The sequence below is a fragment of the Stylophora pistillata genome, chromosome 1 (assembly GCF_964205215.1).
Source record: "Stylophora pistillata chromosome 1, jaStyPist1.2, whole genome shotgun sequence".
Lineage (NCBI taxonomy): Eukaryota > Metazoa > Cnidaria > Anthozoa > Scleractinia > Pocilloporidae > Stylophora > Stylophora pistillata.
Window position 1 is genome coordinate 10,017,565 of NC_142519.1, and position 277,519 is coordinate 10,295,083.

A 277,519-nucleotide genomic window follows, 5' to 3' on the forward strand; every position below is an offset into this window, starting at 1 on the left:
ATACAACTCACTAGTTCAATCACGGGTTTATTACGAATCAACTTAACATGCTACTCCCAATTAGCTTGTTAGCTCACTTGGTAGAGCGCTGCACTGGTATCGTAAAGGTCAGTGGTTCGAGTCCCGTACAGGCCTGATTTTTTTTTTTTTTTAATATTTTTTTCAGGTCTGATTTTCGCTATTGCATAAATAGCGCTATCTACTGCGAGGATCGTGCATCATACGTATTTTGACTACTATAGCCTATAGCAAGTCTGGGGTAATTGTGATGAGACGTTATCTAATATGCTACAAAAACAACAAAACCGTGTTGCACGAGCAGATTCAAATTCAAATTCAGAACGCCTTAATGGTTTCAAGTCTTTAAACGGGCTGGTTCCCGAATATCTCATGTCTAAATTCATAAAGCGAAATTAATCAAACTATTCCGGCTCTGAGGGAACAAACCTCACCAACAGACACTCATTTCGCTTCGCATTTCGCTCCAGGCATTGATAGTTGAAATGCTTTGTTGTGTTTGCCTTGTAGCTCCCTTCAACTCTGCTAGGCCCTTTTACTCCTCTTTTTTCCCTTGCTGGTGAAGCAACTTCCATATCGACACAAATAGCTAAACATTTACGGATGTTAACAAATGGTAAACACCACAGCGTACACTATTGAGTACACATTTGCTCACGTCAGCAGCGTACACCCATGGGCAAATGGGGGACGCTAAATTGACCAATCAGAGCGCGCGCTTTACTTTGGTTATGTTATAATAATAGTTTGAAAACTTGGTCGTGGGAGCAGTCGGCACTTGAAGATAATATGGTTTTAACAGCTGAGTTGACCACCGTAAAGTTGGCCACCGTAAAGAGTTTCTGAGCTGATTTTTAGAGATAGCCCTTCGTCGCAGGAGGGGGGCATTGGGGTCTGTTAGTAACCGCAAAACCACAAAAAAATTCGATCAAAACCGAAAACCACATTCAAACCCGTCTAAACCGATAAATTTGTACATCTCAGTTGTCAAAATCCTAATCGATCTGATACCGTGGTTACAAGTGAAGCAAAATAGGTTTCGCGGCTATTCGAGATCAGCTGCTCAGATCGAAGAGAAACCGGAACCCCAATATAAAAAACCGAAAAAGCACATCGGATACCAAATCCGAGTACCTGTCAAACCGAGATTCTTTTGGCACAAAAACCGAAAAACCGATCCAAAAAATATCCAAAACCGCCAAACCGCAAACCCCAATGCCCCCCTATCGCAGCGAATGACGAAGGGCAAACGCTTGAAACTTCAGCTTCAGCAAAGGAACTCTACTAAGACATATTTTACCATTTCACCTTCCAGAATGTTCGTGTCGTTCCAAACTTTTCTTGACGCAACACCAACGCGCGTGAATTCCTTAGTTGTTTGATACGACCTCTGGGTCGACTCTGGGATAATGCATTTCAGAGAGGGGGGAAGCGTGTGAACTGTTAAGGTGAAAACTGTCCCTAACTCGCGAGAAGACTGGTACCGATAAATGAGCAGCTTATTTAATATTATGGGTGGTGTAACAGTCATGTAGTGGTTTGTTATTCAGACTACGTCAAATCACGAGGTAGTTAATGAATACATGGCATATCGGTGCCAGGTGAGCGTGCTATCGATAGGGAATAAATGGTATGTCCGTTTACTTGAAAAATAGAGTTCAATTATGTCGATCATTTACAGTCTCATAGCTCGCGGTACTACAGTTCTAGTCGACTACACAGAATCTAGTGGCAACTTCCAACAGATAACAGGTTCAATTTTGCAAAGGATTCCCTTGCACGACGATACTAAATGCACGTATGTTTCGGGAAGGTAAGCTACTTGGGAATACAAAGTTCGAACTTAGATAACTGACTGGGATGTAGCAAGGATAATAGATCGGCAAAATTTTGTTTTAGTCAGAGCTCTAAAAAAAAGCTTGGTATTTTCGTTAAGCACTACTTGTTTTGAGTCTTCTGCATTATCGCACACGTTAACGTTGTTGGCCGTCGCCAGCTATAAGCCATTGAGCTTATATAGTCAGATGTCGCAATCAGTTGTCTCACGGTGATAGCCTCGATTTTTTTGTGCAAGTAAAATTTCCTCTTTGTCAAAGGATTTTTCACGTAATTACGATACAACCTTGCTTCAGTCAGTTGAAAACGAGTTTTCTTGTTTGGTCCTGACAAAACGTCACCCATAGTTACAGTTAAGCGGAAGTGGATGGGAGGGAAAGTTTTATTTTACCATCTTCACCCAGCGGTGACTGCAGCAGCCAATTCTGTTTGCGGAAAATGGAAAAACATTACTTCTGACAAGAGATCAGCTTACATTGAGCCTGCCTAAGCCAGCTGACATTTGAACTGATTTTCAATCGTCATTTGAAAAGGATCAGGGTATATCTGAATTAAAGGTATCATGACTTCGATTACCCCTTCATAAAACATATTGACACAATGTCATGTTTCTTTTTTTGTTTTCAAGCTACCATTTTCATGTGATAGTTGATGATGGACTCGTATATCTTTGTATGGCGGATGAGGACTTTGGAAAGAGACAGCCGTATGCATTCCTTGAGGAGGTAACCTTTGGAATCACCTATGACAAAAATTTAACTTGTGGAAGGGAGCTAGTGATATGTTGATCAAATAGACCATTTGATTAATGCCTCTCTGTAAAGGTTTTTGTCAAGAAATGCAGTTGCAGGAGAATTGTAAACAACTATACACCGATGTGGAGGTGAATAGTTGTGGGTATTTACCATGCAGTAAAGTGGCAAGATAAATATCCACCACAGTTGTGAGGTGAATAATTGTTTTAGCATGTACCTGAAGGAATTTGTTTTTTTGTAGTACACTTATTCTGACAGCTTATCAAGGATTTATAATATTTTGTTTAACTACCAGTAATCATGTTTTTGTTTGCCTTTCTGGTGTAACCTACAGATAAAACGAAGATTTGTTAACAGTTCACTGAAGCAGAGAGCAATCTCAGCTCATGCATATGAATTCAGACGAGATTTTGGACAAGTACTAGTAAGTCAAATGGTAAGACAACTGGAAAGGTCTGAGTTAATACAGACATCAAGAATGCCATCACTGATACCTACCTTCAGGTTTTTTCGTTATTGAAGTTGAGCAAGTGCTCTGAGTAAGTTTGTGCTGTTTTCCAAATTTGTATAAGTCATTACCAAAACGTAATTTAATAATAATGAGAGTCATGGTGAGTTTTCTTGCCAGCATTGTGCCACTCCTACACACATCCCACAAGTTTTTCTTTTGGTTCAAAACAGTCAAAGTATTGTTTTTGTTAGCTATAAACTGTCTTGCTGTTGCAGTCTTTGTACTCTGATCCTGGATATGATGAGTCAGACCAGATTTCCAAAGTACGAAGGGAAGTTAATGAGGTCAAAGATGTCATGACTGAAAATATAGGTATGGACTGCACCTTCCTCCTGAGATCCTGTGATGCATGTCTGCAGAAAACAAACATGTACAGCTGTTCCAGTCCTTGGTGCATTATATCCTTGGCTGAATGATTTTGGATTCTTCACAAACAAAACCAAAGCCGAAGTATTTAGAGTAACCACTCTAATGTATCACTCCACTAGAAGGCAATAAGAACTCAAAACAAATTATTAAAATGCTTGAAGCATGGGAAGATGGAAGTAAAAGAGCCATAATTGGTTTTAGATATACATCTGATTATAAGAGAATTTGGAAGAAGGCTTCTAAACAAATTACATAGCAAACCCAGGGATTCCTGAATTACTTCTGGTACTTGTTTAGTATGTTTACTCTGACTATTTCCATTAACTGCTTTTATCGGTTTTCTGTAGAAAAAGTTCTTGAACGAGGTGAGAAGATTGATGTTCTTGTGGGAAAGGCAGAAGAACTGGATCAAAGTGTAAGTTGGCTATTTACACCTAAAAGCACATGTGTGCATGCACTATTATATATACTTGACCATTTCACTTCCAGATCTCATTAGTAATTCTCCTTACTGTCAGCTACACAGTTTTTATCATGTTAGTTTGGAGAATTTGGCATTGGATCAGATAATAATCCCCTAATGAACATTTTTCATTATTCACTTGATTGCTTGATATTGTAAGGAGAAATTCTGCCTTGGTCACTCATGGGAGACTGTTAAAGGTTAATTAGTTTTAATATTTGGAAAGACTCTTGATTGCTAAAATCATATGTATATCGTTATGTAGTTTGTTGTCTCTCAGCTAAGTGGGCCTTCTGATTTAGTTATTGTATCTTTCCAGTCTCAGGTGTTTCACAGACATTCAAAAAGGTTACGCAGAGAAATGTGGTGGAAGAACAAGAAGATGTGCCTAATTTTGGTTTTTGTAATAGCCGTTATAATTGCAGCAATAGTATTGGCCGTTCTTGGTGTTGAAGGAAAACTAAAATAATGTGCCACTATTGAACAAACTTCACATTTTTATTGATTCTACATACAATCTGTCGTTATCTTTCCAGTTTACAGTGTATGATTCAAAGTTATTGAAGTGTGTAGAGCTTTCTTGATTACTACAAATTAAAAGAAATCCTTCTCGGTGTATATGAGAACTAACAGTATAAAGTTCAGCAAAATGTTAATGACCAACTCCCTATTAGTCTTAGTTTTTGTATCCTTTGGTTACAAACATGACCAAGAAATTAGCACTAACTGAAACAAGCACTAAACAGAGCAAAAACAACACAATCTTTGTTTTGTATCCTTTTGTGGCCATTTCTTTTGGCATGTCACTCAATGCAGAGAAGGATTGCATTTCATCCTGAAAAAGGGTGCAAAGAGGACAGACTATACTTTCACTCTTGACTATCAAAAATGTCTTCAAAAGTTGTAAACTATCATCCATTGTAACTGTTACCCCAACTTAAGTTGCTCTTATTGAGGCAGCTAAGGAGTTGAAGCTTGAACTGATGGCAAATTTGTAAGTTACTCCAAGTCCCGGCTTTGTTGCTTTCATGAATGAAGACCTCCTGTAAGTAGACACTGTCCCTTATTTCTCAGATACATGAGCATAAAATTTTTAACATATGTCATTCAGATTCTTCTCTAAATAGGACCCTTTCCTGGTTTTAGGCACTGTTTACAAGCAGGTAGGGTAACCCTAGTGCTAGGGTTACCCTGTCAGGAGGGTTACCCTAACGCTTCCACATTTCTTCTTTTTTTCATCGACGTGTTTACAAGGCAGCTAGGGTTACCCTAGCACTAGGGTAACCTTAGCTGAGCGCTAGGGTTACCCTAGCGCCAGGATAACCCTAGCTGCCTTGTAAACGCTCTGCTGGGGATAACTCCCCAACCCGGGACAACTTTTTACATGTTTCCAGACCCTTTGAACATTGATATCAATGCGTGCAGTTACCAAGCATAGGTAAGTTGTCCTGGGTGGTAGGGTAACCCTAGGTGTGAAATTTTGCTTGTAAACCCGGGCTATCTTTGACCCGCCTGCAAGGGTAATCCTAGCACAAGGGTTACCCTCCTTGCTTGTAAACGGGGCCTTAGTTGCTTATACTTACAGAAGATTCAACTGTTGTTATCAAAGTATGTCAGGAATCCTGCCCTAGAGGTGATTTATGGAAAATTATGTTGTTGTAACATGTTATATTTGGCTTAATATATCATGATCATATTAATTATCGTGTGCTTTTAATCATTACATGTTAAAAAGCGAACTATAAATTGATAAATTATTATTAATTATTGGGAAAGTTTTTGGTCACAAAAAGAGGGGGTGGCAGTGGAGTGAGCATGTAAGCACAATAAAAGATCACTCTAGGAAGAAAGGACACTTTTTAACGAAGAGCTAAAAATGATACACTAATTAGTTCATTTGTTGTTAGTAGTTATGAATTTTGAGCAAGTGCAAGTACAGTTACAACTTTTTAGGTAGGATATTTCTTTCTTGAGTTCTTGGGTATCAGCAATGAAAAAAGAAGAAACCTATAAATATATGCAGTCTTAAAGTCCACATGACAGTATATTTGATTAGTGGCCATGATTTCATCCTTCACTATTTGATATGATTTAGAAAGTTAAGTAAAACATGTAAAAGATTGATATAATTTTGATATAACCATGTAATTCAAATTTATAAATAAAGGCTGATAGTTTCTGAAGAAACTGTTTGGGGCTGTGTCAGTGGGGTTAACGAAATATTTTCAATATATCGACAAAGTTGAAATGGTAAATTGGCCACCGTTACAATTATAAAAGCTGACGTTTTGAGCGTTAGCCCTTCGTCTTTCACTCCGATGAAGGGCTAACACTCAAAACGTCAGCTTTTATAATCGTAACGGTTGCCAATTTACCATTTCAACTCTGTTGATATATTGAAATTAAATCAAATTTACTTTTAGAATTAATGAATGTGATTTAAATATTCATAGTAGATCCTTGATTCATATTAATGGTCATGTAGCCTGGTTTGCAGGCTCTAAAATAGCCATTGCATTAGTTTTTAAGTCAGGCATTAATACAATGATGAGGAAAGTATTTGCAAAAACACCTTTTGGCACCTGGCACAGCCCATCAGCTTGCCATCTCAACAATAAGATAACAAGAACTAAGTTTTTTGATCTGAACTGTAAAATTTTTTTTATATATGAATTGTCTAATTATTCTTAATCTCAGCTCTAGCATTGGAGTATATGTTAGCTACTGACATGGTAAAGTAATGGTTAATTTTGAACAGTATATCCCTACTAGATATATTTTTCCCCATACTTGGCTCTTGTCAAAGCTTGATTAGAACTAATTTGCATTTTATTAACCACCAGTTGAGTATTTGTAGGCAGCTTATCCAAGGGTATTAATTGTTTATATTCTGGGTGTTTAACACCCTGATCCAAATTTATTTAACCCATTGCCACTTACGTGTAACACGTGCCGACGAAAAGTCAAAATTTTGGAGAAACCAAGAAGGCAAACACAATGCGCAGTAAATTTTTAAAAATCAGCTTTTCCAAAAAACAAGCTGCTGTGAAAGAGGACTAATTAAAGAACTTATTTCCGGCGAAAAAAGCGATAGGTGTATATTATGTTTTAACTCAAAAATCAAGATGAAAGATAAAAATCGCTAAATATTTTCGCATGTGTGAAAATGGGCAGGTGGATCATATTTCAAAGGGAATATGCAAATTTGTTAAAATTAGACTTGTACTGATTAAACAGTTACTGTAGTATCACCCTGTTGATTATTGTTTCTGATGTTCTTTTTTTTTCAAACAATGTAGATGCAACTTTTTTTATTGAAAAACTGTTTTCCTGTTTGTGCAAAGTTTTTCTTCCCTGTACCTTCCTGTTCACATACATTTTAGGAAGTATCATGAGGCTTCTGAAAAATCAATAACCAATGTAAATAAAACCCTAAAACTGGTTAGATTTTTTTAAAATGTTTGTTATTTTGAATTTTCTAACTAACAAAAATCTTACAATTTGTGTATGTCTTTACAAAATTGTAGTACCTCTTAGTTTATTCCCAGCTAAAAAAGTGCTTTTGTTTGTTTTTCAACCTCCTCTACAGTAACTAATGTAAATGATTATTTAGATACCTCTTGATCCTGAGTCTGTTTACTAAAACAGTAAGGAAATATAATGAATAGTTTATGTGACTTAAGTTTTCTTAAGTTTAATCAAAAGCCCTCGTCGAACATACGGAGGAGGGTATAACTGAAAATTCACACGATATCAGTTCTTGAAAGCGTGCAGTGTGGGAGAGAACAATGTAGGACCGCAATCCGTGCACACCGTCGAAGCTGTAGTAGATAAAAAGAAAAAAAATGATTTTTTCGGCATCAAGGTAGAAAGTAACCTTGATCGGAGTTATGCTGGAATGTGAAAACAGAACACCTGCGTCTATATTGAGTAATTTATAGGAAAAGCTCCCATTACTTATACTTTGACAGACCTTGAAGGTCGTTAATTGTTGACAAGATGCTTTCCAGTGTCTCAGCCAGCCCTCTCCGATGCACGCGAGGTTTCCTTTCAAGTTTTCTTGGTTCGGCTATATCTTTAAAATCTAAGAATGATCGTTTTTCAACACCTTTTGCACTCATTCCAGTTCTTGCTTTGTTTTCTCCTCTGCCTGGCGTTTTTGCTTTGTCATTGTGCGCATGCCCGTGAACAATCCTCTGCATACTTGCCTTTGCATGGTTCAACTCATTTTGTCTTTCTTCGGAACCCACCACTTCTTTGAGTCGGACGCTCTCAGTTTTTTCTCGATCTTTAGATGATGAGGGGGTCTCAGCGTTAGGAGTCACGGAATTAAGGTTGCCTTCATTGTGCTTTGTAGATGACGTTTTCATGGCAATAACCTTGTGAAGCTGCCTGTGTATTTTTGAATGATCTTTAGTGACTTTCACAAGCTTTCGGACCTTTGTTACAAAGTTTGCGGCGTCATTGAGCACTGCTTTTGCCTCATCCACCACTTTCCGTGCGTGTTTGATAACCCCTTTCATGGCACTGCTAACACGAGGGTTGCTAAGGTTAACATTCTTCATTCCTGTGATTGGAAGGATAAGCCTTGTAATTTGTGACATCTCCATCCCTTCGTCGTGCGACTTTTTCTTTCCTGGTTTTCTCCCAGAAAATAACCGTCCGACAAGATTCTTTAGCTTAATCCCAGAACCCGAAGGTTGCTCGTCGGCTAGAGGATTTCTCGAGGCCTTTTCATTCCCGGCAGAAGACTCCTCGTCACTTTGATCAGGATCAGTTTTTCGTACCTTTGTTTTGATTTTAAAAAGCTTCGAAAAATCCGCTCGTTTCGAAGCCACGCTTACATCTTTGGGCAGCTTGAAGCTTGTTTTGTACTCGGGCCACTGTCCTTTCATACTAAACTTGGGATGTTTTACATTGACTGTAGCCAAAATAGGGCTGTTCATTGCAAACATCTCAGCGTTATCATTATCCACCTGCCAGTCTTCTTTAGAAGTGGCCTTCACCTTGGACTCGGGCAATTCATAGTGTAGATTTGTACCCACTGAGTTGGCCTCAACGTGAATTTCGTATGACTTCGATCCTCCTCTGAACCCTTTTTTTTGTGCTTGTATCTCCAAGATTAGACAAAGTAAAAAAAGGACGATGAGAAGACAAGTTGTCTCGGCGTCCATGTCAGATCTTTGATGGAAAAATCTGTCAAGAAAGTCGTTTTACTTTTGCTTCACTGTGCTTATTTTTGAGCTACCCATAAATCACTATCGAGGCTTGCATAACTTCGATAAACCATTGTTGCAATCATTCTTCATCGTCTTTGCAAAAGATATAAAATCGACATTGTAGCATGAAATATGAAAGAGAATAAAAGACCAGTTACGATGCCATCATACATTTATTATGAGTTAGCACTTGTGGTAGATTCAGTCAGGGAGAGTGTAAGTGTTCGTACTCGTCCTCTGTGAACAGGTTAAGCCAGGTTAAATCAGTTAGACACTAATTGCTTTAGCGATTGGCAAATAAGTCCCACTTTGCCGTCAGATCCTGTGATATTTTAGGAAAATATTGCATTGGATCACTGGATAATATAACTTCCATGAAGAGTGCAAGGATGTGGTTTATTTGAACTTCACCAAAAAAGGTGTTTGATTTTCTGTGTTCGCTTAGCATGTCGGAGACCTGCTTGTAGGTGCGGTCTTCGAGATCGTATTTCAGATAGAAAACTTCCTGAGGAGAAATTATGTCCCAGTCTTATTCATTACGCTACAAGTTTGTTGAGTTGCGCCACAAGCGAAATATTCCAAGAGTCATTTCAATATTTTTGTGAGGATGTGGATATGATTGAAGTCAACATGGCCCCTTGAAGGCAATGTATTGACTGAGTGCAACTCCGACTAGTTCTCCAGTATTTTCGACCAGGCCGATGAGAATCAAATCCCCCCATTTTTTTTTCATCCTCTTCTTTTTTTCCCTTTTTATTTTTTCAAATTCGAACAAACGATACTACACTTTATTTTCAAGTTCAAACACATGGAGAAGTTTACTGTAAAAAGTTAACCTTTTGAAGTCGTCCTTAGAAAAAAAATGGCAGTTCTTGCTCTTTTAGAATCCGACATGTCTTGATCCATTAAGTTGATTGCATTTCGGTTGAACTGCATGTGTAGTTGACAGAGTCAATTAACTCTAGTTTGATCGCTGTGCAGTAAGTGAACATACCAAATAAGACTTCAGAAAGCTGTCTGAAAGCAAGCTTACATCTTACTTTCACGTTTTAAGCCTATGATGAAGGAATCTATAAAAAACCAGGAAAGATTTGTTGCTGCTCGACGTTTCGGAATCATCATGACTCCATTATCAAGAGACTAGTCAACTAGTATGCAACTAAGGAAAGGTACAAGATAACCATAAATTACAATAAACGGCCTAAACAAACACCTTGGCGCGGATAGAATCTGTTTGCACGTTCAGTGTTGGTTTACGCATGCGAATGTATAACATTTCTTTAACGAGGCAATCAAGTTTGCCTCTGCCTCGTGAAAGAATTGTTTACATTTCGTGATGATGTGAAATTGCTCAATGAAGCGATCAGACAGTTCACTATTGGACCTATTGTGTTGGAGGTTATAATGTTTGTAAATCGAAGATGACTTTCTAGTGTGCCCTTCTACGCGCTCGTGTAAGTGACCAAGTGTGTAACCCATATACCCTGCATCACACAGGTTACATTTAAATTCATATATGAGACATTGTAGGTTGACAGTAGGGGACTTAATTTCTTGTCGCTTAAGTTGTTGCTCGAGCTTAGGGCTTACAAACACTGGTTGAACAGTGACGTTCAACTTGGAACTTAGATTGTTCAGTTGTTGTTTAACATACTTAGCTGAAGACTGGTCCTTGAAGGGTAACACTACTCTCACAGTCTCCGATGGTACATCAGGTGATGGGCAGGGCTCTTGAGATGAAATCCTTCTCTCGCTTGATTGTAGTTTCAATCAGTGGCTTTGGGTATTTCAAGTTATGAAAAACCCTTCTAAGGCGGTCACATTCCTCCGAGAAGAATAACCGTACCAGTTAGAAGATAATCGATAAGCGCGATCCACCATGGTGTTAACTAGGCTGCGCTTGTACTTAATGTCAACATGACTCTGGAAATGCAGAAGGAGACCCGTGTTGGTTCTTTTGATGTACACCTTGCTCTCAATCTTTGGTGTACGGTTAAGTAATTCAATGATGAAGGAATCAAAGGAAAATACCAAAGTGAATATCTAAGGCGGTTAAACTTGAGTTACTCACCCCAAGCTCCCACTCTTCGGCTCAACATCTGATCTGATCTGATTTAAAACAAATTTTCGTCCTCAGTTTTTCACGAAACAGGATATTTTTTGTTTCAGATTTTTCCCTTCTTACTTAACACTATCCAGAGAAGTCATGAAAAGTCGCTTTTGTTACTGTGGTCTATTATCCCAACTAGGAAAAGACATCAACTCGGCTCAATCAGTCAAAGTTCTTCAGTGGAGTAATCAGATTTTGATCCCATGCGATCTTTTGATAATTATATTTCTACTGTAGTATCGTCTTGCATGTCGAAATAATCTCAAATAAGCTGTACGTATAAGATTCATTTTCGATAAACAACCACTTGAAACAATAAACGCCCTTATTTTCAGTAAACTATATTCGTAAATTGCGATACGTTCAAAACTTTGCCGCGCGAATTATCTGCAACGTAAAGAAGTACGACGATATCTCTCCTGTATCATAGTTCCCCTCTACAAACTATGCCTGTATTAAGAAACTTACGTTGGCTCCCTGTAAAAACACAACTCATGATCATTGCCGAGATGCTACTTTAACATTTAAATACATGACGGGTCAAGCGGCGGAATACTTAACCGTCTATGTATATAACTAGTAAAGGTAAAGTCTGTTTACGAGCCTAGTGGCTCATTAGGTCGGTGCTTAAACGCTTATCCAGGCGGCGGTTGATGATGACTTCCGCACAGGTTGTCGAAACGTCAGTCACTACCACCGACAACAGTCCTCAGGACTACACTCACCCGGACGATCAGACTACACCTTCACATGTTACCCCCGGGTTCAAGCCATTTACTGCACTCTGAAATTATGCTAATTAACAATTATTCCACGAACGCGCGTTGGATATGATATGATAGATAGCCAACGGGGCGCGTAGCGCCGAGTCGGCTATAATTATCTCATATCCAACAAGCGCGAGTGGAATAATTGTTTTATTTAAAAAAACGCCCCCAAGATATAAGACAAATCTTCTTGACTTTATTTTGTAAGAAGAAAACCGGATGTTATGATGTACAGATATTAGATTATGGTATATTGGCTCATATACCATAATGGCTAAGCCAATAAAAGGTCTTGAATTGTATTATCCAATGATCCAGTTTTTAATAAAGAGGAAATAGTAACATCAGGGGCGGGAAGGGGACCGTCACAGGTTTGTTATTTCTTCACTCAAACTTTCAAACCTGTATTGGCTAGACACAAAATCGGTCAAATAACGGTTCAACGTATCAAATTTGACTGGATTTAAACTGCCATGTTTTACAAATACCGGAGACCTTTCTAGAATCCCCTCCTATCCCCCCCAAGAAAGGGACGGTGTGCTCTCTTTCATGTTAAATGGCAAGTTATGTAAATGTTTGCCAGTCAAACTTTACAAAGCTTCGTAAAATTCCCTCAGTGAGAAGATAAATGGAGTGAAATTCATGACTACTCTTGATAACGTCTAGCCAAAGTCTAGTCGTTCGCTCGCGGTCCTTAAACGCTAATGTGCAGTAGAGGACTTACTCCTCGGTCATCAGAGACTCACATGATACATACATTTATTGAACACATCCCCATCTGGGGCTTTTCAGTGAAAAAATTGGATGAAAAAAAATAAAATACTTACAATACAATACGAATTATATATCTTTAAAATAAAATATGGTAAATTTAACAATTCATTCCGAAGGTGATTTTTTTTTTTGAGAGCTCGCTTAAAGGAAGCGGGACTCTTACATAATGTAAGGCTTGGATCTAACTTGTTCCAGATAGACACACTTTTATGATAAAATATTTTCTGTCCTGTTGCAGTTTTAAAAAAAAGAATATTTAATCGTTGAAAGTTTCTGCATGGTTATACGGCCAGATATGCTGCCTCATGTTATATACATAGGTGGAGGCGCGGTGGCCTCATGGTTGGTGCGCTCGACTCCGGATCGAGTGGTCCGGGTTCGAGCCCCGGCCGGGACATTGTGTTGTGTTCTTAGGCAGGACACTCTGCTCTCACAGTGCCTCTCTTCACCCAGGGGTTTAAATATGTAACGGAAATTAATGCTGGGGATAACCCTGCGATGGACTGGCATCCCATCCAGGGGGGAGTAGAAATACTCCTAGTCGCTTCATGCTACAGAAACCGGAGTTAAGTTAAATTATACTAAAACAATTACTCGCCTCAGGTTCGGTGAATATCGTCGAATAATCCTCGAGACGAAGTCTTGGGAATTATTCGACGATATTCACCTCGCCTTCGGCGAATATTTGTTAATTATCAAAAACTAGATCATTGGATAATGCAATTCAAGACTTTTTATTGGCTTAGCCATTATGGTATATCAGCCAATATATCATAATCTACAAATATGGCAAGCGTACGTGTCAGCTTAAAATTAAAAGGGAGCTAAAAATGTAATAAAATTTAATAATTTAATTTAACGTTTTTAATAAAACAATTATTCCACGAGCGCGCGTTGGATATGAGATGATAGATAGCCAACGAGGCGCGTAGCGCCGAGTTGGCTATAATCATCTCATATCCAACAAGCGCGAGTGGAATAATTGTTAATTATTTGGATTTGTAAGTCTTGCGCCAATGCAATTATTGTCAGCGGCAATCCGTAAAGTTCGATGCGCATCATGTTATGCGCGGGAATTTGAAACTGCTGTAACAGTTTGTGAGGATGTAATAACATTGGCGAGGGGAATTAATCTGATTTTTGTGTTATTTCTATTACTGCTCGGTTTTGGCTTGTAAAGATTAGTTCACACAAGCTCAAGATGTCGCTGGATGTGACAGCTTGTCTCAAGGCACTTTCAAGCGCGTTTTGTCAATACAGAAGTCAAAGCACTGATCATAACACCAAGGATCTCGAACGACAAATCGATGTAAGTTGCAGATTGGAGGAATGAAAATGAGAAACATTGAGATTAACAAGGCGATGATTCTTATATTCTAGGAAATCGGTTCTTCTACGTTGTTTTGTTGGTCTAGCTGTATCTTCATGACATCATCGGACTTGTATCGAGGTCGATCATATTGAGTATATATTTCGACAATTGATCTTGCCAAAATACTTATTTCTGGCTCTTCAGAATTTTATAGAGCGTCTCAGCATACGTTTATAGAGTCACTGATGGAATTAAAGGAACCTAAAACAGTTTGGGTTGGGTGATCTGTATTCTTAAGGGGTCAAGGACCCTTCCACAGCCAGAAGATCATCCAGATATGTACGGAGGACTTCTCATTTTGACTTTCTATTAGATTAGATTGCCGTAAGCTTGCAGTAAATACAATGAAAAGTAGATAAATAAGTGAATAGATAAAGTTCCATACCAAGTACAATTTTCAGCTGATCTTTATCTCTAACTTTGAATGTACATGTAATTCTGGTGGCTAACTGCAGGTACATGTATTTTAACCTGACTGCGTGTGATCTACTTTCGATGAAGAAACCCTCATTGCACTCATCTTGTTTCATAAGGAAGGGAGAAATCCTGTTTCAGATGTGTACACTTCCTGCCAATTGACTTAAATTTCTGTCTGCTGTGTTTTTTTTTTTTGTTTTTTTTTTTATATATTAGGTTTTAATTGGAATCACCTCATCTGGGAAACCCCTTCATGGATTTAATGCCAAAGAGCTTCTTCCTGCAGAGTGCCTCTCCTCACTAGTGGGTCTTTTGAGTGAGAACAGTGTGAAAACAAGTCTGTATACCAAGGCTATGGCTTTACTGTTTAATCTTGGTAAGTTGTTTAAGGGAGAGCTCAATCTCTACACATGCACATGTATAAGCTAGAAGAAGAAGAAGAAGAAGAACCTTTATTGATTTATACCACTCAGGGACTAGCCCCTTCAGATGTAAAAAGCTGTCTGTTATCAATGGGAGCCCTGAGCACAACAATGTACTAAAACTATAGTATACTTATGCATTATACTGATAATGATAATTATATAGATAGAAAACTCTATACAAATAAAAGATTTAGAAGTAGATAAATAAGAAATACCATCAAGATAGTTCATTAAAAAGACTGCAACCACAGTAATTAGAAAGATCGTTTTGCGATCTCAGTCCTCAGAGCAGGTGGATGTAAAAGGTTGCTTTGTCTAGTGGTGCGTGCGTAGATTGTATTTTTATGTTTAAAATGTTCTTTGAAATATTGGGGACATTGACTTTGCAGGCATAGATCCTTGTAGTATGTGTTGATAATATATCCTCTTTTTGTTTGTAAGTTAATGAGGTGCAAGTTCATGACCAGTATATGCTAGTGCTAAATATTTAAGCTACATATCTGGGTTGAAGCACTTGAAATTATTCAGTAATATGTTTTTTTGTTTGGAAATCCACTGAAATCTTTGATGAGGTTAGAGCACTTGTCCTTTTGTAGAATCACAAATGTAATGTACAAGTAATACTACATTCATTGATTCCTCCTGAAAATGTTAATTAAAGGGAATCTGTTGGTGATTATACTGAATAAATAATAATAATATAATAATAATTAAATATTTATATTGCGCAAATTAACATGTGGATATGATCAAATGAGCATCACAACACTTTTCGGGGGACTTTGGCCGGACTGCATCAGCAGTTTACAAACAATATCGAAGGAAACTTATTTGAAGATACCCCCTCCCCTCAATTCCCAGTAAACAGGCCAGACCACATCACAGTAATCTCGTGAGTGGGTTCTTTAGCGTCCCCTGCCTAACTAAATTAACTAATTAATAGATGCAGGAGACGGGACCTACGGTTTATTCGTCCTTATCCGAGAAGACTAGAATGTCCATCCATTTCTTGATATTATAGAAAGGAAGCGCATTCTCCTCAGTTATTTTAAGACCTTGAGTGTTGGTCCAGCCGGGGCTCAAACCATCGACCTCGACCTCCTGCACAACAGTCCAACGCTCTAACCAATTGAGCTAACTGGGAGGCGGTAAATGTGTAAACTAAATGTGTAAACTAAAGGTGTAAACTAAAGGTAGCCCTAGCATGTCTTAACACAAAATGTCCCGGAACACAAATTACTTGATTAGGTTTCCTTTTGTTTTAAAAGACATAGGGTTTGTTGAATGAAATGGACATTCAGAACGAGAGAGACTTGAGTTTGATATAGAATCCCTGAAAGTATTAGTTTGTTATGAAACCAACTGAAAACTTCCTATTTTACTCAACCAGCAAATGACAGAAGCACAAGAGAGACTCTTCATTCCACTTACCACCTGACCTCTACACTAGCAGCTCTACTTCATAAACATCACCTAGCATCAAATGGCAAAATTATTTTACAGGTACCCTTCATTTTCATTTTCTTAAGGGCAATTAGATAAAGGCTATTGACTGGAGCATTCTTAGAAGTGATTTTTACACTTTTGTCTTAAGTTAGTGCATGTGTTTAATGAGTTGTGGTCAACTGAGTGCATGTAATTTACATTACATTTCACAATCACTTACATGCATTTTTTTGCTACATGCATTTCTGCATAGTTACACGCACTGTGTGCATGTATTACTTGTGTAATATATGGGAATTGCATGTGCATCAAGGGCATGCAATGTGGCATTACACATAAGGGGTGCTGTAGGTCACCCCTGCTGTTTTGTCTTTTATATGAAGGGATCTTAATGCAGTTTACTTGAGAGAAATTATACTTGTAAATTAATGTGGGCTTGAGAGACACAGCCATTCTATTTGGGACAAAATATGTGAATTCATGGATTTTTGTCGATTCAGTTGTACAGTCATGTAGCACTACACATATTTTGCTTTTTCTATTGTTTTAAATTCAAAGTGTCTGCAACTTCTTGAAAGAGTCACATATGGCTGTAAAATCACCACGCCGAGTGGATACATTGAGGAACTGATCAGATATTTAGTAAATAACATGTAAGTACACTTGGGTTTACCATAGTCAGTGTATATAATAAACTGAATATCAAACTATTATTACAGCTTGATGAGTTTAAGTATCTGTTGCAGATAAATAATTATGATGATATTGCTGATATGATGGTTGATAAAAGTATGTTAATTAATCATTTGGGAAGTTTCATTAGCAGTGTGTATTTTTTTGTCATGCTTATTGTCTAAAGAACAGGAGAGGAAAAGAGAAAACAGTCCAAGGGAAACACAAGAATGATAGTTTGAAAGTTGAAAAGCATTTCTTATGATATAATGTAATTCAACCAGGGCTTGACACTAATGGTAGTCCACTAGCCACAGACTAGTAGAAACTCAGTTTTGGCTTGTGGATTTCAATTTCCACTTGCCAGTTTGGCTAGTAAACAAACTGAAATTGTCGTAACATTTAAGATGTAACAAGCCTGCTGCAAACAGTGCTTTCAATAAGACCTGGCACCCGCCGGAGCTCCGGCGGCTATTCTGTTGCGAGTCGCCGGGTATATTTCACCGCGCTCAAGTCGCAGTCGCCACACTAAGTCGCAATCAAGTCGCTCTCCGGTGGGTGTTGTACCGAGGTAGCCACCTATTTCAAATCTTATTGAAAGCACTGTGCAAAGCACTTGGCTAGTAAGTTGAAAACTTATTGTCGAGCCCTGTCAACAATGATTGCAGAACTTTGTCTGAGTGTTATTTTTTTTTCACTTTAATCATGCTGGCTGCTGCTTGTCTACTGTAACTGTTCCTCTATGTGTAGCTGTCTGTCTGTCAATCTTCCTGTTTGTTTATCTGTCTGTTTGTTATCGAAATCAGTATAGAAATTACTTTGAATTCATAATGATAATTTTACATTTTCTACCTTTTCACTCAACACAGACAGATGCAAGAGTCAGACCTTACCATACCATGTTTAGGTCTGTTGGCAAACTTATGCCGACATAACCTACCAATCCAGGCCCACGTCAAGGCACTGGTGAGCAAAATTATCCCTTTTGAGTCTGATTTCCATTAACAAGTGTGGTAATTGCATTTGATTTACAGTGCAGTTTGTATAAGAAACTATGCATTATTTACACTGCACTACCTTGTCAATATTGTATTTACCTAGGAGCCTGATATACAAAATAAAATTTCCAGATTTAGGTATTGCTCAGCATTGAAGATACCTGTAAGTTTAACTTGCATATCTTTTATCAATGAAGTTTACCTACAAACTCAGAAAAACATGAACATTTCGGTTTGATTCCGACAGGTCAATGACTACGAACCAAACTGACCAATAAAAATAATGGCAAATACACACAAGCAAATCTCTAAACCTCAACTTTATAACTATTGCTGTTTGTGTTTTTAAGAAATCAACAGTGGTTAAGAGTGGTCTGTTAACTCTTATTGACAACCATATTCATCATCACAGTTTTCAAAATTTTGTGGACTCATGAGGTGCCATGGAGTGAGTCTGCAACAAATTTTGACCACTGTACTCTAATTGACAAAGGAAAATTGTCCAGTCAGATTGAGACATTACTACCAATTGTGGTAAAATAGTTTTCTGAACCCTTGGTTATTTTGTATTTAGAACACAATCACATGCTATAAACATATTTGGTATTCACAGGTTTTCTGAGTTTCATATTAACTTTGAGTCACTGATTTGGTTTACTGATCCAGAGGCTAATTTTGCCATTGCAGGAGAACATCAAATCACTCTACCGGACTCTGATAGCCTTTCTCTCTCATAGTAACCTGACAGTAATTGTGTTTGCATTATCCATTTTGACAAGCTTATCACTTCATGAGCAGCTAGGAGAGAAGGTAAATCTGTTATGTAGATAAAATTAAACTTTACTTAACTGTTAGAGAATTTTGAAACTGAAATCATTTTAAGTTTGTACCTTAATTAATTGAGATAAGTACTGCATGGAAATCCACTCTGACCAATAGGTTTTTTGAGATGAGAACAATTTTGTTAACACTGTGTAAGCAATATAATTCTTTTTCCATGTTTATGTAGAGCTCTGCATTTAAACTATCTGGGAGTAGAGGGAAGGGTGTTAAAATTCTCCTTAGCTTTAAAACTCTGCCCTAACCCATTAACTCTCATGAGAGACCAAGACAAAATTTCCCCTTACAGTAACAATACAGTATCAAGAAGAAAATTGATGAGAATAGAGAAAAATATCAATTAGGGGATTTCTAGTTAATCTATTGCCAAATTTTCTAAACTAAGATCATAAGAATTTTATGTCCAATATAGTAAGGACTAACCATCTCAATAAATTTTTTACATATAGATATTCTTTCATGTTATTGTATAGATATGATTTCATATCCTGACCACTCTTGTAATTTAGCTGTAAGCTACAAAAAGACTAATTAAACTCTGATTATTATTATTATTATTATTATTATTATTATTATTGTTTTAACTTGGGAGGGAAAGGGTTAAATCCTACCAACCCCCATGTGTTTAGGTGAGGCTGTTTGAATCAGAGTTGCTACTGAAGATCTCTTTCAATATGGTTTCTTCTTTCTGCGTAGAATTTAAAGCACCATTTAATAGTCATTTAAATACTTTTCTTTATATCAACTAGCTGTTCAACTCCAAGAACATTCACCAGACCTTTCAACTGGTTTTCACATTTCTGATTAATGGTGAGGGTCCAACAACAAGACGTTCTTCGGTAGATCTGTTTGTGGATTTACTTGCCAGTCCTAAAATTCAGCAGTCTCTCCTCATGTAAGTTCATCTTACACCTGTATGCATGGATCCTTAGTTTGTTTAAAGGTTCGCCATGATGGTGAAATGTAAAGTTTGCAAAGCTGTCAAGAGGAGTTGGTAGCTAGCCATTAAACCACTGCCTAGCCTGCTGTCTTTATCAGGCTTCTTTCATTTCATTTTAACACCTCTCAGCCAATGGAAATTTAACAATCATCAAAATACCATTGAAGAAATCTGTATGGCAGCCATTTCCCAGTTTTTTAAGCAAAACTGTGAAATGGGTGATTTTGTAGTCTGATGAGTATTGATGTGTAAGTCAATTTCATGTTTTTTCAGAATTCTCTTATAGGTGCATAGAACTTCATGGACTCCTGGGATATCTTAACTGAATAGTACCAAGTCTTTCTTGTAATCCAACAACACAACATGGCTCCTCATTATTATATATTATAATTATTATATATTATATTATGAAATGTGTGAATTGATGTTTATAATGTTTCCATGACCTATTTGGTTTCAGACATGAACATCTGGCTTTTTACCTGGAGCAGATTCTGGCATTGCTACACTTAAACCATGCAGATGAGGCAGTTAAGGTTCTCATTTTAGACATAAAAATGATTGTAGCAATGTACTTTTATTTGCTTTGAAGGTTGTTGTATGAATGTGTACTAGTCTTGTAATTATGTCAAGAGTTAAATTTAAGGATGTTTTCTGCTGGCTGAAGGAGGCGCAGTGGCCTCATGGTTGGTTCGCTCGACTACGGATCAAGTGGTCCGGGTTCAAGCCCCGGCCGGGATGTTGTGTTCTTTTCTTAGGCAAGACATTTTACTCTCACAGTGCCTCTCTTCACCCAGGTGTTTAAATGGGTACCGGCAATTTAATGCTGGGGGTAACCCTGCGATGGACTGGCATCCCATCCAGGGGGGAGTAGAAATACTCCTAGTCGCTTCATGCTACAGAAACCGGAGTTAAGCACCGGCCTAATGGGCCACTAGGCTCATAAACAGACTTTACCATCTGCTTGCTGAAGGACAAATGAGAAGTAATTTACGTTCTAGTCATGCGCTGCTGAGTGTATGCAGGGTCCATACTGAAGAGAAAAACCTGGGTACAGTCAAACTTTGATTTTCCAGACCTCAATTATCTGGATTTCTTAATTATCTGGACTTTTTCTCTGGTCCCAATTTTGTCATGAATATTTAATATTATTAAAAACTGGATCATTGAATAATGCAATTCAAGACTTTTCATTGGCTTAGCCTTTATGGTATATGAGTCAATATCCCATAAACTATGATATGGTAAGCGTACGCGTAAGCTTAAAATTAAAAGAGAGCTAAAAATTTTAAAAAATTTAATAATTTAATGCAGCGTTTTTAATAAAACAATTATTCCACTCGCGTTTGTTGGATATGAGATGATTATAGCCAACTCGGCGCTACGCGCCTCGTTGGCTATCTATCATCTCATATCCAACAAACGCGAGTGGAATAATTGTTAATTAGTCATGATCAAGATCAGTAGCCATATTCTTTTTGAAACCGCAGTGTTGAAAAGTGAAGTGAAGGTGATGTTCTTCTTTAAAGACAGAATGTTTTCAACATTTTAGGCTAATGTAAAAACATTTCTCATTAATTTTAATTGTTAATACACACGCGTAGAGGTACAACAGACCGTGAAGATGTAGACCATAATTTTTCAAAACAATTTGTGAATGTGTTGTTCCTCCATTAATATTCGTATTCCCAATTATCCATACCCTCGATTATCCAGACTATTTCGTCTAGTCCCAATGTGTCCAGATGATTGAGGTTCAACTGTACTAGTACTAGCATACAGAAAGGTTTAAAGAGGGTATTCACCAGTTTTAGCTGGGTATTTTTCAGTTATGTGATGCATTCAGACCAATCATGCATAGTGAAAAATTTGATGGATTATGAATGGTATCAGAATTGTGTCTGGTCTCCTTTATCAGATGTTTTTCGCATATATATATTTTTTTATTTTTGAGAGGTTTGTGAAGAACTAGGTTCAGCCTGGTGGGGTTGCTTCCAGTTGTGTGAGAATTTAGTTTACCATATTATTTTTAACTTATTTCTTGAAAGGTATTTGAGCTACTGTTGACATTCTGCTCAGTTACTGGGTTACGATGTCTTGTGTGCAGAGCATTGTTTTCACCTGCTAGCTCCAAACCAAAGGACCCAAATGTGAACAGTGCATATGATGCTGTCTTATACTGGACCAGTCAGTCAGTTGACACTCACTCAACTGTGTCCCTACAGGCTCTTGATTTTATCAAGGAGATTTATGAGGTATGAAAGTTGTTAGAACTTTTATTGAATGTTTCTGAAGGAAGCCTCCAATGCTGGATAAAATTAACATCCGATGTTTGGAAATGGTCTGTTAACTTAAAATTTGTTTGGCAAAAATGTGTAGAAAGTTTTAAGGGTATGAAATTGAATTGTATATCAGATATTTTGAAAAATGAATTTCTGAGTGTATTAAATTTTGGTCAATAGACATTTCATGGGAAACCTTAGAGCAAAATTGCCTTTAAGCATAAAAAACATGTCCCTATAAATAAATATATTAAGCAACAGTAATCATATGCTGAATTTTGAGAATAAATTTGACTTACAAAGACTTATACTTTAAAGTTACTGTTTTGTTAGCTGAAATCATGGTCATGTTCATTTGTTGTCTCTACTTTCCACTCCAGGAACTTGTTGATGGTGGTCTTCTGGATCAGCTCTCTCCTTGCACAGTTGATCTTGTTTCTGTTCTGACTCACCTACTTGTACCACCCACAGAAATTGATGGCTCCATACTCAAACAAACTTGTGCACAGATCAACAAGGCCTTGGAAGTTCTTAATGATATCCTTCTCGATACTGTTCAAATGATTCTCAGTTTACTTCACTTTAGGATGGGGTTGTTTTAGAAACTGTGTGACAACTGTATTGTTGTGGAAATCGTATTTATGATTTTTCATCTCCCATTTCAAAGATGTGGGAGATGGTTAGTAACTGCTCAACTCTTTATCAAAAGATCAGCATGTGAGCCTCAGAGGGGCCATTGTCAGTTTGGTATTCTTGGGCAGGATGCTTTGCTTCTACAGCATCTCTTTCCCAAACAAATATAATCTATGACTGGTTACTGACAAACTGTCAAAGAATTCTGAAGGCAGATTACCAGTGAAGAGTCTTATGATGGACTATTATCCTGTTTAGGGGTAGTAGCAACAATTTAGTTGCTTCAAGGTAGAGCATCACAGTGCAGAATCCAGCGATCTGGGCCCAGTTATTCAAAGGCTGATTAGTGCTAACCTAGGGTTAAATTTTTATCAAAGTTTCTTTATTCCTTTGTTCAAGTGCCTTTTTCAGATAATTTTGTCTATTTTTTTTAGAGCTTCCAATCATGTAATTAGAGAAGAATCGAGTTTCCAGACTCGAGTTTCCAAACTCGATTTTTCTCTTATTAAAAAAAAATTATTTTTCATCTTTACATAATCATGTAATTGTACACAAAAAGAATTACTGTATTGAGAATTTTCTTTTGAGGGTTTCAAATCTGATATCTGATTTCACACTAACCTTGGGTTATCTAAAACCAGCTTTGAAAAACCCGGCCCAAGGGTTCAATTCCTCATAAGGACTTAGATCATTTTCTTTGTCGCATTTTCGTGACAAGACGAGTAACTTACTTCTTCATATCATGGTACAATGTCTACCAGTTGTTACTCTCCTTAACTCTTCGTACTTCTTTGTTTTGAGGATTCATTGAAAAATATTGTTTTAGGACATTTAAACCTGGAGTACTGGTGGAAATTATTGGAATATCAGTATCAACACAATAGTGTTGGAACGAGAAGCACTATTGCGTTGCCTTGGAGGTATGTGAGGAGGTTAGAGTGGCGGGATGTTCTCTGCTAAACATGAACATTAGAATATGATTTGAATGCAGGGTGGTCCTATGAACAATGAACACTTGCCAATGAACACTCATTAGAGCTGCTTTGTTGAAAGACATTACATGCACGACGGCTTAAGGTATCCGGGAAATTCGCCACCACTACAAACTCGCCACCACAAAACTTGCCACCACTCGAAGTCAATTCGCCACCACTACAAACTCGCCACCACAAAACTTTCCACCACTCGAAGTCAATTCGCCACCGGTAGCGAATTGACTTTTTGGTAACGTGTAGCCTCTCGTGTGAAACTTAGATCAAATGAAAGTTAGGAGGTAGTAGTACAATGCGAAAAGGGAAAGGGACCCAGATGTGAGGTGTAGCGTCTCAATAATGGAACGTTAAACGAAATAAAACATGTTGATGTCACGAAGATTATGATCAGTTTGCGAAGAGCGAAACCAGAGTGATTTTCGCTAAGTGATTTCCGCCGATACGAACGAAATCGTATTAAACTTGCATCATGAAAATGCTTAGAAGTCGAAGTATAGTGCGAAACTAAAAGCGTGTAGAAATATAGCGAAGTTTACTCAAACAGACTTTGGCGTGCTTTATTTGTTTGGTAAACCCTTTGGTTCAAGCACAATAAGTGTCGACGTGAGCTTTAACAAGACTTTCGTTCTTATGAACACAATTCGCAATCAAATCTAATGAAACTTATATCATACGAAAGGTTAGATCCTGAAGTTTATTTATCTTTTAGTTTTTATGATGCGAAATTAATAGTGCGAGCAATCACGACAAAACTCGGCAGAAAGCGACTTGGCGTCCTCTACGAAGGGCTAACGCTCGAAACGTCAGCTTTTTAACTCGTTACGGTGGCCAATTTACCATTTCAACTTAGTTGATATACCTTAGAAGTAATTAGAATAATAAGTAGCAGGCCACGAGAGGCTACACGTTACCAAAAAGTCGATTCGCCACCGGTGGCGAATTGACTTCGAGTGGTGGCGAGTTTGCTGTGGTGGCGAAATGATAAGAAACCCGGCTTAACCCAGCCAAACTAAACGGTGAACCTGTCAGCAAAGCCACAAAGTTGTAGTAACTCTACGTTATTGATATGGAGCGGTCTTTGCAGTAATGAACAGTACTTGAGCAGTAAAAATTTCAGGCCTGTACGGCTTGCAGTGCTTTACAGTCATTTAACCTCAAGTTAGTTCGTTTATTGTATGCTAAACAAAGTAAAGCAAAAGTATGTTCAGCTTTAATTGGCTAGCATCTTACTCAGGTGGAGGAAAAAGTTAAGCTCCTGAATGATTCTCCTTTTTCGTGAGAAGTCCTCAAAAGAAAGTGCTTTGTACCAAGCAGTGTGTTACAGCTATTCAACCTTTCACTTCCCATAAACCTGATTCGATACCGTGAAGTGAATCATTCTAAAGCAGTACATGTGAAACGCACAGCCATAGTCAGGTATTAAGTATACCTATCGAATGAGCGGGGCTGCTGATAGCGTTTTTCATTTCAGCGTGGAAGGTGTTAACCTGGTGCTTCAGATGTTAGACTTGCTGTGTAAGCTAAAGAATGATGTAACAGGACTCAAGGTACAAGAAGTTCCTTTGTTATATCGTTTTACTAAATAAATTGTTTTCGTTGTTAATTCTGCTATTTTTTACAAGAAAGGCATGTCGAGTTAATAAGTTATTACTATAGCTAAGCTAGATTGCCAGAGGAAAATTTGTTTGCGTTCCCTTAGCAGAAACTGCTTTATTTCTTTGTAGGAACAGCTTGCTTCCGCGTTACAAGACCAGCGGTTAGTGCCATTCTTGGCACGTGCGATGAGTAGTGATTCACGTGACAGCGTTCAAAAGGCTCTCCGGATTCTGTGTGATGCTAACAGCCTTCCAGACTTCCAAGCCATATGGTAGGCTCGGTTAATATTAAACCTCCTCTACAATTATAGCCATATCCTTCTTTTGGCGTGAGAAGGATTCGCAATCAGCCGTAAAATATTCGGTGTTTATTTATTTCAGGTTAGGTGATTTAATCGCCTCAAATAACGCGGCCCGTGAGGAAGAGGTGACACTTTTAAGACGACCCATCGAAACAGACCTGAGTCCGCCATCGTCTCCTCGGCACCAGGTTTCCATTAATAATAGCCGCAACTCCACCAGCTTGCGTTCAGCAGGCCTGGACCACGCCCCTGTCAAGATAACTGCTCCAGTAAAGAATGCAAATCGTGATGCTAACATTGAGTCGTTGATCGAGAAGATGAAATCGGGACTAGAGGTTTACTGGCTTTTTTTTTTCCTTTTTTAGATTATAAACTCTTCTTTGGCACAACATTGATTCTTGCACTGAACCGTCCAGTGGCATACACATATTTTCTTAGGTTTATTAACATGTTTGTGTTTCCTTAGCCATGAAAAGGACGCAATGAAGTCGTTTGGGGGGACACACCCTCGCGACTAGGGAAAGTAGCCCTTAAGTTGATATCCCTTCAATTAATTTAATACATAGAGAGGTTATAGAACCATTTTTCCCGTCGCGAGAAAATTTTGTGCTTCCGAAATGGAGATATCCAGAAAGGATGTTCCAATTTCTCTGTGTGCGCTTGAATGTTTGTTATAACATAACCAAAGTAAAGCGCGCGCTCTGATTGGTCAATTTAGCGTTCCCCATTTGCCCATGGGTGTACGCTGCTGACGTGAGCAAATGCAAAGACTATTTTTCCGCGCGCGCTTGTTTTTTCTGGTCACGTAAGATTTGTTAAGTAAAAGGGAACTCTTTAGCTACAATGTATCAATGTTATGTTATAAAACAAATGGTAAACACCACACCGTACACTATTGAGTTATAGATGCACTTGGGAGGTTTGCTAAGCACTCAAGAAGCTAGAGTCGCTCTCGTCTATCGCCTCGAGCGACTCTTACGCTTCTTTCGTGCTTAGCAACCTCCCGCGTGCATCCATAACTCAATAGTGTACGCTGTGGTGTTTACCATTTGTTAATTGAAATCCTCTATCGTCTTGGAAGCTATAACAATCCAGTTTTTCCCTCTGTTCTATACGTGTGGTAGATAAAACCGGATCCTCATGCTTCTGAAATCATGGACATTTACGAGGCAAAAATGGCCGCCTTCGTGGTTAGTGTGAAATTCTCTTTTTCATTTCTTTTCGGCTTAACTCGCTAGAACATCAGGTGAATGAAGTACGCCTTTTAATGTTAATTTTAGACAAAGGAAAGTCATCTTCAAGATCTGTTGGAAGCGAAGGCTCTCGCGTTGGCTCAAGCTGATCGTCTCATTTCACAGTATCGATGTCGGAGGGCTCAATCGGAAGCCGAGGTATGACTGTGTTCACGTTCTCGGTACGAATCGGTCGCATTCGGGTTAGTCGATATTGTACGAGTCTTCACGATCCTTCTCATTTTGGTTGTTTGGTTTCATCTTAATTGTAGTGCGCGAAACTGATGCAGCTCTTGCAGACGACAGAAAAGAAAGCTGAGCAGCAGGCAGAACAGGTAAAACATGTGTAGTAGTTCGTGAGTTAGTGGTATTAGGGATACAAGATGACAAATTGAGATTTAGTGTGCTATAATAGCGCTTTATACTATTACTAAAAATAGATTTTGTTACGTGATAACCTATGAGACCCCCCGCACAGACTCGGACAAACATTGCGACCAGCTTAAGGAAATGTATGAGCGAGAGCTGTAAAATTAAAACAAAACGACGGAAAATTTCGTCAAAAAATGACTTGGCGTTCTAAAAGGAAGCGGCATGGTTGGTACCAAACACTGTTGTTGGGGTGAGTGTAAGACAGACTCAAGATATGCAGATAAATGGCCAAAATCACTCAAAGAGTGAAAGGAATCAGGGAAGAAAGTATTCATTCCTTTCCCAAAACCTTCGCGAGACATGGCAAAGTGCAAGCGTTGGCTTGTTCGCGTGAGTTTTTTACGGAGAAAAACACGACAAGAAACACTTAAGTTATATTTGTGCTCTTCACTGGCCCGGCGAAAAAGGTCTAACAGCCGAATTTCCCGATCCACTGAAGGCAAATCTAAGACCAGCGCAAGTAAGTTGAGCACATGCTCCTAAGAGGAAAGCACCGAAAGAAAGAGAAAATTCAGCGTCAAAGAAACAGAAATTATTCAATGACAACTGCATGAACATTAACTACATAAACTACATGAACTGGCATTTAATAGAAACACAACCAGTATTGAGCGAAATATACAAAAATCCGCCGCTCGTATCTTACAGAAGAGGGCGATCGCTCAAAGACATACTCGTGAGGGCCAAACTTTGAATAGGCTATTCTAAACACGCGCTGGGGAGTCGTGTAGGCCCGTCAACCCCCTTTTTACGTTGTTTACATCAGAATTTTCTTGAAAAACTTTGGCAGCAAACCATTTTCCATGATCGATTGCCGGATCAAGGGTGTGATAATTCCCGCATCTCACACAGTCTGTACAAGATCTTCTCGTTTACCGCTTAATTTTAAGCCCCTACATTTTAACCACCGTTTTAGCTGGTCTACAGTGTATTCTTCCGGTTCTCTTTCAAATTTGGAGCCAGGAACGCCGTCCTCTTCGGTCAGAACTGTAAGAGAATAAGCGAACTACTCGCCATTTCCCTTGTAGCTCTCAAAGAAGTGGAGTTTGTTTGTCTGAGTCACGCGGGGGGGTCTGAAATTTCATGACGTCATTAGTATAAAGCGCTATTAAAAAAAGAGTACTTTACAAAGAACATTCCGCCTTTCTGTTGAACAAAAAGTGAGAACTACTTTATTCGCATGTATTTTCAGATAAACGAACTTCTTCAAGCTCAAAAGTCGGCGACAAAAGAGGTATGTTTTGTATTTTGATTTTCTTATATCCGATGTACATGTGAGTTTTTCACTGGTGCAAGTTATTCTTCAAAGGCGCAGTGAGATAGTGCTTTAAAAAACATTACAATATGATAAGCATCACACTTTTCCAAGACAGAGGAAGTGCGCGCTAATACAAGTTTGGTAGTGGGAGAGTTTGACCTTTTTCAAAAACTTTCTTGTGGTATATTTCTCCTATTCTCTTTTACCATAACAATCTTTACCCAGAGGGGGTAAACAATTTAATTCTAGCGCTTTTACAGACATACATTTTCAAGCCCATCATAAAATTGCAGTCTATCCATGGATCGTTGGCCTTTCTTTACGCTTTTGTGACATGTTACGTGATCGATTAATCTTTTCCGGGCCTTTTTTCAGATGGAAATCATGACGAGACACAATGAAAACCTGAAAGTGATCGCAGAAGAGCACGAGCAACTCAAGATTGCTTTTGCTGAGCAGTCACAAAGGTTGGTTAAATGCAGTTAGCTTTACGAGCGAAGCCCTCACATAGCCTGGAACTGAAACGGGACACAGGGCAAGGCCAGGAATAGGAGCCTTTTTTCACTCTGCCCCACCGCCCCGGCGAATTAGCCCACACAGTCTACGTTTGCCCGTCTGTACTCGTTCATGTTTTGAAAATACTGTTCTCGCACCAATATAAGAATTGTAACATAATGCGACGAAGGATGACATCTGAGTTGGACTGTTTGTCGTTGTGATTAATAAATTGTGGAATCACATGTCAGGGAACTCTCCTGGGACTTGAAAAAAGTGCCCCTTGTATAGATGTGTTCCTTCAGGGAAGGTAGCTGTTACAGAACTGCTAAGGTTGGTGTTCCTTGTGTGAAGGTGTCGCTAAAAGGGAAGTTCCACTGTAAAACAGAAATCAAGTCAGTCAAATTGAGGTTGTTTTGGCAGCCACAGTATTGCGTCGTAATATCAACAGTTCCCCATTCTTGGCCCTGATCAAATTGTTTTTTCTCCTTTGTATAGACTTGAAACAAGCCAGCGTAGTCTTATGGCGGCTCAAGACGAACACAAAGCTCTGTCTGACCTAAACGAGATGTTGAGACGACACAACGATAATTTGAAGAGTCAACATGACTGGTAATCATATCCGCACAATTCGCAGTCAAGTGATGTTCGTAAATTACCAATAAACCCCATGTGATGATGTGCTGTGTTTTTCTACTTAGCACATCCAAACAACTCCAAGAACTTGAACAGGAGAGGAAGAAAATTGCTCAACAACTCAAAGAAAAGGACTTAAGATGCCAAGGTAAAGTTCTGTGGGTCTCTAAAATATTCTCTGCTGTTTTCAATGAATCACGATAACATTCAAGAACCAGAGTCGTATAGAAGTCTCTGCAAGTAATGTATATTTTCGAAAGTTGTTACTAAAAACTACATAAAACCTTGTCCAGCACCACGCGCCAGTTTGATATTCAAAACCTGACGAAGTAGAAATCTTGTCTCTTTTGCAGAGCTCCGGAAAACGATACAGAAACAAGAGGAAGAAACCAAACAACGCGAAAAGAATATCGAAGATCTACAGCAGATAAACGACTCCATGAAAAGTAATTTAGCGAAAGCCGAAAAGGAGAGAAAGGAGTTATCCCATAAGGTTAGCATTGATCTATTTTATATTGGGAAGAAAGAGGGTTAAAATGGAGATAAAAATGTGTTTTAGACGATGAATCTCGACTAATTGCTTTCTTTCCGTACGTTCTCATGTTCATAGCTCTCGTCGCTGGAACTGATCTGCCGTCAACACGAAGACGTGATAAAGAAGCGAGAAACAACTGTCAAGGAATTACAGTCTGAGCTGGATCGACAAGCACAGATTGCTGCAATGATTCACAACTTGAGTAGCGGAAAAGTTCCATTGAATAATTTTGGTACCAATTCAAGCTGACCAAGTCACCATGCCTTCTTTTATGACCGATCCGCGTGCTATCAAAGGGCCTGGAGAGCAGAACACTTTATGTAAAAAGCCTATATTTGTACAAGAAACTTGAAGAGCCATGTATTTGTATATATCCATATTGAAAATGGTAATTTATTTTTATCCTGTCATCTCTGCATGAGCTCTATGATCAATCTTACCTTCGTTGTCTCCTAAGATCTGAAAATTTAGAGAACCGTTGATGCAGTGATTCCGTGAAATATTCCTTTCAAAATAAAAATTTTTCAATGTGTAGAAAAAGTCTGCAAACGAGCGCATTTTCTTATATTTTTAAGGAACGATGGATATTAAAGATCCCTCCTGATCAAGTGGTTGTTGTTTTTCTGGGGTGCCGTCAGAAAAAAGTGTTGGTGATGTGTTCAGTTAGTCTTTAATGACTGTGTGCGAAATATTTCGTATGCGTTCCATGGTTACAATAAAAACCAATGGGTTTCTCGCAAGTTTATGTTCAGAGAAATTAATCAAACCATTATCCAAACCTTTGCCAAGTATCTTTATAACATAACCAAAGTAAAGCGCGCGCTCTGATTGGTCAATTTAGCGTCCCCCATTTGCCCATGGGTGTACGCTGCTGACGTGAACAAATGCAAAGACTATTTTTCCGCGCGCGCTTGTTTTTTTCTTGTCGCGTAAGGTTTGTTAAATAAAAGGGAGCTCTTTAGCTACAATGTATCAATGTTATGTTATAAAACAAATGGTAAACACCACAGCGTACACTATTGAGTTATGGATGCACTTGGGAGGTTTGCTAAGCACTCAAGAAGCTAGAGTCGCTCTCGGCTATCGCCTCGAGCGACTCTTACGCTTCTTTCGTGCTTAGCAACCTCCCGCGTGCATCCATAACTTAATAGTGTACGCTGTGGTGTTTACCATTTGTTAAGTGGGATTTTTCAAGTCGACATTGGCATCATTGAGCAAACCAGTGATCAGTTTCACAGGTCAGGTAACTCCTCGTCAGCCGAGTTCTGAGTCGGCATCATCACACGAGAGCAAATCGTTGTTTGGGTACAGCATGAACAGTTTTCACGGCATTGACGGTATTGAATGACAACCCAGCGATGGGGATACCGACGACACCGAGCAGTAGAAAAAATATATAGCAAACAAATTAAATATTACTTTATTGTTTCAAAAAGGGCCGGTTGTTACGTTTTGAACTGTTTGAAATAGCCCATGTCCGAATTACCCTTGGCCTCATTTTCAAAACGAGTCCTGGTTCTCATCCTTTCATATGATTATAAGTTTTCATTCACATGCAAATTAAACTCATTTTCACAAGAATGGTTGAGCACCAGGCCTCGTTTTGAAAATGAGGCCAAGGGTAATTCGGAAATGGGCTATTGATCACAAACGTCAGCTACCAAGAGGGAATTTATCATAGTACGTTGATCTAAAGGGCGTGTCATGAAAGTCTGGCATAAACCCACTACGTCGATTCATTCGTTCGTTCGTTCGATTTCTCTGCTAAGCTAGAGGTGACTGACTAAGAAATAAAAACACGACTTTTAGCGAGGTATTCATTGAGAAGCAATTCTTTTCTTCAAACCCCTTTTCACTGGTTACTCTATAGCTATAGAACTTATTTGTTTTATAAAAATGTTCTACTGAACTTCCGTTCATCACTGTCAGAGTATTTTTTTGGAAATCTTGCTAGTTTCTTTTGTCTCGCGGATATGACTTGAGGGAGCCGTTTCCAATGCTTAAAAAGTTATTAACGAGTGGCCAGATCTCCTCACTAGCTCCTGTCCTATTTGCCTCGCACTTGACCATCTTTCTTCGCCTGTATGAACTGAACGACGTTTGGTCAGCTTATTTCTCTTTCAGGGCACTTGATTCGCAAAAGGTCCTTTATCTGATCAGGTTCGATTGCATAATTGAATATGTAAAAATCATCCACAAAGCCCCGAAGATATCTCCCTCCCAAGTCAAAGCTTCCCACGCATGCTTTGTAACCCCAGAAGTCGTCAAGAGCCCCATAACCTCGTGAGGTACCGCTCAAAGCGCCGTTCACATACACCTGTGAATAAAACACATGTAGGACATTTATCAATCGTGCTTTCGTCGGCTAGGATCAGGGCTCGTGGCAATCGTAAGATTTCGGTAGAAAATTCCGAATGAACCAATGAAAAGTACCGATACCTTGGCTTCTCCTGAGGTGCTGTTGTAGGAGCCAATCAAATGTGTCCAAACATCAGGCTTGACAATATTATCAGTGATAACACTGAATACTGGATTCTGAAAGCGGTTTCGATGAAACCAGCGAACCTTACCGTCATCAATTTCAAAATGATATCCTCCTATGGGAAATACATAGAAAAAAAGGATTGAAAAAATACTTTTTAGTTACCCAGACCTTAAATCGGGCATTTAATCTCTGCTGTAGTGGTACTCTCTCTGTAACGCACAGGCAAGAGTAGCACTCCTTTTTTTAAAAAATTCTCTACTTTAATTGGTTCTTGACGCTTTCATTCGCAATGTGATTAATGCATTGTCCATTGGTGTTTTGCTTGGACCTTTTGGAGTCCTCGTTGGAAATTATTTGGGCACGAGTCAACAAGTCAAGGCTTGCGTGGAATTGTCATTGCACGACTGAAGGAAAAAAGAACCTAAAACAACAGGATTAGGCCAAGAGTAGAGAGTGAACTCACAGAATAATTATTATTAGGCATCGCCTTTGAGAGCCAGTGGAACTAAGTAGCGTACATGCGTCAAGTCGCTTAAATAGTAGACCCGCGCTATGCGTATAATTATGCTCCCCAGCTTCGGAGCCTCTTAGTACGTCGAAATCTATACATACACACATACATCTTACCCATAATTTGCCCAATGTTCATCACCCGAGCTGTGCTGAAGACAGAATGAAATCCAAGAGTAGTTCCCACTAAGTTTACCCAAGATGCAACTGTTATACCAGCACTCGGTTTGCCTCTGAAGGTTTTATCTTCCAGCAGTATGTCACCGGACTTTCCAAGGCTTGCATAGTGTCCGCAAACTCCTCTGTGTGGAGCGATGAACGCCCCCTTGTCCAAAAAGGCGTTATTACCCTTTTCGGACTCGTCTAGAACCACTTGATTTTCCCACTTCTCGAAACCTAAGTGTAACACTACAAGGATAATAGCAGGGTTAGACATCTGTGTTTTCAGAATGATAATATAACCTCAGAGTTGCAACCTTGTCTTCAGTAAACATACATGGACCCCCAACCTGTGAGGTCAATTTCTCAAGACATTCGTATTCGTATTGTTACTGCGGTGTGAAATCAAGACTTTCATTAATATCTTTTAGCAGTTATTGGGATATTTCAATCAATTTGATGGCCATTGTAGGTTACTGTCAACAAAATCTTGTAAAAAATGTCAAATCCCTCTTTCTTTTTTTCGCTCTTTAGTTAGAGAAAGCAGTTCAGCTTAATTTTTTGGAAAAAAATTGTAGAAGATGGTGAATTTAAAGCTGGTTAACGGGACTAAGAAAGTTATTTTTTTATCTTGTATTTCTCCAAGTTGAATTGAACTTTACACTTTAGGACTGTGTACTCAGACGCTCTACCACTGAGCTGCAGAAACTCAGCTGTGCGGTAGCAATTATTAGGTTGATATGCGACACGCGCGCTTTCCAAATTGCCAGGATAAGCGTAGTCGAAAGCCTCGTGTGAGTAAATGGAACGTGAAGACGGTAAATTTAAAGTTCGATCACGGAATGAAGAAAGATGACTCTTCGTCTTGTCAAGAGCGTGGGACAAAGAATAAAGAAGAACATTAAAACTTACCTGGACACCCTGGACGAAAACACGAGATGGTTTCAAATTCTTGACCTGATCTGGGACAGGCCACTCCATCACACATTCGGGACCGAGTTCTTTTGCCAACACCACACGTCACAGAACATTCCGTGTAAGGGGACCAACTCAAAGCGTCAGCTGGGTAAATATGTAGAAAATGTTGAATTAGTATATGCTTAATGCCAGGTACCTCTAGAAAATTAACTTCATGCATTAAAAGTGGCACATTTATTTAACAATAGCGATCGATCGCGATCCGGGCCAGGCAAAGATTTCAGCCATTCATGAGACGATTACAAGATATGCATTGTGCCAACCGCTATTCAACCATCCCTTAGTTTTCTCATTCATTCTCTTTTTTAGATCTTTCTTTTTTAAGCGCTATTGCAATTTTGAACTGGTTAATTTCTTGTTTAAATCCATATAATTTTTATCGAAGGCAACTCTTATTCATGATAACCGATACATACCCGAACAAGTGGCGCTTACGCAAGGGATAATCTGAGTCTCCATTCCTGGAGCCGTGCATTGCTCAACATTGCACCTCCGGTACCGTTTTCGGATACCTGATCCACAGGTCACGCTGCATTTGCTAAATGCTCCCCACTCAAACTGTCCATGATTGTGAATGGTGCTCGTTTTGCTGCTTTGAAGATCGTTGACCTGTTGCTTGTTCAAGATGCTTGTCTGTTTGGAAGTATTGCTGACAGGAAGTGGAAGCTCTGGATGAGCGTGAGGCCTTGTGGGTAATCCTGTGACAAGGTGATAACTGTTTTGATTTTCTGCATTGGAGATTTTTGTTTGAACATGGTAAGGACGTGGAGCGTATTTATTGAATTGGGCTGCTTTTCCCCCTGACTTGCTTATTACTAAACTGGGAAACATTGTTGCTTTCCCGCCAGCGTGTTCCTCTGTTACTGCTCCCGTTCCCACGGCGGCAGATTTACCCTTAGGTGACGCTTCCGCTTTCGCGTGAAGCTTTGAATTAGCTTTGGAGGCACCAGTCTCGTCTGCGACTTTGAAGGACGATTCGCTGTTATCGGTCACTTCTACTGGCTTGAAGCTTTGACCTTACAATACAAAAAAACCCTAAAAAATTAGTTTTCTATCACTGAAATGCATTTTTTCTCTGTCATGTACGACACCTACAAATGTCGCAAGAGGGCGAGAAGAAAAATCTTCATATAACAGTACAAACCTACCCAAGTGATCACAGCCATAAAGCTCTGCCCGCATGCAAATATGCACACCATACCAAGCCTGTGGATGTATTCTGACGTAACGAGCTGTAATTGGATGTCTTAAGTGACGCACTGCTATGGTTTTGCTGTCATCGTTACCAACAAAAATCTGCGAAATTGAAAAGTTTGATGTTTTTAGGGATTTAAAACGTCTTGCATCATCCTTTAAAAGAAATGGCGAACTCATCTTAAAAATAAATGTCCATGAAAATATATTTGAGCAGACCCACCTGTATATCGAATAGAATGAATAACAAAACAATTGTAAACAACATTAATCGATAAAATTACAAAATATCTCACTTGGACACACAAATATACAAGCAGAGGAGAAATTATTGTTTGATACCTTTTGTCTGTTATCCTCTGTGTAGTTTGTCCACTTCAACCCGTTTGCACTGTAAGTGATTCGATACCTAACAACCCAGCGCTCATCACTAACCTGTCCTTGTGTTCCAATACCTGAACAAAAGGAGAAAATGAAAGTAAAGGAAAACTCGATTCATTGGCCTTGTTCATGAGAAGTTTATGTCAAAGTAGAATCGATGCGCTACAAGCGTGACCAAGGCAGGATTTCTCCTCACAACACCAAGCAGACCGGTGATGAGAATAAAGAAAAATATCAATTAGGGGGTTTTAGGTTGATCCAATACAAACTAAACATGAGAAGAACTGTGTGGCAGACAGTAAGGAAAATCTTAGGAGAGAAAGGGTTAAAGGAGAGAAGCAATATCTTTCCCATGGATATTTTTGTCTTGACTAGCTCAGGAAACAACAAAGAAGAACCAAGACATTCCTATTTAATTTAATTGAATTTAATTAAAGTTAAACAAAAATATACGCAATAATATTACGCAGCAACAAACACGTGTTACTATTAATTTTGTTATTATCAGGAATGTTATAATCCACGGCTGACCTGTGACTTTTCTTGGCTTTTTGAGATCAATCTCTAGATATTGTTCCTTATCTGCCAGTTTTGCGCACCAGCTCCCCCTTGTGGACACACGTTCGTTGCGAGCAGTTATCACGCGTGCGTAGAAGGCAGGGTGTGCCTTGTCTATTGTGGATGAACCAGAGATCTCGTGGTCCAAGATGGTACCATTTGACATTCCCATTGGTGAAAAACATTCTTCAACATTAGGTAAACCAAAGGAGCATTGGTTATTAAAAAAAGTATACATTTTCGACTGCATTAATGAAAAAAGGCTGATAGTTTCGAAAGAAACTGTTTGGGGCTACCTCGGTGGGGGTAACGAAATAATTTGGAAATATCAACAAAGTTGAAATTGTAAATTGGCCACCGTAACGATTATAAAAGGTGACGTTTCGACGTTTCGCTCCGACGAAGGGCTAACGCTCGAAACGTCTGCTTTTGTAATCGTTACAGTAGCCAATTTACCATTTCAACTTTGTTGATATATCCAAATTATTACATTAATGAAACACTGTTTCATAAGTTTTCATAAGTAAAACATAAGACAATGTCTGAACTAAAGACAGCATCTGGAAGACGAATAGACCTTGAAAAAAAAAACCTGTTGAAGACAGGGTAAGAGTAAAATGAGCAACATCCCAAATAAGGGCGGTTTGTAGTTGATTGAGGCGTATCTTGGCAACCAAAGTAGGAAAAGAAGATGTTGTGCAATTTTTTCCAACACGAAATCGATGATGTAATAATGTTTTAGAGCAACAGTAATCTTCTGAGTGGGGTATATTTATGGAAATTTCCTACAGTTGGACTTTACCTGGGCAGCTTGGTCTGGTACATGGCACTTTCTCAGTGTAAGACTCTGTTCCAGGTGGACAGTTTTGATTTCGTTCGTTGCCCTTTGGTTGGCATTTTACGACCCTTTTCTTCGTGCCTTTTCCACAGCTCACACTGCAATCGCCAAAATTTGACCATGAAGTGAGCGGATTTACAATTTCTATCGCAGAAGAATCAGCTTGAACTGTATCAGACAGCAATCCTGGAACAATCATAGATCAGGTAAAAAATAAGGTTGATCAGTCTGTGTCCGTCTATATCTCGTCTCCTTGGCCCTGCTGAAATCAATTCAGAATGCCACACATGCGCACCACTTGATCTGAGATGCAACTTCTCCGGGGAAGGCGAACCCAAGGCGGTTAGGAAACAGTTTTATTGAATCTTCAACCGATTAACATTTCCAAATATAAATCTAATATTCTAGAAGTACTACGCATTATCAACATCCAATCATTAAAAATGTAATAAATTGACAGATTTACCTGGAATGCAGCCGTACAACTCAACCCTCATACAAATATGATCTCCGTACCACGACAGAGGGTAGATTCGTATATATCGTCCATCGAAAAATCTTTGTAACCAATGAATCTTGACAGAATCTTTGTCGTCACTTCCCTGCAATGACTGTATTGATGACAGACCACTGTCAACTTAATTACCAGAAATGATGCGCTAAAAGGGCGTAAGTAACAATTTGTGGATTTTTCCTACGTTTTACCGTACCAACATGAATATGCCTCTGCTTCATAGAAAATTTGTTTGAAAATTTGTGTCAGTCAAGGGAAAAAAGAGCTATTTGCAGCTATAACAATGAAGATCGAGTCATGTCCAGATTGGTGGAATTTAGAAGTATAACTCACTATTTCGGTTACCGATGCGAGGAAATCTCTTCTTTATACGTTTTTTCTGTTTTCGTAGTTGCCTTCACTTCCAGTCAAGTCGAAGTCAGTCCCCTAAGATTTCCTATAAAATTTCCGAAGTCGAAATTTCAAAATCAAACATTGTCATACCTCGCCTGTTAAATCCTCGGTTACGCACTGAAATGTCCTCCCATTCTGACTGTAACAGAGTTTGAAGCTGGTGACGTAATTGTCAGCAAGAGAGGCACCCTGTAAAGCCACACCCGATAGCGTCTTCTCTTCTCTGAGATCCACAGTTAGGTACGGTTCTTTGTCATCCTCATCTGCACACCAGGCTGTCCTCTGAGGATCGTCGTAGAATGAAACAAGATTCAAGCGGCCGTAATACGGTTTATGGACATGATACGTCGACGAGGCAGTTATTTGTCCGTCCCTTATTTTCATGTCTTCCATTCCTAATGGTGAGAAGCATTCTACAAAGAAGGTATGAAATAGGTTGTTCAAGAGACCCTCCACTGAAAGGGTTTAAAAGAGGAAGCGCTTTTTTTTTTAGTGGATTTTTTTAAGGTTTCTTCAAGCAACTTAAATCTTTCGTAGGGAGTACAAAGGATACCTATTGAAGATTGAGGATAGATGCCGCGATGCTTGTTTTGTTTTTTTCCGAGATGAGGACTTGCATTCAACACACACAATCGTGGGCGAACTTTAATAAACGTTTATTTTCTCCTCAAATAAGTAGTCGTACATACCTTTTTCAAATTCACATCTCTGCATCAATTTTTTAATTTCTTCCTGACTCAAAGCTTCGTTTGACATATAAAATTCATCAATTTGCCCGTCGAAGAGTCTCTCTCCTTTGTGCTCACCGATCCCAGCTTTCTCTTGCCAGTCTTGTGACAATTCTCCCGAGCCATCCCCCCTCAGAACAAACTTGGCGTTAACGTAGATGTCTGCTTGACCTAATTTAGCCTCGTAAGTGCAAGCAACATGCGTCCAGACGTGAGATGGAACGATTACCTCCGACGTAACGTTGAAAATGATCTGACCACGTTCATTTCTGTGAAACCACCTCACTGAGCCGCTGTCGATTTCTAAATGATACTGACCATTATCGTGTGATGAGTTAACTCCGCCTATTGTGTCAAACAAAGAGTTTGTTCCATCGACAGAGAAGAGCTTTATCCACGCTGCTATCGTTACGGCTACACGTGGTTTTTGCTTGAAAGAAGGTCCATTTAGTAATATGTCTCCTCCGTTCAGATCAACGCCATTGCCACATCTTTCACTGAACTGAGCCGTTTTTGCGAAGTTCACAATTTTGGCGTCATTATGAAACTGAGATTCGTCCACTATGATGTTGTCCTTTAAGATGTATTCAAAGCGGAGGTATACTACGGCTTTTTCAATCGCTGAGAAAAAATGACAGTACAATCGAATATCATGTGGGAAATTAACTCCATAAGATCGATGGTGCAATAAATACCAGCAAAAGCTCTCCATAAGATGTCCAGTTATAAATTAGTTCTGAATGATTAGATTCAGCAAATTGGCCGATGGCAAGGACCTAAGCAGCTTTTGACTTGTTTTAGGCGTTTTCATAGACCTGGTAGCGTGCTTACGTAATGCTTTAACGTTACGAGATTCATTCTTGCTTTTCTTTGATAATGAAAAACATGAAAGTATGTCGAAAAGAACGTTCAAATTTGTTTCAACCTTTGCAACAGTCATACTTTGAACGTCAAAGCGAGCGGAAAAAATTGTAGGCCCAGGCTTGCAGGGCTATGGGCCGGCTACACCCCCGGACAGATTCAGCATTTGGCGCGCCTTTAAGAGAAAAATCCGTCATATTTCGTGTTAAGTAAAGGCCACTATTTGGCTCTGATCTGTTTGATTCAACTGACAACACATGAGCCCTCAAAGTGTATCTTTACGAAATACTTTTTTTGGCAACATGACATTCATTAGACTCATTATTGAGGAAGTTTGCGGCGCTGACTTCTGATTTTTCTCCTCCCTTCCCGAATTTGGTAAATCCAGTAGACAAACAACCATTTTGAACTAACTGAGCAGTTATTTTACAATCCGGATGTGCCAATTACTTACTGGACATAATGCTAAGATCCTCCTCGCTTAGTTTTCCTGAAAAGCAAGCAGTTATCACAAGAATCAAAGGAAAGCTATCAAAACATTTACGGCATATCGGCAGTTTTGGTTCAGTTAAAAGAGTGTGTTTGTTGTCGTTGCTGGGTTTTTTGCCGTTGATGTTGTTGTTGTTTTATTGAAAGAAATCTCACAGGAGTGAAATATTCTTCCATGGTTTGTGCAGTTAGAGTTGTCTCCTTGTATCTGTGTCACTTAAGGTAATAACAAGTTACAGAAACATGTTTTATTTTTAATTTGACACTATTTGTGTCTCAATGAGTGTTCTTAATAATAATAAATAATAAATGACAATTTATATAGCGCCCTATCCAAAAGCTCTAAGGCGCTTCACAATCAAGGTAAAATAATAATCAAACGTAATCATTCATTAAAATAACGCTTAAAAAGATAAGTTTTAAGATTACGCTTAAACTTAAAATCTGTACTACATTTTATGGTTTTAGGAATGTCATTCCACAACTTAGGTGCAGAGACAGAAAAGGCGCGATCGCTTGATAGAGGAGGCAAAACGATTAGCAGACAAGTACATAAACATAACCTGAAAGATATCTAAAACAGTCCAACCTTTCATCTTCATGGTGTCACTATCGTCATTTTCGCCTTGTGATTCGCTCTCTTTGTTTGCCTTCGCGATTTTTTCCTTCTCCTTCTTCTCCTCATCTGGCGAAGTCACTAGAGTAAACATGCGAAACCGAAACATCCATTTATATTTCTTTAAGAGATTATGAACACTTCTTTCCTTGTAATCACTTCATTTATTTTTAGTGTTTCAATGCTTCCTATTGAATGTAGGTTACGGAATCCAGCTAAAACAAATACGCTGGTGAAATCTTTTGGCCATACATAAATGCATGTTCGTCCAAGATGGCTGCATTATAGTGGCCTTCTTCGTCTTTCCCCTTTTAGGGATATTTATCGCTGGGGATGTGGAAGGTGGCCCTCTTCGTCCTTTCCCTTTTAGGGATGGGTCATCATCGCTGAGGATTAGGAAGGTGGCCGTCTTCGTCTTCCCATTCTACGGATGGGTCATTATTTATCGCTGGAGATGGGGAAGATGGCCCTCTTCGTCCTTTCTCGTTTAGGGATTGGTCGTTATTTATGCTAATGTCCCCCCCCCCTTACTGGCAGTTAACTTACAGTCATTTTTCCACTGTCCCACCCTTTATACTCTATTGGTGACGACTGATCTCCTCCTCCGTTCTCCCTGAAAACCATGTGATCCCCCAAAACTCCCCCCCCCCCCGTCGATAAATAAAGATTGGTCCCGTTAGACGTTGCATCGGTCCATAAAAATTGTTGAACTCACGCTTGGTCAGTAACGCATACATTCAGACGACCCGGCCTTTTGGCATGCACTCAATTCGATACATGATCGGGGGGGGGGGGGAGAGGGGGGGAGCTGATGATTCAGACCAATCGAATATGCGATGCATTGAGTGAAATGCATCATACAGATATTAGATTATTAGCATATTTACCATTTCTGCAGCCAAAGAGTTCAATCCTCATGCAGTTGGTTAGACCACTCCATGTCAAGGGAAGAACACGAACATACCGAGCTATGAGCCTTGGAAACCAGTGAGTCACTACTGAGTCACGGTCCTTGTTACCTGTGAAGTTCTTCAAAAAGTATCGCAAAGAATAATTATTTCTTTGAAAAGAGGTATCTAGGTGTGGTTATCGCAAATAATTTTCCTGACAAATGTTTTGCGTAATACATAATTCACATTCTCAACCGTGGGTTTCATAACTATTGCCATTAGCGGGTGCCGATGGTGTTAGAGGTAGTTGTACTGCAAGGTGAAACCCAAAATAGACGGCGGTAAGCTTAAGTGGTCTTGCAAGCGGCGGCAATGCGCTGGAAGCTGGCCGTTATTAAAATTCCTGTTCTAAACTAGATTGATTTGAAGTTAGTGTTGAAAATTCTCCATTAGATCGTTTGGGTGTATCTCGGCAATACTAGATTTTGAAGTAACTTGAGTCTCTACTATCGGACGATTTACCATTTGTTGATATCACTGTCACTGTTTCACCTGTACAGACCAGGTTACTGGGTCGTTATCCTTGAGCAGCTAGATTTACAGCGAGGAGCGAAATATTTTCTTTATAAGAATAAGTATGATTTTGAGGCTTATGTTTCCTCGTGCGACTAGTTTCTCTTCGTTAGTATACGACCAGCCTTTAAGTTTAACTATGTTATTTTTGCACTTACTCTGGGACTACTGTCTCTTTTTCTTCCCTCCGTCACCATTAACCAGTGCTTGCCGTTAATACTGTATGACATGGCATACCTAGTCACCCAGTTGTCAAACATGGACTGACCTTGTGTTGAAATACCTGTTTTAACATAGATTGATTTTAAAAAGCAAGTAAACGTGATTTTTTGAGGAGACCATTACCTTGCGAAAGGGTTGAGTTGGGTAACTAACTACACAAGTAACAAAAACAGCAACAGCATAGCTCGGTTGAGGAGAGAAGAAGACACTAGCTTACCTGAGATACCTGTTTTATTGCCCAAGTCTATTTCAAGAAATTCCGTCTCGTCTGCAAAGGCTGAACACCACCCCCCTCGGGAGCCTTTGACGGTTTTGTTCAGACGGGCGTGGTAAGGTTGATGGTGCTCGTCATAAGATGAAGAAGCTGTAAACTGGGAATCCTTTATCATTCCTCGGCTTATACCAAGAGCTTCTTGACAGTCTGTAACCAGTCATATCAGTATGTTACAAAATTAACTCACTCATCAGTAATCTACCATGCTAAAGAAAACATAAGAGAGCTCATCTGAGCTGCTTTTATCAAAATGGAAATGAGTCAGCCTTAGATTCATGTATTTGAAAATGAACGATTATAACTGACTAGTTGGTATTTTTTGTTAATCATTAATCCTTATTCGTCCATTTTGTTATGAACCACTAAAATCAGAAGCGTTCGAAAACTGCTAAAATTAGGATTGTTCTAGCTAAGTGTTTGGGAATTGCTCAGGCCCGTTAGATTATCTTGAAATCCTTATGTGAGTCTTGTGAGCCTTGGTTTGTTATGTGCTGCAAGACCACACATTTGTAATAGGGCTTAGTTCTCGTACGATGATCGTCATCGCTATTTGAGTTTAGGTTTGTCCTTGACCTTGCTTAGAGTACTCAAAGGAATTTTTTGTTTAGGTTTCAGTTCGAATGTCGTGTGAGATTGTTTTGGTCAGCGTTCAAAACGTATGTTTACTCTGCCAAGGTCGGTTGTCTCGTAATCCCAAACATGGCCACCGATAGGGTATTTAACAGCGTGCAATTAGGGCTGAATCAGAGAGAGACAAAGTCTCAGAGTAAAATAAAGTTCCTTATTAGACTCTTTGTGCCTTCCGTTTGCACGTGTTGTTCTAGTTAGCTTACACAAACTGTCTAGCACTTCTTTATTGGTGCTTCTTTTTCACTCTGTTGCTCAAACAAACTGTAAAATATGGAACGATATGTTCTCCCGACTACAGATATTCAATACAGTTTTTATGACATGTACCTTTTGTTGGAGTATCTAAACTGGGGCAGCGGCTTTTGCCATTTAACTCTCGAGATATCTTGCCATCTCCAACATTGGACGCCAACCACTTGTGACTTACAAACTCGTATACACAGCCATCTGTTGCTTTAATCTTCACCTGAAAAAGAATTGAATAATGAAAGACGTTCAACATTTAACAAAAGCGTGGAACGAGGAAAAAGTTAAGCTACCCGCGAGGATTAGTTGAGCGCCGGCTGTAGTGTTCGTCAAATAAACTTTGTGATGGCAAACTTGAAATAACGAGTGTAAGAGCGATCTTCGCAGTAACCAACACTACTTAAGCAGTAGTGAAAATAAGGCCTGAAAAAATTCAAGCCTGTACGAGATTCGAACCCATGACCTCTGCGATACCGGTGCTCTACCAACTGAGGTAACAATAATGACTAGCTCCCAGTTGGCTTGTTAGCCTAGTCATGTGGTAGAGCACTGCACCGGTATCGCAGAGGGCATGGTTTCGAATCCCGTAAAGGCCTGACTTTTTTTCAGACCTTATTTTCACTACTGCTTAAGTAGTGTTGGTTACTGCGAAGATCGCTCTCATACTCATTCTTTAACCACAGCTCATGAATTTCATATATTCCCAAACTTAAACTCATCACTTCACGGGTTTATTACGAACCAACATAATGACCAGCTCCCAATTGGCTTGTTAGCTCAGTTAGTAGAGCACTGCACTGCACCTGAATTTTTTTCAGGCGTTATTTTCACTGCTGCTTAAGTAGTGTTAGTTACTGCGAAGATCGCTCTCATACTCATTCTTTAACCGCAGTTCATGCATGATTTTCATATATTCACAAACTTAAACTTGAAATACTTAGTAATTCAAATTTGCATGGTATTTCTGATTATCATGAGCACAACAGATTAAATTGAAGTGTGTGTTGTTTACGAGCAGTAATTTCATCGGTTTTAGTACAAATTTGGAAAACAACACCAGCCAGCTCGATTTCCGGAGGTACGATGGACGCCGAAGAAGAAACACGTAAGCACATTTAAAAAGTATTCTAGAACATTCAAGAAGCTTACTGCCGCTCCGTCACATCAGTTTTTCCCGCGCTGCAGGTAGTTCACTTCATTTTTTTTTTTTTTTTTTCACTTTACTTCTCAATGCTTTATTGATCAATTTTCCTTTGTTTGATCAGCCGCCTTGATTACTTTGGTTTTCTGATTTTACAGCTCAACAAAAGGTTCTGTAAATTCTATGTCCTTAGGTAGTGCGCATGCGTATAAGTAATCATTACCTTGTCTAAATACCATCCAGATCCAAACCAGCTGTTGTCGTGTCTTATGTTGATGGCATTTAGTTTCCCCAAGTACTTAGTTTCAATGACAAATTTATCCTTCCTGAAAATAGACGCCGATACTATTGTCATAGAGGTATATGTGAACTTTATAGATCCTCATTTCTAGATAGACTTGATGCTAAACTCATGATATTTAAATTAAACTACGGCAGTCACCTATTTTTTTGCTGTCCCCTGACAGGAATCTCAAACATTCGGTTTGACTGCGGGCTCCAAGAGTAATCTCTAATCAACTCAGTTGATTAGACCCAGCACAGAAGCAGCACTACAGTTTCTTCATAGATTTACCTCCTTTATTCTTAAAAAAATGAGTTTATCATTAGTCCAACTTACTGTCCTTTTTCGAAGTCGTTCCTTCCTTTGCTTTCTAGCTCTATTTCTTTTGAGTGTCCCTTTTCACCAAACAGGGTGATGAATACTCGCGCATCTGTTCCAGCTCCAAACTTGTTACCAGTGAAGATGTAAACCTCATATTTAGTTTTGGATGCTGACGGTGCGAGAGTAGAGAAATACACCCATGAAAGTATATTTAGAGATTTAGAAGCACTTTTATGATACAGAAAAGTTGTTGGAAAAAGGAAAAAGTGCACACTATAATCGCGAAAGATAGTCTGGGTATCCAGTAATAGTGAATTTTGGTAAGTCAAATTAAATAAAGAAATAAATTTATCAAACCCGATATGTCTCGTCCTTACGGTGACGTTTTCTCAGATTTCCCTGCATTTTAAAGTCAAGAAATCGGGACCTGAAAACTAACCATAAGACCTTTTGGGGTTGTTGCGTGCGTGCTTTTTTCCCCACAACCTTTTTCGAAACAGTTGTATATTGATGGCGAAGCGTCCTCTTAACATTATTTCAAAGCTTGATAAAAAGGTCTACTCGACTAAAATCTCTCTCCATAAGCTAGAATTGCTCCCGGCCTCGCCTCGAGTACCTCTTAGGCTTCTCTCGAGCTCTCCAAACTTCTTGCGCGGATCCATACCTTGATATGCGCACGCTAGGTAACTAATTGTTAAAAGTAATGACTTATACTAGACTCATACCTAAGTCTTTCTCCTCTCCTATTCATTGTTATCGAACCGGCACTGGACTTAGTTATTCAGTTATGCAATCGGAAACTCCGGTGTAATTCATTTAAAATAAATAACTGTCAGTTGGCCCATTTTGTTTGCTTGTTTCGGACTTTTTTATGTTTTTGACGCTGTTTTATTTTTTGTCTTATTTTTTTTTATAGAGACTGTCGCCCAAACTAGGAAACTGTGGGTGATTAATTCGCTAAGTCATCAGTGACATAAAAACTTGTTCACGCAAATTCTACTTGACATGTTAAACATGTACCTTAATGGGGCCTGTTTGACAGAAACAGGATTTTTGTTTGGACATAAAAAGGCACAAAAATAGTTTGCCGTGTCTGAGACGCGGATATAGTGATGTATGATTAAAAAGATCTGAAATACTGGATTCGCAGGTGAAAGATTATAACTCCAATATAAGTTCATCCGATGCAGCTTCTTTCAAGGTTTTACCAGTTACCTACCTGCTATGAGACCAGTTAATAACAGAAGTAGAGTAAAAAACACCACAGAATTTTGCATCCTGTCTTTTCACATCTGGGCAACTACACAAGAAAAATTAATACGTTCATCGAAAATACAAAAATTTCCTCAGCAATTATAACAAAGTCTGATTACCCTTCTTGCCTTTTACAAACGACCCTTCAGAGAAAGGGTTGCACGGCAAAAATGCTAAACACTAATTAAATCGTCGTGGTATTTCGCGCCATAGTTTTTGTCTTGAAAATTAAAATAACATGTTCTTATTTTGTTTATGTTAATCATAAATGTTTATCAGAGCACCAGATTCAATCGTCAAATTAGTTTCTTTAGTAAAACGTTGCCATTGGTTCGCGAGAGGTCAACTAATACGGTGTAATATTTTTTTTTTACAACAATGACAGTCATGTTTGCCCGTAAGCTTTCCAATTTTGGTCAACCAGTCCATAACACCGTTCATGACAAAAGATGAATCTGTGAAGCAGTTTCTTACCTGAGATGAATCTCGTGTCGTTCATTGTTCAATTCCATTGAGAGAAGCTTTCTTGAGGTTCACCCGATTGAATGTCACAGTTGAACACGGAAATATCAATCCAGCGGTTTTACGGCTCATTTCAGGCCAAGCAGCTTTTCGTAAAATTTTTGTCGCTATATTTATAGGTAATTTTAGTCAGAATTTCGAATTTCCTGCCTTTGTCTGGAACGAATAAAGATGAAGTCGACTCGTAAATAACTTTAGCACTTCACCATGAAGGATAAAGGAGATCTTGGTGTATTATTGATATGAAACTCATGAATATTTAAAATTAAGATTGCAGTTCGACCTAGAAGAATTTTTCAACACTTAAAAAGGGAAGTCCTAACTTTGTCCACACGCTCAACTTTTGGGAAATCAAACTCCGTCTTTGGTTAACAGAGCAACGTTGAGTGCATAATTCATTTTTTTTTAAGCTTGTGGTTCTTTTCTTACAGAACAGAGACGCAGCTGCGCTAGTTTCGAATTATACAGACCAGGCGAAGGTTTTCATCGAGTCAAACCGGCAAGGTTTCGAAATAAGTGAGGCGCTTGACTCATTTACAGACTTTCTAGACGAATTGAAATAATTATCGGAGTCGAAAGAGAATATTTGCGATATCGCATTATATCTATTGAAGCTAATACCATCATTACTGATCCAAATGTAGATTTAAATAACTGCTCGTCCCAGGGCTTGTCGTACCCTAAACCAAGCGCCTATTTCACCTCAATTTTCCCACTTTGTCCTTTTGCGTAATTCGTTTGTACAAGCTAACCTCTCAATTTATCCGCGATGAATTGGCAAGAATGCATAAGAGGAAATATGTTCAAAGAAGCTACTTCGTTAGGTGGCAAGCTAATATTACGCTGTACTTCCAACTATTTCGGCGAGGGGGTTTGGGCCAGAGCCCCACCCCACCCCATTGTTCTGCCGACTGCCTATGTAGAAGTATTGTGTTGTATCTGACAAATCAGTCTAGGTTTCATCACATCCACCGCATATCTTCACCACAGGGAACTTTTGCCAAGTCTTTAAAATATATAAATGATCGCAAAAGCGAAAAGGAAACAGTTGTTAGAGATAGGAAATGTATTATGTTCGATATTTCAAAATTTTAAGGAAAATTCAACTAGATTAACCTGCAACGCCCATTGAGTTCGTTAACTATAAAATATTATCAATATTACCAAAAGGACGTAAAGACAGCAGAGTGACAATAACTCCCAAAAAAGAAACAACAACTTTGAATTTAAATTTACAAGACATGTTTCGACATTCTCATGTCATCTTCAGTTGCAAATGAGCTTTTACAAAACTACACGTAGTTTGTAACGTACCTTAATTTAAATTCAAATGTACAACAGTTAAATGCTCATTTGCAACTGAAGATGACATGAGAATGTCGAAACATTTCTTGTAAATTTAAATTCAAAGTTGTTGTTTCTTTTTTGAGAATTCTTAATATTCATTTTTATCTTTCGTTATACCGGCTCAATTTTTTATTGATATCACATGAAGAAATCACACCCAATGCACCCGAGTAGGAAATTGGCGGAATACATCACAGTACAAGGTACTTCCTTACAATCTTAAGATGCTTGTATAATAATAGAGTAAACAGCCCTCACCATAGCTTCAATATCAAACACTCCTTGTGTAGTTGATACGATAATTATGGCTTGTCGCTAGATAAATGAAACATTCAGTACCACATATTCTAGTTACCATAGAAACCGAACATCTATCTCCATGTCAAATTCACGATCACAATAAGGAAAGATAACAATTACTCTACTTGCAAAAGAAGACGGTCAAAGAAATAGGAAATGATCAACTTGCTTATTATATTTTTTACTGAATGGCTCAGGATAATATCTATATTGTTTCCATTCACTTTCTGACACCAAGACAAGGAAGTTCTTAGAATGCTTTTAGATGAGATAAGATCTTAGTTAATTTTATTGTTTAACATATTTCTCTGTATACATTATCTGTAAATCACTACTTATTACGGTCTCACATATCACTCTTTAAAAGTTTAGCATACCTTAAGCTTCTTCATAACCAGAAAATTTTGATTTACGGAGTATTGCTCTTTTTGTTTTTGTCTTTTAAACACATTTACTGGATAAGTAGTTATCTGTGACGACCAATTTATCTCACGAATGGTACAGGCCTTTTAAGTTCGGTGCAACTCAATACTAAACTCGATTTTTTTAGCCAAGAACGCTTCATAAGTAATAATAACTAGATTCATAGTTAAAACAGTCCTCAGGTATCCTAAACCTTGTCACTACGAGAAAATTTTGAAGTCTGTTGACTGCGAACTCTTGAGGGGATTATATGTTGCTTACTTTGTATGTTTGCCGCCATTCTAGTGCGCATGCAAATAGATGGATTGCAGCTATTCGCTTAGGTAATAGTCTGATAGGTTTTAAATCCGTGTTTCATGAAATGATTTAAAGGGGCTATTCAGTGCACAGTGATTAGGTCCAATGTGTCGGAGCAGGATCCAACCTGAAACTCTTATCAAGGGTAACCAGGACCCCACAAACATTATTAATTGCCCCAAAATTGCCTTTGAATGAGACTTTGTGACATGAAAGGTTTGGTGACTTTCTCTTGCACTGTACGCCTGATGAAAAGCAAGTGGAGTTCACATTTGATCTTGATTCAACCAATGGTAGTTCCTTTCATACATTCTTTTCGTTCCTCTGTGACATTTCTTAAGTGGCGATCACCAGTCAAGCGACACCAGCTTACCTGTGGCAAATACTGGTGGCTTTACCCTGCTCTCATCCCTAGAAAGAGTGAACATTGTTTCTATAGGAACACAAGAAGTCACCAGCATAGGTTAACAGAAAGAAAAGAACATTTATTGGTGTACCGGTAACACAACCCCCTCGTTGCTAGGATTTTATTTGGATGCAAAGAATAAAAAGTGTTTTACTTTTGGTGGCGAGCACCAGAGCATCTGGAGGATTCAAGGGAAGAATTTGATTTTTTCACGTATTGATGATTTTTCTACTCGACTAATTTCGATGAAATATTGACTGCCGCAACCTGCCGCTTAATTGTGCCTGAGTTGTTTTTCTAAACAAAAGAGTCTACTTGAGATATTATAGAGAGACATCGACTGCAAGAGCACATCGTGAATTCGAAGAGGAAAAATCATTTCTGATTTCATGTACGTAAGTCGTATAATTCAAAGATTTTTCTTTTCCATTAGACCAGAGCTTGGCTTAATATGCGAGTAGTGAAAGTGTGATAACAATTAGTATATTTTGAGCAATTTGGTTGTTATCTGAATTCATAATGACGATAAACAGTGTTGGTAGCCAAAACCATTCGTTACTAAAACAAAATAATACAATTCGTAGATTTTTCCGAGCAACCATTTCTTTCTTTAGAACATGTTTCTAGTCGCTACCTTGACGCAGCTAGATTCATATCATGGCGTTCCAACACTTCAAAGCCAAAGTTGTACAGCGATTGCTTCATAAAGTTCCACTGGTTTTCCGGCAAATATAGTTCTTTCCTTGAAACAAAAAACTCCCAGATTATCAAGTAGAATGGACATTTCGAGCAAAATTAACGATGTGAACTGCAGTGAAATACGAATATTCTTAATTCAGTAGGTGGTTTGGTTTACTTTCTGATCACACTGATCGATTACGCTGGAATTTTTTTTAAGCTTCTCTCGCATCTCTTTTGAAGGCGCTTTTAAAGTTTTCTCTAATAGGTATTCAAATGGTGTCTTTAATTCTAGTTTTTCACTGATCGGTAAGCATGGCTCAAGGGTTGTAAAATGTCAAGATATTTCACTAGTAAATAATGGAAGTCAAAGTAGACGTGAAACTTATATTCTACCTGTAGCTGTTTGTCACGTGGATTTAGCATTTAACAAGTGTGCTTGAAAAGTCTGAATTTGATTTGATTTTTATCTTCTGAGAAGCAAATAGATTGGCAGTTGTAAATTGATTTTCTCATTAGTCTGGCAGAGCTTTAGAAGCATAACGGTCGAATAATAATAATAATAATAATAATAATAATAATAATAATACTTAAAAAACAAGTGTTAAACTCTGAAGCTTTCTCCGAACGGTTCTTTGCTTAACCAGAGCTTCATGTAGAACGTTCTTGGAAAGATCTTGGTATAGCTTACATTTATTCTTAGTATTCTGTGATAACTTAAGAATAAAACGTGTAACTACCAATTGATTATTGAAAGTGAAAACTGGGTATTAAACTGAGTGCGACTATATGAGTCATTCATTCACACTACGTTAATATAGTAAGAATTCTTGTTAGGATCGGAACACAGGTAAAATATGTTGATATGGATCAAAATAAGTCTATGGAACAATTAAAAGGCGGAAACTTTTGTTCTTTTAAAGATCGTTATCAATAAGTGGATTGTACATGAAACAGTGATACGAAAGCTGACAATTAACTGACGATAAACGTTCCTTCATGATGTGTCTACTAAAAATGATTAGATATTACTCTTTAGGCGATAAAAACCTGTGTTTATCAACAATGACGCACTTACGTCAGCGGGAGGTCTGAGATAATTTTTGAGGAAAAGTTAGAAGCAGCCTGGTTAGGGTATGGTTAAAGCTTCAACCGATTTGTTAGCTTAAAAGTGAAAAACAGTTTGCAGCCAAAAAAGGTTTGAACATCACGATTATTATTGATTATTATTGATTATTATTTGATACTCTGTTAGTCTGGTCATAACATTTGCTGTCGGTAATTCATTTCCAGGTTGATTCGGTGACAATGGACTCCTTTGGTCCTGTTTATACATTGTTCCTCTCAGCAATTGTCTTAGGTATTTATTCAACACTTTTTTTTATTGTGTAGTTTTGTTGCACGATTTTCAACGTTTGGTAATTAGGTATTTCTCTACCTCATTCTCATTTTGCTGAAGGCTCTTGAAGTACAAAAGACTGAAACATCCGCGTTTTAACTTCAACTTCTGGATTACCTTCTAAAGACTTACTCTGTCCAAAGCTTAACCCATTGAAAACTTGAGACAACCTTCCATAAACATAAAAACATTTTCCATTCCACTGAAAGATGATTTGAAGTCAATAGTCTACTTCATCGAACATGATAAATTTGAGGAAGGAAGGTACTTTCTTGTATAAGTTTACGCTATACTAATAGATATGTCGAATCAGGGGACACATCCAATTGATTCGAAGATCAGCATGTCAAAGACACATGTATACTATTCCCCAAATGGTCTTGATAGAAGCAGGTTTATAAAAGTTTCCAAAATTTGTGTAAGTTTTGGATTTGATCCAGCCCTCATTTTTCAAAAGTTTGTTTAAGTTAGGGTTTAAATCCAGCACACACTTTCTTCTAAAGGAGAATACCTTATTCAAAGGATGAGATATCTTTAGCTGCCGAGTTCATGATAATTTGATGATTTGAAATCAGACTGATCTTTCTCGTCTTTTGATTTAGCTGGACATTGCGCGCACGCGCGCAACTTCAAGTTCACAAGAGAGCGAAGATCAGGTAAGGGTGAAATGACAATCCTTTAATGGAGAGCATTAATAACTGCGTCAAGTACACTTGATTTATAATGCGTGAATGGACATGCGCGTTGTGTTAGCTATTACAGTGAGAGGAGTAGATTTAGAGTGAATGGCTGGTCTAGCATGGTCTAGCATGGTCTAGCATGGTCAGCTAGCAGTTCAATACAACATAGAATTTTTGTCAAGTGGGGTTTATACCGAAAAAGTGACGTTCATCTGAAACGAAATAAAATGGGAGCATGGTACGTTGGAACCGTCACGATAACAATATCCTCTTTGAGTGATTGTAAATCTTCAATCGGGTTCGAATCCATAGCAAAGACAGTTTCAAAATCTGCCGTCAGTCTTAGCATTGTGAGATCTGTTTCTTGCAGCCATGAAACAGTTGAAAAATAGAGAAAGACTAAAGTACTTTTGTGCATATAATGCGGCTGAAGTATTGATCGGAGGTTTCTTATTCAACCTTTTTTGTCCATTAATCTATTTCAGCTCCGTATAAAGTTGAAGTCACCACAGGTGTGCAGGAAGGAGCGGGAACTGATGCAAATGTGTACTTAACTGTTTACGGTAGCAATGGAGAGACTTTGGAAAAGAAGCTGAGCAATACGTTTGAAAATAACTTTGAAAAAGGAAAGTATGTAAATCAATTATCAATCGATTGATCCCCAATTAATACACTATTTAATGAGATTTTATTCAATTACAAGTCAGATCCATTTCATCTCATTTAGTCAGTCAGTATTTTATTGTAATCTTTATGTAGACACGATCAATTCATCAGCCTATAAAAATACATATCACATACGCTAAGATATTTAAAATTAAAACTACATACTATAACACTAAAGCTGTTTTCCGTGAATGCCGTGCGTTAGACTTTAAAAATGTCATTGATCTTACGTTTAAATAACCCCAGAGACTCTGTGTTCCTTATATCGCGTGGTAAACTGTTCCATAATGTGGCGCCATTGTAGCTAAAGCTTTTTCTGTAATAATTAGTGCGCGGTAGTGGAACATTAAGCTTATTTTCAGAGTCCCTGAGGTCATAAGCAGAGTCACGCCACGTAAACTTTGAATATAGATACCTTGGAGCTAGCCCGTGCAGACATCTAAACATCATGGTGGCTTTATGGATTTCCTGCTGGCGTGCAAGGTTTTTCCACCCTAAAAACTCGAGTAGCTCAGTTGCATCAGCATCATAGTTAGAGAATGTCAACACACGGGCTGCTCTATTCTGCAATTTCTGCAGTTTGTCTCGTAGCGTTTTCCCACAGCTACCCCAAACAATGTCACAGTAATCAAAGTGAGGTTTTACTAAAGCTTGGTAGATGAGATGTAAGGTTGATGCTGGGATCAGGTGCCTAATTCGCTTTAGGGCCCCGATACCAGAGGCGATCTTTTTCGTTAGTTTTTCGATGTGACTATGCCAATCGAAATTACATAACAGTCAGAAATTACATAACGCAACCTATAAAACACTTTGAAACTCAGTCAGTCTTTCAGTCATTTAGTCATTCAGTCACTCGGTCAGTCAGTCAGTCAGTCAGTCAGTCAGTAAGTCGATCAGTCAGTCGATCAGTCCGCTAGCAGTCAGTCAGTCAGTCAGTCAGTCAGTTAGTTAGTTTCAGAGCGAATGACGAAGGGCTAACGCTCGAAACGTCAGCTTTTTAACTCTTTACATTGGCCAATTTGCAATTTCAACTTAATTACTGAATATTACCAAATTGCCTAGTTAGTCAATCAGTCCGTCAAGAACCATGATAGAGAAGCTCATAGGAGTTATTTTATATTTGTTGAAGCGATTTTAAAGTGAGTATCCACGAATGAAAGCTTTGAGGTTATAGTTAATGAAACTGTTGCAAATTATTTAACTTCTCTTGCCAGAGTCGACGATTTTCAACTGAATTTAATGGACATCGGTGAGATAAAGAAGATAAAAATAAGGCACGATAACTTTGGATTTATGCCAGCGTGGAACCTGAAAGGGGTAGGTTAAATGTTTATTGATAAGGGACCTTTTTTCCAAGTGGGGGCAACTAGGCACCAAAATAAGAGAAAATTTTTAAAATAGAAAAGAAAGAAAGAAATACAAAATTATTAAACCGTAAGATTAAATGAAATTAACCCTCGGACATAAGATACCATTTACACATCGAGTTCGTCAAGCAATGTGAAGACCTTTTGATAATAATAATAATAATAATAATTATAATTATAGTAACGATAATAATAATACTAACCATAATGATAATAATGATAATAATAGGGATCGAACCCAGGTCACAACGGTGGGAAGTTGTTGATCTCATCACTGCGCCTTCCTCTCGCTTACTCTTTTCCCAAACAATTCTTAATGGTCCTTGGTTTTCTTCCAAAAGGTCAAAATCACTGCTCCTCAGGGACAGGTATATGTATTCACATGTGACTGTGATTTGAAGCAAGGAGCTCTGTCAAAAGTATTGCTTCCTTCTGGAGAGGGATCGAGACAAGGTGGTAAGTACACACATTACTTTATTTGTTCACTTCAACATCACTTTGGTGCTTTCCCCATTTTCAATTTGTAGATTGATCCCCAGGTGTATCTACTATATATCTTACTCTTGTTACTAACTATCGTTACCGTCCTCTGCAGCTGTGGTTGGTGGTTTTAATGGAATTTTTAAGGACTCTTCTCACTGCTGGCCGTTTAATGAGGCTCAGGGCGACTCATCTCCTGATTTAGTAGGAAACTTTCCAGCTCAGCTGAAGGTATAACGGTAGATTAAAAGCTAATTGGAGGGTGGGATTTGAAGTTCAGCACCGTGCACATTTCGCTCGGTTATCGTGCAAACAAAACCATAGTAATTTCAAAAGCCAATTAGAGCAAAGGATCTTATCCCAGGGAGCCAATAAGAACTCTAAATGATAATATTCCCGCCAAAAAACCCGGGAAAACGTGAGTCACCGAGTCATGAGTTGCATTTGATTGACGGAGAGATTGACTGCGTCGAGTTTGAGGATTAATCGAAGAGGGAAGTAAAATAAAACCTTTGCAGTCTTAAATGACCACGACTTTAGAACAAAAAAATTATTGTTCTGCAGGCGCCGGAGAGGTACTTATTTATGATAACGATTTATGGCAGAGATCCTTTGTTATGTCAGAACTCAGAATCCAGTTTTCACTTCAGATGATTGTAACCTTGAATCTGTGTTCATAACATAAATTTTTCTAATTCCACAAATTTAGAATAATATATTTTAAACCTCTCAAAAGTTAGTCATGTGCTGTTCGTCACTTCAGTCTTATTCTATCCTTTCTCAGGATGAGGCTAGAATAGTAGATTCTGTGGCAAGGGGAAAGGTAGCCTCTACTCTTGAACAAAACAGTTGGATTGATCTGGGAAACTTTAAGGGTGAGGCTATTACCTACATGTAAATAATGCTAATCGTTGTTATAAAAGACTTCCATCTTTTTCAGTGTGCTTGATATTTGATTTCTTTATGCGATGAAAAACAAGAATTCTGTATGTGTTACCACCTCCTCCAAAAACCATGGCGGGTTTATGCAGCTTGTATTTAGCTCTTTGCATGTCTCAAAAACTATTTGCAGAGGTCTGGCATTGTAGGAAAAACTCTGAAAGTAAATTCTTTCTTTATTAATTAATTGAATACAAGATAGCGGCATGTGCAGAGATCCAGTCGAAAGTTCTATATTTGGACGTAAATTGATCATCACCTGATTGTGTCATTCATGATAGATAGATAGATAGATAGAAACTTTATTAACGTGTCAAAGAACCTAGTTTGGGAGATATCCCATACTAATGTGGGGACACAAAATGAATACCCTTTTGAATCGCATGATTGAATAACAACAAGAAAAAAAGGAAACAGTATTACTTATAGTTGTGTACATATCACTTAGCCTCGTTTTCAACTCGCAATTCCACGCTAAATACCTCGCTTCATTACTCAATCAGAATGCGAGATTTTATTCAATGATGCGATTCTAAATGATATTGTTTCATATCACTTGTTTCGCGTTCTGGTTAAAAAAAACCCCTGTTATTGCTATTTCACTTCAATTTCTCAGATATTCAAAGAGAAAATCCATTGCTTGACTCGGGAATTCCGCGTCAAATTGCACTTGAAAACCGACTTCGCACGAATCGAGGCGATAGCGGTTTTCAAGTGCAAATTAACGCAAGATTCCCCCGCTTTGTAATAAGTTTTCCCATAGAATATCTGAGAATTTGAAGTGTTCTTTTTTTTCTCTTTACCTGAAGACAATGAATAATAAGCACCAACCAGCTTTTGATACTTTACTTCAATCCTTAGCTTATACATTTTTATCTAAAAAATTCTTCCTTAAAGGAAGATGCATTAGTGACCCATCTCTGTGTGCTAATGGAGTAACCATGATTTTCTGGGCAAGAATCGAACCAGCAGCCCTCCTAAACAATCAACAGCTTCCGAAGTACGTATTATCCAGTGGGGGATCAGATCACAGATCCCGAGGATTTTCTTTTTTCCATCAGAACAATCAGTTTGTACTAAGAGTGTCAGCGGCTGAAAAGGAATGGAGAATTGAGATACCACAAGGACAAATACTGCTAAATTCTTGGTTTTCATTCGCATTTACCTGGAAAAGAGGTACCTTCCAAAAAATTACAACTACTCTAATATTTAGTTTGTGATTCTTCCTGTAACGAATTAAATAACTGTTTTACTAAATGGATCTCGTTCTGAAGTCTCCTTTTCATTTTCGTTTATTCCTTGTTTGGTGAAGATCTCTTTTTCTGTGGTTCTAAGATGGTGTTGCATGGATCATTACTAACCTTGAAATTCAATAAAACTGACCACGATGCAAGTCATTATCATCGATATCAAAAGTAAATTAGAAGACATTCGGAATACGGGCCAAATTGAAACCACTGTATTCTTGAAACGAATATAAAATACTTCCTGCTTGTTCTTAGCGTGCTGAGTACATTCAACAAATTTCTGCTTTAAATATTTTTCACGTAGAGGAGGGACTAAAGTATTACATCAACGGGAAAGAGGCTGGTATAAAACAGATGAGTGAAAGCTTTGGTCAGATAAGAGGAGACGAATTCAACGACTTTAGGATAAGCAAACCCAACCATAACAATCTAGTGCAGGAGATGTTACCTATGAAGTTTGACCAGTTTGCTACTTGGAACAGAATTTTGCCACCAGAGGAGATTAACCAGGCCTTTAACCAGGGTATGAAGGGCTCACCCGACATTTCTTCAAAAACCTTTGAGTTATATTTCGATCATAAAGTGATACTTTCCTACATGATCCTACTTCAGAGTCTCCTCATGTTTTCATGTTCTCCGGCCACATGATAGTTTACACGTATTAAATATTGTTTGAGTGGATTGGTTGAGTGGTGCAATACACCTCACTGGAGTACAACTTGGTTTAGTTCCGTTTAGCAAATCCTGAAGCATTTACAATGTACAACTAGAAGATGGGAAAACATCGATTGGATCCAGTGAGAAATCATAGTGAATCGAGCAAATTGCTGAGGGAAAGGGAAGTATTGCAAAGTGGTGATCGAATCGAGTTTTGGTTTTATGTTCATTTTTTGTTGATTGAAAGTGTGCCAAAGGTTGTGTGATACCAATGCAAACACAATGCGAAACTAAAATACTTTAGACAATCTGTAAGTAGAGAGGAACTGCCCTAAAAAAGCCCAGGGTGAAGCAAACAATGGTTAACGCCTTGAACTTATTAGCAACACCTCACTCTCATTTGATTGATAGGTGGTGGACTACCTGAAAAAGAAGGACAAGCCAACCCTCAAGGTTAGTGGTACATTCCTTTAACTGTAATGAATGTACTTGCTGATCGTGTTCTGTCATCGTCTGAGCATAGTTAATCGAGGGGACTGGTTATGAAAGCCGGCGAACTTCAAAGGGATAGCTTATTGTTTTGGTTTTTCGAGTTCAACCTAGCGTGACCGTGCATCACATAGATTCAAGATGGCGTCTCACATGTGGGTGTTTGTACTTATGACTGCACGTTTTACGTCTGTAATATTACTATTCCTTCTTAAATACTGCTTGTATGTATCTATAAATGAAGAAGGAATGTCTTCTTCTTCTTCTAAAACTCCTAAAATTGCCTCTAAATCGTCTCCAAAGAAGAACATGTCATCACACGCGTCCGCCATGTTGTTTTTAGATGCACGGTCAATGTCACGTGACGGTGCATCTCAACCTCAAAACCCAAACAATAGGCCGGTCCTTTGAAGTTCGCCGGCTTTCATAACCAGTCCCCTCGATTAACTATGGTCTGAGTGAGAGTTTTACAGGGGAGCACTGTTGCATACACAGTGCGTGATGTTTTAACCTAGTGATCGGGAACAAAGTTTAAATCTTGAATTCTGATAGTTACGTCCTGTTTAAAACTTTTCACCGTTCTTTAATTGAAATAAATGTGATTCTCTGGTCTTTCAAATAGGTGAATGAGAAATACTGTTTTTAAGAGAAAATATGTTCTTTTATCACGTGGCATTTAGCTTGTAAGCCGAACCCTTGCCAGAATGGAGGAACGTGCAAGACCGATGCTGACTCTCCTCAAGGCTATCGCTGCATTTGTACTCCACAATACGCAGGAGTTAAGTGCGAAAGTAAGATTAATAACTTATACCGATTAAAATGTTAAATTTTCCACCGAACTGCACAAGTTGTTCCTCTGTCAATTAGATTTATGCCGATATCTAGATCACTTTTTGTTGATCAATTTCAAAAATTCTCTTTTACTCTTTATTGAAACAGTCAAGGAGGATCAAAAGCCACCGACGATTCAGGGTAGGAACTAAAAAGAATCATTTTAACAATAATAACAATAATTATAATGATAATAATTATCATACTAAATAATGATTATAATAGTAGAACATTTTTAAATGACCATGAAATTTCGGTACATTTCGGTGCAGTGTTATGACCATTACATTTCATTTGATCTGTCAGGCTTTTAAAGTAGACCAGAATGTACAGAGAAAGAAGAAAAGAATCTCTAGCATTAGAGTCTCGCAAAATTTCATTGTAAACTAAGGGCTCTCGTATCATCAATATCCTCCTGAAACCGTTTTGACTTTATCGATGTCGCTGGCAACCGCTTCCTTGGACCTAATGTTTATCACTGTTTTTCAGTGCTTTTGTTTTGCTGGTTACCCTCGAGTTCATTAGGTACAAAGCCTCGGGTTTCAAAAATTGGGTATGTTCCTCTTCATCAAAGCAAAGTAAAGGTCGATTAACCGACTTTGCCATCAATCGCAGCAGGTACCACTACTGCATCTAGCACTGGTACTGCTTCTAGCGGGACGTCTTCCACTGTACGCCCTACCAGTAGTACTTCTACCGTTGGATCATCTGGAGGAACCACCCGTAAGGCAGGCACCTCTGGAAAACCTACAAGCAGTTCTTCTACTGGTGGCGTTTCTCTCACCAAATCATCTGCGGGAAGCACTCGGAAAGCAGGCACCCAAAGAAAACCTACAAGCCCTTTTTCTACCAGTGGTACTGCTAGCACTGGAACATCGGGGGGAACCACACGCAAAGCAGGCAGCACTGCCAAACCTACAAGCGGTACATCTACCAGTGGCACTTCTACCACCGGAGCATCAGGGAGAACTACCCGCAAAGCTGGCAGCACTGCAAAATCTACAAGTGGTACGTCTTCCAGTGGTACTTCTAACACTGGAGCAACCACTACCGCAACACCCACCATTTCATCCGCTACCCCAACAGGTACCACAGGCCCATCTGCTGGAAGTGGATCTACAACAGGTAAACCAACTTCATCTTCCACGTCTAAGGCTTCATCTGGTGCCACAGGCACACCATCTGGAACTGCACCGACTACAGGTAAACTAATCATGGATTTTCGTCGTTCAGCGTCTCTCAGAACAAACAAAGGAAATCTAACCGACTGCAGCGACGACGACGACGCAACAAACGTCTTGTATTCTATCGACTGGACTGCGGACTTGACTACAATCTTCCCACAAGAACCTGAATCAAGGAAAAGACGCGAGAAATTTTATGGACTACGTTTTGAATAAGTCAAACATGTGATTTACAGGATTGTGTTTGACAGTTTTAACCCTTTAATTTCCATGACTGACCAAGACAGAATTTCTCCTTACAACATCAATAGAAAATTCTCTAAAAATAAGCTTAAGAATTGTGTGGCGAATTGATAATGAGATCACGAGAATAAAGAGGTTAATCAGGTATGAGATATGGCGGAAACCTAAGAGGTGAGACCGACCTCTCTCTTTGACGCAAAGAGTATATTTTAGTGTATTATATTATTAGTTGCACTCAACATAAGCTTTATATCATTAACTGCAGTAAGCTCTGCTGTCTTCTGATTCATTTCCGTCGTAAGCAAAGAAACAGGTTGGCGTTATTATTTTTCGCAGTTACTTTTAAATTACTTGAATTAACTATATCAAATTCGTAATTCATAGATTTTACAATAATATTTCTGATGCTTTTTGTTTCATACTATGCAAAGACATTACAACAGCCCGTCCAACAACAGCTCGTCCAACGACAGCTCCTGCAACAACAGCTCCTCCAACAACAGCTTCTCCGACTGGAACACAAAGTCCACCACCAGATATAGGTAAATAGTTTAGTCATATCCTCGTTTCACCAATAAACAGAGGTTACTCAATCATCAAAGTCATTTCGTTGCTCATGGGTGGTCCCCATGGGCACTATTTCAGCTTCCCAGCTCAGGTTCAATGATTAGCTATATCATCTTTACAGATAATTTAAATAATTGCTGTAAGTATGCCGTTATTTATCTCTGAATCCTGGAAGTTTATATATATTTCTAGCGCTGCACATTCAGATGATTAACTGTTTTTGGTTTTGTGACACCGGAGGAATTAGAATTTTTCCTTATTACTTAATCTATCTAGTGATTGTTTTATGCTGACTTTTGGTAATCAGTAACAATAAGCCAATGACAGATTTAAATGATCTCACAAGCGCAACTTTAGCAATGTGAATTAATTTCAGAGCAACTAGAAAAGGATGTAGAGAAGCTTGTCAACGTCTTCCGAAATCTCCACCAAGCCTCAGATGTGTCTGATACTCAGGAACTGAACCAACTAGCTCGCGAATGGGCGGGAAATCTCGCAGCTACTGGCGAAGAAAAGATTGATCCTGACTCGGAATTTGGACAACTAGTGTGCAGTCATCATGCAGAAGGTGATATTGCTAAGGCATGCGCGGTCAAGTGGTATAGTGCCATCAGGTTCTTTGACTGGGCGGATCCTAAGCTGACTGTAAAGACGTCTCCATTTACACAGCTAGTATGGCAAAGTACCACGAGCATTGGAGTTGGTATCGCTAAAGCTAAGGATAATGTTAAGAGAGTGGATGTCCCAGGCAAATATTTTATCGCGGTGTTTTTAAGTCCTGCACAGAGTGATGACAAGGTTAAAGAAAACGTTCTTCCTGCGGCTGGTAGGTTATAGACACGTTTTAAGATTTGCTTGTTATGGATTCGCGTTTCATTATCCGATATATCGTTAACCAGAAGAGGTCGAAGTACTAAATATATACACTGAATACTTACTGAAATACCTAACTATTACGTTTAGAGGCTATTGTGTTTCATCGCTTAATCAGTCAAGCTGAATTTCCTCCTCAAGGAAGGAATGAAAAAAAAAAATTTTAAAATAACAGATTTGTCTATAATGCTCGGTCTTAAGCAGAAGCATGTCTGGAATACATTCTGAACATATCGTCGATAGCAATCTGCAACCTCACGATCTCTCTTGTTTGCGTTTCCCTAGGAATCTCTACACCTTCACCAAATGGTAAGTATACGCGAAGGTAAATAAAAAAATGTTTTTGGCAAGTATTGTCAGCCCGTCAATTTTACTTGAGGATTACAACACAACATGTTTTGGTAGTATTACATCATAACCACATAATCTGATAGAATGTTCTAAAAAGTTCCATGGTGTTCGTGTAAGTATGTCAACATGACTAGGCATTCTAGAATTTTCTAGAAACTTATTCTTACGGTTATTATCCATAACACCATTCCCACCTATTTGACTACTTACCATCCTACCTAACCTTCTAACTACTGACATATCAACCCATTCCTCTACCGATCTGAATCCCTGCCCTCTTACTTACCAAGTAATATTGGTACCTACTCACTTATGTACCGAACCATTTTCTTCTCCTAGTGACAAATTAATCTACCTACCTTTTGTTTGTTTACTTGTTTTTTTTTTTTTTGCTTGGTTAGCCCTTGATGTGATGCCCTAATCTGTTTATCTTTCTAATTCTTCATTTCTCAAGCTGCTTGTCCAGAGGGATACTTTAAAATACCCATGGGCGTTACACGATCATGTTTCACTGTCCGTAACACACCAGTGACCTGGGATGACGCTCTACTCGGTTGTGCCCTTGATAACGGTACGCTGGCTTCACTTGAGAGCAGAGAGGAAGCTGACCTGATTGTTAGCTTAATTGCGAGTAAGAGAACATCCTGCTATGTTTCAAAATCCGCATTAGCGCTTCGCCTAAAATACGCACCCTTTTGAAGAAATGCTCCTCCCATCAACCAAAATCTAAGATAAACAATCTCCCCGACTCGAGTCGGGTGTCTCCTCCCTCCTCAAATTTTTATGGACGAGAACTTAGAACTCAATAAAGGATAGGTAATCCAAACGATTAAGAGCTTTGAGTTCCCCGTTCACGGTGAAAAGTGATACTTATGATACTACGCTGTAATGAAGAGGAAATGCAATACTTTACATCGTAGCAATGATAGTAAGAAAATGTTCCACAAAGTCACTGGCTTTTGAGCTATTATTAAACCATGTGTAGTTCAATGCCAACAAGGTAACGCCTTTTACTAGTGAATACTGGTCCATTCAAAGCGCTAGTTGGAGAATGACAACTTAACAAATGTTCACCGTTTCTTTGCACGATTTTAAAAAGAAGCCAACCTAACGGAAGCTTGGATCGGACTCCATGATCGTGCAACCGAGGGCCGTTACGTTTGGGTCTCAGGATCTCAAATTCCATTCTCCGAGTGGCTACCAGGTGAGCCTGATGGAGAGGAAGGACAGAGCTGTATCGTGCAAGCCAAAGGGGAATACGGATCTGGATGGGCCGACCGACAATGTTCCGACAGAAAGGCTTTTGTCTGTGAGGTACCCGCGCCTGGTAAGAAATAATGATGATACAAAGCTAGAAGCTTATCTTTGAGCCATTCTCTTATCAAAGACCAATGCGTAGTTTTGGGTGTAAAGCTTTGAGTAACATGGTACCGACGGCACTTTATGCTTAGACCTTCATGTCCAAAAAACGCTGAGAAGTTTTCGTTGAACGTAGAATTGTTACGCAATAACTATGGGACCTCTTAAGTCTCTGGGTACACCAATTAGAAGATCACGACTCACAACAACCTTAAACCACTATTCGCCTCACTAAAATACGTTTAACAAAGTAAGTATGTCTTATTAGACGTTTTGTTGTGTAGTATCGCTGAGTATTTTTACGAGTTGTGCCGTATTTTGACGAGCCCGTAGGGCGAGTCAAAATACAAATAACGAGTAAAAATACTCAGCGATACTACACAAAAAAACGTCTAATAAGTTATTTATTATCCAACACGCCAAACTGTTATTTCAGTGCGGGCGAATTTCGCGAATGTTTATTTACGGGGAGTGCGTGACAGAAGTATGCGAAGCGGAACGGAATTGGCGCGTTGTTGTGCTGCTGTTTCTATTTTCTTCAGAAGAAATTTTCTGGTCGTTAAGCTGTTTTTCTTCGTTCGATTCATCTAGTGAATTGGGATCTATATTTGCCAGTCATTCTGACTCTTCGTCGTCGGAAATATGATTCAAATTGTCCGCCATTTGTTTTTTTTTTCGTAACTACAATCCAATTCTTCGCTTGCGCGATGCGAGAAAACCTGTTTAACCGGTACTACAATAGACGAGTACAAATACCGCGTGATATTTGTACTCGTCTATGCCGTTATTTGTACTCGTCTAGGTGTAGTTGGATAATAAACACTAATATTCAACATACAGTCGCGAAAATTATGCCGATCAATTCCCACAACGAAGCCTTGCTTAAAGATACAACACCACAAGACTTACCACAGAATGGGCGACCGTGCATGCGTTTGCACAAGTAACAACATAAAAAAACACACTTATCATGATATAAGGATGATATCAACGACAGGTCTTTTATTAATAGGATAAGTATTACTGATTGATTGATTGATTGATTGACTATTTCCACTTCTCTTATCATTAACTTCTCAATGCAGGTCATACCTTTTACAAGTTCACGTTTAACCTGACAGAACCACAAAGCCAGTCGTCCCAGTACCCCTCGTATTCTCAATATTCTCAGTCCTATTATCCCGGATCAAATTACCCAACCACGTGCGCGCCTGTCGTTCAGAATGTGAATGACATTCTCAGGGATACGGTAAGCTACTGTTAGTGTTAATACTTTGCGAAAAAGTAGAATGAGGCGGTTATGACTTGATATTAAAGTTTTAAGGGAAAAATTTCAGCCGGGGACGATGATATAAAATAACTGTGACAACCAAAAATGAAAGACTAAGTTTTATGCTTTTAGAAAACGTTTTAGAGAATAGAAGATCGTGACCGATCTGTACTTATGCTCAAACTGATAACAAACAAAATCACTTTCTCTGACTCGTAAGGTCATAAAGCCACACCATCGCATTGTTTATAATTTATTCATTATCTGGAGGAGATGCTTTAGCTGGCTGTATAATGCTCAATATATAAAGTAGAGAGTAAATAGAAATAGTAAAATCAACAACGAATCAAAGTTTCCGTAACTCGTAGTTTCATGCTTTCGCAATCATCAGACGGTGGTTATTCCAATGAAAGACATACCTTAGATACAGAATGCTAATTATGCGGTGTGAAATCTATAATTAGGCGGTGTGAAACTTAGTTCCTATAATTAGCGATTCTACTGAAAGTGAATGAAAGTTAATAAAACCGCTAAGAGTGATTAGCATCTAATTTCTCTTTAAAATATCACTCCTAAATCTTACATTAAGGTTCTGAGAAGAAAGGAATAGATCACCAACCAAAGAAGCTCTTGATTATCAAACAATTTATCCTAGTCACCTTAGGAAATGTGTAGAGAACAGTATGGAGAATATGTATACTGATGTTAGGTTGTAAAAGGGTTAACCATAGATAATATATAAAATGATGCTTGGTGCCATTTTTACAAGAGGAATTTTGAAGGCAGATAATTAGAATTTAGAAGGAAAAAACTTGGTTTTTTTATTTAATTTTAGAGGACTCTTTTCTCAATTTCAATGTGAAAACAGTTAAGAAAGTTGAGATATCGTACTCATTACCAGCCGAATAAGCGAAGGGACTGATGGGAGACGAATTTCAATCACATTTTTCCTTGTCTTACCACTTGGAGGTTTAAGTGCAAGTCTCAAAATCAGATTATGTAAGCTTACTAAAACTCATTCCTGTGTGTTGATTTATTAACTCTTGGACAGATCGCTCGTTACTTCCAAGCAAAGAACCTTTCAGTCCAGCCAATTGTAAACACAATCAGGTAAATGGTCAACCTACTGACTGAATAATTGGATTATTGTTTTTTTTTTTTATATATATAAATTAACAGTTGTCTTTTCTTCCTTTTTATTTAGGTGCTTGCCAGATGGCAAATCAATTGTTGAGGTTATCTTGAGGCTTGGTCCAGAGGCAAGTCCTGATGCGATTGATTCACTCAAGACCAGCATTCATGAGAATGATGGAGAACTGGAACTCCAAAATGGAGCATCTGCTAAACTTATCAATGTAACGGTTCTCCTGCCAGGTAAGCAGACCATTAGGTTCTATGCACGTGGGAGACAAACGTTTATCCTAGTTGGAATGTGGTTGTAAAGAATGAATAAAATATGGCGCAGGGCGAAGCAGTTGTGGGCATACCAAAACTGCTTGATACCTAAGGAATGATGACTCGGGAAAATGAAGCACAGCGCGCAATTGTCTTCCTCGATCGACTTAACCAAACTACATCTAAACTAGCCTTTAACTTAATATTTGTATTACAGTTTTCACTCGGTTTAGGAGTATTATCATTGCATTAGGCCCATGAAACATTCCTAAGCCTTTAAGGTTTAGAGCCACTTCACGAAAATCATTTGTAATAACCCGAGAGACATACAAGAGACAAGGATAAGAAAACTAAACCGTTTACTCAGAGATATCTACTTGTTAATGATCACTACGAATATTTAAGTAGTCGAACTACAGGTCCCTGCAATGTAACACATCTTATTGTAACATCATGAACGGAAAAAAAATTGCTCAGAAAGTAGATGAGAAGAAGTTTAATTTTCGCTGCTTGCCTGTTTGCTGTAAATTGCATGCTTAATTTCGTCACAAAAACAGCAGAGATCCCACGGTAGGCTCCACCTCCTTAATTCTTACCATTTGCTGCATTAACAGGGATCTCTCTATCAAATGTGACCTCAAATAAGACCTCATAAAATGTTTGTTCATTTGTACCATAGGCGCGTCACTTTGCCCAAACCAGTGCATGAGCAGCACTTGTCAGCCAGGTTGTGACCCGACTTGCTGCGCCCAGGCTCCAGCTCCAGCAGCAGCAGCAGCAGTGGGAGTAGCAGCAGGAGCAGCAGCCGTACCGTATCCATCACCAGCGTCTTACCAACCTGAACCAGTCTACCCCCAAAATAACCCGTGGCAGTGTCCAATTGCCTGCACCAATAATGTCAACTACTGCCCACCTTACTGCTCGCCACGTTGTTGTAATAAAAGACGATCGCGAGTGAGGATACACAAGTTTTAACCCCTTTAACTCCTTTTTCCGGTGTTAAACATTATTTTTAGCTTTTAAAGGTTTTATTCTAAAATAGCTCTTGACCCTACTGTGGCTTGTTATGAATGGTTTGATGACTGAACGAGGATATCTAGCGTAGTTTAGATTGCTTTTTCTGCAAAATATACCTAAATAAAAAAGATAATGTAGAGCTGAGTTAGTTTCGATAAAAGTATTAAATGTACATTAGTCAGGATTTAACGATAAGGCAAGCAAAATTGGTAGGGTCCTCCTTGGCACAGACAAGTATTTAATACGCTTTCCAGTTTAACGTGCCGATTTATATAATTTAAAGAGGACGATAAAAACGATGAATTACGAAAACAGTCATAGTTATAAGAAGGAATACGTTTTGAGACTCTAGCATCAGCGATTGATGTCTGTTGGATATTTACACTTGTTTATAAGGTTAAAATAAAGAAGCTTGCGCTTATAAATTGTATCTTGATTTGTTAAAAAGAATAGTCACAAGATTGTAAATACAGCACACTCGAAACCACACTATGTGAACTGAAAACCGCAAACATTTTCTTCGCATCCGATACTGAAAACCCGGAACTTCCTCTCAGAAGCAGTGTGTATTTAAGCAAACATAAAGTATCTCTGATATTCCTTGAAGATTTATTATGAAATCAGTGACGGATGGCTTGTACGTGGTTTAATTAAATACACTTTCCACTTTGTCTAAAGGAAAACGTTTGCTCTTCAACGTCTCGTTGTAAGATTCCAGCTAACTTGCAAAGACCTGTGAAAAATTTGGCAAAGATAAAAGATTTTCTGAGGGTTACTGAGATTTTAGAATCACTGAAGAGGCTCGTTTTTCTGGGGACCAAATTTCAACTGCTTCAAATTTCCAATGCATGGTGGTTTTCTCTGTGGAGAAATAAACACAGTTAAGCTCTACAATTCTTATTTAAAACAATCATATTTCGTGATCGTACAAGTCGAAAACGCGTGGTTTAATTTATATTTGCCACGTGGGTTATTCAGATTTAGTAAAAACCTGCCATCAGGTTGAATGACTTATAGAAGCCAATATTACTATTTTCCATAAATTACAATTATTTTCAGGCCCAGAGTTCCGGTTTCTACTCGTAGATAAAACCGCGCCTTTCGTTGACTTTTCGTTTTGAAAATCTTCCCTTGACATCCCTTTGTTATTCGAATGAATTCATGCGAACTCTTTGTACTTTTGGAGCAGGTGTTTTGGACACGCATGTTTCCCTTTCGTTCTATTTCTTGTCGCCTTGTCGTCATTTTTCGCATCTCTCGTATTCTTAGAGTTTAAATCGCCTTGAACAGTTTCCAGCTCTGTCTTCAAACGTTCCATACGAGATCTAAGTTCATCGACTTGCGTCTTGAAATCCGATTTCACAACTCTAATTCTCGACTCTAGACTGGTTAACCTTTCCTGAATCTGTGTGGTAGTGTTAAAACATTTCAATGGCCTTCCTTGACCCACATCCCGTATCTTTCTAGTGTCATCTTTGCTTGAGTCCATTCTTGTTTCGTTTACCATTGCCAAGTAGAAATTGATACCATTTACAAATATACAAATAAGTCAGGGTAAAATGTTGCCGTGGAGCGCTATAGGAAAAAATGCAAATGAGCTTGCTTTGAGGTTACCAACAAATGATGAGCCTCGTTGTTATGTGGTGGCTCTAAAGAAATGTGACTGAATTGATAATTCATTTATACGGGAAATTCAAATATATAGTTCAGGGAGAGTGTCGAGGCAAATTTTATTTCTTAAATCATTACCCCCAATATTAAGTTTCTAAGACCCGTTCATATCATCTAGAAATCCGACATGACCAAGAAGTCATCATAAAAGAAGTTCCTTTTTTGCTGAAAAACAAATCTCTCAACCTGGAAAAATCACGCAAGTAGATAATGAGAAACCAGCATCAGAAAGTAAACATCTTTTTTGCCCTAATTTATGCAGATATAACGGCGATGATTTCAGTTGGGACCAGTTATCGTTGAACCATGAATTGAGTAATTTTTCGCATGATTATTTCAAACTCTTCACTATTTACCATGAGAGGTGCTGTAGCAGTGATATTTCTTTCCTGCGTCATTCTTACGCTTCTGGGTAAGTAGCATAGGCGTTTTAATCTATGTGTCGCTTTCCCGAGAAAGTCCATGTCAAGCCACAGTAAGACTGATATTCTTACCCCTGTATCACATCTTCTCGTAAAAAAATAGATGTAAAAACAGAATGGGGCTTGGGTTTGCCTCGGATGTTACCATGATTTTAAGACTGAAAGTAAAGTTGCTGAAAGACGTCCAATTCTTCAGTGTTGCCCCAACATCTACTTTTCTGATTCTACTGTTAAATTACACAAGTTATCAGTTTTAGTCGGATGTTAAAGCTTACCTTTACAAGGTTGCTCAAGCGACAAACTTTAGTGTGAACGGATGTTCGAACTGCTTGCATGAAGAACACCCAGAATTCATTCAATTACTTTTATTTCATCTTTATTGCTTTTGTCTCAGAGTTATTTCATGGGGGTTCCCCTGAAGAGCCAACAAACAGAAGGAGAAGAACAATCTATGACGAAGAGGGATTCCCGGATGATGAATTTGACAGTGACTATGGTAATGAAGATGAGTATTATGGAGCCGGTGATGAGGAGGACATTCGTTTTAGGAGGCAACAGCATCAGCGTAGATATCAGAGACAATAACAACACGAAAATAGTCTCTATTGAACTGAATAGTACATCATGCAAATACAATGTTTTGATATGACTCATGCAGAACGGCCTCATAGTCCAGCATACATTGTGAACAAGAAGTGTTTCCCATGTAGATGTTGTTCTCTAGGTTTTGATCAACATGACTCAGAGGTGTAAAGCAAGACAATTTGCCAACCAATTCGCAAAGTATCTATTTGCTATATCGATTTTACTTTTAAAGATCTTTGAACTAGGTGAAAAGTAGAGCAAGGACAATAACAAAACAACATGTATAACAACTACACTGAACAAGAACTACTGCCACAAACGTACTGGATATATAACAAGAAGAGGGACCTCAACAACAACAACAACAACAACAACAACAACAACAACAACAACGATCACAGCTAAAACCCTATGGCAGAAAACAATAGTATGAATAATAAAAAGAAATTTTTTACGGGATATCTATCTAGTCTTGGCATATATTGGATTCAAAGTAGTCTTACGGTAGCTTCTGAAGCATTGCTTACAAGGAACTGACTTTGAAATGCTCCTCGTGTGCATACTTTCTAAAGCGTCCTGACCTTGTGCAAATGAACTTGGCCTTCTAAACATGATCAATAACATTGATCAAATTTAGCAGCAAAATCACCTACCTTGTCCTAGCGTATTAAACATTACCACTGTAATGAATATCAAAGCGATCTTCGCAGTAATGAACACTACTTGAGTAGCAGTGAAAATAAGGCCTGAAAAAATTCAGGCCTGTACTGAATTTGAACCCATGACCTCGATCTGCGATACTGGTGCAGTGCTCTACCAACTGAGCTAAGAAGTCAATTGGGATCCCATACAGGCCTAAATTTTTACATTACTGCGAAGATCACTTTGATGCTTATACCTTGACCCGCAGTTAAAATATATGATTTTCATATATTTACAATCACTACCATTCTAAACTGACACCAAGAACCACAATTTTTAAGTTCTCGCATGCCTACTATTGCTTTTTGCAAGCTTAATTCTGTTTTCGTCTACATATTCCTCTTGTAATGCAAAGCTGAGGATTCCCTCACCAGATTGTTCAAATTGAAGCATAACTTAATAAACACATTTTTCCTGCACTGAAAACGAGAGGGAGAGGAGAGCTGGAACGAGCTTTCTCCGTAACATTTCCGCAAGAATGACTTGTGAAAGTTTGATGCGGCGACAATTATGAGCCAGTAGGATGATCGGTTGAAAATAATTAATAAAGATAAACTAAAATAACACGCTATCAATGACTGCAGCCTAATTTCGCTATAAGGAAAGCTGAAAAAATTAACAGACCTTCGTATCGGGGAAAGCAGTACCACCAACATGCCACGAGCGGGGTGCACTGAAATGTCTAGGATTTCATGATACCGATGTCGAGGTTATCAAACAGCATTGCTACTTATAGATTTAACTTCCTAAAAGTGATACATGTTACCAAACTGATGACGATAAAAAATGCATGGGATCATTAGTTAACAAGAATCTCAGAAACAATTCGAGAACGTCAATTGTCACAATTAAACTTTTAGGAAGCAAAAGTCTAGGAGATTGCGTGACCAGAGAAAATAACCTCAAAATAGAGTTAAGACTTTAATTATCATCCACGCCCACAAATTTGTTTACTGGTAAATGTCGTGCTAAAGGCGGATACTCTATGTTTGGAAAACAAAGCGGGTGAAAAGCCGGTTGCAAATTGAAAATTATCGTTGGTCCTTAAAATCGATTTAATACCATAGTGGAATGGACTATGGATGCCAAAGCGAAAAAAAGCTGAACAAACTAAATATATTTCGAATATGCAAGAAATTTAAAACTATTTCATTTTTTGCATTCGATCTCCATTACCCTTAAATTAACATGTCTTCTCGTAATCGAACCTGTTTACTATTGAATGAAAAATTCTTATTGGAAACTGTTTTTGATAACTAAACTGCATTAGTTATTTATAACGACTCAGTAGTCGAAACCATCGGTGAAAGCCAAGATGAAGGACAGAAATTAATTCCACTTGAAAAGTGAACATAGGCCAGGATTTTTACTTACTTGTTGATGCGGTTTTAAAGCAGGATAGCCGTTCATCCGCTCATAATTTCTTCAATTTTTTTCACTATCTTTTGAGAATAGGGTAAGTAGAATAACAATTGACTCAAAATGCAATGATTTATAGCCTGATTTCCCCAAGACCACATTTACGAGATAGTTCCTCCACAAATAACTTTAAAAATGCTACGATGTGATTTGAGAATCCTTAAAGTTAAGATGGAAAATGTTGCCTGACGACCAGAACTTTTGTTTTAGGTTAATGGATGTAGATATTATTGAATAAGCTGCTAGAATTACCCAGCATAACTTAATATGATTCAAAACAAGCCTGAAAGGGGTTTCGTAGCCGCTTCATTTTTAGGGTTAAGCCAGGGTAAGAACTCTTCACTCAAATTAACAATAAAGGACCACTACGTTCCGTTTAAGCATAAGTTATTTCAACAAAGTCAATTGTGTACTTAATCGAAAATCGGTGAGCTAGGGCAATATTGTTATTATGACGAAGATTTATATCATATTATTTTTCCTGCTAATAACCTATTTCACTCGTTATGATATGAAGAAGGTTAGATTTTCCATGGTTAACAAACAAAAGCTTTATTTCCGTTTTGGTGTTGGCACTCTCACCTGCTCCACATGTAGAGCTTTGACGAAAATCCTATCCGAATGACAGATTCCACTGATACGTTTCTACTCTCACTACAAAAACAATAACAGGTTAACAGCAAATGCTCTTGTCATACAAGAGCCAATCAACTTACCACCTTTTCTTTTATATAAGAATATATTTTAGTTGACGTAATGAAGCTGCTGCTCTTTTGTATTCTCTCTACAAGTCTGGTGTGTTCAAGAGTAAAAGGTAGGTTTATGTTACTTTTTATTTCACAGCTTTTTTATTGGAAAGGAACAAAAATTTGGCCCATTTCGAAGGTCAAAATGGTTAATTAAGCATGTCGTTTGAACATTCTGTATGTTAAATATTTTACGGATGGTTAATCTACACATTGACCTTTACGTTGCATCCGACTATTGGAAAATTCTTAATTTTTTTAATTATTGCAAAATTATGATAGTAATTTAACTTCTTTGATTCCAGCTACTCTTCAGAGAGATGTCATTACATACATGAACGTATTTCGGCATTTGCACGCGGCTGGACCACTGTTGGTTGATGACGTCCTCCAGAAAAACGCACAAAATGCGGCCATGTTGTTCATGAAAGCCAAAAGCAAAGATAATGTTCCAATTTACAGATACAGTGCCAACTTCTGCAAATATAAGGGATCTGTTGTTGATTTGGATAAAACCTGTGTTACATCATGGTACGTATCGATGAAGTATTATGTCTGGTGTTATCCAAAAGCTGAGGGACAAGCTCTCCCGTTTGTAAACATGATCTGGAAATCTAGCACTAAAGCAGGAGTCGGGATAGCAAAGGACACAGATGGAACATATTACGTGGTCGTGTATATTGCGCTTCAAGATGAAAATAATCTGTTGAGGAATGTGCCGCCAGTAAAAAGTGAGTAATTCTAAATACCTATTACAACTTCTAATATTTTAAGTAATATTTCAAAAACGAGTGCGAGTGTTTCATCGGGATTTCCAAACACGAGAAAATTGATGAAAGCACGAGGCCGTAGGCCGAGTGCCGTTTATTGTTTTCGAGTCTTTGAAAACCCCGATGAAACACGAAGCACGAGTTTTTTAAATTGCTTCTCAATCGTGTATCATTAGCCAAGAACAATGAAAAAATTCTGACTGATTTTGGCATCAGTGGGGTTTGACATTTTATCAAGCTCTAGGGTTTGATATTTCATCAAAGTATAGTGGAAAAGCCTCTGTCCAGTGTTTCATATCGGGGTTTCTAAACGCGCACATGTTGCCAAATTGGCGTATCGTGATTGGTTTGTAACTTGATGAATTATTAATGAGTTTGAGAAAGCAAATATTCTCAACTGATGTGATAAACCGTTTTTGCTTGCTTTCTCTGAGAAATTGATGTCATTCCTAAACGACTTCCCGGATAAAATCGTACTTACTGGTCCAGTTAGTGAGGAGTATAAGGTTTAATAGGGAAAGGGAGGAAATGAATGTGACAAAGTGGAAAGAGAGGCTTGATGGGAAATAAAACAATTATTAGTATTATTATCAAGTTATTTGCTCAACGAAATGTTTATCTCTGGTCGGTATTATTTTAATGCAAAAATGTAAGGTTGTCACTCACTTAGAGAGGTAAAACAACTAAACTATGATGCATTACAGTTCTGACTTTTTTAAATTATCATTTGCAGCTGTCATGGAGGCAAGCCCAAAAGGTAAGATTTTTAACACATTGACACTATGGTTAAATCCATCAAAATTCTGAACCACTTCAAATCCCGCCATGGTCACCAACAACAACAACGAAGCAAATTATTTTCTGTTTTGCTTTACTTGATATTTATCATTGTAAATTCCTTCCTTTTTTTCTCTTTACATTTGTTTCAGCAAAATGCCCTGCAGGTTACTCAAGATATGAAACGTCTTGTTTCAAATATGAGACGACTGCGGTAACCTGGGACGAGGCAGTGACTCGCTGCGCAAGAGAAAATGCGACTTTGGCCTCTATCAGAAATGCTAAAGAAGAAGAATTTGTAAGGGGGCTGCAAAAGAAAACTGGGTCAGGAGTGGAGACTTGGATTGGTATGAAACATTTGTCGTAGATAGGGTTTAGTTCACAACTTTGTTTTGTATGCTAATTTCTGCCGTGTTTGTTAGGAACGACTGGAAATTTTGTAAAATAGCTGATTTGAACGATAATTACGAATGAAAACTATTATTAAAGAATCCTCCACACTATTCTAATCGTGTTTACTATGCTATCAAAAAAACAAAAAGCCGAGCCTTTCTAACCCAAGCTGTTTTGAAACATTAATTCATATTCCGTTGTTCAAGTAAATCATATAATGTATTTTCCTTTTTAAATTTTAAATGCGTATCTTGTATGGTAAGAGACGAAAACCGCGTCTTACAATATGTCTTCAAGTTGTGTGTCCAAGTGAAATCAAATTATTACCAGGGGATTGGATACAAAAAATGACATAAAGGTACTTAACAGGTTTGCACGATAGTCTGCATGAAGGTAGCTTCAAATGGTTTGACGGACTGAAGTTCAAAAGTCACGTATGTGTTCCGGTAAATGCCAATGGCGGAAACTTAGAAAATTGCGTGGCATGGAGCATTAACAAACCCAAAGGATGCTGGGACGATAGACCATGCAACGAAAAGAGACCATTTACCTGTAGGATCCCTGTTGAAGGTAGAGTAAAGCTCAAAAGTGGATTAAGGGGGGAGTTTCATCTCTGTATTTTCCTGGATTTATTTTCTGTTACTGTTTTGTTTTGTAACTTTTGTGATGTCGGTATGAAGCGTGGCTTCACTTCCATGTATATGAAAGATCACTGTGACTTGTATTCCTTGAATTAGAATTGTCAAATTTACTTTTATTACCTAACATTTTTCTTTTTTGGTTTTAACAATATGTCGAGTTTCCGTCCATCGGCACTAAAAATATCTTAAAGTGCCCATAAACCCAAAATTTTGTTTTGCTTCATTAAATCTTTTTATAATTCTGAGCAAAATGGCGCAAAATTTTTGTTTTTGGTCGAATCTGGAATTTTTTATAAATTTTAAGTCTGGTTTTTTTCTTCCCACGACCGAGTAAAAGGGAGACTGGGACTAGTGACGTAAAACCCGGACAACAGAGAAGACGCGAGCTGGAGACGCGTAGTTTTCTTTTTGCGCCGTTGAAAACCATTTTTATTCGGTTGACATTTGTTTTCTGCGCACACGTTGATCAAGAAATGGCTTCGTACGACTTCATTCCGACCTCTAGTTCAGATTCTGAAGTCTCAGAAATGAAAGATTTCGACGTGGAAGTTGATGGTTTCTCCAAACTCGAGTTCTACGGCCAGCGATAAGGAAGGCACGCACGAGGCATATGGCGACGATCCGCTAGCGGACGAGGAATGGATAGAGTTGTATGAACGAGACAGAGAGGAGGAAGAGGTCCTTGAGAAGGCGCTCTAAAAGCGCCTAAATGGTACAGAAAAAGTCCGAGACTGGTAAGTTGATCGAAGTCACAACACGCGAAGCTCACAGTCCGGGTTTTACGTCACGAATTAAACTCGATTCATTCCCTTTCGGCAGGTTCCGCTGCTCGGTCATGGGTTTTCGAATCTCGATTTTCCGCCACTTTAAAAATTCATAGAAAATTTGGCTTTCAACCAAAAGCAAAACTTTTTGCGCCATTTTTAAGCAAAAAAAATGTTTAGGTATATGGGCACTTTAAATCATAGTTAACATGTACTGACGGACAGAGATAGCGTAAATCAAATTAGTCTGAAATAGCTAAAAATCGTTCGTCTGTCGCTATCATCTTTTTAATTAAGTTTTAAGGGCGTAACTCTCCTCTGAGACTAGGTTTACACAAGAGGAAATTGTTCCGGATTCGTGATGAATCCGAAACGTTTCAGTACCGGATTGATTTTGCCGTTTACACGGAAGTGGACGAATCCGAAATAAAAACTCCCCGGTTTGGCCGTGTCTCCGGAGATTTTGAATCCGGAATTTCAAGTGGGAACTTTGAATCCGATAACTTTTGAATCCGGAAAGTTTTGTCGTGTAACCGCTTTTTTTCTCGAATCCGGATATTATTTTCGCCTGCAATCTTTTGAGTTTGCGGTGAAACCAAAATGGAAGATCTAGTGCTAACATTGCTGGCGGTCTCCGGTTGCCTAATCTTGTTGCAGGTTCAGGCGATAAATTTTATCATGTGTACCGCAGTATTTCTGAGGAAACGCAAATTATTATTGCAAGGAAGTTTAACGTCAGCCACACTTCATCGCCGACGACGTTGGTGGCTTGGCATCTGTCCAGCTCAAATTTGCCTCGGTGGCATCTGGATCTACTCTAGCCTTTTTAGAGGAAGCATTTTCACTTTGTCAATCGAACGAAGAAACAACACTGGGCTTGGTAACCATTCCATTTCGAATGTTCCCGGAGTTGTCGTTGTGTGTAAACGGTCAGGAATCCGAATATCCTTTCAGTGTAAACGCCTACGAATCCAAATACTCCAAAATTGATGAATCCGAAAACATTTACGAATCCGGAAAACTCTCCTCTAGTGTAAACCTAGTCTGAGAAAGTTAGGGGGAAATATTGTGAATAAATACGAGATTTTAACACCAGCTGAAGAACATAACTATATATGCCAGATTAGCGCTGAATAAAAATACACCCTTGGTTCCTAGCCTCAGAGCTTGGGAAACCCGATGTCCTATCAAAATTAATAAGACGAGATTTATATCGTTATTTACTTGAACAGGCAAATCAACTTACAGGACTGAGGTTTTGTTCAAGAAATTTCGTTGGAGAGCAAACTATAAAGATAAGAATTCAAAGGCCTACAGAGATCTGGTGAACGGTATCAGAATAACGGTATGGAAATAGTATAGTACAAATGTACACTTAGAAATCATGAAACCCTCTGACTGAACCATGGTCCCTATTATCACTCTGTACGCAGTCTACAGTTCATAATCCCAAAACTAAGTAACATTTAGCTGTCTATTTCAAACATGGGTATCATTTTCTTTGCCATTTTTTTTTTTTATTTGTAGATATAGAATATTTCTAATTCAATCGGTGCTATTACAATTTTAGTTTTCTTTTATATTGTCAAACACTTTTATCATGAGCCTCTGGCTCGATCGGGGGATTAGGCGACCACACTCTGTGTATTTTTTGACATGAAATATATATCCTTATCCATTATCCTTATCCGTACTAAGCTTGGAAGATTTTTCAAGCGTTAAATGAGCCAAACCTCACTCCCTTGCCTAGGACCTAAAATTAATGGATTGACCCCGGTAAACCAGACGTTACCATTTGAATTATTTCTCCTTTCGATTTTGAAGTTTAAAGAGATCTTCACACGGATGTCAGGTAAGAAGAAAGGTGGCTTCAGAACAGTTAAAGTCAAAGGTGTCAGGTATGCTGCTGAAATTCTGTCTTTCGCTTACTCTTATTCTTTAACATCAAGAAATGGTTAGATATTCTAGTCTTCTCGGATAGGGACGAATAAATGGAGGTCCCGTCTCCTGCAGGGTTAGGGGCAGGAGACGTTAATTTCCCACGCACGAGATTACTGTGTGATGGATGTCCTCCCCTGGGGTGGGATGGGTGGGTAACAGGACCCCCGTTGATACCAGTGTTTACTACACTGAAGGGGCTATCCTGTATAAATATAGATGTCTGTCTGTCTGTCTGTCTGTCTGTCTGTTCCTTAATTGTATCTTTGAGTGAGAAGTCACTGATTTTTACTGGCAAAAAAGTAACCAACACTAATATATTCCTACCTTGTTCTGAATTTTCCCTCTTTCTCTCAATTTAGGGCAGTATCTTTCAAAGGAAGGTAAGTTCGTGTTTATTTTGTAAACAAGTTACGAATGCATCCACTTACATATTTTAATTCTGATCACTGATTTTTGCTTTGGGTGTCTGCAAAAGTCAGTAGCATTTGTAGCGCATGGTAGTTTTAAACTAATCATGATTCTAATTGATTGCAGATGAAAATTTAATCCAGTAAAATGTTTCATTTATCTACCATTAGACCTGCAGGCTTAGGAATTACGGTGTCAATCAAATTCAGATCCTTCACCCCAGACCCCACTCTCCGGTTTCAGAAATTTCTGCGTCCGTCAGAGAAACTTCTTAGTATGACTATTGACAGACCAGGTAAGACTTAACAAAAGAAATCACTGTAATTATTATAACTATTACTATTATCGTTATTATCATTATCACCATTAGAGGTATCCTTATTATTAATATTATTCATACCATGATTGATGATCATTATCATCACCATTATAAATCAGAATTGTCAAAACTATTTTCAGTGAAAAGTTTGAATTTGAATGTCCTTCTGTTCAACACCATTCCATTCATTACTCTTTAAATATAATGATTTTTCTTCGCACATTACATTCTTTATTTATCTATTATTGGATTATTGCTTTAGACACTTATTGAGCACCCACAATTAATTGTTTTTCCTCTCTCAATTTGCAGACAAAGTGGAAGGACATACAGGTAATAAAATACCATAGTTCTTGTATGTCTCTTTTCTTTTAAGTGTAATCATTTAGATCTGGAAGCCATATATATAATCATAATGTTTCTGACAATCGAAAAGTGTGCTTTGGTTCCAGGTAAAATTTTTCTTCGCGCTAAACGCTATGTGATTCAAATATTTTTTTTTGTCTTTTGTCTTTTTTTTTCTTAGGCAAAGCAGGAGGCTATTGTTATGGCTCGTGTAATAACCATGGTAGGTGCACTGCCTCCCTCCATCCTAATAGTTATCAGCTTGGGCTCCCTGCACCTGCATATACTGTCTACTACCCCGGCGTGCAGAGGGTGACGGGTACCAGTGATCCATACCCTGCCAGCTGTCCAATGACATGCAGTCAGTATCCAACACTAGACTGCTATATGCAGTGCAACGACGAATGTTGCGACAGCAGGGAAGGCAAAAGAAATTGGAAGGCAAAAGCCATCGAAGATCTGATGAGGGAGCGATTTAAAACTCAGAATCAGTTTACTGATGATGAAAGAAATCAGACAAAGTTTGAATCTAATGATTCAGAGGACAAAGATGTAGATTTGCAGCCAAACAGTACTGAGTCACATGATAAAGTGAACGATTCAAAAAATATTATTGAAGATCTTAAGAAAAAGATAAAACGTCTCCAAAGGCGTTTGAAGAAAAAGCATCAACCGGAAAAAGTCGACTATTTCGACGACATTAATGATTCTCCGAAACCAGAAGTTGATCATGTTATCAATCCTCCCAACAAAACGGAGCAGTCGCGTGATGATGATGAGGAAAAGCAACTAGACGCAATTGCACATGATCTTACTGATGATGTCCATGACCCAAGAGATGTGCCTGAAGGCAACATGCACAATAAGCCCGAGCTAACCAAGACAAACATTACAAAAAAGGAAATCACACACAATCCAGAAGAGAGCTTTGGCCAAAAGGAAAAGTACACGAGCAGTCTACCGGATGACGATGACAATGAAGAGATCAGCCTTGACAATCAAAGAGTAAAGATTGGCTTTCAAGGGGACAGCATAAGCAATCAGAATGATAGCATTGAAAAAAAAGGAATCAGCACTGAAAATCATGACAGGAAAAGTACCTTTAGAACAATTGATAAAACATCAAATCTCAAATATCAAAACGATTACATGGTCAAAGAAAGACAAAATACCATGAAAACAGTCCAACACGCAAATATCTCAGTTAAAGAAGAACTTATCAATAAAGAGAAGACAGCGAAGCTACACGACCCCATTAACGTTTACGAACCTGGAAATACAATGACTGAGGAGAGCATCGATGAGGAAGGAGAAGGTGATAGTTCTGAAAGTGAACTACCGGGTGAACAAGGACTTTTTAGTTTACAAGATTCTGCTTTGGACCCAACTGAGGAAATATTGGATGAGGAAGGAATTGATGATGTTGGTAAATTTGGCAGAAAGAGAAACCTTATTCACAAGAAAAAGTCGAGCTACACTGGTAAATAAAACTCATCATCATCAAAAACAACAAAAGCAGCTTTGTTGGTACTTCATTCTTATTTTAAACATTTAACCCTACGGAAATCTCCTCAGCAATAACTAACAATCTTCTTATAGGACACATTTTGCACCTTTTTAAAGTGATTGAAAATACAACTAGAACCATGTTTACTCAGACATTTGAAAGGAACTCAAAGTTATTCTTTAATTCCAACCAGTGCGACAATACCGTAGAAGCGATTATTTAGTTTTCGGTAGCCTTGTTTAAAAGTTACATTTTACGCTTTAGCTCAACATATTATTATTGAATACATCGTACATCATTTCAGAAAATGATAAATTGCACAAAGATCGATCGCAAACATTTACAGAGCCAGTGAAGTGGAGCACCTTTTCCAAACACAACTTTCCGCAATGTTAGCCATTTTTAGTTTGAAAGAAAGTTGATTTTCAAAAGAGAACTGAGCTCAAAGAAAACGGCTCCGTTAATTGCATGGAGAGATTTAGAAGTCGACCAAGTAAACAATTAGCCATGTTACGTTTACCTCAGCTGTCACAGCTGTTTATAGCATTAAAATTTTGTTTTGTATCTGACTGCGTTGGAATGTGAATGTCATCCTAAGGGAATTGACATCTTCCAGACTGAAACCTAGGTTAGGGTTAGGCCTCTTACGTTTCTGAACTCTGTTGGGTCTTGTACTGTCATAAAACAGCATACCAATTTAGCCGTTAGGCGTAAGAATTTACGAATTTTGATCATAGTTCGTAAAAAATGTTAACTGTAATGATTTTCACAAAACAATGGGAAGAAAGTAACCGTTAGTCGCAAAGTGGGCAAAATTTTAACCGTAAGTCGTACAAGCCATTACCCCACCGAGACCCTCATTTAATGGCATCTAATCGACAAATTTCACGGAAACTTACTTTCGCTGCAAGCATGACATCATGAGTCTCGTCAACGTCTTCATCTTTTCTTTACGTGGTCACGTGCCCAATGAGTAAATGTCGAGATTTCAAATCTCCTAAGTGGTTTCTCACCATAAGAGAAATCCTCACAATTACTTTTTTCCGATGAGCATCTTCTCCATGATTGAGTAAGTTTTCATGTTTATATAACGCCATAGATAAATCGATCTTGTCTTGATCACGACGTTTTGACTGCTATATTGCTAGTGTTCGTCAAGCGAACGTCGAAAGTTTACGTGTCGCTGTTTACATGGTTTGTTGTTATTGGTGCATTACGGCGCGCTTTCCGCTTTGTAACTGATCAGCTCAGTAGCACTATTTGATGGTAGGCATCCATGCTTCAAGAATTTCGATTCCGCTATCTCTATTGATGTTATTAGGATGAAGTCCTGTGTGGATAGCTTCTTTAACCCTTCGCGTGACCAGTGAGAGTTCGTGATCAAAAAACTTAACCTGAACCCAGACAGGAATTCGAACTTGTGCTGTTTCAATTTCGTGGTCTGAAACTTCTGAATTCTGACTACAAGCAAGCCGTATATCTCTTTCATGTTCTTTAGTTCTCTCTTTCATCGCTCCCCCTATTTCCCCGATGCATGTATACTTTACCATGTTCACAAAGGATCTTGAAAACAACATCGTCCCGTTTCACTAACTCTATCGCACTAAGTGCGATCTGCGTGTCGTGTCGGATTTAATTTAAGACAGCGCGTAGGGCTGTAGGGTCTTAATGGTATCTCAGCTTTGTTTATCTTAGGTAGGCCGTAGATCCTAGGTGGCTGTTTGTGCCTAGATCTGAATTTATTGTATTACGTTTTCGGCCAATGGCCACTTCGTTAACGTTCTAGGTTGAGCAACTTGTCAGTGAGTCATCGGCTCAGGCAGTTGGTTGAGTCTTTGTTGAGAATTTGGTATAGACCTATTTCGACCATTGTTTTCACTTTATCATGGTAGGCGTCAGTATCTAAACTAAGCTGGCACGACCTTTTCCACCTGGTAGGATCATGATAGAGTCATCTTGTTTATGGTCTTTTTGCATTTCAGCATTTCATTGGTAATGTTACAGAACACCGTCCGTTTTCTCAGAATCAAGTTTTATAATCGATGATTCGAGTCAAACAACTGTCGGCAGAGGCAGGGATCTTAGTTGGCGTTACTGCGAAATTGAATCCTTTCCCTAGTAAAGACACCTCAGGGTTTCTGAGGGACCGCGAGGATACGCTATTTCCGTGAACACGAGGTATTAGGTCAACATTAGTTGCTGAAGTGGATCTCCAGATCGGATTCTCTTGACAAGCGCTAGAAAGTTGCGTTGTTGCGGTTCTTTAATGGCATCAAACAACCCCTGAGTATCAACTTTTTGAAGCAGCGTCACCTGCAGAGAGGGTGGCTGTTATGCTCCTAACAATAGATTCGGTTTCTGTTTTCGCATCTCCCTCAGCTTTCCGCGTCAGTCGTGTGTTCTTTCCCTTAAAAATTTCAGAGAGGCTATTCGGCAACTCTGCGCGGAGCGCCTTTGATTGGACCTGGAGGCTGGACCCGAAACTCTCTTGGGGCAATATAGCACTTAATGTACCTTGTAACAAAGATGAGACGGTTCTTATAGTGCGGGAGCTTGCGAAACTTTCGACCTCGTCGCCTGACGAAAACTAAATGAGTATAGCAGTCGACAAGTCGCGATCAATACGCGATTGATTAGCCTGCCTCTTACATCGCGAGACAAACGATTAAACCGTGTTCACTATCTATACAAACCACGACGAACAACAACATTTCAGTTCTATAACATACCACGCCATAGTTATTTTTAATATAGGAAATCCTTGTTACCTGAGCAATTATGGCTAAAGGAACCTCCCGTAAGCGACCACCCGAAATGGTAAGTCAAGGTATTCTCTTACAGGAGGTGGGTGCTTACCAGAGGTCAGGCAACGGAGGCTCCATATTTTAATCTGGACCCTTTCACCAGCGCTTATCGAAATCTAACTTTTAGTGACTTATTTTTAAGGAAAAAAACCTAAGATCCATAGTAATTGTTTTCCTCTCACAAATTATTTCATACAGCGTTTGAGACAATTCACGTGAAAGAAACTTGGCTGGTTTCTTACTCCGAGTAGTGCTATCCAAATTTCTCCGAGAACAGAACACAAGCAAAATTTCCACAAAATGTACATGGCTAAAAGCTACAAGCATTAAAAAGCCTGGAAACCTCCCTGTAGCTCCACTTTAACGACATCTGTTCAGACAATTTTTAAAGATCTTCTTATGGTGATTTGACTTGGAAACTTTTGCCGGCATTTCGATAAAGTGGCCGCTATTAAACGAGAGGTGGTCGCTTACGAGAGGTGGTCTCAAAGGGAGGTTCGACTGGTACTAAGTTTTCCTGTCGATATTCTAGCGGCATCTTTCTCTTCTGAATCTTATTTCCAATGAAGGCAATAGACACCGAGGGATTAGAGGTTGTCATTGATGAAAAATCATAATATGAATTTATTGAGCCTGGTTTTAGTCAACTTGAAGTAAATTGAAATTCTGACAACTTTCTAAGTCGAGCAGTAAACAACACCCTTACCGTGGCGAGTACGTGTAAAGAATTTAATCAGCTAAAGTCACGAAACAGAAAATGAAGCCATATCAATTGAAAATTTATCGTTGAAACCGCTGCGTTACCAGAAAAAAAAAAAGCATTTGTTGTGTCGAATTTGACTCTCTTTTGGTTCTATATCACGTGCTCCTATGGCTTAGATGTCTGGACATTTGGCGTTTTAATGGACGCAATAAAAGGAAGGGGAACAAAATTCATATCAATGGCAAAATCCAACCATTTTGATCCAAAGGAACTGAACAATGAGGCCAAAATGGGATCGAAGGTGGACCAAAAACTAATATTTGATAAATGGAAATAAGTAAACTTCCTTTGAAATTGAGAGACGAAAACAAGCGTGTGGATTTGCAGGTTTCTCAAAGGATCGTAACCCAAAAGAAACAATTTTGCCGCCGACTCGTAACGTCGTTGTAAAGATGATGCATATATTTATAATTTTCACTAGCGACAGAACTGATGGCTGTAATACACTCTTCGAAAGACCTCGGTGAGTACACGTTTAAATTGTAGCCCTTAATTAATTTGATTTGTGTATTTTTTCTTCCTGCCATTTTAGACGACAGTGTCTCTTGTCCTTTCGACAAACTTTGTTTAAATTCCTTTAAAATGACTTCATCTCCTGCTTGTCATTTCGGTAAACATTGCAAACCTCTTGAAGATCATTCAAATGACGATAATTTACTCAAAAGAAAGAATCAGAACGATTCCGGAACCATACTAAAACTAATTTTCCTTCGACGTCGCTTTAAAAGAGGAGAGGAGAGTTTTTTTTTTCCTGCTGGGCCCTAGCACTCGTTTCTGTTCCCAAAATATGCTGCCCTTTAGCTGCCACTTCCTACCGATCTCTGAAAAATTTTGTCTGTGACGTTTCTCGGTCAACAAAATTAGCCTCATGTACACAACATTAGCCAATATTAGTACAAACCATCTTTCAAAGCACCCAACAAATTCTCCGCCTGGGGTTCTTAAAACTCATTTCAATTTTACTGACTTCTGGTGAACCACAACAAAACACAGATCACTGCAATTAAATTACTTCTGAGAATTGCAATTCTTTTAATGTAAAGCCATCAAGGAAAAATCTTTAAAATTATACTCCGCTAATAAATTTCGCCGACGGTTTCAACCCTCTAAATTGAGTTCTGAAAAAAAGTCACAACCTTTGACTCGGCCTTTACCCTAAAGATGAAGATAAAATATACCTATACGCTGACATTTGGCAAAACATAACCCTATCGAAGTTTTAATAAACTGACGGGAGGATCTGGTGAGGATTCGGTGTGATTAACCGTTAGCCGCAAGAGAGCAAAAACACGCAGCTGTTAGGTGTAAAAATTGACACAAAAAGTGAACCGTACAAAACGCAACGTAAAGTAATTGACCGTTAGCCGTTAAGTGGCCATAAATTCAACTGTCAGCCGCAAAAGCCATCGCCACATTAGGCCGGACCCTTCAACAATTCTTCCTATTTTCAATGAAGGTGTTTTCGCATCAACAAGTTAATATTCTCCCTGAACTGTGAACGGCCTATTTACAGCACAGGTTTTGATTTAGTTACCGAAAGAAACTACAGTAAAGAAAATAGACACTGTAAAAATTGTTTATCTTACACATCAGCAAAACAAATTTAAACTTGATCGTGCTTTACATATAATTCCTAGACATGCCTCCCTGTTTAAAAATTGAGACAAGGGAGTTTTTAGCCCAAACAGAGAGGAAAAAGAAAAATCTGCCCTATTTACATTGTTTAAAATTACACTACCATTTGATTGTCAAGGCTAACTGTTCGATTTAAAGCTGTTTAATTAAGTATTCCAAGCAGAGGTTCGGTTATAGTTTTATCGAACCTTACGGGATCAGGTTAATTTTGTTGTGACACAAAATCCCCCGTGAAAAATAATAACGGGTCCCCCAGGGGTTTGTAAAGTTAAACTGATAATCCGATTCAAAACCGCAAATCCTATGCATACCAAAGATCTCACAGCCCTTAGTCTTTTGTTCTTGTTAAACTTACATTACAGGTAATTCGAACACAATTCCTTCTCATTTTAACACAAAAAAGCATTTCTCTTTATTTTTATTCCAGCCTGAAATGAAGTCACTTCAGCGTTTAGTGGAATTGCTTTTTCCGCTGGTGGTTGTTGTTGTGCTGGTCTTCAAAGGGCGATGTGCATATGGTAAATCTTAGGTGTATGTACTTTGATTCAGGGAACAGCTTCTATCTTCACGGTTACAGTCCCAGCGGGCCGAAACAATTGACTGAATCGGTATTTTTCTTAAAGAGAATGAACTGTCTCAAAGTGTTTATTACAGCTATGTATCTCTACCAAGCCATTTAAAAGAAAGGGGAGGTGAGGAAGGGGAAATAGCTCATCGACGGATTTAATTTATAATTTATTAGATTGGCCGAAAGGCAGGGACACCGCAACAGCTTGCCCCAATTACTGCGGGCCCAGTAAACCCACCCATCCCACCCCAGGGGAGGACATCCACCACACAGTAATCTCGTACGTAGGAAATTAACGTCTTCTACCCCTAACCCTGCAGGAGACGGGGCCTACGGTTTATTTGTCCTTATCCGAGAAGACTAGAATATCTATCCATTTCTTGATATTACAGAAAGGTAGTAAATTCTCCTCAGTTATTTTAAGACCCTGAGTGATGGTCCGGCCGAGGCTTGAACCCTCGACCTCCTGCACAACAGTCCGGTGCTCTACAAATTGAGCTAACCAGGAGGTGGTGGAATGGAACGAATACGAAAGATATCTCAGCGACCTGCGTGATAATGTTGTTACATGCGCCTTGAAGACATCGAGTTGCCAGATCATTGGCAATATTACGCACACATAACGAAGCCTATAATGGTTCGAGAACTAACAGGGCATGCGTGAAAAATTTTCTTCAGCTTGCTATAAACAAAAATAGCTTTATTGATTGTAAAATTTTCCATGTTCACAGGTGCATTTTGCAGACGTCCAGTTGACATAGCCTTTGCAATCGATGCCTCGGGCAGTGTTGGATCATGGGGGTATGATCAAGAAAAGAGATTTATACAAAATACGGTGGAAAGATTTGGAATTTCTCGCTCTGGAACGCACGCTGCAGTAGTAGTGTACAGCACAAGGGCTGAAGTCAAAATATCGTTCCCTCAATTTACTAGCTTCCGGAGTTTCGCCATAGCAGTTTCTCAAATTCCTTATCCCCGTGGATATACAAGAATTGATCTGGCACTGAAAAAGGTAGCAGAAGAGGTGTTTTCTATTGACGGTGGAGCACGGAGCAATGTACCTAAGATACTGATTGTAATGACGGACGGTTATCAGACCCGCACGGCAGATTCAATCCCTCTTGACAAAGCGGTTCTGCCTTTGAGAGCCAAAGGAGTGCAAGTTTATGCTTTGGCCATAGGGCAGTTTGTGAAGGAGTACGAGTTGAGGTTGCTGGTTCAAAAACCAGCTCACGTCTTTCGATCCAGTAGGTTTAGTACTCTCAGCAGTGTTATATCAGGATTGGCAACAACAACTTGTAAAAATGGTGAGTGTGTAATGAAGTTTGTCTCAAATGGAAAAAACAATAAGTTTGAAATTCACTATTGACTGATACCGTTTTTTTTTCTCAAAATATTATGCCTCTCAAAACGAGGTCAGTAGAGGTAAATTGCTTTTCTGTATCAAGTGTTAGCACTTCTACCCTCTTAGCTTAGAGTAAGGAAACAAATTTAGCCTTACACAATGCCTTGCCTGAGTAAAGGTTAAGTTTGTACTCGTGCCGAGTAACCCATCCAGCCGGAGTTTGAGCCAATCTTGTGGCGATATTCGATATTCTCAAGTGACCTGGACTAATTGTACTCTCCCCTGTAGGGGATGCTAGTCCATCGCAAGGTTACCCTTAGCATTCTATCAGGCTCCCCTGACAATTTGTCGTTACACATTTATATTCCTGGGTGAAGAGAGGCTCTATGATAGAGTAAAGTGTCTTGTCCGAGAGTTCCATTTAATCACTCGACCCAAATACCTCCACCGGCTAATTGACAGGATACCCATTGTTGCTCATGCTCGAGTTTCGATTGATAATGCGATCATAATTTTAATGAAAACTAAGTGATGTATTTTTTACAGCCCTTCCCATGGCGTTTGGAATTTATCCACTTAACCAGCAAACCCGTGGAAAGGATATTAGCCCACGGAGAGCTCCCACAGGTTACTTAAGTTCGGTAAACAGCGTCTCCGGACCCTACGGGAGAGCCGGTGGAGCATTTTACCTCAAGGGAACATCCGACAGCTACATTGACTTCCCAAATAAAGCTGGTGGCAAACTAGATGCGTACAGTTCTATCTCAATATTTATGTGGGTTTTCCCAGAAGGCACATCTGGTCCTATCATCAACTACCGAAGAGGAGGATATGGCGTTGGCCTTTGGATGACACACCACAAAGTACTAGTGGGTCTTATTCACAGCCGCCGCAACTTTTACAGAAAGAAAATTTATTTTACCTCTTTCTATCCGAAGAGGTGGTATTATGTTGGACTTACGTACGATTACAACCACGGAGTTGCAAGTTTGTGGGTCAATGGACGCATGGTGAGACGAGTTATATTTAAGAACACTAAGGTTATCAGTAAGCCATCAGGGTGTTAAAAACACCCTCAGTGATGGGAGGTTTGAACAGTATCTGAGGCATTCAATATCAAGACTTTATCCTAAAATGCGCAAGTTGATAACAAGATTACGAAGACCAACGGCTACGACCGAGGCCTTTTTTTAATTGTTCTTTTGTTAATTTTCGTCAGCTGTTAAAGGGCTTTTTTTCAATTGTTCTTTGTTAAGAGATTTTCTTTGTAATCTTTCTTTTAGACTGCCCACATGAGAATGGGACGTATACATTTAGCTACCCACTATCCCATTCGGATAGGTGCCATGAGCGATCCGAAGCAGTACTTTAGAGGCAGAGTTACTTGTCTGCAAATTTATGGAATTGCTCTGACTGCCAACCAGATACAGGCTATAAAGACCAAATGTACTGCCGGGGAACGTAAGTCATGTTATCTAATTCAGAAATATTTAGCAGGTAACTTGTCTTTTTTTACTGATGCTATGCTTTACAAATATTTCAGAGAAAGATCCCTGCCTTGCCAGTCCTTGCAAAAATGGAGGGAGCTGCATTGTGGACACTAAAGATAAAACTGGCTATCGATGTCGCTGTAAACCAGGGTACCGTGGGCATCGATGTGATGGTAACAACCTGACGCTTGAATTTCTTTATTTTCATTTGATCCATGTGGACCACACTCACGGGAAATGATGTCGTTTTATTTTCACCTTCTTCCAAATATAATTTAAAATTAATCCATTTGACAGTTTATGCGAACATTTTCCCGCTATTCTAACATTCCCATTATTATAATATTTTCCCACTAGGATAGTAAAGATAAAAAATGAATATGTGAATTCAAAGAACCACCAAAAGCTAATTTGAGCTATTAATTCATCAAATGGAGAAATTCTTTAGTTATTTTCATTGTTTTCGATCATAAACTGTCAAAGCGATATAAAGAGAAGAGGCATCGAGCGATAACTACGAGATTTTAGATCCACATTCTTAAGGCAGACATAATACCATCGAACAGAGCTGTACCGTTGACTCCCTAATCATCATCATCATCATTATCGACGTCATCATCATCGTGTCATGCCTGCATTTTCACGTTTCCTTTCGATCATCCTTCACTCTGGCCTTTGACTATCTTTATTTGCAATTGCTTACAGAAAAACCAACCCGACCAACTGGAAAGCCAACAACAAGACCGACTGGAAGGCCAACAACACCAGTAAAAGGTAACCATGCAAATGTAGAAAAGAGCGACAAAAAAAAGTTGGTAAGTGGTGTTTATGACGTCTTGGGAACTAAAACCTCTACCAATACTCTAAACGAGCCTGGGATCCCTTCCCAAATGTCTCTTCCGTACGATCGGCCAAAAGAGTGGTAGTCTCGGTCATAGCTCAAAAAATCAGTCGCACCTTTTTCGGTTCGAGATATTCCTTATGATATAAATTTCAAGTAACAATTATTTCGACCTTGAATGTTCACACAACATAAAAAAGAAAGAGCTTTGAGACTGGCAAAGGAACCCTCGTCAAATGTGCATATTTCTAAATGTTAGGGGCTGATGCGTATAGTTACTTTCCTGGGTTAAGTGCACTCCTTCTTTAATATTACTAAGGATCACCGGGCCGAAAAGTCCCCACTCCACGACAGACCACTAAGCCTGCCAGCACTGGAAGAGTAACCACCCCTGGAGCTATCACAAACATAGGTATGTTTCCTGAACAGCAACAAGATTTGTCAAAATGATTCATGGCAATCTTAATGTCTGCCTAACGCTTGTCTACTAAAAAGTCTTAATCAATGAGTTAAACTTTGTTATTGGTAGGGTAGTTTACGGTAAGTATTTCGTACACCTCGCAAATGTGGGGTCAGAAAATATGGTGACAATGGTCTGCACCTTAATAGCATCATATTATCTGGATATCCATTCCCTAATCTTTCTTATGTGACATGAGACTCACCAATCGTGAGTTATACTTTTCGAAAATTGTCGTGACCCAAACTTGCTCTTACAGATGGTTTCCGCATAGAGGTGGTGGAGTTCATTAATCGATTGAGACGCCTGCATGGTGCAGGTCCTCTTATTATTTCCACTCGTATTTCCACGGCAGCCCAAAACTGGGCGCAATTCTTGGTCTCCAAAGGAACAGCCTCCATAGATCCAAACACGAGTTACGGCTCGAACGTCTTCACCAAGGTTGGTTCTCAAACTGGGTTGGCCCAATTGGCTGTAGTGACATGGTACACATCAGTGAAGTATTACGACTGGGCAAAGCGCAAGCCAAAAATTCTGGCATTGCCCTTCATTCATCTCGTATGGCTCTCGAGTAACTTTGTTGGTGTCGGATTGGCCAGGTCACCGTCGGCCAAGTTTTACATAGTGGTATACTTTGACCCAATGCCTGGAAATAAACAGCCATTGCTTAAAGAAAACGTCCTACCATATACAGGTATGCGACAAAAAACCATAATGCACACTAAAAGTACCGAAACGATAACGTAAGGTAAGAGCAGCTTGAATGATGATGAAAAATAGTAAATTTGTGCAAAAGATGTGTTTGTTAGGCGTATTAAGGATAATAAGTGTTCAACCGATAACTGTAAGATGAATGTTCAACTGTGCATGTACATTCATATCAGTTGTAAATTCAAGACATAATTTAAGGATCAAGTTCTTCAATTGATGCAGTAGTGCTTCAATTGACAGTAACTCTAAATAGTGACATAAACGACATAACGTTCATTCATCACCTATAATTACATTTTGTACGTTTTCTGTTGATGAAAAGTTTTCCCTTCGAAATTTTTCCCGATATTCAGACAGGGAAATGTAGTAGAAAATGGCGGACTGTAAATTGTTTTGAATAGAAATATTCGTCGCTACTTAGCTTGAACCATGCACTTTTCTCGCCAATTCTAAGATTAGAAAGTTAAAATAATGGTCAAAAAAGGAGGATGTAGATAATTTGCATGGTAACTTATCATTTTTTAACTCTTTATTCCTAGATGTATACATCCTCTTGCAGAGTGGTAAGTATATTGTTTTCTCGATTTTGTTTTTGATGCATTCACTCAGACATCTGATTTAAGTTTTATTTTCTTGAGATTTAATATCCCCTACAAGGGTCAGGCGGATCAAACTGGAGATGCTTTTTTATTATGTTTATTGCCAACATTACAAGTTACACCTTGGGGGTTATTCATTTCGGTAGTCAGTATCAGAGATGTATTTATTTTACGATCCATTTCTCACTCCTGTAAAATCAACAAGGTTTTAGCTCTGTTTTTCCATTCAATAGCACTGTGTACCAACGGATATACGCTGCACAAAGGGACTTGTTACAGATATCATACGGATAAACAGACCTGGGAGGGAGCACTGTTTCAGAGCGCCAAAGATAACGCTACCCTAGTATCCTTCCACCTGACATCCGAGGTGGGCTTTGTCCAACGGCTTATCACACCAGGAATAACAAGTTTAGTTTGGACAGGCTTGAATGATCGGATCACAGAGGGGACGTATACGTGGTCAGATGGTACCAGTGTTGATCACACTTCTTGGAGAGCAAACGAACCAACAGGCTTAAAGGAAGACTGCGTTGGTATAGAAGGGACTATCTATGGCACACTGATGTCTGATGCTCCATGTACTGAGCCACATACTTACGTGTCTAGAAAGCCCCTTGAAGGTGAGGACTTTCCTTTTTAATTTTCTTTCCAGAGACTTTTGACGGAATACTGGTGGATTATATTTTGCACGTTTGAACCAGAAACTGGAACTGGAATTATATCCTTAAAACAATTCACGTAGTTTAAAAAAAAAACATAGTCGCATTCCACAACTCAGGTTAATTTCCTTCTTCGTGTGAAAAAATTGAGCGTATAACCCCCCAAAAAAACTAGGACACACGTAGAAGGGATCTTACTTTTAAACTAAAGCACGGCTATAAGACTGGTTCCTCAACTAAACATTCTACAACCCACCTTTTAGGACTCATTACATATCGCATGAAGATACAACTTATCACTTTACTGTGGACAGATGATTATGGCCAAGCGACTTCTTTCCCGTATTTGGACCTCAAGCAAAAGATAGAGACAATGGTAGGTTTATGAGCTGTGAATTAATCCATGTATTATAGACGAGGCCCTCTCATAGGTCAGTTGAAATCTTATACAAAATATAACTGAATGCTAAAGTTTCTATGTTATTGTGCTCCACGAATCTAAGGATTTTTAAATCTCAAGGCATCCTGGTTAGCTCAATGGATAGAGCGCTGGACTGTAGTGCGGGAGGTCGAGGGTTCGAGCCCCGGCCGGACCAACACTCAAGGTCTTAAAATAATTGAGAAGAATTTGCTACCTTTCTATAACATCAAGAAATGGTTAGATATTCTAGTCTTCTCGGATAGGGACGAATAAATGGAGGTCCCGTGTCCTGCAGGGTTGGGGCAGGAGACGTTAATTTCCCACACACGAGATTACTGTGTGATGGATGTCCTCCCCTGGGGTGGGATGGGTGGGTTAGGACAGCAGGTCCACATCAGCTATTACAGCTGCCAATTAATCGACCTGCTTAAATCAACCTGCTTAAACAAATAAATGAACTTCACATCACACAGTGTGATTTTAGCATAAACAAGGGTAGGCTCTTTCGATGTATACTTATCCAAAAAATAACTGTGATGTAAAAGAGTTTTCGCATGTAGCCTCTATAATCAATAAACTACTCTAAAAGTCAAAATGGTCGATTATACATGGCAATAATCTGAAAGCGACTTCATCGATTGATAATGACCCTGTTAATGCTTTTATGTTATAATTGATTTCCTTCCTTAATTTTAGCTGCTGGAAATCTTTAAGATCGATTCGACTTTCGTATCAGGATATGTCGAAGATTTCAGGTAAATACATTTATTCTTGGCTAAGAAAACTTTAACCAGTGGTAAGTAAATTTCCTTTTTGATGATTTAAATGTTCGTTCCTTCTTTCATCTGATCATGAAATTTCTCCAAAAGTAAAACCCCGAAGCCAACTTCTCCCACTGGTAAACCAACAAAGCCTGGTATTGCGACACCTGCCAAGTCATCAGGGACATCTCCAATTTCTGGTGCAACCAAGCCAACACTGGTTACCCCAGGAACCACACAGGCCACTCCAGCGTCAAAGCCTACTTCAAGTGGAGCAACTTCCAAGTAAGGCCGGCCGTCTTGTGACCAGAAATTTATGAAAAATTATTTGTTCTCTTTCATTTCTCGGAAAAAAATCGAGAGAAACTTCTTTTTTCTATTTGCTAGTGAGAAGTCATCAGTGACAACTTCAATTATTTTAAAGTTTGGACCTGGAGTAAAGCCTGATCCTACAAAGCCATTTCAAAAACATTTGAGGAAGAACCTTGGAAGACTTCCTGGTCCAGTTAATCAGAAAACTCTTATTCAGTCCGTCAGAATAGTTCATCCAGGTGAGTTTTAACATTAATATTTGAAAGTAAATTGTTGGACGGGATGAAATTGTGGCATAAAAAAATGCAGCTAAGCTTTTAGAAAGGAATGGGCATAGATATGCTTCCAAGGTGATCTGCTCAATACTTTGGTTGATATACTTCCCATAATAATTCCTGGCTCGCTGCGGATAAGATTGTAAACGATAAAGCTTTCCTGTTGCTGACGTAGATAGCAAGTGGACTTCTACGACCGAGGACCTAGGACCCATTTTCACCTTTTTCTTAGTGGTAATAAAGTCGCATTTTCGACTGCGATTGGAGGACAATCGAGGGAACGCCGTTTCAGTCGGAATGGCCCACTAATACATCTACTTCTGATTTATCGCAATCACACTTTGTCACATCGCATGTGGAAGGAAAACTAAAATGAAGAAATCGAATATTAAATAAACATAATGACCGAACAGAAGGAGATGGAAAACGAAAATAGCACTGAAAATAACAACAATTACAAGGTATCTTTGCGATCTAACACTCTATGAAATCGTCCCCTCCGAGTCTTGCTGCTGTCTACGATTATGTGCGAAAAATTGATACTTGTATTCTTGAATTACGATAGAATATAAAACGTTGGAGCGTGATTCGCTTGACAATTATTGTTTTGTTTTTCATTTATTTCAGGAGTTCCACCCGCTGTGTTGGGAACTTGTACCCCCAGTTGCTTTACCACTTGCCTCGTCTCTTGTAATCCATTTTGTTGCAATTCCAAGGCGGCAGCTGGAAGCAATATGCAGTATTCTGCCATGCGACATGGTGTAATAGCCCAAGCAAATCGCAGGCGATTTATCATGCCTGGCTTTTCGAGGTATCCAGTGGTTCCTCTCCAGGCCATGGCATCGCAGGCCCGAGCGATGACAGTTCCAGTGACCTTGGCAATAAGATGTTCCAACAGTTCAGAGACCTTGCCCACCAGGCACTCAAGTTTCACAAACTGTTAGCCATTTTTAGTTTGAAAGAAAGTTGATTTTCAAAAGAGAATTGAGCTCAAAGAAAACGGCTCCGTTAATTGCATGGAGAGATTTAGAAGTCGACCAAGTAAACTATTAGCCATGTTACGTTTACGTCAGCTGTCACAGCTGTTTATAGCATGAAAATTTTGTTTTGGTATCTGACTGCGTTGGAATGTGAATATCATCCTAAGGGAATTGACATCTTCCAGACTGAAACCTAGGTTAGGGTTAGGCCTCTTACGTTTCTGAACTCTGTTGGGTCTTGTACTGTCATAAAACAGCATACCAACTTAGCCGTTAGGCGTAAGAATTTACGAATTTTGGTCATTGTTCGTAAAAAATGTTAACCGTAATAATTTTCAGAAAACAATGGTAAGAAAGTAACCGTTAGTCGTAAAGTAGGCAAAATTTTAACCGTAAGTCGTACAAGCCATTACCCCACCGAGACCCTCATTTAATGGCAACTAATCAACAAATTTCACAGAAACTTACTTTCTCTGCAAGCATGATATCATGAGTCTCGTCAACGTCTTGATCTTTTCTTTACGTGGTCACGTGCCCAATGAGTAAATGTCGAAATTTCAAATCTCCTAAGTGGTTTCTCACCATAAGAGAAATCCCCACAATTACTTTTTTCCGATGAGCATCTTCTCCATGATTGAGTAAGTTTTCATGTTTATATAACGCCAGAGACAAATCGATCTCGTCTTGATCACGACGTTTCGACTGCTGTATTGCTAGTGTTCGTCAAGCGAACGTCGAAAGTTTACGTGTCGCTATTTACATGGTTTGTTGTTATTGGCGCATTATGGCGCGCTTTCCGCTTTGTAACTGATCAGCTCAGTAGCACTATTTGATGGTAGGCATCCATGCTTTAAGAATTTCGATTCCGCTATCTCTATTGATGTTATTAGGATGAAGTCCTGTGTGGATAGCTTCTTTAACCCTTCGCGTGACCAGTGAGAGTTCGTGATCAAAAAACTTAACCTGAACCCAGACAGGAATTCGAACTTGTGCTGTTTCAATTTCGTGGTCTGAAACTTCTGAATTCTGACTACAAGCAAGCCGTATATCTCTTTCATGTTCTTTAGTTCTCTCTTTCATCGCTCCCCCTATTTCCCCGATGCATGTATACTTTACCATGTTCACAAAGGATCTTGAAAACAACATCGTCCCATTTCACTAACTCTATCGCACTAAGTGCGATCTGCGTGTCGTGTCGGATTTAATTTAAGACAGTGCGTAAGGCTGTGGGGTCTTAATGGTATCTCAGCTTTGTTTATCTTAGGTAGGCCGTAGATCCTAGGTGGCTGTTTGTGCCTAGATCTGATTTTATTGTATTTCGTTTTCGGCCAATGGCCACTTCGTTCTAGGTTGAGCAACTTGTCAGTGAGTCATCGGCTCAGGCAGTTGGTTGAGTCTTTGTTGAGAATTTGGTATAGACCTATTTCGACCATTGTTTTCACTTTATCATGGTAGGCGCCGGTATCTAAACTAAGCTGGCACGACCTTTTCCACCTGGTAGGATCATGATAGAGTCATCTTGTTTATGGTCTTTTTGCATTTCAGCATTTCATTGGTAATGTTACAGAACACTGTCCGCTTTCTCAGAATCAAGTTTTATAATCGATGATTCGAGTCAAACAACTGTCGGCCGAGGCAGGGATCTTAGTTGGCGTTACTGCGAAATTGAATCCTTTCCCTAGTAAAGACACCTCAGCGTTTCTGAGGGACCGCGAGGATACGCTAATAACCAATTTATTTCCGTGAACACGAGGTATTAGGTCAACATTAGTTGCTGAAGTGGATCTCCAGATCTGATTCTCTTGACAAGCGCTAGAAAGTTGCGTTGTTGCGGTTCTTTAATGGCATCAAACAACCTCTGAGTATCAACTTTTTGAAGCAGCGTCACCTGTAGAGAGGCTGGCTGTTATGCTCCTAACAATAGATTCGGTTTCTGTTTTCGCATCTCCCTCAGCTTTCCGCGTCAGTCGTGTGTTCTTTCCCTTAAAAATCTCAGAGAGGCTAGTTCGGCAACTCTGCGCGGAGCGCCTTTGGTTGGACCTGGAGGCTGGACCCGAAACTCTCTTGGGGCAATATAGCACTTAATGTACCTTGTAACAAAGATGAGACGGTTCTTATAGTGCGCGAGCTTGCGAAACTTTCGACCTCGTCGCCTGACGAAAACTAACTGAGTATAGCAGTCGACAAGTCGCGATCAATACACGATTGATTAGCCTGCCTCTTACATCGCGAGACAAACGATTAAACCGTGTTCACTATCTATACAAACCACGACGAACAACAACATTTCAGTTCTATAACATACCACGCCATAGTTATTTTTAATATAGGAAATCTTTGTTACCTGAGCAATTATGGCTAAAGGAACCTCCCGTAAGCGACCACCCGAAATGGTAAGTCAAGGTATTCTCTTACAGGAGGTGGGTGCTTACCAGAGGTCAGGCAACGGAGGCTCCATATTTTAATCTGGACCCTTTCACCAGCGCTTATCGAAATCTAACTTTTAGTGACTTATTTTTAAGGAAAAAAACCTAAGATCCATAGTAATTGTTTTCCTCTCACAAATTATTTCATACAGCGTTTGAGACAATTCACGTGAAAGAAACTTGGCTGGTTTCTTACTCCGAGTAGTGCTATCCAAATTTCTCCGAGAACAGAACACAAGCAAAATTTCCACAAAATGTACATGGCTAAAAGCTACAAGCATTAAAAAGCCTGGAAACCTCCCTGTAGCTCCACTTTAACGACATCTGTTCAGACAATTTTTAAAGATCTTCTTATGGTGATTTGACTTGGAAACTTTTGCCGGCATTTCGATAAAGTGGCCGCTATTAAACGAGAGGTGGTCGCTTACGAGAGGTGGTCTCAAAGGGAGGTTCGACTGGTACTATGTTTTCCTGTCGATATTCTAGCGGCATCTTTCTCTTCTGAATCTTATTTCCAATGAAGGCAATAGACACCGAGGGATTAGAGGTTGTCATTGATGAAAAATCATAATATGAATTTATTGAGCCTGGTTTTAGACAACTTGAAGTAAATTGAAATTCTGACAACTTTCTAAGTCGAGCAGTAAACAACACCCTTACCGTGGCGAGTACGTGTAAAGAATTTAATCAGCCAAAGTCACGAAACAGAAAATGAAGCCATTTCAATTGAAAATTTATCGTTGAAACCGCTGTGTTACCAGGAAAAAAAAAGCATTTGTTGTGTCGAATTTGATTCTCTTTTGGTTCTATATCACGTGCTCCTATGGCTTAGATGTCTGGACATTTGGCGTTTTAATGGACGCAATAAAAGGAAGGGGAACAAAATTCATATCAATGGCAAAATCCAACCATTTTGATCCAAAGGAACTGAACAATGAGGCCAAAATGGGATCGAAGGTGGACCAAAAACTAATATTTGATAAATGGAAATAAGTAAACTTCCTTTGAAATTGAGAGACGAAAACAAGCGTGTGGATTTGCAGGTTTCTCAAAGGATCGTAACCCAAAATAAACAATTTTGCCGCCGACTCGTAACGTCGTTGTAAAGATGATGCATATATTTATGATTTTCACTAGCGACAGAACTGATGGCTGTAATACACTCTTCGAAAGACCTCGGTGAGTACACGTTTAAATTGTAGCCCTTAATTAATTTGATTTGTGTATTTTTTCTTCCTGCCATTTTAGACGACAGTGTCTCTCATCCTTTCGACAAACTTTGTTTAAATTCCTTTCAAATGACTTCATCTCTTGCTTGTCATTTCGGTAAACATTGCAAACCTCTTGAAGATCATTCAAATGACGATAATTTACTCAAAGGAAAGAATCAGAACGATTCCGGAACCATACTTAAACTAATTTTCCTTAGACGTCGCTTTAAAAGAGGGGAGGAGAGTTTTTTTTTCCTGCTGGGCCCTAGCACTCGTTTCTGTTCCCAAAATATGCTGCCCTTTAGCTGCCACTTCCTACCGATCTCTGAAAAATTTTGTCTGTGACGTTTCTCGGTCAACAAAATTAGCCTCATTTTCACAACATCAGCCAATATTACTACAAACCATCTTTCAAAGCACCCAACAGATTCTCAGCCTGGGGTTCTTAAAACTCATTTCAATTTTACTGACTTCTGGTGAACCACAACAAAACACAGATCATTGCAATTAAATTACTTCTGAGAATTGCAATTCTTTTAATGTAAAGCCATCAAGGAAAAATCTTTAAAATTATACTCCGCTAATAAATTTCGCCGACGGTTTCAACCCTCTAGATTGAGTTCTGAAAAAAAGTCACGACCTTTGACTCGGCCTTTACCCTAAAGATAAAGATAGAATATACCTATACGCTGACATTTGGCAAAACATAACCCTATCGAAGTTTTAATAAAGTGACAGGATGATCTGGTGAGGATTCGATGTGATTAACCGTTAGCCGCAAGAGAGCAAAAACACGCAGCTGTTAGGTGTAAAAATTGACACAAAAAGTGAACCGTACAAAACGCAACGTAAAGTAATTGACCGTTAGCCGTTAAGTGGCCATAATTTCAACTGTCAGCCGCAAAGGCCACCGCCACATTGGGCCGGACCCTTCAACAATTCTTCCTATTTTCAATGAAGGTGTTTTCGCATCAACAAGTTAATATTCTCCCTGAACTGTGAACGGCCTATTTACAGCACAGGTTTTGATTTAGTTACCGAAAGAAACTACAGTAAAGAAAATAGACACTGTAAAAATTGTTTATGTTACACATCAGCAAAACAAATTTAAACTTGATCGTCCTTTACACATAGTTCTTAGACATGCCTCCCTATTTAAAAATTGAGACAAGGGAGTTTTTAGCCCAAAAAGAGAGGGAAAAAGAAAAATCTGCCCTATTTACATTGTTTAAAATTACACTACCATTTGATTGTCAAGGCTAACTGTTCGATTTAAAGCTGCTTAATTAAGTATTCCAAGCAGAGCTTCGGTTACAGTTTTATCGAACCTTAGGGGATCAGGTTAACTTTGTTGTGACACAGAATCCCCCGACCCACCCCCCCCGTGAAAAATAATAATGGGTCCCCCAGGGGTTTGTAAAGTTAAACTGATAATCTGATTCAAAACCGCAAATCCCATGCATACCAAAGATCTCACAGCCCTTAGTCTTTTGTTCTTGTTAAACTTACATTACAGGTAATTCGAACACAATTCCTTCTCATTTTAACACAAAAAAGGATTTCTCTTTATTTTTATTCCAGCCTGAAATGAAGTCACTTCAGTGTTTACTGGAATTGCTTTTTCCGCTGGTGGTTGTTGTTGTGCTGGTCTTCAAAGGGCGATGTGCATATGGTAAATCTTAGGTGTATGTACTTTGATTCAGGGAACAGCTTCTATCTTCACGGTTACAGTCCCAGCGGGCCGAAACAATTAACTGAATCGCTATTTTTCTTAAAGAGAATGAACTGTCTCAAACTGTTTATTATAGCTATGTAACTCTACCAAGCCATTTAAAAGAAAGGAGAGGTGAAGAAGGGAAATAGCTCATCGAAGGATTTAATTTATAATTTATTAGATTGGCCGACAGGCAGGGACACCGCAACAGCTTGCCCCAATTACTGCGGGCCCAGTAAACCCACCCATCCCACCCCAGGGGAGGACATCCACCACACAGTAATCTCGTGCGTAGGAAATTAACGTCTTCTACCCCTAACCCTGCAGGAGACGGGGCCTACGGTTTATTCGTCCCTATCCGAGAAGACTAGAATATCTATCCATTTCTTGATATTACAGAAAGGTAGCAAATTCTCCTCAGTTATTTTAAGACCCTGAGTTTTGGTCCGGCCGGGGCTTGAACCCCCGACCTCCTGCACAACAGTCCGGTGCTCTACAAATTTAGCTAACCAGGAGGTGGTGGAATGGAACGAGTACGAAAGATATCTCAGCGACCTGCGTGATGATGTTGTTACATGCGCCTTGAAGAAATCGAGTTGCCAGATCATTGGCAATATTACGCACACATAACGAAGCTTATAATGGATTCAAGAACTAACAGAGCATGCGTGAAAAATTTTCTTCTGCTTGCTATAAACAAAAATAGCTTTATTGATTGTAAAATTTTCCATGTTCACAGGTGCATTTTGCAGACGTCCAGTTGACATAGCCTTTGCAATCGATGCCTCGGGCAGTGTTGGATCATGGGGGTTTGATCAAGAAAAGAGATTTATACAAAATACGGTGGCAAGATTTGGAATTTCTCGCTCTGGAACGCACGCTGCAGTAGTAGTGTACAGCACAAGGGCTGAAGTCAAAATATCGTTCCCTCAATTTACCAGCTTCCGAAGTTTCTCCAGAGCAGTTTCTCAAATTCCTTATCCCCGTGGATATACAAGAATCGATCTGGCACTAAAAAAGGCAGCAGAAGAGGTGTTTTCTATTGACGGTGGAGTACGGAGCAATGTACCTAAGATACTGATTGTAATGACGGACGGTTATCAGACCCGCACGGCAGATTCAATCCCTCTTGACAAAGCGGTTCTGCCTTTGAGAGCCAAAGGAGTGCAAGTTTATGCTTTGGCCATAGGGCAGTTTGTGAAGGAGTACGAGTTGAGGTTGCTGGTTCAAAAACCAGCTCACGTCTTTCGATCCAGTAGGTTTAGTACCCTCAGCAGTGTTATTTCAGGATTGGCAACAACAACTTGTAAAAATGGTGAGTGTGTAATGAAGTTTGTCTCAAATGGAAAAAACAATAAGTTTGAAATTCACTATTGACTGATAGCGTTTTTTTTCTCAAAATATTATGCCTCTCAAAACGAGGTCAGTATAGGTAAATTGCTTTTCTGTATCAAGTGTTAGCACTTCTACCCTCTTAGCTTAGAGTAAGGAAACAAATTTAGCCTTACACAATGCCTTGCCTGAGTAAAGGTTAAGTTTGTACTCGTGCCGAGTAACCCATCCAGCCGGAGTTTGAGCCAATCTTGTGGCGATATTCGATATTCTCAAGTGACCTGGACTAATTGTACTCTCCCCTGTAGGGGATGCTAGTCCATCGCAAGGTTACCCTTAGCATTCTATCAGGCTCCCCTGACAATTTGTCGTTACACATTTATATTCCTGGGTGAAGAGAGGCTCTATGATAGAGTAAAGTGTCTTGTCCGAGAGTTCCATTTAATCACTCGACCCATATACCTCCACCGGCTAATTGACAGGATACCCATTGTTGCTCATGCTCGAGTTTCGATTGATAATGCGATCATAATTTTAATGAAAACTAAGTGATGTATTTTTTACAGCCCTTCCCATGGCGTTTGGAATTTATCCTCTTAACCAGCAAACCCGTGGAAAGGATATTAGCCCACGGAGAGCTCCCACAGGTTACTTAAGTTCGGTAAACAGCGTCTCCGGACCCTACGGGAGAGCCGGTGGAGCATTTTACCTCAAGGGAACATCCGACAGCTACATTGACTTCCCAAATAAAGCTGGTGGCAAACTAGATGCGTACAGTTCTATCTCAATATTTATGTGGGTTTTCCCAGAAGGCACATCTGGTCCTATCATCAACTACCGAAGAGGAGGATATGGCGTTGGCCTTTGGATGACACACCACAAAGTACTAGTGGGTCTTATTCACAGCCGCCGCAACTTTTACAGAAAGAAAATTTATTTTACCTCTTTCTATCCGAAGAGGTGGTATTATGTTGGACTTACGTACGATTACAACCACGGAGTTGCAAGTTTGTGGGTCAATGGACGCATGGTGAGACGAGTTATATTTAAGAACACTAAGGTTATCAGTAAGCCATCAGGGTGTTAAAAACACCCAGTGATGGGAGGTTTGAACAGTATCTGAGGCATTCAAAATCAAGACTTTATCCTAGAATGCGCAAGATGATAACAAGATTACGAAGACCAACGGCTACGACCGAGGCCTTTTTTTAATTGTTCTTTTGTTAATTTTCGTCAGCTGTTAAGCGGCTTTTTTTCAATTGTTCTTTGTTAAGAGATTTTCTTTGTAATCTTTCTTTTAGACTGCCCACATGAGAATGGGACGTATACATTTAGCTACCCACTATCCCATTCGGATAGGTGCCATGAGCGATCCGAAGCAGTACTTTAGAGGCAGAGTTACTTGTCTGCAAATTTATGGAATTGCTCTGACTGCCAACCAGATACAGGCTATAAAGACCAAATGTACTGCCGGGGAACGTAAGTCATGTTATGTAATTCAGAAATATTTAGCAGGTAACTTGTCTTTTTTTACTGATGCTATGCTTTACAAATATTTCAGAGAAAGATCCCTGCCTTGCCAGTCCTTGCAAAAATGGAGGGAGCTGCATTGTGGACACTAAAGATAAAACCGGCTATCGATGTCGCTGTAAACCAGGGTACCGTGGGCATCGATGTGATGGTAACAACCTGACGCTTGAATTTCTTTATTTTCATTTGATCCACGTGGACCACACTCACGGGAAATGATGTCGTTTTATTTTCACCTTCTCCCAAATATAATTGAAAATTAATCCATTTGACAGTTTATGCGAACATTTTCCGGCTATTCTAACATTCCCATTATTATAATATTTCCCACTGGATAGTAAAGATAAAAAATAAATATGTGAATTCAAAGAACCACCAAAAGCTAATTTGAGCTATTAATTCATCAAATGGAGAAATTCTTTAGTTATTTCCATTGTTTTCGATCATAAACTGTCAAAGCGATATACAGAGAAGAGGCATCGAGCGATAACTACGAGATTTTAGATCCACATTCTTAAGGCAGACATAATACCATCGGACAGAACTGTACCGTTGACTCCCTAATCATCATCATCATCACCATCATTATCGTCGTCATCATCATCGTGTCATGCCTGCATTTTCACGTTTCCTTTCGATCATCCTTCACTCTGGCCTTTGACATCTTTATTTGCAATTGCTTACAGAAAAACCAACCCGACCAACTGGAAAGCCAACAAAAAGACCAACTGGAAGGCCAACAACACCAGTAAAAGGTAACCATGCAAATGTAGAAAGAGCGACAACAAAAAGTTCGTAAGTGGTGTTTATGACGTCTTGAGAACTAAAACCTCTACCAATACTCTAAACGAGCCTGGGATCCCTTTCCAAATGTCTCTTCCGTACGATCGAAGTTATATTTCAATAGCTAAATCAAAAGAGTGGTAGTCTCGGTCATAGCTCAAAAAATCAGTCGCATCTTTTTCGGTTCCAGATATTCCTTATGATATAAATTTCAAGTAACAATTATTTCGACCTTGAATATTCACACAACATAAAAAAGAAAGAGCTTTGAGACTGGAAAAGGAACCCTCGTCAAATGTGCATATTTCTAAATGCTAGGGGCTGATGCGTATAGTTACTTTCCTGAGCTTAAGTGCACTCCTTCTTTAATATTACTAAGGATCACCGGGCCGAAAAGTCCCCACTCCACGACAGACCACTAAGCCTGCCAGCACTGGAAGAGTAACCACCCCTGGAGCTATCACAAACATAGGTATGTTTCCTGAACAGCAACAAGATTTGTCAAAATAATTCATGGCAATCTTAATGTCTGCCTAACGCTTGTCTACTAAAAAGTCTTAATCAATGAGTTAAACTTTGTTATTGGTAGGGTAGTTTACGGTAAGTATTTCGTACACCTCGCAAATGTGGGGTCAGAAAATATGGTGACAATGGTCTGCACCTTAATAGCATCATATTATCTGGATATCCATTCCCTAATCTTTCTTATGTGACATGAGACTCACCAATCGTGAGTTATACTTTTCGAAAATTGTCGTGACTCAAACTTGCTCTTACAGATGGTTTCCGCATAGAGGTGGTGGAGTTCATTAATCGATTGAGACGCCTGCATGGTGCAGGTCCTCTTATTATTTCCACTCGTATATCCACGGCAGCCCAAAACTGGGCGCAATTCTTGGTCTCCAAAGGAACAGCCTCCATAGATCCAAACACGAGTTACGGCTCGAACGTCTTCACCAAGGTTGGTTCTCAAACTGGGTTGGCCCAATTGGCTGTAGTGACATGGTACACATCAGTGAAGTATTACGACTGGGCAAAGCGCAAGCCAAAAATTCTGGCATTGCCCTTCATTCATCTCGTATGGCTCTCGAGTAACTTTGTTGGTGTCGGATTGGCCAGGTCACCGTCGGCCAAGTTTTACATTGTGGTATATTTTGACCCAATGCCTGGAAATAAACAGCCATTGCTTAAAGAAAACGTCCTACCATATACAGGTATGCGACAAAAAACCATAATACATACTAAAAGTACCGAAACGATAACGTAAGGTAAGAGCAGTTTGAATGATGATGAAAAATAGTAAATTTGTGCAAATGATGTGTTTGTTAGGGGTATTAAGGATGATAAGTGTTCAACCGATAAATGTAAGATGAATGTTCAACTGTGCATGTACATTCATATCAGTTGTAAATTCAAGACATAATTTAAGGATCAAGTTCTTCAATTGATGCAGTAGTGCTTCAATTGACAGTAACTCTAAATCGTGACATAAACGACATAACGTTCATTCATCACCTATAATTACATTTTGTACGTTTTCTGTTGATGAAAGTTTTCCCTTCGAAATTTTTCCCGATATTCAGACAGGGAAATGTAGTAGAAAATGGCGGACTGTAAATTGTTTTGAATAAAAATATTCGTCGCTACTTAGCTTGAACCATGCACTTTTCTCGCCAATTCTAAGGTTAGAAAGTTAAAATAATGGTCAAAAAAGGAGGATGTAGATAATTTGCATGGTAACTTATCATTTTTTAACTCTTTATTCCTAGATGTATACATCCTCTTGCAGAGTGGTAAGTATATTGTTTTCTCGATTTTGTTTTTGATGCACTCACTCAGACATCTGATTTAAGTTTTATTTTCTTGAGATTTAATATCCCCTACAAGACTCAGGCGGATCAAACTGGAGATGCTTTTTTATTATGTTTATTGCCAACATTACAAGTTACACCTTGGGGGCTATTCATTTCGGTAGTCAGTATCAGAGATGTATTTATTTTACGATCCATTTCTCACTCCTGTAAAATCAACAAGGTTCTAGCTCTGTTTTTCCATTCAATAGCACTGTGTACCAACGGATATACGCTGCACAAAGGGACTTGTTACAGATATCATACGGATAAACAGACCTGGGAGGGAGCACTGTTTCAGAGCGCCAAAGATAACGCTACCCTAGTATCCTTCCACCTGACATCCGAGGTGGGCTTTGTCCAACGGCTTATCACACCAGGAATAACAAGTTTAGTTTGGACAGGCTTGAATGATCGGATCACAGAGGGGACGTATACGTGGTCAGATGGTACCAGTGTTGATCACACTTCTTGGAGAGCAAACGAACCAACAGGCTTAAAGGAAGACTGCGTTGGTATAGAGGGGACTATCTATGGCACACTGATGTCTGATGCTCCATGTACTGAGCCACATACTTACGTGTCTAGAAAGCCCCTTGAAGGTGAGGACTTTCCTTTTTAATTTTCTTTTCAGAGACTTTTGACGGAATACTGATGGATTATATTTTGCACGTTTGAACCAGAAAGCCCTAACTGGAACAGAATTATATCCTTAAAACAATTCACGTAGTTTAATAAAAAAAACATAGTCGCATTCTACAACTCAGGTTAATTTCCTTCTTCGTGTGAAAAAATTGAGCGTATAACCCCCCAAAAAAACTAGGACACACGTAGAAGGGATCTTATTTTTAAACTAAAGCACGGCTATAAGACTGGTTCCTCAACTAAACATTCTACAACCCACCTTTTAGGACTCATTACATATCGCATGAAGATACAACTTATCACTTTACTGTGGACGGATGATTATGGCCAAGCGACTTCTTTCCCGTATTTGGACCTCAAGCAAAAGATAGAGACAATGGTAGGTTTATGAGCTGTGAATTAATCCATGTATTATAGACGAGGCCCTCTCATAGGTCAGTTGAAATCTTATACAAAATATAACTGAATGCTAAAGTTTCTATGTTATTGTGCTCCACGAATCTAAGGATTTTTAAATCTCAAGGCATCCTGGTTAGCTCAATGGATAGAGCGCTGGACTGTAGTGCGGGAGGTCGAGGGTTCGAGCCCCGGCCGGACCAACACTCAAGGTCTTAAAATAATTGAGAAGAATTTGCTACCTTTCTATAACATCAAGAAATGGTTAGATATTCTAGTCTTCTCGGATAGGGACGAATAAATGGAGGTCCCGTGTCCTGCAGGGTTGGGGCAGGAGACGTTAATTTCCCACACACGAGATTACTGTGTGATGGATGTCCTCCCCTGGGGTGGGATGGGTGGGTTAGGACAGCAGGTCCACATCAGCTATTACAGCTGCCAATTAATCAACCTGCTTAAATCAACCTGCTTAAACAAATAAATGAACTTCACATCCCACAGTGTGATTTTAGCATAAACAAGGGTAGGCTCTTTCGATGTATACTTATCCAAAAAATAACTGTGATGTAAAAGAGTTTTCGCATGTAGCCTCTATAATCAATAAACTACTCTAAAAGTCAAAATGGTCGATTATACATGGCAATAATCTGAAAGCGACTTCATCGATTGATAATGACCCTGTTAATGCTTTTATGTTATAATTGATTTCCTTCCTTAATTTTAGCTGCTGGAAATCTTTAAGATCGATTCGACTTTCGTATCAGGATATGTCGAAGATTTCAGGTAAATACATTTATTCTTGGCTAAGAAAACTTTAACCAGTGGTAAGTAAATTTCCTTTTTGATGATTTAAATGTTCGTTCCTTCTTTCATCTGATCATGAAATTTCTCCAAAAGTAAAACCCCGAAGCCAACTTCTCCCACTGGTAAACCAACAAAGCCTGGTATTGCGACACCTGCCAAGTCATCAGGGACATCTCCAATTTCTGGTGCAACCAAGCCAACACTGGTTACCCCAGGAACCACACAGGCCACTCCAGCGTCAAAGCCTACTTCAAGTGGAGCAACTTCCAAGTAAGGCCGGCCGTCTTGTGACCAGAAATTTATGAAAAATTATTTGTTCTCTTTCATTTCTCGGAAAAAAATCGAGAGAAACTTCTTTTTTCTATTTGCTAGTGAGAAGTCATCAGTGACAACTTCAATTATTTTAAAGTTTGGACCTGGAGTAAAGCCTGATCCTACAAAGCCATTTCAAAAACATTTGAGGAAGAACCTTGGAAGACTTCCTGGTCCAGTTAATCAGAAAACTCTTATTCAGTCCGTCAGAATAGTTCATCCAGGTGAGTTTTAACATTAATATTTGAAAGTAAATTGTTGGACGGGATGAAATTGTGGCATAAAAAAATGCAGCTAAGCTTTTAGAAAGGAATGGGCATAGATATGCTTCCAAGGTGATATGCTCAATACTTTGGTTGATATACTTCCCATAATAATTCCTGGCTCGCTGCGGATAAGATTGTAAACGATAAAGCGTTCCTGTTTCTGACGAAGATAGCTAGTGGACTTCTACGACCGAGGACCTAGGACCCATTTTCACCTTTTTCTTGGTGGAGGACAATCGAGGGAACGCCGTTTCAGTCGAAATGACCCACTAATACATCTACTTCTGATTTATCGCAATCACACTTTGTCACATCGCATGTGGAAGGAAAACTAAAATGAAGAAATCGAATATTAAATAAACATAATGACCGAACAGAAGGAGATGGAAAACGAAAATAGCACTGAAAATAACAACAATTACAAGGTGTCTTTGCGATCTAACACTCTATGAAATCGTTCCCTCCGAGTCTTGCTGCTGTCTACGATTATGTGCGAAAAATTGATACTTGTATTCTTGAATTACGATAGAATATAAAACGTTGGAGCGTGATTCGCTTGACAATTATTGTTTTGTTTTTCATTTATTTCAGGAGTTCCACCCGCTGTGTTGGGAACTTGTACCCCCAGTTGCTTTACCACTTGCCTCGTCTCTTGTAATCCATTTTGTTGCAATTCCAAGGCGGCAGCTGGAAGCAATATGCAGTATTCTGCCATGCGACATGGTGTAATAGCCCAAGCAAATCGCAGGCGATTTATCATGCCTGGCTTTTCGAGGTATCCAGTGGTTCCTCTCCAGGCCATGGCATCGCAGGCCCGAGCGATGACAGTTCCAGTGACCTTGGCAATAAGATGTGTTCCAACAGTTCGGAGGCCTTGCCCACCAGGCACTCAAGTTTCACAAACTGTACAGGGTTCTTATAAAATGCCCCAACCTCGAACTATTGAAGGAATCTTAAGCCCTCAGCGACGTCCCCTCATGTCGATCCCACGCTTGACATTACCAAGGCTTCCTTATTCGACCAATCAGCAGGCTTTTCTCCCTAGGGTCGCTAATCCAGTGCAGATGCCTTGTATACCAAGTCCTAATAACCTATGTCCACCATTGATACGTCCCCCTGCGAAGCCTTTGAAAGTGACAGATCCTCCACAGCACATAATACATCTTCCACCGCCACAGATGCAGCCTCCGTGCACTCCTAGCGCGTTCAATCCTTGTCCATCACAAGCACGTCTTCCTTTAAGTCCTTTAAAAGTAACAGACCCCCCACAGCACATAATACATCTTCCTTCGCCACAATTACAAGCACCCTGTATTCCGAGTGCATTCAATCCTTGTCCACCCCAAATGAGCCCTCCCTTGAGACCTATGAAAGTAACCGATCCCCCACAGCACGTGATACATTTGCCTCCACCACAGATGCAGCCTCCATGTATTCCTAGTGCTAACAACCCATGTCCCCAACCAATTATGCCTCCTGTGAATCCTGCACTGGCACAGTACCCCCCACGACAAGTGATTCGTCTGGTACCACCACAGATGCAACCTCCTTGTATTCCTAGTGCGTACCAGCCATGCCCGTTACCAATTGCGCCCCTAGTCAAGCCTGCAGCGGCCCAATACCCATCACAACAAGTTATGCGTCTGGTACAACCACAGATGCAACCTCCTTGCACTCCATCATTATACAACCCTTGTCCACCTCAGACAAATATTCTACCTTCCAAGATAAAAGTGGTAGATCCACCACAACATATAATACACTTACCTTCCGCACCACCACCTCCACCACCCTCACCAAGTCCCTTTCCTCGACCATTATTTTGGCCTGTGCTTTGCATTCCTCTTCCTAACTACCCTTGTCCGCCGAGAAAGCTTTCGAAGCCGTCACACAAGAAGGGCAAGTCTCGAGCTTTCATGCCTAAACCCGTTGCTAGTTCCTATTTGGTCCCGTACGGCAAGTCACCATACTGGCAATCTCAAGTTACTTCCTACACTCCATTTGTCTCACTGCCATCACCAATACGGCGATTACCAACCTATCAAACCCAGAATTATGGCCAGAAACCACCATTTCAGTTGTATCGCTCTTCTGTCTGGCCTCAGGTGGCCCCAATACAGCCCTTTGGGTTGCTTCCTTGGGGCTCCTCTTACGGCCAGGTCACGAAAACCTCCCTTAGTCACCAACCAAAGAAGGCTTTGCCTCAGCCTCCAAAGCCCCCTCAGCCTCCTCCATCGCCTAAACCTATTCCAGTCAAAGGACCAGTCTCGTTACAAGGTTCATTAACTCTTTATCCTAAGTCAGGACCAATGGCTCCTCCTTTTCCTTTCCCTCCGTATCCCCCAGGACAAGGCCCTTTCTCAATGATCAACCCCTGCATCCCTTCTCTAGCGAATCCCTGTAATCCATATACAGGAAATGTACCCACAATGCCACCTACGAATTCGTACGAAAGACAATCCAGGCCTATACTTTTAACACGGCCTCTGCAGGTTCAAGGAAGTATTTATCTCAAACCACCTCCACCACGTCCATTCCCTCCACCGCCGAGTTATACGTCCAGTGTTATGAATCCTTTCTCGAGGCTCGTTTCTCCAAAACTACCAATTGGACCTCAGATGGCTGCGCCTCCCCATTCAATAATTGTTCAGCTTCCGGACATTTCTCTTCAGTCTGCTCCAGCATCATTACTTCCAAAGCCTATCGTTCCACCTGCACTACCTTCACCAGTCTTTCCAAGTAGTTGTCCGATATCCTGTACTCACTATCCAGGCGTATTTTGTCCTCCATATTGCGCGAATTATTGCTGTAAAAACAGAGGTAAGAAGCAAAAGAGTTCCTCGAAAAAGAAAAATAACAAGAAACCTGTGAAAAGCAAGAAGCAAAAAGAGGCCAAAACAAAAAGCAAAGAGAAAAAGAAAATTTTGAAAGTGAAAAAGGCTAAGAAGGGATAGGTCTAAACTACATATATAATTGTTAGCAACGTTATTTTAAATACTTTTGTTCACTTTTCGGCAACTCAGCAACTGTACTCTTCTATTCGTTGAGCGACCATAATTCTCTGATAATTTTAGTCCTTAACCAATAAAAGACAGCCTGGTCACGCCCCCCTTACCCTCAAATAGTATATCATAGTACAATTTGTGTAGTTAATATCATGATTTCGAGTGGAAAGTGGTGTTAAGCATGAGTAAATTTTTAAGGACAACAACGAGCCCTTAGGGCGATTGCAATTTGCAGTCTTTGAAAAATTTACAAGTGCTTGATTACATCAAATTGCTTGAGTTTATCCGAAATTATAAAATTACTTGAATCTTCATTGCTTCTAGTATTTCTGATAACTTTGATCATTGATCATGAAAGGCATAACATATCTCTGTAGAGGAACTACTTGCATTTTTTCTAATTTCGCACATAAATTAGTTAGTATCTGCACATCATCGCTCTGCTCATCACGATAAATTCCTTTCAAGAGTCCTTTGTAGCAATTTACAGGACGCATGTCTGCATGCCTAGAAATGGGGTTACTGACCATCTGAGTTTTCTGTACCTCGATGTAAGAGCATCGAAGAGGAAAACCGTTCAAATGCTTGAGGACACACATTCCTCTTTGTCCAAAGGTCGTGACAAAACGACTCATATATTTCTTTGTTTCTTTTATGGATGTTTTTAGATAGCATTTTTTTTTTTTAACAGAGAGTTATGTTGTTTACTGAGATATCATATGCAAGCAATGCAGAGTTGAAGCTTCAAGGCGCTTGAATCGTCAAGGTGTAACTGTAATAAAATCATGCAATCCAGAGATATATTACTAATATTATTTTAACTTTTAATTCATCCCGGCTTCAGTCGAACGAAATCTAAAATAATGCTAAGAAAGGAACTGATGCGTCCTTGGTCACCATATTTCATACTACTATTGTAATGACAGATCGGGACTTTGCTGCGCGAAACTTGCTACTAAATTTTACTTTAAGATCCTGACCTAGCATTATCAGTAGGATCTGAAAAAGGTGCACTTGTCCCACAAAATGACGCAAAACTCTCCAGAATGTTGCCATTTTTAATGGGCGTTATATAACAGATATAACCTAAGCACTGAAGGAAATGAATAAACGGTGAAAGTTTCTAAAGAAACTGTGGTGTTGCGTCGGTGGGGGGGGGGGGGTAACAGGGTAATTTAGCTATATCAACTAGGTTGAAATTGTAAACTGGCCACCGTGAAGAGTTAAAAAGCTGACATTTCGAGTGTTAGCCCTTCGTCAGAGCGAAGGGCTAACGCTCGAAACGTCAGCTATTTAACTCTTCACAGTGGCCAATCAACAATTTCAACCCAATTGATGTAACCAAATTACACTGAAGGAATTGTTGCTTCGATTCGTTGGCTGTAAGGTCAACTCATGATTCAGTGTCATTTTAGCCAAATAGTACTGCACAGGCATTCGGAGAATCTGTATGTATTGTTTGCTTGGTATGGTCATCAAATTCTGTTTGAACAGGCCTGTTAGGCTAGAAAATTAAATCACAAATGGAAACAGAGATCAGACAGTAGAAGATAAAAATTTAGTGATGGCTAATCAACTGGTCTGTATTGTTAATTTATACAAATGACCTCATACAGTGAACGTAATTTTTACTCAGCACTGTAGGTTTTTTTGAAGGAGATTTTGAAACGCTAATACCAAACCTTGTTTTCAAGTTCAAAGTAACAGGAAATCTGGGGAGTCCTTACTAGTAAATCTACAAACCACCTCGTTCAAATCAGTTGAGGCAGTTTTAGTGTCTGGGTTTAATAGTTATGGAATAAAATTCAAACGACCTGTTAAATTTCTTTCATCCAATGTTGAGATAACAAAAACAATAGCTAGTTTTCACTTTAAGCTTGAGCAAACCAACTCATGAAATCGTGCCTTTTTGATTCTGACATAAAAACAATCACCAGCTTTTTTTAGAAACTTGTAGGTCGGTTAAAGAAATACGTCTCTCTACGTTGTACGTTGCATCTTTCCCGAAAAAGAAAACATCAATTTTAATGACATGGAAAAAGAAAGTTTGCTCTGATTTCCGCCCAGTACCTCTGTGGATGTAAATAAACTTGTGACGTGACTGCTGTGATATTTAACAGTAAACATATATTTTCTTAATTCCCTTTGCAATTTTTGCACCAATTTCATACAGTTCTTTAAAGAGAAATAGATTACAGCTGAGACGGTTTAAGTCCGTATTTCCATTTCCATTAAACTCTATCCTGTTAATACTCTAAACTGCTATCAACTACTTTTGCTGTGTCGCATCCGATCTCTTTTTTTCAGCGTAACCTGCTCCATAAGTGCAGTGTTTTAATAAAATGACTTGAAAACAATCGAAATCTTGCAGTTCTGTTGGTCAACCAATTCAAAACAAAATATTACTTATGATAGAAAATATTCAAAAGTTCGGGGATTGAGTCACCGTCATTAGACATCGGAAGTAGTTGTAAGTGAGCCATGTCTGGAGGGTTCTAGCTAAGACCAAAGGACTTCTGTTATTTGGCTCCAGAAACTACTTTATATCTGACACACAGGTAGGCAATTTAAATCGCCTTACGATAATAATAGCGAGAATGCACATTTGTATTTTAGCTAGACACACCTATGGTTTTTGTACCACAAATTAGGTTTGTCAGAGCATCATCACAAAAGTTGTATCATATTTGGAGAATCCTCGCGACATAATCAGAAAAGTCGTAAAATAACACACTGTCTAGGTGAGACCATTTACTCATACATTACTCTCTGAATTTCCGAGCCCTGTTCGCTTGCATTGTTGGAAATTTCACAACATAGCTATTTATTGTTAGATTCATGTCAATTTTGTCGTCTCTCCTTTTCCCATAAAATTTTATATAATCATATCCCAAGTCTTCGTGCCATCATTAATAAAACACAAATTCCTATAAATAACGAAAATTGGCAACCTTTTAGCGATTAAACCAAATTTTCTCCGTCAGCGAGCTACATGTTTATCTTTTCGTGGTTACTCATGAGCAATGGAGTAGCAAAGTTGGGAGCCACAGCAAATGCACTTAACCAGTTGCCTCTTATCACAGGAATTATTGTCCATTGGATGTTTCTTCTAAATGCAAGACCAGATACTTTCACAAACTTATAAACAAACAAAACTTCAACATAAACCCTTCCGAGAGGAAATTTCATTTTAGATAAGACAGTAAAGTAAATCTTTATCTCTCTAGCTGAGCCCCAATGCCAGTTATAAGTGATTCCTTGTTCAATTTTTGTCTTCGAAGCAGTATAGCATGTCGGTCAATATTGTTATGAATTTCGCATTCCGTCGTGATATGGTAATTTACCAGCATGAGATAATATATCTTCATGTTCAAAGTGTTACCCTTAGTTAATGCAGTTCTTGTCAATTCTTAAATGGCAACTAGTCTCCTTTTTAATTTTTCTGCAAATTGCAACAGCGCTTTCTGTCTTACGCATTAGTTTCCTCAGAAACACTGCAGGGATTTGATATTTTACAAAGTTGTTAAAGAAAATACCTCATGCTATACCCACCTGCCGTGTTTATAAATCCTGCATTAATCACTTAAATGATCCGTGCAATATGTAATACCAAGTGACCTGTCATTTTTATCTCAGGGACAGCGTACTTTGATTAGCAAGAAACACTTAAGATTGAGGTGAGACGTAATTTATGACCCGTTTCAATTTCATTTGGTTTCTTCTTCGCCTTGAATTTACATTTCAAACCTTTTAAGAGCATATATTTAATTGCATGTGAGTCATAGGCCTATTGGGTCGTCTAAGTCAATGTAAGCAGTACGGATGAGGGATTTCGCGTGTGAAGATTATTTGTCATAAAGTTCTACTTACGGCAAATCATCTAACACATAGCAGGAAGACATCTATAGTTTTGGCTCCTAACTTAATTATTCTCTGTGAGTGATGATTTATTAGCTGTGCTTACCCTCACCATTAGAGAGAAACACAACTTGTCCGATGGCGAATCCACCCTTGCCCAGACAGACAACATCTTAGACCTAAACCTGATCCATTTTCATATATTCGTAGATCTGATTGTCAAACAGTGGCTAACTTGACAAGATTTTAAAATGTATTTAAATCTTGAACTGTATAACACATATGGTAAAACTTTTAAAAGTCCACCCCACAAGATACAGTAGCATATCAAAGCAATGATACAGATGATCACTTTTGCTTATACCCATACAGGTTTGGAAAACCTAGTGCACTGATATGAGGGGACTCTTAGGAATTTTTCTTCTAACATTTGGTCTCCTTGTAAGGGCTAGAGGTGAGGTTCACAAGAAAAAATTATAGTCACGTTAGATTAAAAAAAAACTTTCCTGCAATTCAGTCATCCTAGGTTCTACCTTTTCTTAATGTTTCTCTTTTATTGGCGACTGGCTCGTCTTCCCTATTATTCTTAGCCTTTTTCTACCCGAGTAAAAATCAGTCGATGATATGTTATGTTTTCTACTGCATAACTGGTGGTCTCTCTACGAGTAAATAATTAAAAAATCCTTTTTCCCAAAAATGTTGTGACTCAACTTGCTTGGCTAATTCATCCGCACACTGAAACAATATCATAAACGCTTACTGTTCTCCAAAGTTAGAGTTATTTTTCAATTGAAAAAGTCAGATTTTCGATTTATGATTATAGTCTTCAATGTTAATAAAAGAAAACAGACAGGTTATGTAACCAGTTTCTTAATTAAAGTTTCTAATTACGTGAAAACAGAGCACGTACCTACGCTAATTCTCTTTCTCCACTATTGGTGATGCTAGTTCTTTTGCATTGTACTTTGCAGAACACGACAGTTTATCTCCTACAGCAGGCCTTAACGACGGTTAGTAAAAGTGACATTTTTCAGCGTGCCTCTTAATTTGATCGTAATTACCACTTTCAGCTCCATATAGAATCCATAAGACCTGGATGTGCTTACTGAAGAGGCTGGAAACTCATCTCAATCAAACCTCACCACTAATTAAAGTGTTTGGGATAGACTACATTCCCTATTATTAGGAACAAAACATTCTAAAATCCCCATTGCAATAGATGTCAATCGACGTTTACCAAAGCAAGAAAATTAAATTCTGTAAAAATTGAAGTAACACTTCCAAGCTTAGAGTTTGTGTTATATTGCAGCATTTACCGACAGCAGCGACGAAACTGCTGCACCGTCTTCGTTCTCTGATTCTGTTACTAGCCGTCACCATAACGCCAACAACGATTGGCTATCTGAAGATGATGACGATGACGAAGATGACGTCATGGATGAGAGCCAGCTGAATGTGCAGCCAGCTGCCTCAGCCAAGTCAAAGGCAAAAGCTGCCCCCAAACCCCTCTCTACTGGTAGGTTGAAACTATTACGGACGTCAACAAAATTAATTGAATGTTACGTTTAATTGTAAACAGAGCTGCAATATGGTAAAGAGAAAGTAAATTTGATCCCCAAATACATATTTGTACTTGCTTATTAAATCAAGTTGCTAGGAAGATAGGCAGAACGTACGAGGGCTTTTAATGACAGATTGACTAACTGGCTGCTTTACCTACTTTCAGAGTGACTCATTTTTATCTCATCGTATTTCAAACAGTGCAACTGGAGAGCAAGATATTGTACGAGTTGAGCGGTTATCGAAGGTTATTCGGTGGAGGCCCTCTTTTTAGGTCGGCAACCCTTGACATTGGAGCTAAAGCTGCTAACGACAGAATGCAGAAAGCAGGTGTGATCAAGAAAGATGCAAGCATCAAACACGGACAACTGCAGTGCATAAAATTGATAACCTCAGACAAAGTGGCCGCTGAGTGCAACTCTTTTTGGTTAAGACAAATGCAGGATTATGATTGGTCAAAACCAGCATTGAAAGATAACAACAGGTTTTTCGTCACAGCCGTTTGGAAGGCAGCAACTCATGCTGGAATAGCGGTCAAAAAGGGCCCTTCTGGAAGATACTTTGTGACCATCTTGGTCGATCCCACTCCTGATGTAAATAATGCCAAGGCTCTCCCTGATACGAAAAAGTTGAAAGCCAATGTAAAACCATACACTGGTAAGGGAACTAAGATCAACATGGTCTTCTAGATTTAATTGATTGACAAGATGCAACACTGATTGATCAACCCTTATTACATGTAGGCTGATAAACGAGCAGATGATGTTGCAACGAAGAAATAGGTTCCAGGTCACCATATCACTGTTAGACCAAAATATTCCTGTCAAGACACGCAATTATCTTCACTATACGCCACTAATGCGTACCAGCGAGGGAAAACCTTGTAGTTGAAAACTTAATCAGCAAAAAGAGGAAGACAGAGAGAAAAAAGACAATTCGTAAAATGAAGGTCAAGCAGCTTGTTATGGAGAGAAACGCCCGATTATGTCTTTTCAATGGGTTTTTAACCACAGGCAACCCTGTTGCATAACTGGACGCGCATGTACTAGTTTATGGAACACTTTTACGCCATCTACCCATCCCATTATGAACGCTATTATGCTTAGTACTAAAGAATTTATTTCGTTTTATTTCTCTCTATTTCAGACATGTTTACTGCAGCCACTGGAGGTAATACTCGTGCTTCTTTTTTTTTTGAGTAGCGTAAATTGAAGGAACTAATGTAATCCAATTTGGGGAAAAATTAATACTTGTAAAGGAGTAAATGACTTAGGACTAGTTGCTTCGACCAATCTCGCCTGTGATAAGGTTTTAGCGCAAGATTTTTGGATAAAGAAAGGGTCTTTGCGATCAATAAGTATAGCATTGATACTCACAATAAAACTGATCCCATTTTATGCATTTATTTTAATATAGCCAAATGCTCCACCGGATTTACCGAATATCAAGGCTCCTGCTACAAGTTGCACAAAGACAAGCAAACATGGATGAATGCTTTAGGAGAATGTCTGAAAGAAACTGCAGTGCTCCCTCCGATCGAGTCATCATTAGAGAACGATTTTTTCAAGCAGGGGCTCTTGAAGGACCAAAAAGATTTCACCTGGCTGAGCTTTAATGACCGTTTGGCAGAAAGTATGTACATGTCGGTTGAGGGCTCCCAGATTCGCTTCATGGACTGGGTGAACGGACAGCCAACTGGCAAAAATGAAAACTGCGTTGGCTTCGATAACAAGGCCAAGTACGGCACTATGGCCGACTATCCATGTACCACTGCCAGCACATATGCGTGCAAAAAGCCATTAGAAGGTAAGCGATGACAAATCTTCATTGTTTTGTACCAGGAGCAGAAATTACTTGAAGGGCATACACTGTTAGCAAGCGCATCAAAGTTATGTGACTTTTTCGAAGAGTGTTAAAGTAATATTATGGACCTCAACTGCATTTTACACTGAAGTGTGTGACAATATTAAGTAAGAAAACATAATTATCGTGATTATTTGGGTTTTTTTTTTTAGCGCGTGAAAATGATCTAAAGCAATTTTGATGATTCCATCTAGGTTACATTACCTATCTCCTGAAACTCGAAGTGGAATCCATGGTATGGTTGGACGATTTGGGCAATCCTGGATCTCTTGCCTCTCAGCAACTATCTACAAAGTTCCAAAAGGCGGTATGACTAAAGCATTCATCAATCTTATATTAATAGTGTATTATCCACTACCTACGTATAGTTAGAAAGACTTGGTTCTAAAAGAAGATAAAATAAAAATGTAACTAAGCTGTTGACATTTCAGTTGCGTGATGTTGAATTTATTTTTGATTTTCAGTTTAAAGAGATTTACACGAAGGCGGGAGTAAAAAATCTCATGAGTTCCGTCATCACTTCTGTCAGGTAAGTCCATGAAAAGAGTATAAGAAAGACTTTGTCGATACGAGCCTTGTATTAAGATATTTCGTACAAGAATTACGTGTAAAAAGTTTTTATATTCTTATGTACCTCATCTTTTGTCTGATTCAGCAACGGTCTTCCACCACCACCACCAGTACCAGCATACAACTACTTTGGCAAACGTCAAATTGTTACTGCGATCAGAGTGACTCCTGCACCTACAACTCCTCCAAAACCCAAACCCTCTGGTGGCGTAGCCACACCTGCAAAGCCCACCCCTCCTAAAGTTCCAACCACAAAGTAAGAGTTAGCAACCACAAGTTGTGGCGAAAAAGTTTAATGAGTGTAGCAAATTGGTATTACTGGTTGAATAGTTTACTCGAAGAATAACCAGTTTGACGTAAACGTCGATTCATTTGGTCTTAAAACATGACTTAGACAGTTATTTAATCAGTAATCCTGCCATTTAAAGCGGTAGCACTACATTAGGTGGATCATTGACCTATTTGCTATTACACTAGTTGCACCACTGAAGGGAAGCAAATACCTTTTTTCGACGAAGTACCCTTATGTACCCCAGAATGACGGAAACCTAAGTTCAACTGAAAAAAATCAATGTTGACAAGATGCTTAGGTGCTGGTAAACTTTTCAACAAAGACAACCGATGCCATATTTTCCACAAAATAAACCCGAATTCTGTTTTTAGGCAAAAGAAGAAGGTTATTGTAAAGCTCTCTCTGACCTTTGGACCAAGCAACATACTACCAGACCCGACGTCACCTCTTCAGGAATATCTTCGTGCTAATGGAAACAAGCTACCAGCACCATTGAGCGAAAAGCTGAAACTTCTAACCATCAGCATAGCTCCTCCAGGTATATAAACTAACCGTAACTCACTTTGTTTTCATGAAAGAACAACGGGCTCTAATGCATTCGTTGGGAGAGCATTTCGAATTTATTATTAGCTAAGCATGTGGTAGGTAGCATTTGAAGAGCTTAAAATTAAGTTGGAGCTTTATGAAACAGGTTTTTTTCTTTCTTAACTATCGATGTAGGTTCAGCATCCTGCCCTCCAATCTGTGCCACTCAGTGTGTTTCAAGCTGCGCTCCAAGCTGCTGTACCTCTACAGTACCTGCCCCCGCTCCATACATGGCACCCCCATGTGTACCAACTCCATTTAATCCCTGCCCACCCAAGCCAGCACCAACACAACCACCACCGACACAGCCAAAGGTCCAAGCCAAACGACCTGCTGCAAAATGCACTCCGACGCTAACCACCCCCTGTCCACCACCAATGCCTTTTCCTTACCCTGCACCAGCTTTCCCACAATATCCTCCACCTCCACCCTGTGTTCCAACACTAATGAACAACTTTTGCCGCAACATGGTCGCACGGCCACTGGTAGCAAACACAGGACGCTTCTTTCCTAAAAAGCCTGTGATGAATGCTCCACACATTGCTTACAGATTTCCACTTCAGCCGGCATACAGGCGCATAATGCCTAGGTTGGTATCTTCAAGGCCGGTGTCTCGTGCTGTGTTGCCTGTTCCTCAGGCAGGGGCATTTAGGCAGTGTATTCCCTCTGCTCTATCACCATGTCCTCCAATTATGATGCCTCCTCCTCCTCCTCCTCCACCTCAGCCTATGATGATACCTCAATATCCCATGCCTCAGGTAAGCAACCAGTTTGCTCAGTTTTGTTTCATTCCAAAACGACCTTAGAAAGAAGGAGCGGTATTTTGCTGGTAGGGATAAATGAGGGGTATCCTGAAGGGGGATAAATGAAAAAACTTACAAAGAAACATATCAGGTTTACCATGAGGTGTGGATGAGGAGAGGTGGAGAAAGATTGGGAGGACTAATACTTCAATAATACTTTGGGTTGGGGTGTTTAGTAAAAGGAGACGCAAATTGAAATACCAACTATCACATAAAAAAAGCTTTTACCTCTAGAATTTGGTCTTTTTAATTTGCTCTCGTTTTTTTTCAACAGATGGCCCCACCCTGCATTCCAAATATCTCCCCGAACTGTCCACCAAAGCCACCACCGAAGAAGCCTGCAGCCAAGGCAGCAAAACCACCAAAACCTGTGAACTTAATGGGTCTGACTTATCCACAAAGCAGCATGATAATGCTTCCTCCACCTCCACCACCTCCAATGCCGCCACCAATGCCTATGCCTTGCATTCCGTCTCCTTTCAACCCCTGCCTACCTCCCTCCCCACCAAAAGCAGGAAAAACTAAGTCTAAAAGCACAGCTCCCAAACCATGCGCTCCGGTGCCAACTCCTGGATGCACTCCACCGATGCCCATGCCAATGCCAATGCCTATGCCAATGCCAATGCCAATGCCAATGCCACCAATGCCCATGCAAATGGCTTGTGGACCTCCCCCGGCCAAACCCTGCAAACCAGTGACTCCACCGCCGCCAAAGCCAATGTTAATCAAACTTCCAGCCATACAGATCCAAGTGCCTCAGCAGCAACAACCACCTATGATGCCACCGATGATGCCACCAATGATGCCACCCATGCCTCCCTGTCCCCCAATGTGTGGAGCCGCGCCTCCCACTGTGTGCCCACCTGCCTGTCCCAAACCATGCTGCAAGACAAGACGGGGACGGTCCGTGGAGTCATCCGAAAAGGAGTAAAGTACTTCACTTATCGACGCTTTTTAAAGACTGAAGAACACTGTAATTAGCAGTGTAAGTCAGCCACAAGAAAACTCAAGATAGTGTCTAAACAGATAGGCTAGGGTGCAGAGTTTCGAATTTTCTTGGCCGGCATGACTGCATTTTGTCGCTCGGTAAGCGTGTTTTATACGCAAATCAATTAACGACTGCAATCTGTTGCACGTTTTTAAGCCGCTAGACTTATAAGCCAAGATAAAAAAAAACTCGTTTAGCAAACTACAGCTGAATAATAAAAGAGCCGTTACAAATTCTGCATTAGTTACTTCATAAATCGGACGTTCTCAAGGACTTGAGTTTATCTTACCCTTTTCTTCTGGTGGCAGGAGTTTGACAGGGGCTTCTCATCATTTCTTCCTCGGAGAAAGAGAACCATCGTTTAGGTTATAATTTACCGTAGTGCTAGATTGAGAAGTACATATGTATATTTTATTTTGGTTCGCATTATATTGTAAATTAATGTTTGGTTCTTAAGTGATTGTATTGAGATTTTATTTACAAGGGTTCTATCTCATAGGACAATGTGATCGTTTTCTATGATCACGCGCAGAGAAGATATTCAATAAAGCTCTGGAATCTCTAAAAGATATTCTGTTGTTACAATCCAGTGTCTGCCAAGCTTTTTTCTCGTGCGATTTATAGTAGGGGCAAAGAGATAGGCACACTCAAATGAGAAGTTTTCTGACTCTTTGCAACGGAAAGAATGAGCTAGGTGTAAGAGGGCCTGAATGTTCTCCGAAATTTAACCAATCAACATGAACAATACGCTGGTTGTTATATCCATGAAGTTATGGAACAATATCACACGGTATATTCTATATACAAGGCTAAAAGATTAGGAAAAAATTAAAATGTTTGAACCAAACGTTTTCAGCTGTTTGCCATCATCAGGGTTTGAAATAATGACCGTCTGCACATACATATATATCTTATGTAATTCCCGATGGGAAAGTTTGGAGACCTAAGAATCTTATGTAATTCCCGATGGGAAAAGTTTGGAGACATAAGAAATAACTTGTTTGTTCACACGGATTCAATTCTTCAATATAAATTATGGACAAGTTTTGTTTTGCCGCTTTAATAAGGTTATTGTAAATCAACAACAAGTGATGAAAGATCTGGTTAACATGGGAAATATACCCGTAGCTGTGGACATTTTTAATACCTTCTCTAATAGAGGCGAACTTTATCGTAGCGGCCAGAGGCACACAAACTCATCTATAGCTTGAAACATATAACTTTTTAATTGCAGATTTTCTGAAGTCAAGAAGATTTTGTAAAAACCACAATCGAAGAGATACTTCCTTGCCACTTTAGTGTATGTTGGGTAATGTGTACTCTACGCTATATATTTTTGACCAGGACACTTATAAATACTGAAGAAAGAGGTTTAATAGTCTATAAGAACTACTCCACAGTTCAGTTGATTGCAACAACTCTTACACCCTAAACTGAATATCTTTTGAGAACTATATACAGAAATTTATACATACGTTCTTTACATATGAGAAATTGGCTATCGCACATTTCACAATGATTGTGCTGAGAATTTGTTTTTTACAAATATATCTGAAAACTTTCGACAGAGATGTCTAAACCAAAAGGATTAAAAAGTCATGTTACATTATACTATGTTACTATGTTACTTAAGCAGATATATGGAAATTCCATAGAAGATCTATGGAAATTTCCATGCATATTGTGTGGATTAATTATAATTGAACATCTTACCTTTTACAATACTAATGGAATATCTATGCAAGTTTCCATGCACATGTCTGGATTGATTACAACCAACATCTTACATTTTGCAGTATTGATGAAGGATCTATGGAAATTTCCATGCACATATGTGGATCGATTATAACTGAACATCATACATTTTGCCGTGTTATGGGAAGATCTATGGAAATTTCAAACACATTGCGTGGATCCTTCATAACTTAAGATCTTACACTTTACCATGTTGATGGAAAATCTATGGAAATTTCCATGCATATGTCTAGATTAATTATAGCTTAAAATACTACATTTTACCATGTTATTAACAGATCTATGGAAATCTCCATGCACAAGTGTCGATCAATTATGACTGAACAGCTTTTGTTTTACCATGTCACTGCAAGATCCCTGGAAATTTCCATAAACATTTATAGATTGTTTATTACTCAACATTTTACATTTTTCCATGTTAATAGAAGATCTGTGGACATTTCCATACACAAGTCTGGATCAATTATCAATAGACATCTTACATTTTACCATGTTTCTGGAAGATCTATGGAAATTTCCATACCCATGTTAAAAGAAGATCTATGGAAATTTCCATGCACATGCCTACATCAAATATGATCAAGCATCTTGCATTTTACTTTAAACATAACTAGACATTTATAGATCTTGGGAAATTTCCATACAAATATCTGGAGCCTATGTAATGAACATTTTTTTACAACTTATCATGTTACTGGAAATTAAATATTGGCATATCTACAGAAATGTCCAGAGTCAATTATAAAAATGTTTGGACCAAAATAATTGAATACTAGTATGTTACATTCTATTATCTCAGTAGTTCTAGAGATTTTAAAAAATTCCCAGCTTAGACATGCTGGGACTTAAATGACCTCAAATGTCTTAAGTTTCAATGGAAAAGCAAGGATCTACATAATTATATCTGTGCATATGGCACCATTTTTTTTAACCCTTTGTAACTCCTCCTTAAGTACTGCGCAGACACCTTTCTTAGTTTATCATTCTCATCCAATTCAATATCAAAATAAATTACACTTTCTTTAGGAATTTGGCAAGAAGTCCATCCAGGCCATAATACCCACTTTCCCTTCTAACTAACCTTTAGCCACTGCATAGTGAAGGAGGAGTTAGTGACTTCTGTTACTTTTGCCAGATGGGGAGGTTTGTAGTTGCCATCAAGATTAACTGCTACAATGCTGTCTGGTAGAACTCCTTTGAAAGTTATCCACCTCAGTAACCACAGCAGTCTGCCTTCTATAAGCTTCACTATACACCTGCATGTGAACAAATTATAAAGAAAAATTATCCGCATGACTATTCAATTCAAGTGTGTGTTTAGTCACATCAAGAATAATAAAGAGGTAAATTGAAGCCTCCCCTTAGGGGCTTTTCAGCCACAATGTAGACTAAGTGCTTAAAAGTCCACACTGGCAAGAGGCAGACCAGAGGGCTATTTAGCCATACAGCCAAGGAGTTGAACTAGGAGCACCTAAGAACAAATCCAGTGAGTGGCAGGATGGAGGACTTGAACCCAGGACACCAGATTACAAGTCCAGCACCCTAACCACTCAGCCACACCGCCTCCTGATAAAGAAAAACTAAGAAAAAATAAAATAAGAAAACCTCAGCTGTGGCTACCTCAATAAGACACACATGATGGAAAGGTTTGGTGAGCACATACACTTCAGCAAAAATAGCTAAGTTTGCATGAGCAGGAGGCTTAAGTTGAGCACACATCGTATATCTTAATTTTGAGCATAAATCACCTCTCCCAAGGGAGCAACTTAAGTTCTGACCACATCATCAACATCCTTCAGGTTTTTGCCCTAGAAAACCCTGACCATTCCCTGTATCCTCTAAGAGTTTTTGCCTTTCTTTAAGTCTTTCAATGTTAGTAATGATATCTTTCAACGGTCAAGCAACTGCCCTTTCTGTTGGATGCCATGTAGTATTTTCAGGGTCAAGTAGTGATGCCCAATCTTCTTTAATATGTTGTTCCAGAAAAGATCTTGATCTGTTGTAATTTCCAATTTCTGATCTGAGCCTTTGAAACTTGAGCTTCCCTGTATCTGGAACAACATAATCCGGGGGGGGGGCATTTACATCTACACTTATTCTGGAAATTTCAAATTTAATGGACGTGAATCAGACAGTAGAGAAAGACATGACTACAGACAGCAAATTTAAGCCTCAGTAACTTACAGCAATGCCAGTAACAGTGATTAGATTGTGATTTTCTAGTAGTACTTGCTATTATTTTTAATTATCAGAATGTCTTGGCTTCTTATCTTGTTTAATGCTAAGTACAAAAATGTAAGATCATCACACTACAATTGAACACAACAGGTATCTACAGTGTATGAAAAGAGTATAGTTATTAATGAAAAGTGTTGTTGGGATTTTTTGTTTTTCACCATTCTCCATCGTACAGCAGATATTCCCACTTACTTTCACTTTTGTTAACCACTGCTCTGGATCAGGGCTAATGGGTTTTTAGTTTTCCTGTTTGTCACTTCCCCTCTTCTTGTACTGCATGACAACTTTTCCAGATGGAGCTTTAGTAAATTCAAATGCAAGGCTTGAAATGTTGCAAAGCATGGTTGGAAAGGGCAACATCCACTCCTTAACAGCAAACACATGCTCAACCTCTACAGCCTTCAGAGTTGTGGTGTTACATCTCCCAAAGGAGGTCATAAACTCTACAGATACACAAGAGAAAAAATTTTAAGATTGGAAGGCATCTTATCTCCAATCTCTATCAAATGAGAAAGATTTATAACACAAAAACAGATAAGTTAAGCTTCCTGGGCTTTCAAAGGAGTTCAAAGGAACCAGTGCAATATATTGCAACAGGCTCACATCTAGCGAAATGCCAAATTAATTCCAAGTCTTAAGTTCTACATTTTTCAGGCCTGAATATATACCATCGTTCAATGAAGCAATTACCTAATCTGTATAAGGCATTACGTCGACTGGTGCAGTAAGCATCCTTTTGAAGAATGCTTCCATCCAAGTTTCAGTCATCAGTCTCTTGTGAGTGAGGCTCTTGCTCCTTGATTTTTGCAAAACCCTCACACCAGCATGAAAATTGTGAAAAGTTTCATTTAAACTACTATGCTTAGTCCAAGAACCACGTAGTATGCAGTACTGCATACTTTATCAGAGCGTTACCCCATGATAACAGGACGTTATTTGCTCTTCTAATACTTTAAGCTTAATGTTAATGAATATAAATTCTATCACCACCGTGATGAAGTACCTTCAAAGTCAAAGTCAAAGTCAAGGTAGTTTTTTATTTGTTCACTTCAGATGGTTATTATTAGGCTGGCTTGCAAATAGCCAAGAGCTAATCGTAGCAAGCCAGACAGTTGACAAATAATTTTACACGGAGCTCGGAAAATTCGTGCACACTACCTGAAGCTCTCCAGGTAATGTGGAAAGCTTCAACTTTACGTCCTGTTCCTAGAAATTTGAGTGTTATTTGAGCATCGTGTAAAAAATGCAAGCAAGTCAGAGAAGTTTTGAAATCAAAACTCAAAAAAATTCTCCTTTGAATATATAACTTCAGCTATCCGTCTTGCGTACAACAATCTAAAATGTTATTTGCCTCACGACGATCAGTGCACTCAAATTATAGCTTTTTAAAGGCACCACTAGCATCTATATCATCTTTTGCTTTGGTATGACCCTTGAAATAGTCAGATATGGTACGGCAGTCATTCACGATCAAGTTGAGTGGAGTGTGACTTCAAATACCGCACAAATTTGTGTGCAAATCGTGCGGAAAAAGACAGTTTTCTGGTCCGTAGGGAGATACACCCAAAAAACATCTACTTACTCAGCCAGCGGTTATATAGAGATGTACAGTCATATTTCAAATACAGCTCGGAAGAATAATTATTAATACATCCCGTTAGAGAGTGTTCAAGAGATCAGAATGACCGCCATATTTACCTCATTCGTTCGTCACCAGTTTCCCGCGGTTTGTAAACTAGTCTCAGGTTTCCTTGCTTGATGCGAGAAATTTCTGGCGGAGCTGGCGGATAATATTTGAAACTTTGCGAAATACGGATTTTAGAAAGAGCGCTTTTGCTCAGTTAGCGAGAGTTAATGTTTTGACAAAATGAAATCTGTAAGAGAAATGTTTCCAAATATATAACTTGGTAAGTTACTCTGACTGAGCAATAGAGGTTTTGCAAAGCAGCCATGTTGCATGGCAGGAACAATAGATTATTTTTCCCATGGGAGAAAATTTTCTTTCTTATGTAAAATATTTTCATTGTTCCTGCCATGCAAAACCTCTATACTAGAAAAGTCTTACATACACTTGCCTAATTCAGCTTCGGGAGAGGAAGTCACCGAGGGAGGTCATTCGTCAATAAGGCCGCTGTGGCGACCGCCTACATGCCATGCTTGTGGCTGAAAAAACCTCGTGGTGCTGATAAAATATTCGTCTCTTGGTCCTCATGAGACATACTGACTTTTCCCCCTTAGTTTCCACCGTATATGATTTGTCTTAGTACAAAGACAAAAGTTTATTTGTTTGATTTTGGTTACAATGAAATATATGACGTTCATATATTTTGAACTGCGGTATTAGATACGTATGATGCACGATCCTCGCAGTAGATAGCGCTATTTAAGCAATAGCGAAAATCAGACCTGAAAAAAAAAAATCAGGCCTGTACGGGACTTGAACCACTGACCTCTGCGATACTAGTGCAGCGCTCTACCAATTGAGCTAACAAGCCAACTGGGAGCAGGCCGTTAAGTTGATTCGTAATAAACCCGTGAAAGGAATAAATCAGATACAATGAAATATATGAAGTTCATATATTTTGAACTGCGGTATTAGATACGTATGATGCACGATCCTCGCAGTAGATAGCGCTATTTAAGCAATAGCGAAAATCAGACCTGAAAAAAATCAGGCCTGTACCACTGGTTCGAGTCCCGTACAGGCCTGATTTTTTTCAGGTCTGATTTTCGCTATTGCTTAAATAGCGCTATCTACTGCGAGGATCGTGCATCATACGTATCTAATACCGCAGTTCAAAATCTATATGAACTTCATATATTTCATTGTATCTGATTTATTCCTTTCACGGGTTTATTACGAATCAACTTAACGGCCTGCTCCCAGTTGGCTTGTTAGCTCAATTGGCAGAGCGCTGCACTAGTATCGCAGAGGTCAGTGGTTCGAGTCCCGTACAGGCCTGATTTTTTTCAGGTCTGATTTTTGCTATTGCTTAAATAGCGCTATCTACTGCGAGGATCGCGCATCATACGTATTGTTTGATTTTGTTGTTATGCTAATATATTTTCCCTTTGTTCTTTGAGGGTTGCTGAAAGAGTTGCCCTTTTCAACAGCGTAGTTATCTGTTTTACTTATGTAGGATTTTTGTTTCATTTTATTTTTTTTCTCACTTTTGTCGCTTATTTTTTTAAGTGGTAAGCTTGTATACAACGATCACTGCATTCAAGATACTTAAAGCAACAGCTGGACAGCGAAGCTTTGTGAGGTCCTCCCATGTTTCTATCAAGACCAGACCACAATAAACGCAAAATACGTTTAATGAACATCCAAAACCACCCTCATACATGTTTAATAAGTCTGAAATAAACTCAGGGCTAATCTAACGCGAGAACACTTTCAACCATAGCTTCAATGTTCGCGAATCCTTTACATCTATCACTGTATTCGCTTTAGGAGCCAAACTCATCCTTGGTATTGATCTGTCACTACCACTGTAATAGATTTCGTTTACAGTCGTTTACATTTACACTCTCCTTATCATTAACGTCTTTTTATCTAGCACTGTTATCATTACCATATTTGGTCACATCAAATTCCGACATGAATTTATCAAACATGTCGCTCAACCACAGAAAAGTGCAAATTGGTTCCGTACGGGTAAAATCTTAGCGTCTGCTTCCCTAGCTCGGTTTCTATGGCATTTGTTAATGATAAGACCAATTAAAAAGTAACAGAAGGTTTTCCAATGATTAAAAAAAATCAGGAAAAAAATCAGAACCAGACAAGAAACTTATGAATCCACCTCATAGCTAGCTCTAAGCCAGTATCCTTCTTGTATTTTAAGGATACACTCAGATTTAACCACGAAGTCCCGCACTTAACCCTACATCCAGACTTTCAAATTAACACTTTCTAACTGCTAGAACCACAAAATTTTCGTTTCTTTTCAAAAAGGGACTTAAAGAGGAATCATATTCCTACAGTAAAATAAAGCGAGATTCAGAAACAAAAAAAAAGCATGTTTAATACTCTATTGAAAGCTGCCCTATTTAATTCGACATGTGTTCGTACATGTTCACTGCCCAAGCCTTGTTTTTGTCGTGTTATTTTCTTTTTATCTTGTTAGTTGCGTGCAAATTGCTGTTTCTTTCAAAGCGTTCTTTAAAACTTGTGACTTAAGTCTGACGGAAGCACCTGCTCCGAGTATACTAGCGTGGGCACGTGATCCTATATGAAAGAACTTTTTTGTTTTGTTGAGTAGGAAGTGTGAGCTTTTTTCGTATGAAAATTAATTTTTTCTACCTCTGTTACTACGGGCTAAGTAAGAAATAATTCACTTATCACAATAGAAATATGAAAGTCCGCTTTAGGAAACCATTTTCATTATATCTCTTATCGATAAACTCAAGAATTTGCGATGATGCGCTTGATTGCAATTGGCGTTGACCGATCGAAAGTAGGTTGATTCGAAATACTTCAGCTCCTTCTGTTACGGGATTTAGCTTAGTAGTCGTTAGCCGTTCCTGTCTATATTGGATAATTATAGCTAGTGAGTAATATATCTTGTTGAAAACGCAGCTAATGCGCTGTTATTCAAACGAGCCTTTCTCTTTTAAGCACCTGCTGCACTGCTTATTATCGTGAACTGATGCCTTTCAAAAGTTTTCATGTCTTTCTCGTACCATAACATCAAGCGTGAAAGTCTATTGAAGTATCCTAACCATGATTGAGTTTCAAAACTCACACTGACATTGATTTAAAAAGACGTAAATATCAGACAAAACGATCTTCAAAACTTCCCACACAACTTGAGAAATAAAAGTTGCAAATTTTGCGCACTGAAGGACAAAAACAATAAACCCAAATCCCCTTAAAGTCCTTTTAAACGTTATGAATTAATGAAACGTAAACAAACTTTCGCAACGGCGCGATAATTCTCATTTTAAACAGAATTCAACTTTTCTTTATCAATTTTCTCCAAATATCGTCAGACTATTCATCTTTTGATCTGTTAAAACAGATCAAAGAACCGACAACAACTATTCCGAAAGTTTTATTAAGCACATTTCTTTAAACAAAGGGGCCCCATATATTCGAAATAGCTTAAAAAGGAAGTAACTGATCGAAACTAAGTGGTTACAGGTGACGCTCAGTTTTCTATGAACACTTAATATCCGCGTTTCCGTATTTTTGCCACTTGTCAAATCTTTTGTCATGAAGACGCTCAAGCGAGTTATTGCTCGGAAGTGCCAACCACCAATTGTCCTAAGTCTTGTATAAAGAAGTACAGACGATTGGGGTTATATTGTCTGCGCTTTCAGAGGTACTCCGGCAAGGAACAGTACGATAAAAAAAATTATGACTGCAATAAGGTTCTGGTGTAGCTGTTTCCTCTTTTGTGTAATAATCTCTTGTGCGATGTCTGTACCATCCAAGCGACTTCCAGGTATGAAGATTTTCAGATACGTTACTGTTATATGATGTTTAGCACCACCCGATTTACGTGATTGTTCCCTGCACTTAGCTTGTTTCATCGCTGATTCGGCTATCATGCATACGATATTGCTCAGTGATCGAAAGACGCACTTGCTAAACAAAATGTCTAGAACGACGTTTAGGATCACGGATACTTGAAATGTAGTCTGCATTGTAGGTCGGAAGGTCCACACTTGTTACAAAACAGACCTACCAGAGCGAAAAGAGTTTTCTTTGTCCAAAACCTGATATTATTGGTCTTTTATTTGGAATACTTCTATATGCAACTGATTAAATAAGGATCGTTTAATTTATACACTGTTTTTACCATTTTGGCTTCCTGTACTCGTCGAAGGGGAGTCGTTGTCTTTAATTTTTGTTTTGAGAGCTTCTATTCGTTTGTTCAAACAAAAATAATATTTCCAATCCAAATGAAAGCCTTTAAGGCCAGAACCCAAGTTGACAGTTTCATGAACCCAATTTATTTCGGCTCGCTATGAGAGGGATTTGTGATAAACCATGACAATGAATAATTTTTCAAGAATGAAATGTTTTTCTGGAAAATCAGGAGATTTTGTTTGTGCTGAAAAGAGCGACTGAATGGCTAAGGCTCTCATTCTGCTCGAAAACCGCCTTTTGTTACCTGATGTATGGTAGAGTGGGTTTATAGGCAAAATATGTCTACATTGACGCTCTCGCACTAGCCAAAGTGTAAAGAGCCGATCAATTATTAACTCGCACTGAAGGAGTGTTTGCCAAGTACAAGAGGAATGAAGAGTCCCCGCAGATTAAACCAATTTTCTTAGAATAAAATACAGAATTTCATGAATCAGAAAAAGCAGAGATGCCCATGTATGGAAAACAGTATTTCATGCATGCTGAGTCTTTCACATGCTTATCAACGTTTTATCGCCATGTTGGCTTTACCTGCGGTGGACTACTGGTCAATGAAAATTATGGTTGAATAATCACACGGCATTCCATCCGAAGGTCGGTAAAAAAAAATAATAATAAATAAAGGAACCAAATGAGCGGTGAGTCAAAACACAGATGTGATCCTCACTCCTAAAGAAAGTTGTACTGTTTTTGTTTTGTTGTTGGTTTTGGTTGAAGGACAATCGCTTCCATTTTACCAAAAACCATATCCGGAGGAGAACGAAGACTTGTATGGAAATGGAGTGGGTCAGCCGCAGTTTGATTCGCCAATCATTAAAAGGAATCCAATCATATCTTCAGAATGTGCCACTTGCTGCCAGAACTTTTGGTAAGATATCAGATGCGCCATTCAGACCTTGATAACAACCTTTCCTTTGTAAACTGCGACAGGCATTAGAGTCTGACTCTCCCACAACGTTATGAAAAACTTACAGGACCGGCAACAGGCTACTATATCCAGGCTTTGACGCTAGATCATAATTATTTTTTTCCTGTGTCACTATCGATCATTTGATGTTAGACTACGAAACAAATGATAGAACACTCATGCGTACATGATAAAGCTTTTAAAAAGGAGGCAAATTCATGGTAAAAAAATCATGTCAAACAACTGAAAAGAAGAACTTCATAAAATACGACTTAACTCCTCCCCGACACATTGTCACAAAGCAATCACGTGGCTTTGGTTTCGTGCAAATGAAAATACATTATTTTTTCTTCCTTTATCATTCGGTTTAGGTGTTCGTATATCAACGAACGATGCTTGTGCGGTGCTCGGTGGAATGTTGGCCCATGACAATAGATATTTTTATTAATTGAATAAAGAATTATCTCAAGAGTAAAATATGTCATTGCTATGTCTAAACAAGTCCCTGGAATGGCAATCTCAGAAAATCCCCTCTAATTTGAAAATTTTAAGCCGTATTTACATTTACATATCCAAGCGCCTTCCTCGACAAAACACTTTCTTTTCTTTGGATAGAAACTTGCGGACGGAACCCTTCCATCACAGAAGTTTCTATAAGTTCTGTATAATTTAGTTCCTTTGCTTGTACAAAACCACACGCCAGCTTTTTTTAAATAGGGGAACATTCACCCTTACTCTGATCTGTATCGTCAATTCCCTTATTGTCAAGGAAAAACTTGTTTTTTCGACAATAAAGAAGTGTTCCTAAGACTGATCTGATCATGGAACATCTCCGATTATTCTGAACTAGTGGAACAAACCAAAAAAATTTCCTAAAGGGAAGGGTCAGCTCAAAAAAAATTGCTGAGTTGATTTTTAATTATTCTGTTCCCCTACTTTCTCTTTTCTGTGAAAATAAGTAAAGTGGAACCCCTCAGGAGACAAACTTTGGTCCAGACTTTCGTTAAACAGAAATGTCTATTAATGGAACATTTTTCCTTGTCTTAATTGTGTCCTCTGAATGAATATTTCAAATGTCCATGAAGAATGGCCACGAAGTCTCCTGATTGATGGTTGCTTGGCCAATGAAACACCCTCGAGTCATTGCAAATTTATTATACTTTTAACTTCAGCTAAGATTTAAAACTCGTTGCTAGATGAACAGGCTGGCGATAAGTTCTAATCACATTATTCTCTCTTGAGGCAAATAATGTTACTGGCGATAATAGAAGCGATGGGAATCTGAAGTGATATTAAGAAAAGACAAAAATACTTTGTCTCCAAACGTCTGATTAAGCTGCATATCATTCAAGACCAATGCTTTAATTCTTTAAATAACCTGTTGCAAGATAACAAATATTGATTTGATTGCGCTTAATTCTCGTGGAGTCGTCTGTTGTCCACTTAGGAAATGAGACCCCTTTTATCCTGCTACTCACACAAACAATTTTTAATCGAGAAGATTTCTTTTTTAAGGTTATGATATTCTTGCAAAGAGTGTTCGAGGGAAGTAGAGGACCACAATCATGTGAAGTGTAAAAATAAAAACGGTTTAAACAAAGAAAAAAAAATATGTGTACATATATATTTTGATGTAGGGCATCGAGACAGCCAAGAGAGAAAATTATCCCACTTTTTGTGATGATTTAGTAAAAAGTAAAGTAAACAAATCAATCTAATTAGCAGTTTCTAACATAATGATCTCAGTATTCATTCAATTTTACTAAATAAGGAGAGAAGTTAACAACATTGGTTATGATATGTACAAAGTCGGCTGGTGTTGTATGGAGTCAAGGCGAGATTTACGGATTCCTTTCTATTGCCCTCATCAACGAAAATCAAGCACCGCTTTGTCTGACTTTTGTTAAATTGATCAAGCATCAGAGACGTAGAAATAATTCACAACCAGATAAAACAAAGCGGTGGAAATATAAAACGAGACCGAAAACGAAACGTTTGAAAACTCGAGTAAATTAATCTCCTGAAACAAAACAGTTAGCAACCCACGGGCGAGAGCAGATAACAAACAGCGTGGTACTATAAAAGATTCAAAGGTTGAAGAAGGATTTACTAGGACGTGTCAACATCATCGTGCCAGTTTCCCCATACAACATCACTAAACATATTCCTAAGGCCTCTTATATTTTTTAGAGTGACTTTCGACCATGAAAACCCTCAATATTATTGCTGTGGTTTGTTTGATGACACTGCTACATAACCAAAATAACGCCAGTGCATTTCCTCGTTTGTTGGGTAAGGGTAAATTCCAACCTTCTGTTTAAAGACATCGTCAAGGAACTCCTCGTTTGTTTCTTTCTTCTTAATTTCATCGTCAAGCCTTTAGTGCCACCATGACTTATATTTATATCTTATATTTGGTGTTCAAGAACAAAATGATTCTACTTAGGGTTTCGTTCATCAGGTAAATATAACGAAGTGAGCGCTGATGAAACCAACATTATGAAGAACAGATTGGATCAAAGGGGACTTGATTATGGAGAGGTACTTGATAACAGTAGCTTAGAGGACGATTACCTGAGAAGACGAGAACCCGTGCCCCTCAACTGCAGATGGTAAGGCACAGTCTGTTTATAAAATAGCGCTTGCGCACCCTTTTTGGTATAAACTTAAAATGTGATAACGGAACGATCATTAAACTTAGAATGAACAAAATTCTTACTTTATCAATTCAAATCGAAAAGTTTTTGACTAATCTCTCTTGACTTGAGAGTTATAATTATAGCAACTTATGGAGGAGCCTATTTGACTAAAAAATTGCATGGTTTTAAAACGCTTCGCATCTTACATTTGATTCTTAGCAGTAACTTTAGGATGTCTGAGAGACAAAATTGGGATACTGGTTTAAATGATGTCCTTTAATATTTGAAGATCAAGTTTTCTAGTCTAGCTGAGAACATTCAGACCGATTTTTTATCATTATTGAGTATGCCTGAGGTACTGACCGAGAAAATTACCGTGTTTAACAATTGCCAAAACAAGTCGTAATTTCCATGTGCCGTATCAATCTCGGAGAAAGTCCAGGACAAAAAATAGCCGAGTTCCTTCCATTCAGTTAATGAAACCTAAAGAGAAGTGCTCTTCAAAAATAAATGAATAGATAAAACACTGCCTATGAATATATGAATATCATATATCTGAACTTCGGTTAAAGAAACGCGTACGAGAACGATCTTCGCAGTAAGGAACGCTACTTAAGCAGTAGTGAAAATAAGACCTGAAAAAAATTCAGGCCTATACGGGATTCGAACCCATGACCTCTGTCAGGTGATACTGATACAGTGCTCTACCAACTGAGCTAACAAGATGTTCTAATAAATGCTATTTTAATCTAATTTCACTGGTCTATCTCCGAATATCAACCAGTGTTTACAAAACGTCCTCTTTGCCTTCAGCTTTGACAGAATCAATTACTTAGAATAATGAAGAAGGGCGAGATGAACAATTATCTTAAAATTGACCGTTGTTTAAACCCAAGCATAAGCAGTTTGTTTAATTAAAAAGTTCTCGATTTAGAAAAGATCCTTTGTCTACTGGTTGTTTATTGTCTTCTTTAAATTTAAAAAAATTGACTTATGGATGATAGCTCGTCTCCTATACATTTTTATTTGAAAAAGGAAGTATTCAAATCGATGAAGAGGTGCGAGTAATCAAGGTTTGGCCCAAATTCGATAGGCTACCATTTTTGTTCATATCCCAAAACCTTGTGTGTCAATGTCTAATTTTTGCCATTCGATATTTTGGATAAGAGATAAAATCGCGAATGGGGCGTCAGCGACGATCATCGCACGTGACTTTCCTTTTTAGAATCTACAGCATTTTTTTTAAAAAAAAAGAGAGACTGACCCTGAGCCATGTTCTGAATTCTGATGCTAATAGCTAGACTCTAAGGTCGAATTCGTGTCAAAATTTCAAGCTATTTCGTGATCCACCGTGATTTTAAAAACCCCAACTCTGTTCCATTTTTGTTAAAAATGGGAATTGGTTCTTCATTTAAATCTTCAGTCTTTCCCTTTCCCCCTGCCCTCCTCATTTCCCATCCCACGGCTAGAGAAGGCTATATATACTGTACTCAGAAGGGTGGGACAATGTAATCTACTGCTTCTTATTACAAAGTTTTTTTCTTGGGTCTATATCTCCAATCCTTCCCCGCACCTGGCCCACCCCATATTTCCCATCCCGCGGCCAGACGTGGCTGTACTAAGAAGGGCAGGACAGTTTAATTAATTGCCTCTTATAAAGCCTTTTTTTTCTTGATTCTATGTCTGCAGGTGCCGAATTTTGAAAAGTGACAAGGAATGTGCCGACAGATGTAGTCTGTAGTGTGCCTTCTTCACCTTACATCGTTTTGTCTCTACAGTTAGATTAGCGAGTTTCCAAGATGATCAACACTGTAATCGTAGAAATGCGCGTCAAACTTCTCCTAAACAACCACAGCGTTTTTTGCATGTTTCTGCACATTTGTAATGTACGAGAAATGCTCTTCATAAGTTCCTCTGGTGATATGACTCCCCCAAATAATTTGGAGAAAATGTAACATGAAGTTGTAATAAGTGCACCAATGATGGTGCTGTTTATCCATTAATTAGCAGCCTCTTTTTTACACTCAGAGAGCACAAGAACCATTGCTCGAGTGGGTTTCAGTTTGAACAGACAGAATGAAAACAGCTTGAAATGAAGGCTCCGAGCTAGAGCACGATTATTATTTTTTTTTATCGTTTTCATCGTATTTTATCATCATTTTAATTGTCTATAAAGTTTTACTTAATTATAAGATGTGTTACTTCATCAATTTTTAATCTCGTGTTGGTGTGTATTTTTCTGACAGGTAGACTTTCACAGAAGGGCAAAAAACGCATTTTAAACAAGTTGTGAATACATCAATGTATTCAACACTTACTTATTGAGTGATTAAACAACATTGACACAGTATCACTAAAAATAAGGGGGAGGGGGAGGGGTGGAGGGGGAGGGGAGGGGAAGGGGAGGGGGAGGGGAAGGGAGACGGGGAGATGCGGAGATGACTGGTCCCGGCTGAATTACCTGGTTTTCTCCAAAACTTAATTCCACTCTTCGCAATCTGCAGAAAATACCTCTCAAAAGAGAGGGCATAGACGCTGGCATAGAGTTCAACATTGTAATATCAAAGTGTTACACTGATCAACTGATCTCGTTACGCGAAAAGACGGCCTTGCATTGTTTCGTGCACAAGTTTTATTATGTTCAAATGAACATAACTGATGATTCTCTTCGTTCCAAGAAAATTAAGGGTCACGTGACACTTCAATAACTGCAGTTTGTTGGTAACAAATTAAGGCTCATTCGACACTTCAATAACTGCAGTTTGTTGGTAACATAAATAGAATTAGAAATCATTAACAACAATCAAACACCACACGATAAAGGAGACCCCTTGGTGCGCCAAATAAATTTGTTTTCCAAGGCTTAGATATCCGCACGGATTAAAAAGCCCAAAAGCCCTATGAACCTATTGTAAATTATTCATGATTCAGCCCTTTCGCAGGATAAGATAGGATAAGGATAAGATCACAGAATCAACTGTAAGGGTGGTAAGGCTTGAGACGAAACTACCAGAGGGCTTAAAAAAAGGCTCATCACATACATCGACTAAATAAGAGGAAACATTGCTAGAGGAGTCTAGAGGAGTTGGAGAAATGATCAAGGTTCTGAAAGAAAAACAAAAAAAAACAAACAATGCGAAAGCGTAAGATAGCATATGAAGGTGTAGTCAATGCAATTTTTCCTTTTCCTGTTTCATTTTTATTCTTCCATTTATCCCTTCTTTTCATATGACTCAACAAGAAAAAAGACATATCATTTTCCTATGACTACTTTGAAGATGCTTAGAACAGTAATTTATACCGTTCTAGAGGAGTTGTGCTCGTTTCAGTGACGTTTTGAAGTTATTGTTAACAACTACATTATGCCTCCTGGCTCCATGCTGCATCCTTCACTTCTCACAATTACACATGTGATCATAGATAGCAGTACACCTAATAAAAAAGGAAATAAAGGTATAAGAAGACATTCAAGAGGATTAATCCAATAGAACGATGAACCCGTTTACTGTCTTTACTACGAGGTAGTTGCATGCTGTTCCTGAAGCCTTTCGTACCTTCCTGCATCATAGGACGAAGTAGAACTAAATGGTAAAGATTCTCCTCACCTGACAATTTTACAGCAACGCGAGCAGGGAATGGGAATGCGGGCACGCTTGAAAGGATGATCATAACCGCCCGACCTTACGCGCCCCTCAAAGATTCCATCGTTGTTTTCGTGTTCGCGAGCACTCCTTGACGATGGGATAACGTCATCGTCAATGTCTTCGTACGAGACCCTGTGGTTATTTAGAAATGGGCTTTTCAAGTTCTCCTCCACTGAGCCGCTGTCATCATTTCCCTCGAATTCCAGCTCATTCCCCTCGCTGCGAGCCCAGAATGGGTCGTTTTGTCCCATCAGCGCGGAGCGGTGCACATCCTTGTTTGCATCTACAAAATTCAAAACTATCGATAAATTCTGCTCTGGCTCTAAAAATTTATTTCCTCTCCGTCTTACTTTACCATTGGCTTTGATAGCCAGCTGCCCAATGGTTTTGCTGGTTAATTAATCATAACTACCAAGTTAGAGGCCAACGGTTAGTCATTGAGAACAACTAACTTCGATTAAAAATCGTTTCTAGAACGCGAAATTTAAAAAGAAAGATAACTTTTATTTGTTACAATGTTTCTTCCGAAATAAGAAACAATAACAGTTTATTTTAAGAGGAAAGGTAAGAGAAAAGCATAAAGAAATCAAGAATAAACTCTTTTCAGATTAGTCCCACCGAATGGTGTTTAAGCGATTTGTCACAAGGCATATATACCCATACTTGAACTACTGTAGTTTGTACCATTAACTAGGTGCATATTATCAAGTATGCCTTAATGGCTACGACTTTGATGCCGAAAAAAAAGAAAAAAGTTACAGAATATTTTTTAAGAGACAATATTTGCGAGATTATTTGTAAAAAATACTTACTGGCTGGAATATATGCCGTTCTTCCATAGACCTCAGAGATAACAAGAGCGGTCACTGCAACTGCTAACAAGCGAACCATGTTACTGTGAAACGGTGAGCAATAAAACGTGCTCTGATTCTTCCACATGTAAATCGTTATTGATTATGAGAGGCTAGAATTTTCCAAAGAGCATAAATACTTCGCTAAGGACAGCTGGGCTTGAAAAGCCCGCAGAGATTGACAATGATGCTTCATTAGGAGTTTTGACATTTTTATCCAGAATAATAAAGCATTCATGGTATCAGTTAATACTTGCGCAGCTGTATGGAACCATACTGCAATTGCATGAACCGAAGGAAAACGATGTTTTGGTTAATTCATTTTTACAATGATTTCGGGCCACCTATGTTAAACAATCGTTTATCTACAATATTATGTTTATGAAATATAGAGAAGAAAAAACTATTTACAAGGTAAAATGTTCTCTAATAAGGAACCTTGTGTAGCTTAAGGAACAGCATTTCTATGCAAAACATCTCAACGTGAACTTCTGTTTTCGGTTTCTGAATCTTTGTGTGACGCCGAATTAGACTGGCGTACTAGGTAAAATTATATTCAACTTTTATTTTGGTACACGAAATAATTTCATGAAAGGACAGGTCAATCCGTTACACTACGCCACTTCAAGAATACAAAGATAATGAATTAAAAGCCGACGTGGTAAATTTTTCTTAAACTTTAGCAAGGCTCTATCCATCTTTAGTGAGGATGCAAAAACAATTTACCTGTAAATTTGCATCTTATTTGATCGCAGTTAGTTTTACATGTCGAAGTCGATGGGGTATCTTTAGTTGAAAGGTTTTTAGAAAATTAAGTTATCACAATTTTTTAACGGGTGAAGGTTTTCGCTAATTTTAGATAGAATAATGTGTATCTGTTTGATTTTAGAACTTTAGACCTCAGAAAAAAAAACTTGATGACAAAAGATCAGTATTAAGATCATTTTAATTTTTCGCAATTATCAATGATTTGGGTGCTAAGTTTACAACAATCTCATTTTATTTCAATTCGGTTTATTTTTAAATGAAAATCTCTCATGTTTAGCCATGCCTCGTATTCTGATCGGTACTGTTCAGATCACTTCCGGTATAGTTTTTACCAGTAACTATTTTTGCTCGCGCGCGATTTGTCTAAACGCATCCGATGAGATCGAAAATTAACTCCTCAGCTAAAACTGGGGAATATCCTAGGATCACCCACTCATTGATTTTCACGTGGTGCAAAATCGCCGGAGAGTTATCACGCAATGACGCCCCTACGAAAATTAATGGGAGGGTTATAAAATAAAGAAACCCCTTTCTGGCTCGCTGATATGTGTCGGCTGATACGTTCTTGGCTGAGACATTATCCTCAAATTTTCTCACTTGCCCTTGAAGCTTCGAATTCGCTTCTCGGCCAGATATTCATTTCTCCTTTTCAGCTAAAATAAATCAGTTCAGGAACATAATCAGGCGAGGGCTCAGTGTTAATCAATTCGAAGTCAGTTACATACATACATACATACATACATACATACATACATGGTTTATTTGATAAAGCAGGTTACTAGGTAGCTAGGCAAGACTAAAGTCCTGATGTGGACCTGCTAACTAATTGAAAACTTTACACTTAATTAAGAAATAGAAATATGTACATATATATAGAAGTTACTAGTATTACAATAATAGTTCAAAAATATGTATAAATATCATCCTTATTTGTAATTGATGAAGATTCCTTTGAATAAGATATACTGCTCAAGATCGGTTTGTTTTTCTTCAGTTTTTCTTTGAAAGCTTCAAGGCTGGACGCCTCCTTTATGCTGTCCGGGAGGGTATTCCAAGCAATGGCAGCCCTATGTTTAAAGGTCAATCGTCCTGTTTCAGTTTTTGGTCTTGTTACATTTATGTTCAAGGATTTTCTAAGGCTATACACTTGGGCACTTTTTGTAACTAGTTTATTAAGTAGATCATTATTGAGCCCATGGAATGATTTGTAAGTTATTGATAGGATCCTTTTTGTGTAGAAGTGGGAAAGGGGAGACCAACCCTTTAGATTTCTCAAGTCATTTATGGTTGTTTCCCTCGGTAGATTATAGATTAGCCGCGCAGCTCGTGCGTGAATACGCTCAAGTTTCTCCAGTAAGGCCGAAGAGCATGATCCCCAAACAGCAACTCCATATAGGACGGATGGGATTATGGTCTTGAAATAGATAGTCTCCAAGGTGGACTTAGGTAAAAACTTAATTCTCTTCAAAACACCTTGTTTCTTGTTGAATGATTTACACACAATTTGAACATGGTCATTCCAGGATAGTTGCCGGTCAATCGCTAGCCCAAGGCATTGTGCTGTGTCCGTAAATTTTAGGAAGTTTTGGCCACTCTTCAATTGTGGCAGTGGTCCAATGAAGGCACGCTTTGAGAGCAGTAATGCCTCGGATTTAATCTCATGAGTTGTCAGTCTGTTTGAGGTACACCACGAAAGGACTTGCTTCAGGATAGATTGTAAAATTACTATTATACTGTCAACATCCTTGCCAATAGTAAAGATGGTGGTGTCATCTGCGAACATAAATAACTCACCATCGGAGATGGCATCAGGAAAGTCATTCACATAGACAGAAAAAAGCTTTGGACCTAAAATGGATCCTTGGGGAACTCCATACTTGATAAATCTGCGATTCGACTTGGTCCCAGATAGTTGTACAAATTGACGACGATTACTAAGGTAGCTGCTTATTAGGTAGCTGACGTTTACTAAGGTAGTTCATGAGCGCGCTTGCTTTGCAAGCCTTTCTATTTCCGCTTGGAGAAAAAGATTTGGAAAAGGCCTATTACGCAGGCTCGTAAATGTGCAGTTCCGGAATTTGCACCTTGATGAGCAAAGCGATAACGAAAGGTCCCACCGAGATTTGAACTCGGATCGCTGGATTCAGAGTCCAGAGTGCTAACTATTACACTATGAAACCTTCAGAAAAAAAATCATTTTTATTCTATTTTTCTATAACAAAGAATGGTAAACATACTCAGTTGCTTCTGATGTATTCTATAGTTGTTTCTGGTCATGTTAGTAGAAGGAGGATTTTTAGGGGGCTATTTTGAAACTATGTGCCCCATTAAAGCCTTTTAAAACACGTTTTTGGTTTAAAAAAAAAAGGTCAAGAAGCCGGCCGGGACTTAACTTGGGAGGAAACTAAGACAAAGATACAAAGAAACCTCTTAGAATTTTGTGTGATGCTTCGATAGAGAAAATGCCGGTAAACTCGGCTTGGGAAATCCTTCCGAATGTTAGTCTACCTGCAAGATGGGGTGGACTTTTTGTGACGGACCTTCATTAGGAAGCTTTCATATGCACTGAACGTAGCAAGCAAGGTCCCACAGTTTAATAGTTAGCACTCTGGACTTTGAATCCAACGATCCGAGTTCAAATCTCGGTAGGACCTCTGGGGAGGCGGCTTTTGTTATGAATTTTTACTACATGCCATCGTTAAACCGGTGTGTAACCAATCTGGCGTCCTGTCCTAATTACATAAATACATAAATCCCCGAACACCCAGAGAGCCTCTGACGGCGACGTTTCTTGTACTGCTCAGTGTCCTTGGTCGGCTGGTGCTGTTCCGGCTTTGACGTTGTTGTTTAGGTCTTTTCCCGCTAGGCATTTGGTACGGAGGGATTTGTTCGTCATCCTCGGACTTACCGAGTAGATCATTTTCGCTGGCGGTGTCATATGCGGCTTCCATGTTTTCTTCGTTCTCAATGGCATTGCTTTGGCCTGGGGCGTTCAGTAGCCCATCTGCCGTTAGAATGTCTTCCGACATTTTCTGTAGGCGGTCAGGCAAGACCGCGGTTTCGATCCTAATCTTGTGGATCTCGTCAGTTGCCGATTCACTGAATAGACTGTTGCACCCGTACGCAATACAATGTCTAACCATGATGAGAACACGCTGTATCCTTAAGAAAATGAATAAAAATGCCTCCAAACGTAGCCGTTTACTTCGATTTTACTTGAAAGTTTTACCTGTGTGACCCGATAGCTTCTTTTCGAAACTTCAAAGTCCGCTGAGTTCTCGTACAGTGGGCATAAATGCGAGAAGGGCTATTGAGGACTGACTGAATGTTTATGAAGGGAGTATGGTGAGCGAGGTAGTACGTCGGACTGCAGTAGTCCTATACATCTTTGTTCTCGAAACAAAAATATATATAGATTAGGTATGCCACAGGTTCCCTCAAGATTTTGACTCAAAGCAATGGATTTTGTCCCAGCTTTTACTAAAAAGGACTATTTATGGAAAAATCATACCAGGAACGTGATCTGGGACGTCATTGTTAGAGTAAGAACTTCGAGTACAAAGGAAAAAAAACACGTGATACGTAGCTAAACAAGGCTTGTCCGTCCTAGTTGTGCTTAATGTTTTTATTTCAAAGACCCATCCTAGAGTATTCAGTATTTCCCTGGCACCAACATTAAAATTTGAATTCAGCAAGGAATTAAAGGTCCAAAAAGTGATACGGAAAGGTCCCACCGAGATTTGAACTCGGATCGCTGGATTCAAAGTCCAGAGTGCTAACCATTACACCATGGAACCCTCACCTATTCAGTTGAAGTGCTAAAATCTATAGAAACGGAGTAGAGAAGAAAAATTTTGAACGATTGATTTGTTTTGACTGATGTTGCTCGCATAAGCTGATACGACACTATAGGCAATAACCAAAACAACTTCAGTGACGAAAATGCTTAGCCTTGTTCGGAAGTGAAAATTGGTTGCAATTTTCAGATTATTTACAATATTAAGCTTATTTTAAAACATCTGGAATACAATAAGTATCATAAGTATCACTAATATTGTCACTTTACCCATTCGTACCGTTCTGATAGGTTTCGACGGCGTATCAGGCGACTGAGTTTGGTCGAGCGATGGTTTGTATTTTGGCGAGACACAGTTGATCCAATACACCTAAGTCAAGACTTTACAAAAACCGCCAAAGCGTTCCGAAATGGTACGATTACGTATTTAACGTACACAAATACAGTTACGGTAGTGAAATCTGTCAGGCGTCCATCAGGTGACCCCCTAGAAAAATAGAGTGAGCCAACAAATGGAGCCATAGTAGCGGAAGCCGATAAGTGACAATCCAAAAACATTTCAGGAAATCCCCAACATATTTAATCGAATTCTTTTATATAAATCCTTTTCGAAAAGTATTTCAAATCCAATCAACAGTTGCAGATCCTGATAAATTATTGGATTCACAAATAACTTTTGAGGAACCTGATTACCACGAGGAGATCGAGCAGGGGACGATAATGGTCAAATCACCGATTTCGCTCATAACTGGCACAAATGATGAGTATCGCGAGTTAACAAATGGGTGAAAATAATAGGTAAAAATATCTAATTCCCTCGGAGATATAGGGTCCCCCAGGGAAAACCCCCATTTCCTGCATTCGTGCATAATTAGCTAACTCAAGTTGCAATGCTTCTGTGACAAACCGAAAAGCCATCTGCAAATTCAGTCAACTCAATGGGTTGTGTTCAATATCTATCAGACTTCATGAACATTGAATTGTTTTAACTTTTCCATTTCATTTCTTCTCTTACCTTCCCTAAAGCCGTGAAGACAACATTTTCTGGTTTTGACAAAACCAAAATATGGATATTTTAAGGCCCAATATCTCCGACGACCAACCACTTGTGATCAAAACATGGGCAATGAAAACCATTAGTTAACTTCCAAAACTAGAAATAAATTTCTGAGCAACTGTTTTATTACACGCGCTGACGTGAAATTTGCATCTAACTAACCGTTTTTAGGTCTGTTTCATCAAAATTCCGTAAACCACATCTTTGTTTATTTGCTCTAAAATTACATAAGTCTGAAAGGAGAAAGGAAATCTCGCCATTTCCAGGGACCTTCTCAATAACCGTATTTGTGTTCATCCGTAGGTGAACCAAGTGGACGAGAAACTTCAGATGTTCGCGTACAAATAGTCCTTTACTAAGCAAAACTATATTGTTGATTTCCAAACACACACAATATCGGACGGCTCCTAAAAGATCATCAGATACCGTAGTAAACTAGTTTTCCTCAGTTCTCCTAGTTTTTCTGTCCATATCAACGCTCCACCGCTCCGTCATCTTTTATCACGCCGGCGATTTTGTTCAGCGGTCGAGCGTATACCTTATATAAACCGTTACAATGTGGTCGAGGCAGAGAGACTGCCAGATCTATATTATGCATCACACCAATTTTGATCGATCTTTCCAAGAGCTCTCAACCCGTTAATATTTCAACAAGGCAACAAAACAAATCAGACCTGGTACATCGGGGCATAAATAATGGCTATTTATGTGATAAATCGGTCGATATGTGATTAAATATTTCGAAACTAGAGGCCAAAATACGGAAAATAACGTACGTAACTGAGTGGAATAATAAACCCTTATTCGATGGTTTAGCATGTTATATGCACGGACGTTTTACTCATTACTCGACCGTTGAATCAGGTGTATTTATCATTAAGACGAGGAATTTATCTAATTTTAACTTAAAAGGAATTATTTATCTTCAGCTGAAAGGGATGGACCGGAGATAGTGAAGCTGTAGTTGGGAATCGTTTCTGAAATGAAAAGCTAAAAGTGCTGCATTAGTTTATGATGAAAAAAGTGAAATTAAAAAAGAAACGACTAAATAATGCCATTAAGTGTTGAAATAGAAAGATAAAGAAGAAAAATGAAATCGTGAGGGGAAAAAAAAAAAAAAAACAAGGTCCCACCGAGATTTGAACTCGGATCGCTGGATTCAGAGTCCAGAGTGCTAACCATTACACCATGGGACCACCGCTGCTCTTCACACGAAAAATTTAAATATTAATATCGTATTTATACGAAGCTTCTCACACAGCTAACTGAATTTAACCACATTTCTTTCTTAAATGCTCTATAATAATCACCACAAGAAGTATTCAGAAACCCAGCTCCCATCCTAATAGATTATATTCTACTTTTACTTTCCTAGCTGATTTCATAATTGATAAATTCGCTTTCGCGTACAGCGACTGTATCAATCATGATACAATGTGATGGTCCGGAGATCGTGGATAGGTTTTTGAACAAGCCACCTCCGCAGTATTGTACTGAAAGATCTTAAGACTATAGATCCAATTTTATCCAGGTGAAAAATTTAAAGTTTTGAATATCTTAGACTTAAAAATACAAAGTACCAGTACCCGAAACAATGATGATTCACTCGATCTCGGATTCGCCATCTTTGCCTCCATTTTTCACCCGTGCAAGATCATCAAAACTCCTGATCTAGCTTAACTTAAATCATTCTATGATGGCTAGTTTTGGCAGCCTAAAATAAAATCAATATTAACGTTCTGCTGGAGGGTTTGAGATGTTTTAACGCGCTCAAATTAACACAATGACTCGCCGCCATGTTTGTATTGGTAACGACAACCGCTGACCAAGACGGAACAACGAGCGCGGAGAGATGGTGGATGGAATCATTGAAAGCAGCTCTTTTGAGATTTTGAAAAGAATTGTATTCAGCCTTTCCCTATTAAGATAATTTGGTATTACCAACTAAGTTTATAATGTAAGTTGGCCACCGTTAAGAATTTCTGAGCTCTTTACGGTGGCTAATTTACACCATCAAATCAGTTGAAGGTTAATTTATCTTGTTACACACCCCCACCGACGCGGCACCACACTTCTTTTGAAACTTACCCCCTTTATTCATTTTTTCCTATTCATCCGGCAGTTTTTGTGGCTCACAACGGTTAAATTAAGTGAAAGAAAGTAATATGGTTTCTCACTTCTTTACGCCGCTTTTCCGATTGCGAGTAAGGAAGATCGTTCGAACGTAAACTAAACTAATAACGCATGCTATCGCTGCACATTTAACATTAAGGTGCAAAAGCTAGCTGCATAATGTCTGGTTTGACAGGCGAACAACTAAGGCCCAAGGCTGACTCGGTGGAACGTCTATTGGCTGTGTCGGGCAGCGTTCTACCTAACCGTCAAGTGTTAAAGATTATGCTTGAGGATTTTAATTTTCAGGTGGAGTTCATATGCAAACTCCATTAGTAAATTTGAAAAAAAAATCAGTTCTCTTTCATTAATTTGGAAAATCTTTTGCATTTAATTTTTATTGTCCCCTCCCAGAATTTCTTATTTTTGATCACGGAGTTTCTTGAAGCACAAAGCCTTGGTTATGCGTCTGTGATGCCTGTTGTGTTAATCAGTGATTAGGGATGAGAGCTGAAGCCCTTTGCGTTATAGAACCCGAAGAAATAAGCGCTGTGAGTTGCTTTACATTATTTATTGCCTAACGAGAATAGAGCTCGAGTCATTTCCCCTTTTAGGATAAGAATAGCAGTTGAAACTACGAACATAAAGCTTAGGGTTCATCGATCTGTTCTTACCAAAAACTTGAACTTTTCTATCAGTCCCCTCCTTTTCAATTGTCGTTTAAAGCTAAAAAAAAAATCTTCATCTTTTAAGAAACGCAAAACACTTACGCAGTAATAGAAAAGGATACCAGCCACGAGCATTTTTGAAAACTTGTTAAGGAACTGGTTGGGGGTCAAACAGGGTTAGAGTCAGAGTCAGGGTTGAGGTGAAAGCAGTGAAAGAGGCTAACCGTTTTTTAGTTAAGAGCTTTTAAAGAAAGGTAAGTATTGGTGGGTATGTTATAGGACAGTGTTCACACGTATCAAGTTTACGGAAACATTTTGTCTAAACTAGAAACAGTTCTTCTAATTCAAAATATCACCGCGTCGTTGTAATTTGATAACGTTAACGTACCAGATACTTTGCACCTTTCCTAGTTGCACAAATGAAATCTATAGGTTTTAACGGCGTGAGCTGCCCATTAACTTCGTAAACTAAGTAATCAGTAAATCACAGTTTTAATGTAACATTTTTTAGAATTTTTTTTAGAAATTCAAAACGTCGCGTTCTGTAATTATTGATAAGCTTTATCAGACGAAAGTTGGACCCGGTTTAATCACGATATAAGATGCACAGAGGGGAAAAGGGATATTTTATGCTGATTTTTTAGTCAACTCCTTTTGTCTAAGTTTTCTAAGCTCTCACGCCTTAGGCCAATTCATCAGTGTTGGAAATCAGCAGTTTCGTGTGCTCACAACAGGTGCATAACACCTACGCAAAAAAGTTAACTTGTGAACCCGACAGATCAGTTCAAAAAACCTTTAATGTCCCGGTGTAAAAAACGAAATATCAGTTCAATCTTGAGTTATTTAAACAAAAGGCCATTTGAAGAATTGACTACTGCTGACAATAGAAAAAGCAAACCTACATAAAAGTTCCTCATGACATATGATTTACCTTCACAGCAGTAAAGGCTGAATTTCAAGATTTACTTTTTCAAAAACGTTTCAAGTCCTAAACCATGAACGATTTTGTTAACCAATTTTGTCCTCCGTTTTTGTCTCGGGTATCCTAAGATAAGCCTACAAAATGAAAAAGAATAAAAAAAAGCAAATTGAGGGATCGTAACACCCAAACTGCACTTTCTTTTCACACTGTGAATTACTAGGCACTACGTAATGATTAGTCATCACTTTCCACACAAATGATGAAGACTCATGAACGCATGAGTTGCTTTTTTTCTTTCATGAACTGTTGGACCTTGGGGTTCAACAGTGCCCGTGTCTTTGATTTTTACTCAAGGGTTTACGCCTCTTGTATCATTTGGAAGAAACACACACCGCCAATCTCTATGCACAAACCCTCACACGCGACAATTGCAACAGGGAAAATTTCTAAGCTTTCACTTTACATGCAGATACTGATAAACGAAGCAAATCATCCGCTTTCTTCGTTGACTGTACATCAAGGGATTTTCAGTCACTTATACCGGTTCAGTCACCAGAACATCTATATGGAAATTTAGAACTAAAAACGAAACTGAAAGCTGAGATGAAAGTTAATGGCTATGAGCTATATGAAAAACATAATGATCAGTCAAGTCCAACCATGATTTGAACTAAGAACGCAGCATTCCATCAGAATCCAGATTTCTGGCCATTGCAACATGGGATGGCCGAGACTTCTTGCGAACAGAATATTTCTATTTTGGGGCCTATTAAAAGGCGTTTTTTTTTTTTTTATTAAAAGAAGATTATATTTACTAACGAAATAAGGCATATTCTATCAGCGTCAAAGAAGATCTAAATACGTCTATTCTTCTTGGAAACCTGAGGGTGCCCTGAAGTAAAATATAACAAAGGTTCACCAAGGGTTCACTGGGATAATTGAATTCGTTCAGTTAGGAGGCCATGAACACAACCTCAGGTAAGAAGAAGGTCTCCTTTTAGAGGGAAGGTTTACCTTGTAGTTGTGATTTTTTTAGCGACACCAATTCTGAAAAAGTCTTTACTGTTAGTTCAGAGCTAACATAACTTATCGTAAAAGTTGGGTTGTTCTGAACCTACTTTAAGTATAAAACTTGTAGTGTCAGTATGCTAAGGAATTGCGTTGAAAAAAATACTTAATTTTTTTTTCTTTTTTTTTTGGATGAAGATTGAGGAATTGTTTCCGCAAATCGAATATAGTGTCGTGTCACGGCAGATCTTTTTGAAAGCTTGGGAATCGCACCAAAGACGGGTTTCAGTACCAATCGAATGTACAGAAACTGACGTCAGGTAGGTATTAAAGTAAAGGTTCCAGCCCTTGTGCAGTTGAAGATAAAATGGGACTACATATGATATATCGTAATACTGCCCATGTTTATTTCTTAGCTATTCGGCATCCAAACATTTCTTTCAAATTTTAAAACATAGCTTTCCTTCAATTGTTTCTTTGTACTTACATCAAGCCTAGAAAACCAAATAGTATCATAGAAAGGAGAGATAATTTAGCACAATGAAAAATCACAGATAACTTTACAAGCAATTTGTACATTAGTTCCTTACATGAAAACATAAGCCGTGTTTCATAAACTGGCCATAAAACTAGAAATGAGTGGGAGATAACTACCCATGACAGGTCGTATGTATCCATAAGTCATTCAGTGCCGGTTCTAGACTCGTATTCCCTAGCAAATATTACACCAATGTTTGACCTCACTAAGTTAAACCGCCAATCATGTTGCACGCCATTTATGAGTGACAGCAAAAGGTGCAATGTAAGTGACAGAAACACCAAAGAATGAACATGATGTACAAAGCATTTAATCGATAGTTGTACGTGGTTTGACAAGGCTTTGATTAGATGTCATGTTACATCCTTTGTTTTAAAACCACACTTACAGGGCCCTTTGAAATACAAAGAAAGGTCTCCTTTCACATGTTGGTTGGGTTTTCAAACATTGTTAAGTCCAAACGAGAGAATATTCCAATTCTATTCGATACCCGGCTTGGATAGTATCGAGCTTAAGTTCACGAGTAACGTCGTTCATTCAAATTGTTTGTTTGTTTTTGTTTACAGCACATCAACGCCGCGTGATCCTCTCACAGGGGACCTTTTGAGCACGGCTTCCTCCACAGACTCCTCTTGGGGGAACTTGAAATGTTTCCCAGCCTTGCGTGCGAATTCAGCATCGTGACTCATTTGGTCGGAAATTTTCGGGGTTGTGCCGGAGGTGGGTGGGGTTGCAGTTGGGGCTGGAGTACTACCAGCAGCAGCACCACCACCTGAAACAATAACAAAGTTCATATATCAGAAATCATATCATGAATGATATGCGTCCGATATTACGCCATTTCCTACAAAAATTATCCATCAAATCAGATATCATGTAGATCATATCACAACACTTAATGTCCAAAGGCGCCCGAGTAACCAACAAAGAGCACCAAAAGCTCAATTATCATAGGTCAGATATCACACCAGTGATATAGGTCAGATATCAAATTACATATCATATGGGTCGCAAAACTTAAGTCAACCCTCATATAGGTTACTAGGTTACTAGAAGCAATAATCAATATAGGTTAGATATCGCAACATATTTCAGATATGGTCAGATGTCAAATTGTATCAAATTACATATCATATAGGTCGTTAAAAACGAATCATTGCTGACATCAGGTACTAGAGTGACCAGCAAGAAGCTGCAAGAAGCAATAAGCAATATAGGTCAGATATTACACCATATTTCATATAGGTCAGATATCACATCATAAATTATCTGGGTCACAACATCAATCAATGGTCACGGGCTGCTGGAGTAATCAGCAAGGAGAAACAAAGAAACAACGACCTCAACGAGCATTACTGTAACAGAAACACTTATTCTTGTCCATTCAATTGCGTAATTAAGGTTTCAAACATGCCACCCATACTATAAGAATATGATGATGATGCCTAACCGCCTTTTCCCTCCTCGCTACTTTCCATTATTACTACCGGTGTATAGGCAGGTTAGATCCTGTTTAGTAATATCTTTCACCAAAAAAAGAATTCATAAATGCCACAAAACTGGTTTAAAGGTGAAAGCAAGGATTACAACAAGTGAAAATGTCAGATTTCTATAAAATAGCTTTTTACGTAACTAGGTAAATCGTTCTCAAGTGAGTAGAAGTTTTAGTATTTCATCCGAACTATAGGGAATTGAAAACGCCCTTTGAGAAAAATTTACGTTTTTGAATTTAAATACCACGAAAGGTCAGCTATATCACTGTAAATTTGGGTAACCTTTGACTCGAATTTATTTTTGAGTGAGGCCCGGCGGACAGGCACATCGTGGCCAAAATTTTTCTCTCTTGGCCACCGTTACAATGATTTAAACCGCTACATTCTTTCCCCTTAGCGTTCGCTCTTTTCCAATTTTTCTGATAACCACAATGAAAAACGAATTTTGAAACATTTTCCCATGGAATTGATCATGAAAATGTGCCTAAAGTACAAAGTATCATAATGTTATAAGCATCAAATTATTTCAAGTAAGGATAAAACTAGACTAGGTGCTGATAAGGCCAAATAAAGGTTGACATAGCAAGCATCTTGAACCCATTAATGGCTGCCTATTCCAGTTTTCTCTGTTTAAGATGTAAACCAAGATGAAACCCCTATTTGCCAGATTCAGTCTATTCAACTATAAGTGGAAATATTGCAATCTTGCATTTAATTCATTGTATTTGTTTTATTTGTCGATGTTGATAGCCGAGTGAGTGTGATATCTCGGTTCTCGGTCAGGTAAATATCTTAATTTCAGTTGCTTCCAGTTGATATGACAATTAAAAGTTTCAAATTTGGAAATTTAACCGGTATGCCCAGTAAGTAATAAATATCCTTGTAGTTCTTGAGCAAACAAAAATCTTTGTAAATCAAACCAAAAATTTTTCCGTTTTCGCTCGGAATGCGTTGTCTCTCAAACAAAGGAGGTTCCTGATTGGACACCTGGAAATAGGTTAGATATTCTCGATGACAGCGTCACCCTTTTAAGGTTAAGTAGCCGAAGGTTTCCGCCTCCCAGTTAGCTCAATGGATAGAGCGCTGGACTGTTGTGCGGGAGGTCGAGGGTTCGAGCCCGGCCGGACCAACACTCAAGGTTTTAAAACAAGTGAGAAGAATATGCTACCTTTCTATTAAGAAATGGGTTAGATACTCTAGTCTTCTCGGATAGGGACGAATGAATGGAGGTCCCGTTTCCTGCAGGGTTAGGGGTAGGAGATGTTAATTTCCCATGCACGAGATTACTGTATGATGGATGTCCTTCCCTGGGGTGGTTGCTGGGTGGGAATTGTCCCTGAAAAGCCCCCATGGGGAGCGGCAATTAACATATGTATGTATGTATGTAACTATGTATGTATGTATGTATGTATGTATGTAAGGCTGTTTGATGTGAATTCCTTTCTTAACAATTTTATGAATTACGATTATTCCAGATCAATCCTCGCTTTAGTCAACAAACAAAACACAACCGAATAATATAATGGCAATCGAAAACAAAAATACTGTGTATCGATATGACTAACATTCCCGGGCTTATTCCCAAGTTGATTGTTTTACTAAACATCGGATCCGAAAGCGGAACGTATAGCCTTTTATCATATACTTCAATGAAACCTGATTTAAACTTGATCGGCATCAAAGAAAACTATGGTCTTAAAGAAGAATAAGTTAATTTACACTCGATTTGAACAGAAATGCTCTCATTATCATGTATTTTATACACCGCTATAATAAGACGCAGATCGAGGTGGTTTTTTAAATCTGCCATGCTCTGATTTGTATCTTCTGTTTGTTGCATGGAAAGGTTTCCATGGCCATGATTATTATGCCGGCGTATCGTTGACGTCTCTCAAGAAAGCCCAATCAAGTTTCTCCAAAAAATATTGCGTACAGGTGAAAGCTTTTAATTTTCTGGTACTTTCCGCCAAAGAAAATGAAAAAAAAAACACTCACAAATAAATAAACAAATAACAAAAAGAACGGTAAAGTAAAAGCTAGCCATCACATGAAGCTTTTAGAGAGTTTCAATGCAGTATCGAGCATGAGTAACGTCATACAATCATGATTGTCAGTGTTATTCAACAGCAAGTCGTGATCTTCTCGTCGTTCATCTCAAAGAATAGCTTCTTCAACCGACTCTTCTTGAGGTTGATGAGACTTGATTCCTTGCCCAAATTCATTTGCCTTACTTCCTAATTCCAGATCGTCATTGAGGTTCGATGGTTTGTCGAGAAGTTTGTGCTCCGCTTGTGGAATAATACCTTTCAAACAAGACTTATTTAACGGGAGCACATGCATACATAATTGAATTATCCTACCGGAAGCGAAAGCAAACTATGAAGGTGGGTTAAAGAGGAAAACCAAAAGAGCTGCATTTGGTGTGACCGATTTTGGTGTGCGAACAAACATTTTATAAATTTAGTACATGGAAGTAAGAGATGTAATTAATTTAGAAAATACCTGGAAGGCACATTTTTGCCAAACCCTCGATCTCAGTTTTGGTCAGAGCGTAGTTATAGATCCTGAATTCATCGATGAATCCCATCAGTGGACGGCCAGCCTTGTGGTCACCAATTCCAGCTCTCGACAGCCAGTCTCTTGAAAGAAGTCCTCCACCAATTGTCATGTTACGCAACTCGCCGTTGACATAGATCTTGGACTTGCCTGTGGCGGAGTCGTAGGTTCCCGCAATATGGGTCCATTTATCTAGAAAGGGAGAAAACAACAAAAGAAGGATTAGTCAAGCATGACATAAGAAAATTTAAGAGGCAAAAACGAAAGGTCATAACTCTACACTAAGAGACAAAAAAACGTACATCAAATTCCGACTTGTCAGTGGAGCGTTTTCCTTTAATTTGGTCAAAAATGCAGAATTAAAAAGGTCATGCGTATTGGCACTATAACTGCCTTACCAGCTGAAATAGTGCAGAGAGAACAAAATCCGTTCTAGGGAAGCAATGTTGCTTTAACAAGAAAGCTGCATACCTTTTGGCACCTGCTTTCCCTCCGCGGTGACGCTGAAAATTATGTGCTGAGTCTCATTCCTGTGGAACCAGCGCACAGAGCCATAGTTCACCTCTAAGTGGAACTGACCGCACTGATGACTAATACCAATAGTATCGAAGATAGATCGGCTGCCTTCGATGTCCTTCAAGTTGATGAAAGCGGCAACTGTGACACCCTCTCTGGGTTTGGCCTGGAAGGTGTCCCCATGGAAAAGAATGTCCCCACAGTAGACATAGGCTGCATTTCCACATTTGCTCTTAGGGAAGTTGACCACAATGGCACCGTCTTGAAGGATGCCGTTGTTGGCATAACCAGAGGAGTCTTCAACCACACTGCCTTTGGTAGCATTGAACTGAAGGTGTCCCACAAGGCGCTCTTTCATCGCAAACAGGAAAATAGTCATTAGTAATTACTCTGATAGAGCTGCTAAAAACGTTCTTATAAGCTTCGAGCACCAAGAGAAAATAATTTCCCATTGTTTTCCTTGATGAGTGCCCAATCAAGAGCTGCACCACAATTCTTCGACGTGCATTGTTTCGAAAGCAGCTTTAAGTTTTCCAGCAGTTACTAATTTTTCCAGGCATAGCATGTTCCTATTTGTTGTGAGAGCGATACATCAATGAGAAACCCTAGAACAGACACTGCACCTACACCCTCATCATTTTCCACAATCATTGGTTGGACTGACATGAAATGTATTTTTGAGGGGAGGATGACGTAGATATGATAGGTGGATTTATACTTACTGTCAATTGCCAAGTCGGCTGACGATGGACTGTCTACGTAATTGGGGATTCCCTCCTTTTTGGACAAAAACTGGCCTGGCTTTGGGTGCCGACAAGAAGCCAATGCACCTGTCAAGAAACCCACAGTCAGAATAGGCTGGACATCGGCCGGGATTCAGTGCCGAAAGAAACATGGTCATTTAAGAGCAGTTTCTTAATTTTCAAAGCGGTGTATTGCTTACAGCCTTTCAGAAGGAGTGCTTGGATTGTTGGCTACAAGTTTTCGGAATAGGGACTTGACATAGAAAGTGTAGGCTTTATATATTTCGCTTTAGTGACCGTGGGATCAATCCTGGTTGGCGCTAATTTTTTGTAAAAATCTCTGTTTTATTCTATATCTTATCAGCCTCTGTGCCTCATAGTTTCATCTACTTTAATTTGACTTTATAAGTGAGAACCACCATTCAACTTTGACTCCTCTTCAATGTTTTAGAAGATATAGCTTTTTTTTCACGTCTAAAGGACACATCTGTTTTGCATATCTTTGTTTTAGTTTTGTTTTAAGACCAAACTCATATTAACACCTGAGATTGCTAGATCCATTAAAATTCTATTTTTTAGAAGTTTAACAGGTTCTGAAAGGTCAAGTGGTAAAATCCTGTCTTCAGTGAGTCTTTGATCGACCTGGGAAGGTCAGCAGACTTGACCATCACGTCACGGTACGTGATTTTCAGAAGCAGGTATCGGTATTGTTTTGAAAACATGAAATCATTCGCTAATGATTTTGGCTTCCGACCGCAAATAATTTTTTTTCTTTTATTTCCAGCAGTAAACTGTTGCAAGAAATAATTTTCTTGTTATGAAAAACAAAGCCATTTTTTGCACAAATCTGCATACAAACAAACAGTTTGTTATAACAAGCATTTTTGTGTTTGCGTCACCTAAGAAACAAATAGATGGTGGAGCGTACCATTTTGATAATAGTCAAAAATATATTCGAGACATACACATCAGCTCCACTAAGCTAATTATTTTTATAATCTGGGGCCAAAAGAGTCTTCCGCGAAATCAATTTGTGGCTATTTTCATCTGTGCCTTAAAGCTTCAAATCAGATGCACCCATTCTGATTTCCTGGTGGATGTTTTTCATATGAGCGCAAGATTACAATTAACGCAGCTCACTCCAGGTGAACAACATCTACGCTCAGTTTGGCTGAACAGAAATTAATCTGAACCTTCAGGAAGCTACAACCCCTAACTTTTTCAGTAGATTCGTGTCATTCAAACTCTATATGACCTGCAGGTATCCAGACAAAGTCAAGACGGAACCTCTAAGGTTGACGGCGTTTTCAAGTTGTCAGAGAAGAAAAACAGTATTGTAAATATTGTGATTAAATTCAAGAAAACAATATACATGTGTATTGCCTCACGTGAGTTTGCTAATAAGTGCACAGGTTAGCTTATGAAGGCTTCTGCTTCAGACGTTAGGCTGTTCACCGATACAGATTGCCACTCATTCTACACTATGGCCTCGTATATTAAACTATTAGTTTCACGCAGAACTGCAATTTTTTTTAGTTATAGCTCCATTTTACAGTATTCTAATAGTTCAGGGCATCGATGACTGACATAAGGCCATGTCAGTCAGGGACTATATAAAGGTTTGCAGTCAGGGACTATATAAAGGTTTGCCTAACTCACTTATTATTATAGATCAAACAGACATATCGTAAACATTAGGAAAAAAACCTAACAATTGATCGTCTTCTGTAGAATTTAAGGCGACTGCAATGTCGTCTCAACAAAATTTTTAACAGACATATGTTGTTACAAGTTGAAAATCGTACCCGGGACAAAAATTGTTAAATGGATAATCCAAGCATCGTATAAAAACGTGAAAAGTACTCACCGCCGACGGTTAAAGCTATAAGGAAGACAAGTCTCTCCATCCTTCCTTAAAAAAGACATCAAATTTAAAAGTTGTTTATATCGAAAAGAGAATGTTTTGCTGTTAAACAAAAAACAAAACTTAATTATCAACTGGTCTATAATAACTAATCGAAAAATAAAAATGTTATGGAAGTTTAAGATAAATATTGACTAACAATTGCCCCTCTGCCGTCGTCCTTTGAACGCTGTATAATCAAGCTGTTTGGACGTATCGAGTACAAGGGTTGCTACCTGCGTTCTTACAAGACCCAGAGAGTGAGAGGTTAAGTACAACCTACAGTTACGTCAGTGGAAAATTCTTGTTTCTATAACCGCCAAGACTTGCACAAAGAAAAACACGGCTGCTTGTAGCAGGTAGAAGACAGGTTGAATCAAGACTTGTCCAAAATAATGCGCCTCGTGTGGCAAATATACAAACGCTACTCGAAGACGATAGCCATTTTCTTACCTTGTAAAACAACCAAACCCTTAAAAAGTCCCCGTCGAATTTTCTTGATTGAACCAATATGGCCTTCAAGTTTCTGGTATTCTTTTTTGACGTGTCTTATCTGGGAGTCTTATTTAATCAACTACACATTCCAAAGTCATGACCCGGGCATTCTCTCACTTACCTTCCATGAATATTTCACAGAAAATGACAGAAAAGGTGACGGTCGCAGATAGAGAAAATCCCACTCAAAAGCACATTTACCAACGAAAGAAGGAATGGTGTATTTTGCAATCGCGAAAAATAATTCAGGGATTCTGATTTTCTCTTGCAATTTCGCGTAGCTTGGTATCGGGGGTTCATAATCCTGCACGGCAGGTTAACTCGCCAGCCACCCGATCAGCCATCGAGAGGCGACAAATTGTTGACACCACCAGTCAAATTCTATTTTTGAAGTGGCCGCCTTTGTTTCGTTCAAACAAGTAAGAAAATCTTTCAAAATGAAACAGCACACTTACAGGACCAACGCAATTGGTGAAACTTATAGAGTTCTAAGGAAATGCATCGTAGACTGAACAACTGAGAGTCATCGATTTTTGACACAAACGACGGGTTCTGATTTTTAATTTTTTTTTAAGCGAGTTTCAGCAGAATGGTCTTACCATCTCCTCTTCTTTGTTAAATATTTTCGATTCTCGGTAGTTTTTCAAGCTTTGAGGTTAGGTGAACTGTGTTTGTATTTCACCATAAGTGAACTTAGAGTCAGTGAAAACACAAAAAACAAAATCAGTGAAGCTCATTGATCCCAAACAGGTCGTTTGCCTTCTTAGCGGGTAGGTCATGAATTGGTCAAGTATATACCAAAATTACCCACCAGTAAATAAATTCACGACAGTCAACTGATTTCTCCATTTTATGAAAATGTTCAATAATGATTTTCTGTATCATTTCCGACTTAAACACTTTTCTGAGGGCCGTATGTCTGGGTACTCAGAAATTCCCTTAGCCCGTAGAATGCGCGCTTGTTCGCTCACTTTGCCCCATGATTTCAGTCATGTGAGTTCCCTGTTGTTCATAGATTGAGCCGGTGAATCAGTAATTGTTGTTTAAATAGTTTTACCGACACCTTTTAAATCATAGGGAAACAAATTTTCCCTATGGTTCGTTTTAATAATGTGGCTTGCTTGCCTCTTGTACACTAAATGATAGTGAAATCTTGAAAACAACTTTTTCTATATGCATTAAAAAGTCTATACTGGTTCCGTTGACACAAATTTATATCCTGGATATGTAACGTTAAAACAAAAAACATCACACACTGACTTAAGAAATAATCATTATGATATCTGAAACTTTTGAAATATAATAATGGCCTCATACCTGAATTCAGAGAGACGTCACCTGTCAGAAAATTGCTTTGAAGACTGCATGAAATTGCCCTCGTATTTTGCTACACGAAAGGAAAGAACTTTATTTCTACGGTAGAGCAATGGAACAAAAAAAAGAGGTAAAGAAAAGTGTTGTGACGTGCAGTATGATTCAATATTTGAGCCGGACAATTTGACAAAGATCAGGAATTCATAATTAAGCCAAAACAGTTGGCCTTTCCAATTATATAATTGACGTGGGTTGAGGCATGCATTACTAACACGTAAATGGTAATTTTTTCTGGACGTCTTTATTTTCCATTTTTCTTGCTCTTAGGGCTTACGTTTTGCAAATTTTAATTGATTAGTAATAATCGAAGAGGATTTTCCTTATTACACTATCGACGTAACATCGCATTACAATATATACAAGGTAGGAAAGTTACACCTTCATTTCTACTCGCTATAACGATAGATCTTTTAAGCGCCTAAATTAATTATTTTCCACTTTCTTTAGGTATATGACATAATTCTGCGAATAGGCATATCGCGGCATGATTTGCATTAATGTGAGATGGCAAACTCGATCGTGAAATTTTTTGAAAAAATTACGAGACTTGATTAATTAAGGAACTTCAGGACTGCTGGTCTTTGCTGGAATATGAATGATAGCGATCATTAGCGGATGTAAATGGTAATAGTTATCGACAACTTTACATAGTAAATGGTTCAAATCCAAGAGTAATAGTCGATTGCTTTGGACGATCATCCCGGGGTTTAATTTGAGCAGGGCTGTTGACAAAGGGCGTGAATGACGCTTTGACGACCAGAGCGAAAGTCATCAATGAACCAAATTACTTTAACTCAGGTGCTAAGGACCTACAGTTTTAGAGGGTCTAATCACTTTAATTAGACGCTTTCAGATGTTTTCAATTAGAGTAGTCCAGTCATAGTATGAAAGGAAGTCCTTACGGCCATAGCATAGCAATCATAATGTAATGGTTATGATGATAATAAGCATTATGATAACAATAGAATAATAATACCACTAATAATAATAATTACAATATCAATAGGAAATAATAATAATAATTACAATATCAATGGCGCGAAAATATGTCTGTCCCGAGAAGCGAACAGCTTTCGGAGAGAGAAGCTCGAGGAAGACTGTGAGCTTCGAGGAACAAATAATTTCCAAAGATATATGTGTCAGCATATTTTCACGCAAAATGGAGGCTATTGTGTTTATAATCCTTCAAATATTTTTCAATGAGCGTGAAAAATGTTTAGGAACAGATTATCGTTTACGGAGTGGGATGTTCACTTTCCAGTGTTCTCTGATACGATTTTGTGAACTGAAAAAAAAACAAAACATGTTCCTTCTTCCACTTAACGCTTTCTCATCTTGAATTAAATTTTAAGCAGAGTTGTCCGTTTTAGACGTAAGCTTTGAAAATTGGGAATATCACTTGGGGCATATCCACGGATATCGCCCAGTTGTAGTCAGGGGATATTCGGTCATGTGATCCGTTTTGATCAATCGCGTACGAGCTAAAGTACTTGTTGGATTATGCTGTATGCCTCTGTAGGGACATGCAACGGTTGTGAAATTTACTCGTAAATTAAACCACTACACTTAATTTACTAAGTTACCTAAATAGGAATTTTTTCCCTTCAGTTCGTCAACAGTTTGTTAGATGCGATAGAATCTCAATCACAAACCACTTTAAACTGGCAGCGGTGTCATCAGACTTCAAATTGATTAAGGTTACCGTGCACCTTCAGGGGTGTCTCGCGTGCAAGCGATGTAGCGCGACCGGTTTAAACTGTAGATATCTAAACCCCTATATCAAATTAAAACTTATAGGACTGGCTATCAGACTATACCAAAATTTTGAAAAAAAAGGATCTTACAAAGAACTTTAGCACCTTAATGAAGTGCACGAACAAATTTGACTGTCTCGTCTATGAGATATCTTTTATTCATAAGCTAAGACCTGCTCTCAATGTACAGTCTGATTCAATTCGGGCTAAGGTTTTTAATTAGCTTTTTACTAGCACTTTCTTTGTAGTTTTATCGTTTGTTTACACCTGCAAAAATTTTTTATATTTCTTAAGTGTATATATACATATATTTACTGTATTTCATTCCATTCACTTGACAATGACCGAAGCACGGTCGAAACGTCGTGTTTTACCGTTGATTTTTATCGTCAAAAGTTTTAAGAAACCCTGGCTTATAAAAAAAATTAATTATCGAATTTTTCACTACTTCTAAATGCGAGCGTCCGAATAACCTTTTAAGAGCTACAAGTTAAAGGGAATTTGTTCGATTGCTCTCAAATTTTGACAGTAGCTAGTTTTACATACAAACAACAAAAAGATGTCTCCGAATTTTTTATTTCTAAATACTTTTTTTGCAAGAGCGATTTTTGTACGATCCCTCCGCATTTTTTTAATCTATTTCAAAAATGGTCTGTAACTTTTCCCTGAAATTGTATATGGCAAATCGCAGACACGTTTTTATTAGCGCTTTGGCCCCGGAAACGGAGAAACACTTTAAATAAGCGAAAAACAAAATTCGCTTTGACATGTAACGTTCAAAAGGTGATTCGGGCGCTCGCAGTTAGAAGTCGTGAAAAATTCGACAATTTTTTTTTTTTCAAAAGTTTTGGTATATTCTGATAGCCAGTCCTATAAGCTTTAATTTGATATAGGGGTTTAGATATCTACAGTTTAAACCGGAAGCGCGACATCGCTTGCACGCGAGACACCCCTAAAGGGCTCGGTAACCTTAAGGAGGTTTCAATACTTTGTCTACTGACAATTCGAAACCACTGTACAAATTGTAACTCTCGTTCGCTTCAAATTTGATGTTCCTCATGATGATTATCTTTCACTTCCCGACAAGCTTTTTTGCTGCCTTCTCGCCTCGATAAGGCGTAATCACTCTTTAGTAAGAAAGGCGCCGTTTGCTGGCGCGAAGACGAAGTACTGAAAGCTCTTTGCGGAACGAAAGCCTTAATCTTCGAACAACAGCATCGGGCAAGCACCTTCTTAAATCCCTGACGGTAATTCTCGCTAAAAACTGCGTAAACCAATGGATTGAAAGCGCAGCTGGCGCGCATGAATATCTCACAAGAGAAGTAAAGTGACTCTGAAATACTAACTTCTTGAAAGTAGAAAATTAGACTGACAATTTGCCATGGTAACCAAGATATGATAAAAACCGCAACAACAGTAATAAGCATTTTCACGACATTTCTCCGAGAATTACGTCGTTTAATCAAGTTCTTGGATTCCTCTTGCTCCGTTTCCCCAGGGGGCTTTATGGACCACAAATGGCGACAAATTATCGAGTACAAGGCAATCATTACGGAAATTGGGAGGCAAAAAATTACGGAGAATAAAACCAGTGTGTAATCCCTGCGTGCCGTAGTTTCATCAAAGACTGGAGCCCATTTTTCAGCGCATGACAAGCCCCCCTTACTGTCTCTAGTAACTTGTAATGCGTACAATAAAGGCGCGGCTACGGCTGCGGAAGTCACCCAGATGGCAATAACGAGGTAGCGGAAGACACGTTTGCTGATGATACGCTTCAGTGGAATCAAAATGGCAAAGAATCGATCAAAAGCGATGGCGGCTAGAGTGAGGACAGAAACGGGAACCAACATATACTGACCAAAATTCACCACCTGGCAGAAGAAGATGCCGAGCCCGCGGCTACTCATTGCCCATTCGTATCCATCGAAAATCATGACGAACAATGGAGGAAAAGAAACCAGTGTGTAAAGAATGTCGGCGCATGCCATGTTCACAATCAGAAAATTGGTCACAGTGCGCATGCGGAGGCTTTGCGTGACAACGCAGATCACCAAGGTGTTGCCAAATAACGAACCAACCATAACCAAGGATGACAAGACTGCTTGGATGATCTGGATTGACATGTTTAAAGAGGGAGCACTCGTTGGTTCATCGCCAGGAGGACTTTGCACCAATATACTTGAGTTATTCATTTTCCTATAGGAAAAACTTTTGAAGTTAAAAAATTAAACATTTTGATACAAAACGTTAAATTATAATTGAATTTGTCTTTCTTTCCGCTTTCAGTATTTGTTTGTTTTTTTTTTTTTGCATCACTCGTAATCGTTGACATAAACTTTTACAATTTACAATTTCTTGACGTGGCCATGAGAACTAAATGATTTATAAGTTCATTATTGATAGCTCCTTTTTTTTTTACATTTCGCAATGTTTCTACATGAACTATGGCCATCCATCACTGCGAAGTGTTGAAGATCTACTTAAACTGCTATTAGAAAAAATGGGGCGTCAGTTTTTGCAATTTGGTTCCATTTATGCTCCTTATATTGATGTACAATTGTAATGTGATGGGTACAAAGTAACAAATATGGGTGCGACGATGCCACATCCAAAGAAAAGATGTTTTATCCAAATACCATTTAAATTTCATAGATATTCCTCATCTGGTAACGTGTTGAAAATAGCAATCATTTTAAAAGATTCACCCTATTTTTTTTCTTTTATTTTTTCTTTTCTTTTTCATTTCTAAAAAATTATGTTCACATCTGCCTCCATTAGTGATAATAGTTCTTTTAGTTAAATTTCGACTTAAAAGTTTGACATATAAATTATTCATGATGTATTTTGTTTGTGGAAATTTTTAAAGAAACTCTTATAAGCAATACAACAAGATGCAAATCTTAGGAGATCAAAGTGCAAACAGATGGATCAAAACGATTTTCAATCCGTAATCAAACTCTCTACTGATTTGCATTTTTTGGATCAATCTTTTTTTTTTTTTGCGAAGTTAAAATTCCCTCATGACTACGCGGGAAAGAAAAATGGCCAATAATCGTAAAGAGTAGTATTTTTTCAATTTTCAATGTAAATTGCTTTCCCCAGAATTTATAGCCAGAAATGTTTAAAACTGAGCCCTCGAGTTTGCCCAAACAGGGCTTAAAAAGATCAAATATTAATTTTACCATGAGTAATTGCACCTGACTCAAGTTGAACCTCACCTGATGATACCACCAGATATTCATATATGCTTCATGCGCGCATGAAGCCCCATTCTAAGAAAAAATGGTAGTAACACCACTGGAAATTTCACATTTGTGTAACCGTTCAAGTTATCGGAATTTCTTTTTCCGTTTAGTTCGAGTTTAGTAAACAGAATTTGTGGCTGATTGTAAGGGTTTCCTTTCGGAAAATAACTTTGTTCAGTTTACAGTTCCATTGTTTTAGATGGTTGTGCAAGCTTCCGGAAAAGTGTTAATGTTGTGTTAAGTCTCTATGACAAATATGCTGCTATGTCTAAGTGGATTGGAAACAGAAATAGTTAATTTTCCTTATTCTAAGAAAACAGAGGAAATGAAGTAAAATAATCAGTTCAAAAGCCAATTTCTCTCGTTTTCCTTTAAGTTAAAAAAGTCCAATTGTCAGTTTGTCAGAAATTGCGATGGGCGGATTTTCTACAAAACACTCCTTGTATCAGTAACTGAAGTCTCTCGCTAAGTTCACCCTACTCACCTTTAAGCATTTTCACGATGTGAAGGATCATATATTTTTATGCACCCAGCGAGATTGATTAATTTTTGTTCTACTTTGGAGAGCTGCTGGATGTAATTTCCTTAACAAAAATGAAAACAAAGATCCTTTTTTAAACCGAAAAATAACAGCTGTGTTGTTATGCTAATTTTCAAGTATGGTTGAAATATTATACTAATTTATTGGATGAAGCTTTTCACATTTCACATGAAAGAACACAAAAGATGACCTTGATTTATATTTAAATCTGTGACCGAATCATACTTTATTTCTATATCACGTTAATAAGAGCGGCGAAAATTGCCATGAATGTCCCTGTGAGAAAGAGAGATGGACGTAGATTAAAGCTAGTCTTTTAGTATGTATAAGCCGTTATTAGAAGATTAGATCGTCAAAATTTGAAAGACACCTTGCATCATACTTTTTCATATCGTTTCCCTAAGGTTAATGAAAAAGCGTAAAAGAAATGTTAATGGTTGTCAAAGGTCAGCTCGGAAGGCTTTAATTCGTCTGTTGTCTTTTGAGCTTGTTCGACAGCTTTTTCCCTTTTCAATCAACTTAATTATACTGTACTCTCTTTTACTGATAACGTGAATAAAAAGTTAACAACATATTTTGTTGGTGGAATTAAGAAGCAAATATATTAAGAATATAGTTTGACACCCAAATTGAGAATTTCGTTTTATTAGGAATCCTTAAAAAAGTGTTTCTACCTACTTCGATTTCTTTCCGAGATCTTCAGAGTATATGCTCCGAACCTTTGCATAGTGATCAGAGATTTGGCGTTTTAAACGTAAATAGATCATCAGGAGGAGGAAGCTCCGTGCGTTTATTTTTTTCTGAAATTTGCTGAAGATAACTTTTGGAAAAAAACCATAATCGAACTGAGCTGATAAAAGGTTTTCTTTGAACTATTTCTGGTAGAATAAAATACCTTACTGAACATCCAAAAAACTACTTAACTGTTCTCTTTTGTGAAGCGATATGGATCCGAAGCCTTTGCCACAAGCGAATGAGGAAGAGAACCTCTAGATTTCCTAACCAGTTTCCACTTCCGAGTTGATGTACTTAGTGTTTTATAAAATACTTATGATACTTGCCCTCTTGTGATTCTTTATCAAATAAAACTTCAGATTATTTTTCTCCCGGGTAGCCACCTTTATCTTACGATTTCAGTATCCCTTCTTGTTACTCTTTAGCATAGAACCTCTTAAGCTGGAGATGCTCTGTATATATAATTATTTATGTCGTAAAATAAACACGTTTATGTCAAATACTTTCGTTTTCTTGTTTGCATTATCACTTCGAAAGTTTGTAGATATGGACGGAAATAAGACTAACTAAAATTTCATATTCATCGTAAATGGATCTGTGTGTGCATAACATAATATAGACAAATAGTTGTTATTGATATTTTCATCTTATTGGTTTTACATGTTTTCCTTTTTTTTTTTGTTATCAATGTCAGCGCACGGTTACCTACTCAACCCAAAATGTTTTTACCTTTATCAAATGGTGTCTAGTTTACATTGGATTTATTTCCAGTGTCATATATTTGTCAACAGGGGATTGAGATAAACTGAATGAAACTGACCCATGTTTACAAAATAGGAAATGGCAACTACAGCTCGCACAGAATATTTGATTAAATAGAGACATTAAAAACAAAAGTGCTTAGTCGCCCTCAACTCAATCATTCCCTCTCTTAACCATGAAAATCAGTCTGTTCCGAAGTCTTACCAAAGACAAGAACAAAACATCGACAACTGGTACACTGAAAGGCTTAAATAAATATTCATGGCCACGTATCGTGAAAAGAAAAGTTTTTTTTCTCTTTCCATCTCAGATGGTTTAAATAATTAATTTACTAGACGCCTTAGCTGCTATTCATATGATTTGCATGTAAACGCAAACTCGATTTTTCTTCGCTTGTTTTTGGCTCTTATCCGAAACCAGGTATTTTAAACGTTCGAAAAAGTGACGTTTTTCGATACCATTGTTTCAAACCATAATATTCCATGTGTCCAGTATTTTTTAACGTTGTTCGAATTTCAATATTTGAATGGAGGTTTTATTTTCAAAATTTGAAAAAAAATGCATTGACACTGCAAAATTTTTATTCTTACCAGTCTGTGAAAAATTTTTTAGTAGAACGTGCCTAGAGAATCCGGTTGCATTTGAAGAAAAGTCAGCTTGATAAATAGTGATTTATACCAATTTGAACTGGGCCTCAAATTACACGACAGAGACAAAGGGAACTATTTTGACTGGGCCAGTCTGCCTTGTCATTTGGAAGTCTCCTCTATAAAACTAATCATTATAGATGTCAAATCTCAAAAGAGTGATCTGGATATTATTATTTTTAGTTTACTTTGCAAATCCTTAAGGATCCGTACACTTTTTCTTTGAAATAACCATGAAGGACATTTCCGGTCACTCAGTAACCCTTACTCCTCCACAAAGAGTTCTTGACCAATTTTTAATTGGCCAGTTTGGTGAGAGATGTAGAGGTAGTTGTCTAATCTAAGCAATTACGGATTAAAATGGGGACTCAGCCGCCATCCTGACTATGGAAAGATATAATTATAATGTTCTTGTCAATAAAGGACAGGCCAGGGTAGGATGAAGCAAAAGTAAATATCACGAAAGTAAGTTCTACCAAATAGCATCAAAACAATCTCACTTCCTGAGTTGATAATGCCTAAGTAATTTTACCAGTTACCATGGCAACAATTCCGGAGTGCTCGCTCTCTCTCTCTCCCTCTCTCTCTTTGAAATATAGCTATTTCGCTAAAACACGCAATATGTTTTCAATCTTTTGTAATTTCTAATTATAAGCTACTTTTTCTTTTCACCGAGATCTTTTTTTACAACACAGATATGATATTTTCTTACTTTCTTTTTCCCTGTAAAAATTATTGTTTAAAGGTGCTATGTATAATAAATGCACTGAGCCCTTCAAATGACCACGTCGTCAGATATCAGGGTTTTTTTAACGACCTTAATACACTGATTTAGGTTGAATGGAATATTTCCATGGTTCCTCTCAGATCAGATTGTAAAGAAACATACGTAATCGTTGATAGACAGATAAGAATCGAAGTGACGGCAGGAAGTCTTTTCTAGAGCCAGAGAACAGTTCTTTTTAAATTTATTTGGTTGCTTTCAATTTGATCTTCCTGAACTCTCCCTTGAGACAGCTAAGATAAATATCATGCTACAGGGTTTAGGTATTATATGAGTCGTAATCAGTTCTCATATTTGCTTACACTCGTGCATGTCGTCGTGGAGACTTTAAAACTGAACATTGCGCCTCAAAGGTTTAACATGAGAATGCTTTCGACAGTTGAAATGACATCTGGAGTCTTTTCAAAGTGTAGACAATTGTTTGCTGTCTGAAAACTGAGTTTCGTTGGGAAAGATTTTTGAATAAATATTATGGCGCAAGTATTACTGCCGTTTCACGCACGTATAGTCTAAGATAAATCTCTGACCGGGCTTCAATCTTTGATCATTCGCTAATCTTAAAGTATTATCATGGTTGGTACTATTTCTTAACCCTTCCTAAAACCAAGATATTAATAAAAATACCGTGGTAGCATTTTAATATCTTAAAAAAGAGAAATTTCAAGCCATTTGGGAGAGATTAGGCTAATGTTTGCTTTAGTAAGGCAGTCTAAAGACGTACATAGGACCCTGATGTTGCTCTTCCTCGAGATTAAGCCAAACAGTTTCCACTCACGTTCTTCGCAATCGTCCCCTCAAAAAAGGTATCTGTTCAGTATTAAGTGCTTATAAAAAAGAAAAAAGAACAAATTCAAATCCTCTAAAAATCACAAAAAGAAATCTCCAGACCAATTTTTTGTGTTAATGAAGCCTTTGCCCATCGACACCATTTTAAAAAGTGTTAAACATGTATGCTGTTTGTGATTCTAGGATTCCTTGTAAACAAAAAGGATACAATATCATTATTGTAACTTAGGTACCACTTGCAGTTTAAATGCAATCGAAAAAGATAACGCCATTCCTATTTCTTACCTTGATAATTGTAGCTTAGCTAGGTAAGAATCAAAGTTTACTTCAGTCCTGATAGAGTTTTCGCTTGCCGCAGAAGTCTCACCGCATTGTCCGGTTTTAAAAAGGCTTTGTTATTGTTACTCTCCTCTCGAACAAATTTTTTTTAGTTGTTTATCGATGCTTGGATCACTTTTTGATCTATGTAAAACCAGTTAATTGATTTCGGCTTTTTAAATAAAAGCTTTTCCAATGACAGTACAGCCGATAACGTGGTCAGTTTTATTGTTTATTCAGAGTTCTTAATTCGACCTACGTGCTTGACATTAGGCTAGGCCTGCTTGGCTGTGTTCAAATTTACACTTGCCGAGAAAGATTTACTTGCCTGCTATGATCAAATCTGATAAAACTGTGAATTGCTACTCCGTTTTAAGCATCAATATCATCCCAAGTTCATTAAACGAAAGTTAGCAAACTGAAATAGACTTGTCGATATTATTTCCGTGATTTGAGTTCTTATTTGGGATAATAAAAGACTTCTGTGTATTTGGTGTGACACAGATCACAAAACCACCCAAATCCATTAGGTACCATATAAGAAGAGGAAAATTACATTAATGAAATCCATTTAAAACCATTTACACCATGGTAAATGGTAAAATTCTGAATTGATTTTATTGAAATCAAAGCTGGTTTCATCTACCAAAGCACCCGACTTTTGAGTCAGTTTAAAGCTTTACGGAATTCTGTTCTAAAAAAAAAAAAAAGCATTTTCTGTCACTAAGTTCTTTAGATTTATTTAAAGATCCTTTTGGATATTAGTTCAAAGCTGTCTGGGAAAGGCTTTCTCCATGCTAAACGGCCAGTATTTGATTATTCAGAGATTTCTTTGATGTGTACGGTTTTGATTTTCAAGATAAAATACTCAATTTTCAATTTTTTGTTCTCGTCATTAAAACTAAAAGCTCTGTCCTGATCTTTTATGAGAAGAATTCCATTCTCCTTTGATTTATCTTTCAGCTTGAACTCATTTGTTTTAGCATAAATCCCAAAACATTGACCTTAATGGAGAACCGCGGCTATCTCAGATAAAACGTCGCTCAAGTTCTCTTAAAGATTCGCTTGTCTTCATCAAGTCTTGGCGTTGAAGTTTCCAAAACTCCTCTTGACTTTTTGGCGACAAACTAGATTCATCGTGTAAGAGCCTGATTAGTCTACAAATACTAAGTGGTAAGCGCTAGATTATGGTGAAATCACGTAACGACACTTTCGACGTACTTATGCGCCTTCTTTGTCATCAACAACGTTACTCCCTTGTTTTGTGGTCTAGGATACGATAAGTTGAAAAGACGCGGCGAAACATTCAACTCGTGTAATGACAATTAAGCCACATAGAGAAAGGAGATCGATTTGATTACTTCCCAGAACTCTTTTGTTTCCGCTAATGATGTAGCATACGACTGGCTAGACTCTGAATTCCTCATGATGTCCGCTTCGCGCACATCATGAACTGATATGAAATTGTTAAAACAGATATCATTTATAAAGGACTCTACCTAAACGGTTGATCGCTTGTTTAACAGAAAAAACCCTCTCATTAAAAACCTGCAAGCTGATGGATGGCGTGAGATGGACGCTTTAATGAAGGAAGAATAAAAAAGTCGAGGTTCAGTTCGTATTTCAGCAAAATACTAGCTTAGGCTTTAATCGTTCTTAGGTTTGACATGTTTTCAGAGTGATAAGTTGACTGTCTGAGTCAGCGGTTTTCCCATACTACGTAAAGCTCGCTCCAACGACGAGAAGAGCAAATATAACCCCATGTAATGTTACGTGCGGATCCAGCCAGGATGTGAAAAAGACCAAGCGACTCTAGCAAACTTTAAATATGGCAAGCTTTAATTCAACTACATCTCATTTTTACTGAAGTTGCCGCTTTTGAATAAACTCCCGCTGTCTATAAAATATTAAGTCCTGCAATATGAAAAGAAAGACGGCTTCCTGACCCTAGTGAATCAAAGGATTAGAAGCTACTGAAATGAGCAACGTGTGTCGTGGAAAACCGCATCCTATTCTAATGAAGTTTTCGGCGCTTTTGAATAAACTCGGGCTGTTCATGAAATCCCAGTGTTTTGAATATTTAAAGAAAGAGCTCCCTGGGTTTAGTTGTTTAAAGGGCTGAAAGTGTATCGTATCCTGGGTTTAGTTGTTTAAACGGCTGAAGTGAGCAACGTGTGGGTTTTATCGAAAAAAATCGCGAAAAAAAAAACACACTTCTCACAAGTTTAAGGCGATTCTGGCAATTAACTGAAAACTGAGTTAATTTTTTTATTTAGACGCATTAACAAATGGTAAAGACAACAGCGTACAACATGAGTTATGGATGCACGCGGGAGGTTGCTAAGCCCGAAAGAAGCGTGAGATTCGCGCGAGGCGATAGCCGAGAGCGACTCTAGCTTCTTTCGGGCTTAGCAGACCTCCCAAGTGCATCCATAACTCAATAGTGTACGCTGTGGTGTTTCCCATTTGTTTTATAACATAACACTGTTACATAGTAGCAAAAGATTTTTCTTTTATTTAACAAATCTTACGTGACCAGAAAAAACAAGCGCGCGCGGAAAAATAGTCTTTGCATTTGCTCACGCCAGCAGCGTACACTCATGGGCAAATGGTGGACGCTGAATTGACCAATTAGAGCGCGCGCTTTACTTTGGTTATGTTATAAATACATTTCAGATACTTTTGTATAGAAAAACCAATAACTCTAATTTTGCAATTTTTGCTGGAGAAGGGAAGAGGACCATCTTAACTCACTTTCACGAGTAAGCTTCAGCTGACCTTTACACTGAATAAGGGGCAAAACGTTGATATTGTATCTGTAATGAAATACTATGGCAGACCATATGACATGTCTTCGCTTCCTATAAGTTCATGTGTCACTGCAAACGAGTTTTTAATGACTCTGAGTGGGTTGCTGAATGAATTTATTCCGTTAATTAAGACTTAAATTACACGATATCTCGACTACTGATCCGAGCACGTGGAACACTCTCTGGTACTCTAACGAGCATGCTCACTCATTTGCATTTGCACGGAGGCAGTGTGGCCGAGGGGTTAGAGTGTCGGACTCGTAACCGCCGCTCCCGGGTTCGAGTCCCACCCTGACCACTGGATTTGTTTCACGGTAGCCCCGAGTTCAGATCCTTGGCCACGCTTGTAAATAGCCAACTGGTTTGCCTTCGGCCGGTTGGGGTTCTTAATGATGTTCTTAATGATGTTATGTTCAATTTAGACCATTTGTTTCATTTGTTTGCAAGGACCACAATGGAAACTACTGGTTCACCAGTAATTGTGTAATCCTATAAAAAATTTTTTTTTTTTTTTTTTAAATGCATCTCATTACAGAGTTCATTAGTCAAATGTTCTCCGTGTCGTACATCCGAACGTGTAAATTTAAACGATTCATTGAAACACTTAAAAATTATTGTCAGTTTCGCTCTGTGATGCTTTTAAGCTTACAGTCAAACTGAAGCAATTCGGTGGATGGAATCCTGGCCATGGAATCACGGTATAAAAGTAAGAAAAGCGTACCCCTAAAGCTAAAGGTTTCAGACAAAAATGCATCGCTAATCAGAGCAGTGTTTATTAAAAATAGCATCATTTAGTTTAACCCGCACTTAATGAGAGTCGAAGGAGTCATTTTCTTGCTTTCGCGTCCTTGGATCCAAACTAAGCTATTTTGTGTGAGTAAGGTAAAGTCTGTTTACGCGGCCTAGTCGCCCATCAGGCCGGTGCTTAACTCCTGTTTCTGTAGCATGAAGCGACTAGGAGTATTTCTACTTCCCCCCCCTGGATGGGATGCCGGTCCATCGCAGGGTTAAAGGATTGACTTGGTAAAGGTAAAGTCTGTTTACGCGGCCTAGTCGCCCATCAGGCCGGTGCTTAACTCCTGTTTCTGTAGCATGAAGCGACTAGGAGTATTTCTACTTCCCCCCCCTGGATGGGATGCCGGTCCATCGCAGGGTTAAAGGATTGACTTGGTAAAGGTAAAGTCTGTTTACGCGGCCTAGTCGCCCATCAGGCCGGTGCTTAACTCCTGTTTCTGTAGCATGAAGCGACTAGGAGTATTTCTACTTCCCCCCCCTGGATGGGATGCCGGTCCATCGCAGGGTTAAAGGATTGACTTGGTAAAGGTAAAGTCTGTTTACGCGGCCTAGTCGCCCATCAGGCCGGTGCTTAACTCCTGTTTCTGTAGCATGAAGCGACTAGGAGTATTTCTACTTCCCCCCCCTGGATGGGATGCCGGTCCATCGCAGGGTTAAAGGATTGACTTGGTAAAGGTAAAGTCTGTTTACGAGCCTAGTGGCCCATCAGGCCGGTGCTTAACTCTGGTTTCTGTAGAATGAAGCGACTAAGAGTATTTCTACTCCCCCCTGGATGGGATGCCAGTCCATCGCAGGGTTAAAGGATTGACTTGGTAAAGGTAAAGTCTGTTTACGAGCCTAGTGGCCCATCAGGCCGGTGCTTAACTCTGGTTTCTGTAGAATGAAGCGACTAAGAGTATTTCTACTCCCCCCTGGATGGGATGCCGGTCCATCGCAGGGTTAAAGGATTGACTTGGTAAAGGTAAAGTCTGTTTACGAACCTAGTGGCCCATCAGGCCGGTGCTTAACTCTGGTTTCTGTAGAATGAAGCGACTAAGAGTATTTCTACTCCCCCCTGGGTGGGATGCTAGTCCATCGCAGGGTTACCCCCCAGCATTAATTTTGCCGGTACTCATTTATAATTAAACACCTGTGTGAAGAGAGGCACTGTGAGAGTAAAGTGTCTTGCCTAAGAACACAACACAATGTCCCCGACCGGGGCTCGAACCCGGACCACTCGATCCGGAGTCGAGCGCACTAACCATGAGGCCACCGCGCCTCCACATTTTGTGTGAGTATTGAGACTGAAAATGAGAATTCCGATAGTCACTTCCCAGTGAGTGCCAACTCGATCATACATCATAACTACAAATTTATACTCCCAACCTTCCTTCAAAATTACTCACTTAACCAGTAAAAATAAACCCAAATATCCAATATCTTTTTGCAAAGAAAAAAGAAGATTAAATCAAGAACCTACCTAAATTGTAGTAAGGATAGCGCACAGATAACATTGATCATTAGACAGCTAATGGCTTCCTAAACCGCTTAGCTTTACTATGCGTGGCCCCTGTAATATTGAAATCAATTCGACAGCTGCAAGAGGAAATGAAGAAAAAAAGCCATTATACTCCCAATTTATACTCCCAACCTTCCGTCAAAATTACTCACTTAACCAGTAAAAATAAACCCAAATAATCAATATCTTTTTTCAAGAAAAAAGACGATTAAATCAAGAACCTACCTAAATTGCAGTAAGGATAGCGCACGGATAACATTGATCATTAGACAGCTAATGGCTTCCTAAACCGCTTAGCTTTACTATGCGTGGCCCCTGTAATATTGAAATCAATTCGACAGCTGCAAGAGGAAATGAAGAAAAAAAAGCCATTATAGCTTGCGTTATTGTTAACTGTTTGTTATTCAAGAAACACCTTAACTGGCCAACCAACATTCCTAATGAGCACACTGGCTTCAATAGTGTCAATTGCAGATAGAGAAGCTGCTTGCCTAAGAAAATGATTGGCAGCCGGTTTGTTAGTCGACACTTACTTTAGAGCAACAAAAAAGAAGCATAATTTTGTTTAGATCAATACTATTTTTAAGGACGCTAGTCAAGTTGGTAGGCTGCAGTGCTCAATTTTGTTTTCGCTAAATATTAAAAACGAACTGGTCATAATTTGTACCTTATTTCTACAGTTGCTCTCATAATAATTCTACTTTTTTACAATTTTTCAATATTTTTTTTTGTAATTTTCAGTAAATCAATGTTCAACATACAAACTGTCCTCAAAGGAAATTTGGATCTTTCTCTCGTACTCTTGACTAATGTTTGAACTCTATCCCTAACCCAATTTTTTTTCAGTTTTTTGCTTTTATTTTTGTCCCCTCGTTGATGGGACTATTTTTCCATGTCTGAACAAGTCAATGAAGTCTCTATAGCTCCTATGATTCAAGTTTGTACCTCAAACTTTGAGACTTCGCAAACACATTTGCATTGTGTCTTGTGTCTTCGCCACAACCGAAATATAACCCAACACTTTTTTGTTTGAGTACAAGAGAAGCTCAACGCCTTTAATTGATATCTTCTTCTATCTAAATCTATGGGAGGCGCGATGGCTCGGGTGGTCTGGGTTCGAGCCCTGGCCGGGGACATTGTGTTGTGTTCTTGGACGAGACACTTTATTCTCTCAGTGCCCTTCCTCACCCAGCTGCAGGTGTATAAATGGATACCAGCGAATTCAATGCTGGGGGTAGCCCTGCGATGGACTAGCATTCCATCCAAGGTGGAGTAGAAATAATCCTAGTCGCACTTCATGCTACGGAAACGGCGGGATTTAAACACTTGCCCGATGGGCCACTTGTCTCGTAAAAAGGCCTTATCTATATCTAAATCTCTGATCTAAAAGCATTTCATATCTCCCTATAAAATAGGCCTTCCCTGCGCATGCCCAATGAATCAATATACTATTATATGTTTCCTTTAAGCAGATGTAATTATGACAAACTAAACATAGCACAAGCCTTCAGTTTTATTCAACACTTTGTATAGGAAAATTCGCACGCATTGAACACATTTCAATTTTTCTTTAAGATGTTCCTGGCGTGTGTTGAATGAAATGAACCTGTCTTGCATGTGTTGTTTTGTTCGTTAAACTATCAACACCGACACCCGTCTTTCTGTAAAGGGATTAATACGTGCAATCCAAAACTATGACGTCATGCCTTCAGAGAGCCCTTGTTTGAGGTCAAAGATGGCGATTCTAGAGCCAACATGACTGACTTAAAAGAATATATTACGAGCGCATTGATGTATTCTTAAAAGGTGAGATGAACTTATGTTGTCTTGTTTCCTTCAAGCGAGTAAACAGCTTGGTATTTTTACAGGGGTACAACTACCCTTGCTGGGAAGGTCATTTTTGTGAAGTTCTGATTTTTATCCTCTGACTTATTGATATCAATTTTCGTTAGTGCCTTAACTTTGGATAGATACCCATCTTGTCGTTTCTTTACCTACATTTCCTTGATAAACATTAATAGCTCTATTCAATTCTTAAGCTTTATTTCTTACCGTACGTAACTTTAGGGCACCCGACGTGATTTCCTGTGGTTATATTGTTTATTGAGAACTCAACCTGCACTTTTTACATACATGCAAGTTCGTTCCTTTTACTCCGCACAAGATGTCCTTAATGCTTTACAAAAAAATACTAATCTTTCACTATTTGAGTGTTCTTATGGAATCGATTGGAACGCCGTTAGCTTATAAGGAAACATAGTTACGATTTTTACAAGAATTACATCCTCTTCACCTTTCTTCCCCTTCAACACAAACTTTGCCTTATCCTCACGCGAGAATCCCTGTTCGACTCGTTCTACTATAATTTTTCTCCAAGACCGACATATTTGTGAGAAATTACAAAATTTTAGGACTATCATATAATGCGCCAACAACCAACCCAATTAAGAAACTGCGCGCCATAACCAATACACATTGTTCCCAAATATGGAGTTCTAAAGGCCTAAATAGTACGTACTCCCCTTACCGAAATTGGCGGAAAAGGGGGGAGGGTAAAGTTGTGACTGAACTACATGATAACAAACAGAGCCTTTACTCTAACGAAACAAAAAGTGGGTAAAGGTCTGAAAGATGATAGAGGTACTTCTAGATAAGCGATTGGTTTTGTAAAAGCCGATTAAACTAGCCTCCGAGGCAGGGTTTTTTCAAGGTTTCTCCAAAATGATGGGTAAGTTAATCGAATAACAGACATTTAAGTTCCTTAGCCGCCTACGACCCACTTTGTAGAACCACAGCAAAAAAAAATCACTTATTAGTCCCAGTCAGCTAGACTGCATTAACGCACCGGTTTGCGCATTACCGGTGAATCTCTCAGAGTTGCAGTTAGGATATCTCAAAGATAGCCATCACGCGTCCGCAACGTTTCTAATATGTCTTAACCTAGTACTCTCTTGAATGTTCTTAAAAAAAAACCAACTAATTCAATTTTATTTACAGTTATGGTGTTTTTTTCTCTATCGTTCTCTTTCACTTTCTCTCCCTTTCTCTCATTTCTACTTCATTAAGGTGGAGGGATCTAAAGAAGGCACTCTCCAGCCATGCACTTGAGAGGTGTCTGTCTCTTGTTATTGGCAGGTGTCATTGTCACATGGGCTGGACTGACACGTGAGTTACTTCTTGTATTAATCTTGGTCAGTTGTAAGGCTTGCGCATATGGCAGTAAATGCTGAATGGGTCCCACACACACACACACACACACCAACAAAAAACATTCCTCAAAAGTAAAAAAAAAAGGGTCAAGAGATTTCTTAATTCGTACGGAATGATATTGATCTTGAAAGTGTTGGCCACAAACCAAATAATTCTTGCCGTGTTTGAAAAAGAAAATTTATAGCCCCGCTAACTAGTTTATAGTACAGCAGTTATCCTTGGTATAGTTCACCGCCAACTCGACTTGGTCGGTCAAACTGAATGCTGAATGCAATTTTTTTTTGTACGTAAAAGAGGAAATACAACTTTAAAAAGGCACGTCTGACCTGGTTGTTTATGATACAAAAAAAGTTTCGGCAATAGACCATGAATCCGGCGATCTTGTGAGATTAGCTTCAGCCGAAGGCTACAGGCGTTACTCTCTTTTCCTTGCTCCTAGAATTCTTATTTATATTCCTGTCTTCCAGAGGATTATAATCAGGTATACTACCTTGGTTTTGATCGGTTCAATGGAGAACGCCTGTACGATGATTCATCGCACAACAACAACGCAACTCTCAAGAAAGTCCAATTGGATAAAGCAGCAGGTAGCTGTGGCAAGTGTGCCAAGATACACTCTGGGGGACAGATTATCATAGACGGATCAAAGTTCGTCGGTGAGTTATAATTTGAAATACATGGTTATGAGATCAGTTATCATGTACATTTTAAACAAAATAAACATGGGTATTTCCTTAGCTTCCTTTCATGATTTCTTTCTTCACGCAAGAGCACACTATCATAACAGAGTCATGAAATTGTTGGGTGGGGGTTGGGACTGAAGTGTAGCATACTGTGGGTTGCAAGTCATTCAAGGTAAAGTTGCCTTACGTACTCCTATCCGCTTCCGGCTACTTTCCGGCAGTGTGGGCCACTCGCCTCATGTGACTGACCGACCAACCGGCTGGCAGGCTGGCTGGTTGACTGACTGTTTGACTGGTAAGAAGACAGATGGAGGAATGGAAAAGTGAACACACCTTGCTCGCTCACGAAAATAGCCGAGTCTTATGACAGCTTCCAATATTCGAGAGTCATTTGCATACGCATCCACATGACATGTCACCAAATTATTAAAGATTGTTGCTCCCCAATACAGGAATTCCTTACATTGAAGTTACTATTGCGATGATGGTACAATTAAAGGACGCATCTGGGACAATAGATCTTTTTGAGACTGTTGGAGGACCTCCCAGATCTAATCATGAGGAACGTAAGTAACTCTCTGCTTGTAAATCTAAAATGCCAAAAATTGGGGACGTTATATATAACTAACTTAATTGTTATTAATTCAGCCCAATATGATCTACAAGCTGAAAACGCCAGGGTACGTTGGTTTCACCGGAATGAAAATGGTTCCACGGTGTTCAGTATTATTACAGACGGTCCTGTGTTATCCGGTGGAAAATGGTACCATTTAGCCGCAATGTATGACGGTCTTCGGGGCATAGCTAAGATTTATATAGATGGTCAACTTAGAAAACAGGAAACCGCTGACCCCGGTGTATTCCTGTCTCGAGACTGGTCTAAATATGCAGGTAAGTGGAAGTTAAGTGGCCCAATGATTTTACACTTATTGTAAAGAACTGAGTCAAATTCATGATTTCGCACGCGAGATGAAGCACGCAAGGTAGGTCTTTGCGATTCTCACGAGGACGTTGAGTACGCTAGACAAATTTCACTCTTGACTAACAAAGTCACACTTTAGGCCCTCTGGGTTCTAAGTATCCCGAACAGCGTTCACTTCATATCCGGGAGACTTGATGTGTTTGTGTACAACATTGTATGGGGGACACGGCATGGAAGGTTAAAAATTCAATGTAAAATTTTGTTTGTTGGAAAATTTTTGATTTCATTTCAGCGTTTATATTCTGGTTATATGATAGGTTTCTAATAAACAGGGAAAAGGACTTAAACACGCATGTTCAGTACAATTATTTTGTGTCTATAACTTGTAAAACAGTTCATTATGCAATTTAATTTGGTAATATCAAATAAGTTGAAATTAGATACAATGAAAAATATATGAAGTTCATACATTTTGAACTGCGGTATTAGATACATGTGGTGAACGATCCTCGCAGTAGATAGCGCTATTTAAGCAATAGCGAAAATCAGACCTGAAAAAAATCAGGCCTGTACGGGATTCGAACCACTGACCTCTGCGATACTAGTGCAGCGCTCTAACCAATTGAGCTAACAAGCCAACTGGGAGCAGGCCGTTAAGTTGATTCGTAATAAACCCGTGAAAGTGATAAATCAGGTCAGGTCAATCAGTGATAAGGTCAGTGGTTCCAATCCCGTACAGGCCTGACTTTTTTCAGGTCTGATTTTCGCTATTGCTTAAATAGCGCTATCTACTGCGAGGATCGTTCACCATATGTAAGTTGAAATTGTAAATTTGCCACCGTAAAGAGTTAAAAAGCTGACGTTTCGAGCGTTAGCCCTTCGTTATTCGCTCTGAAGAAGGGCTAACGCTCGAAACGTCAGCTTTTTAACTATTTACGGTGGCCAATTTACAATTTCAACTTAGTTGATATTACTATGCCAAATTACCTTGTTACCCCCACCGACGCAGCACCACAGTTTCTTTAGAAACTTACCACCTTTATTCATTACACAACTTGCTTAACTATTTTTTACCTGTTCTCATATACAGGGATCGGCTCTTATGGCGGAAAAGGTCGCTTGGAGGGCTATGTGGACGAGTTTTACATATACAACAGGACTCTGGCAGAACCTGAGCTAAAAACGCTTATTAAAAAGTGCCAAGGGCCGCAAAGCACCATGGTGTTACATCTGAGCTTTGACAGGAAAACCGGTGATACGTTTCTGGATGACTCTGGGCTTATGAACCACGCAAAGGTTGGCGGGCCGCCCTTGCAACCAGGCCAACCGAAACCTGCTCCTCCTCCACGTAAGTGCAATTAATCAATGCTTAGTTACAACTATAAATGAGATTCAAAGAAGCGATGGTAATATCGGTTTTTTTCTTACGGACTTTTCAGAAGTTAGTGGAATATTAAATTCCAATTTTATTTTAAAACACTCTTTTCTAGTTTACAATGATGCCAAGGCTTTGTGGAAAAAGATAAACATGTTTCTTAATGGTAGGGAAATATAATTTCCCGTGGCTATCTTATTTTCTATCAAGGTAAAAATGAAATTTGTAAGGAAAAAAAAATACATTTAGCCACCTAAAACAAGCGAATCACTGTTGTGATTGGTAAATTATTTGAAAAAGGTAACGCTTCCTCCTTGGATAACATGATTTTAGTAACGCCCTTCCGAAGATGAACGCTCTTATGATAGGCTTACCAGGAAATCAGGATTGATCTGTGCGCCTTCTGAACTGTCGTCTTCGATCAACGCATGGCTCATTATCAAGACAAGTATGGCGGACACACAAATCCCTCAATCTCCTCGCTCCAAGGAGGGGTCAGCGGAGAAAATCATCGAGGGAACTCAGACGGACGACCCATCACGTTGTTCCTTCTTTTCAGCGAACAAATAACTCATCAGTGAAACAACGCGGAGCAACCCATTTCAATTTATTAAATATTCAAGTTAACACCTTCGGGTTAAGACTAGTTTTAAAGAGTACTAATATGGTTTTGAATGCAATTATCACATGCATTACTATAACTAGATTTTTTTATTTCTTTTAAATTATTTCTTACATTATAATTAAATCATTAAAAGCCTAAAAAAAGAATTTTATCAGTATTATTATAACTACGGAGACAGTCAAAATTTGTTATTCACTTTCTATCTGTTCGAAACTTTTGTTTTCATTAGCTGCAAAAGGAAGCTGTGGTAATGGAGCACAACTAAATGCGGGACAAGCAGATATAAAACTAGACGGGAAAACGTTCCGGAACAAACCAATTGACAGTGTAACTATAGCGATGTGGTTTAACGCCACTTCGGTTAAGGGGAAACATTATTTGTTCGACACGATTGGTGGACATTCAGCGCACAAACACGACCAGTATCTTCTGATGATCGAGAACGGAGCCATTAGTTGGAGTCACAACGACCAAAATGATAAACAACTGTTCAAAGTTGTCACTGATCCTATCGTAACTGAGAGTAAGTGTATGGTTTTGTTTCTTTGATTTTCATCTTGCTGTTTCATCTCAGTTTTTGGGTGTTTGTTTTTATTCGTTGATATTACTCGATTTTTTTGCAGCGTTTATCAGTAAAGTGTAAACCTATTTTCTGGCGCTCGCAAAGGAAATTCAATTTTGACAAAATTTGAAAAGCAAGCGCGCTAAAATCTGCAAATGAATACGATAGTTGCACGATGCAAAAAGTGGTGGGTGGAAAAATTGTTTGATGGCAACTCAAGCAACATTTTTAAGCACTTCTAGCTTTTAAGAGATAGTACCCAGTCTCTTGCTTCTTTATTTTGCATCTCGACTCCTACCAACTTCTATTCATTACACCAGATCACCTCACCACAACCTCACAAATTACACAAAGACCTAAATAGCTTTTTCGATATTCCGATCTTTTTTTTATTATTCTTATCCAACTCAGAACAATGGGTGCATATCGCAGTAACATACAATGAGAAAAGTAGCCAGGCTAAGGTATTTGTTAATGGTAACCTCAACAAGCAAGGGCCTGCATCTGGGAGATTGTCTGAAGACTGGGACAGCTATGCAGCATTTGGTAAACATGAAGGAACTGTCACAGATGTTGATACACTGGACGAAATATACATGTACAACAGAGAGTTGACTCCATTCGAAGTAAAAACACTCTATGATAACTGCAATTTTGGATCAGCCAAAACACGTGAGTCGCTCATTTACAAAAGCTATAGTTATATCTTTTCAAAAGATTTTACATCGTCTTTTTCTTCTACGTCAATCTTTAGCCGATACAGATAACAATAACTCTGCGATTCTTTGATACCAACCATTTAAGATTCATAAAACCACTCCCCTTCAGGTAAGGGCTAATGAGTTTTGTTTGAAAGGAAGAACGAAAATAAAAGCAAAGTATTTTTATACAAGTGTTTCGTAACTCGTGTCTCGCATGTCTTGACGATCAGTCATAATTTATCACCTGAGGGGGGAGGGGAGGGGAGGGGTGCGAAGGATATTGAAGAGGATCACATGGTTTTAGGGGGGAACGGAGGGGGATCAATCTTCGCCACCAGAGCATAAAGAGGGGGACTATAGAAAGTTCAGTGCCAGTTCACTGCCCATGAAGGAGGGAACATAGCAATACTTTTAGAGCCCTATGGGGGATTAGGTAAATGTTATGTGACTCATCCAAAATCCTCCAAACACCACCACCACCTCCCCCTCCCTCCTCCCAGGCATTAGATAAGTAATGACCGGTCCCCTAAGAGAAACTCGAAAACGGTCGAAGCCCTTGTTCATTTTTTGTTATTATTCAGGATTTTCATTACTTTAATACTAGGTCAAATTTTCTCTTTCAGCGAGCACTGGTCAAGTATTCTACTTTGGATTTGATCGTGTGTCAGGCAGTAACGTGTTTGATGACTCCGGTAGCCTGAATGACGGTGAATTGACTAGCCTCGCTACTGTGACAAAGACTAGTGGAACTTGTGGGAATGGACTAAAACTAACTGGAGGTATGTCTATGTCGGCGTTTAAGTTGCAATGTGTTGCTATGAATGAAATGAAAAGACTACAAATAAAAGATGACATTAGTAAATCAATTCACCCATCTTCTCGGCATAGGCAATATTTTGATTGACGGACAGCGAATAGTTAGGAAACCGCTGTTTGGTGTGACCATAGCGCTTTGGCTCAAGCTGGATACCAACCGCGGTCAACAGTCTGTCTTCAGCACTTACAATCCCGATAATCCGTGGAACACACGACAGTATTATTCACTCATGATCAATGACGGAAGAGTCAGATGGTTTCACCGCAATGAAAAATCTCAGGTAAGCTTTATTCAAAACATAGGTCTGCTTGGCGTGCACGTAGGAAGTGTAACCTAACAATTGGCCAAACTTTTGTACGTGGTCTATCGAGCAGGCTTTTTACTTGTCGGCTTTTTTTTTTCTTTCAGAATTCACTTTCGTCGAATTTAGTTTTCTGCAGCCTGTCACAAGTACGCTTATACGAATCGCTACTTAACTTCCTTCAGTCAGCCGCAAAAAAAAAAAAAAAAAAAAAAAAAAAAAATTGGGGAACTTACCTAATATGCCTCTGTCATGGACCGAAGAACATTTGCTACAGAGAGAGTATGAAAGATGAAATTTCCGTCACTTTCTTTCTTTATTTTTTCAGACTGTGTTCAGCGCCGAGACAGGCTCACCAGTTGTACCAGCTGGAACATGGACCCATATCTGTTGCACCTACACCGCAACGGGCGGGAAGTCTGAGATATATGTGAATGGGGTGCTGAAAAAACAGGAACTTACTGGCTCTGGAATTCTTTCACAGGTAACTGATCCTTTTTTAATGCAAGAGACAAAGATCAGTAAAATATTCTAATAAACACTGACACCGCAATGGATTTATTTTTCTGCAAAATAAATTCCAAGGATATGATTGATCAATATTGGATCTCTCCGTCGACTTAGTATGACAGAAAGCTAAAGTTGATCTTAAATTGTTTAAGAGTGGGAGCAGTTTTCAAGGGAGTCTTGACCTTTTCTGTGATTGGGTGTTAAGATCATGTCCCTTCCGTTTCTCTGGTCCTTTGTGCCAACTGGTCTTCTGTGGCTACTGGTCCTCTGTGGCTACTGGTCCTCTGTGCCTACTGGTCCTCTGTGACTACTGGTCCTCTGTGCCTACTGGTCCCCTGTGCCTACTGGTCCTCTGTGCATACTGGTCCTCTGTGGCTACTGGTCCTCTGTGCCTACTGGTCCCCTGTGCCTACTGGTCCTCTGTGCATACTGGTCCTCTGTGGCTACTGGTCCTCTGTGCCTACTGGTCCCCTGTGCCTACTGGTCTTCTGTGGCTACTGGTCCTCTGTGGCTACTGGTCCTCTGTGCCTACTGGTCCTCTGTGACTACTGGTCCTCTGTGCCTACTGGTCCTCTGTGCATACTGGTCCTCTGTGCCTACTGGTCCTCTGCGCTTAGTGTTTCTCTGGTCTTACGTGCCCACTGTTCTTCTGGTCCTCTGTAACCACTGTTTCTCTGGCTCTATGTGTCCACTGTTCCTCTGGTCTTCTGTGCCAACTTTGGCACCTCTGCCAATACTTAAAACTTTTATACGTTATAACGATTAATTATTTCTGATTCCAGTGTATGTAAGATTGCTCAACACTCTACTTAGACAGACAGTGGAGGACTAATAGACCACTTTCATAAATGGCTGGTGGATTAGTATTCTTTTGTTTGAATTTAAATTAGCCCTTCTGGCCTAGCTCGAGATAATGTATTCTTTTGAATTTTTTACTGGAGAACGAGGCCGGAAGGACTAATTTAAATTTAAACAAAAGAATACTAAACTGGCAGCCATTTATGAAAGTGGCCCGTGATTGTATTTGTCTTTTCTTGTGTTGTCCAGGACTGGAGTGGAAAGAATAGCATCGGAAAAGAGTACGAAAAAGGTTCTGACGGCAATTGGATAGAGAAGAACAATCTGTACGGCATCATCGACGAGTTCTACTTATTTGAGCGTGACTTGAAACCAAATGAAATAACACTTCTTGCTCAGACTTGCAATTACCACAGAATAGTGCTACATTATGGGTTCGAGTTGTTCGCTGGTAAAACAGTGTATGACCAGTCTGGGCTTGCAAACAATGGCATGGCTATTAATGGTACAGCTGTCTCAAACAATGGAACGTGCGGGAAGGCTGTTAATATGACCATGGGACAGATTAAAATACCGGGTGATACTTTCAGGGAAAAACCCCAAAAAGCAATAACCATATCAGTGTGGATCAGCTTACAAACAAACAGGTTTGATATAAGTAACTTGGAGCAGTTTTTATCTTCAGGGATGTCGCAAGGAAAACGCAATAAATAGAGGGGGAAGATGGGGGTGGGTGAGGGGTGAGGCCGCTACTCTTCGACTGAGAGGTATAACAGAGGTATAAGTTAACTTCTTTTCATAATTTTTAATACTTTCAAATTGGCCTTATACCTAAGATTTTCGCCTTCTGCTTTCTCTCTTTTTGGGTGGAGGCGGGATAACTTTTCCCCAAAAGTATGAGTTACTACTGAAAAGAATTTCAAGGTAATAAGCCATTTTCCATGTAATAATATTCTTTATTACACGACTCGGGCAGTCAGAGGGCCAATAACTAAAATCAACCAATCAAAATGCTCTATTGTCGGTCCAATATTCTCTAAGTATTGGACCGGGCACTCTCTCGAATGGTCCCGAATGATACTGCACTTGTGTCCCTTTGAACTTCAGTCGTATAATAAATCTCTTATTAACCAAGCTTGCTCGGGACCGTACTGGAAGAATATCGGCCCTCGGTCTTTTTTGTACGGACCTCACTGCGCTCGGTCCGTACTGTCAAGACCTTGGGCAGATATTCTCCCAGTACGGCCCTCGCGCTTGGTTAATAAGATATATAAAATGGCTCGGAGGTTAGGGGGAATAAAACAAAAGAAATCAGTTATCCATTCTTAACCTCGATGTGATTTTATTTTGTTTTATTCCCCCATGCCTCGGAGCCAAGTTTAAATTCTACTTTATCGAAAATGGCCCATTTACTTTCCCTTTCTGTAACTTCAATCACGGAGGGTCTTAGTGGAGATAACTGTTAGCCTTAAAACAGCCAAAACAGTTAGCCTTTAGGGGTAAAATTGACAGTTTTAAACGTTAGTCGCAAAACAAAGTTGGCTGTAAAAATTTTTCCTTTCTTCAATGTGTTATTTTGGGTTAACCGTAGAATGGCCAAACTTTTAACAGTTAGCCGTAAAAGCCATCACCCCATTGTGACCCTTATCACAAAGCTATCCTTATTACACACTTGACCCTTGCAATGATTTTAAAAACAGCGATTTTTAGTGTAAATTATTTTGGAATTTTACATAGGAAAGAGCACGAAATATTTGATACAATTGGAAGCCATTCCGATCACAAGCATGACCAATACCACTTCGCAGTGCAGGATGGGAAGGTTGTTTGGTATCATCACCAAGAAAACGACAAAGAAGTGTTCAATGTCGTCACCCTTCCCTGCATTCCTGCTCGCAACTGGACACACGTGGCAGTGACGTATGACTCCACAGCCATGCTGGCGAAAGTTTATGTAAACGGAGTTATGGTGAAACAAAAATCTGCGAGCGGTGATCTTTCTCAAGATTGGGGCCATTTTGCCGGTATCGGAAGACATTTTTATACAGGGACTTATTTATCTGGATTAGTAGATGAATTTATCATTTATAATTACGCTCTTAGTGACGTGGAAATAAAGTATCTTGCACAGGGGCGTTGCTCTAAAAAATAAGAGCTCCGTACAAATACATACGTATTTAGGATTTTTTAAAGCCTAAAACTAATCAAGGTAGTTTCTTTATTTAGACAGTTTCTTTGAAATACGCTTTTTATATTCTTTGAGCTATTTTGGTAAATGTCACTCTTAAGTGTGTTATTTAGGAGTTAGTCAAATCAAAACGAAGTTAGTTGCGAGTTAAAAAAGTGATGTGTATTTGATGATAATTTGACATTCAGGGACATTGTTAAAAAGTTGAGCTTACGGAGTAAAGAATCACTTGTGAAATCTCGGATGCATGGCTTAATGTAAACAAACAAGAAAATAAAATAACTCAAGTATCTATCATTTTTGACAATTTTTTGCTACTACGTCGTTTTGATTGACTTTTGTTACCTTAGCCATTCACTGAACGGAGTGAACGAAGAAAGGCCCTTTGAGGCGTTCCTTCTCAGATCCTCGCGGTCGTACATCGAACTTCCTTCGAGTGTGATGAAATTTAACTCTTTCCTCTAACACCATGGTCTTTACAACGTTAGTTATATGAACTTGGCGATGCTTAATTTAATCGGAATAACCAGTTCGACATGTGAATTAACTTAACGGTGGTACTGGAAGAGGCGTCGGTTGCCATGGGGAGGGAGGGGAGGAAGGGGAGGGGAGGGGAGGGGAGAATTGTGGTTGCTCCTTACGATATACTGAAATAGGTATGCTCTCTCCTCTCAGTTGGAGGGTGAATCATTTTAAAATGATCGAACAACTTTGCATCAAATGCCAGCTAGGGATGGATCAATAGCATATTTATTCCCAAGCAAGGTATGTACAGTATAGCTTTATTCATAAACTCTTTCTTGTGTGAACAAAATATATTGCAGCAAATAAATAGAAATAGATATTGAACTCACTTCAGTACTGCAGTTATCGACGCCGCAGTGCTGCCTGTACAATAAACTAGGAGCTATGCTAATTCATTATGATTAAAAATCTTTTGAGGCAGCCTGGCGTAAACACAAGGGGAGATAACGAAATACTGGCGCCTGTCCACACTTCAATATTCCCTTTGTATAAATATTTACATGCCTTTCATTCTACAAGTTTCATTACGGAAGCTGATGGAGTAATCTCCCATCCAAGAATGTTAACCGGAAGTGCCCTTTTACAAAGAATGTGGATCTACACGCTTCACAAAGCAACCAAAGAATAACTTAGTTCCGGGAGGGAGAAAACGACTACGTATCTTAAACTACCATTTAAGAGAAATTACCCCTTTAACGCCATAATCAATGACATCTAAGCAGAAATTTTACAGCTACTCATTCAAAGATTTGATAATGGGGGAGGAAGGTTCATCTCATTAAAGCAACTTGTTCCAAAAAAAAAAAAAAGAAAATGCAAGACGAGTTAGGGACAAAGACAAATGACGGTCATATCAAACAATAAAAGAAACCTAGCTTTGTAATGAAAAATAATCCGCAAAAGAGGTTTATAAATACACGAGCAGAAAAACTTTGACCGCAAAGAGAGGAGATGGGGATTTTACAATTTTAAGAGCCTTTATCGACAAGACTGTGTTCACAATGGCTACCCAGAACACAGATACGTGTCAGAACTTCGGAGGCCTAAAGGGAACTGACAGTAAACACATGTAACCAGCCTCATCTTGGGAAAAACGCGACTGAAAAATTCATGACTGGTTTTAGTCTTGCATTATGACTGGTGGAAAGAGTGCTTGCGAGTTTCCTAAAGCAATCCATGAGAGTGGGAAAGCAATGAAAACCCGGGCTAGCTTTGATAGTCAAGGGGAATTTGCACAGGCGTATCATTACTTTAAGAGCATGTGTTGCGGTTAGATCTTTGTAAACAAACGGTAAATATCATTTTCGGTGGTGTTTTCTGTGTGACAATTGTCTGTAGAACGAGGGATCCAAATCAGCGGCCACGTCGTTTGGGAGCTGGGAGATGTGTACAGTTCGTGTCCTGTGCTTTTGAACCTCATTCAAAGGAACCCATTCATCTGGTAGTCTGTTAATAAAAGATTTAAAAACATTTTCTTCTTGGAGTCGCAAAGTTTAACGTTAAAGGGCCTCTCTGACGCGCTCTTATACTGTTTAATTACTTGCTTTTTTTTTCTCAATTTTCCAAATATAAATTGAGCAATTATCTTCTTTTCCTTTCAGTTTCAGCCATATTTTTTAGGGTCCAAAATATTAGATTGAGTCATTTCAGATTTCGGCCTTGTTACCCCAGAAAAAAACTTTCATTGTAAATCATTAAACCATACAAAAAGTGTATATATCACACGCTGAGGAAACAAAACAAGGATATGTAGCTTGAAAGAGATCAATCCAGCTGTTTTCCCTAAAATGTCCTAGCAACTTCATGCTTTTAGTGTATGTGACACAGATTTAAAAACAACTCAATGCTTAAAAAAGAAGAAAAAAAAGATGCTTTTATAAGAGGAGGCACTCCTCACAACTTTTACAACATAATATCTACGAAAAAAATTACTGGATACTTTCCACAGAAATTCAATTGAGAAGTAGTTTTTATTTTTAAGTTCAAGTGCCTCTGCTAAATTATGAGAGATTACTTGTTAAATACCTTGCTTACATTATCACCTGGCTTGAATCTGAAAATGGTTCAACTATGTGATGCTTAATATCAACAGTTAATCATAAGAATTGTAAGGGCAATCAATTTCAATTAAATGAAGAACATATTATCACTATTACCACCACTAACTACTTAACTTACATATCTTCTGGCAGCCATCTCAGAAGTACATCTTCCTCTCCGGACTTCTCTTCTGTTCTCCTCCCAAGAACCTGTGGTATATTGTAAAGTTAACACAAATAATAGTTTATTTCCCCTCATGTTACTAGCTCTCCAATGTAAAGGTAAAATTAAACTTTCCTTTTTCTCTCTCTTTCCAGGCTCTGACAATTTGGCATTACACAGCAATTTACCAGAAGGCCACTAAATAATTGGAAAACTACAACTACTTATCCACTGTTCTAAACAAAATCCTGTAATGTATGTTCTTCTGCACACAAATTACTCCAAGAGTATCCATGAATCCAACATACTTTGTAAACAAAACTTTTGTCCAAAGAGGTTAGACATACCAGATCCTTCTCATCCCCCTTTTCAAGAGCGGTCTCTACAGCTTTCTAAAGTCTAAAGGAATTGCTGAAGTAACATTGCAATCCAGAAGTAAGTCAAATGTATTCCAGTTATTTATTTGTCATAGATCACTTGATTCATTCAAGTGATTCCTGATTCATTCATTTTTAAGCTTAAGAATGCAGTTGAAAAGTACACATGATAAGAAAACCTTAAAAATTCATAACAAAAAAGGTATATATTTCTCTGCTGTTTATCCTAAATCCTTAAAGAACAAAATGACCTCTGCCAACGGCTATGAGCAGAAAAGACAAAGGTTCATTTTAGCACAGCCCCCAAACTTTGCAACTATTTTGAAAGCTTTCCCTGACAGTTTCTAGCTACTGATGATCATTTCATGCTTTTTTTTGGCAAACACAAGCCCTGAAGATAAAGTTTCTGCTAAAGGAAACAAGAAAGATACCAAAGTAAGGACAACTACATCTGAAAGCCTCTCCCACTGCTGTTGTTTATGTTGAGGTTTAACTTTACCCTGGATTCCAGTTTGTTTTCCTTTACTTCAATCTTTTCATCCTTCAATATCATAAATTACCTTTTCCCAACACAACATCAAAACTTGAAGCAAAAGCATTTCTTTGTCTCCATCTGCTTCCAGGACAAGGATGAAATACTAACCTTACTCTGAAAGACAATGCTTGCACCATCAATGCCAAGTCTGTAGCATGACACAGGCATCACGTGTGGCAACTTGTCTTTTATACTGCTTACTGCATGCTGGTCAATGAAATCCTCCTTAACTGTTAAAGTTACAAAATGATCAAGAGCTAAGTTTTATTTGACATGTGTCAAATCTAATTTGCACTTTAATCACCTAATTTGACCTCTATAAAATAACACACAGTTTACTCCACTAAATAAAACTTCAATTGCTCCCTGCAGAAGTTACATTCTTTAAAATTTCCTAAAACCTTTGATACATTTTTGTTCAATGTGTTTAGCCAAACAAAATACACTTTATCAATTATGATTCAATCTACCAAAGTTTTCCCAATGTAATCAGTATACAATGGTTTTGCAAATGGAAGGTCATTCCAGCTGAATGCTCAACTGATTGAAATGCTGCAAAATTAAGAAGCAGTCAATCTAATTTCATAATACATCTGTTACCTACTGGGGTTGAGTCTAAGAGAATGATGGGCCTTAGAGTTCATTCAACAGAGACCTTTGAAATAATTTAAATGTTTGTTTGAACCTGAGAACAGGTGTTTCTATAAGTTATATGTTCGGCAGCTTACATATCGCTGCCATTTATATAAAAAATTTAAAGAGATCAACTAAATGATGATGCTCTCTTGAGAAACCTACATACAGTTGCGCTTTCCTTTTAAAAGCAATTTCAAAATGTCGTATTTCTGACACTTTATCTTAGTTTATTTAAGAAATGGTTAGCGTGCAGCGTGCAACCATCGAGTTATGGATGCACGTGGGAGGTTTCTAAGCACGAAAGAAGCGTAAGAGTCGCATGAGATGATAGCCGAGTGCGACTCTAGCTTCTTTTGTGCTTAGCAAACCTCCCAAGTGCATCCATAACTCGATGGTTGCACACTGCATGCTAACCATTTCTTTTATAACACTGACACTTTCAAACATCTTTCGTTTCATGTACAAATATTTCATTGTTCAACCAGCTGATTAAGCTCCTGCTCGCTCAAGTTCGCAAATCCCAAACTCTAAGCTGGAGACCCGACAAAAACCATGAGCTCGAAATTTGGCAGCTCACAAGAATTATCTTCCTTATCTCCAGAAAAATCACAAAATTTGTCCATATTTCGCGAGCAAAATACCTACAAAAAACAGGAATTATGTTGTGTGTAGTGGCAACATCGACAAAAAAGTTGCCATGAAAAAGAAAAAGCAAAACAAACTGACGTCAGCGTGCAACCCATGGGCAAATGGATCAAGTGTATGAGCCAATCAGAGTGCACACTTTTGTAAAGCCATGTTATAAAAATGATATATCTTTAAAATCCCCGATAAAACTTGCGTGGCCAGTTTCAAATGACAGAGAGATATAAGATGGAGACGGTTTTCTTTATGTCAAGGGTTAAAACTCTCCTCTAGAGAAGATTACTTAAGAAATCAAACTAACCTTGAGGTGGTGGTTTTTCCTGCCGAAGGATCTTCACTTTTTTCTTCTTCTTTTTCATTACTTTCTTGGGCGAGGAATCATTATCTGACTTTTGTCTTTTTGTCGGCTTAGCGTCGTTAAAATGCGACGGCACATGTCTGGCGAGACCCTCTCTCGAAGAAAATGTCATAGAGCATCCACTTATCATACACTTAAAAGGCTTTGCACCAGTATGAACGTTTACATGCTTCGCAAGCCACGTGTGTGATAAACTCGGTTTGTCAAACACTTTACAGCCTTCCCACAAACAGACGAAGACGTCTTGATGTTTAGACATAGGCTCAACATGAGCAGTCTTGACGTGTTCTGATAATTCAAAAGCGTTTTTTAAAATAACATGACAAGAAATCCACTTGCATTCTACGCCACATTCATCCTTATTTACAGAAGATTTAGATCCTTCTCTCTTTGTCCTATCAATAAGAGTAAAAAATGGAAACCATGTTAGCAACGGTCCGGCATTCTGGTCAATTGCCGTGCGTGAGAGCTAAAATAGCGTGACGGCTATGCGATGGGTTTTAACTGGTACTCTGATTCCACAAATGCTGAAAACAAAATCAGTAGATTTCCATACTTACTCCTTCAAGTCTACTCCTGCAGATGGTCCTTTTAAATTGTCTAATCCTTTAATTTTGGGACGTATCAAAGTAGTGGTAGTTTCGTTAGATACGCTTGTCTCTGACGAAATGAACGCAGGAGAACCTTGGCGATTAGGGGATTGTCTTGAATTGTTTACTAAACAGCTCTCGCTCCCTATTATCTCAAACTCTGGTGTACTACAGAAGCTATTTGGCGTTCCATCTCTGGGTGATGCAAGGTCAATCGTAGTCTGACAACTTGGCAACTCCAATCTTTCTTCGACGTCCGCCATGTTTTGCTGTGGGAATCACGTGGAATTAAAAGTGTTTTGTATAATAGCAACCAATCAGAGGGCTCAACGGTAATTGAAGACAAGAAAGCAAAAACAGCAAGGGATTCTTAACTGAACTAATTTCACAGAGTTCTAGTTTGGTTCTTTCTCTGAGTCTTATTGTGATCATTTGAATTCTTTATAACTTGGAAGTTGAAACAAGTCCCTGTGACTTAAACCACCTCTGGTCTCTGGTGAACTCTCAGACAGCAAGTGAGAAATCACTGTCAGAATTTTGAAAAACATGCTTTATTTGCTAAATCTAGTGGAAAGAGAAAGATTATACGAGTTAAAAATGATAAAATTGCTACTAAATAATCGGAATGAAAAGCGAAAATAAAATGAGAAATAGCGCGCTTATTTCCATATTAGGACATGTGAAGCAGCCGCGCCTGGTCTGGACACGTGTCGGCGTCGATTGTACTACATGGGCCGCCATCTTGGCTAACTGGGCGAAGCTTTGTTGTATTTGATATATCGAACAACTTCAGCTAAAACTCGCTCTTAACGTTGAAGGCAAGGATTGCTAAGCTAAAGGCGCCATAGGATACCAGGCAAAGTATGCGCTATTTCACTGTTAGGTCATGTTTTACACCTTTCTCGAAAGGATTTACTCTATGCAGTCGCGTCGCTTTTAGAATGCACAAACTGGCAAGCACGCGGTCGTCTTGAAATGAAAAGTGCTGCATTACGTTGTCTTAACGTCAATTTTGTTTAAAAAATGTCTGCTATGTCTTCTAAATTATAGAACAGAGGTTTTTTTTGCATATTTTTTGGAAGGCAATCGTCAATGTGTCTTCAAAATTTTCTTGAAGGATATAATTTGTTTGCTTTTTTTGTTATGTTGAAAGCTCGCTCGACGGTTTGCTGCTTTTTCCTGTTGATACTTTGTATTTCGCTGAAGACTAGTATAAATTGGTCACCTAAAGCCGTTCCGATCTAGAGGTGACGAAACGAAGAGGCTTAGGCGTCCTTATAACGTTTTAAGAACGAGGCTATCTTTCATACTTAAAAGCTGACTTTTGGAAAAACTCACGAATCGTAAATAAACATCTACTATGCACTTAAGATGTCACTGAATCTAGTATTTCTAATTTTTCAATGTGATCGATTTTTTTTGCATGCTAAGGACTCTTTTCCCCCAACCAAATTTTGGTTATCTATATTAATTGCCCTAGCACAACTTGAAATATTGACTTTGCCTAACCAAATGCATTTTTGCGCTTCCGTCATGCAGCATTCCAGTACGCCAGATTTGCGTGGCGCAGGCAGCAGTGAGTTGTACGCAGAAACCTTGCAACAGGTTAGCAGACACCGTCTTGGCAGCATTTGCAGCATTAGCCTGCGATTCCATTTAATCTGGTGAGCGCACTTTGACTGTAAGCATTGAATTTGAGAGATAGCAAAGCGCTATTTTGTATATCACAGTCAAACCTATTTTAAAAGGAATGTCTCAAGAATCAGAAAACAAAAATGATACCAACAATAACACCACTGGAAGGAGTGAGGAAGGTGGAGGAAACATCTGTCGTGATTATCAGCGTGGTGTGTGCTCCCGTGGATCAAAGTGTAAATTCAATCACCCAGATGGTATGGGAACAGAGGTTACAAACAGCCCAATGATTTGCAGAGACTTTCAAAATGGAAAATGCAGCCGTTCGACCTGCAAATATTTACACCTTTCTAACAATGAAGAGAAGATATTTCTTCGCACTGGTCAAATACCCCCTAGGCGTGATGGTCCCTTCCCATATAGAGCAAGAGGAGAACCAACCCGTGCAGGACCAAGTGATCCTGTTTGCAAAGATTTCCTGAACAACAAGTGCACAAGAGGACAAGGTTGTCGTTATCGCCATGTCTTTGAAGAGGAAGGAGAATTCATGAGCCATGGTTATGATGGTCATCCCAGTAAACGTCGCCGTGATTCTTACGAAGGACACAGCTACTACTACCTCGTGGATGAAAATGAATCCCTTCGTCGTAGATTATCTGATCTCCAAAGGCAGGTGGCTGACCTGAAGGCCACAAATGAGGTTCTTTTGGAACAAAATGCAAAGTATCGCAATCAGATAGGGGAGCGCAGTAGCTACAATGGTAGTGGAGGTAGCAGTGGCTCAAGGCCAGGTGAATATTCATCAAGCTACAGTTCAAGCCAGTCCTACAGCACTTCTTATCCTCCAAGGGAGACCTACTCTTCAAAGGATGCATACAGCAGTTATGCCCCTCCAAAAGATCCATACTCCACAACCAGTCAAAGTGGTTCATCTTATAGCGGATCAGGAAATTATACTTCAAACTCTGCTTATGGTGCTGGTTATACTAAGTTTGATTAGAGGGGTTATTGCTGAATTTTTTTTTTAATGATTTTCTTGGAACTTGATATGCCTTTAGTCATAAGCAGAGTCGATTTTATATCAGATTGGAAGTTCACTTATTAGTTTGTCTGATGTTTTATGTTTGACAATTTAGATCATTTTAGTCTTACTGCTTGAGAGAGCACATGCATCTAGACATTGTCATACAGTCATAAGAACTGGAGTGGATCTAGATTTGTTTGGACAGTTTTTATTATAGCCCAGCATTCTAAGATTTTTGTTATGATACTTAGCACTCACTTTTTTTATACACAAACATTGTAGTTGTCTGAATTGACAAATCAGGTCCATTCTTTTTGTTAGAATTATCATCAGCAACTATTAATCATTGGACTGTGAAGTTTATCATACCAGTAGTTCACCCTGTGTAAATTGATGACACATAAGAGACAAAAGTTAGTAGTAGTCTCCGAGCCACAAATAAAGTTGCATGAAAAGTCTGTTTAAAAAAATTTCAGACAATAGTCCTTTTTACAGTTGTGTGCTTGGTTGCCAAGCCTTTGAACAGGAGTGAGGCTAGAGATGACCTTGTTATGATACAAACCTTGCTGCCTTTCAAATGTAAATCACTTTGTTATCATGCTAACTAGATACAGGGCTCTATCACAACAAGGTCATCTTTAGCCTCACTCTGAATCAAAGGCTTGGCAACTAAGTACACAACTGTAAAATGGCCTATTTGGAAAGTGAGAGATTAAAAAAGTATTTGTGTTTAAATGATTGATCCTTTCTTATTAAACCTTTGAGGTCCAATAGATGTCAAGTTCGCAAGATGAACTATTAACAGTTAAATCTAAAGTGGAGTTGTGTGTAAAACATATTGATTCATGGATGATATTGAACGGCTTGAAGCTCGACCAAGATAAAACCGAATTGTTACTCATCAGTTTCAGGTCTTGTCAATCTCCTGTACTCAATTTTTTTGAAGTTGGTGACAAAAAGATTAGCCCAGCTCAATCTACAAGAAATTTAGGAGTGTTTTTCAATCAACATCTAACAATGGATGAGCAAGTTAAAAAAGTTTGTCAAGCGTCATACTATCACCTAAGGAACATAAGTGAGATATGAAAATATCTCGGTCCGGAAACTGCTGAAATTGTGATTCATGCTTGCATTACATCTAAATTGGATAATTGCAATTCCCTTCTCTATGGACTACCTGACTATATGATTAACAAGCTACAGTCTATACAGAACGCTGCTGCGTGAGTTATTACTTTGACAAAGAAATGGGAACATATTACACCTGCATTAAAGAAACTTCATTGGCTACCTGTTAAGTATCACATCTTCAAAATACTTCTACTTGTCTAGAAAGGTCTACATGACTTAGCTCCAACTTACATTGCTGAACTGTTGCATCAAAGGAATTAAGGCTCTTGTGTACTGTGTTCCTCATCACGAATGCTCCTGATGGTTCCAAGAACATTTCGAAAGAACTATGGTGACCGTGCCTTCTCCATTGCTGGTCCCAAGCTTTGGAATGATTTACCATATTCCCTGACAACTTCTGAATTTGTCGCAATTTTCAAGAAGAACCTTAAAACATACTTGTTCAAAGACGCTTTTTAATTTACGATTTTTTATAATTTAATTGCAATGTTTATTAGTCTATAATTTTGTAAAGCACGATGGAGAACTAGTCAAGCTTAGCACTATATAAATGCTTTTTTATTTATTTTTTTTTTAGATGTTAAATTTCAAATTTGACATTCTAATGCAAATATGATGCGAAAACATGAGTTTTTTAAATAGGATGTGAGTCATTAACATGTAATAATAATAATAACTTTATTTATCCTGGTAGAAAGAAAAACCGGTCAGTCGGTCAACAAAAGGTTCATAGACTGGTATTAATCGGTGACCAGCAATAATAAGAAGATATAAGAACACTAACATGAAAAAAAAAAACAACAGCAGTTTACAATAATGACAAAAACTTTAACAAAGAACTAATCATTGATCTTGCAAATGAATAAATGAATTCCTTATTTATATTGCACCCTTTCTATACAATATTCAAAGGTGCAGTACCCCCCCATCAATTTGATAGACACTACACAAAGATAGACCACAACACTGGGCACTACGTGCCCTACTCTTTTCGAACAGTGTGTGGGTTCTTTAACATCCCACAAATTTTTTATCACATACAAGGGCTTGTGAGACGGGACCTCCATTTATCGTCCCTATCCGAGAAGACTAGGAAGTCTAACCATTTGCAGATATTATTACAAAGGCAGCACTTTCTTCTCTGTTATTTAAAGACCCTGAGTGTTGGTCCGGCCGGATTTGGACTCATGACCTCCCACACAACAGTCCGACGCTCTACCAATTGAGCTAACCGGGAGGCGGTTAGTGAAATATGTTGGTGAAATACGATTGGCCTTATCCTTAATCATTAAGTAGGTAAAAGTTCTGACCTTAAACTGTGCCATTGCATGATTTCAGGTCATGTATCTCTCTTGGCAATTTGTTCCAGGCACTCGCAGCTGGGAACTTAAAAGAACTCTGACCACATTTGGTCTTGAACATGTGGTAGATCTAATAATGTCGAGTCTCTAAGGGATCAACCATGTCTTTGAGATCGTAATGTCACCCTATAATTTCCATACATTATCTAACAAACAGGTAACGAGAATACTCAAACTGATCATGTAGAAGTCATTATCTGGATCTAGCGCCAAACTCTTGTAACTAATTTACAAGGGTGAATGTAGCAGCCAAGTGGCTAGTAACAACTTATAAGTTCCAACAATTTCAGTTTGTTTGCTAGCCAGACTGGCTGGTGTAAATCAAAAACCACTAGCCAAAACTGAATTTCTACAAGTCTGTGGCTAGTTGGCTACCATTAGTATTGAGTTCTGTCTTGGGAGTCAAAGGGTGAAAATGTCGGTGAAGCAACAAGTGGTAGGTATTGAGAAATTAACCTTATAAAATGCAAATTATTAAAAAGACAACCATTAGGGAATGCTTGCATACATAAACCTTCATCCATGATTTTGAATTCTCCCCTCTTGGCACAATACATTTCACTGAATAAGTGAGTGAATTTTATGGGTAATATACCAGTAAGACTTTCTCTGTGAAGAGCATGTTTATTTGTAGCACTTGTTTGTGAAAAGCTGTATATATGGAAATTATGAAGAGAGCTCACAATATCAATGATGGATTAAACCCCAGATGAACAGTTAGGGCCCCTTTCTTTTCTGTTTGTTTGTTTGTTTATTTGCTTGTTTATTGGTGTTTTTTTTTTTTCAGACTTTGTATTTCACTTGATGCTAAAATAATGTCCTTATAACCAAAAGTTATTTAATGAGACCAATATCAGGATTGATCAGGTGTTCTTTGATCCTGGTTTAATTCATTCACTGCAGGGGTTACTTGTGGAAAAATGTTTCCACCTACATATAGTTGCCATGTTTGAGAAGCTACGGATTTATGTACTTTTTAGTCACCTGGTTTACTTAAGCTGAAAGTAGTCAAGAACTTTTGTTTGACCTTAATGAATCAATCATTCCAATCCCAACAGTCTTTTTTTTAGCTCAAACTCGAGCATGCACTTCATAATTCCCCTCTCCTCCCCTCCCCTCGGTAAAAGGTGCACCTCCTTGATCAGGACCGTCTTTGAAATGACATGAGAAAAAGAGTTATTAGATATTTTCAGTGGACAATCAAAAACTTAAGGGACCCCGTCTAGATTACCATAGTTTCCTTCAGTTGATAGAAATTGAATTTTTGACATCGGACAAGGATAAACTGGAATCTTGCCAAGAACCTATCTTAAACGTAAGAACCACAGGCTTGTATTACAATTTTAAGTAGTTCAAAAGCCGGATGGGTTGCGACATATATCCACGTTTTACATGCATGTTGATCATTACACATTCTTCAAGCGGAAGCAATAAGAGAAAACGTTAGAAACCTATATTCCAGTTAAATCTATTTGGTTGCATCTATGTAGATGTGAAGCTGAGTGTCTTTTTTTTTTTTAAGCTAGAGGAACCCAGGCTATGGTTGCAAGTATAGTGCTGGGGACTACGGAAATATGTCTGGAATGCTCTCGTTGTGCACAGAACCGTAATTTGATAATAGATTCAGCTCTGATACAGCGCGTTGGTGAACCTAGATGCACGCATGAATCTTTCGCCGGCCTATGACGCAAGCCCAAATTGCTAAGTTGAAGATTCTTATTTTTTTAGAATCAGCTCTAACGGAAGTAGTACAAAAGGTTTCTTTCTGCGAATTAATTAGGAACGATAGCCCGTTAGCCAGCTTACGACTTCCGCTCGTGCATTCCATATTAGGGACTTGAAGCGGAGTGCAAGCGCCAAGTGGTGTGACTTTGCCCTTGCGAGTAGTGCGAGTTTAATTTGGATTTCCTGGTGTGTTGTATGTCTTGAAGGTGGAATACGAGTTCATTGAAGAACAGAATACACTTTGGATAACCAGGTGAGTACTAATTGCCATGTTAGAGCGCGCGAACTACATCACGTTTGAAATTGATCCGATGGTTTCGGCGACTGCCTAACTTTACACTGCAGCTTTGTCAATTGCGTTTCATTATTTTCTTTCATTTTAATCTGTGTGCTTTGGCAAACATTTTTTTCGTTTCGAAAGTCACCTGATAGCATTTATTACACTGAAAAACCCTCTAATTGCGACAAAATTCGCGAATAGTAATGCTGACACAAACGTCGAACGAAGTCAACTGCTGACATCCGTACATTAGCTAGGTAAAGATCGTTTCCTCCTAATTAATTTTGTGTTTTTTCTTGAGTATCGTACTTTACAATCGCTATTTTGATTTTGAATGCTTACCACATGGTCATCAAAACCTGGTAGGTTCTGGTGGAACGCCAGGTTTTTCTTTCTTAAGTCACAGGACATGAATTTCTTGATCTTGAGAGACGCGGGTTATTTGAGGTCGAAGACCACATATTTAGCTGTCGTAATCAAGTTTTCACCCGGAAGTAACAGTAGGAAAGATAGGTTGCACGTTTGCACACAGCGCCAACGAGTACTGTAATGAAGCTTAATATCCGAAATATTCGTCTGTACCTCAACAGGAGCTCAAAATTACAAAGTGTCGGTTCAAGAGCGCTATTTCTGACATTTATTTGAAACAACACGCGCATTAATATTGATAACCTTTGAAGACTCTGAAGTTTTACTGTCAGCAAAAATCGTCATAACGAGCCCGAATGTGAAAATCTAGATCGATAGATAATAAGCATATCGGTATTGCGCTGGGATATTTTGGTTAAATCAGTCTTGTAACTTCTTGTGCACTTCACTGCTTTGAACTCCGCCACCCCTCCATTAATTAACAAAGATGTATTTTATCGTTGTGAAGTATGTCTCAAAATGGGGTTATTATTTTGCAATATATTTAATATTATAACCAGAATACTGCCCACCAAGAGCAATTTGAAATTTTTAATTATTAGTAGTAATGTTATTACGTCCTGTATTGTATTTGTGAATCAGCTTTTTCCTAATTTACTTCTTTGAATAGGCAATGCATTCTCAAGATTTTGGGAATGATGAAGCCCGCGTGAATGGTAAGTGATTTGATACAATTAAATAGAAAGTTGATAACAAAGTCTTGTAGAATTTGGTAGTGGTAAACAGTCAGATTTGATGATAATTTGGATCAATATATTGAAGTGGCTAAATGAATTTTGATGCAGGTTCAATATAAAGTACGGTGACACATCGTTACCTTCCGAATAAAAGTTACGAGCAAAAAATTATTATTTTCCATAAGTAATTTTTTGGGTTTTTTTTTTTTTTTTAATACCTGTAAGAGATAGAAATTCATTCTGTAAATGTATGTATAATGCTTCCTGAATGAACTTGCAAATAATTTTATCATTTAGATGTTTGTTTAGATTATGATGTAAAATTTGTAAGTTTTGATTCAGGAGGCAACATACATGTACAGTGTATTTATATTGAAAAAATGTTACATTAAATGTTGTTGGCATTTGTCATAGATCCTTTGATTGTCAAGGCAATTATTCCACAAAGAGTTCAAAACGATGTGAGTATAAAGCAAAATTTTAGAAAAGGGGGGACTTTTTCTTTTATTATCATTCCATGTTAAGTAAATTGGAAATTTTGTGGAGAAATTCCCTTTTCCTTCAACATATTATTTGGAGACCTTGAAGATTGAAATTTGTATTGTATTAGTATAAAATTTATATTGTCTTAACTTCATAAATGAATGTTACCCGACACATTGTGTTTATTGGTTCAGTCTATAAATAAGTTTTGAAACTCCTTAATTTTATAAAATTTGCATCAATGTTCATTTTAACAGATGCATGAGAATAAGTTGTTGTATCTTTCTTCTAAATCCTAGAAAATTTTCAGTTAGTAAATAATCTTTTATACTTGTTTGTTAAAGATCTAAAAGAAGTGTAATTTCTTTGTATCTTGCAGGTAAAAGAGGAGATAGTGATTGTTTTTAACAAGCGCTTATCTTCTAAAGCAAAAAGTCAATTTACTGTTGATTTTGTCGGAACGGGTGGTGCAGTTCAAGTAACTGCCAAGCAGCTGAACAGCTCAACCCTAATTTTGGAGACACCAGGTAGGAATATGGAAGTACTTGGTATATTTTCCAACATAAGCAATTAACCCTTTACCCTCTAATAGTGGCTAACATCTAATTTCTCCTTTTAAGATCACCCTGAAGCATACATTAAGGTCACAAGAATGAAAGAAACATTCACCTGCAACTACAGGAAGTTCTTGATATTGTGAAACAAATTCTCCTTGTCACTACCATAAGAAATGTATAGAGAACAGTATGGAGAATATGCATACTGATGTTAAGGACGATGTAAAGGGTTTGAGTGCATAATAGAAAGTACTACTATAAGTGAACTTGTAAACAACCTTTACAGATATGTAAACTATATGAACAGCAAAAATTAATTATCAGAAATTCATTCCTGCAGGGCAGCATTGTATGTTCCACTCAAGCTTACAATATTATGTGTAGTCTTTACAGAAGTAAAGGTGGAACATAAAATCACCATCAGCTGGTTACCAAAAATGGAAATGAATATTGATTGTCGGTACCTAGGATATTAATGTTACAAGCAGGCAGGCAACTTGTATTAATATAGTCTTGTCTTAATTTACATGTAACCCAGTACTCAGGAAAGGAAGATCTAACAATTTCACAAGTCATGTATATACAGTTGTCTATTTTTTCTTATGGCTTTTATACACTTGAGTGGTATTTTAGGGGAAATGCTCTTTAGAGACCAAATAGTTCCATTAATCTACATTTGGCACCCATAAAAGTATAAATTCTGGTTTCCTCTAGACCATACACAAAATTACTCCATAACTGATTTATATACTAACCCAGCATCACAAAAACACCAAAAACTGCTGGTTTCTAACCTTGTTTAATTGATACACACAATTACACACCTTTTATTTCTTTAGAATATCCTGTGGCGAGTGTTGTGACAGCCTATGTCTACCATGGAATAAATCGAAGATTGTTAGGCCAACACACATTTGAATTTCTGTCAAGGAGTGACACATTCTATAGACTGCTGTACACAGAACTGGATCCTGTTAAGTTTATGTGTGAATCCCTGAGTTTGTCCTCAGTTGATGTACTAAGTCTGGACTGTGCTTTGGCAGAAACATTCAGCTCAAATGCTCCTGAAGGATTCAATTTGCTAGGCATCCACAAAAATACTAAAGGTAAAAGTTTTACCGCATGCGGGTGAAAGATTATCTGTATGTGAGTCATCAAAATTGTTTGTTTACATTAAATCAGTTTTCCTGGCTGCTTAATTTAGGTATTATTTTAAGTGATTTTATAAGTGATTTCTAATATATTATTCCTTTTGATAGGTAAAGAATCAAGTGCAGAGCATCCAACTCTTCTGCACTTTGCAGCGCAGTTTGGACTAAGCAGGCTCATTGCCACACTTTTACATTACCCTGGAGCTCAAGAGGCCTGCGCTATTAAGAATTATCATGGGCAATGGCCATACAATATTGCAGAGGATCAGGGTTTTAAACAACTGGCAGACAATCTGCGTAATTTCCGTGTAAGTATTTGCTCTGAGGTTGATTCTTAGTGTTAAATTTAAAAGTAGTTTGAATTATTTTACTAATTAGCCACTAATTGTGCAATTAATTGAAGATAAAATGATCCAAATTTTGTAATTTAGATAGTAGTATTGTTAATAAATTTAAAAATTAATGATGATAAATTTTGAAGATATTCTTTATTTTTCATGAGCATGGACAAATAAAAGAATTTGAGTCTTGCAGAAGAACTCAAACCTCAGATCTTTGGATTTCATCATTCAACGAGCTAAAGAGAACTAATTGGTGAAGTAGATCTCACAGCTAGGGGATCAGAAATGTTGATGGGATTGTTTGTAAGTGTATTTGACAACCAAACACGAAATACACTCCTTCAAAGTGTTATCAATCTTTGGTTAATTGCAATGATGATGATAATGATGACACTTTTGTAAAGACCATAACAATAATAAGATAAATAAATATAATTGACCACCATCATCATCATCCTTATTGCCATCATCACTGATATTATTATTATTATTATTTTATTATTATTGATATTTGCTGATTATTTAAATCAAGGATCAAGGAGATCCAAATCAAATCTATGCTGATGTGGGTGATGATGATGGTTACTATGTCAAAATGCAAAAGGATGATGGTTCATATGGCTATGTACCTATGGGTGGAGAAGGCCATGGACTTTATACTTATATGAAGGGAAGGAAATACATAAATTTGGACAAACAAGAAGACGAGGCTGGTTATTATGTGAAGATGCGAAACAGCGATGGCTCTTATCATTATGTTCCTGTAAATGGAGAGGAAAGCCACAGTGGTAAGTTATATGAAGATGTCAAAGAGAAAGGGAAGTACAAGGCCACCCAACTATACACTGAATCTGAACAGTATGAAGCAGAGGATTCCACATATGCAAATTTTCAGGCTGAAGTTACTGCTGATGATGAACTTTATGAAGCAATGGAAGGCAATCCCAAACGTGAAGAAACACCAGAAGATTTTTATATGGATATGGCAAGAGAACAAGGAGAAGAGGATCCATCTGAATTATACACAACAATGGAGGAGGCAGGTATGTTGAGATAATTAAGCACTATAAAGATGGAAAAAAGAGAGCATTTTTGGAGCCTGGTGATTTAATTGAAAAATTATGCTTTTAATTGAATGAAACAAGCTTACTAAAAGATATTATTAAAAAAAAAAAAGAAAAAAAGAAGAAGAAATTCTGTGTGCTGCATGCTAACAACTTTTGAACCAATTACCTGCTGATATGTGGTCTCTGGATGGTAAAGGTGACTTGAAGATTCAGCATTTTAATACTTGTTCAGTCTAACTGACATACCACATTTTGACATGATATTATAGAAAATAATAGAATATAATTTTTACAAATATTTACCAATATATATTTGCCTTTGAACCTATAAATTTCTAAATGCACATTAAACACTTCCTCTATTGTAAACAATTGAACCTGTATAAAGCAGTCATCCAAGGGGTCAATGGTGGGGTGACACTTTATATCATAATTGGCTCGTAAATAGTACTTAAATGAGTATGAGAGCAATCTTTGCAGTAATGAACATACTTAAGCAGTACTGAAAATAAGGCCTGAAAAAAAAATTCAGGCCTGTGCCTGTATGATTTGAACCCATGACTTCTGCAATACCGTCACAGTGCTCTTAACCAACTGAGCTAACAAGCCAACTGAGCTGGTCATAATGTGTTGGTTCGTAATAAACCTGTGAAGTGATAAGTCAATGTTGACTCATCACTTCACAGGTTTATTACAAAGGTTGACTCATTACTTCACAGGTTTATTACGAACCAGCACAATGACCAGCTCCCAGTTGGGTTCAATTCCAGTACAGGCCTGAATTTTTTTTCAGCCTTATTTTCACTACTGCTTGAGTGGTGTTCATAACTGCGAAAATTTCTCTCATAGTCATTTCCTTAACTGCAGTTCACATATATGATTTTCATATATTCACAAACAATAAATAATAGTTACTTTGATTATGGGAGGGAAACATGGGTCAAAATTTACCAGAAAGATTATTCCCAGTTTTACTGTAATTGCTAAGTCAGGTTCCACTTTAGGTGACCATTATATTCATGTGGAAGACACATGGGTGGATCTAGGAATTTTTGATAGGGGGGTCCAAACTTTGGCTCAGAAAGGACTGTTGGACTCTTTTGAGGCAAATTACTTCTCCCTCACACCTCCTCCCACCAGTCGCAGTTGCACATTATAATTCCTTGGCCGCTTACCGTTTACTTGGATTCATTAATTTAGAAAATCAGCCAGTTATAAAGTGATATACGATCCTGTGGATGTAAGAATTTCAGTCTCAAAGTTGTAAGCATCAGGTCTGATAGGGGGTCTGGACCCCCCGGACCCTCCCCCTGGATCCGCCACTGAGACAATACGAACATGCTGTTGAGATTAAGTAAAGGACATGACCAACAGTGATTAAAGGAAACAAATTTGAGACTTAATTTGGCAGCCATGCAACCATGCACTTAGAACAAGGTGACCACTTAATGTGGTGCTGCCTAAGACAGGTTCGACTGTATTTATTGGTAAAAGTTAAATGTATTAAATGATTTAATTCAATTAATATTAAATAGCAAACTGGAAAATCAAGAACAACCCTCCAGTCTGTTTTAATTATCTCTGGGAATATGTTTTTTGATTCATGATGGTCTTGTATGTTTCTAGCTGAGAAATGTACAGTGACATTAGGACATTTATCATGATCTCTTTGCTAATATAGTGGAGCCACCAGAGGTTCCTCCTGGTTATGTTACACCAAAGTCAAATTTACCAGTTCATCCAGATCCAGGATTTTACCGCTCTGCCAGCATAGCTGCAGCTATTAGGGCTAGAGAAGAGGCGAAGAAGACTCAGTCCTTACCACCAATAAAAGGTTTCTAATGCAATGATTATTTACCACTTAGCAAAAATAAATCTCCAAACCATGCATATAAAATTTAGGACAGTTTATAGCTTTATGCTAAGTATTTCTTCACTAATGCATTTTAGCCTAGCTAAAAATATCTGCTGTATTCCTTGTAATGGCCTGCGTAACCCTTTTAATTCAGAAGTCGAACCAATGGCCTTCTGATTTTTGGAAGAAGAAAAAAATATTAACAACTCTAACATAATTGTTTTAATTATTTAACAACCAAATTCTTGGAGCTAAGATCATAATTAGATACGTACAGTAGACATTGTACAAATCTCATAATTGGATCTTGGGAGTGGGATGGTTGTTGGGAGACTGGGGTAGAATTTTATGGTACTTAAATACTTTGGGATTTACCTTAGTTTATAATGATTGTTACCCCTGGTGCTGGCTGGCCCTGGCACTTCAGCATGAGTTGCAAAGGGGTCAGAGAGGGTTCAGCTAGAGTACAGTGGTGTGGCATTCCCTCATAGCTTCACTGTTCATGCTCTAGTGCCTCTTGGAGCTTGCTTAGCAGCTTTTGTGGGTGAAGCTGTTAAGTTTTGGAGAAGATGGCTGTGGCAGAAAAGTAGATTTTATTTCTTGGTTGTCAAGTGTTACAGTGTCATTTTCTTGACCCGTGCCAACTCTAAATTCAAGTTGTAATGCATTATTTTTTTTCTTTGTAGGCAAAATGTCTCAAGAAGAACTCTTACGAAGAACATTAAAACAAAGTGGACTTTACTCAAGTGAAGCAATCGAAGAAATGGTGAGCCGTATGCATGTGGGCAGCTCATATTCTGCGGTAAGGAGGATATACTATGGAAATGAAATTGTATCGTATTCATTGGAGGCTAATTCTCATAGATACTACAATTGAGCCACAGCTTTATTTGCCATATTAATCAATTAGTCATGTTATGTCAAAGCTACTGTAACAATCAGCCACAAAATTGTTGGCAAATTGATCTTTTCAACCCCCTATTACCAGTACTTCAATTTGATCTCTTTTGCCCTGTTAAGTTTATACCTAATTGCCCCTGGCCCTTCCCTCCAAAAATGATGTTGTGTTGTAATTTCATAAACTTTTGGCCAACATTGAATGGGGGAGGGGGGTTGATCTGTTAATGATTTAGAGTGTGGTAAAAACATTTAGTTCTTCCTATTATGAATAAAACTCTTCAAACATGATGTACATGTCACCTAATTTTGATGCTGATTGTAGATGCGGATTGTAGATGTTTAATTGAGTGAAAATGTGTTTATTTTCCTACAGGCACAAATTCAAAGGACGGGTTCAGTAAGCTCAAGGAGCTCCATTTCAAGTGAGGATAGTTTGTGTTTAATATATACTTAACTATTGAACATTACATGTAGCTTATTGCAAAATCACAAAGTATGTTTTTGATAAGGGACAGTGGTTACCATCAGTGATTATGAAGCCATATCATTTAGAGAATTTTGGTTAAAAAATGTAGCTGAAAATTAAGTGGCAGGAATTACAGCAGGAGTTTTAGAGCTTTTGAGATCGGTGTAGTTGTTATTCTTGGATTGTTGCCATAAGTTTTTGAATTATGAAGAATAAGTATTAATAGTTAATTGCAATGGGTGATTACTGAGATGTGCATATCCTCTTCACACTTTTTTCCCAGCTATAAGCAGTACTGGCAGTGGTAGCAGTAGCAGTAGTGGAGTAAGCTCAGGACATGAGGTATTTGAAAATAGCTGAAACCTTAAGTTTCAGTTTCTTCTCATCTAGCCTGCAAAGAGGTCAAGCACTTTGTTTTGATGAAGTTCAATGATAAAATTGTTTTCTTGTTTGTCTCACAGTTTGGCAACTTGCCATTAAACCTGACAGGGATGAGACAATAAACCCTTATACTTATAAGCAATAAACATGTTAAAAAAAATGTTCTGGCAACTTCTGAGGATTTCTCAAAGACATCTGAATGCTATACCAAACATATCCAAAGTTGTTCCAATGACTTCTGAACACCTCAGAAGCTTCTTAAAGCTTTTCCAATGACTTTAATTCAAACATATTGAAGATTCAAACTCTACATTATGCTATTTGTTGGAACAATTTTTGGGAATAGTGAATCAAATTTTTGTTGTGAATGTGTTATAAAGAACAAGTCATTCAGATTTATAAGTCAGATGTCAGAAACTGTCTGCAATGTGTGAGATCAATGCCTTTGGTCCACAGGGGTGAGAGTCATAATGCATGAGAGCTGACAAGTATGTAATTTTACATGACAATTGTGTTTAACTTACAGTTGTTACACCACGAAGAAGACCCTGAAGATGTCAATAAAGATGAAGAGTAAGTAACAAAACACGTTGATGTAGTTTAGGTAAAGGTAAAGCCTGCTTACAAGCCAGGTGGCCCTTTGGGCTGGTGCTTAAATCTGGTTTCCATAGCATGAAGCGACTAGGAGTATTTCTACTCCTCCCTGGATGGGAGGCTAGTCTATCCCAGGGTTACCCCCAGCTTTAAATTTGCCAGTACCTATTTATATTCCTGGGTAAAGAGAGACACTGTGAGAGTAAAGTGTCTTGCTTAAGAACATAACACAATGTCCCTTGCCAGGGCATGAATGCAGACCACTCAATCTGGAGTCAATTAAGTGCACTAACCACAAGGCCACTGTGCCTCCAGTGTAAATCATGATGAATATTTGGAACTTTCAAATTTCACCATATGTCTCAAAAAAACTGCACATTGTATTTTCACTTACTTTTATAATGTGCATAATAATAACAGCTAGTGTTTATGTAGGAATCATTGAACTGAAACTTGAGTGGAAACTGCCATTTAAAAATATGCCTCAGAAAATAGGGATCCATAGAATTTTCATACAAAACATTCCAACAATGATAAGATTGATACAATACTAGAATGCTTAATTGGGGTTTTTGCTAAGGTTTTGAATATATATAGCAGGTACAGAGTTTGAATTAGAAGGTTAAGGGACCAAAATGATGGTATATTTGTTGTTGCATGTACAATTTTATCCTTGGTTCAAATTTTATTTTGTTTCAAACTCATTATCATACATTAACATGACCAAGAACAAAAGAAAAGAAAATTTGAACCAAGTATAAAATTGAACTACAACATGTCCACCATGAAAGGCTAAGTTGCCTAATGCTTCAATGACTAACTTAGGGCACAATGACAAATGTAACTGCCACAAAGGTAAATGCTAAGTTGCCTAATGCTTTAATGACTAACTTGGGCACAATGACAAATGTAACTGCCACAAAGGTAAATGCTAAGTTGCCTAATGCTTCAATGACTAACTTAGGGCACAATGACAAATGTAACTGCCACAAAGGTAAATGCTAAGTTGCCTAATGCTTCAATGACTAACTTAGGGCACAATGACAAATGTAACTGCCACAAAGGTGGTCATGACCTGGTCTCAGTTACAAGTACACAAATTACCTGTTATAGCAATGAAACAACTAATAAACTTTCCTTCAAAATGAAATAACTTAAAGTGAATTCTTATATTATGTAGGATTAATAAAGTATAAATACTCTTGACAACTTACTGTTTGTTGAAAAGGAATAAATTAATAACTGACTGTGACTACAGATGTACAGGACAAGGTTTTAATTGTGTTGTCCTGTTTTCCATTGCTTTTCAGAATACACCTTACTCGAGAAGAACTCTTTCAGAATATTAAGCAGTCCCAATCAAAGGTACATTGATTATTCATGCAGTGGAAAAAATTATTGATAGATCTTTTAAACCAGCTTTCCAAATGCAAACATTGCAGTTTTATTACTGCAAGTATATAACTTAAGATTTATACTGTAAAGCTGTATGGTTACTGTACATGCAGTTAGCTTAATTATGTCAATCACAAAAGTATTTAATAGTATTTAAAGTATTTAGTTCTCCTTTAAGTCATGGCAAAACAAACTGTTGTTTAGAAGTTTCCACACTTTTTGTAATTTAATGTACAATGTTAACTTTGAAAAGCTCATATGTGTTCAAGTTTAAAGATTCCCAAGTGTAGCACCCCACAGAGAGTTGGGAATATCAATAACCAATCAAGATTGCTTGCAAAATAAGGGTTTTTATATATTTCGAAATGTTATGCCACCCATAGTTTATCATTAATTTTGTGTAATTACGGCCAAAACTTTAACAACCAAAATTCGTCTTTATTGGTTTTCTATCAGCTCATTGGACCTCGTTACTCGAGTGAATATGCCTCCCAAACGTAACAAAAAACAGAACATTCTTGAGTGACTGGGGTCATGGGATGTCATGTGACAAAAAGGGCAGGAAAACACAAAAACAGGGAACCCAGCCACAATTTGCAAATTGCATTTTGTTGATTTCACTGGTATTGTAGAGTCAAATGGACGTAAAGACAGCAGAGTGACCATAACTCCCAATAAAGAAGCGACAACTTTAAATTTATAAGACATGTTTCGACATTCTCATGTCATCTTTAGTTGCAAATGAGCTTTTAACAGTCGTACATTTGAATTTATATTAAGGTACGTTACAAATTACGTGTCCGGACTTATGTTACAATTTGAATACTGAATACGTGTAAAATAAAAATAGCTCGCACATAACTAGACCAAAAAAAATTTATAATAATAATAGTAAATAAATAAATAATTAAAAGGAAAGAGATAAATCTAGATGCTTCAATTGCTGATTAAGAAATAGGTTTTTCCCACTTAATATATATGCAATGCCTCTTTGATCTTATTGTAGAGTCATAATGATGACGACACACAAAGTGGAGATGCTCCACCTCCCCTTCCACGCCCAGACTATGATAAAAAGGAGAAAGTCACAGGTTGGTTGTTGTCACTTTTGGTTGATTTTCAGTGTTTATTTTTTGGTTCTTGACTATGTTTCCTCAAATCAAAGAGGTTATCTTTTAAGATGAGCTTTTCCAAGAAAGCCTTAATTCCTCTAAAGATAATTCTATCATATTATTGCATAACCTTTCACTATAGTTTTGATTCTAAAGAACTGAGATTCTTTTTTTTTTTAAATATAGTAGCTGGCTATACTGGCTAAATAATGAAACTGTGTTTGTGTCATGGTTCATATGAAAGTGCAAATAATTATAGAATAAAATTTAATGTCCAAGTTTGTGTTTTTTTAGAAGGCACAGGGAGAAGACCTCATCCAAGGCCCAGGCACAGTACAGTACCTGTGGACAAGAAAGATCTTGAGGGAATAATCAAAACAGGGCCTCCTCCTCCAATCAAACGACGCAGCAGTGAGCCTCCTGATGTTATGGGTGAGGTTACTGTAATGTACGCACTGGTAACATCACTCAATGGCTATCCGAACCATATACATTTATTTTTGGACCAGTGGTTTCTATCGCAAAATTAAATTACACTAAGTCTAACTACGGAAAATGAATGGCGTGAACAAAATAATAAACGATATAAACGCGGCGAAGTGAAAACATAAAACACACCTGACGGTTTGGATCTTGAAATAACGCGACATGCAGCTTAAAGACAAACAATACCAAACTACGTAACATAAAGAAGCTTTTACGCTCAAACACTACAATATATAATGTTGACAGGAGGGGACTGAACCCCACCACGTGAACGGACCACTGGCCCCAAATTCGTTGTAACAGTTACCTTCTTATCTGTTAATTGTTAAAATTACAATAAAATGAAAAAATATTTAATTTATTAACATCTTCAATTTGTCCTTCATTATCCTAGCCAAGTTATAAAATTAGGTGTGTTGTCAGCGATTGTTGTTCTGTTATAAGTCTGCTTTGAATTGACGTTGGGTTCTGTTAAAACAGTGGTTATTGGCTAAAACTTTAACAAATGAAGAAAATGTTAGTGTGAGACTTCCTAAAAGTTTATCAATGTTTCTATTCTATAGCAACCACAACCTCAACCTCAGATTTCCAGTCAAAGGTAATTTTGAATTCATTGCTTGATATGTATAGTAGCACTTTGTTTTGACTCCATATATATTTGCATTAACTTTTCCTATCAAAACTATTTCATAAGAAAATTGTTACTGTAATTATAGTAACAATTTTCTCATGATATCTATTTTTTCTTGGAACACAAGACACCTTTTAGAACACTACCAATGCACCATGAGAGACCTCCAGCCAGTATCCCTGAGGAAAGTCCAGCAGGGAGACCACAAAAGAGCCCTCCTCCTCCCGTTCCTCGTGGGTCTAATCTTCCACTTGATGAACCAAGGCAGCCAGCACCACGAAGAGCACCACCAGGAAGTATTGCATTACCAGGCTTTCCTGGTATGTACAAACCTTCAGTCAATATTTAAGCAGAAGAATTCAATCAGCTTGAAAATAAGCTCTAATATTTGCCCATAGACATCATTTTCTCATATAGATTACAACAAGAGCACGGTCTGTGGAAAAGCTCAGTATGGGCTCTAAAAACTGACACTTAAGAAGTCGTCATTTTATATTGAAGTCTGCCACACACCATTCAAACAAATAATTTCTTCCCCACCTGCCACACACTTACAAATACACAAATTGGTCAAACTAGGGACATTATCTCATTATAAATATTTTCTTAAGTGCTATAACAAAGTGAATGACTGAATGCCCATACTTTAATTGATAATGCCTCATTTAGTTGAGGGGAAAGTTAGGACTGTAAAATATGAATTTGTCTCTTTTGATTTTTAAGTCTAAAACATTGCAACTTGTCATTTTTTCTCGTAGATACACCCCCTCCTCAACCACCTGTCAGGGGACCGAGGGTTCCACCACGTGTTCCCCCAAAATGAAAATGTCAGTACTTTACATTTTTACAAGAATTAAGTTGTGAAGCATTTGGTTAACTTCAGTAAAAACCTGCATACAAGAACATGTGGATTAAGAACACCCAGGCTGAAATTTGGTAAAAAAAGGAGTATATATGTAAGAACACATTCAGCCTGAAAATTGAAAATTGTTCTTATATATAAAAACTCTTCCCTTTTCAGTTTAATAGAACAAACAGTGTCTGTAGCTTTACTGTGGTATTGCACTAAGATCTCTGTATAAATGCTAGTAATTTCACTTGCTGTGTATAGCAAAATTAATGTACAACAACTGTATTTGGAATTAAAAGTCTAGTAAATCCCTTACATTTTTTTAGAGGTAAAAAATTAAGAACACTTGAGAACACTTTCAGTCTGATTTCACCAAAAATACCCGATATATAAGAACCCAATCAGCCTGAACCCCGAAAATGGTTGTTCTTGTATGCGGGTTTTTACTGTAGTGGCAAAGTAGTGTAATTGTTATGAAGGGTAGCTTGTGAATACTGCTTTGTAAGGTACGTTTAGGTTATATCCAATATCGATATTATAGCTTTATTTTATATTGCAACATTTAAAAATATATTTCACTAGAAGTGGAGCATTTCATCTTCTTTGTCTGGAACTTGAAGTTAATGTAAGAGTTGATTGTAAAGTCTGAAAGATGTCATATTTAGTTATTCTAAATTAAATATATTAAGTAGAAGGCTTGATATGGAGCATTTTAAAAGGACTAACAAACGCTTAAAGTAAACCTTTTATAAGGTTTTTAACGTTCGTTACTTGTGATTTCCACAAATTAATACATGAATAATGATTTTTTGCCCACTGAGGTTTAAGTATAGTTTGTAGGAGCAATTGACCACTTTCATAAATGGCTGCCAGATTAATATTCTTTTGTTTAAATTTAAATTAGCCTTTCTGGCCTCGTTCTCCAGTTCAAAATTCAAAAGAAAACATTATCTCAAGCGAGGCTAGTGAGGCCAATTTGAATTGAAACAGAAGAATGTCAATCCGGCAGCCATTTATGAAAGTGGTGTATTATGGCAGATAAATATAGAGAATAAACTTATAGAGTATCAGAAAAAGAACAATAAGTTAGATTAGTTTACCACGTATGACCAGCAGGACTGGTCTTTCTGTTTATTTTACACATTTAATTAGTTCCTAGAACTGAACTGAACATTTCCATTTTCTTACCAAATATTCTTAAAGTGGAGTGGATTGGCAAGACTTTTTTATCCGTAGTGTAGGTGAACTAACGTGCACAGCAACTGCAATGGTCACTGTTCATTTGCTCTTCTGTTTGTTGGTTTGTTTGTTTATTTTTTTTTTCTGTCGTTTCAGATGACAATTGAATAGAAGGAAAATTTCCACACCTACCAGCTTTTTTCTGAAATACAGTTGAGATTTTCCACTAGGGAGTATCAGGATTCCAGACTATTATTGGACAACTTCCAAAGTCTTTTAAGGATAATGGAAGACATCCAAAAAGCCAAACTGTAAAAGTTTGAAGTAAACTAGTTTTACCTCTGAAGCATGCTGACCTCAGATTTAGATAATGCAGTTATGTAAATTATTTTGCCAGCATATGTTGGCATGAGCTTGCTAGCTATCCAAACTTTTACAGAATGAATTTAATGGTGTTAGAGACAGTTCTGTTCTGACCATAATTGATAAAATGGTACATTCTGATGTAGGCTTTTTTGTAAACATAAGGATAGTCTTTACGAGTTTGTGGATATATTTCAAATATATTAGCGAAATAGTACTATTAGGTGGTGCATTGTTTTTTAGACGAAGTTTGCCGCACTTGAACTTGAAGGGTGATTTAGATTTATTTTTCAAAGTTTTTCGAAAGTGTGGTTCTTATTTTATGTAAACAATTTGATTCAGTATCACTGCTCTGTTATCAATCAAGATAGATTGAATGCTATTCACTAATTTGAAACTTGACAGAGGAAGTTACTGTTTTCAAATGGCGGCTTACATTAAACTTCTTATGGAACAAAAGGTAATTTAAAGTACAACATAGTTGTTGATTCAAATTGTAGGAACGATATAAGTGCATGTTATTTTATTTTGGCGAAAAAACGAATTTTTATCGATATGTATTTTTTTTTTTTTCACTTTTAGAGCGACAGATAATGTATGCTTTCATTTGTAGTGTTAAGTGTTTTTCGACAGAGTCAAATTCCCCTTGTAGAGGGAAGAGAAGAGCCTTCATGCCGTTTACTGTTTTTACCATAGTTTATATGATTATTATATTTTTAAACGCGGGTAATTTATATCCTTTCTTAGAATAGATCGTTTTTTAGAAAATCATCTCGCTTTAAAAATGTATTCCGTTTGCCTTTGTATTTTACACAAGGATAGTCGAATAAAAGTATTTTTTACCATTCTGATGACATTGTGCGCTATTTCTTGCGTTTTTCCAGGCAAACTAACATACCACAAATGGCATGTCTTATAAGTTATCTATCTCAATTTCAGTGAAGGGAAGGATATGAACCACAAGTAGGCGCACTTAACAAAAAAAGAAAAAAAAGGAAAGATCATTCAAACTAATTCTCTATGAAAAATCCAAATTAGAGGAATGAAACTCGCCTTCAAATTGCGACGTTTGTCTGAGTTTTTACTGACAAAGACGGCGGAACTGGGTGGGGGGCGTAAGCCCCTACAATTTTGCGAGAACGACATTTTATTTTGTGTTAGCATGAGGTACATATGAAGAATAAAAAAGGAAGAAAAGGTAAAAAGCTCGGTTCACTACAAATTATCCCCCGCGATCGCAATGAGGTTGGATTTCCTGGGCAAAGTTAGTTACCACTGTATGGAGAATATTACTCGGTGGCGGAAATTTTTCGTCAGAAAATATTTCATGGAGAGAGGCACTAGATTTCAAAATATTTCTGGGGAAGGATGGCCCCAGACCCCCTTCCCCCAACAAGTTCACGCCAGAAGTTGCTAAAAATTTGCAACCTAAATGTCTTGATCTTTTTATATGAGCGTTAATTAAAAACCATATTCAGTTTCGTTTTTCACAATAATTGCTAACGTCGGTCAAGAAAAACAGCTTGAAACGTAGCTTCAAAGAGTTGCTCGCAAATATGTGTGACGTTTAGGGAAACTTAAGTTCATTTGACGTCCTGCCGAACGTCATTTTAGTCAATTATCCGTTAAAATATTAGATAAAGCTCGCAATAGGCCTGCGAACGTTTTCCAACCACAGATTATGTGTTTGTTTTAATTATAACAGTACGTTCGTCACGCTCGTCTTCGCGCCAGAATCCTCCTGCAATTTTTTTCTTCTTTGTTTTGCATGCTCCGAACAATTTGATGATGCCTGCTTACGTACTAGTTCAATTCCCCCCTAACAAAGTAGACAATTACGCCGAAAACAAAATTGTTATGACAGGTGTTCCCAGTTCCTCTCTACTTTTTTTCCAAGCTGGGCATGTACACTGGTTTTAATCGTCACAGATTTTGATAAGTAATGGAAGAGTTAAATAATAAAAAGAAATTCTACTTCGAGTAGAAGTAGTTCATTCATACAATCAGCGTGGTTTCAAATACATCTTGATTAAGTGCTAGAATTTTACGAATGATTTTATTCTTCGTGTTGGTTTGAACCGGAACGACGATCAGGACCAGTCTTCAGTAAAGGTTAAAGAGCGCATGCGCGAGCCGGAAGCATCGCTACGTTGTGCATCGTCTGTCTTCTATAAGCTAATTCAGGGTGACAAAACCAGACTATACAGAATAACTCAATAGCGTGATAAACCACTTTTGTTTCCAGGAATTGATTGCAGATGGTAATTTCATTACCTACTGATTGGTTCTTCCTTCCTTTAATTAATCAATGAATTAACTAAATTAGGTATTGATCGATTAATGACGTATTTAAACCGTCCGCACGGCTATTAAGTATTTGTCCTTGTATATCTATCCATAACCCCGTTTATATTACAATAACCATCGACAGTCTAGTTGTCTATTGTGAATGATTTGACTGGGTTTTTGATGCCTAGCCCAGTTTCCCGCCTGAACGTTGCGTGGTCTCGTTCCGCGAGGGAAATCATGTCTGAGCGAGATACCTACAAATTAAACTATTATCAGCTACCTTACTGATAACTTATTGCATTCCATCATCATTTAAAGCTATAAAGTTCTAGTTACATAGTAGACATGATTTGTTTCCTCTCGGTCAGCTATCCCAGAAGAGAAGTGAAGGAAGGATGAGCGCTAATATTCTTGGAATACGATTTTTCCCCATTAAATTTGAGCGGGTATCGATTTTTACGTCTTCCGACGAGTACGCCTTTCGTTAGTCGACTACAAGATCCTTTTTGGTCTCTTCACTTCAGTTTTCTTTCCCGTATATGAAGGAAAACTTGACTGACAGCAGCCCTTCCCACAGTAAGACGGGCAGAACTGTGGTGTATGCCGTAAGCATTGCACCGGGCAGGCGGGCTGAGGGGGCATGGGCGGAGGAGCTGGATAAGGGGCTGGTGCTGGAGCGTAAACAGGAGGAGCGGGATAAGACACAGGTATCGCTGGAATTGTAGGACCCACCATGACGTGTGGAGTTGGGGCGACGGGTTGGATGATAGCAGGAGGACTACACGGACTCCCAGTAGAGCAAGCAATGCTGCATGTAGGAGGTGTGCAAGGGACTGGGCACCCTGCGGGTTTGCAGCCTGAGAAACCAGGTGGAAACTTAACTCCTGTGGAAGAAAGACAGAAAAGCAAAATTTTTTTAACCCACGGTTAGCTCCGGAAGGTAGTTTCACGAAGTTACTTCCTTGACGAGAATAGTTCTAACTCCAGTATAAAAGGGACCACTTAACCATTGAACCTTTGTTGTAATTTCGGCCTTCAAAACAATTAAGTTACCGACAGAGAATTACTATCATTTGACAAAATTCTTGACGATACACTTCCGACTGGTTTTACATACACTTCTTCTTTCTGCTGTTGTCTGTTTCCGTTTGTCTTCATTATAGGCGGTTTATGTTTAAACATCGAATACATACTTTTCTACCGACTCACTCTTGTACCACTAATCAGAAATTGTAATAACTTGTAGCAATTTACTCACCCGTCCCATTGTATAGTCTCAGTGGTAATTTATCAACAGGAATTCCTCCCATAAATCCAGTTTTCAGTAAATTTAGTAAAAGTTGCACGGGGTTAGGTATGGTGTTTAAGAACCTCAGGTAGAAATCTACGAGAAGACTGCCGGGACTGCCAGAGAACAAAAACAAGAAGTAATCAAATTTCATTACATTCGTATTATCAATGCATATGAGAGCAATTTTCAGTGTCCAAATTAATCCAGAATAGCCTTGATTTGCTTTAATGGTCCAGAGAACTCGCAACACTCTCTCAACGCTAAACTAAAACCAATCACGACTTGATCGCGCGCGTTTTCCTGGATCTTTTCCCGCGCTTTAGGCAGTTTGGTGGGTTTTATTTTGAGTTCTAATCGGCTCTTAAAGGTATTTTCCTTTCTTCTGACTGGCTGTTGTGATCACGTTGGATTTGGTTTAACGATATTCAATCGAAAAGCGCTCTTGAGTATGGTGATCTGAACCAATTAGGAAATCGTACTGAGGTAGCATGGATATACATTGCTTCCACTCAATGCATTTCAAAATACTTTAACCCTTTCATTGCCACGGATCTCATCAGTAATTCTCCTTACTGTCTGCCATACAATTCTTATCAGGTAAGTTTGGAGAATTTGGTATTGGATCAACATAAAATCCCCTTGTTGATATTTTTCTCTAACACTTGTCTGCTTGTCATTGTATTGATATTGTAAGGAGAAATTCTGTCTTGATCACTCGAGAGTGAAAGTGTTAACGCTCGACTTACACGTTACTGGATCAAGTTCTGCTTACGACTATTCAGCCTATGATTTTTTAGGGTCAATCGGGCCTTTTGGTGCTCATATAAAAACCAGAAGGGATTTTCTCTTTTCAGTACTGACATGTAGAAACGCACTGTTTCGATTTTCACAGAGTTGTCCTATCTCTGGTATGATTCCAACATGATCAAAAATAGCAAGTGGCCGTGTACATGCATTAGCTTTGGAAGAATACGTAGCTGTTTCGAGAAAATTTTTCGGAAAAAAAAACGTTTAAAACGTCAAAAACGCACGCGGCAACCTCAAATGTTATTGTCGGTAGTTTTTAGGTCACGGTTCCTTGACCTCACGATTTCAGGGAAATCTGAGAAAATGTCACTGTCAGGACGAAGCAGGGCAGGTTTGATGAATTTATTTATTTGACTTAACAAAATTCATTGAATACCGGATACACAGATTACTTTTCAAGATTGTTGCGTGCACTTTTGTCCTTTTTTCTGACAACCTTTCTCAAAACAGCTGTTTACACATTTCATCTGTGCTGTAAGCATATAACTATCCAAATTTTGAATGTTTAATGTTCGCCTCTGTTCTCCCCTTAACGGCACTTACCGGAAACTTTGAACATTGCATTCTTTGACAGCCTTGCCCCCCTGGATAGCTGACTTTACCTAGGAAAAAAAAGCATTTGGACCCAAGATAGATGGAGATAGATATATTAAGAAATATATAAGAAATGATAACATACTTTTAAAATATTAAAAATTAGGTAACATACAATCAATAAAGTCAGCTAATACAGAGCGTGCGTGAACATGTTTCAAGTTATGACCGGCCGTCAGAAATGTTTTGAATCGCGCTGTTAAAAAAAGACTATTCTACACGCTTCAAGCTCAGTTGGTTGATTCGGAAGGAGAAACGAAAGTTATGAAACAGCGCGCGACACGCTGGTGCAACTTTTGAAATAATGTATAAGACGCAGAAAACAATTCTTAGCTTGCAAATCAACGTGGCTGGACAATTAGCTAATAAACAATTACAAGCTCTTCTTGCATACTAATATTAACCAAAGCTATTTCGCAGAAATTTTGGTCATTATTGATATGTTACCTTAGTACAGAGGTTCTTTGCCAGTGTCTTGAACTGTGCTGATTTTTTATTGTTGAGTACAGGCTTGTGTGCAGCACTAGGTAATCTCACTACTGCATTGAACGACTTCTGACGAGAACCTTTCCACAGAAAGAGAGAAAAGTTACCTATGTGTCATGGTATGCTCCAAAAATTCCATTGCTTTCCCTATAATTTTGTATTACCTTTCTTCCGCATTCGGCTTTTTACTTTGCAACCTAAACGTTTTCGTGGTGGGTTATCATTATCCTTATATCGAGCTTTTAATGTTTGTCTGTCTATTTATCATAGCTTTTTTGTATACGTGCAGCTTCTCAGCTGCTAAGTGTTATTTTAACAAACACATGTATCTACGCAAGGCGCAACTGACTGTATTTGTTTAGAGAGACCGCTGTCATACTTCACTACTTTACACAGACGCACCTGGTTTATTTCCAACTGACCCTGGCTTGGCGGTGGCGGCTGTTGTTGGTGTGGTGCCACCGGCTCCAGGCTTTGTAGACAGGGTCGGCTTTGTTGCTGCTTTCACTCCAGTTCCAGACGACGTCACTGATGGAGTCGCCAATGATACCGGAGCCACTGTTGGCTTACCTGCGGATTTGGCTGCCGCAGCGGCCTTAGCTGCTTGAGCTGATTTAGCCTGAGCTGCTGCCTTGGCGGCTGATGCTGCGCTCTTTGCTGCAGACGATTTAACGTTGGCTACCACTGCTGCGGCTGCTGCTTTATTTTTAGCTCCGGCTGCTTTGTTTGCTGCGGATGCAGCCTTCGCGGCTGACGCAGCTTTTATTTTGGCTGCTGCTTTAGCGACCGCTGCAGCTTTTGCTGCATTAGCCGCCTTGGCTTTTGCTGCATTAGCAACAGCTACTGCCGCCTTGGCATTTGCTTGTGCCTTGGCATTAGCGGCTGCTTTTGCCGCTGCTGTTGCTTTGGCTGCCTGTGCTGCTTGCTGAATTGATTTCGCGTGAGCTTTGGCGGCGGCAGCTGCAGTTGATGCTGCGACCTTGGCAGCGTTTGCTTTCTTTGCCGCTGCTGCTGCTACAGCTGCAACTGCCGCTTTTGCTGTTGCTTGAGCTTTAGCGGCAGCTGCACTTTTCCCAGCTGCTGCAGCCTTGGCTACTGCCACTGCTTTGACCGCAGCTTGTGCTTTAGCAGCTGCAGCAGCTTTAGCTTTGGTAGCCGCTGCCGCAGCAGCCACGGCCTTAGCAGCTGCCACCTTCTTCGCATTCGCAGCTGCTTGCGCTTTTGCGGCAGCATTAGTAGCCGCTACTTTTGCTGCAGCGACTGCTTTTTTGGCAGCTTTAACAGCCTTAGAGTTAGCCACTGCCTTGGCAGCAGCCGCTGCGTTAGCTGCCGCCACTGCTGTTTTGACTGTGGGAGTAGTCAGTTTCACTGTGGCTGCCGTTATTTTGGTCGTTGCCGCTGAGGTTGGCTTCGAATTTGCTACCGGTTTCACACCAAGAACAATTTTTAAGGGGAGCCCAGCCACGCCCGGACAGATAACATCGTTAAGGGGAGATGTGGCTGAAAAATATGGGAATACATGTCAATATAGAAATGGTGTTATAATCGTGGAAATGATTACAATATTTTGCACTACAGTCTGCAACGCAAACTGCTCTCAAAGACGCACCCTTTTATTTATTGCCTTTTATTATTTCGTAATATCGGTTGCAAATTAAAACCCTTAGTATAACAGCTAGTGTCGTAAATGGCCCTCTATTTTTACAGAATGTCTAAATTTATGACATTGTTCTTCTTATAATAAAGCCGAGTATTCAGTAATCAAAGTAGCCATAAGAAGATCTGTCCCCCTACGAGCCGCTAACTCCGAGTTCTCTTTGAAAGTAAACACTGGATAGTTAACTTACTTGGAACTGTGAACTGAATAGACTGATCCCCCAGACCATAGGAATCCCCTAGAGCTGCCGGGATAATTGGTTGAGAAAAAAGTTCTGTCAATACTGGAGACCAATTAATGTAAGTTGACAAATTTTCACGGTTACATTGGTTCTTACTTGTAAGGTTTCGTTTTGTTCCTCCCTTTAAACGACTACGTTTCCCTAGACATGGATCTGTGTGTAAGGAGATTAAAATAATGTATCACGCACTCCTAGGCCCAAATTATTTAGACGCTCGTTGAGATATAAAATCTTAAATGTTCAATATACTGGATGTAGCACCTGTTATATCAACCGGCGTATAATACCATCCACACATATACAATAAATGATATTTATGGTAATATTCATGTCAACCACTTACTTCCCCAGTTAACTTCCATATACCAACAAGCTGGTCTTGACTTCTCAGTCAACAGCTTGTTTTCTTAACTTTCAGGACATTGAGAAGATTAATGGAATAGCCGGTGATTTTCACAGCATAGAGATCTAAATCTTCCTGGCAAACCTGATGCTCATGCGAGCCAATCGGCATGAAAAAGTAAGGGGGCAGGGTGAAGCGACGAAATCTCCGACTTTAAAATTGTTTAAGGTACAGCTTACCCATATACCTCCCCTTTTCCCTTCCCTCCACGACGTAAAATGACTACTAACAGTTCTTCATGAAACTTGTAAATAACAAAATATATATCGCAATATCTTTGGTTAGGTGACTGATTGTATTTGTTTTGGCTATGAAACTACGGAAAGATAATGTTTTTGTTCTCACCAGACGGGAAACACCATGACCATGGTATTAGTCTCAACGCGAAACGATGCCGGCTTACCATTCGCTTCTCTAATGATTCGAATTTTGTTTCCCTCTCTAGAGCTTGTCATAAAAAGAGCTAACGAGGCGGGATTTATGACTGCTCGTCCTCGGTCATCACGATGAAGTTTTATTGCGTCCTCTAGCCTTTGGAGAACAGAGTGTTCGGCAGCTTTTCTCTCTGGACGAAAAGCAAAGTCAAAAAATTTCTCAATAAACTTCTTGACTGAATCAAACGTAGCCTGCCATCTTGTGTTTTCATGATTGTCCTTAAGTGTGGCCGAGTACGTATTTTAATAGATGGCACACTTTCTTTGCAAAAGGTCGAAATTTGCTAGACTTATTTCTGGTCTTAACACTTGATACACCATTGTTCTTACATTGTATCCATACGATTTCTTTTGTATGGAAGTTTTGGTGTTCCGGCAGTTAAACAATTTCGTCGAACTCTTAGTCAGTAGCATAAACGACATACAGTCACTAGATCTGAATCAGACATGATCCAAACTGAGCGGATTAGCTTCTTTATAGTTATAGAACTTTGGTACCTAACGTTGGCCATGCTCTCACCAAGCCACCAGTGGTGAAAGTGCTACGCATATTGTAGCAGTTGAAGTACAAAGAGTCAGCATTATTTTTGTAGAACTTCCGTCTATTTAAATCGCGATTGATTCAAACGTGAAATTTACTTATGAAAACATAATACACCTAGCTAATTAATGGGATAATTGAAAGTCAACACCAACCCCGCTAACTCGAACCATTTTTCCATTCCCTTAGAAGTTCGAGCTAGCGGGGGTCTATCGTATCTTTTCATTAGGTCTGAGGTACGTGTCCCATGATTTAAGAACAGGCGATCATGTGGCTGACCTTAACTACCATATGATCAACGGTGTGTTTAATCGGCGGAATCTATAATAAGATAAAGGTCAGGTTTATAGTGTTTAGCTTTCTTACCGGAAAGCATTATCACCTTAATTTTTAGAAACTACTGACTCCTTTGTTATGATAATTTTGATAGCAAGTTCGGTTGTCTCTTGTTTCTGGATCGGAAGGACTTTGTAACTTCCGGCGGACAAAATATTAAGGTGGGTATTACAGGATACAAGCCGATCCTTGTTTGTAATTTACTGATGATTTTTAATTTGTTTTTTTAAGAAAGATTCAAATCATCGGTGAGGTTTTTCACATCAAGCCATTGGAAATTAATACGACTGATAAAAAAGAGAGAAACAAATTGACAGCTTATAGAGAACTTTATCTTTCAATAACGTGACTTTCGCGATACCATTGTATGGATACTAGGACCGTGCTGTCTGTTTATTTCCTTAATTATAATTTGGACGAAATACTAGTGAACTGGAAGCAAAACCAGCAATGATTCACCATGATATCTCTTCATCCTTTCCTGCTTCTACGCTGCTAATTTGCGTATTTAGACTCGCATGCCCACCCGACAGCTCAGTAAGTATGTGGTGCTCAGACTTCGTCTGATAACAGGAAAAACAGTGATGGCAAAGCAAGCCCAAAACGGCGGAAATCGCCAAAAAATACAACGGATACACAAGAAGTGAGTCAGTTTTATCAATGTTAAGTGTAAAATGTTCATATTTCGGAATATTTAGTGTTGTAAACGGACCTTATTTCGCTGCCTGTACCATTCTTTCTAACGCATTCAAATTCTTTACGGCACCTCGCGTAACTTACACCGCGTCATACGACGCGTAACGCTTTCAAGAAATAATCTTTCGTTTTTTCCTCGAGACGTGAGCTTGGGACGCCTGTGGTTACACAGGCACTTGGCTTTTTTCAAAGGGAGCTAACAGTTACGAATTTCTGCGCACCTGAAGTGTAGCGACTTACACCGCTACTGTACCGGGAAGGACCTGTAAACGGAATGTCTGGCACCCCAAGAGATTTATACCCCGAGGATTCTTCGAATTCGGGCTTTTTCACAAACCTGAATTGCAAAATTTTTATGTTTTTGATTTATGACAAAGTGTTATCGAATAAAGGGAGGGACAAGGGCATCTTAGGACCCCAGTCCCCCTCCAGTTTCGTGCATCTCATCGGTCGAAGGAAAATACAGGACCGATTCTTCCCTAACTTGCGAGACTTTCAGTTGTTGAAATTTGCCTCAGCAGAGAATCAAAAGTGCTCTTATACTGGTCCATAAACGCGAGGTCTGTTTTCCAGTGAGCAAGGAAAATTGAAACGAACTGAAATGAAAGTTCGATGCGAGTCGTTTTCGTGAAATACCCACGTTGTGAAATCAGATGGATGCTTCATGCCTAGTTACTGAGTACCGTTGAAATTTGCTCAGACATGTTCAAATTGCGTGGACTATAGTTAGTAGTGCGACCTCTATTAACTATGCGTGGATGTAGTGTAACACCTACCGTCCTTTCCCCAAGAAATCCTTGTGAGAATGAAAAAATATGCGAGGACAGCCAACCTTCAGCAGAAAAGTAAAGATAAGCGTCAACATGCTAACAAACCAAAAAGCTAACTTTATCAATTTGATCTTCAACTATAATCTTGTGAAAATGAATTGCAGCTGTGACAACATCGCGAATTGCGTGTGTGTATGTGTGGGTGTGTGTGTGTGGGGGGGGGGGGGGGGCAGGGTGTGGAAAGGTTGAATGCTTGCGTTCACCTGCTTTGTCACGAAAATGGCGATTATTCATAATCAACAGTGACAACTGAACAACCCGTGAGTCCCACGCTAATAAAGACTGCCTATGGTAAAAATATTTTCCAAGTCACTTTAGCTGGATGACTTTTCAGAACATTGCTAACAACTGCTAAGGTAAAAAAAAAAAAGAAAAAAACTTGAAAGAATTCATGTGAGGGAAGACCCGATAAATCCCTCAATTAAACTGCGAAAATGGGTGGAATCGCCGAAAGGAATGAAGATTGATTGATTATCAGTGTCTGTTTTATCGGTCAGTTTCATTGCCACGCTTTGGTTACTTGTAATACAAATTTTGACTTGTCAGATAAGATAATTTCTCACAGTATACAACCTTTATTTTATTTTTTTCTATGGTGCGCAAACTAAACTATGTGGCAGTTTAAGAAAACCTTTAAAGTCTCTGACGACATTCGAGGGGATTAATTCCTCCTTCATTTGTAGCTAGAATTAAGTAAAACAACTGAATGGGTTAAAGCACCATTTAATATTCTGCATCGGGTAAACATATTTACCAAGATAAGAATTGGTAGAACTTCATTCCGTCATCATATCGTCAAGGAGAAACAATAGTTTTCATAAAAAAGAACTGAGTCATCAATACTTGATAATAATATTCAGCTAGGGCTAATTTTGAGTCTCGGAGGCGACTCCAATTTTCGGCTTAACTAGACAAGAAAAAAAGTTCACAGTTTCGATAGGCTTGATTAGAAAAAAGCAAAAAAAAAAAAAAAAAAAAAAAAAACCAGCTCAAGCAAGAAAAATAAACAATTTTCACGTTGAAATACACAAATCAAATCTTAGAATAATCATATAGAATAAAACCAATTTATTACTAATAGACGATATCTAGCGTGTCATTTGACACAATGAGAAGAACCAATGGGAAAATGTGAGAAATTTGGACTCATGAAAAATTGGTCACATAAAAATCGAATACATTTCTCATAACAGGTTCGCAAATAGAAATATTTTGATAACCCCTCATGGCCCAGTTTTCCTCTATTGTTCCATCATAATATTCTCTGTCAGTGTTATTGCATGTACCTGGTCATTGAATTTTTACGCGCCTCACGGCGCGCTCAATAATCGATAATTTGGGCATCGAGTAAAAGTTACTTACTTCATTCTCCAGTCGTTGATGATCAGATTTCACATTACCCAAGTCACAGGAATGTTAAAAACCCCTTTCAATAAGGTTTCACATGTAAAACGGCGAATGATGCGGGAGAAACATGAACCGAGTCCGTCATGTGAGGGGTATCGATTGTGTGGGTGTGTTTTTCATACAAACTAATGGCCAAAGCATTCAAAACAATAGCAATTGCTTGTGGCAAGGGAAACAAAAAAATTCGGATCCCACATAAAAACAACTTTGTTATGCCAGGAAAGTTTAATTTACGGGGGAGAACTACACTTTATTTTGTGCTTAAGAAAAAGAAAAGAGAACACTGAAAGACATTTTGGGATGTTTTAAGGAACTACCTTACGCCTAGTGAGTGGTCGAATCAGGATAAGTTTGTGAAAAATTTTAGTAGAGCCAAGAGTATTGATATGAAAACAGCCCAGAATTTCTGTCTTTAGGCACGTAATCACATGTAGAATGTTAAAATGTGGTGATGGTAATTAAAAATTTGGGAATTTATTTCGTAATCAAGAAAAGAATAACTTGCATCTTTAAGATTCTCTGAAAGAATACAAATTATTTTTATCAAATATACATTTTTCTTATCTGGATAGGCAGAAATTTGAGTTAAATGACAACAGTAATTTGGTTTCAAGTCTGTTGTTCCTGTAGTCCAGTGCCGTCCACTTCAAAATTTCCTCTAAGGGATCAGCTTTGATACCTAATTGGTCAATTTTTACCTAAAGAGCCCGCGATTTCCCGCCAAAACCGCACGCGTCAGTATAGCGTAACGACGACGGTGAAACCTGGACGAAAGTAAAATTTTTTTCCCTCTTTGAAAATTTACATTTTCTGATTCAGCATTATGCAAGGAAGTATTTCAGGAAATAGAAACATCAGCGCCCAACGTTAATGTTAATTTCAGTTTTTAGAGGTCATTGGAGAAGTACTAAGTGCCTGCGCAACTTAAACACTTCAAATCATCAGCTAACGGATGTTTACATCACGGACTAATTTAGTCTTGCATGATCGTAATGTTGGCTTAAATTGTGATTAATATTGTTTAACAACGATATTTTCTCAGTTTATTACTGGGAGCAAGCATGCAAGAGGAAGGAGGAAGAGCTGACATGGATTTGACTTCGAAGATTGCCGAGCGCTCAGAACAGGATCTGTTGCCTTTGAAGGAAGACCTTGCGGAATGGCTATCGAGAGTTCTGCAAGAACAAATTACCGCCGAAAATTTATTAGATTGTTTAGATAACGGTGTCCTGGTTTGTAAACTTGCTCAGATCGTACAATCGGCTGCCCAGGACTGCATAAAATCTGGGAAATCAGTAAAATCACTCGCCCCGTTCTCTTACAAGTTTCACCAAAAGGCCAAAGCTGGTACATTTTTTGCTCGGGACAATGCAGCGCATTTCTTGCAGTGGTGTCGGCAGATCGAGGTTGAAGATTCAGTTCTCTTTGAATCGGACGGGCTTGTTCTTCAGAAACAACCTAGAGAAGTGATATTGTGTCTACTAGAAATTGCCAGAGTGGGTGCAAACTATGGAATAGAACCTCCAAAACTTATCAAACTGGAGAAAGAAATTGACGATGAGATTGCCGCGGAGGAGGAGAAGAAACCGGAATTAAAACCAGCTCGAAAAGAAAAGAAAGTGTCGAAAGCAACAAGTATTGACGCTGAGGTAAGCAGTCAATATTGTACTTTAAAAATATCGGTTGATTGATGGGTGTGTAGTTTCATTCCTGACATTGCCATATCAAGGTATTGCACCTGTAAGTTTATAAAGTTCATGACTTGTTTACACCAATTAACTATGAAATACCCCTTGCCGTTTCTCGGCCGACTGCCTACTGTTTACAATTCTGTGTTACTCATTTCAATGGTAAAGCGTGGAAATTCCCATTGGTATGAATACTGTGGTTACAAATATTAGGGAATGTATGCCCACACGAATATTACGTAAAATTTTTGTGGCCTTTTCCGGCTGTTTCAATGAATGCGTATAAACAATTTCAGAAAGCGACAGTAATTGACGGAGGTTATTGTGCGTGCATTTATCAGATTTGATAATTTTTGCTGATACAAGAGTAGTATACTGTTGGGACTAATGCTGTTTACATAGTCGTTAAATTTAATAGATCGTTCGCACTGAAAGAATATCACTTGACTTTGTTGAGCAAATACAGTTGTTGCTTTACATATGATCAAGGGATCAGTACATGCCAACTTGTACTATTTGAAAACTGCAAAAAGTATTAGCGTAAACTTTATTTCATAATGACAAAGGGGAGAGGAAAAAAAAAACTCTTAAATATATGCCATTTTCTGAGCTTGCTACCTATTTTAGTTTCCAATTTTAATTAAACCCAATACCTTAATGTACCACCCATCTGGTTTTCCTACTGATGTTCCTTGGCTAGTCATCAAATACTGCTTAATTAGCAGCAAACTTTTGGCAAGTAATTCCATCCCAGCTGGAGTTGGTGCTCATCATTAAATCAGCCACAGCAGGTTCAGCCTTGGTGCAGATACATATTTTACTGGAATATAGACATTACTCCTGATTTGTCCCAAACATTGTTGGATTAAAGTCTCTGTAATGTGGGTTTTGCTAAAAGCAGACCCACGGCCCACAGCCCGCGACGGCCCAGCGGCCTGGCAGCCCAAAGGCCCAGCGGCCCGCAACGGCCTCTGACCCAGAGGCCTGGTGGCCCAGTCCTGATTTTCCAGCAGTACATCCACGCGCATGCACAGATCTGCATCGGGTTTGGGTGTGCAAAATGGATGACAGTGAGCTTGAATTCGTTTACCATTTAATAATATACATGAAAAAATTTCTCAGTTTTGATTGGTTAAGATGAATGCAGTTTTCAGTTAATTCAGTGCAGAAGAGAGTTAATTCAGTGCAGGAGAGAGTTAATTCAGTGAAAGAAAGAAACAAACCAGACATTTTGATTGGTCAGAATGATTGGTCAATGTCAAGGTCAATGTCAAGGTCAATGTCACTTGCAGGGTTTGAATAAATTATTTTTGCACACAATGCACGCGCTTTTCTTCTGCGTAGTTATGAGAAGCTACCTCGTATTTTTTCATGTATATTGTTAATAGATAATCACATGATTTTCTCGTGTAATTTAGAATAAATAAGCCCTTGTAAATTTTTTCAAAGACCACAAATTGCACTCGCCCTACTGGCTTATGCAATTTTGTTAGTCTTTGAAAAAATTTACTCGTGCTTATTTATTCCAAATTGCACTCCAAATCATGTGATTACCTCTACTAATCATTTGAATCCTTGTTTCTGTTTGTTGCATGTTGTTCAGAAAAAGACGTTTTGATTCTCAGGTCATTAGTCTCTTTACAGAACTGATAGCACAATAGAGGACTTTCATTATCGAGGACTTTCATTATCGTATTTCTTCGTCCAACCTTGAATAAGGAGCTGCCTCCTCGATGTCTGACAGCGTAATATCGGCAAATCAATCGGTCCAAAAATTTAAGAAGTGCCCAGGACGCTTATCATATTAAAACAAATACGGTACTTACATCGCTGGAAAGCAATGTTTTAGAACACGCTTTCCTTTTGGGGTGGAGTTCCTGTAAATAGATCGACATGTCTCTGTATGGAAAAGATTTGCAGTTCACATATTGCAATACTTATGATATTTTCACTTTCAAAGTATGGTTTGAAAATAACTTTCATCATTTGATAATGAGACTAATGAACAGAGAATCAAAACGTTTTTATCTGAACAACATGCAACAAATGCTCACTGTCGATCTGTGCATGTGCGTGGATTTACTACTGGACAATAAAACTGAGGAAAATCAGGACTGGGCCTCCAGGTCGCAGGCCGTTGCGGGCCGCTGGGCCTTCGGGCTGCCAGGCCACTGGGCCGTCGCAGGCCACAGGCCTGCTTTTAACAAAACCCCTGTAATGTTTGTATAATGAAATTCCACCACACTTGACATTATTTTCAACTCCAGTTTAAGTGCCTATTTAGGGCTCTGCTGCTGTATCCATAGCTTTTATACTGCAATTGTATTTTAAAGGGTAGTGAAGCAAATTTAATGATGAGTATTTCTTTTATGATAGTAGGCCTAAATGGTTTTTCCAGGGAAGGAAATATTGGATTAGACTAACTTTGTGAATTTTTTTTTATCTTGCAATAAAATTAATGATTAAAGAAGTGCATGCTAACTTTCATGCAGTGTTTTAATGAATACTCATATTGGTCCTATGGGGAGTATACTTTGTAATAATGGATACTTTTTAAATGTGCAACTAACTGCCAACTCTACAAGTTTGCATTTATAACTTTGGTACATGTAACAGAGTTTCCCCAGATACTTTGCAATCCTTTTATCCTTGAATTTCACATTTGACAGTTAATATTGATATGATGTTATGTTATAATATAAGTAGCACTTGATATAAGAGGAAAAAAATATTTGTATCTGAAAGAATTTAACTTTCTCAATCTTTTACTCATTCAATCTTTTTAATCACTTTAATATTAGGTCATTCCCTTTTTAAGACGTCATGCAACACCATAACCTTTCCCCTCTTCTCAATTATCTAGTCTTTTGTTTGTCATTATTTTGTACACTCTTTGAATGCTTGAGATGAAATGCATATTCTGGATTACATGTTAGTGTTCTGTTGACAGGTTGCAAGACTTGCTGCAAAGTATAATGTAAGAATTGAGAAAATTAAAGAAGGGAGATACATGGTGGATGGAAAAATCAACATCTTTGTCAGGGTAATGGCATGCTAATTTGGTACTTAAGACAATGACTGGCAGTGTAAACTAGTCATTTTTTTGTATGCATGTGGAGCTAAGGTCCACTCAAATGTAGTTAAATGTTGGCCCTAAAAAGGTGGTACTGTTGGAGGTTTTTATGTCAGAAACAACCTGGAATATAATTTTGTGAAAAAAGTTGTGCTTATTCATTGTGGTAAAGTACAATAATGGTAGAGTATTATTGTTTATCTCAAAATATTTAGAGATATATATATTGTGAGACAAACTATATAGTCACGTGTGATGTGGATTGTGACATTTTGACTGCATATTGCTAGTCGTCATCAGGCGATAAGGTCATCTTCTAGATGCAAGGTTGACTACTAGAGTAAGAAGATCCAAAACCAGTCAATCTCATTGCCTCAGATGAAGACTAGCAGTATATATATGTAGTCGAAACGGTGTGATCCTTATCACAAGTCACTGTATTGTGAGACAAACAATAATACTTTATCATTAACCTGGAACATAAATTTCAAATGCAACAGATTTTTTTTCAAGTCTTTTCACAGTATCTCGATCAGAACCTGATATAAAACCTGTACTGTAAGTAATCATGACTGCACATAATTTGATGTATGTAAAACAATCTTCTTTTTGCTAAGACTGATTATTGCATTGAATCTACAAACAACCAGTCTTGACAGGCTGGATTGTTTGTGAATACCAGTAGTGAAACTGGGCAGACATTAATTCATGCATGAGCATCAATGCATTCAGTGCTTTATCGCAGTAGGAAAAGATTGAAAGTCTAAAACATTATTTATCCATGTTGTTGCTGAACTTGATAATTAATTTCAATTGATAAACAGACTTGTTTTGTACAAGGTAATTAACTTGATCAAGATTTTAAATTTGCATACTGTAAGAGTAAATTTTTATTGAAACCTTGTTTTCTTGTGACATAAGATTTTAAGGAACCATGTTATGGTGAGAGTTGGAGGTGGATGGGACACATTGGAACACTTTATTAGTCGCCATGATCCTAATAAGATAGGAAGAATTTTGACATGTAAGTTACTCTCAGTATAGTACAAGATCAGCATTTTCTTTCTTTCTCAGGCTGATTTTCTGTTAGCTGGTGTATTGATTCATACAAGGCTTATAAATTATTGCAACTTTCTAATCTTAGAATTGTTCAGATAAGGTCATAAATAAGGGGCATAGATCACTGAATTATCATGTATAAGACATGCAGAAACTGCTGTGAAATGAGACTGTCAAATGATGGACCATTAAGACAGCCTCTGGAGTCATAGTTACAAACATTGTTCTTACAATTTAGTTGATGCCTGCTCGGAACATTCATCAATTTTCAGAACACTCATCAATTTTCAGAACACATGTCCATGGCGTGACAGAGAACAAATTTCATTAATTTAAATTGCCATATAATTATTTTGTTTCCACAGCGACACCCCAGGCCTGTTCCCATCATCATCATCACCATCAAATACCTGAAATGCCATGCTCTGCCTCAACATAAAAGCTTGGTACAGTAGTTGGATCCAGATCCAATGAAAGAAACTTAAAATGTTTTTATGAGACAAATTTGTGATTTTTATAGCTTAATGTAAAAGTTTGTACGTAGGGTCTTTCTTTAGTATTCTGGCTTCTGACATAAGTTTTTCTAATGGAAAAATCTGGTATTTGCTAGTTATTTTAGCATGTGCCTAGAACAAATTCAATGTGACACAAAATTTTTCTTAAATGTCAGTCATAAATTGTTTGAACTGTGTCAAGGTTGTGGGTTGGGCTATTTTTTTAAAAAAATTAAGCAGGAGTAGGAATTCCATGTATGCTATATTGTTACATGGGATGGGTAAACTATTTCCCACAAAACTTTGTACTGCAAGCAAAAATATTGGTAGCCTAGCAAGCTGTTTGCCACCTAGAGAAGAATAATTATCAAACCAGATTGACTGTTCCATAAGCCTAAAGGAGGTTTTCAAATAAAGAAAACTGCTTTAGGGATTTCATTAACAAATTTGAAGAATTATACAATTAAGAGACAGGAGTGACATACTGGCATCAGAGGTGATAAGTTAAGATTAATTAATCATTGTAAGCCAGTAATGCTCTGGCTGATATTTTAATTTATGCAACTCAAATTGTAAGTTGCAATTATGAGATACTGTGGAGTATGAAAATCTTGTGGGATTGTATTTTGCAGATCAGCAATTTTTTGTGCTGTAGAGAGCAAAATGTTGTTGTTCATAGATGGAAGTGAGCAAAAATTAACCAGGGATTGATCTTAATTGCAATACTCTGTACAAGCAAGACAACGGTGGAGTTTAGTTGCGTGAAGATGTTTTATATTTTGAAATAGTTGCAATGTTTCAAAAAATTTAAATAAAATTTGCTCCAGTTTTAGAAGTTCATGTTTTATTTGCAAGAGTTTTCCATTTATGTAGGCAAGCTGTTTTTGGACTAACATAAATATGGGCTAATACATGACTGGAAATTCAAGCCTATCTTTCTTCTTGAGAAAATAGTATTGTTCTCTTGTTTTCTACCACAACAGCACTGTTTCAAACCTCCTCCCGTCACTTGCAAATCAACACATTTCTCCAAAAAACCATTAGACCGCATTTTAGCAAGAGGAAATTGACAGACAACTGACTCTGAGTGGATTTTAATTACTACAGTAACTGCAGCTGTAACTTGTGGATCTGAGTTCTTTTTTAATGCTAAGCAATAAATTCTTATCCTACAGTGATTAAATTTTGTTAGTATAACTAAAACAATGGAAAGTGTTGAAGGAGCACTCTGATTGCCACCCAAACTCTGAATATCCTTTGCCATTCACCTCCGGGCAATGCACAAGATTTTCGCAGAAAATTTTGTAACTATAGTAACAGGAATATATGAGTTATTTTTAAATGAGTTCTCTTTAAATAAATGAATTCTTTCTCAATGCTAAGCAAATCTCATTATGTCACGGCAACAAGGTAATATAACCATATTACTCCCGCCTTAGTACAACTCCATTGGTTGCCTGTCTTGTAACAAATCGTGTTTTAAGCACCCTTTTGTCTAAACCATTGAATGGTCTCTGCCTGCAATATCTAACAGAACTCTTGGAACATTGGAAATTGACTGGGTCTCTACAATCAAACCTTCAAGACCTGCCGATGCAGCCAAACTGTAAAAACTAAAACATAATTTATGGTGATAAAGCTTTTTCTATATGTGCTCCAAAAATTTCGAACTCTATTCCATTGGAAATAAGACAATCCAATACAGCTTTGTCATTTAAGAGTGACTCTCTCATATTTTTAATCTTTTAGCCTCTAGTTCCTAAGCATATGCTATTTTCTTTTATTTTCTACGTTTTTTAGAGTAAATTTTATGGTTTCAAGATTAATTTTGTAAAGTGCCTCAAACAAGTAGTGGATGTGTGTGCTTTATAATGAACTATTATGATTAACTTTTGGTAGAATACACTAAAACAGAGAAATGTGTTGAACAAGCACTTTGATTGGTAAATATTTATCACAAGCCAACTCCACTTCTGTGAATAGTTGATAAAAATAACTAAATCTGACTTGTTGCAGAAGTGTATTTTGTTAGTATTCAGATGCACGGTAAGCTGGCTGAATTTATAGTTTTTGCTTTGACTCATCAAGTGTTTCCCACAACATTTCTCTTGTCCTCAGAACACCTCATGTAAGCGTTTCAATGGAACAGAGCACAGTGGAGGCTTCTAATGTTATCCAACAGTCCACTGCATAAAAAAAATTGAAATTATTACAATTAGAAATGAAGAATGAGATTTAAAATATGCTGTCACTCTTTATTTAAATCATAACTTAAAAGTTGCCTAATCACTTTTCAATCAAGAATTTGCCAAGCACATGGCATCATGGGTTCTTAAATGGCTATCTCAGATTAATTTGATTATCTTCTCCACAATACATTTGAAACATAAAACGTGAATGCATAAAAGTAATGAGATATCCCATAATGATTCAGCAGATGCAACTCCACAAATTTTTTTTCTTTAAGTGTAAGGTAGTTTCTCTACCTGGCCATGTAGAATTCTTTGAGATATTTCAACACTTTTTTCAATACTCTTTACTTACAAAAATGAAGAAGCTGTCTTGTTGTCTTTGTGTGTGTGTGTGTGTGTGTGTGTGTGTGTGTGTGTGTGTGTGTGTGTGTGTGTTTGTCAGTGCAGCTTGAAGATTTCGAGTGGCAGAGCTGTGAAAACAGGCCTTGGTGGTTTTCCTGGGCCTATAATTTTCAGCTCTACAGCTGTAGATTTCTACCCATATATATATACCACTGACTATATATGCAGACTATATGTACACAAAGGTCGCTATGCCAATAGTACCCAGATCATCAGGTGCCTCATACCCAAGAAACATTGACCCTGTTAGATTAGGCCCCTCAAACCAAAGCTTACCGAGTCAAGCATTTCAAATTGCCTTTACACACAAATCACTCTTGAAACAAAAGGCATCCATCCTAAGAGTAATAAAATATAAAAGTTGACCTTGTCCTTGTCAAAGTGTGCTAACCTTCAATCCTCCCTCTGAAGGACCTTGCTTTAAAGCTTCCCTCTCGGCATCCTCTCTTCGTTTCTGTTGTCTCTTGAGTCTCTCTGGATCCTTAACTCCACGACCGTCCGCCTAAGAATGAGAGAAGCCCTCTTTAGGTATGAATGTAAATGTACCTACGAATTCGTTCTCATGAAAAAAATGGCTAATTTTACTCAAACGATAATCCCAGGGAGGGAACTGAGATATCATTACCTGTAAGTGGTATGTCTAGGCAAGTGCTTCACATGGTCATTAAAAACCCGGTATTAAGCCCTTTTCTCAGGAGAATGAGGCAGAAAATGGTGGTTTCCTTCAGTCGTGATCAGCTGATCTGGGGAGGCGTCGATAGGGAGGAGGCAGAGAGAAAAGTAGGCAGGAGACAGGAGAAGATATCGAATAAGGTGCAGGAGGTGGGAGTCAGTATTAAATCAGAGAATTCTGATCACCCCTTCCCCGTCAGTGAGAAATACCTAACAATGAAGCACATTATTTAAGCTTCTTCCGTGGTAAGAGAATGACATATGCTTGCATAATATGAATTAATTGTTAGGTCTTACTTGCTGCTGTCGCTTCAACGCAGCCTCCTCTTGCTGTCTTCTTCTAGTTTCCTGTAAATCAAATACTTATCAGCAATGTCTTCCACGGTTTCAAAACTACATTCACACAAAATAGCACTCAAAGAAAAAAAATTTTTTCTGTCTATATCTGCTTGAAAGCCCTCACAATTTTACTGAACAGAATTTTATTGAGGCAACCTTAATATAAAATAGGCCAAGCTACAAATCTCTCGAGAATTAAACGTTTTTCACTTACCGGATCCGGGGTTTCAACCTCTGGTTGTGGGCTAAAGCAATCGTAACAGTTTCCCATTACCGTAAATCGTCTTTACATTTCAAACCCTGAGAACTACCTGCAACAAAATACCATGGCGCAAGGGAAGACCCTAGCGTGCCGACTTGACTTACACCTGAAAAGCAGTAGCAATTGTAATGTAAGAAACATGAGGTGTCCATAACCTCTCGCTATACTCAAATAGGCGAGATTCTTGGCCGCTTCAGAACTGAAATTCCGTAGAGTAAAGAATCCTGTAATTCTCTCCTTTTCCGCTCCCTTTAAGTGGGAAAATTTCTCAAAAACTATAGGCATGCTGTTAACCCTTCTTGAATTTTCCAAGAATACCCCTTTTTCACCTTGCATTGGTTTAATTATTTTTCTTTCTACCCATGACGTGCCCTTCTCCAACCTCTTCCTTAGCATGTACCACATTTTTGTTATCAAAGCATTGTTTAGATTCACTTTTTTTACTTCTTTTATAGCTTTGTACTGGCCCCAAATAACATAGTCAGGGTTTATTCTAGAATTAATTGGTCAGACTGGGTCAGTTGTCCCTTCCTTCAATCTTTTTTACTTTTTCCAAAAAAGAGGGCTCAAGATAAGGGACACCCATTAAGGTATTTAAAGTTGTTTCTACGCTCTAGTCTAAAGAAGAAGAGAAAGGCAAATGATAAAATGACAGGAAATCACAAAAGAAACAATACAATTCACAAAACAAGAAACCAGATAATAAAATAGTTTAATTTTAAGAAGACAAAACAGTAACACTGTCATTGCAGGCTGAGAAGGCATCCCAAAAGGACATATGAAAACAGTATTTCACCAAGCTCTCCAATCACAGCACTTTGCAGATTTACAAGGTCATAAATTGGTTTAGTGTCTGCATCAACATGAGCTGTAGCAAGTATCATAATGATACCAGTAGCGAGTATTGTATTGAATGGCAACACTACTATAGGTTTTAAGAACAAAACAAGCAAAAGAGATCCCTCCACATGTACAGAATACCTTTAAATTTGAAAAATATTCTTTCATCTCATTCTATTTTTTCCAAACATCAATTTGCTAATTTTCTAAGCTATGAATGACATATATTGATGCAAACTAAAAGAAGTAAAATATCAAGATACTGTCTTGGATTGAAAAATGAACTATTCATCTACACACTGTACTTTAAATTCTTATTCCTCGGTAAAGTGCACTGACAGTTTTATGACCAAAACCTGTTTTGCAAAGTAAAAACTGTTTAAAATTAAACAATTACCCTGTAAGAGGCTCTCACCCAGTAAAAAGAGTCAAAGACACGGACTACTGAAAAGTGGAATACTTCTGGAAGAGGGTGGTAGACATTACCTCTTCTCACACACAACTGGGAGCCATGCTAAGCCAATCATGCAGCCCAAACTTTATTATATCAACATGATGAACCATTAGGGTTACAACACTAACAAAACAGCTGAAACTGATCCTAGATACAGAAGATTGACATGCACGAATAACTGGAACTAAGGCACTACTTGAAATCCTATATCCCTAAAAACATATGGAGGGTGGGTGGGTGGGGAAGGTCAGGCAATGGCGGAAGGCAACAAAACAACTGAACCTTGAAATGCCATGTGACCTGGAGATGCCCCACACACTCGAACCCATTCTCCCAGCTGCATGTGAGAAAAACGTTTTTTGCTTCTTTCGTCCCTCAGCCAGCGGAAAACCACACTTTATTTTGTTTGCTGCCTCTACTGGATCTGTCCACTGACTGAGAACCTCTCATGGGCCAATCAGTGATCAACACGTAAACAATTTGTACAGTTCAATTAAACACCTTTCAACACATCTCAAAAGCCTGATTGAGATAAGAAAATTTTTGGAATTTAAACAGTTTTGTATGGTGTGTGAATACTGCCAATGGAATATGTATTACAACACTTCCAGTTAGTAGGCTATTTTAACTAACCACAACATACAAACTACATTATGCTTGCTAATTGGCTATGGTAGGTGTCTGAATGTTTTTTATTCCCTCAGTACATAACTAATTTTTAAATTTTTTTGGAGGTGAAGGAATTAATCTTAAACAAGAGATCATTCAGATTCATTTCAGGAAAGTGATCTTATCAATATATATATATTTTTTAGAACTCCTTTTTCAAACCAAGTTCAGTTAGTGTGACTGGATTTTCATTGATGATGAATTCAAGAAAAAAAATTGAAAATAGCAACTACACTCATCTGTAAGTTCAATTTATTTTATGTATTACTGAATGCTACCTGATTTTCTTAACAGAGTTCTTATAACTAAAAAGTTTTAAGAACGTTTAAAATAGTTTTGTTTTCCCTTTTCAATTAATTTGCTTCCCTGGGTGACATCATCATCTGAATTATACCATAAGGCAGAACGATATAATTTGCTTTTGAAAGAAAAAGGTTCCTGGAAATCTTCACAGGGCCACTTATCATTCAATTCAATCTGCTTTCATAATAATATTCTCATCACAAGGGAATTTAATGAAACAATTTTCTTTTTAAATTCTTCTATCTATAGCTTGTTTGTTGTAGCTGAAAACTGCAAGGATTGCTATTCCCAGAATCATGTAACTCACCGAAAACAGATTTCCTCCAGAGAGTCAACAAATTGCACTTAGTCTAGACCATTTTAAAAGAATCTACTTATCATTCAGGTAGCTCCCCAAACCAAAGGAAAACAATAAACAAAATAAATACACTATCACAAATGAAGGATTCTGGCATCATGACTTTCCCAATTCTATCATTCTTTGATACAATTATCAACTTAGGTGATAAATTCTCCTAGTCAATTGCAAAAGATTGGAACAATCTTCAACTGGACCCACTGTAACGATTCTGAAAAATGAAAGAAAAGAAAAGTTAACATTCTCATCACTGACTTAATATGTGGTTTCTGTTCTATTTAAACCAAACTAAAGAGTTGTATACAGAAACTACTGCTTTAGTGATGCAAGTAATTAGACTAGCATGCTAATCTTGAGGTAATCTAAAAATAAAAGCATGTGATTAAGTCTTCCAGCTGAGTATCTCATGACCGCTTATGCTTATACCTGCTTTGTGTTTCACTGGGTGACAAAAATTATGTCTACTCTTCCATGATCTTATGCTATTCTGTCACTGTGGTTACTTTTGGAACTTAGTGGTACTAAAGTATTGTGTTGTACTTTAACTCAATTGCCCCTTAGATCTGTCAGCCATTTTTTTGTCTAATTTCCACATATTCCTGTAATTCATCTAAGAAATTTGGCTGAGTGATATCAGAGCAATGTCAATCTGTTGATTATTCAATTCATTTGTATCAACTGGCTGCTAATAATAGTATAGCTTTGTTGAGAGAAACCCATTACAGTACCCTTATTGATCATCACTATTGGTCAAAGGTTTATATATTAGCCAGCTCAGGATTGCCTACTTTGATCCCAAATAAGAAATAAAATTATCATTATAATAGAAGTTTGTACAGCTTTTTCAATTAAACTGAAATTTTTTATATTTACTCATCATTACTGTAAACTTGTCAAATCATGTTCCTTCTCTATTTGAAAAATGAAAAGTATGCACATGCCATCTTTATCAGTTGGCTTTCTTTCTAAGAGCCTAAAAAAATAAACAATCATTCTTGATTCACATAAAAGCAAAATCGCCTTGCTATACATAATATGCTTTACTGACCAAGCTTGTTTGGTCCAGATTTCTGGATATTAGTCTCATTCCTTGTGTGTGTACCAATATCCAGCCATCTTGGCGTCACACTTAGTCAATACTGCATATGTGTTGAGAACTGATTGCAACATTTACCTGTAGTGTTCCTATCATTCCTGAAGCCATACTTGACAACTGTAACAAGAATCAGAATGTCACAGTCAACAAAAATACTTACTGTCAAGTAAGTCTGCAGTTAGCATCAAAATTCTTAAAGAACAAGTAATTAATCTGTATGTAATTATTAGGGTACTCTTATTTTACTTAAATCTGTAAACATTATTATTGTTAAACAACAACAAACATATGAAACATATGTGTGAACTGCGGTTATGAGACGTATATGAGAAGGATCGTTCTCATATACATTATTATTGTTATTATCATTGTCATCATTATCATTAATAGTACAAAAGTACTACTACCATAACCTGGTATTAATAGTATCTGGTATATTAATTTACTCAACATTCATTATATCTGTTTATTTGTATAAACTTTCTTCCATTATGTTCCTAATCTCTTGACAAAAAAATCCCTTGTTCTTTCATCATGGGGCTTTTGATATGTCACAGTATCTTAAGATAAATAGTATTCTTACCTTTCCAGTCACTCTAGCTACTCCGTCTTTCAGCTGTGAAAGATCTGCAGATGAAAAACTGCCAGAGGCATCTGAGAGAAGAAGAAGTAAAAATAAAATGCGTACCATGGTTCATTTGGCCAAATAATCATGAGTACTACTGTAAGGAAAAGATTAGTAACAAACTACAACCCTACCAAATTAATAGGAAAGTGATCTCCATGCATTCAAAATAATTAGTATTTACCAGCTCCTGTAATATAGACCAATGCATGTAAAAGTAAGCTCTAATTCACATTGTTGGGTGCATTCATGTACATGTAGACATTTCCAGGTTAGTTTTAGCAACTTTAAGTGACAACATTTGATCATATCCAACTGTTAATTTGTGCTATATAAACATTAAGTTATTATTAAATATTAATTACAATAGTCTCTAAGTCTGCCCTTAGTTTTTTACAAAAGTAAATTACATGTGCATTCAGTCAATTTTATAAACTAATATTTGTCCCTACATTTCATCACAACAAGATTTCTTACTTGACCGAGGTCTGCCATCATCATCATCCCCAAAGAGGTCTGCACTTGAAAGACTGTTAGATCCTTGAAAACGATCCAATCGAGACTTTATAGCATACTCTTCCTACAATACCATGAAAAACGAAGACACACACAAAAAGCTTTAGAATCACTCAGTTCCAGCATTTATCTCATGGGGCTACATTTACAGTATATGATAATTGGTTACTCAAAGTTCAACTTCTAAACCATGTACACAGTGTAAATTGTGTATTTAAGTCTCTAATGACCAACTTGCACACAGAATTGCACTATGGTGCACTGAGGAAATGACTCTTCCAAAACATGATGGACGTCACCTTAAAGATCGCTACTTCATCATACCTGGTCATTGCCAAAGAACTGTGTTGATGAAATGCTCTTAGAATTTCCAAACTTTCTTCGGACTTCATCTGCATGTTAAGAATAGATGTTAGCAATGTAATGCTCAGTCAACAACTGACACCAAAGTAAAATGACCATAACTTTTACCTGTTGATGACACATTTACAGGCTCTGGATCTCTTTTTCTGTTTAACCTTCAAAATATAATTAAAAATGGCTTGAAGTTCCAAAATTTTCCTTAAATTTCAGAAGAAAGTTTCCTCTTAATCACATATACCAGTTGGTAAATAATTTCAGAATTGTGTGAAGGTGTAGTCTGATCGTCCGGGTGAGTGTAGTCCTGAGAAGGACTGTTGTCGGTGGTAGTGACTGACGTTTCGACAACCTGTGCAGAAGTCATCATCAGAGTCAAGTGAATGATTGTTGTCAGTGGAATGTTCTTATACTAGTTCGTGTGAAATGATCGGTTGGTTTTGCCGTGATGTTATTGGCTGTAAAACTCAAGTGAGTAAGACTCAATGAGGCAAAATAAAAGATGAAAATAAAATAAAAGTTACAAATATTCAAGTGATAATAAACAAGACTTTTAATCACCTTTCTTCACGACTGGAACGCCTCTCACTAGAGAAAGATGAACCTATTTCATCTCTAAGAAGTGCAAGACACAAATAAAGTATGATTGATAACCCAATACTGGCTATTTTAAAATGAACTGTTTGCAAACTAATTACAGTATTTATGAACAGATGATCACCAGCCCAGGCTGTGCTGGTATAAAACAATCAATTTCATTCAATATTATAACCATTTTCAATTACTTTGTAATGTTCACCACTGTCTCTGAAAGATCTGTTAGTAAATGATCCTGTAGAGTCTTTCTCAGAGTCAGAGTACCCTGACTGCTAAAAATACATGTACATGTATTTCTGGGACATTCTTGCTCTGTGAAGATTTCAGCCGATCCAACATGAGATACACAGAACTAAAACATGTAGGAAGTAATCACATAGTAATAACAAGGATACTATGAATGGTGGATTGATATTTTTGTGACTGGTTACACGAATAACCACTCTTAAAGTATTTAATGGGTTCAAAGAACATTTAAAAATTTTCATGTAAAGTAAAATTAGCTCTTCAGTTCCTCTAATCCACACACTTTCTCGTAAGAGCTACAAATGTACAAAGTGGAAGCATGCTCATCATATCTAACATACCTATCGCGACCTCTGTCCCAGGCAGTTGATCCAAATGGACTATCGTACCTAACCCCACCGAAAAAAGTAACCAGTTATGTTGTTGAAGAAAATAAAAAGAACAACCCATTATCGAGGTCCAGCTAATATCATTATTTTTCAGCTGCAAGCAGATCCATAAAACCATGGGCTAAGTGGGTGGCACTGGTTAAAGGAATGCAATTTCCAAGGTGTAATTTAATTTAATTTATTAGCTTTGCCAACAATACATACAAAATAGAACACGGACATATTACAATAATAATAACAGGCAGGCAACCTCAATGGCGATACCAATTACTGTGGTCTCAATTACTGTGTACAACTTTACTCTGTACAAAACTTACAATGGAGGTGGTTCTGTGAAACTTGTGCCATCCATTCCATAGCTACATTTAGAAGGAGAAAAAGTGTCTTGGCTAAGTGTAGAGAAACAATTTGTAACCTACATGTATTTATACATATACATCATTCTCTTATTCCAAAATGAATTCAATTGAATTCAAACCAATTGAGTTAACCGCCTCCCGGTTAGCTCAATTGGTTAGAGCGCTGGATTGTGTTGTGCAGGAGGTCAAGGGTTTGAGCCCCAGCCGGACCAATACACATGGTCTTAAAAATAAGTGAGGAGAATTATTTGCTACCCTTCTACAATCAAGAAATGGATAGATGTTCTAGTCTTCTCGGATAAGGACGAATAAACCATAGGCCCCATCTCCTGCAGGGTTAGGGGTAGGAGACATTAATTTTCCACACACAAGATTACTGTGTGGTGGATGTCCTCCCCTGGGTGGGATGGGTGGGTATTGACCCTGAAAAGCCCCTATGGGGAGTGGTCAATTTACCTTGAGCACTGTTCTACGAAAATCAAGTCACACTTTATGTATGTATGTATGTATGTACGTACGTACGTACGTATGTATGTATGTATATATATATATATATTGTGGGAGGAAAAAGACAAGTAAACTACAAGTTCATCCCTACAAGCCTGTTTCGTGGTCGCCCACTCATCAGGGGATTCGCTCTACTTCTATGTATTGAGCACTGTTCTACAAAAATCAAGTCACACTTTATGTATGTATGTATGTATGTAATTCATGTATTTAACAGTGAACATAGGTCAACTCTAATGATTATCACCTTTAACACTCAGTTTTTCACCCACATATTTTTCTTTACAAAGCATTACTTATCCTGTAAATGTTTAAAACTTTCCATGCCATATTTATGCATTCAGCCGTATTACAAATAAATTCATTGTTGCAGGTCTAGCTAACCACTACCGTAATTTCCGGCCGTTTACCTGCGTGGCCGATTACCCGCTTCGGCCAATTATTGCATGCAGCAAAAAAATAAGTCAACAGATTACCCGCACCTTAAAAACAAAGGAAATTTGTACAAATATGCTCTAGAATTCACAACATTGCATACTTGACAGAATGTGAATTTGTGGCCACATTTTGTGCAAACGATCGTTTGGCTCCATGATGATTTCTAAAAAAAAATCGATATCTCTGGTTCCACTGGGCCTAACAAGTCCCTTAAAATGGGAAAATTCTCTTCAGCTAAAGCTAGTGTTAACTGGAAAATTGTTACTGATGCACCGGTTTATCCTCGGTTTATTTTTGTCACCATCAAGGTTTTGTTTACACGCGTGCCGATAGCAATTTGTTCTTCGCGTAACTAATTCTGCATGAAATAAACTCGAGTCGGCATCATGTTTAGTGCTGCTTTGTGGCACTCTTAATACAATACAATTCATCTGAGAGGTGGAAACGCAGGTAGGTGAGAATTTTCTTCAATTCAACAGCAAGTAGATTTCAAAATTGTCACATAACCCACACCTCCCGATTACCCGCAGTGGCATGTGTTTAAGGCAAAATCAACAGATTACCTGTGGGTAAACGGCTGGAAATTACGGTACTATCACTAAAGCAAGTAGAATGACAGGAAAGAGTATCAACTGGAAGTGGGTAGAATTGAATATTTATCTTGGGATATTACCTATCAAAGAAATCCATATTTGAGTTTGAAGACACCCTAAGTTTGTCTGCAAAAGATGGCTGTGTCTTAGAAGGCTTCACTTGTTCAACAGTTGCCATAGCAGCTGAAGCTGAGTGACCTCTACCAGGAGTTGTTGTCCCTTTCTTGCTTCCACTGACACCCATTCCAAGGCGCTCCAGCTGGGCAGCCTTTTTCGGATCAGACTGGCGAAGCTTATCCTCCTCTTTCTTAAAGTTGACAGGGTTGTATGCAAGGTTTGGAGAAACAAGTTCTGCTTCTGCTTCCTTAGCATTCGTAAGTGCTGCTTTTTCCTTGTCTTTGTCAAGCTGCTGGGCTTTTGACTCCAGTTCATTGAAGTTTGTTTTCACCTTTGCAAACAAAAATTATATCAAAAGTAAAGACAAAAGAAAATCTTTTTCTTGAGGATTCAGACCTCCAAGAAGAGCAAATTGACCTTTTGTTAATGTGTAGCCTCTCATGTCAAACTTATATCAAATGAAAGCTAGGATGTAGAAGTACATTGTGGAAAGGAAAAGGGACTCAGAAATTAGGAGTAGCATCTCAATAATGGAATAATAAACGAAATAAAACATGTTTCACAAAGATTATGATCAGTTTGTTCATAAGAACAAAACTCGTGTTAAAGCTCACCTTGACACTCTTTGTGCTTGAAACAAAGGGTTTACCAAACAAAGAAAGGATGCCAAAGTCTGTTTGAGTAAACTTTGTTGTATTTATAAGAGCTTTTAATTTTGCAGTATATACTTTGACTTCTTAGCATTTTTATGTTGTAAGTTTCATATGATTTCATTCATATTGGTGGAAATCACTTACTGAAAATCACTCAGCAAATAACACTCTGATTTCATTGTTTGCAAACTGATCATAATCTTTGTGAAACATACTTTCTTTCATTTCACGTTCCATTATTGAGATGCTACACCAAACTTCTGAGTCCCTTTCCCTTTTTGCAATGTACTACTACATCTTAGCTTCCATTGACTTTGAGTGATGGTGAGTTTTGTGGTGGTGAGTTTGTAGTGGTGGTGAGTTTTGTGGTGGTGAGTTTGTAGTGGTGGTGAGTTTTGTGGTGGTGAGTTTTGTGGTGGTGAGTTTGTAGTGGTGGTGAGTTTTGTGGTGGTGAGTTTTGTGGTGGTGAGTTTGTAGTGGTGGTGAGTTTTGTGATGGTGAGTTTGTAGTGGTGGTGAGTTTTGTGGTGGTGAGTTTGTAGTGGTGGTGAGTTTGTAGCGTTGGTGAGTTTTGTGGTGGTGAGTTTGTAGTGGTGGTGAGTTTGTAGTGGTGGTGAGTTTTGTGGTGGTGAGTTTGTAGTGGTGGTGAGTTTTGTGGTGGTGAGTTTGAAGTGGTGGTGAGTTTGTAGTGGTGGTGAGTTTTGTGGTGGTGAGTTTGTAGTGGTGGTGATTTTTGTGGTGGTGAGTTTGTAGTGGTGGTGAATTGACTGGATACCAACCCAGTAACTCAGACATTCTGATTGTTAACTCTCCCAGTAAACAGCTACACATTTCTTGTAAATCACATATTAGGTGAATTTAATTTAATATTAAGATAACAAAAATAAGTGCTTCAGAAACAAACCTTTGTTGCTCCCAGTCCACCCTTCTTGGCTCCAAGCTATGAGGTAAAAGCAAAGTAAAAAAACTGATTGTCAAAAAAGATAGAAAACACTTGACACAAACAAAGGTATTTGGAACTGTAACAAACAGTAAAACAGAGATGACAATGAGTGAGCCACCATAAAGGAACATCACTTTGTTTTGATCTGTGATCAAGGAGGACCTCTTTACCCACTTAATTGGATTCATTTTTAGCCAAGAGAATCTACAAGTTGGTAACAAGCTCATATTCAAACAGCAACACATTGAACTTGCAGGAAACTAAAAGATTGGTGAAAATGCGCTGACACAATATTTGGTGGTAAAAATCTCTGCAATACAAAAGTGAACACAAGAAAAGGACAACTCACCCCTTTCTTTTTGGCTGTAACAGGCTTCCTTGTTCCTATTGTAGGTACACGGGTTTCTGAAAAGGAGAAGATATTTACAGGTACATTTTAGTTTGGAGTCCTATCTGTGCTACCGAACCACAATTGAAATTTCATAAATGTGCACAATTAAAATGCGTGAGCATTCTTGAAGCTCTTTCCTGAGTTATTACGCTGTTGACTGTTTTTGTTAAAAGAAGAGCAGTAAATCCATATTACACTGTATCCGAAGTAGTTAGCATGACACAAACCTTGCTGCTTTGGAGGTGAAACACTGAGATCTTCCATGTTCTTGTTCAAATCATTCCCTAACAAAATGAGATTAGACAAGTTGAAGTTACAGAGGCCTTTTCATCAAATAATAGTTTGATAGTGTTTACTCATTATACATTTACCAATTCAATACACATTTTTTATTTACCAGAGTTGTTTCCATTTTTTCCGTTTGTTGGTATCATAACTGTCTGTTGAAAAGACTGACTCTCTACTTCCTTGAAGAAATCTTGTTCTTTACGATCAGGAGAGTTGGGTGACTGGGGTCCATGGTGACTGTCCAAAAGTGTCTGAAGTAGGATGAAAATGTAAATGAAACTTCCAAGAATATGTATACAGTTTGAGGGAACATTTACACAACATAAAAACTACGAAACATTTAAAAAATGCCTTCCCTCACCTGGGTTCCATATTGTTGTAAGGCCCTTGTTGCTAATGTTGCAATTTTTTCTCTGTACATCGCAGCCACCCGGCTGCAGGAAAGAAAATAGGAATACAAATGCACTTACATCAAGGATCTTCATCATTTCTTATTAAATAGAGCAGGTTTGCTTTTCGCCAAATGAGCTTATTTAAAGGACTAACAACTTCACTAAGTGAACCACAGCAATTGGTAAACACAAATGCAATAAACTCATAAGCTACATGTAATCTATAAAATGTACTTTCTAACTGACAAATAATGATATAAACTGTAACAAAATCATATTGAACAAAAATTTGATGATCAGTAGCTCTTGGAGGATAATGGGAAAAGTTACTTCTTATTGCCATACTGATATTTTTCAGTGGTTGAGATACATGTAATTAACAAAAATTCAACTAAAACTTAATGTATGTTCCTTTTGACTTTTGACTCAAATACAGTGAAAATGATAATTTGCAAGGTTATTGTAAAAAACATCAGAACTAATTTGAGCAAAGTTTCACCATCTCTACAAAAATGCATGCTGGGAGGCATCAACTAATGTGAAAAATTAATTGCACAATAATTCCTTTGTTTCCTTGTCTCAGGACCCTTGAAATTAATTTCAAATGTCTTGAAACCCAACTCAAAAGTCCTGAAACTCAGCTCGCACATGAAACCTCAAAGTTTCAAGAATTGAGAGTCTAGGACTGAGTTTCAAGGGACTATCAACTTACTTTTGAGTGGTAGTGTAGTTTGACTAAAATTCAACTCATATTTAATTAATAAGATATTTAAATGTGCCTTTAGATTTTCCCTTTGAGAGAAGTTCTCCAGATGTCCCTTTTGACTTTGCACTTACAATAGGACTCCCTACAGAGTAAAAGCTGATTTATTGCTTAGTAATCCACATCTCATGCCAAACCAGTTTACCTCTCTTTTATCTTTGATTTACCTTTTGTATTTAGCAGATGTATCTTCAGTTGAGAGACCATGTTGTCTGAAGAAGGCATTCTAGGTATAACAAAATTAAACATCTTTAGGAAGAAATTTAAAATCCTCGCCAAAGCTACCTATAACATACACGCAAGATTAACCAAGACCCAAGTGTGAACATCATTGTGGAGACCCGTCTCTTCCATAAGACAACACTGAAAAAAAAAAGTCAGGCTTTACTTCAGGCAGAAGTTACACTGATATATTTGGGACAAATTGCCTTGTTTGTTTCATCACAATTAGAAAACATTTTGAAAACACTCATAGACCACTGTGGACTTTTTGAAAATGATATTACTAAAAAGATAAAAAACAATCAAGCCTCTCAGAGACAATATCTACTCTGACTGAAAAAAGCTTCATTCATATATTGTAAAGAAGTCTGACACAAAATGTTACAGCTGTAAGTGCAATGTTTTGGTTTGGCCATTAATACACATAGACAAATGCTATGGTTTAATATCGTTGATTTGGTAAACTTTATCTTCAAGTTATTGTTGTGAGTGTTGTCAAAAATTAGCTGTAAATTTCTCCCATTCAAAAGACTTACAAAGGCTGCTTTCTTATCTGAGAAACCATTTAAGTAAAACTGGCTGGGGGTTAAGATAAATGTTTTATTCTTGAAGTGTTGTGATAGCCAAATAAACTTTATCATCACTTAAAGACCTTCTCTGTGGAAACATTCAATGATATTTACTGTTTTAAACTCTGTCCTTCAAAAACTATCCCAGTCTATCAAAAACTATTTGTAAGCAAAAGCGAAAATTAATATTTAACCCTTTCACTAGTCAACAGGTCTTTCGAATAAACTGATCATGAATGAATAAACTTTTCGAACTGAAAATTTGAAATTCAATTCTAACTGGCTTTGAAGAGCTAGTTGTAACTATGTTTCACTAGGAAAATGTAAAAATCAAGTGAAGTGCTTGGAGCGGAGTCTTTATCCTTCATAATCATACCCTGAATCAAAGCAATCGACACTAACAATCGAACCACACTGTATCACGTAATTATCTGGGGTTGCTTCCACTAATTTTTTTTTCGTAAAACAACTGAATCACGCAGGTAAAACTACTATCAAAACCCTGATTTAACGATGAAATTCCGACGATCAACATAAAGAATGAATGGCGTTTAAATAACTTGATTAGTCATGTCTTACGCCAAGGCAAGTCTGATTCACACCCTCACCAACTGATCAACAACGTCTTTCTCTATCTTACCGCTTTGGCGTTTCCGCCAACTTGCATTGCCCTCAGTTGTAGCCATGTCCAGTTCGTGTCCAGCTGGGTAGATCTTTAATACATGAAAGACGAGATCGGATGTTTAAGTCTAACTCGTAGCGTGTTACCAAATGAACAAATCATTCGAAAAGGAATTTCGCATGCAAGAAGTCGTTTCGAAGATCTCCGTTTGACGACCATTCCACTCGGTTTTCTCAGGCCGATAGCTCACTATAAAAAGAGATTCATCTAAAAATTGATGCAATGTATTTTTATTTACCTAATAAAGGTTAAGTGAACACCGAGTGATCTGTGAACAGCGGAGCAGTCGATACATAGAAATACACCGTAAGTTACCGATGCCCACGTTGGATTGCTGTGTCCGCAATCAAAGCAAGTCTGAAAACGAAGAAAACCTTTTAGATTTAAGGAAAAAGTACCTAAATAATAGAATAAAATGATAATGAAGTTAAATCTTAACCTTATTGTCGGGTTGAGATTTCAAACGTTTGAATATTGTGGTAATGTCTTTCGGACCAGCAATCGCATCCGCCATTTTCCTCTTCCGAGAGAAGTTTGGAAACGTCATCATTTAACCATATCACGTGATAAGAATTGTCATGACAGAGGAAACTGGGTTTGAATATAGCACAGCAACGAGGCGCTTGCAACCTGCCAAATTGGCGGGAAAATGAGATTATCCGAAAAAATTATATTTTATCGTAAATGAAACGAACCTCGATCATTTATTTTGCCATTTGTGGATTTTTAATTGTAGGAAAATGCTCTTTCTTCTCTCCGTACATAGGTGACGTTAACGAAATGCAGTCTCATGCTCACAGTCAACTGAAGCATCACATTCAGCAGCCATTATTCAAGCTGACTACAAACTCGATTCCTCAATCTCACACTCATCAAGCAACAGCCTCGCCATCGCCATGTCTGAGCCCAAATTTCAATAAATCTCCATATCATGGACATCTGTTAAATATCCGACCCATGAACTCACCCTCCAACAGCTATTTTCGCCCAAAATCCCCAAGACAGAAGGAAAAAGGTACGTAAATCTGCTATAACTTTAATTCATCACGATGACGCGAATTCTCATAAAAAAAACCAACAAAACAAAATCAAACAAATCGAAATAAGCTTAGCTACATTATGAAAAGTTGGAGTAAGCTATAAGCCTAACATAATACAATTACTTATAACTTATAACTCGGAATTATTTGTGTATTTGGTAAATTTCCTTTATTTATGAAGTGATACATTACTAGTGAAATAATGGTAATATTTCAGAGGCAGAGAAATTGGAAAAAGACAGAACGCAATCAGCTGAACGAATTCATTCCCTTCACACCCGTCTTCATCAAGAAGCAGACAAAATTAGAAAATGGAAAACATCCACAGAGATAGAAATAAAAGAAAAGGTAAATTCATGCTGTTCACACTCACGATGTTTCTCAAACCGTGGATACATTACCATTGTGTCAAGTTGTATATTTCAATACGTAGGAGAAAAAGTTACTGGAAGCTGTACAAACCATTGACTCTCAGAGGAAGTCAATTCTTGATTTACAGGTACCCTTATTTGTTTTTTACTTTATTCTAGTATTTAAGAATAAAACTCGATATTGAAAATAATTTTTTAGATAAATTTCTTCATTTATTTTGTCATAGGCAACCATTTCGGAAGTAGAAAGCAAGTTAATTAGCACGTTAATTCAATAAATCTTGCTATCACCAGTTTATTGCCCTCCTTTTCGACTATATTCAATCGTGCAAAATTCAGTGGATTATATTACAGTAAAACTCTCAAATATTTCGCTGGAATGTACAAGAATTTGCAAATCTATTGACTTGCACCTTAACTACTGTTAACTGAAATGGACAGCCAAGACGTCTAAAAGTTATACGAAAGCTTTACAAGCAAGTCAAACAAGCATTGTTCAGCTGAAGAATCGCATTTTTCTAGAAGGAATACGTCTGACTTTTTATGCTGGGATACTAATAACAAGTTTTTAAGAAAGTTTTTCTCCGGCCTCTGTATGGTCCACCCATAATCAACTTCAATGATAATGAGAGGGACCTTTCTAGTACTCTTACCTTGAATGGCGATCACAAGAAATAAACGAACAGATGGAACAAAAATACTGATCATTATTTATGTGAATACCATTATTTATACTTACACGAATACCATTTTGCTATCACGCCATAATCAAATTTTTTTTCCTGTTGCCTATAATGGCAAGCGCCGGGATAACTTTATGACTTAAGAAACTAATTGTCTGTTATAGTAACTTTTTGCCATGATCTCTTTTATACTTAGCTTTATTTTAATTTGTGTTTACAGTTTCAAAATGAAAGCCTCAGTTCAAAACTTCAGGAAGAGCTTGCAAATCGAGAGGAAGTGGAACACAAGTAAATAAACACATCACTATGAAGTTTGAATTGATGATAATGATAATAGCGACAATATCAATAGTTTCTGTACAGTTATTCTACTAGCGGATGAAGACGGACAGCGGAATACAATACTGCAAATCCGAGTTAAGAGTAGAAAACTAAATGCTGTTGACAATGAATGTTATCTATTTCTGCGATCTAAAAGACTGGAATCCATCTTATCGACATTTACGTTAATGCATTACACATGTAAATGTATTTTTTCCCTTTAGAATCGTTTCTACTAGAGATATGTGCAATGTACTGAAAGATCACGTGGCGAAGGTGGAGGAAAATATTCTTAAAGGTAGGTATGTGTCGAATTTCCGAATCTGAATCTCCACTGAAGGTGAGTAGTTAGAACTATTTAACAACATATAATAAATGCCGTTTTTGACCCACGCAGGAGAAGCTGATCGCGACGAACTCAGATTTGAAGATAAAAAGCGTATTGGGCAATTTCAGGTGATACGAAATTCGTAGCTGTTGTTTTATCCATAACGACCAAATGTTATAACAACGAGTTTAGCTGCAAAAGTACATATTGAATCAGTCACAGTAACCTAGCATACCTTTTTTTTTGTCAGGAAATGGTCATTAAATTTCAGGATCTACAAATTGAACACACAGCAAAGTTCAATGAAATGAAAGAAAAAAGTAAGCGTTTATGAAAATTTTGTCTGTTTACCAACCGATGGGTTCTTTTAGATGTCTGTTACTGAACTAACCGCCTCCCGGTTAGCTCAATTGGTTAGAGCGCCGGACTTTTGTGCGGGAGGTCGAGAGTTCGAGCCCCGGCCGGACCAATACTCAAGGTCTTAAAATAACTGAGGAGAATGTGCTACCTTTCTATAATATCATGAAATTTATAGACATTTTAGTCTTCTCGGATAAGGACGAATAAACTGTAGGTCCCGTCTCCTGCATCTATTGGTTGGTTAATAAGGTTAGGCAGGGGACGTTAAAGAACCCACGCACGAGATTACTGTGATGTGGTCTGGCCTATTTACTGGGAATTGGGGGGAATGGGCATCCTCAACTTCCTTTGATTCGTTGTAAACTGCTACAAGCAGTCTGGCAAAGTCCCCCGCACAGTGTTGTAAGAATGGCCCTGAAAAGCCCCAAGGGGAATGGTCATCTAACCCATCCATCCATCCAACTCGCCTACACTATGATGTTCTTTCAGTGAATGAGCGGAAAAAAGAGCACGAAGACTTCGTCATGGAATATACAGAAAACCTCCAGAAAGCAGATAATCAGGTACCAATGCGATGGTACTCATTTACTCACCTTTCATTCTACAATACGTGTTCAACTGATTAAAAAACCGTACTTCTTTTGGTGGGCATTTATGTAGGAAACTACATGTAATACAATTTATAGTTGATTCGTATAATCATCCTTAAACTTGCGCAGATACGACTCCTCGAAACTGACAAGAAAACAAAGGAGAACCAAATTTCCACCATGGAGGCAGCTTTAGAAAAGAGCAAAGAGGAATCTACTTCTTTCGAGCATGAGCTAGGTAATTTGTTACGTTAATATAATAAATTATGAAATTAAACTTTACATTCACTTTTCTAATGAAATAGAAATAGATATACATTTCCTTTCATTCTTAGAATGCAGTGCCGCCCTTCAAATTTTAACTTCTCAGGTTCTTTTCTATTCTTCTATAGCACTCTTGCAAGATAAACTGAAGAAATTTGAAAGTATCATCACCTCGCAACAAGTCCAAATTCAAAATACAGAGGACATGTTATCTTTCAATAAGGTGAGAGAAAGTGAAATGCTGGCTCCTCCATAAAATACCATCTAAAGTTATGGGAAAGCGAAAACAAAAAGCTATTGACAAAATTATTCTTTTAAAACATTTCGCGTTTCATTTGGACTCTGTAACGTTCTGTTTCGGGATGCACTTTAGCAAGAGTGTAAGAGGACTGAAGAAGAACGTCAAGCCATTCAGTCACAGTTTGAGAGTGTCCAGCAAGAGAACCAAATACTGAAAGAGTGTAATCTTGAGATGAAAAAGGAGCAAAGGAAAATATTAGACGGGCTAGAAATACAACTTTCCTCTCTGATAAAGGAAAAAGAAAAACTGGAAGAGGAGTAAGTATAAAAGTATGTCGTTGAGATAAAACTGACATGGCCGAGAGACGAACTTGATATTGATTTAACTGTATTACGTTTTTAACTTCTCATTTATACTTTCTAACGCAAGAAACCTTTTTCTTTCGCAATCAAGTCTCCAAAATCTTACGAAGACCAACGAAACTACAACAGAAGAACTGAAACATCTCCGGGTAAAGTTTGGTAAGTTTATGAGTTGATCCCTCTTTACAAAGTCCTATCGACTCCTTTATTTAGAGGTGTGGCCTTGCTGACCGATAAGATTTACCAAGAGAACATTCTCTTGGATTTACCAAGTTTGTCATTGCACTTGTTGCCCTTTTGAGTGCGTTCTTAAGCCTTTTTAGAAATTTTAAGTATTTTATTTAGAGAAACAGTTATGGACTTCCCTATATACGTTACAAGGGAATGTTATCTGAATGTTTTTCATGATTACTCTACCTTAACATGAACAAATGTTTTATGGCGTTACAGAGGCTCTACGAAGAGAGAAGGAAAAAGCAGATGCTTTAAACGATCACATTCTTAAAGAAAAGGTAATCATCTAAAAGCCGTCCTGACCTGAAAAGGAAATATTTTAAAGTAATTCTTATGGATTGTTTTTGTCTCCCTATTCAGAATGATTTAATGAAAGCTTCCGCAGACTTACAAGAGAATCTGTTAAAGGAAGCCGAAAAAGTTTCATCGAAAGGAGATTTGTTGCGGCAGTCAAAAGAAAAGCTGGGCGAGTTACAGGTCATCAATTTTATTTATCGGTTTAATGTTCTTTTAGCATTTCATTTTATCAAAATTCTTTGTTGTCCCTTTTTTATCTTCTTCTCGAGCCATTATGTTTCTACTTGGAGTATTTTCTCTTCATGTATGATCTTCATTTTCCCCTACTAAGTATCAGTACTAAAAAGTTGTTTGACGTTTAGGAGACGAATTTCTCGTTAATGAGCGAACTTGACCGAGTCAACAATGTTAAACACGAAATAGAGGAAAAGATCCGCAAGTTAACGCTTTCCTCGGAAGAGAAGCAGGTAAATGTGCTTGCCTACGTAACCATAATTAATGTAAAACCAGCAGCTAAGAAAGCAACCCTCATTACTAATTCGATTGATGTTAAAACCCTTTTTTCAGAGGACAATAAGCGATCTTGAAGGGAAATTCTGCAATGCAAACTACAATGAAAAATATTTAACAGAAAAAGTACAAGATCTTCAAAAAAAGCTTCAGGATGAGAGGTACTCTTTACATAACAAAAACTAATGGTACGTTTGTCTAAAATGTATCTGATCTTAACCATATATCTATCCTTTAATTGAATTCACGTCTTTGGAGTTCAATTTTGATTAATTTTTCTGCTTTTGTTCTTGTTGTTAAAGAAAAGAAAAAGAGCAGCTCCAAAACTGCTTGGAAGAATTTAAGGTATGGTGTCCGTTACGCCAATTCGTATACGACCTCGCCTGCATTATGTCGGATAAATTTGAAAACGCGACTTTGTTTCTACGATCTTTGGAAATTGGATCTTTTCGAAAACACTCTTCAAAGTTGATAAATTGAAAAAATTCCGAGGCTCGTCTGATGCACACTGCTTGTACGGGATTCTTTTACCTCGATCTTAATTGAATGAAAATCCAGACACAAATCATAACCAAATTACAAGTTTATTTGGGTAATCTAGAGTCCGTCCTCAAGAAGCCGAAAAAAAAAACGGAATCGCTGTTTTCAATTTTTAGAAACTTCACTGATTAATATAAGCATAATTACCCTTGTATTTCTTCAACTATTTGATGAACCTGTTTGTCTTTTTTCTGCTTTAAATAGGATTCTGAAAGAAAACTTAGAGATGAAATCAGTATTTTGGAAGAAAAAAATTCAGTACTGGACAAGAGCTTAATGGTACTTGTCCGCAAATTTCTTTGTTCTGTTTCCTTTGATGTTATATAACTTTTGTTGAGTAAAATCGAAAATATCTAGTCGCAATCGTCATGCCAATCCATGTTTAATCAACAGGAAGCATCAAAAGCAGGAGAAGAGTCCAGTAAACTCATTGAAAAGTTAGATGGAGATTTCCAGAAGCTCCAGTAAGTTACTACAGCCAATCAGGGCTGATTATTTCTTTCCCTCCAAACATCAAGTGATAGCTACAGCCAAAGGGAGGAAGGAAGCCAGAAAAAGTGTTTCAAAAAATTATGTCTTGAACGACAATTTAAAGTGCGGAGCCGGAGGGGAAAATACTTCTGTTTCTGCACCCTCACCTTTTTAAATGGCAGCGTAACTTCTAAAAATATACAAATGTATGGGCCTGAAATTTAGCTTATTATTTTTTCTTGTTTTCTTGATATCATCAGGAAGAAATACAACAAAATGATGAGTGACGGAAAGGTTCAAGATGAAGAGAGAGCGACGGTTTTAGAGAAAGAGAAAGACAACGTAATTAATCTAAGTCACTGTAGCAATTTTTAACGTGGCTGAACTTATTAAAATTTGTAAATCTACTTAGAGGCATCTTAAGACTAAATTTATGTTACCAAATTTTACCAGAATCGATCTTTAAAAGATGACCTTAAAGAAAAGACCAAGCAACTGGAAATCCTCGAAACAAAGGTGAGCAAGAGTTCACTAAAGCTTACTATGAAAGCCACTTTGAAACGTTCAAGATCAGATTTGTTTGGATCATAATTGAATCGTCTCATTTTGAGTTGATTGCAACACCAATTTCTGGAAATTTCATCGCATAAATTTTCATCCCTTTTAACTTTTCCCTCCCATTTCATAACATTTGGTAACCTTCGAGTTCATTATTTCTGCAGGCAAAAGGTCTCCAGGATCAGCTTACAGCCAAAACTAAACAATCTAAGGAACTGCAGCAAGAAGTAAGTATATATCCAAAGGTTATCTTACAGAACTCTATCACCAAATCAGGCAATCTGAGTACTTTCAGTGACTAACCATTTGCATGTGCTATTGTTTTTTATTACACAAAGAATAAAACGATGAAAAGCAAGGTTACCTCTCAAACCAAGGCTCTCGACAAGTTAGAAAATCAGGTAATTTCGCGATAACAGGGAATTTTCCCCCAAACAGGTTATGGATGTATTCACTGGTGTTCCTTTCCTATTTTAGAAATCAAAGATATCCGCTGAACTTGACACTTCCAAGGAACAGATTAAAGATTTCTCAGAAAAGGTGAGCCTTATGATATTCAACTGCAATCAATTAACATCGTTGACACTTCACATTTTCAGCAGGCATCTTGAGTTAAATGATAAATACTCGAACGTTTTCAATTTTTAGCTCAAGCAAAGGGACGAAGACTTACAAAGAACAAGCGACCATACCGAAGTCGTCCAAAGACAAGTATTGAGTCGTTTTTAGGGGCTTTTTACCTTACAAAATCTCAATGCCACTTCGAAAACGGAGTGTTCAAATAGTTTTGCCCTCTAAATCGATCGTAGTTTCCTTTAGGTGTTCTCTTTCTTTATAACGTAGTCTTGAAGTTTCTGGAAATGCAATCGTAGTTCGCTAGTTGTTACAGTTATTTTGGATATTACACATTCTCATCCATTACTAACAGAAACACACAAAAAAAGCAACAAAACAGCTCTCAAATAAACATTTAAAACTAAGCAGTTATCGACGTGAGTGTCGAAACTCAGTATAGTACGTCAGGTAAATGAATCAAGGCGGATTTTAAAGAAAATAATAATGTCTGCGTGTTACTTGACAGTTGGAGGCTATGAAAAAAGAAATCATCACGAAGTCTGAAACAGTGGAGTATCTTGAACGACAGGTAAGATAACTAGCACTTCGAATATTCAACTGATGTATAATTTCTTTATGATCAAGTTACTTTGTGAATTTGCAAGGATACTGCAGGGTGATTTTACACCTGAGAAATAATTTGCTTTAGTCTTTGTTTTGGGATCTATTCCCCTAAACCTATATTAAATTGAATATAATCAAACAGGTTCGACAATTTAAGGAGGAAAAAGAAAAGGCAATACAAGATAAAGAAACAGTACAAATGGAATCTGAAAAGCAAATGAATGAGCTATGCGCAACGTTGGAAAAGTACAAGGTAGATTACAAGACTAACGTCTGTCTAGAAAACTGTACGATTTATTTAGGCGTTAAGGATTTTACAAGGTTTTCCTTGAAATACCTTTGAAAATTTAATCTAGCTAGATAAACTTATACTTTGTAATGCTATGTTGTAAGGAAATATAAAATAAAGTATTGGTGTTTTTGTTGCAAGGACACAGCAGTGTTTACTGCTGGTCAAACGGTCTACTTAGAATCTTAGAAGTAAGTCATAAATTATTCCAGATAAATTTACACTGTGCGTGAAAGAAGGCTGAGTATAGCATTAATATTGCTGAATTTTTTCCTGAGCGTTTCCCAATAAGTGCATAGTGATAGTTTTGCAAAATTATCTATTAAGATATTCCGCTTTCAAAGATTAATTTACTCATAATTACCGTTACCAATGTTAAAAAGTGCAAGTTAATCTTTTTAATCGACAGTTGGAAAATGAAAAAATAGTGGCCCAAAAGGAGCGAGAGCTGGACCTCTTGCTTGCCAATGCAGAGAAAGAATCGCAAGAAAAACATGTAAGTGGATAAAGGGCGAACGAACGTTTATATAGCTATTACAAGCAATGATGAAAAGTAGGTTCCTAAGTCGACATTTTACTTCCTTTCTCCCAATGTTTTCTTCTCTGCAGGAGAAACTATTAATGGAGGCCAAGAAGCAAATAAAAAAATTAGAAAGAGATATATGCGATCTTAAGGAGAATCAGGTATAACTCTCTCAAGTAATTCTACTGAGGCTCGTTGAAATATGTCATTTAGATACACTGACCACTCCTGTTCCATAAAAACAAATAAACATGCTCTCAAAAGAAAAAAGAAAACAGACGAAATACAAACAGAAAAGAAAATACTACTTGTGTTCTAAATTAAATCAATTTACTGACTCACCTTTACAAAACACAAGAGGAATTGTGGATTTTCATCCTCGTATGGGATATTTGCCTCACGATGATTAAGTAAATATAATGTTATCTTGTTTATATCACTGACTTTTCGACGCCTCCAGGAAAAAGACAGGGAAAGATTAGAGTTCGAAAAATCTGAAGCAATCGAAGTACTGCAAAAACAACTAGAAGCAAAGGTAACCCTAAGAGATATTCCAAGCGTCAGCTTAAATTTGTCTTCATCGCCGCTTTTCAATTCTCTTCTCACTGCTCTCATTTTACCTATTGAAGTGATATATTCAGAATGAAGATATAACCATGCTTCAAGGAAATATTGGCGAAAAACACTGTAATGTGAGAGATTTGTTTGGTTTGAATTTCAATCAGCGAGAATCAAATTAGCATATTTTCCTCCTGTCATCAGTCTGATTGTATGTAAGAAGTGAATTTTGCGCTGAAAGCCCTTGAGTTAGGCGTACATGATTTGATCATTTTAATTTCGTCAGACTTCTTTAATGTGCTGCTTTAACTTTTAATAACTGATAAACCTTAGCCTGTTATCACCTTTTTTTCGAAGAAAGAATAACGTTAATTCTTATGGTTCGAGTTAACTTTTGCCTTAAGTCTGCCAGAAGTCCGCGAACTCCATCTTCAGATGTGAAACTCAAGACGCCAAAATTACCAGATCATGACGTGGCGGAAGCGACGCCTCAAGATTCTGCGGTGGTTCCTGAAACCCCAAAGCAACCTCGTGGAATTCTTAAACTAAACGATGTCTCTCAGAAAAAGAGGAGGGTAGCTTTCACTACTTCAGGGGAGCAAACATTGTCCTCAGAAGAGGAAGACGAGAAACATACGAAGGTTTTTAAGTTTAATTTGATTCCAAAAGTTAATTGTATTTTTTCAATATACCATCGACACAAGATCTCGGCTTGTTTTCTTGCTGACAGGATGGAAGAACAAGTCCTAAACTGTTTTCTTGCTGACAGGATGGAAGAACAAGTCCTAAATTGGGTAAGACACCTGGCAATGAAAAAGAGAATCAGAGGAACAAACCACGATCGAATGTTCGATTTTCTCCAAAGCCATCTAGCTGGAATAGTGAGCCCTTGTCCACAAAGTCTCCATTTCCGGAAACACAACTCAAACAAATCCCACGAGGAAAGCCAGTGGTTCCACAAAAACAGAAGAAGGTGATAAGAGTTACTTGAATACAGAATTATTGTTTTGCATGTTTCTCATTATGGCATCTGACGTGGGTGGGAACGAGCTCTGATGAACCTTGATCATTTAGTTTCCTTCAGCCTTTCATTTCGTATATTTACATCATTCTAGATGAAAATCCAGAGTGACGAATCCGAGGAAATAGCCAGGTTCAAGGAATTGTTTCCAGATATAAGAAGTCCGGATTCCCTGTACGATAAGTCTCCGGTAAGTTGGGTGGATATGACCAAAAGTTGATTGCCACAATTGCATAAATAATTAATATCTGAAAATGTTCCAACATACCGCTTAAGTCGCCTCTGAAAGTGTAGTCTGATCGTCAGGGTGAGTGTAGTCCTGAGAAGGACTGTTGTCGGTGGTAGTGACTGACGTTTCGACAACCTGTGCGGAAGTCATCATCAGAGTCAGATGTCGAAACGTCAGTCACTACCACCGACAACAGTCCTTCTCAGGACTACACTCACCCGGACGATCAGACTACACCTTCACATGTTACCCCGGGTTCAAGCCATTTACTGCATTAGGTCCCTTCTTTTGTTAAATATTCAATGTTTACACGTATTAGTAATTTCTTTATATTTACTACTATGGAGTGTGACATTTCTTTCGCCAGATGAAATCGCATGGGTTACACCAAGGAATGAAGCCCCCATTCAAGAGCAAAATAACTAAAATAAAACCACTTGCGCGTAAAAAGAAAGAAAAGCAAGAAACTATTGCATGGTTTGACTCCGACGCACTGTTCGGGTTTGGAATAGATGATGAATAATTGTACAAGGCCAGAAACTGGCCTAAAGATTTAAAAAACCTTATAATCAAAAACTTTGTTTTTTATGAGTTTATCGTGGTACTTGTTGTGAACTCCGTAACCTTGTAATTTCACTTGGATAATGAGGCTTTGAGACCATTGTTGTGAAAATTGAAACAGTAAAAAACAAGAGCAAATAAATCTGATGGCCATCCGAACCATCAAAGAAAAAAATTTTCTTTTCGAGTTTGTCTTAAAAGAGATGCGCTTTTGAAAAGGTCCTATACTCTATTTTTTCGGATCAAACAACTTCACTACAAAATGGAGCCTCGCAAACTTTTCCTCAAAAGATGCAACCTCAAAATCATAGATTTTCACACCAGTAGTCATAAAACACAACCTGACAGCTCAATACGATTCTTTGATTAGAAATTTTGAGCAAATTTCACACAGCGAATTACAATGAACCTCTCAGCTAAGTAAATATCTAACGAAAGCCCAAAGTCCAAACCGTTTTTAACCTTATGCGCAATAGACTCTTACGTTCAATAGCTCTTACCTTCATCTTTTAGTTGTCTCAAATAGGATAGCTTTGTGTGCATTTGTGTGGGTAGTGAGCATTGTACTGGGATTCGTAAGGAGATTCGTGTATGGTCAACTCTACTGTGATAATGATTTAATCATTCAAGCAAAAGACCGCAATGTCTGAATTTTTCTTCTTACTCAGCTTTAATTACTTACACCACCTTACACCGCCTCCTGGTTAGCTCAATTGGTTGGAGCGCCGGATTGTGTTGTGCGGGAGGTCGAGGGTTCGAGCCCCGGCCGGACCAATACTCATGGTCTTAAAATAACTGAGGAGAATTTGCTACCTTTCTATAACATCAATGAAATGGATAGATATTCTAGTCTTCTCGGATAAGGACGAATAAAATGGAGGTCCCGTCTCCTGCAGGGTTGGGGGTAGGAGACGTTAATTTCCCACACACGAGATTACTGTGTGATGGATGTCCTCCCCTGGGATGAGATGTGTGGGGGGAAAAAGGTGAGGTCGTTACATGGACTAAAGCGGCTGCCAGAGGCGCCTGATAATGCTGACGTCCGATCTCAACCTTAGTAACATTGTAGACCTTAGCAATTCAGCCTATGCTGCTATTAAGGTATCGAATCATTCACATTCACATTCACGGACCTTTTATGAGGGCTTTTTAGAATTGTTTACTCAATCGGTGAGAGCTTAAGTACTTGTGCAGCTGAGTTTATGCCATATGCAACAATTGATATTTGCTTCTTGACTTCTTCCTTGGTAACCAAACCTTCGAACACGATAAATGGCGTCAACCACGCCACCATGCCAACTGTAGTAAATGGTTGGACAGTGAACCAAAAAGACGTGTCTGAAAAACGCAGAATATTTAATAGCTTTCACATAAGAAACTTAGCAAGTCCGCGGAAAACTGGAAAGCATCAACGCTAAATGGTAAGGCTGTTCGTACTTTTTAGTTTTGCTCAAGGAAGAGGGTAAATCAGAGAACTTATACCTTGTCATAATTTAGTTATCAAGAAGAAAGAAAAGTACTACCACCCATGTAAGGGAAAATAACTGAAACGCTTGCATCTTGAATTAACTGTATTTATACAATCTGTAATGGGTTGGCCTGAAGTATTCCCTCAAGATTTATGAATGCCCGTTCAACATCAAGAAATCGGGTGTTTATTTTTCGCACAACTGCAACGCTGAAAAAAAAAATTGAACTTGGTAAAGAAAAATGACAGAAGCATTTCAGTCGCGACATATTCTCGTGAGCAACAGGAGAGAACTTGCGTCTTTTGTTTTTGAGACACTGCAGACCTCTGTTATGCAAGTTATCTCTTTCTCGGTGACAAATTAAAGACGTGTTGTACAGTAAATAAGTCAGTGAGTAAATAATGAAACGGTGTATCCAACTGGGCGAGGAAGCGTTCAAATGGTACCAAAGAATAAAAGTTGAAATACAGGCTTACTTTTTATCCTCTGCTTCTTTTTGATCTTTCACAAAAGCATCAAATTCTCGGGGAGCACTCTGAAAGTTTTCCACAGCTTCATCAAGAAAATCTACCGAGAATGAATATATGCATTACAAACTCTATTTATGATAACACAATATACACTGAACAAAGTGAAATACATGTAATCTTTATCGTTGAATATGTGTTCCTCCTAACCAGCTAAGTTATGGTGATTACCGCAGTCTGTCTGTATCGGATCTCTGGATCCGTTTTGTTCTGAATCATCGGGAGAGCCCCAAATAAAATTTCCAAGAGCTATTCTGCTATGCTTTGACGTTTTATTATCCAACTACACCTAGACGAGTACAAATAACGCCATAGACGAGTACAAATATCACGCGGTATTTGTACTCGTCTATTGTAGTACCGGTTAAACAGGTTTTCTCGCATCGCGCAAGCGAAGAATTGGATTGTAGTTACGGGAAAAAAAAAAGCGGCGGACAATTTGAATCATATTTCCGACGACGAAGAGTCAGAATGGCTAGCAAATATAGATCCAAGTTCATTAGATGAATCGAACGAAGAAAAACAGCTTGACGACCAGTAATTTCTTCATTTTATAAAGAAAATAGAAACAGCAACACAACAACGCGCCAATTCCGTTCCGCTTCGCATACTTCTGTCACGCACTCCCCGTAAATAAATATCCGCGAAATTCGCCCGCTGAAACAACAGTTTGGCGTGTTGGATAATAAATAACTTATTAGACGTTTTGTTGTGTAGTATCGCTGAGTATTTTTACTCGTTATTTGTATTATGACTAACCCTACGGGCTTGTCAAAATACAGCACAACTCGTAAAAGTACTCAGCGATACTACACAACAAAACGTCTATTAAGATATATATACTAAATGAGAACAATAACTTACTAAGCTCTTCACTTTCACTGTAACTTTTAAAGTCGTCTTCAAACTTCATAATAGAGAGCTTAAGCACCAGACGTTCTTGACAACACGAACGGCAGAGAAGCCGCGTAAGACTGGATCGAGGCCTTCGTTCTTGGCGCGAAATAGGAAGGTTAAGCAGTCGATGTTTTTCAGACACGGACTTCTGCCCGTGTTAACATGTCTTTGCTAAAAGATGCTAGAGATATGACCTTAATGAGCAAGGGAACAAGTTTCTTTATCCCACTCTCTTGACAGAATGAATAATTCGTCTTTCATATTTATTAGGCGACTTGAAATTTACCACTTCATAGTTGTGTAAACAATGCGAACAAACGAGCGAGCATGAAGTTTTCAGTGCATGATCTGGATGCCTAGAGGACCATTTCTCTTTTTCTAAATTCGTTAACCACAGCGAGATTTGTTATTCTTATGTTTGTAGTCGGTTGCTCAAAACCTAGCAGGCATGCATACAATATACAATGTGCAGTTACAGAATACAACCGATGCAGAAAGACAATCATCTATCTCATTTTGCACTTTGATATTGTATCTAAATGTCACTTAAGTGTCTTAATTCTAAATTATCGCTCAAAGTAATTTGTGATAAGCTTAAACCCGGTTTAAAAAAATCTTAGTTCTACATTTGATGATTCAAATGGACATGAAATCCAATGACTTAACTCACCCAGACTTGGCGAGAAGATTGTCTGCCATTGTCGAATCCCGTTTAATCTATCGATTAAGCAAAAACCACTTTACGCGCTACGAAAACGTTTTTTAATCACTTAATGAAAAGCAGAAGTGCTTTTTATGGTTTTGAGTCAATAATTTATCTCCTATAAACAAAATAACAGCATATTTTTGTGGCGTCCTACCTTCAACCTGAAAAGTGGCGTTCAGGCGTCTGCGACGTGACCACGCGAACGTTATGACATGCGCAGTATGTACATAGTTCCCCTAATGACTTCCGGTAGGCGTTTGTGACCTCAAGAACGTCTGGTGCTTAAGCTCTCTATTAATTGTCACTGCTAATCGCCGTCGCAAAGTACAGCAACGACGCAACTCAACAAGGTCGAATCGAAAGCTTACAATGGCGCCTCTGTAAAATTTTCATATTAACGCCGTAATAAGTCACTTTAAACGGAGGTATCACAGAGTCGGCCAACACCATAGAAATCTCAGTCCAGACCCTTGTAGTCACTTGATGGTATTTAAACTCGGGGTCAATCAGAGTTGACATCCACCAAAAATTATCGTGAACTGTGTGATATAAAGTATTTCTGGTGGTTTTCTATAAAATAAAAACGATGATGATAAAAATTATGATAATGATGTTGAGTCATCAGTTGGACTTCATATAAGAAACAAAACGTTTTCTGAGGCCCAGATGTTACCACGGTCAGGGCACAGCAGGTATTTCAAACGCAGCACGTTATGTCACTACACCTAAATGGCGAATAAAATTATTACACCCGAGAGGTGCGTCTAATGATTCCGAGTCATGTCAAAATCGTATCGAATGACAAGAGTTGCCTTACCTCGAGACTCTCTCGCGCCTCATCTAATTATGTCAAGAGTTAGAGTGCTCGTTTGGAATGAGCCTGATAGGCATGTTTAAACACGGAGACAATATATCGCATTAGGTTGCGTCATTTACGAAACTTGCCGGCTCGGCCGATCTTCAAACAAATGACTTTCGACTTACACTGTTATATGTGTAACGAATATCCACAATAGGAATTCCAAGCCTTTGGATGAAGTTGACATAATCACTGCCTGCTCTTGGTTGCTGAAGTCTGAAGAAAGTAATGACATAATAATAACTATTACACGACTCGGGCAGTCAGAGGGCCAATAACTAAAATCAACCAATCAAATTGCTCTATTGCCGGTCAATATTCTCTCAGTATTGGACCGGGCACTGTCCCGAATGGTCCCGAATGATACCGCACTTGTGTGTCCCTTTGAACTTCAGTCGTATATAAAATCTCTTATTAACCAAGCTTGCTCGGGACCGTACCGGAAGAATATCGGCCCTCGGTCTTTTTTGTACGGACCTCGCTGCGCTCGGTCCGTACTGTCAAGACCTCGGGCCGATATTCTCCCAGTACAGCTCTCGCGCTTGGTTAATAAGATATATGTAAGTAATGATAAGTAACAATCAAAAGTGCATAGACTACTAGGACATATTTTTGTGTGTTTCTTCCGTATTTCCTTCGTATAAATAAATACCAGAAAAACAAAGTGAATTCTGAGAGATACCATACCTTGGCAAATAGTTTAGTCCCAACGTGTTTGGAATTTTCCTGATCCATTCCTCAAAAGCTGTCTCGTTTCCTAAGGGGCTTGGTACCTGAAAAATGAAATCGGTCGTTCAGTCTGGTTACCCCCATTATCTGAGCTGTGCGCCCTGAAAGATTTCGAGATTCATATTTTCTAAATCGTAAAGAATTTGAAAAACAGAACTGTGACGTAAATTTAACTTTGGACAAGAGATGAAACCTTAAAATCAGCCTGATGCCTCCTTTACTCTTGGCAGGAAATATAACATGGACGACTGGATATCGGACACAATATTGAACATTGAGGTTACTTGTCCCGTGTATGCTTACCACTTATGCTAACCACGTATGCTCTTATCCCGTTCTATTGTGTATTTTTATGTCGAAATAATGGCATCCAAGTGGTGTATCGCTAATCTCCCTCTGCTCCAATTCCGTTGTCTGGGAGTCAACACGAGCAAGGTTTAAGTAGCTAAATTTACTAACCTTCATTGCTCTTTTGACCACAACCCAGTCCATGAGAGGTGCAGACTTTGCTCGGAAAGAATAGTTTCCTTACGAGTAACAGAGATGACTCATCAACGAAAACGCACTACTTGACCTAAAATTTTGAATGTTTACTTCTAATGACTGAAAAGTGTGCCTTGCGGCGTTATCGAACAAATGTAAATAGAATTGAAAGTACGTTTTAAAGCTTTCATAGATCAAAAATTGAAGTTTATACAAATTAAATTTATTCCAGCCCTATGTCCTTACCGTCAACTGCCATGTCCTGATTGAGATAGGCCACAGCCCGTGCAGACAGTAACCTCGAATATTCCTTTAATAAAACAAGAATAGACTTTGCCGGGTGAAAAAGAGAAATTGAATTATTGATTGTGACCCATTGATTTGAGAAACCTGCACTAAGTGTAAGCTTAGCTTTCCACTACTCCACTATGTGACTAGTCTGAATTCTCGCGCCACTCCGTCTAGACGAATGTGACTCAAACTAAAACCAACTGCGACCTGATGGCTCGAACTGTTCCGCACTGGGGTAAGTTACATGTTTAGTTTGAGTTATCATTGGCTCCGTTGTCACCGTTTACCTTTGGTTCTACCACCCTCAGTTTAGACGCACTTTATTTCAAGTTGATGACTAGCGTTTCCTGTGGTATGTGCTATGGCCTCTGTGGGCTAAGCATTTCATACTGCTAAAACCGCCTACCAATCAATAAATATACGGACTTCCAGCCACTCAACAGATCCCATATACCGCGATTCCTCGGCTCCCCAGCTTAACAACACTATAGTACGCTTTGGTTTCCATCCTTAAATGATAGAAAATTGTTGACATGAATATTACCGCATCTGTAAAATGTTCATTAACAGCCATTCCTTCCTTCCCTCCTCCCCACTTCAAGTCCCCCTGTCAAAGGATAATGAGATGTCGACAGCATCATCACTGAGAAATTGTCATGCGGGACCAACAATCATTTTTGCTCTCAATAGCGCACCGTAATAATTTTTGAAGTTCACAAATCAATCAAATTCGAACGTATCGCAAGAACTCGGTCTAGTTACAAAGCTAGGATTACAGTTTAAATATGGACACTGTACCTTCCTTAAGTTGTGTTCCAAGGGCTCTAGACAACTACATCATGGCAGCAGTGCCGCCACTAGATGGATCTGCAGCACCATATACCCAAGCGTCCCAGTAGCTATCCAGTAAAACTAACTCGTCTGCGAAGAATTTGAAAAAAAAGCGTGTACTAGTTAGATCTAAACGGGAGAGCAACTTCAACAAGTCCGGAGTATCTCACGCAATTCGTAGAAAGAGAAGTCAACGTCGGTGTGAAACAATACAGGCCTCAGCATTTCCGCACTCGAATCGGTGATGCTGGCCGACAGATGAAGGACACATGGGCAGTGAGCAAACACCCTTTCCGGTCAAAAATTGAGCTCCTTGCGTTGCACTACTTTCTTCTCATTGCCTGCTTGTAAAATGGTTAGGTCAAAACAAAGCTCCACGTAGAAAGAAGTGTTGCGCACTGTTTTGTCGATTTATTTTGACTCAGCTTGAGCAGCTCAGATACATACCAGGGTGGGTGGATCCTTTCATTACTCCCATCAAGTTGTTGAAACATCTGTCACGTATAGTTCATTGGTACAACTCCCTTTCACTTCCTTGAACGAGTAAAGAAACACACCTTAAAAGTTAGCATTAATCATCCTCGTCTACTACCAAGTGCCACATATCAACAAAATCTGAGTTTCCGACTATCTGCAACGTAAGTTTACAGCGTGTTAGTACCGCGGTTCATCGTCGTGAAATGAAGTGACGCTTTCAGTTAAAAAAAAATTGAATGACGATTAAGCTGTGTCGCTCCGACTAATAATAAAACATCTTTTGAAGCAAATGTTTGATTAATCTTCTGTTAACGCTCTTCCTGTAACTTTTGGTAGAATAACACCGATAACGCCCTTCAATCTCATCAAAATAAAAGGCCCTGAAAATATTCGACGGAATTTGCAATGTTATTTTCAAAGTAAAAACTTTAAAAAAATATCTAACCGGAATTTGCCTTCCACTTTCACTTGTAAGAATTTCAAAGTCAAGCCTGTATAGGTAAATTCTTACTCTTGCTACCCTTCAAAATCTGTTCTTCACCTCTGATCATCTTCAGCCATTTCTACACCATACGGGAACTTCAAACCACCTTGAAAGGATGAATTTGATGGAACCACATCGCGTGTAAGAGTTCTAAATGACAAAAAATTAAACAAGCTACCCCTGACCATCAAAAAACAAAATCAAGATATTCCGAAAAAAAAATTGTACAGATTAGAGCCAATTGTAAGTAAAGAGAGATTATTTCTTCAACCAACCAAGCAATTCCAGACATATTGAAAGATCTCGTTTTTCACAATGAAACCATAAAATCACAGCATTAAGATTTATAACAAATTCAACAGAAATTGATGGTGAAACGGCTGTGGGATCGTACGATTGTATAGAATTGGTGTGCCTACTCACCTGAATAGGGGCTCAACGTCTTTTTAAGAAATAAGATTAACAGGTATCTGGGAGAAGTTTCTTCGCATCCTCTACTGGCAGGTGGAACATACCCCCTATAATAATATACATGAAAAACTTTCTCAGTTCTGATTGGTTAAGATAAATGCAGTTTTCAGTTAATTCAGTGCAGAAGAGAGTTAATTCAGTGCAGAAGAGGGTTAATTCAGTGCAAAGGAAGAAAAAAACCAGACATTCCGATTGGTCAATGTCATTGTCAATGTCACTTGCAGGGTTTGAATAAATTATTTTTGCACGTGATGCGCGCGCTTTTCTTCTGCGTAGTTATGAGAAGCTACCTCATATTATTTCATGTATATTATTAATAGATAATCACATGATTTTCTCGTGCAATTTGGAATAAATAAGCACTTGTAAATTTTTTCAGAGACCACAAACTGCACTCGCCCTACGGGCTCATGCAATTTTGTTAGTCTTTGAAAAAATTTACTCGTGCTTATTTATTCCAAATTGCACTCAAAATCATGTGATTACCTATACGAATTTAAAAAAAAAAACACCATCGCTGTGAAAATTCCAGTTCTGTACAAATGTTTTCCAACATCTCGTCTTTCCGATATCTGGTGTGCTCCTATGTTACTTCTGGCTTCACTGGTAGTTTAAAGTTAGCGATGGTACGATAGGTTTGCCTCTTTCTTTATAATCAATCCATGGTTTAATAGGTAAAGCATATATATAACAGGCAATAGGGGATCAGAAATAACAATGAATTATCTCCAATTATCACCTTGCAGGACTTCCATTTAAGGAGAAAAACATTTTCCTCTTTCATCAAACGTTTAACTGTCTTGCAAGTTAACTGAAATAGCTTACTCACTCATTGAAGGGTAGCCCGGTGTCTGCGGATCTCCTCTTATTGGAGTTGATTTGATGCTTCCTCGCTGTATGTATTGCAGAATCAGGAAGCCAGTTGTAATCCGGGTACACCATATCAACACCTTGCTTTGCATAATCTTCAGAATCCATGTATAATATCACTCCAATAGCCCCCTCCTTGCGAGCTTTTTTCGGAAAGGAAAAGGAAAAATGAACAAACTATGATGAATCGACATAAGATGCTAGAGCCTTATGGTCTATGATTGACGGTTGACAGGGTCTTCTGTATTTTTATGCCGAGCGAAGACACTTACTTCTCGCGGAATTTTTTCGATTCATGATCCAAGGAGGGATGTTTCTCCATGAGAGTCTCTTGATATTTTAAGGAAAAATAACTTATGGGTCACTCCTCGAGGTGAATCTGTCAACTACTTCGAAATCATCCAAGGACTAACCTTAGTAGAACTTCCAACCTTTCCATATCATATGATGACGATTTTTCCAGTGCAGTTAACTCCTCGTTTTTTCAATTCCTCAAAGTCTTCGTCTCGTCCATAGTTAGTATACACGAGTTTTCCCTGGAGATTTAGAGGAGACTATAGTGCTGTGAATTTATGAATACTCAATCGGGTAAGGAAACTAAGGAAAATTGGACTGCTTTCTCAGGAACCAGAGAATCAAGTCTTGGCGCTCTAATACTTAAAACTGAATTACTCAATTAGATATACCGGTCAGTAAAGATAAGCCATTTACCGTGCTCTCATAATTTAAGCTTTCCACAGATGCTTCGCAGAACTTCTATCAAAATGTCAAACAAGTTGTGGAAGCACTTTTCGACTAAGTTTCATAAAAATAACTAAAGGTATCATGTAGACTAATCACTCCACCAAGTATTATATGTATTATAACAAGGTGGTAATAAAACTGAACTTAAAGCAAATAATAAAAGCAATCTTGCTGAAGCTTGGGAAGACGCGATTTACCAAGTTCAGATGGATTTCAGTTTTGCATGTAGCTGGTGGGTATGGAGGCGCAAGTTTTCTATACGAAGTGAAAAAAAAAAAGTTTTTTTTCCGGATCACTACCGACACTAGAAAATTACTTTAATTTATGGCTTTCGGTCACACGCTAAACCTGAGAAACTTTACTGATATACTCATCGTACGAAAAAATGACCCAGAAAGCACGAAATAGTACAAATGTTGGGGGTTTTACCACTCGCTTGGCTTTTAACGAGAAGTACTGAGACTCTGGACTCTTCTCTCTTTTTATTCTCTCCTACTACAACGTTTCAGATCTTTTCTTCTTCTACTGCTGCTGCAACTGCCGCTAATTAATCTTCTACTTTTAGCAAGGAGTGCCCACGTATTAAATGCAAAAATCACAGACATGTTTGGGTTAGCTGACCGTGGGAGTTTCCATAGTGTATTCGTTGTTTTGCAAAGGGGAAATTGGGTGGCTCGCTCCGAGGCACTTGGCGAGCATCAAGGCCAATGATCGAGCTGCGCACGAGAATCACTCGCACAAACAGGATCTTCAGTGTGGGTAAAACTCAAGGTCAGTTTTACTTACCCAAACATGACCACCTATGAAACTAATTATTCACCTCAACCATAACAAGGGATTAAAATGTCTAGCACGGTAAGAAGGGAATCCGCGAACTGAGCCAAGTTCAAGCACACACTAAAATAAAAGATCAAAACTATAAAACTACCAAAATAACATGTAGGCGCAAAAAGGCAAGGCTCAACAAAACAAAAAGCTTAACTGGGAAAGTCTCAAAACAACAACTTCCAACTCACCTCACAACACAAACACTGTGAGTTGACATTTACCCTTACGGATCCTGATGGTGCATAGGCGGTGAAGGCCGGGAGGGACCACATTGCTGTTGTTCTCTGAGAGAACAAGGAATGCCTCTTGAGGAGCTGACCTGTGGATCAGAGCAGATCCGTTGTACAGCGCAGCCACTCCTGCCTTCATATTCTTTGGCCGGGACAACATAACGGTGTAATTCTTCCATATAACATCGATGCCATATTCTTTCCATTTTTTTGCCATGTCCTCTGCCAGCTTTAAGTTCTCTGAGCCCCCAGGAAAGTGTGGCACTTGGGTAAAATGCCTGCAATTGAACTGAGCAAGCGTTTAGAATGACATTCCAGAACTTAACTGATTAAACACAAGTGGTACCATCAAACTCTCACGCTAGTAAAACATTAAACAAAAAGTGATCCGTGCTAACTCGGCCTAGGTTTGAGTTAAGTATCACTTGTTTCTATAGCTAATTTTAATCAGATCATAAAATCGATGTATAGTGCTCAGTCATCTGGATCAACAGTATTTCTATAACCAAGAAGGCCTGCATGGCATATGCATTATGCAGACGTACAGCCAAAAGTTAGTGCAGGTCCTCTCAAAGTAGGTTTGGTTGAAAAACAAAGCAAAGCAAAACAAAAACAAACAACATCCTCTTAAAAATTTGTTTTAATTGGTCATTATGCTTTTCGCATGGATTCCTTTCTCGAAATTACGAAGCTAACGATCGAAGTGGTTTGAGCATTAGTCACCCTTAAGATCACTGAAGTCAGCGCATTTGTTCAGGAGTGAAAATGTTCACTTTCAGGAAATGGGGCAAAATCAATGCCATTTTATGAATGGAGTGATTAGAGTTCTAACACCTAGGAGAAAATCCAAAAATATAAATTCAGTATATACGATTGGAACTGTCATTTTTGTGAAACTGAAGGTTTAATGGCCCTCCAAAGTCAAATTGATAACTGAGAGGAACAAACAAGCAACGAAAAAAAAAACAGGTTTCTTGAAATGAGTTATGAAAGCATCAAAACATTTTGAGATTTCATGGTTGAACTAACCAATTTCTTAGAGTTAAGTAACTATATCCAAAACCCAATTTTCATGCTGGTTCTTTTGTTCATAGTTAGTAGTTGAACATGGCTTAAACGTTTCGCAGTGCGATAAAAAATGCATACAAGCAACTTCAGTCGTGTTAGTGCCCCCTAAAACTAACGACAATTTTTCGCTATGCTTCCTGGCAACATTCTGAAAGTGCCTCTTTTGTGCGCATCGTCATAATGAATATTTTGTGAACTCGCTTTCAAAATCTCTTTCCACTGAAGAGTTAGCGACCCTATGTAGACCGCTGACCAGTATATCGCTGACCGAGTACCGGGGACGAGGGAAAAACTGATCGAACAGCCATGCTTCTTAAAGTTAATGTTTATTATTTTATCTACTTTACGAGCAATTCGTAGAAGAATAAGCATATCATTACTTAATTTGTAAGTACGTTACTGTTATTGACAGCTACACTTGTTGTTCTAGTAATTCTAGCTTGTATTTTCTATTGTAGAACCTCTTCAACATCGTTATTCGAAAATAAAGCTGTAACATCGAGAAGAGCTCTTCATCTACAATCAAAGTTCACCATCACGCGTTAAGCGCGTAAAAAGAAAAAAGAGGTTTAAGGTATTGAGGGATTAATTACCCATCGATAAATAAGGATATCTTTGTTTTTTTTATTCCATGCCACGAGGTAGTGAGACATATAGGGGAATCCTTGTTTACAATATTTGCCTCATTAGCATAAGCAATTCAGTTTCTGATGGAGCTAAAACTAAATCAGTTCTGAATATCGAAAGTTCAAAGTACGATTAACTCGGCCAATGAATACGAGCCTGATGCATTGAATACTTTTTGTGCAACACGGGTTTAAAAACTCAAAATTTTACATAGAATGTATGAGCTCATTAGCGCTTTTACCACCCAGAAATTTTGCAGTTTTTGATGGACTATTTCTCCTTGAATATTACACCCAAAGAGCTAAAAATTTCACCATGTACTAAGGTTTTCTAGCTCTTTAGCTACCTGAAGTCAATTTGTATCTAGCATGCTTCCTTATTTTCGCAAAGCCGTATGCAAATGAGCAAAAATGTAAACAATGACGTCAGCATGAATCCGCCTATAAGAAAAGGGCATGAACACAGGCTAGGGATTGATGCCAAACATACTTTTTTACTCTGCAAAATGCATCTCTTGCTCTGATTTGAAATATGCCGGACCGTCGCGTATGAATGACATATGAGGCAGCAACTAAGATTAAGACCTTCAGTTACCAAAAAAAAAAGGCCAGTCGCAAACAGGCCTAAACGTAAACATTTTTTCACTCCGCTTACTTTCAGCAGCGAAATAAATCGCGAAGTTGTTTACTAGGCCGGCTGGCTTTAGCATTTACGGGGTTCTCTAAGTTAGCACGACGTTCTCTAGGAGGTGTCTTTTAAGGTGGTCGTGCCCAGGCAAGTTTGTCACTGAACAAATAACATAGGCCTAGGGTTAGGGGGGTGTACTTGAACCTCTTGTGGAGGTATTATTGCCACCTTAGAGAAATAATTTCCTAGTATAAGATACTGTGGCCTGTATTTTAGTATCTCCTGTCTCATCTAGAACAGCCGCGATCGGGTGAATTTTTGTGGAGGGACCAAAAAATAATTCATGATTCAATTGTTCTAAGCTGATTTGACACCGATTACAAACGTCAGGCGTCTTATGATTAATGTGGAAGCCACGATATCATGCATAATTAACCCCCTGGGCAAAATTTTTGTAATGTTTCAATTGCAAGTTCTTCATATGATTGCCATTTTCAATGACGAAAAATTTTTGACCGCTCATGTACTATGCAAAGTTCTTATACCCTGTGTAATCTCACTACCAACGTTGAGCGTGACACAATAAATAATTTCCCGGACATATTACTCTTTGCATAACTCTTTGCAGCTCCACATCCAATAAAGTAACCAGCCAGTATACCGATCCCGAAAAACACAAAAAGGATGAGAATAATGGACGCAATGATACAACAGCGTCGCTTTGGTGAACGAACGATTTTTTCTCTTCCATGGACAACATCTCGATGCAGTAACACAGTTGTTTAGAAGCGACCGATAATTACTACTTTGTAATTATCAATATTCTCATGGGTGGGTGCTGTTCAGATTTCAGACAGCTGTATGTAACCCACTGTGAAAGCCATGATTAATTCGTCATATTACGGCACTCAGTACTAAAGTGACTCTCCTCACAGACAAAATGCTGCGTTACTGTGAGGGTTACTGACCACGGTTACTTCTTGCACAGACTTGACCAGACGGTACAGCCAAATTATGGCTAGGTGCCACTTGCCGCGTTCACGTTATGCATAACTTACCGTCCACATGAATAAGTAACGCCGCGGTGGCTAAGCTCGCGCGGAATGGGTGTAAGCGAGGCGTGGGAAGAGCGCGAAGGGTGCTTCATGCGCGAGGGGGCACGTGCATTGGCAGCTAAAAAGGGGTTTTTAATGAGAAGCCTTGAGCAAATTTCACACAATAAATCACAATGCAAACTCTTCGGCCGAACATTGTCACTGCCTAGATTATTATAACCAAACCGATGAGACCTGAGTCTGAGAATTCCGCTGTTGATAACGACCAGCGCTTAAAACGCGTTATCAATAAGACGAAACTCGGCGACAGACTAG

At 38.3% G+C, this 277,519-nt stretch overlaps 21 protein-coding genes, 6 long non-coding RNA genes, 3 other non-coding genes and 2 pseudogenes across 47 annotated transcripts; 15 read left to right on the forward strand and 17 right to left on the reverse strand.

The window, feature by feature from the left end:
- The first annotated feature begins 1,571 nt into the window (after positions 1 to 1,571).
- On the forward strand, positions 1,572 to 4,570 carry LOC111322034 (vesicle-associated membrane protein 7B). Its single transcript, XM_022925070.2, has 6 exons — positions 1,572 to 1,831; positions 2,483 to 2,579; positions 2,944 to 3,045; positions 3,336 to 3,432; positions 3,837 to 3,904; positions 4,272 to 4,570. Exons 1-6 carry the CDS (start codon positions 1,683 to 1,685, stop codon positions 4,419 to 4,421), a joined length of 663 nt encoding a protein of 220 aa, XP_022780805.1. The 5' UTR covers positions 1,572 to 1,682; the 3' UTR covers positions 4,422 to 4,570.
- Positions 4,571 to 7,248: 2,678 nt separating this feature from the next.
- Positions 7,249 to 9,314, reverse strand: LOC111322019 (uncharacterized). Of its 2 annotated transcripts, XM_022925056.2 has the most exons (2): positions 7,926 to 9,314; positions 7,249 to 7,773 (listed from the first exon to the last, which is right to left on the reverse strand). In XM_022925056.2, the coding sequence occupies exons 1-2, from the start codon at positions 9,124 to 9,126 to the stop codon at positions 7,706 to 7,708; spliced, it is 1,269 nt and encodes a 422-aa protein (XP_022780791.1). In that variant the 5' UTR covers positions 9,127 to 9,314; the 3' UTR covers positions 7,249 to 7,705. The 2 variants fall into 2 exon arrangements, with proteins under 2 accessions (XP_022780791.1, XP_088591647.1); XM_088735521.1 differs by having other exon boundaries at positions 7,249 to 9,314.
- Positions 9,315 to 9,831: 517 nt separating this feature from the next.
- On the reverse strand, positions 9,832 to 11,170 carry LOC148741169 (uncharacterized; annotated as a pseudogene).
- A 2,729-nt stretch (positions 11,171 to 13,899) lies between these two features.
- LOC111322055 (protein CIP2A homolog L) lies at positions 13,900 to 30,932 on the forward strand. Its single transcript, XM_088735552.1, has 23 exons — positions 13,900 to 14,131; positions 14,828 to 14,987; positions 16,427 to 16,539; positions 17,041 to 17,135; positions 18,024 to 18,120; positions 18,840 to 18,962; positions 19,742 to 19,887; positions 20,393 to 20,468; positions 21,981 to 22,187; positions 22,595 to 22,751; positions 23,635 to 23,767; positions 25,311 to 25,386; positions 25,564 to 25,706; positions 25,816 to 26,071; positions 26,861 to 26,926; positions 27,017 to 27,127; positions 27,241 to 27,303; positions 28,593 to 28,634; positions 29,034 to 29,125; positions 29,652 to 29,765; positions 29,855 to 29,937; positions 30,143 to 30,282; positions 30,400 to 30,932. Exons 1-23 carry the CDS (start codon positions 14,024 to 14,026, stop codon positions 30,571 to 30,573), a joined length of 2,775 nt encoding a protein of 924 aa, XP_088591678.1. The 5' UTR covers positions 13,900 to 14,023; the 3' UTR covers positions 30,574 to 30,932.
- A 796-nt stretch (positions 30,933 to 31,728) lies between these two features.
- LOC111321951 (uncharacterized) lies at positions 31,729 to 47,663 on the reverse strand. The gene is made up of 22 exons (XM_022924970.2): positions 47,337 to 47,663; positions 46,828 to 46,908; positions 45,624 to 45,777; positions 45,228 to 45,330; positions 43,945 to 44,083; positions 42,931 to 43,134; positions 42,650 to 42,774; positions 41,916 to 42,057; positions 41,002 to 41,109; positions 40,378 to 40,413; positions 39,024 to 39,683; positions 38,425 to 38,747; positions 37,894 to 38,038; positions 37,392 to 37,613; positions 36,563 to 36,775; positions 35,993 to 36,105; positions 35,605 to 35,752; positions 34,873 to 35,472; positions 34,391 to 34,540; positions 33,437 to 33,727; positions 32,764 to 32,921; positions 31,729 to 32,641 (listed from the first exon to the last, which is right to left on the reverse strand). The coding sequence occupies exons 2-22, from the start codon at positions 46,883 to 46,885 to the stop codon at positions 32,429 to 32,431; spliced, it is 4,305 nt and encodes a 1,434-aa protein (XP_022780705.1). The 5' UTR covers positions 46,886 to 46,908; positions 47,337 to 47,663; the 3' UTR covers positions 31,729 to 32,428.
- Positions 47,664 to 50,280: 2,617 nt separating this feature from the next.
- On the forward strand, positions 50,281 to 68,274 carry LOC111321985 (uncharacterized). The gene is made up of 23 exons (XM_022925012.2): positions 50,281 to 50,548; positions 52,129 to 52,195; positions 52,837 to 52,890; positions 53,400 to 53,544; positions 54,795 to 54,897; positions 55,289 to 55,403; positions 55,543 to 55,658; positions 56,212 to 56,302; positions 57,264 to 57,542; positions 57,918 to 58,136; positions 58,682 to 58,723; positions 59,440 to 59,550; positions 59,699 to 59,731; positions 60,206 to 60,793; positions 61,449 to 61,559; positions 61,961 to 62,410; positions 62,743 to 62,766; positions 63,263 to 63,439; positions 63,908 to 64,135; positions 65,253 to 65,416; positions 66,489 to 66,547; positions 66,642 to 66,811; positions 67,512 to 68,274. The coding sequence occupies exons 2-23, from the start codon at positions 52,144 to 52,146 to the stop codon at positions 67,805 to 67,807; spliced, it is 3,627 nt and encodes a 1,208-aa protein (XP_022780747.2). The 5' UTR covers positions 50,281 to 50,548; positions 52,129 to 52,143; the 3' UTR covers positions 67,808 to 68,274.
- A 1,499-nt stretch (positions 68,275 to 69,773) lies between these two features.
- Positions 69,774 to 70,986, forward strand: LOC148741170 (uncharacterized). The gene is made up of 2 exons (XR_015992344.1): positions 69,774 to 69,932; positions 70,337 to 70,986. It is a non-coding gene; the product is annotated as an uncharacterized LOC148741170 (long non-coding RNA).
- Positions 70,987 to 72,507: 1,521 nt separating this feature from the next.
- On the forward strand, positions 72,508 to 82,050 carry LOC111322024 (uncharacterized). The gene is made up of 12 exons (XM_022925060.2): positions 72,508 to 72,685; positions 73,385 to 73,462; positions 73,700 to 74,125; positions 74,898 to 74,921; positions 75,094 to 75,288; positions 75,704 to 75,904; positions 77,972 to 78,084; positions 78,564 to 78,637; positions 79,040 to 79,060; positions 79,259 to 79,383; positions 79,720 to 79,740; positions 79,934 to 82,050. Exons 2-12 carry the CDS (start codon positions 73,405 to 73,407, stop codon positions 81,238 to 81,240), a joined length of 2,565 nt encoding a protein of 854 aa, XP_022780795.1. The 5' UTR covers positions 72,508 to 72,685; positions 73,385 to 73,404; the 3' UTR covers positions 81,241 to 82,050.
- Positions 82,051 to 84,818: 2,768 nt separating this feature from the next.
- Positions 84,819 to 96,024, forward strand: LOC111322023 (uncharacterized). Its single transcript, XM_088735586.1, is given in 17 exon segments — positions 84,819 to 85,289; positions 86,889 to 86,979; positions 87,761 to 88,336; positions 88,921 to 89,384; positions 89,658 to 89,835; positions 89,918 to 90,037; positions 90,570 to 90,638; positions 91,025 to 91,117; positions 91,425 to 91,859; positions 92,416 to 92,439; positions 92,709 to 93,098; positions 93,401 to 93,513; positions 94,255 to 94,313; positions 94,428 to 94,604; positions 94,707 to 94,870; positions 95,534 to 95,795; positions 95,797 to 96,024. Coding segments are annotated over 16 exon segments (3,273 nt in total). The 5' UTR covers positions 84,819 to 85,289; positions 86,889 to 86,894; the 3' UTR covers positions 95,861 to 96,024.
- Positions 96,025 to 99,428: 3,404 nt separating this feature from the next.
- LOC111322025 (uncharacterized) lies at positions 99,429 to 112,957 on the forward strand. Of its 2 annotated transcripts, XM_088735582.1 has the most exons (16): positions 99,429 to 99,491; positions 101,105 to 101,195; positions 101,977 to 102,552; positions 103,136 to 103,599; positions 103,871 to 104,048; positions 104,131 to 104,250; positions 104,786 to 104,854; positions 105,262 to 105,354; positions 105,662 to 106,096; positions 106,652 to 106,675; positions 106,945 to 107,334; positions 107,644 to 107,756; positions 108,498 to 108,556; positions 108,671 to 108,847; positions 108,950 to 109,113; positions 109,747 to 112,957. In XM_088735582.1, exons 2-16 carry the CDS (start codon positions 101,111 to 101,113, stop codon positions 112,107 to 112,109), a joined length of 5,310 nt encoding a protein of 1,769 aa, XP_088591708.1. In that variant the 5' UTR covers positions 99,429 to 99,491; positions 101,105 to 101,110; the 3' UTR covers positions 112,110 to 112,957. The 2 variants fall into 2 exon arrangements, with proteins under 2 accessions (XP_088591708.1, XP_088591711.1); XM_088735585.1 differs by lacking the exon at positions 99,429 to 99,491 and having other exon boundaries at positions 100,991 to 101,195.
- LOC148741171 (uncharacterized) lies at positions 104,306 to 113,306 on the reverse strand. Its single transcript, XR_015992357.1, has 3 exons — positions 113,141 to 113,306; positions 107,637 to 113,108; positions 104,306 to 106,048 (listed from the first exon to the last, which is right to left on the reverse strand). It is a non-coding gene; the product is annotated as an uncharacterized LOC148741171 (long non-coding RNA).
- A 1,297-nt stretch (positions 113,307 to 114,603) lies between these two features.
- LOC111322041 (uncharacterized) lies at positions 114,604 to 123,264 on the forward strand. 2 transcript variants are annotated; one of them, XM_022925077.2, is made up of 14 exons: positions 114,604 to 114,718; positions 115,797 to 115,837; positions 116,391 to 116,472; positions 116,990 to 117,028; positions 117,328 to 117,534; positions 117,780 to 118,235; positions 118,725 to 118,748; positions 118,995 to 119,384; positions 119,636 to 119,748; positions 119,906 to 119,970; positions 120,097 to 120,267; positions 120,675 to 120,841; positions 121,024 to 121,646; positions 121,966 to 123,264. In XM_022925077.2, the coding sequence occupies exons 3-14, from the start codon at positions 116,415 to 116,417 to the stop codon at positions 122,620 to 122,622; spliced, it is 2,970 nt and encodes a 989-aa protein (XP_022780812.2). In that variant the 5' UTR covers positions 114,604 to 114,718; positions 115,797 to 115,837; positions 116,391 to 116,414; the 3' UTR covers positions 122,623 to 123,264. The 2 variants fall into 2 exon arrangements, with proteins under 2 accessions (XP_022780812.2, XP_088591732.1); XM_088735606.1 differs by lacking the exon at positions 114,604 to 114,718 and adding an exon at positions 114,882 to 114,901.
- A 618-nt stretch (positions 123,265 to 123,882) lies between these two features.
- Positions 123,883 to 128,379, reverse strand: LOC111321945 (uncharacterized). 2 transcript variants are annotated; one of them, XR_015992361.1, is made up of 4 exons: positions 128,255 to 128,379; positions 127,363 to 127,486; positions 126,865 to 127,115; positions 123,883 to 125,690 (listed from the first exon to the last, which is right to left on the reverse strand). It is a non-coding gene; the product is annotated as an uncharacterized LOC111321945 (long non-coding RNA). The 2 variants fall into 2 exon arrangements; XR_002694026.2 differs by lacking the exon at positions 127,363 to 127,486.
- A 3,389-nt stretch (positions 128,380 to 131,768) lies between these two features.
- On the forward strand, positions 131,769 to 138,307 carry LOC148741172 (uncharacterized). 2 transcript variants are annotated; one of them, XR_015993574.1, is made up of 5 exons: positions 131,769 to 132,119; positions 133,262 to 133,412; positions 133,823 to 135,743; positions 135,913 to 136,063; positions 137,780 to 138,307. It is a non-coding gene; the product is annotated as an uncharacterized LOC148741172 (long non-coding RNA). The 2 variants fall into 2 exon arrangements; XR_015993575.1 differs by lacking the exons at positions 131,769 to 132,119; positions 133,262 to 133,412 and having other exon boundaries at positions 135,549 to 135,743.
- A 959-nt stretch (positions 138,308 to 139,266) lies between these two features.
- LOC111322028 (uncharacterized) lies at positions 139,267 to 140,701 on the reverse strand. Its single transcript, XM_022925063.2, has 3 exons — positions 140,547 to 140,701; positions 139,696 to 140,017; positions 139,267 to 139,522 (listed from the first exon to the last, which is right to left on the reverse strand). The coding sequence occupies exons 1-3, from the start codon at positions 140,671 to 140,673 to the stop codon at positions 139,480 to 139,482; spliced, it is 492 nt and encodes a 163-aa protein (XP_022780798.2). The 5' UTR covers positions 140,674 to 140,701; the 3' UTR covers positions 139,267 to 139,479.
- A 1,603-nt stretch (positions 140,702 to 142,304) lies between these two features.
- LOC148741173 (uncharacterized) lies at positions 142,305 to 143,299 on the forward strand. The gene is made up of 2 exons (XR_015998577.1): positions 142,305 to 142,432; positions 142,657 to 143,299. It is a non-coding gene; the product is annotated as an uncharacterized LOC148741173 (long non-coding RNA).
- Positions 143,300 to 143,461: 162 nt separating this feature from the next.
- Trnaq-cug (transfer RNA glutamine (anticodon CUG)) lies at positions 143,462 to 143,533 on the reverse strand. Its single transcript has one exon. It is a non-coding gene; the product is annotated as a tRNA-Gln (tRNA).
- Positions 143,534 to 145,078: 1,545 nt separating this feature from the next.
- Trnaq-uug (transfer RNA glutamine (anticodon UUG)) lies at positions 145,079 to 145,150 on the reverse strand. Its single transcript has one exon. It is a non-coding gene; the product is annotated as a tRNA-Gln (tRNA).
- Positions 145,151 to 147,330: 2,180 nt separating this feature from the next.
- Trnaq-cug (transfer RNA glutamine (anticodon CUG)) lies at positions 147,331 to 147,402 on the reverse strand. Its single transcript has one exon. It is a non-coding gene; the product is annotated as a tRNA-Gln (tRNA).
- A 3,899-nt stretch (positions 147,403 to 151,301) lies between these two features.
- LOC111322048 (uncharacterized) lies at positions 151,302 to 159,228 on the reverse strand. Of its 5 annotated transcripts, none has more exons than XM_022925084.2 (6): positions 159,119 to 159,227; positions 158,630 to 158,674; positions 156,742 to 156,849; positions 155,975 to 156,370; positions 155,450 to 155,695; positions 151,302 to 152,226 (listed from the first exon to the last, which is right to left on the reverse strand). In XM_022925084.2, exons 2-6 carry the CDS (start codon positions 158,667 to 158,669, stop codon positions 152,015 to 152,017), a joined length of 1,002 nt encoding a protein of 333 aa, XP_022780819.2. In that variant the 5' UTR covers positions 158,670 to 158,674; positions 159,119 to 159,227; the 3' UTR covers positions 151,302 to 152,014. The 5 variants fall into 5 exon arrangements, with proteins under 5 accessions (XP_022780819.2, XP_088591754.1, XP_088591751.1 ...); XM_088735628.1 differs by having other exon boundaries at positions 158,630 to 158,670; positions 159,119 to 159,223; XM_088735625.1 differs by lacking the exon at positions 159,119 to 159,227 and adding an exon at positions 158,826 to 158,984.
- A 1,528-nt stretch (positions 159,229 to 160,756) lies between these two features.
- On the reverse strand, positions 160,757 to 170,222 carry LOC111322018 (RYamide receptor). 3 transcript variants are annotated; one of them, XM_022925053.2, is made up of 2 exons: positions 170,074 to 170,222; positions 160,757 to 164,484 (listed from the first exon to the last, which is right to left on the reverse strand). In XM_022925053.2, exon 2 carries the CDS (start codon positions 164,478 to 164,480, stop codon positions 163,329 to 163,331), a length of 1,152 nt encoding a protein of 383 aa, XP_022780788.1. In that variant the 5' UTR covers positions 164,481 to 164,484; positions 170,074 to 170,222; the 3' UTR covers positions 160,757 to 163,328. The 3 variants fall into 3 exon arrangements, with proteins under 3 accessions (XP_022780788.1, XP_088592945.1, XP_022780787.1); XM_088736819.1 differs by lacking the exon at positions 170,074 to 170,222 and adding an exon at positions 167,136 to 167,327; XM_022925052.2 differs by lacking the exon at positions 170,074 to 170,222 and adding an exon at positions 166,999 to 167,327.
- Positions 170,223 to 176,850: 6,628 nt separating this feature from the next.
- LOC111322012 (uncharacterized) lies at positions 176,851 to 188,198 on the forward strand. The gene is made up of 13 exons (XM_022925046.2): positions 176,851 to 177,015; positions 178,276 to 178,374; positions 178,887 to 179,075; positions 179,555 to 179,668; positions 179,751 to 179,993; positions 181,115 to 181,372; positions 182,254 to 182,547; positions 182,998 to 183,258; positions 183,911 to 184,066; positions 184,176 to 184,384; positions 184,734 to 184,889; positions 185,963 to 186,360; positions 187,451 to 188,198. Exons 2-13 carry the CDS (start codon positions 178,308 to 178,310, stop codon positions 187,863 to 187,865), a joined length of 2,760 nt encoding a protein of 919 aa, XP_022780781.1. The 5' UTR covers positions 176,851 to 177,015; positions 178,276 to 178,307; the 3' UTR covers positions 187,866 to 188,198.
- A 464-nt stretch (positions 188,199 to 188,662) lies between these two features.
- Positions 188,663 to 194,409, reverse strand: LOC111321992 (zinc finger protein AEBP2). Its single transcript, XM_022925020.2, has 5 exons — positions 193,740 to 194,409; positions 193,123 to 193,574; positions 191,649 to 191,770; positions 190,605 to 190,675; positions 188,663 to 189,872 (listed from the first exon to the last, which is right to left on the reverse strand). Exons 1-5 carry the CDS (start codon positions 194,030 to 194,032, stop codon positions 189,725 to 189,727), a joined length of 1,086 nt encoding a protein of 361 aa, XP_022780755.1. The 5' UTR covers positions 194,033 to 194,409; the 3' UTR covers positions 188,663 to 189,724.
- Positions 194,410 to 194,475: 66 nt separating this feature from the next.
- Positions 194,476 to 198,441, forward strand: LOC111321993 (zinc finger CCCH domain-containing protein 10). Its single transcript, XM_022925021.2, has 2 exons — positions 194,476 to 194,630; positions 195,309 to 198,441. The coding sequence occupies exon 2, from the start codon at positions 195,520 to 195,522 to the stop codon at positions 196,402 to 196,404; it is 885 nt and encodes a 294-aa protein (XP_022780756.1). The 5' UTR covers positions 194,476 to 194,630; positions 195,309 to 195,519; the 3' UTR covers positions 196,405 to 198,441.
- Positions 198,442 to 200,414: 1,973 nt separating this feature from the next.
- LOC111321968 (uncharacterized) lies at positions 200,415 to 216,693 on the forward strand. 2 transcript variants are annotated; one of them, XM_022924988.2, is made up of 19 exons: positions 200,419 to 200,898; positions 201,965 to 202,010; positions 202,446 to 202,492; positions 202,894 to 203,041; positions 203,911 to 204,177; positions 204,331 to 204,530; positions 205,096 to 205,606; positions 207,312 to 207,464; positions 208,172 to 208,287; positions 208,759 to 208,807; positions 209,135 to 209,193; positions 209,759 to 209,805; positions 211,137 to 211,191; positions 212,228 to 212,312; positions 212,628 to 212,765; positions 213,383 to 213,417; positions 213,578 to 213,770; positions 214,209 to 214,277; positions 215,636 to 216,693. In XM_022924988.2, the coding sequence occupies exons 2-18, from the start codon at positions 201,968 to 201,970 to the stop codon at positions 214,271 to 214,273; spliced, it is 2,211 nt and encodes a 736-aa protein (XP_022780723.2). In that variant the 5' UTR covers positions 200,419 to 200,898; positions 201,965 to 201,967; the 3' UTR covers positions 214,274 to 214,277; positions 215,636 to 216,693. The 2 variants fall into 2 exon arrangements, with proteins under 2 accessions (XP_088591800.1, XP_022780723.2); XM_088735674.1 differs by having other exon boundaries at positions 200,415 to 200,898; positions 214,209 to 216,693.
- A 252-nt stretch (positions 216,694 to 216,945) lies between these two features.
- Positions 216,946 to 227,949, reverse strand: LOC111321982 (uncharacterized). The gene is made up of 9 exons (XM_022925006.2): positions 227,810 to 227,949; positions 226,394 to 226,449; positions 223,304 to 223,360; positions 223,157 to 223,210; positions 221,712 to 222,809; positions 221,271 to 221,389; positions 220,773 to 220,831; positions 219,390 to 219,535; positions 216,946 to 219,015 (listed from the first exon to the last, which is right to left on the reverse strand). The coding sequence occupies exons 1-9, from the start codon at positions 227,812 to 227,814 to the stop codon at positions 218,624 to 218,626; spliced, it is 1,986 nt and encodes a 661-aa protein (XP_022780741.2). The 5' UTR covers positions 227,815 to 227,949; the 3' UTR covers positions 216,946 to 218,623.
- Positions 224,930 to 235,003, forward strand: LOC111321983 (growth arrest-specific protein 2). 3 transcript variants are annotated; one of them, XM_022925008.2, is made up of 6 exons: positions 224,930 to 225,082; positions 225,434 to 225,564; positions 228,897 to 229,503; positions 232,493 to 232,585; positions 233,537 to 233,639; positions 234,040 to 235,003. In XM_022925008.2, the coding sequence occupies exons 2-6, from the start codon at positions 225,440 to 225,442 to the stop codon at positions 234,111 to 234,113; spliced, it is 1,002 nt and encodes a 333-aa protein (XP_022780743.2). In that variant the 5' UTR covers positions 224,930 to 225,082; positions 225,434 to 225,439; the 3' UTR covers positions 234,114 to 235,003. The 3 variants fall into 3 exon arrangements, with proteins under 3 accessions (XP_022780743.2, XP_022780745.2, XP_022780744.2); XM_022925010.2 differs by lacking the exon at positions 225,434 to 225,564 and having other exon boundaries at positions 224,932 to 225,082; XM_022925009.2 differs by lacking the exon at positions 224,930 to 225,082 and having other exon boundaries at positions 225,183 to 225,564.
- Positions 235,004 to 235,291: 288 nt separating this feature from the next.
- Positions 235,292 to 238,158, reverse strand: LOC111321984 (small VCP/p97-interacting protein). Its single transcript, XM_022925011.2, has 4 exons — positions 237,988 to 238,158; positions 237,732 to 237,782; positions 237,154 to 237,264; positions 235,292 to 236,354 (listed from the first exon to the last, which is right to left on the reverse strand). Exons 1-4 carry the CDS (start codon positions 238,042 to 238,044, stop codon positions 236,340 to 236,342), a joined length of 234 nt encoding a protein of 77 aa, XP_022780746.1. The 5' UTR covers positions 238,045 to 238,158; the 3' UTR covers positions 235,292 to 236,339.
- Positions 238,159 to 238,730: 572 nt separating this feature from the next.
- LOC111321991 (ADP-ribosylation factor GTPase-activating protein 3) lies at positions 238,731 to 251,960 on the reverse strand. Of its 2 annotated transcripts, XM_022925019.2 has the most exons (19): positions 251,841 to 251,960; positions 251,640 to 251,758; positions 251,360 to 251,432; positions 250,096 to 250,154; positions 249,135 to 249,207; positions 248,883 to 249,024; positions 248,713 to 248,769; positions 248,444 to 248,499; positions 248,056 to 248,091; positions 246,463 to 246,830; positions 244,803 to 244,844; positions 244,438 to 244,485; positions 243,815 to 243,868; positions 243,368 to 243,414; positions 243,221 to 243,288; positions 242,858 to 242,960; positions 242,339 to 242,409; positions 241,834 to 241,872; positions 238,731 to 240,870 (listed from the first exon to the last, which is right to left on the reverse strand). In XM_022925019.2, the coding sequence occupies exons 1-19, from the start codon at positions 251,949 to 251,951 to the stop codon at positions 240,847 to 240,849; spliced, it is 1,590 nt and encodes a 529-aa protein (XP_022780754.2). In that variant the 5' UTR covers positions 251,952 to 251,960; the 3' UTR covers positions 238,731 to 240,846. The 2 variants fall into 2 exon arrangements, 1 of the variants encoding a protein (XP_022780754.2); XR_015992391.1 differs by lacking the exons at positions 238,731 to 240,870; positions 241,834 to 241,872; positions 242,339 to 242,409; positions 242,858 to 242,960; positions 243,221 to 243,288 and adding an exon at positions 244,039 to 244,202 and having other exon boundaries at positions 243,362 to 243,414.
- Positions 251,961 to 252,050: 90 nt separating this feature from the next.
- On the forward strand, positions 252,051 to 262,962 carry LOC111322006 (uncharacterized). 2 transcript variants are annotated; one of them, XM_022925035.2, is made up of 34 exons: positions 252,052 to 252,416; positions 252,659 to 252,789; positions 252,875 to 252,940; positions 253,716 to 253,783; positions 254,041 to 254,114; positions 254,214 to 254,272; positions 254,395 to 254,464; positions 254,994 to 255,067; positions 255,224 to 255,332; positions 255,487 to 255,581; positions 255,732 to 255,916; positions 256,053 to 256,120; positions 256,412 to 256,473; positions 256,556 to 256,672; positions 256,855 to 256,959; positions 257,060 to 257,163; positions 257,305 to 257,347; positions 257,747 to 257,821; positions 257,936 to 258,006; positions 258,274 to 258,355; positions 258,467 to 258,529; positions 258,736 to 258,798; positions 258,910 to 258,972; positions 259,049 to 259,111; positions 259,220 to 259,282; positions 259,653 to 259,715; positions 259,893 to 260,003; positions 260,449 to 260,535; positions 260,649 to 260,723; positions 261,023 to 261,097; positions 261,525 to 261,761; positions 261,890 to 262,093; positions 262,236 to 262,331; positions 262,738 to 262,962. In XM_022925035.2, exons 1-34 carry the CDS (start codon positions 252,086 to 252,088, stop codon positions 262,891 to 262,893), a joined length of 3,408 nt encoding a protein of 1,135 aa, XP_022780770.1. In that variant the 5' UTR covers positions 252,052 to 252,085; the 3' UTR covers positions 262,894 to 262,962. The 2 variants fall into 2 exon arrangements, with proteins under 2 accessions (XP_022780771.1, XP_022780770.1); XM_022925036.2 differs by lacking the exons at positions 262,236 to 262,331; positions 262,738 to 262,962 and having other exon boundaries at positions 252,051 to 252,416; positions 261,851 to 261,985.
- A 1,308-nt stretch (positions 262,963 to 264,270) lies between these two features.
- LOC111322056 (glutamate carboxypeptidase 2-like) lies at positions 264,271 to 270,225 on the reverse strand (annotated as a pseudogene). Its single transcript, XR_015989153.1, has 11 exons — positions 270,171 to 270,225; positions 269,691 to 269,813; positions 269,319 to 269,401; positions 268,848 to 268,911; positions 268,578 to 268,645; positions 268,077 to 268,162; positions 267,515 to 267,605; positions 266,876 to 267,100; positions 265,792 to 265,978; positions 264,877 to 264,967; positions 264,271 to 264,609 (listed from the first exon to the last, which is right to left on the reverse strand). The product of XR_015989153.1 is annotated as a glutamate carboxypeptidase 2-like (transcript).
- Positions 270,226 to 271,990: 1,765 nt separating this feature from the next.
- On the reverse strand, positions 271,991 to 274,114 carry LOC148741174 (uncharacterized). Its single transcript, XR_015992398.1, has 3 exons — positions 273,819 to 274,114; positions 272,439 to 272,561; positions 271,991 to 272,168 (listed from the first exon to the last, which is right to left on the reverse strand). It is a non-coding gene; the product is annotated as an uncharacterized LOC148741174 (long non-coding RNA).
- Between the last annotated feature and the right edge of the window lie 3,405 nt (positions 274,115 to 277,519).

Excerpts from the sequence above, each read along its gene's own strand:
- LOC111322012 (XM_022925046.2), top strand. The coding sequence starts at position 178,308 with ATGCACTTGAGAGGTGTCTGTCTCTTGTTATTGGCAGGTGTCATTGTC. Across the intron at positions 178,375-178,886 it reads CACATGGGCTGGACTGACAC|AGGATTATAATCAGGTATAC; the intron begins GTGAGTTACTTC and ends CCTGTCTTCCAG. Across the intron at positions 179,669-179,750 it reads CAGATCTAATCATGAGGAAC|CCCAATATGATCTACAAGCT; the intron begins GTAAGTAACTCT and ends TTATTAATTCAG.
- LOC111322034 (XM_022925070.2), top strand. The coding sequence starts at position 1,683 with ATGTCGATCATTTACAGTCTCATAGCTCGCGGTACTACAGTTCTAGTC. Across the intron at positions 2,580-2,943 it reads CGTATGCATTCCTTGAGGAG|ATAAAACGAAGATTTGTTAA; the intron begins GTAACCTTTGGA and ends TGTAACCTACAG. Across the intron at positions 3,433-3,836 it reads TGTCATGACTGAAAATATAG|AAAAAGTTCTTGAACGAGGT; the intron begins GTATGGACTGCA and ends GGTTTTCTGTAG.
- LOC111321985 (XM_022925012.2), top strand. The coding sequence starts at position 52,144 with ATGGACTCCTTTGGTCCTGTTTATACATTGTTCCTCTCAGCAATTGTC. Across the intron at positions 64,136-65,252 it reads CTGTGAGGTACCCGCGCCTG|GTCATACCTTTTACAAGTTC; the intron begins GTAAGAAATAAT and ends TTCTCAATGCAG. Across the intron at positions 65,417-66,488 it reads ATGACATTCTCAGGGATACG|ATCGCTCGTTACTTCCAAGC; the intron begins GTAAGCTACTGT and ends ACTCTTGGACAG.
- LOC111321983 (XM_022925008.2), top strand. The coding sequence starts at position 225,440 with ATGCCCACCCGACAGCTCAGTAAGTATGTGGTGCTCAGACTTCGTCTG. Across the intron at positions 225,565-228,896 it reads ATACAACGGATACACAAGAA|TTTATTACTGGGAGCAAGCA; the intron begins GTGAGTCAGTTT and ends ATATTTTCTCAG. Across the intron at positions 232,586-233,536 it reads AAATCAACATCTTTGTCAGG|ATTTTAAGGAACCATGTTAT; the intron begins GTAATGGCATGC and ends TTGTGACATAAG.
- LOC111322019 (XM_022925056.2), bottom strand. The coding sequence starts at position 9,126 with ATGGACGCCGAGACAACTTGTCTTCTCATCGTCCTTTTTTTACTTTGT. Across the intron at positions 7,774-7,925 it reads AACAATTAACGACCTTCAAG|CTTCGACGGTGTGCACGGAT; the intron begins GTCTGTCAAAGT and ends TATCTACTACAG.
- LOC111322018 (XM_022925053.2), bottom strand. The coding sequence starts at position 164,480 with ATGAATAACTCAAGTATATTGGTGCAAAGTCCTCCTGGCGATGAACCA.
- LOC111322055 (XM_088735552.1), top strand. The coding sequence starts at position 14,024 with ATGTCGCTGGATGTGACAGCTTGTCTCAAGGCACTTTCAAGCGCGTTT. Across the intron at positions 14,988-16,426 it reads GGCTTTACTGTTTAATCTTG|CAAATGACAGAAGCACAAGA; the intron begins GTAAGTTGTTTA and ends TTACTCAACCAG. Across the intron at positions 30,283-30,399 it reads GAAAGGAGTTATCCCATAAG|CTCTCGTCGCTGGAACTGAT; the intron begins GTTAGCATTGAT and ends TCATGTTCATAG.
- LOC111321991 (XM_022925019.2), bottom strand. The coding sequence starts at position 251,951 with ATGATGACGTTTCCAAACTTCTCTCGGAAGAGGAAAATGGCGGATGCG. Across the intron at positions 243,869-244,437 it reads TGGGACAGAGGTCGCGATAG|AGATGAAATAGGTTCATCTT; the intron begins GTATGTTAGATA and ends TGCACTTCTTAG. Across the intron at positions 241,873-242,338 it reads TAGCTAGAGTGACTGGAAAG|TTGTCAAGTATGGCTTCAGG; the intron begins GTAAGAATACTA and ends TTCTTGTTACAG.
- LOC111321968 (XM_088735674.1), top strand. The coding sequence starts at position 201,968 with ATGCATTCTCAAGATTTTGGGAATGATGAAGCCCGCGTGAATG. Across the intron at positions 203,042-203,910 it reads CCTAATTTTGGAGACACCAG|AATATCCTGTGGCGAGTGTT; the intron begins GTAGGAATATGG and ends TTATTTCTTTAG. Across the intron at positions 205,607-207,311 it reads CACAACAATGGAGGAGGCAG|TGGAGCCACCAGAGGTTCCT; the intron begins GTATGTTGAGAT and ends TTGCTAATATAG.
- LOC111322028 (XM_022925063.2), bottom strand. The coding sequence starts at position 140,673 with ATGTGGAAGAATCAGAGCACGTTTTATTGCTCACCGTTTCACAGTAAC. Across the intron at positions 140,018-140,546 it reads AACGGCATATATTCCAGCCA|ATGCAAACAAGGATGTGCAC; the intron begins GTAAGTATTTTT and ends TGAATTTTGTAG. Across the intron at positions 139,523-139,695 it reads CGTTGCTGTAAAATTGTCAG|GTGTACTGCTATCTATGATC; the intron begins GTGAGGAGAATC and ends CTTTTTTATTAG.
- LOC111322048 (XM_022925084.2), bottom strand. The coding sequence starts at position 158,669 with ATGGAGAGACTTGTCTTCCTTATAGCTTTAACCGTCGGCG. Across the intron at positions 156,850-158,629 it reads TATAGCTTTAACCGTCGGCG|GTGCATTGGCTTCTTGTCGG; the intron begins GTGAGTACTTTT and ends GTTTCTTGACAG. Across the intron at positions 156,371-156,741 it reads AGCCGACTTGGCAATTGACA|AGCGCCTTGTGGGACACCTT; the intron begins GTAAGTATAAAT and ends TTGCGATGAAAG.
- LOC111322041 (XM_022925077.2), top strand. The coding sequence starts at position 116,415 with ATGAGGGGACTCTTAGGAATTTTTCTTCTAACATTTGGTCTCCTTGTA. Across the intron at positions 119,971-120,096 it reads TCCGTCATCACTTCTGTCAG|CAACGGTCTTCCACCACCAC; the intron begins GTAAGTCCATGA and ends TGTCTGATTCAG. Across the intron at positions 121,647-121,965 it reads CTCAATATCCCATGCCTCAG|ATGGCCCCACCCTGCATTCC; the intron begins GTAAGCAACCAG and ends TTTTTTCAACAG.
- LOC111322025 (XM_088735582.1), top strand. The coding sequence starts at position 101,111 with ATGAAGTCACTTCAGTGTTTACTGGAATTGCTTTTTCCGCTGGTGGTT. Across the intron at positions 101,196-101,976 it reads CAAAGGGCGATGTGCATATG|GTGCATTTTGCAGACGTCCA; the intron begins GTAAATCTTAGG and ends CCATGTTCACAG. Across the intron at positions 102,553-103,135 it reads AACAACAACTTGTAAAAATG|CCCTTCCCATGGCGTTTGGA; the intron begins GTGAGTGTGTAA and ends TATTTTTTACAG.
- LOC111321982 (XM_022925006.2), bottom strand. Across the intron at positions 223,211-223,303 it reads AACAAAACGAAACCTTACAA|CTCTAGGGGATTCCTATGGT; the intron begins GTAAGAACCAAT and ends TTATCCCGGCAG. Across the intron at positions 221,390-221,711 it reads GTCAGTTGGAAATAAACCAG|GTTCTCGTCAGAAGTCGTTC; the intron begins GTGCGTCTGTGT and ends TTCTGTGGAAAG.
- LOC111321992 (XM_022925020.2), bottom strand. The coding sequence starts at position 194,032 with ATGGCGGACGTCGAAGAAAGATTGGAGTTGCCAAGTTGTCAGACTACG. Across the intron at positions 193,575-193,739 it reads GCAGGAGTAGACTTGAAGGA|GACAAAGAGAGAAGGATCTA; the intron begins GTAAGTATGGAA and ends TCTTATTGATAG. Across the intron at positions 191,771-193,122 it reads GGAAAAACCACCACCTCAAG|TTAAGGAGGATTTCATTGAC; the intron begins GTTAGTTTGATT and ends TAACTTTAACAG.
- LOC111321984 (XM_022925011.2), bottom strand. The coding sequence starts at position 238,044 with ATGGGAAACTGTTACGATTGCTTTAGCCCACAACCAGAGGTTGAAACC. Across the intron at positions 237,783-237,987 it reads AGGTTGAAACCCCGGATCCG|GAAACTAGAAGAAGACAGCA; the intron begins GTAAGTGAAAAA and ends TTTGATTTACAG. Across the intron at positions 237,265-237,731 it reads CGTTGAAGCGACAGCAGCAA|GCGGACGGTCGTGGAGTTAA; the intron begins GTAAGACCTAAC and ends TCTCATTCTTAG.
- LOC111321993 (XM_022925021.2), top strand. The coding sequence starts at position 195,520 with ATGTCTCAAGAATCAGAAAACAAAAATGATACCAACAATAACACCACT.
- LOC111322006 (XM_022925035.2), top strand. The coding sequence starts at position 252,086 with ATGAAACGAACCTCGATCATTTATTTTGCCATTTGTGGATTTTTAATT. Across the intron at positions 254,465-254,993 it reads CAATGAAATGAAAGAAAAAA|TGAATGAGCGGAAAAAAGAG; the intron begins GTAAGCGTTTAT and ends ATGTTCTTTCAG. Across the intron at positions 258,007-258,273 it reads GGAGATTTCCAGAAGCTCCA|GAAGAAATACAACAAAATGA; the intron begins GTAAGTTACTAC and ends TGATATCATCAG.
- LOC111322024 (XM_022925060.2), top strand. The coding sequence starts at position 73,405 with ATGAAGCTGCTGCTCTTTTGTATTCTCTCTACAAGTCTGGTGTGTTCA. Across the intron at positions 75,289-75,703 it reads AGGAGTGGAGACTTGGATTG|GTTTGCACGATAGTCTGCAT; the intron begins GTATGAAACATT and ends GGTACTTAACAG. Across the intron at positions 79,741-79,933 it reads CAAAGTGGAAGGACATACAG|GCAAAGCAGGAGGCTATTGT; the intron begins GTAATAAAATAC and ends TTTTTTTCTTAG.
- LOC111321951 (XM_022924970.2), bottom strand. The coding sequence starts at position 46,885 with ATGCAAAATTCTGTGGTGTTTTTTACTCTACTTCTGTTATTAACTGGT. Across the intron at positions 44,084-45,227 it reads CTGGATGGTATTTAGACAAG|GTGAAGATTAAAGCAACAGA; the intron begins GTAATGATTACT and ends ATTCTTTTTCAG. Across the intron at positions 37,614-37,893 it reads GTTGTACGGCTGCATTCCAG|GATTGCTGTCTGATACAGTT; the intron begins GTAAATCTGTCA and ends TGATTGTTCCAG.